Source organism: Leptosomus discolor, chromosome 8 (genome assembly GCF_034619465.1).
Source record: "Leptosomus discolor isolate bLepDis1 chromosome 8, bLepDis1.hap2, whole genome shotgun sequence".
Taxonomy (NCBI): domain Eukaryota; kingdom Metazoa; phylum Chordata; class Aves; order Leptosomiformes; family Leptosomidae; genus Leptosomus; species Leptosomus discolor.
In genome coordinates, this window is record NC_141398.1 from 50,832,694 (window position 1) to 51,118,460 (window position 285,767).

Here is a 285,767-nt window from a genome sequence, read left to right on the forward strand (position 1 = left end):
CTCGTTATCCCTTCCAGACTGCTGCCTGTTTCTTTCCTGCAACCTTTCACCTCCCTTGTCCCTGTCTGTCTGCTCTGCTCTGTGCAGTTTATTTCTACTGTATTTTCCCAACATCAACAGCAGTATTGGTTACCATGGCCCCGAGCTATGTGCAGAGGTGGGAAAGCTTCATCCGCCCAAAAGTTCTTACACTTTTGAAGTCTTTCTTTTAGTAGGATCTGAAATGTATCATCTAGAGTGTGTATTAAATGAACAGTATTCCTGAAGGCTTTAGAGCAAGAAAGGCAACACCCTGGAAAATTCTGCAGTCTTTCAGCATTCTCTGCCCTAGGGTTATAGCCCTGGGCACGGAGCTGAATGGAGCTCTTACAACTGCCTTCTGTTTACCTTTTATGGTTAAAATAACAGCTTAGCAAAGAAGCAACTTCATGGAGAAACGATTCAGTGAAATCATCTCAAGCTGTAGCAGCATAGCTAGTTTAATCACCCCTAGAGAGCTGAACAACTGTGAGCACAATGGGACACAAAATCATTTTGTGTGTAAATGAGCATGGCATTGTGATTATTTCACTTTGCATGGGCAAATAGTTTTTACAAGCAGTACTTATGCAGTTAGCTTAGAAAGGCAGAAAAAGATAAGCTGGCTCTGAAAGATCTTGGTGTGTAATGTTTGAAAAACTAAATATTCACGTAATTTGGGAATCAGGCTCTATTGATTTTGCCTTCAGCAGGTTCCTGTGTTACTTACTAGAGCAGGGTTATTGCCTATGCCACTGGTTGGGATGCTGTATCCTGTTGTAGGCAACTAAAGAGCAAGGATTATTTTACATGGTTTAATAAATGAAGTTTGTTAGTGTTTCTGCGATATTTACCCTTAAGGTTTTAATTTTCACATCAGTATTAGAAAATATGTGCATAAAGACTTTCACTGGATAAATACATTTAGGATTTTGCTTTGTGCATAAAAAAAAAAAAGTACATTACTCAGTGTGATGAATTTTAGCTGCGTTTTACATTAAGAGGAGGAAAGAGTCATTAGAAATAGGGTTACGGTACCTTAAGAAATAGGGGGTATTTATTTTTTTGGAGCAATCGGAGTGTTTTCAGTGCCCTTTATGTAGTGCTTAGCAATTATGCCCCTTGATAATTTGCTCATACAAAAATGATTGAATTCCACAACTTCAATAAAAATGTAGGATTCGTTTTTTTAATATCAGTCCTCTCCAACCAGGGGAAAAGCCTGTGTTTTAATTTCCCTTCTCCTCCCCTCCCCCAAAAAGCCAGTGGCACCCTCAATAAGTGTGAAAAGCCATAAAAGTTTGAGAACTATTTTAGCTTTCCAGTGATTTTCTATAATTAAGTGTTTTTTCAACACATACTCTAGCTGAGAGATGCCAAAAGCAGAGGACTGTTCAAAAGGTCCCTCCAGTGAATAGTATAAATTAAATATCTACTGTGTGAGTATGGCCTCACTGAGAATCTCAGAGTCTTTACAGATCAAGGAATTTACTGATATACTAACATTAAACAAAATCCTAAGATAGCAGCAGTGTTTAAATATGCACAAATAGATTCAGATCACTTGATCTTTAGCTATCTGTGCATATTTTAAAATTGAAGTCTGTATTTCAAGACAAATGGTTAAATGTAAGACGCTTTTACAGAGAGCTGGAAGTCCTTTGATTTCATTTGGAAATTGTAACAAGGGGTGCAGATGAGCCCTAATTAGGCACTTGTTTTGTGAAACTGCCTGAGATTTGTATCTAAGGAAGCTCTGTACCATGCGAGGTCTGTACCTTTATCATTAGTGATAATAGTTGGGGTCTGAACAAAGAGAGTTGACATTCAGCCTGGATCTTCTGACCCTTTCGTTTAAGTGAAGGAGTAGAGAGTGAACATGAGTTTACAGTGCTCTTTGGTAAGAAAAAAACCCCCTTTGTCTTTGTTGGCAGGCAGATGAGGCACCCATAGATCAGTAAACAAGTCGCTAAAATTCTGTGGGTACTTACATACTCAGTTGTTTTTTAAAAGTTACTTCTTTTATTTATGCTATATGACATATTTACTGAAGATTGCCCACAACAGGCTCTTGTGGGAAACAAGAAAGCAACGTCTTCAGTCATGAAAGGATTCAATCACTTTCCTTGAAGGTGGTGCTGTAGTAAAAATGTTAATGCCCAATTTCGCATCGGCTGACACAGAAGTCCTAGGACAGAGTTGGTATTTGCTTCGTGTTCAGTGCAGATGTCCGTCCAGCCTCTGAAGAGAAAAAGATGTGGATTCATAATGGGGTGATGTATTTCTGTGCTGTAGATGCAGGAAATTCTTAGGAGCTAACCAAGATGAAATACAGTAAATGGAGAGGTTGTGGTGACTTTATGAAGCTGTCCAGATATATTAAGATTTTTCAGTCCCTTTCTGTATAGCTCAGAATTTTTTTTACAAATAATACTGCTCTAATTGTATGTTCATCGAGTGGCATAGCAAGGCATCTTGTGCAAAAAATACTGCTAAGAGAAAGGCGAGACCAGCTTTAGATTTCTAAGAAACGTTGTCAAAGTAATGTGGGAGAAATGGGAATTCACTTTGCAATGCTGCATGTAAAGTGCTTGTCAGATGTAAGGAAGAGCCTGGATGCTTGGTAGCATGCTTGCAGAACAAAATACCAAGAAAATTAGATTATATTCAGAAATGTCTTCAACTGTAATGTTTTGCATATGTTGCTTTACCCATGAGGGGGAGAATGGATGGACATTTTCTTAAACTTTTATAAAAGGGTTTTTTCTGTTTGCCATGTATGCCGCCTATACCGATTTAACTGAAATCAGCTTGGAGACACACGTTTCATGCAGAATAAGCTGTGCTTTTCTTACAGAAGAGAATTGAGGAATTTTCTTTTGCTATGGTTGTCCTGTTCATTTTTAAGGCATTTCAGTATTTTTTGCTTTGTAAGTCAGATGAAGATTTTTAGACTCAATTCAGAAATTTCACTAATTTTCAAATATTCTTAGGGCAGTAAACATTAGGTGGATTGTTGAATTTGTAACTTCACATGCCAGATTGTACAGTAATTTCTAACATGTCTTGTCATGAAAGCGTGGGTCAGTTTATATATCTTCCTATTTTCACTGCTTCCAGGTGATAATTGCTTTCAGTTTGAAAGCTTATTAGTTCTTTATATGTCTAATATTAAGGCTTAAATGAAAATTATCCATTTATTTCACAATTATTGAAAATAAACCAGAAAATTGATCTTAGTTTGATGTGAAATTTACTACGTGTATAAACTAAATGCCTTAGGTACTGAGGAGGTCACTAATTTAGAGGTGTCTCGTTACTGAGACAAACTTGCAAAAACCCCTGAATCCCAGTTCACAAATTGGTTATTCGTTTGTCAGGGGATATTTCACATCTAACACATAAGCCCGCGACCTTTAATTAGAATTTTGCAGTTTGTTTTATGCCCCTTGAGGCTGACACCTTGAAAAATTTTTTTCTTGATTTCTTATTGCTAATAAGCATCTTTCTCTTCCCCTCTGGTACTTTGAAGAAAATGATGCAAATACACTTAATTACAGTGGTGGCAATAATTTGTTAGCTGAATATGTGATCAGGCAGATGCAAAAATGATCTGATTAGATCTGTGATCACACTGGAAAGAAAGGTAACACACTGCTACATTTAAGAGAAACTGTTCTTTTTTGCCTTCCCTTTGCAGGAGGGAAGAAGCATGTCCCGTCTGTCTCTAACACGGTCCCCGGTTTCTCCTCTGGCTGCTCAAGGAATTCCTCTCCCAGCTCAACTCACCAAGTCGAACGCTCCCGTGCACATCGATGTAGGAGGACACATGTACACCAGCAGCCTGGCCACCTTGACAAAGTACCCAGACTCCAGGTAAGATCTCAGTGGTTTTGGGCTTGCTGCCCATTTCTGTTCATTGCATGGAAAGAGGCATGTACCTGTGAAGAATATTTCAATGCGAAATATGATTTATTATATATTCACTACTTATGAATAATTCAGTTTCCGATTTATACAGTAACTTCACTGGGGTTCTACAGAAAAAAAAGCCTGTAAAATTTATGTATTATTTAGAGAATCTATTCATTTTCTCTTTCAACGTCTTCTGCACTCTGCTGATACGTTTGAAGCACCTGTTGGTGTGCTGCCCTAGATTATTTCCAACCGTACCAAGCAACTTCTTTCTGTCAGATTTAGGGAAAAAAAAATCATTTTGCTCTTTCTTAAGAAAATGGAACAGCTCTGTTACACTGGGACTAATGGATGCTTCTGTCGGCCAGCCAAAATCCTAACCTGAGTGGTGGCTGTGCGCCTCGGTGTCAGCAGTCATTCCCTTTGGGCAGTGGCTGGCCAACCTGCTCTGTCTACTTGCAGCTGCCGATTGGATTGAATTTTTGCATACTTAAAGGTAGCTGATTTGTGCTGGACAGGTTGGTGGCGTGTCTGGCAAGATTTATTTAGATCTGGCCGGTATTATCTCAGCGTAGACTCCAGATATGCCAAATTATGAATAGATGCGGCATGAGAGTATTTTTGTGTATATGACACAGGGTCTCTGTTATTTGCCCAGGTCCCAGTCCCCCAGGGTACTGGGAACACTGTGAAGAACGGGGGATCCTGGGCAGCATCAGGCCTATGACAGTAGTGTGGAAAGGACTGCTGTGTTAAGGGTTAAAACACATTCATTGGAGCAGTATGTTAAGACATACTTGGTTTTGATTTACAGTTATGATCACTAAACCAGTTCAGCTTTTTGTCATCCAGACTGCTTATTTTTAAGAAGGGTAAAAGTGCCTCCTATGTAACCAAGAGAAGGTGTGGATGTGCGGTGTCAGGGTGCCCAGCAGACTGGTTAAAGGAGGCACTGTTGACTCAAAAGCAAACCAGAGCCCAGGTCAGCAGGCTTAATCGCCAGAGGTTTTGCTACCTGCATGGCCAGTATTTCTGTATGGATAGATTTATTTTTTTGGTATGACAACCGTGTAAAGGTCTAGTTTCATTTGAAGATTTTTCCGTTAAAAGAACTAGGGATTTTTGCATAGATTTGGCAGGTTCCCAAGCAATAAATGACATTTATGGAGACACCTTGAAATGCCTCTGATGTCATAAAGCATATGGCTGTGATTTCATTCCAAGGAAAGGGAGCTGCTGAAATTCTCTATGGAAAAGAAACAATTATTAAAATACCTATATTTTATGGTCAGATGAAAACAATACGATTTTTCTGGACAGTGTCTGTTTAATGATGTCTGTGTGGTACTACTTTAATCATAGAGTAGAAATCTGTTCAGTGGGGAGAGATTTATAACAGAGAAGCAGACAAATGCTTCAAAGTATAAAAAAATACGGAGAAGAATCAGCAGTTGTAATAGAGTAGCGCATCTGTTTCCACATTTAAAAATATCACTGCTGACACTATTTTTAAAATATGCCCCATATCAGACTTACTTAATAAAAGCTTCAGTTATGGAAGCTTTGGGAAAATATACATAAATTCACAGATTTTATTTAAAGGTAATAGAGTACTGATCTAAAACTTTTTTTTCTGTTTAATAAATAATAAAAGTGTATTTTCTTCAGATTTTGTACTTTGTTTAAACTGAAAGTACAGAACTGCGACTGACCAGAGCTCACCTGCTGCCTGATGTTTTGCTGTGTACTGTCTTTCGTTTGTATTGCTGTGTTATCTCATAAGGCTTGAATGCTTTTTCAGCTGCTCAAACTTCAGTTCTCACTGGACTAAGCTTACAGGATGAGACCTGTAAATCACATACATTTTTACAGCAAAAGATAACTCTTGACCAGCATCCCAAGTAGGACATACTGCTACACACATTATGAAGCTGGATGAAGGATACACCTTTTTTTTTTTTTTTTTTTTTCCCCTTTTTAAAACGTTTTTTTAGGTTTGTTCTTCTGCAGTGCTGTGTAGTAGACTTGGTTGGTTGCCCCCCATTGAGTCTGGCCTGCTTTCATTCCTGATTAAGGCAAAGTGCTTGTGGTTATTTCAGTGGGGATGGTTGGAGCTCCTGATGGTGCTTCACTGCCTTGGTGTATATTTTCTGTAAGGCATAGACTGTCTTTGCAGTGGTCTGTCTGGGAGAGGAATCCCAGGTCTCTCACAGGTGCAGGAGGAAGGAGATAGCTTTTCTGAGCCAAGACATCTGGAAATAATGCCAGAGCACTGTTAGCTTATGCTCAGAGATAACATGCATGGCCATATATAGAGGCATGGCCATACTCATCTGCACGCAGAGCTTTCTGGATTATTTTGGACAGCATATTAAACTCTTGGTTTGAGCATGAGTTTAAAAGCTTGAACTCTTGAGAAATGGAACAGATTTGTAGATTGTATTTCAGCAAAAGATGTAAGCATATGCTGAAATGCTTTGCTAAATCCTAGCTCCAGTCACATAGAATAGTTTGTGCTCACTAAAATTGAAAGCTGTGGGAATGAACTTCCTGTTTGTGTTACAGCCTCTTTCTTTCTCTGTGCTCCAAAATCCTAAGAAGGTTTTTAGCTTGTGGTATGTACAGTACATGTGTGTTTAAGGACACATACAGATTGTGAGCATGTGTAAAAATACAATCAGGGTATGCATACACAGAGACATCACATGCTGTTGGAAAACAGAAAAAAATAAATCACCAAATCATGTTTATCCTTCCATAGTATTTTGAGGAGGCTCAATACTGTTAGGTCCTGAACAAACTCAGTTCACGTTGACTTCAATGGGAGGGAAGAGCTCCTAGCAGCTTGCCAGATCAGGCCCAGCAGGAGCAAGTATAGGTATGACCAGTTCCTGCCTATACCTGCTCTCCAGTCACCCCTCTGGTATGATATAAATTATACCTGACAGCAGGCAGCGTGATACATTTCTTATTGTAATTTGTTAGGATTGACTATGCTCAGCCCACTCGGCTGGCTCTCTTGGCTGTTCCCAAGTTACGTGGTTGGCTCTAATTCGGGGAGAGAAAGAACCCAATTCTGGAAGTCTTACTCATGTGAGTGAATGGCTGGTGATGTGAAGTCAGAGGCCAAATGTTGCATTTCAGTGATCCCAGAGTTGTTTCAGAGCAACTTTGACAAAGTCTTTCATGTTGTTTGTATTAGGGCAGCTGCTGTGAGAAGAGCATTTGTCCATTGATGAAATTTGCCTAAGTAAAGGGGTACCAGATTAGGGATTAAAGGGGGTAGATAGCCCTTTTCCAGTAAATTTTTATGGGCTACATAAATCCTCTCATCTAAAAATGAGGAAACCTGAGTGGCACACAACTGGTGTGACTAAGGAGAAGAGAGTTAAACAGCCACAGTCAAAGATGATTTCTAAAACCGGTCATGCTCACCTTACGCAGTACTCCTACACACCTTTGCAGTTGGCTTTTTGAATGAAACACCATACAAGAAAGCAAGATGGCCTTTCAGAGGGTGAAAGGCAAGGAAAATGAGAAACAGAGAAAAGAAATTGTGATCGACAGCATAATGATGGTGGTCACGGAAACCATCTCGGAAATAATATTATTAATCCCTCTTCCTATAGCTATTTCAGGGTGCTTTCTGTGCATGCCCAAAATTGCCATTAAAGTTAACAAGCTTTGGACGTACAAGGAGACTGATGTTGTCTTACCTGGGTCTGAGGCTTAATTTCAATGGTTTATTTTCAGCAAGTTCTCCTGCCAAAACTCCCAACTCTGGTAGTTGTGAGTTACAGATAAAACAAACAAACAAAAAAATTGAATTCAGTCTAATGACTCTTACCATCAACATCTTATTTCTGAAGTCACTGGCTAAGTAACCAAATTATTCGTCTTTGAGAGCATTTCCTCTAGAAATTCCATTTATGTTTTCACCCAGAAGACCTCTAAAGCAGCCCCTTCACACGTTGACGCTTGGATGTGGATTTATATGACAGATCATAAAGGTTGTAAAACCTCTAGCACATCTATAAAGTGAGTTGCAAATTGTATTTATCCAAGGGAGTGAGACAATTCTTCCATTTAAAAAAACAAACCCACACCAGAAGTCCAAGCTCCTAACATCCAGTCAGGAATACCCAAGGGCATTACCAGATCCTCCAGTCTTATTCCCACTGAACTCAGTGGCAGACGTCTCATTGCCTTCAAGTGGAAAAGAAGTTCCAAATCCTTGTATACCACAGCAAGCCCCAGCTTCTTGATTTCACTGGAAATTTTGATATCACTTTGAACTTCTATTAGGAAGCAGAACAAGATTTTTCAGCAGAAGCCCTGAATAGTTTTAGCTCAGAGAATTGCTGTGAGCTCTTTGGGAGTTTTTCTGCTATAAAAGGTAAATATATTTACCTTACATTCTTGGTTAATTAGTATTTGTTGTGTAACCCTCTAGTAAGGATAAGTATGTTCTTCAAAATCTATTTATAAAAAGTCATGCTTTCTGTGACATGAGTCATGTGACAGAAAGTGAGCAGGAATCATTTTAATTGAAGCGCTGACATCTAGGTGGGGATAGTGTAGGCACACAGACCCCGGGGAGCCTCCGCCTGACAGTTTGTAGCACACCATGTTTGGGACCTCTCAGCTCCCAACCTTTCCTCTTCAGGAAGATGGAACTTTTTGACCCTGTGGCCCAAGGCATGCTGAGCAGGTGCTAACATAGTGCATGTGCTGATCTCAGCTTTTGGGGCAGCTGGGCTTTACCACCCTGTTCACTGGAGGCTCTGTCCTCCATAGAAAACCAGCACAGGCCATTAACTGTTTCAGAAACTGATGACCTTAGCTGTTACAAGACATAGTAGAGTTTTCCAGGTGTATCGCTGCCTCACCTCCCTCTGAACCCATGGACTTTTTTGGTGATTTACAAAGGAATCTCCTGAAGCATGTGTTTTCTCTGCTGAATGTTTCTTGTCAGAACAAACTGTCATTCTTGTATAGACCCACCCTCAGACAAGCTCTCTCCTACCAAGTATGACCTTCTGATTCTAGCTACTTTGTAGGTATCTGTGGTTTTTACTTCCCCTACCTTTTCCTCCAGCACCTCTATCTCTCTGGTTTCTGGAGCTCAGGGCTAACAGGGCTGAGATCTTCTGCTTTTCCGATGTTTTCTGCAGCCACACCGGGCTGGACTGGACTGAGTTCAGGGGATTGCTTTTCAAGTTTTAGGACCCCTCTGTTGTCCCTGATAGAACATGATTTCTGACCCTGCATAGCGGTTTCGTAAGCTCAAACACACCTGCTGCAGAGATCTACAAGAAACATTTTCCACATCATCCTTTACACTAAGGGCTCCATGCTGCGTCCTGCTCTGCACTTCTTGGGAGGGAGCAGGGAAATTCTTAATTCTGATAAGTTTAGGATATGTAATTCTCCGGATTTAGCATACCTGAGAACATCTCATGTTTCTTGCTTGTGTAGGATCAATCCAGTGTCACTCTTGTGATAATTTATTTGCTAATTTCCCATCAAATCTGTGTATTATTGATGTTATTGCCTGCAAACAATGTCCAATTAGTAAATTTCTCACTTGCCCCATGCTGTCAGTTAGGGTGTAAATGAGTCCTTAAACAAGGCCTGTACTCCAGACAGGTTAAGTGGACTGAAGACCAGATTTGTTCATAACCAGAAATTGTTGCTGGCTGCAAAAGCACAGCACGTTTGAGTTCAGGATCCCTGTCTGGAGCAGAGGTGGTGTCAGCTCTCCTGGGCCAGCACAGCCTCCTGCCAGCCCCATGCTGCAGCAGTCCTGCACCGCTGTGGCGTTGGTAGCATTCATCATGACTTCAGTGTCTCCCAGACCTCTCCATGCCACTGCCATTCCGTGTTGCTCGCCCGCCTGGCATCTGTATAGTGTCTTGTCCCTCTTCCATCCTTCTCTCATCCCTGCACATCCACTAAATGACTCTTGTTTTAAGCACAGTGAAGGACATAGGCAAACATGGTGCCACGGCACATTTCACCCTTTGTAAGGTGCTACTCTTCCTACCAAGGTCAGTTGTTGAGTGCCCCATTTGTGGGCTGATACCAAGCTCTGACACTCGCAAGCTGTGAACTGTTGTATATTACCCAAAAGGCAAAGAGTTTCTGAGTCGGAGCCAGCAGCCCACGTTCAGGCAAAGCGCTACAAAACGCGCCTGCTTGTGAGCCGCAGCGCAAAGCTCATTAATTTTAATAGATATTGTGAACTTAAACCGTACGCAGACTTTAAAGCAAAAACACCTGAAGAGGCAGGAGCAAGTGTTTTCCCTGCACGTTACAAATGCTCAGATGCAGGTTATGGGCCCGGTGCACGAGCATAGTGCACACCTAACAGCACTGCACACCAGCATGGCAGCTCTGCAGAGAGGGGTGAGCCTGCCAGGGCTCCCTGGGGCTTTGCCATTGTTTAAGGCAATCAGGTGTATGCTACAGATGAGAACAAGTAAAGGAGGTTCTGGTTATATGCAGTGCCTTTTCTGAATTAACATAAGAATTTTTGTGGAGATTAATTTTCAGTTTCATTTCATGCACCTGCAATTTAGAGATTTTTCTTACTTGGTTGTTGACTGGGCAAATCTCTCTTTTGTTTCCAAGGGAAATTTGACCAGCAGAAGCCTTGAGGAAAAACCCCTTAAAAAAAGCCTTTCCCCTTCCTGTCCTTTCTCTCCCCTGTGGATGTTGCACTTACTAGAGTGGGAGCTGGAGCAAGTGAAGGAATGCTCATTGCCAGACTGCTGGATCAGACAGTGTAAAACAAACCAGTCTTTGCCCATCTGCAAAGCCAAGTACTGCTATTTTGTATGGGTGCTGCATGGCTGAGGTCACGCAAGTCCATGCAGTGCTTTGATAAGCTCTGGGAAACGTATAAACCATTCCTTCTTATGGGCAGGCATGCATTGGTGCTAGGACGCATCCAGCACAGCTCCCGGGCAGTGTGCAGGGCAGAGCACGGTGGGTGGAGGTGAGGACCTATTTCCTTTTGCAGACAGACTGGCTATAGCCGCTAAGGCAGGAGCCGCACCAGTCCCAGGTCTGTGAGTGCCAGGGCATGACCTGTGACAGAGGAGGGGCACATGGCTTGGCCTCTGTGGAAAAGAAAAATAGTCTGTAACAGGGACGTAATTACAGCTGGGAGTGATGATGTTAGATACCCTGTCTCTAGCTTTCGTTAATGGGAAAAAGTCCTGGATTCAGGGTCTGGCAGTGCACGTGGAAGCACACCCTGATAGCAGATTTCCTTGCATTACCCAGGGCTGTTGCACAGCTGGAGCAGTAGCTTTAGTGGTGAAGGAGAGTCGTCCGTGTAACTCTAACCCTTTATTCCAGTTACTCCAGGGAGATAGGAGGGAAGGAATTTATATGGAAACTGATTCTTCAGACCTGTCTGTGTCCACCTCTCTGGGATCTCTTACTAACTGGCATGTAGGGAGCCACAACAGAGCTGAGCTGTCTGCTGTGATAAAGGTGTTTACTCCTTACTGGACTTGATAACCACTGCCTCGCCCAGCACAGCCGCTGCCTGGGGACTGCCCGCAGGCTCTGGAGAAGAAAGCAGAGCTTACCCTTTGGGAGTACAAATCTTAACTGTAATTGGGTGCTGAGATCAGGCCCTGTCGATGAATGAATTATTTGTGTGTTTACTTGGAATATTTGATGAAATGTACAAGAAAATACTGCTAGCTAGTCTCTGATGAACACTTTTGGAAATTATTGTTTCTCTGTATACATTTACAGCCTGGGTTATGTGGAGTTCTAGGCATAAATAGGTATTACAGCATCTAGGAAGGGGCAGACCAAGCTAGTTGTGGAGAGGAGAAGATAGCAGATCAACACTCATCTCACCTACAGAAATAAAATTATGGCTGTGGTGCTATGTCTGGCACAAGCTGTTCAAAAAATCTGAATTTGAGAAAAGTGCACATTCCTATCCAGATACTGGCATAGTGGGCTCAGCTGGTTGAAAGGAAGAACAAACATCTCTGTGCACCTTGTGCAGCCTGGCTGTGGTTAGGAGGGGTGTCACTTAGGCCTCTGAGAGGAGTCAAAAGATTAAACGGTGTCTCCAGTACCTTCGGTGCAAAACCCGGCTGACCTTGTCCCATTTTCTGCTTTTCTTCATCTGCAATGATAACATGACTGTAGCCGAGTTACTAATGTGCTAAGTGTAATTCCCACCCTTCTTTCTTACAACAGGTTGAGAACTAGTCTGGTTTATTAAAAACTTACAAAGAGAAGCCAACAGACAAGGAGAGCAAAAATGCAGCTTTTTTTTTTTTTTCCTTTAGCACTCCTTATTTGTAGCAGTTTCTAAGATTAGTTGCCTACCACTCACTTGACAGGGCACTTTGGTGCCAGCAGCACAATTTAAGTGTTTTCCAGCAGTCATTTTCAGGGCAGTAACCTGAAAAGCATTACCAGCATATTTCAAGAAACCACTCCCACAGGATGCTGTGGAAGCAACCTACCGCCTCCTTTTATGTGCTGCTAATGGAGGCTGTCTCTTGCTGATGAGCAAGTAGGTGTAAAGTACTGCACCTGGGTTCAGGTTCACAGGTCTAGCAGCTTTAAACTTAAAGCAAAGGGGAATCTCCTTTATTGATTGCTTCTTCATGTGCTGTGCATCCAACTCCCTCATCACATGGAGAGGAGTTATGTAAAGATGCAGATTCGGTACCTTTGTACTGGAAATCGTGTCCTTAGGTCACAACTAACCACTGTACAACTGGAGCAGATAAGGCATTACCTCTTCATATTTGGTTTTTGAATGCACGTGACTGGTATTTGTCCTTTGATTTACACATTTTTGATTTATAAAGACCCTGCAATGGCAGGTAGACCTGGTCTGCTTAGGGGGATATTTCATGAACTACTTAGGAAGTTTATAAAACAGATTCCCTAGGTTATGAAGCAAGGGGGTATCTGTTTTGTAAGGAACATGTTATGAAATGAATTTGTCTCTAGGCCTAACTTAATTATTTTAATGATCCCACTGGTGGTTGTCGTAGGTGTCGTTCTGTGTATATATTGTGACCTACATGCTTGTGATCATTTATGAAATACAAGATTTAAAAATACATTGGACCTTATTAATTCCTTGCCTACTTTTACTGAAATAAATGGAGGTGGTTTGGATATTGGTGTGTTGGGCCAAGTCTCTCTTCCAGTGAAGTCAATGAGAGTTTTACCATAAGCTTAAATGGAAATAAAATAAGCCCTGTTCTTTTAGAAATCTGACCTAATATTAAACCTGGCCAAAATAATCCCTAGGGAAACTCCGTTGACCTCTGTGGAGTTACTCCAGGGATGTGTAGTGATGTGATATGTGGAGAGGAGTTACAAGAACCTGAATGTTGTAGTAAGATGCTTCTGCTGGGTATCCACAGTACTTGGTCTCAAAAACATCTAAAGGTATAAAACCAACAGGCAAATAAAGACAAAGAGTTGTGCATTTACGGGTGTATGCACATACCTTTCCTGGTCAGATGGCCTTCCCAAAGAGATGAGTCCACTGGTTTTGAAGGAACTACTCCAAATTTGTAGCTGTATAACTGAAATCAGAATTAATCTATTTATGGGTTAATAAAATCTTTAAGAACAAAGCGCATATTTAAATAGAAGATTTAGCAGGCAAGCAAACACAGGATTCATATGTGAAAGTGTAAGGGAAGCTAGATCTCTCAAGCACAGAGAACAAGATTGTGTGGAGGATGCCAGGCTGTAGCTGACACAGGTCATGCCCCATGCTGCTGCTAGCCACATTGACTTTGCCACGTTTCTCTGTTACATGAAATGTAATAAACTGAGTATACCTAGTCCTGGCAGCACATCAGCTTGTTCCTTTGTGCTGCACTGACATTAAATGCATAACCTGGCAACTGAAACAGGTAAGTATTGTCAGTCACTCTCATGCTTGGTATATCTCCATTGATAGAGAGTTACACCAGGTTGATGGCCCTCCTTACACATTTGATAGCTGGGAGAAGCTGCAGAGCTGGAATTAAACTCCAGAGTTACAAACTCATACCTCCGTGCTCTGTCCACTGAACTCCCTACTCCTTCACCTCATCTGCTGTGATTAGTGTGTACTTCAATCTTTTGATGCTTAAAAAAGAAATGACACCTGTAAACATTTTAGAGGGGTTAGTTTTTACCTGATTTGCTTTCACTTGAAACTCTGCCAGGCAGGGTGGCTATTAGCTTCGCGTGTGTGCACGATTGCATTCCTTATTGATGCAGTCACTGTGACAACTGCTTGTCTGTCAGAGCTGGGCACCAGGACAGATAGGCTGAGCAGTATTCTGGTGTTTACCTGTACTGTGTTGATTTCACTCTACTGCAGTATGGTATACCTTCAAAGGCTAAAATTGCTGCTTTCTTATCTGCTGAGGACCACATAAAGCAAAACCTGAAAGGAGTCCTGCACGTGGATGCTGGGAAGCTATTATGCAGCACTTGCACCGTTACTCTTGGTCAGACTCAGAAGGGATCAGTTGGCAAGCGTTGGAAACTGAGATTTGCACCGTAAAGCTGAAACGCTGAAGGAATCCCAGTCCAAAGGGCAGGCTCCCGTTACGCCTCTCTCCTAATGGAGTGCAGATGCTACCAGTGCTGCAGGTAATCCGTTTAGATCTGGTAGACGCTTTTGCAGCAGCAAATCTCTTTCTCTTGAGAAAGCAGACAATGAAAACCAGGGACTCTTTTTAACCTCTTTGGTGTCATACTGTGTTATGCCAACAAGTTGCACCAGTACAATTTACATTGAAGGCTGCAGCTTTGGCATTTGGGAAATGTGGTGTGCCTTCTGGGAGACGGCTGCCTAAATTCTGCCATTGCAAAACTTACATACAATTTCACAGACAAATCTGGCTAGTAGAACTCCATGGGAACCAGTAGATGACAATAGAGAAACTGGGACCTTTGCTTGTGCTGGCATTGTCTGGGAGGGAATGAGGGCTCAATTGGGGCCAGTAGTACTTAACCATGCTGTTGAATGAGGAAAAAAATTCAATGACCAGTTTTTAATCTTACAGAGTGTGTGTGAGGGAAATCACACATGGATTTGTAACCAGTTCCAAACCTTTTTATTCTGTTCACATCCAGTTGTATTCTGTTTGCAGACGTGAGGGTTAAAGCAGGGGCCTGCTTCTGCTTTCAATTAAATCAGAGGATGTTTTGGCCTTGACTTCACTGGGACCAGAATCAAACCCATGACCATAGTATTGTATTTAAGAATGAATCTCTTGCAGTCACATAAAAAAGCCAGGTTCAGCTTTCATTATCTCATCAGAATCCAACAGTTAACAGTTTTCTTATTGTTTTAAATTTTTTGCCAAGCTTAATTCTGTAGGGCAAGTGTCCTCTGTGCAGCGGGTGTATTGCTGTCTCTTGTCGTGGGTGCAGGTTGCCTCTCCATAGCCCATAGACAGGGATTCCCCCTTTTTGCGGGAATGTGGCCGTGGAGTCAGGCTCTTCCCAGTGGACATGTTGGCAGGTTGCTTCTTCTCTGTCTCTGCTCTCTGGCTGCAGTAACAAAAAACCTACTGGAAATTCCTCTTCGCTTCTGCCTTCCAGCTGATGACAGCTCGGGTGCACCAGCAAAAACTGTTGCATAGGTCTTCCTCTTCTTACTTGGTGTGGATATATAGGCTTTGGTGGTTGTTTTCCCTTCAAGATAGCTTTTTAACAAATTATTCTTGACGTGTTCACTTTCTTTAAGTGAACAGCCAGGAAAAATATGTTAAGTACAGCTTAATCAAATGTAAGAATGAACAGGAGCATCATTCATTCATCATTTTAAGCGTGGTAACAAAAATACAGATCGAGAGAAATGGATGCAACTTCCCAATCACATACATGTTTGTAGAGAATAGTTACAGGCTACCTGTAACTACCTGCAGTGTCTTTGTGACAGAGTGAGTGGTGGTGTGAGCTGTACGGGAGGTATGCAGTAGTGTAATTGCAGCAGTGTTACATTATGGGACTGGGCAAAATTGGTGTAGTTTACTCACTGGAGGACAGAAAGATGGGCTGCAGGAAAAGCAAATAGAAGAAGAATGTAAGATAAGCCGTTTTTTCCATATTGTCATTCTTAGCAACGGAAGAGCTTTACCAGTTTAAGCCAATCGGCATACCAACCAAATTCCCAAGCAGTGTGGGCAGTTTCTTTTAAGCAGAAACATAATTTACCGCTACCCAGAGAGGCTGTTACCATTCCTGTTCACAGCAGTGGAGAGTGTCCCGGTGCAGTGGAGACTGGTGTGGGCAGCAAGGGTCGCCTGGTGTTCCTGCTTATCTCAGACAGTGCAGTGCTGCAGAGTCCTGGGCAGCCCGTGTCTGGGAACTTCTTCCTGTGGAAAATAAATAAAATAATTGGAAAAGAAAAGATCTGGAAAGAAATAAAAGAATTGTAGGAAAAAGCTGCTCACTTTTCATATGTCTGGGTTCAGAAGTAAAGGGATGTGGCTCGAGCAGATTAAATATTCTAGCTGTTTACACGAACAGCAGGTACCAAAGTGATTGTGTCAGCTGTTACCATTTACACTTTATAAAAGGTTGTGCAGCCCTTGAGTATTCATCCCTCTTTCTCCTGCTGTGTACTGAAACGTACTGGTTTCACAGCACCCACACATGCAAAGGATGCGCAGGGCCAGACTCATACCCTGAAAGGTAAATGAGTTACATGTGAAATTTTCCCTGCCTTCACTGAGTCCCAGTGGGAGTTTCGCTCTTGACTTCAATGAGCGAGGATTTAGCCCATTTATATGAAAATATAACTAGTATCTGCATGTTTTCCAACCTCCCAGCATGTCCAGTTGTACAAGGGTGATGGAAGTCATGTCCAGATCCAGTCATATTTGAAAATCTTAGTAAAAATACTGAGTTAGCTTCCGCTTGAAAGGACAGCAAGTAGGCGAGCAGAAAGAGAGCTAGCATTTGGTGCAACCCTGTTCTCATCAGGGCCAACATAGCACCATGATTTAGGGGGAAGGGGTGGTTAAAGGAATAGCAAGAAAAGGCTTGTATAGGCAGGAATGTTTTATTTGAATTGTGCATCTTCTCATGTATTAACTTAATTCTGCTGAGTGCCCGCAACTCCCACAGAGTTTGAACTGAAATGCAGTTCTTTCAGGATTGCAGCCTTTGGGAAACTAGGGAACACTTTGGGAAACTTACGATGCTAGTTTAGGAGTTTATTTTAAATGAAAGAATTTTTGTTCCTGCATTGATTTTCATGGCTAAAACTTAGTGTAAATTCTCTTTTGAGAAAACATGAAAGGCCAAGAACCCTTGCAGGGCTCAAATGAGAGCAGCAGCAAAAAAGGCATAATAAAACCAGGACATTTTTGCAATATAGATGTGGATTAATGTTTTTAATCTTCACCAACTATTTAGGTACAAGTTCAGTTAAAATGAAGTAAAAAACACAAGAAGAGCAAAAGCAACCTGAACTTTATACTGGAAAAAATTACAGGACTGGAAATCCACATAACACGTGCTGCTTTAACTTAAAATGTAAGTCCATAATTTAAAATAAAAGAGAGGAATTCCCAAATAGATAGGTATTTCCTACAACGTATGAACTTCTGTGCAGTAACCTGGAGTTTGGCATATTTCACTGAAAGGGTAATATTTAGCTCCTACTGTTAACAAGTTCTGTGTTTTGAGGGTTCATATGATATGGTAATATTATTTGGTTACTTTTATTAAAATTATGCAAGTCAGCCAGACTCTGCCTTTCTCAGTCTCCCCAAGTAGTTACGGCTTATTAGGAATAGGGGTGGCAGAACTGGCCCATCTTGAACTACAGTAACTGCAATCTCTCCGCTTGCGTTGGGCTGCCATGTATCTGCACACCCACCATAGTCAAGGCCTCCATTCTGGTCATGGTTACTCCAGAGCAGCTCAGCCAGACCAAATAAATGCCAACAGAATGGTTAAGCATCAAAAAGTAATCAGAGGCTGTTTGTGATTGTCCCTGTTACAAAGAATGAACAGGCTGTGTCAGTAGCACGTAGGGGACTTTTAATGGTAGAATGCAAATTGTACCTGTATTTGAAAGTTACATTTTTTTCTTGTTAAGCACAGCAAATGCATTTTGTGACTGACGACTTAAATAAATGTGGTGGGATGCTGATGTGTGTAGCGAATGAGTGCTATTCTGTCTGTATGTGTCTACTTATCCTGCCTATAAATGTGGTTATACACCAAATGCAAGGAAAGGATTCGTAATACAGCAATTAACATACTAGAAACTGTTTGTTTAGTGAAGTCTTTTTATAGCTGTTAAAATAACACACTAAAATATACAAGCGCTGCTTTAATAAGACAAAATAAAATCATTGGGCTGATGGAGGGTTGGATTCTGCCACTGTTACTCACAGCTGAGCAGTACTTTGTTCCTGAGCTGTTGACTCCCTGCGAGATGGGTGGCAGAAGCAGGGCCCCAGGGAACAAACATGCTGCTGATAAATTTGGGATGAGTGGCCAGTGCTGATGGGCCTAATCCTAGTATCCAAATGAGGTGAAGGGCTTAGGGTTAATACCCTTGTAAACCTGGTGGGGATGTAAAGCCTGGAAAGGAAAGCTTGTGGGAGCCTCAATTCCCTTAGCCTCTTGTCTGCTCATTATAATTGTTTGACCACTCCTCCCCCTCCCTCAAGACTTGATGGGATGCTTGGCTGCACAGATGCAGGACCGGGGTGACTCTTGAACACCAAGAGAATTCTTTAATGCAGGAAGATACTGGCTTCTCTACCTGGGATTAGTGTTTCAAATTTCTTGTCTTAACTGCAGATTTATGTAGAGGCAATACTGTCTCTACAAATTAAAAAATAAGTGTCAGGTGTCAAACTCTAAAAATAGATATATATTTCCATGAAATTCTATATCAAAGTGACATGCCAAAATGTTGTTAAGCGTGGAGACAGGCTGTTAACAACAGGCAGAAGAGCTGTAGGATCTCTTACCCTTACTATGAGTGCTTTGTGGTACTTCAAAAATAATGGGCAGTTTCCACTTCTGTGGATTTTATTACCTGTTGCTTTAATGGACTTTAATTGATAGTAACAGGGAACTGAAGACATAAATTGTCCATGCCTTTGTTTTAACTACAAAATCCACTACATTCCTAATTTTGCTTCTTAGTAATGATATAAAAGGAAAAAAAAATCCTTCCAGAACTTCCTAAGAATGATTCTGCATGGTAGATGATAATGTTCTTTACAGATTATTGACTTTTAAAAATACATGTTGATACTATATAGACTAGCTCTGATCTATTGCAAGAATAGCTATTCTAGCCTGGACAGCAAAATATGAAGTGTTAAACCTACGTAGTAGATCCTGCAGTTTCTTCAGGTGCTTAATAGTTAATGGATGTAATATCCTTCAGAAGCACTGCAAAGTGAGCATATGGCTCAAAAAACTCCTATGGCATTTCACAATCAGCATTGGAAGGCAGGAACGGGAGGTTATAGGAATTGGAGATGGATAAACCTGTTACATTGTGAGTTACCTCCTCCATCCCTCTGCTGAGATTGGACCGTACTACTTGATCGCTTGTTAAAAATTGAGAGAGGGGTTTTGGGGTTACAGACTTTAGTGTCTCCATTTGGTTCTCACAAGTCAGCATTGTACTTGATTATCTGTGGTCGCTCACTTTTGCCATCAGGATTGAAGGTTCCAGGGCTGAGCGATGCCTGTATGGGGCCAGGCAGTGCCTGTAGGATGCTGGCATCTGAGGCTGGCCTGCTGAAACATGGGTGCTCACCCTGGTCTTGTCGCAGTGGTGGGAGAAGGAGTCGGTGGCTGGGGTTGCTGAAGCACACACAGAGTGGTGACCTGCCTAACACTGCAGGCTTGATGCCTGGGGACTGGAAGCCGGTAGGTGATCTGGGCTTACTTATGCCAGAAACCCCCTTTGGGGCACCTCTTCATGTCTTTGGGCACATGAACCAGTCCCCAAGCATACATGGCTGCTTGGATTTCATAGTTTGCAGAGCAGCAGTTTATACCCCAGTTTAAGACTCAGATATGCCCCCACCCCCCCCCTTTTCCCATCACTGTACAAGTAAAAGATTTAAACCAAAATTCTTCCCAGCTGTAACACCCTCCAAGACAAGTGTATGCCTGAAGCAATCTAAGGTGGTCAAGATGCTATCTTTGATTAAAATGGAAGCTGTGGCAGAACTGTAAGGGCAAAGCCCACACTGTTTCTGCAGCATACCGCAGCTGGGTCGTGTGTGCACGGACCTGCACTCTAGACGGTGCCTCTCCTAAGCACTGTTGTCCGTCATTGGAAGAAGGGCTGAAAATCACTGGTCAGGTAGCAGGGTGTGAAGGTACAGTATAACGATACAACAGAGTGTTGTTTATGGACTTACACACTAATTACAGCTGAAGTTTTAAATTAAGGCAGACCAGAAAACCTACTGCAGCCAGATGCAACCTTTAGCCACGTTCCTTGCTGTACTGGGCATGAGGGAGCATGTGCCCTGGCAGAGACAACGTTTTAACATCTCTCCCTTGTAACTACCACCAGGCCAGAAGGCAGAAGACACCCGTTTGCTGCTCAGCTGGGTTATCCCTGCCCTCCACTGGCCAGCCGTGCCTGCTTTTCGGACAGGTTGGGTGTTTTAACGTACCTCCTTGGGGAAGGCAGCTGCAGGTGCTTTCTCCATTACAGTTTGGTTTGCTGGGAACTTGTGCATAAACCAGGTTTTACAGTAAAAATAATGGAAGTACAAAACCTACTACTGTAAAGATCTGACAGCGCTGTCCACCACCCACTGTGGCTGGGATGTAGCAGTGCCAGCAGAGAGCCGGCTCCTGGCACGCCAGGGTTGGGTAGGGCGCAGCCGTGCCAGCGGCTTTTCGCTGTTCTTTCCCAGCAGTTACTGTCTTGTGATGGGACAAGACATAGCTACATGGGCAGCAGTGCCAGACACAGTGTAAGGCATTCTGGTCTCTTGAGCACCTCTGCTCCAATTCACAGCATTTTTTCTCTTCCAAGGAGATAGCAGTATCTATCCTACCCACCTTGAGCAAATATTTAAGAGATAAGCAGCACTGTTTGTGCTCAGCAGCAGTGGCTGGACTCTGCTCCTACACCTGGGATGCTTTGCTAACATGTCCTGCGGGGCAATTTCAGGTCATGCTCAGTGTCCAAGCTCTAAACAACCCTCTTTCTCCTCTCTGTGGCATTTCCCTCAACCGCTGCTGCCGCCTCCTCCTCCAGCCTCCACAGCAAGGCCTAACAGCCAAGTACAACTGACAGCCACCGTATAAAATGCAGAGAGAGCTGCAGAGCTCATGTCAACTTCGCTGTGTGTTTGTGCTGAGTGGAGCAGGAGGGTGCACGGAGGAGTGGCAGGTACAGGGGAGGGCACTGAGTGGAGCCCAGACCCGCACACTTGCAGGATCCACGGACATGCATTTCTCTCTTCTTCCCCTCTCCTCCTATAAAATTAGGAGAGAGACACATTTTAATGACAGTTTGCTGAAATGTACACTCCCTGCTGATTTGACATTGGGCAGAAAAAGTGTCTACAGAATCAATTTTTAATAAATGTAAACAACTAAATTATGAATGACAAAAATATCAGTGAACAGTTAAATATTAATCACGCAATTACTTAAATTAATACTTTTAGTGCAATGTTGTGATAGAGAGTTTTACTTAATGCGGTGTTGCTGTGCTGGTTGGGCGGGTGCGTGGTGAGGGACGGGACCACAGTGGCCCCCCACCAGCGGTGGGGCTCAGGAGCCAGGGGGCTCTGTTGGTGCTTGCCGCAGCCCTAGCTGCTGGGTGTCCCACAGGTCCCACAATACCGAGTGCTCTCTTAAAGCCTCTGGAACCGGATTTATTAAGAAAGAACTTCCATTCACTGTTCATAAAGAGAGCTGTCAAAAAAAAGTCTAAACTGGCCCCAAACCAGAAAGCACCACCACCAGCCCAAATATCCCATCCCAAAGTGCTGTATTAAACCCCCTGCGGGGTTGTGCAGAGCCATGGCTGTGCCCTGTGGTGATCTCAGGAAGGCCAAGGGTGCTCCAGAGGGAGCTGGGCGTGCAAAAAGCCCTGGTTGCTTCTGAGATGGAGTTGGGAGAGTTTATGAAAAAGGTGGTGTGCCATGAGCTCTGCTGTGGGGGCTGGTGGCACTGCGCTGCGGGCCTCCCGCTGCTCCCATCCTGGCAGGCGCTGCAGGGAGCTTGTGTCGTGGAAAATCGGTCACCAGCATTACAGGGGTGGGGGGGGAGCGAGGTGGGTAGCAGCAGCTCTCTGTAGGTGCACGCAGCATTCGGCTTCCTCCCCTGCCCAAGAAACTGAGAAAAGAATTTACTGGCACTCTTGTCCTTGTGGGTTGGCTGGCTGCGTTGTTTGTTTTTAATCTAATAAAAGGAGATCTTAATATCATAGTAAAATCGGTACAAAGCTAGAAACTCACCCCTTGGCGTTTTGGCAAAACATTATTGAAAATGTAAAAGCCTTTAGCAGAAACAACAGAAGCACAAAGAAATAGTAGAAATAGGATCAACAGGTTGTATTCTGGATGTTGGGAGAAGTGAGGAAGAGCATCCAGCTGAGGCTCGAGGTGCCAGCAAGACCCCCTAAGCTAGAGCCAGCCCCAGTGTGGCTCTGCTGTCAGGGACATGATGCAGCTGTGACTGGGAGCAGTGGCCCTGCGAGGGTCGGGATGGGCAGCACAGTGGATTGGTGGCCAGGCAGCAGGGAAGAGCACATTGCCAGGAGGGCAGGAGCAACTGAGGAGGAGGAACAGATGGCTGGGAAGAGCCATGCACTGGGAAGATGATGGGAGCATAGCGGGACCTGGCCACGGAGGTGGAGGCAATGGAAAGGCAAGCTTGCCATCCTAGGCTTGCAACTCCTTGGATTGATCCTGGCTCGATCTGCTCCCTGTCTGGAAAGAAAATCTTGCATCTCTTGCAAAAGGTGGGAATGCTGAAGAAGGGTTCATTGTTCAGACTCACCCATTGCTGTAGGATCCAAGTGCAGCTCTTTTTGCCTCATCTCTGTTTTCCTGTGTCTCCCACCTCCACAAACATCACTGGAAGTATCATTTCTGCATGCCATAAGCAAGTGCCTCCCGAAAATGCCATTACCCAATTTGGCCACCACTACAGTACTGGGCACCACGACTGCCTATAAAACCAACCATTTTTGGGGTGACTGCTGCCCAGTCTGAGAGCTGCAGCCTGTCCCCATGACTTAACTTGCATCACATAGCAGGGAGCTGAAGGGAGCAGCTTCCCGAGGCTACCAGCTGGGCTGGTACCTAATTTCTAATTGAGTATCAGCAAGTTTGCACAGTGCAAAACCGTTCTCATCCCTTTGCACTTGCCGACTTGCCTGTTGTCTGACAGCTCGCGCGCATTTTGCTTCCATGCTTTTGTGCGCAGCATTTTGTTCTGGATGCCCAAGACCAGTCCATTGAGCACGTTGGGTCCAGGTGGGGGGCTTGTGGAGCTGCTCCTGGTCATTGTGGTCTTTTTCATGGCTTCACATGTGATGAGTAAACCCTGTCAGGCAAACTTCCCTTTCGAGGCTGCCATTTGAGTTCACTTTTTGCTCTCACAGTGTTGCATTTTCTGATGGACTTTCTACAGGTGTGGTTTATACTGGTGAGAAGGGAGAAGCAGGAGCACTTTCCACACGCAGCATTACAACGTGCTGCAGTGAAGTTGGTTCTTGGAACATAGCAGCCCCCTAAAATGTCAAATAAATCCTTAAACTATTCATCACTCTGTTTTTGGGGTGGCAGTTAAGTCTGTCAACACTCTGCAAGTTTCTTTCCCCAGCAGTAATTTTGCTGGTGAAGAAATACAGCTCAGGGCACTCCACAAAGGCCTCAAAATTCATGTTTTGTTTTCATTACCAAAAAAATGCTTCACTGCATTAAAGAGTGGCCCATTAAAATTTTGTACCCTGTCTTCCCTGCACCCTGTCGTTGTTGGCAAACCTTCCCCCATACGCGTGGTGGAGCTGAGCAGCAGCCGTCGCCTTGCTTTTGCAGACTTCAAAGAGGAAAGGCAGTGAAGGGGATGAGGTTTAAGCCACAGCTCAGCTTGCTTAGGTGTAACATCTTGAAACTTTCAATAGCCACACAAATTTACTCAATAAATGTACTGTACTGGACCATAAGCTGCTCTGTCAGTGTTCCCTCTGCTTTCAGTCTAACCCAGCACAGCACACGGGCTCCTGTGTGCGTCTAAGGAAGTAAATTAACTGTCTGGTTCCTGGAATAAAATGTAACACTGTACAAAGCAATATATTTAACTGTCTCAGGCACATAGCCCTAAAATAACAACAAAAAATAAAATAATGAATTACTGGAGGCTTACTGAACCTTGGGATTATATAAATTAAATGTTGCAATGTGAACTAGATGGTGTTCTCTAATACTGTTGAAAAGCTAAAGGTTGAAGAAAAGCAGTAAATGTATTATAATTAGGGTTTAGGGGAGCATTTGGTTATTCTCATAAGTAACTCAGACTAGCTGAATGCTGACACGGACACGAGAGCAGGCGGTAAAACCTGGAGCTTGCTTAAGAGGGCAGAAAGGTTTTTAGCTGAATTCAGTGGGGACTTGCTAAGTCCAGTTTTATTTAATATCTCCACAGTTAATTTAGAAATAAATGGCGTGTTAATTAAATTTGCAACTAAATTAGAAAGTTAGAAGATCAGACTAAGGTGCAGCTGTGGAGAGCACATCTTACCGTATTGCATGAACCCACAACCCAAAGCAAGCGGAGTGAGGTGCAGCCAGAAGCACCAGCACTGCAGGCGGCAGCAGGGGAACAAACCTGCCCCTTACCCTTGCTGGGGTGGGCGTGCGCCTTCCCCGGCCGGGCTGTGGTCTCTCACATCCGCTCCCCTCACTGCCAGGCCAGAAATTTTGAGGTGGGGTGGTGATGCTGGAAGGAGGGAGGCAGCAAAGCTGTGGCTGTGGCATTCGCCAGCAGTGCTCGCCATTGCCCTTGGCAGGGTTTTGGTGAGCTTATCCATGGCAGGGGAAAGGCCTGCCCTGGTCTTGACGAGGGACATGGGGGCACTGCATGGCTGAGTTGGAGGCACAGCTTGACAGTGAAATGCAGCAGGCTGTGGGATAGTCTCTCTGGGAAATGGGGAAGTCCCTCACTGGCAGGGTTAAGACTTGACTTTGAAACACGAGACACTCTGCAGTTGGGAACAATGCTGCACTGTCAGAGAGATGGACTCAATTACTTAATAGGTCGTTGCTGTCTGTCTCCTGCGATTTTCCTTTCAAGAACGTGTATTCAGCTGGGTTATTTCTCATGGGAAGACAAAGCGTTCTGAGAGAAGCCAGGCGTTTATAGAGGGGAGAGGCGGGAGGAACAGCAGCCAGCCAGATGCCCGGTTTGCTTTCTGCAAAGCATGCTCCTCAGGACCTGGAGAAAGCTGGAGTGATGTAGCTGATGCAGTCAGTTTTGGTCCTGTAACCAGCTGATCCCCCAGTCTCATAGGTCTCGCTTCCTTTTCTTTGCTCACAAAAGATTTGCCATGTTGCTTTCTTCTAGCAAACTGATGCCCAGGACTACTGGTGGTGTGACTGTGGTCCCACAGGCAGCGCTGCAGGTGCTGCACAGGCCATTGGTTGGTGGTTTGCCAAAACGTTCAGTGTTGGTTGGCCACTTATCCAGCACTGACAGGTCCATACAGCTCATCTCAGTGTATGGGCAGCCTCTCCTCTAGCACGGAAAGGCTTTGATGGCATTTGATCAAAATGACAGCCAAGCTGGAGGAAAAGCTCATGGCCAGGAACCCATCTCTGAGTAAACATTCAGTTCTCCATTAGCAGGATATGGTGGACAGGGATGTGTAACAGAGCTGGTGATGCATGTTCTCACCAAAACTACTCTGCCAGCCTTGGGTAAGCGTTTCATAGGCACTTTCCTTGTTGGGATCATAGGCCTAATTCTCAGCCCTGATTTGGGGCAGTGCAAGCTTAGTGCCAGGGCAGCTGCAGGGCTCTTGCTGCTGGTGCGTGCGCCTATGTCTGCATGTGCACACACACTTCATGGGTGTGAGCATATGGGTGCATACATGTGTCCAAGGCCTCTGCCTTTTTGCACTTGTTTGTCACCAAATTAAGATACTGCGTTACCCTACGCACGTTGAATTGATACAGCTAAATTGGCTGGATGTTCTTAAGCCCTGAGGGTGTAATGAGATTTTGTCTCTTTTGCCCATTTCTTTTTCTTTTCTTCTTTCAGAATAAGTCGTCTGTTTAATGGCACAGAGCCTATTGTCTTGGACAGTTTAAAACAACATTATTTCATTGATCGAGATGGTGAAATTTTCAGATATATATTAAGCTTCCTAAGGACATCTAAGCTACTGCTCCCAGATGACTTTAAGGTAAGGAAAGCTATAGTCTGCAACCTGTTTTTTCCTCCCATTCTGTCATTTGTTTTGGTGCAGGTTGGTTTGTGTGCTTGACCTAAACACGCTTAACTAAATGTTGCTGTTTATTATTAGGATTTTTAGTACTTGCGTATTACACCAGGGATGCTGTTATTTAATAAATGGACCAGTGGTTGTCATGGATACCATAAAAAGTTAAATGATGAAGCTTATGGCTAAATCAGTTTTTCTAAACTAATTGTATTTTCTCACATTTTTAGCTTATTTATCAGGGTATAACAACAATTAAGAAGCAGCATCAGCAGCTAGCACTTACGAGGGTTTATTGCTCAGAATCTGAAAGAAGTGTTTTAAATTCGATACTTAGAGGACTTAAATTGTGTAAATCTTTTACTTGTTGGTATAAAAAAAGAAACACCCTTAAAGAAGCCCATGAGGATTTGTGTTAGATATAACCGATGCAGATATTTTGATTTCAGGAAGTAATCTTTTACACAATTTATGAATGTCAGAATTTTCTTGGGAGATGGAATTTACTGAGGGCTTTTTAAGGAGCAATACATTATCTTCTATGAAATAATGGCGCTGGTTGTTGCTTTGCAAATCCTGATTGTTTAAACGCTCTCCTCCTAACCTTGTTTATTTGGCTTTGCCAAATAAAGTTACGAAACTTGCAACACTGTCATCCTTATGTATGAAAATTAGAAGACAAAAGTGTCCAAACTGTAGATGACAAGATTCAACAAAAGCACTAACTCCAGGATGAAATGATGAATAAATTGGGATGGCGACGGGGATCTGCTCAGTTAGAGGAAGTGGAGCATTGCTGGAGAGGAAGGTTCCTGCACCGTGCAGTGAGATTTCACTTTGCATGTTGGACTAGGTAGGCAAGATAATTTGGCCAGTCATGACTGAGTCAGTCCAGATTTGTGGTTGCTGTGGTGGCTTCAGCTTTGGAGTACAGCTGATCCTCATGCTGCAAAGTGCTCCTCAGCTATTTTTGCCTAAGTTATGAGTATAATTGTATTTGATCCCGGCGTGGGGGTGTTACAGTTAATGTTGAACAGACATGCTGTGCGATGGGAGCACACATCTAGTCCCAAGGCAGGGAGAAGTTTTAGCATTCATGGGCACTTTTGGAGCTCCAGCCCAGAAGGGCTGTCCTGAGCACTGGTCTTTCTGGGGAACAGTGGGCAGGTCAGGTTGCTTGCCTGTGGGCTGGGGTGCTGTGAAGCAGGGTGAGAGCCAGAGCATTGAGGGGTGGATGCAAGAAAAGCTCTTTACAGAGAAATGAGAGAAAACATGCAGTTAGGAATGAAGCTAAAGACCAGACCAGTCCTGTGGATTGTAAGATGGATCAAGGCGGGTGGATGGAGAAGCAATACAGGTGAAATGCTGGAGAGATGCTTTAGCAGTAGCATTTTGAATAATCTAGTAGGACAAGAAGGTGTGAGAAGAGAGGGTAGAAGAGATGTAGTTCAAGCCGATCATGGCCTCAGCTGGCATACAGATTTCAGAGGTGCTGTGAAACAAACCCAGCAGGATTCAGTAAGAGCCTGGAGGTGAGAGTGCCGGTGGATGCCAAGGACTTGTCTGCGCAGCGAGCCGCTGGCAGGGCTGGGAGAGACTTGGGAGAGCCGGCGCTGTGCCCAGGCTCAGTCCGTTGTTCCAGACCATCTCTTTGCATAGGGTTAACTGTATTTTATTTAGTTCCTCCCTGGGAGAGCTTTAGAGCAAACCCCAGGCTAATGAGGGCTCAAGAACAAAGCAAAGTATTGCTAGGTAGGGAGTAACTAAATAAAAATGCATAGAAGAATGCGCTGCAAAGCTATATTAAAACTGCATTGTAAACGGATTTGACTTCACAGAAATCGTGTAATTTTACCAGCATGATTAAAGTGACAGAAGACAATAATCAAAGGCAGCAAATGGAATCACTCGGTGTTTCTAAATGCAAAAGTCTATTTAAGGTATAAAACCTGACAGGTTTTCCAGTGAGACTTGCATTAAATGTTCTTTATGTCAAACAAAGCATTATCAAGTGTTTTGAATATTTATTAGTTTTTACCCCTTAATTTAATCAAGCAGTTTATTAGCCTCAAGGTTCAGCCAAGTTGCTTTTCAACTTGAATTGCTGCTCAGATGGTTATTTTGGAAAGTTTGGAATGTTAGTACCACACCAGCGTTATTGTGTTTGCTATTTAAGTGTTGTTTTCAGACTAAGTTAACACTGAAATGCAGAGAAAGTGGGCTATGTGTTCCTAGGCTAGTGATACTTTATTATCAAGTCTGACTGGTGTGTTTACAGTGAATATTAATTACACTTCCAACTACTAATAAGCCAGAACTTGAAAGTGTTTAGTATCTGACAGCTCTCCCTGCTGAAAGCAACTAATAGTTCATATAATTTTCCTGGGTTTGGGGGATTTTAAGCCACATGAAGTGTGCTGAGAAATTACCGTTGAGTTGTTTGGCTCCTTTTCCCCTTGCAGCCAGCCCGTGCTAAGAGAGGCAATGGCAAGCATCCTGCAGCTGCTTACAGCTCCCTCTTCCTGCACTGGTTCAGCGTCCCGTGCATGAGACTATGACACCTTGAGCAACAAATGTCCTCAAGCAGAGTGTAGAGCCAGCATCCCCTGGTCTGCCATGATGCTGGATTAGGGGGTGGCTGGCACAGGAGCTGCCCCTTCTCTGCAGCTCAAATATTCTCTGCCTTGATCTCCCCCTGCCATCAGAGGTGTTTCCCCAGAACGTTTATAAGCAGTATCTGTCCCCTTCACTGCCAATACACAACTTCAGACAAAACCAAGACCCATCGTACTACTTATTTGAGACTTACTTCCTGCTTAGAGATCATCAAACAAAAACAGTCACAGGCAATGTATATATATTACTCCATCTTAAGAAGGGGAGGAGCAGAAATGCACAGGACATCTGAGTTTCACATGGATTATAGAGGTCACCTGTAGCACCGGAACCACAAGGCTGACACACTAATTTATTAATATAGTTTTAAAATCAGTGTGCTCGCATCTAATTTGAAGTGCTCTCAAACTGACCTTAGCAAATAGTGCAGTCATCATCATAGAAGTGAATAACTTTCTCTTGTAGCTAGGAGTCAGATCTTCACAGCACTGAAATATAAAAGAAACGCTGAGTCAGGATGATAGTTTGTTGTTTCATTTAACAAAGTGTAACAAGTGAAAAATGGGCAGAAAGAGCCATTTCAGCCTTTTCAGGAGTCAACTTTAGGTACAAAAATAAAGGAAAGGACATCTTTAGTACTGAGAGAACAGCATCAGGTTCACGAGAAACATGGTTTTACAGTTTCTGTTGGCTGTCTCTGCCTGTAGATAGCAGATCTTTACTGACCCACTGGCACTGATGTCGAAACAGCAGCCCAACTGGCCTTGCAGTCACACTTCACAGTCTCCTCCCCAGAAAGATGTCACGCTTGTCAGAGGTGACTGCAGATTTTAGCCAACGTGAAAATCACCAGAAAAAAAAAAAAAGGCATTTCTACTGAATCAGGAGCAGAAAATTATTTTGTGAAAGGCAAAAAGCTGTGTCTTTGAAAGATCTGTGTACCTTTCCCATGAGATCTAAATGTTATCCAGACATTGTGGATGGAGAAAGGCTGTGTGCACCCCAGCTGGTTATCTGCTCACTTTTCTAGGTGACCTGACAGAACTTCCCTGCTGGTTCCTACAACAGCCACAAGAAGTTGAAGGCTCATGGTAGCTCATGAAGGCTTTTTGTGGGACTTTACAGCAAAATCAGAGGCTGGACTGTCCATGTCCCCTTTCAGTCTAGTAAGGAGCACCCTGCTTAAGAGCAGGGACCTTGGCTGGTGGGAATTACCTTTGGAGTAAAGCAGTCTTCCTTAGCTAAACACAAGCAGGTCCATTAGCTACCATATACAGTGCTTGACTCTGGGCTGTGCTGCCACGAGGTGCACTGCTGTTAAGAAGTTGGGAAGGTAGGGAAATAATCCTTAGAAGAAATGGGAGATGCATCATTAGTCTTGCAGGACAAGGAACTCCTGGATACCGTACAAAATCTGCTGTGGGATGCTGCCTGCCACTCAGCAATGTTGCACTGATGCCAGGGCTGGAGCCTCCGAGAGAGAGAGGGTGCAGTATCTGTATCCATTCATCGGTGTACACCTGGGACAGAAGCTGTCCCAGGCTGCTTGGAGGCTGAGTTTCAATGAAACTGTGTGCCCTTTGCCACTGTGCTACTTTGCACCCTGTAGCTACTCCTGTATCCGTTTCAGTGAAGTGTGCCTCTTCTGGATAGGTCTAGGAGGATTCGTGTCTGCATCTGCCTTTGGTAACTTAGCAAAATGAGCAGCATGGAAATGTTTTCTTGCAGCTCCTGTGGCACCTCCCTGTCAAGGTCCCTTGTGGGTTGAATTCTTCTACTTTGTATTTCGTGTTAAACTTTTTCAAATCATCAGGGTAGGATTTTGTATCTACAGTGCAAGGGTAGAAATACCTATGTCAGTATTACCTGGGCACCCTGAGCATCCTGTGGAGACAATCCAGAGCTGGGCAGTGCTTCTAGTCCAGTTGCAGACGCAGTATTCCGAACAGTATATAAAACCTGAACGAGAAGATTGTGTACTTAGCAGTGCGTCGAGTCCGTTATGCTGCCCAAGCACAGGCTTTAGAGAATTGGACCCCCATGCTGTTAGCCATTCATTTTTTGTTCCTGGTTTTGCAAAATCCTCTTCCCTCCCTAAATACATTGTCAGATTTCTCAGTGGTGCCCAAGTCACTCAGTGCAGAAATGCCACATGTCGTTTTAGAGGAGCCAGAGTGGGTCAGGACAGTGGGGCAGGCTGTGCTGGTGGTAGCTGGTCTGGGGCACCATGCAGTAGGTGGAGTGGGGGCGGTCACAGAAGGCGTCCCTTCCCAGTGCTGTCGCTAGCAGACAGCAACAAATTTTTCCTTGCCTAGCAGAAGACACATTTTTATCCCCTTTACTTGTTGCAGCACAACAAATTCTCTTTATTGCCACTGCCTGACAATAGCTGCCCAGACTCCTTAATACCGCACGTGCACATTGCCTCTTCACACCAGCATGCCTCAGATTCCCAGGTTCTGTTAGAAACCCCTTCTTCCAGGTGCAGAACCCTTTTCCAGAGTATTTGTGCTCAACCCAAGTGTGGAATGGACATGAAGATGGGAGTCTTATTTTAGAAACTAACCCAAACACCTTGGCTTAACCCAGGCAGTTATGACCAGGCACGCGCCTCGTCCCACGGAGCACGTGATGCTCCATCACAGCCCCAATTTCCACACAGCCATCTGAAGCATGGCTGTATCATTCTGGGAACAGTAGTGGAAGAGCTGTTTCATTTGAAAACTGGTTGTCTTATCATAAAATGGTATCAGAATATAAAATGTATCTTGTTTATTTTAGGACAGATGATGGCTAGCAGGAGTCACTAAAGAGCTGCATTTCATGCAGTGGGCTAATAGCTGGCTGTGGGGGAGGTAGAGGTGGTGTGATCCTGGTTTTGTTTGCTTTATGGCATTACTGTTTTGGCCCGGGGGTGCTGGACCATTGAACTGTGATTCAGGATACTGTCAGGCTAGTCCAAAGCCCAGTGAAGTCAGTTGAAAAGACTCTCATGAATGTAATGGGCTTTGCATCCAGCCTCAGGAGCACTGTACCTCTCTCTGCTTTCAGAAATGAAGGACAGGTTTTTATATCGCTTACCACCTCTTCTAGGTTTTACTGTTGAGTTTTCTTAGCACATATTCACTTGATTGACCTTACAAATAATATGTTATTTTATAGTGACTTGAACACATATATTCTAAAACTAGTTTTTCAGGAGCTACTGAAAACAGCGGGAGACTTTCCATTGTCTTCAGTAAGCACTGGGTGCTCCTGTTCACTCTACAGCATTACATTTTTCCTTAGCTTTGCATGTTTTCCTTTGCTTAAAAAAGAGATATATGGAACTGGCAGATGCCTAGTGAACATCTGGTAGGTCCCTGCACACACCTCTGTAATGAACGCAGTTAGGTGATACACTGTGTTGCTCCGGTGTCCCACATGAAGAAGGTTTCAGAAAGTTGAGGGCAGGGGTTATTCTTTAATCTAGGCCACTAATCCCTGTAGGTTCAAACTGATCCCATGCTCAGTAACTTGGGAGCTTCACCAGTGGACAGAGAAAAGCAGTAGTGGGTCAGCAGAGTGCTGATTTGAGGGAGGAGGAAAATACCTTCCATCTGGTGACAAGGCTTTGGGGCTGATGGTGTCTTACCTGAGACCAGGTAATGCAGACAGTCACCAAGCCTCTTCATCTGGTCTGTTCCCAACTCGTGGTTTTTTGCAACATATTTTCTATATGATTTCTTCTTTAATCTTCCTGTTTTTCATCTTCCACTACTTCCTGAGAGTGTGTTTGTTGCCCTCATTTCTTCCCACTTGGTCTTATCACTCTTCCCTCTCTGTGCATTCTACGGTCCTTTTTTCTCCCTTAGTGGTGTGCATATTGTCCCAGCCTTAACAGACATCAGAGAGATGTAAAGGATCGGATGACCCTTTTGTAACGATAACCTTGCTGGTGTCACTGTGAATATTCATACATCTCCAGGCTGTAGGCAGCCCTGGGGTGAAGGAGCACCTCTCCACTACTGGTGGTGCGTCTGTGGTGCCAAATTTGAACAGAGCTAACTGCTTTGGTTCAATAATATCCTGCAGCAGCAGATTTTACAGGTTCATTCCAAGCCGCTGTGAAGTGTCACACCTTTTTGTGCTGCTGGCCTTTGACCCCCCCCTCTTCCTTGAGTCCTGGAGCAGCAGCACTGCTGTTATTTTTCACGTAATTTTGGTGCCTATTTCTTGATTACTTCTTGTCATGCCCTTCTTTCCAGTCCAAATGATTCCAGTCATTTCACTGTTGCGATTTTTCATTTCATTCCATTGCAGTGGGGGAGAACTGGCCTTTATGTCCAGGTCTGACCTACAGCACACTCCACGAAAGTCATGTAGCATAGCTGCGGTGCAGCATTTCCATCTGTGAACAGGCAAAGAGCCGAGAAAGCAAAAGACAGGTCTTTGCAGAGAGGAGCTGGTGCTGTACTCTTGTTGCTCCTCTCCCCTTCAGGATGCTGAAGGAGGCGGTGGGGCCAGTGTAAGCAAACTGCCTGCTGGGTGCTTCCCCCTCTCTTTCTTCTCTGGCTTGGTCTGGTGGGCACTGCTGCCTCCTTGAGTCTGAGGGGCTGCTGATACCCTTTGCCTCAACATTCTCTCATGCATTTAAGCTGAGGTGGGAAGATCTGTCAGAATGAAACATTATTAATGAGGATGTGCAGAAGACTTCTCGTTCACTGAGCCAGCAGTTGGATCAAATTGGAAATTTGAATTGCCCAGAGCCCAAGTGAGGTGATGGACAAATGGCTGGGAAGAACTGTTCAAGTCGTTGGAGTGCACAGCTGAGCTCCCAGCTGGCAGGATGGTCGCTACCTCTGTATTATTTACCAGACTCCAAAGTACGCTTTAAATACATGAATAATCATGAAATGCAGGGAGCAGCTGAGCTGCTGTAGCTGAATTTCAGACTCAGCAAAGATAGGTGAGAAGTGAAGCGAGAGGTGACAGCGAAGCCCAAGATCTTCTGTTGTAAGATCGGAAGTGAGTATCTGAGGCCAAGAGTGAAGATGAGGGCTCAGGACATCTCTTACACCAGCGGGCTTTCCTTATTGCAACCAGTTATTTTGATTTCTTAATCCAACAGTAAAGCCTTCTGGCATTGAGCTTGTGGGATAATAAATGAAAGGATAATCTAGTGCAATGGGAACTTCACGGTCAGCTCAAATAGATTCAGCACTAACACGGTGTGGTTTTCTGGGTAGGTGTAAGACAAAGACAAAGTATGTGGATACCTGTTGCCTTTGCACTCTTGCTGACAATACATAAGCCTAAGTAGGTCAAACAGGAACAATACTCATTTTTAAAAGAGATCTATAAGCATTTCTAGTTTCTCTCTCTCCCTCTCTTTTTTTTTTTCCCAGGACTTTAATCTTTTATATGAAGAAGCAAAGTATTACCAGCTGCAGCCAATGATTAAGGAACTTGAGCGATGGAAACAAGAGAAAGAACAAAGGAAACATTTTCAGCCTTGTGACTGCTTGGTTGTAAGAGTGACTCCAGATTTGGGGGAAAGAATTGCATTGAGTGGGGAGAAAGCTTTAATAGAAGAGATCTTCCCAGAGACTGGGGACGTCATGTGCAACTCCGTAAACGCAGGCTGGAACCAGGACCCTACCCACGTTATTAGGTTTCCTTTGAACGGATACTGCCGGTTGAATTCAGTGCAGGTAATGGCCTTTTGGTGCTGGCTCATCTATTTGCTGGCATGTTTTTTTATTATTTCTTGTTCAATTATATGCAAATTATTTGCTTCTGCCCAATTACCTTCAGTGCTTGTACTGCAAGGAGACATTTTCTGCCTGGTGAGATCACAGTCTTTCAGGTTTTCCTAAGTCTAAGCAGAAAAATAGATTTAGATTTTGTGTATGTTAGTGCCATGCTGGTCTCATAATGGTGTTATACTGATAAATGCTAATTTTTTCATCAATGTATAGCCTGCAGCAGGTTTTTTTTTCCTCCAAAGTGCCCCCAGGAAGAAAGAGAGAGTTCCAAAAACTACAAAAAAAAATCTCCACACCATTTTATAGAAAATGCAACAATGTGTAAATGCATAATTTATGTCTCACTCATAATTAAATGATGGTGCCTGCGGGATGGACTTAAAAAAATTGATCTCTGCACTTTTTTTTTTTTCAAAAGGATGTTCTATAAAAATTGCCCAGAGTATTTTAAACAAAATGTATTTCATTTTATACTCAGAGTTTTGACATTAGGTTTAAAATTAAACATATGAAACAAAAGAAGATAACTGGACAGATAGGTGGATGGTAGCAGAAATAAATACGTGGCTTGTGTTTAGGCAGCAGCCTTATGGGCAAGAAATGCCATTTCACAAGGGATCACTGCCACTGCGGCCAAAGCTTTGGTGTTGTAGCTGTCCTTGGGCTGCGGAGAAGGAACAGTGTTGATGAGGCTGTTAACTTGTGCCTTAATTAACAAGGGCAAAACAGAGCTCTTGTTTTTTGCATGTATGCCTTTAAAATATGCTGCAAATACTTGTCTTATGGAAAGTGAAATCAACCTATAGGGGAATATTTCCAAAGTTACCATCCCCTGCAGACAGGCCATGGCTGCAGACGTTAACTGGGCTGTGAGAAGTGACTTAGTGGTCTTGATAAACTTCCCTGTGGGCAGACACCCACAGAAGAGCTGGCCCATGGGACAGGCTGGCCAGACAGGTTGGGGAGAGAGGCAAGGGAGGGCAAGAACCTAGAGCGCTTGCTTACCTATGTTGTTACTACAAGGAAGCTGAGGCACCCTTTATCTCCCAGGCTGGCAGTTGACATTATTTTGGGGAGATCCGGAGTTACCAGATTGTGTAAAGGTGGATGGAATTGTTTTAACAACCTGCATTTGACAGATACCTCCCTCCTTGGGGCAGCATTCCCTGGTGCACCGTGCACTAATAGACGCTTTTGTCTGAAACCATTCTAAACCCACCTTTTTTTGGTCATTTTTGGTTCAAGAGTCTCAAGTGTTTTATTTGCTTGAACTTTAACAGTCTGATGCCTGTGGTTAATTTTGCACAGTCCTTAAAAATTTCACGTTTGGCAAGGTTTGGAGTGGGCTGCCACAAAAATAGAAGGCTGGAGGTGGGTCGGAGGCAGCTCCATTTGTTGGCAGTGGGAACAGTGCTGAATTCATCACTGTGCTGGGTGGAAAAGGGAGCAGCTGCAGTTTAGCTAAGGTAAGTGGATAGGGAAGCGTGTTCATGTCTCAGCCACACTGTCCATGAGATACAGTTAGATGCATGCAAGAAATCAGAATAACTGAAACAGAAAAGGGTCCCTGCGAGCCACAGACAGTCTCAGCGCTGGAAGCAGCCAGTCAAAGGATTGCATGCCCACATAGTTAGCACTTGGCTCTGTTTTATCCAAAGTGGAACACTGGTAGGAAACATGTGCTTGTAGTAAAAGCTGAATGCCAGTTATTGTTGTTATTTGAATGTGTTTTGAATTCGGTCAAAATTCAGACAGAATCGGAGTCTCTTTGCAAGTTCATGTTGTGAAAAAAAATTTCTGTCAAAGAGTCTACAATATAAATAATATTATTAAATTACATCATTTTACTAAATTACATCATTTTACTATATAATTAATAGAAAGTGTTTTCAAACACTTTCTGGAAAATGATGCATTTCTGAGACCAAAGGCTGATGAAATCAGCAGCTAATTACCATTGGCTCTGATGGCCTCTGGTCAGTACATAGGCGCTGCCCTTCCCATTGCCAGGATTTTTTGGCAAAACAGTATTAAGTCAGAAGCTGGAAGTACAGTGAAGCAAATGCACAGACTTAAGGGAGATGGGTTAGGAGGGGTAGTGGTTGGAAGAGGAGAATCATTTCCAAAGAATCTCAAGGAGTGTTGCAGTAAGTCTGCCTGCTGTTTGCTGAGATACCTTGCTTTCGTCTCCCTATGCCCTGCTGAATATATTTCACAATTTCACAATACAGCACAATGGCAATATTTATAAATTCTTTGGATCTTTGGAAAGTATTTTCAATAAATGTTTTGTGTCAAGAACTGTGTATGTGAAACAAAATGTCAACGTTGAGTAGGTAGTGGTAGCCAAAAAAAATACAGTAGCTCTTAATTTAATGCCCATTTGTAATTATATATAGGTATAGAGTTTTCTTAAGGCCGGAACTGTTTTTTCAGCTCCTCGCAACAGGCTCTGGTGAGATACATGAGTTTACCTTAGAGAAAATTCTGTGATGCTTATATATGTTCAACATTGAGTCTTCATAATTAAGAATGTATTTGTTAGTATTCTGCAAAATTTAAATTAAATCCAGTAAGTGAAGATATCATGTTTCTATTTGGAAAACCTTCCAACAAAATCAGATATGCTTAAAGTACTGGAAGACAGAGTATATTAAATCCTAGCACAAATCCTCTATTTAATATTGTGTATGTGTCTCCCTATGCGTAGGGGAATCACAGTTGATACTCGCTTTTTGGCATATTCTCTTTGGATATTTACAGGGAAGTCGCTCTGATTTGATTCAGAGACGCTTACTGGTTTCCCTCTGTATCTTACCTTGAGAAAAAGTAATGTGCATGGAGCCAAATTCACTAAATGGCATTTAAATCTGTTCACGTTCAACATGCCGTTTAGTCGTGTGCACGCACCAGCGCATATAAACCAGTGCTCAGCACACGTGGAAGCAGCCCTTAGGAGCCTTGCTGCGTAGTCCTGAGCTCAACCTCATCCAAGTTACACTTAAAACTCTACAATATTTAAACATTCTCTGCATTGTTTACAGGATTTGGCCTGTTTTGTTTCTTGCTTAGAAAACTGATGATACCAAGGTTTTTAACACTAGATTATAGCCTGCAGTCTAGTCCTTCGAGCACGTAGGTAGCAAAAATGAATCGCTTTGTTCTGTGTGCGGTGCTCTAAGGTGTAATGTCTACCTGGATCGTGTGTTTGCAGAGAGCTGGCTCGGTAAAGAAGAGTGCTATGTTAACATGCAGCCTTCCGTAGCTTTGGACTGAGGCAAGCCAAGGGCACCCCCGTGCTTGTTTTGTCTTACAAGCAAATTGATTTTAAAAAGTTTTCAGCAAGGATTTTGAAGTCACATCTCTGTCTGAAATCCTACCTGTCAATCCTGTTCTCGCTATCCAGTTAAATGGAAGAAGCCCCCTTTCCTGTGGCTGGGTTGCATCTTGTCTTCGTGTTGCAGGCCTAGGAACAGGGATACATAATGCAGTCAAAATACAGTCCAGCCTGTGAAACAGCAGTCTAGTGATGTCTTATTCCTCCTTCCCTCTCAAATACCTTCCTTCCTCTTTGAGCAGGAACAACTGTTAGTGTCTGCACCCCATTTCTGTCTACAGGCTGCATACCACTCTCCTGCCCCTTCTTTTTCTTCCATACACGGGAGTGCTTTTTTGATCTTTCAGTTCTACAACTTTCTTACAATATAAAGTATATGAAAATCAGGGCAAAAGTCTGTGAGATTTGGCAGATACGACTTTCTGAGAATGTAAGTCTTTGTGTCCCAGGGCCAGGCAGAGCTCCTCAGGCAAGTGGATTTCCAGCAGATTCAGCATGGCTGAGGCAAAGCTGTGCGAGAGCAGCTCCTTTCCTTTGCCTGTCCTTTGCAGCCAGGGTAGCGAGTACAAGGTTTTAGTTACCACTGAAAACCCAAACCATGGATTAAGCACAGATGGGTAACACAGGCAACCTCAAAGGAGGGTTCCCGTGGATTAAAACCAGCAAATGCTGTTGCCATGGTGTGCGTAGCACTACAATACCACCTTGGACACAGTTATCTTTTTTGAAATCAGTTACCCTTAGTAAAAGCTCCAGACTGATATTTCTGGAGAAATCAAAGCCAACATTCAGGAAAAAGAAATGGTGCACTAAGAAATGCACTGTGGCCTCATGTGAGTCTGTGTGCAAGGGCAGCGGTCTGGTGTGCAGATCTTAAACATAGTCAGCTTGGGCCTTGCAACGTGAGACTTAACGTTAACAGCAGTAGGTATAACTGCTGAAGTGCTCACAGGGCTAGTAAAACCAAAAAAGGAAATAAAATTTTTTCTACAACATAAACCCATGAAAGTGCACGAGTCAAGTCTGTCTGAAGGTGGGTATATTGCTTAGACACTTCTCTAGGTTGAGCGGACAAGTTTTTGAATAGCTTAGTCCCTGTCGTTGTGGGTGGCAGTCGGCTGTGGCGTGGGGATGCTGGTGTTCATCAACTCCAGTAAATCATCAGGTCCACTTCCCAGCGCAGTGGGCCCATGTGCTGCAGCAATGAAGCGGTACCTTGGGTGAGACTGCTAACAGAACAGTACGAGCTGCTCCCCTGATGGCATTTTGCAGTGGAGAAAAACACAGGAGCCATTTTTCCGTGCTGCTGCCCTGGACTCGGAGAGCTGCCACTGACAGGGTGGGAGCACGGCATCGCCTCCATCTTGCACTGCAGATCCGCTGAAGGTGGGTCTGGCATCCGCTCTCACCTAACGCTGGGAAAAGTCTGTGTGCGTCCCGCTCTGCTGGGAAACCATATATCAACATGCTCACGCATGTGAAAACACGGCCCCGATCATATTGCCAAGATCAGTATATCCTAGGGTAATGCGCTGTGTGACAGTCTCAGAAATTAAAGTTGCCTCTGGGTTCCTTAAATTCATGCATCTAAATTGCACCAACTTTTCTTTAGAAGGAGAAGGAGAAAATACATATTTGGGCAATACAAATTAACCTCTTTCTTGGGCCAGAACGTTTCCCTATTGTCCACGTCTTGGCTCCGCATCCTGTCCCTGCCATGCTTTGCTAAAAGTGGCGCTCGCTTCCAGCGAGGGAAAATCACAGCTGTGATTTCTGTGAAGATCTGGTGGAAGTGTCACTCAGACTCCTAATACATTTTCATCTGCCAAGGAAGAGCTGAGAAATGTTTTCAGCCCCTTTCTGTAAGACTGTTCATATTACGAATGAATAATGGGCACTTTTTATTATGACTTAAACTCGATGTTGCTTTCTATAAGCAGTAAGAGATAGCATCAATATCACCACAGTCCAGTGTTTTACTATATAATGTACTAAGCTGCTCTGTAGAGTGCTTATTTGTTTGATTAATTTTTGTTTTCTACAGAGGTTTGCTGAGAGCGAGACTTTAATCACAGTGTAGTCATTTAAGAATAAGTTATAGAATTATAGCTGAATAATATTAATTCAACAAGGACTCAAAAGACTAAATTCATCATTTAGATCCGGTGCTCCTGAATGCTTTTATCGCTAAAATTTGCTCAATATTAATCTGCTTTTTTTTTCCCCCCACATTGCAGGTGCTTGAAAGATTATTTCAGAAAGGATTTAACGTGGCAGCTTCATGTGGTGGTGGGGTGGATTCCTCTCAGTTCAGTGAATACGTGCTGTGTCGTGAAGACAGACGACCACAACCTACCCCAACAATCAGAATAAAACAGGAGCCCCTGGACTAGACTCTTCCCTTACTCCTTTGTAACCGTAGAAGTGTTTAATAGTCCCTTATGTGAAACACTAAGGATTTGCAAAAACAGTATTAGCAAACAGATCTTGACTTTATGTTGCCAATTAGTGGTATTCTGAAACTACCTGTCACATAGCCAGCCATGAAATGCATTTGAAAAACCAGTTGTCCGTTTTTCACGATGAAATTCCTGAGCCTGCTCAGCGTACCAGGCCTGCTGGGAATGTACTGTGGGCTGAACAGCTGTGGTGGTGAAAAAGGCAAAGCTTCATAAACCCCTGACGCTAGATTGGACTTGCGTAGAAAGACAAATTAAAGAAATTAAAGCAATTTGAACAGATCAGCAGGAGAAACGGTTCCGACAGCCTTTCCAACGATACCGCAATGCTGGGATGCATGGAAGTGGGCGCCTCCAAGAGGAAGACGGTACACTAAAAACTGCACTGACTATCTTCCCTGACTGCCGCACCTCCTTCATATCAGACGTGCTTTACACCTCCATACGTTACGTTACACTTCTGTGATTGTACTCACTCATGCTAGCAAATGGCTTATTTTTATACACCATTTCCAACTGAAATATCTCTCTCTGGACAGAATCCAGAATCAGAAAAGGACCGATTTATAGTCAACTGGTGCTCAGTACTAAAAAAGCCCACACAAATGAAACAAAAACGCAACAAAAAAATTTGACAAGGCCCATTATGGCAATATTTGCAAAAGTAGGGATCTGGAAGCACAAAGTAAAATGCCATCCACCATCACACAAGGGTCACGTACCTAATGTGGAGCTGTAGTTCTCTTAAAGCCAGTCTTGTGACTCAGAAACTGTTAAGTTTTGCATCATCAAAGAAGTGTGGTTCTGCCAAGCCAGCTCTGCCACCCCTTGTTACTCTGTTACTAACCATGTTATAAGCCCACATTTAGGAGGAGACGTTAAGAATTTTGGACAAGCCTACTCTTTATGGGTCTGGAATTTTTGCAAAAAGATGTTAAAAGCCTCTACTGCCGTTGTCCGATGACAGCAGGCCACCTTTCATTTAGGTTGTTTTTCCTCTATTATTTTAAACTATTACTAAAATACCAATTCTGTAGCTGCCCTCTATCTGTGTAATTTTCTTCTAACGAAGCCCGCTGTCTGCAGGAGGTTACTGCTGCTTCCATGAATCGGTATCGACTCTGACTTGCAGGGCTTCCTAACTCAGGAGACAGCACCATGTTTGCAGGTGCAAGGTTATAAATAGCATTCTGCTAAATCCTGTTTATTGCTGTTTAGCATGATTGGGTCCTCAATAACTAATTCATGTGTTAATCGCAATTTAGTTCTCCCACATTAATTTATAGAATACTGTTGTAGATGCTGAATTTTAATTAAACTCTTTTTAGATGCATAAATAACGGCCATATAGAACAAGGGACAGAGTATGAAGTGGTCAACAATTCTTTAATGCCAAATGGTTACAATCAGGCAAAATAAAAAAAAAAACAACCCACAAACCTGCTTAAGACTAGTATTTTCAAAAGCGATGAGCTGTACTGACTATCCAAGGTACAATCTAGACAGGGGTCTAATTTTTGGAAAAGGGCTGGATACCTGTCCGTGGAAAATCGGACCTCTGCAGGTTTTCTCACCTTGGTTACCCAACTCAGAAATCTCTTCTGGAAATCTTAGCCGATACGTGTTGGCCTGCTAACTTAGCAGAACAGTTGAGCAAATCTGTCTACTTTAAAGGAGTTGTAAAGTTATTTTATTTTGTGGTTTTATACTTGTACGACATTCTAAAGTTGCTAGGCTTTGCCATATTTGAATATATGGCACAACATTCACCTTTGTATGTAAGATATCTGTAGAATTGTATATTATACATTTAATATTGTAAAGAACTTAACGTATAATTGTCATGTATTTGTGTATGCACATTTCTTATACAGTACTTCATGCCATAAACATTTCTGTAAAGTAAACGATCGAAAATAAGCAAGTAGGGTGGAACACTCACTGTATCTCCCACATTGTTTGAAAGAGGTGAGAATTTTTGATTGCGTCTCCTCTGGCCTTTTGCTCCATTCAGCTTGATGTAGCCATGTCTTACAGAAAGAAAAAAACCCAAGTGTTTTATTTATTATTTTCATACGTTGAGTTCACTTGAAGTTCAAAGTATCCTTAAATAATCCATTTAGCTTCCTCTGTTTCTCCTATATACACTTTTGTCCTGCCCTCCTGAAGAGGAGCGTCAGCACGAGAGCGGCTGAGCCCTCGCCTGTCGGCGCAGCCTCTCCCTGCGTCACCCCCCGGCCAGGGGAGAAGGCCGACACCCCCGTCTGCACTGATCCACGGCGGCCTCGTTCTGCCACTCGTCCTCGGGCCAGGCCCGCCGAGGTCAGAGGGGCTGCCTGCGGAGCGGGACCAGGCGCCCAGCACCCGCCGAGTGCTGAGCACGGCCCGCTCCCGCCGACGGCGCGGGCAGGCAGCAGGGTGATGCTTTTAGGTCTGTGTAGAACATTGGGAGTATTTGTGGTTGGTTGGTTGGGTTTTCTTCAGTTTGCTGTTTACTCTATTTTTTTTATAGCTCAATAAAGCAGCTCCGGTACTCGGGGCAGCTTGCTAAGGTGGCATCGTAAAGGGTTCCAGGCTGCGGCAGCCGAGCTAAATGTGAACTTGAGATGGAAAGTTTGAGCCATGACATCACAGCGTTGACTGCAAAATAGCACTAAGGCAAGGAAGACATGTGGAAACAATCACTTTGTTAGAAGAAATATGCCTTTAAAAAAAAAAAGTTAAGCTAGGACATGTTCTTTTAGTTAGTAACTTCAGGTCACTTATTTAAAAGTTTATTACAGTTTCATTTATATCTTTTTTACTTATTTCCCTATATTTTTAGGCAGCATTATCAGCACAAAACTGATTTGAATTTTTACTTCTGGCCTTAAACCGTAGCAACGTAACTTAATTAAGAACATTGCTCAGCATCGCTACGACAGGTTTTAAAATACGACAGAAACTCCAGTAAAGCTGTGGTGCGCAGCCAGCAAATGTTTTTATTATGAAGGCCAAAAAGTAAATGTAGTCTGTTTTTTCACCTAATTCCATGGAACAAAATTGTTCCGATTCTCTGTTGCTGAGCACTGAAACTGTGGCTTGAAGATCAGGAGCCTTCGCTAGCACTTTTCTGTACAACCCAGTTACACCACTGTGCTCCCAGGTCGTGGAAAGAAAGCGAAAGAGAGAATGTTATGTTGTGCTTATTGGAGTAACCGCTTTTGAGAAAGCAACTGTTGAGTGCATTCATTCACTGTATTAATAGCATCGAGGTTTGTTGACAATTTTAATAGATGTTTGACAAAGGATAAGAATCAGCACAACAAAACATTGAAGTACTTGGTTTTAATATTTCTTTGTGGGTATTCTGTTAATATTTTAATGCAAAATGTTGCTGAACAGTGCTTAAGAACTGCAAGACAATGTGAAATTCATGTTTGATAAATTAATACTGTATGTCACTCAATGTGTTACTTTAGTAAATGTTTTATTTCTTTACAAAATAAGTACAAATAAGGGAGTATGTTTTCACACAAATTGGGGGTATTTACGAGTATGTACAGAAATCATCAAAATAACGTAATTCTAATAAACACAAGGCCTTTATAAACAATATGTACAAATTATCAATACATTTAAAACATAATTTTACACTTCCTGGCCTTAAATACCTTATGAATAATCTTTTGGCTAAATAGCAGCAGTATAAATTTTCTTCTGCTTTTCATAAACCTTAAAAAATAATTAAAACCTTTGTTTTTAAAACTATTGGACAAATAGTTCTATTTGTGCTTTCGCTATGGTTTCCCATCCAAAAAAAAAAAAAAAATATTGCCTCAAAAAAGTGGCAAGCATAACATAGTAAAAATTGAAAAGATAAATAAGCAAATGTCTCCCTTCCATGGTTACTGATAATACTGTTATGTTTGAAGCACAACTGGTGCCCACCTGCCTGCTTCATATTCCCATCCGGTACCCATTTAAAAGACTCACACTAACTTCGCTTGGCTTTTGTGTGGGCCCTTTAAACTCCAATTCAGCAAAGCATTTAAAAAGCATTCATGCCACCTTTAAGTACTTAAAACTACTCATTACGCTTAAAGTCATGCGCTTGTTCATGAGCCTCTCCGGACTGAAGTCCTCGGGTCCAATCGTCCAAGGCAAAGGCATCGCCCATCCCTGCGGCACTGCCCCGACCTCCTGGCGGCACTGGGCTGCCAGGGCTCCTCACCCCTGCTCTCCTCTCTTAAGAGTGCAACCGGACCCCAAAAACTTCCTTTACAGTGACTTTAAAAATCCATATAGAATACTCTAAAATCTTTACTGAACAATACTCTCTTTTAAAACCACCATTAAACCATACTCTGCAATAAATAAATTAAGATTTATTTTTTTTTTTTTAGAAAATAAAACCCAACCTTGATTCATGTTACTAACCGGTTGCTACAAATGTGCAAAAGGTTGAAGAGATAGAGAAAACAACTGGAAGCTAGTCAAGGTAACTCCGCTGGGACCCAAACACACAGATTTCATACACTTAGGATTTGGCTCAGGAAATGAGCTGTACAGTAAAAGCAAAAATCCTAAATATATAAAATTTGTGAGAGCGTGCAGTGGCTGTTCTCTTTAGCTGTGCAAAAAATTGCAGTTAGAACTAATCTGAAATAACAGGTATCACCATGGTTAGTCAGTGGAAACAGTGCTAGTAAAACTAAAAAGAAAACAAAACCAGCACCGTAAGTGAACATACAGGTTAACACCGTGGTTAGGTCCCCACCCTGCGAACCCCTCGCAGTCCTTGCCGTCAGAGGGTTCAGGTGAGCCATTGCAGCAGTCTTCCCATTTGCGTAACTTCAACGCCGCCTCCTTCAGCCTCATCAAATGGAGCAAGACGCTGATGTTGGTTATATCTGTGGATTTAACATTTTAAAACCTTTTGCACATTTTTTTGTGTTTTTATAATTATCTTTTTTTTTACATAAAGAATTTATTGCATGTGTCTGACAATTTTACAAAACAAAATTACTGGAACATTGACTTCTGAAAAAAATAGAAGGCACATTAAAATGACAGCTTTTCAATGCAAGTTGAGCTTCTGTATGGAGGAATCGGTACAATTCTTGGCTTTATTTAAGCAGAGCTCGATAGAGCAGGAGAGAATGGCTCGTTTCTCTTTCCTGTTCCATGTAGAAGATGAAGTCCCTGAGGTTTACGCGAGTTATTTTCTGTCGTGCGTACTGCCTGGATGAAGGAGTCCCCAAGCCAGCCTGACTTCCACCAGACACACCGAGGCCCTACAGAGAAAACACAGCAAAGTCAGAAGTCCTGCAACAGTAAGGAGTTTCCTCGTACACTCAGGTTTACAACTACTAACTGCTGGGTTATTTTAAACATCTTAAATGGATTATTATGACCTTAATTCTGAAAATATTACATGAGATTTTTTTAATGTTTTTTTCTATTCTTCTGAGTCTCACCAAGTTAACCTGAGTAAAGAAACTCAAGTGAAAACACACGTGAGGCTAGACCTTATTCATTTACAACTCGGGACAAACACGTCTGACTAATTCTCCTGCTACAGTCATGTTAACTGTAGACGTATTTGACCGGTCTAATTTCAGGAGCCTTTTAAGGACAAAACTATTTGCAGCAGATAAAGCCATCTTTAGCGTATCAAATGTGTGCACCACCCTACTCCACCACATCCTGGGTCTAGGACTGGAAAAAGGTGAGTGGTGTATCAGGAGGTTGCTACTGCAATAACCTCTGCAGCTGCGAGGCCCACGGGGACCCCGATTCTCTCCTCTGGGTGTAGTGAAGAGAAAGGCTCAGTATGGGGAGATACTGAACAACCTTGCTCGAGTACACAACCAACGCTCAGCTGAGAGATGGAAAAATTAAATAGAAAAATCTCAAAGACTCGTGCGATGATAAAGACAAACATTAGTATACTATTTGCTAAAGCTATGTTAAATATTTTTTAATTTTGTTTAACTTGCTCCAAAAGTACTGAATTACTGAGTACCTCATCCTGGCTTTCTATATAAAGAGAAAATTCACAAACTGGGCCCCAAGAACACTGTGATCTGAGTATTTAGAAACTGAAAGGACGTAATTGCAGACTGCAGTCTTGTTGAGTTTCAAACTGAAACCTGATACACACATTCAGCCCTTTTTTCATCCTTAGGAGACCACTGTTTTTACTAATTCCAATTGATTCCTGGCAAAATAAACTGTTCTAATTTAGAAAAATAGGTTTTAATCTCTAAAAAGATTTAAATTATTTTTCAAACCTCTAAAACATCTGGCAAAATTTTCAATACTTTTAAAATCCCAAGCTTACTTACTGCTGCTTGTAATAACCTACTTTTCTTTCCCCAGGAAATACTTACTCTAGGATCTTGATTCTAGCCATTAAAAATACAGTTAAGTGTAATTTTACTACTGAACGATCGTAGGGGAAGTATATATATATATATATATGGTGTATTGCGAGTAAGACGTAGCAGTTTTCTCTGTTGCTTTTCTCTCTGTGTACCAGCAGTCAGACTCCTCGCAGCACTACACCATTCAAGTTATTTCTCCTATACCTGATTATTAAATTACTGTAGTGGGACAAATCCTATTCTCTTGTAACCACAAACATAAAAGGCTTAATGTAGTGAAATGAATGTGGGTAAGCTTGCAGACAGAGAGGGAGAAGCCCACAACCTTTGAGCACTGCGACCGGTTGATCTGAGGGATTCTGTTCTCCAGTATGGAGTCGTTTTTGTTAATAGATTAATTGATTTACCACCTAACCTCACTGCTCATAGGAAAAGCATGTGCTGCAGCTGCAAGGGTTGCTCATCCATGCTGAAGCCAGACACATCCAAAGTGCACAATCCATTTATTTAGCAGTGCTCTGAATTCAGCCTTTACGCCAAAACGCTTTGCATTTCTAAAAGAAATAGCATCATTTCAGCTCATACTCTTTATCTTGCACAGGTCTGGAACGATACCCTACCTTAAGCTGCCTCTCGCCTGCACTCTGACCACGCGTCCGCTTTGTCAGGGCTGTTGCCACTGTTTCCAGCTCTCCAAGAAAGCACCATGTAGATACTTATTTCAAATCAAGCTGACTTAAAAATATTTTTCTTTCTTCTCTGTTTTCCACATGGTTCATCTCTCCCCCCTGCCCCAAGTAATACTTATTTCAGATTCATCCTGACTACAGTTCCTGACAAACACACTTGTAAGAAATGTGACCACCTTAAACTCACTAAAAAATACTGCCCATAGTGTACTGGACTAGAACCATCCTGCACACACTTACCAAGTATTAACAGAAAAGCTACTTAACACAATTTTTCTTCATGTAAAACCATTTCTTGAATCAATTGAGGTACATTTACAGCAAATAACTGCCTTCTATTTGGACAGAGTAGCTGGAATTAAGATGTGATAAGTCATATCCATTGCATTTATCCCTTGAGATACTGGAATCTCCGTAGGAAGAGCATGTACTTAATGCAACTTCATGACATGACATTAAGCTGTGCACATTCATAACTGCACTTGTGAGCCGATCAGTTACCTGATAACGTTCTGTAACTGTTTTGCAAGGTGGAAAACATCCTAAGAATGATTTTAGAAAGTACAGAAGCACATCTGTAAACCGACAGAACAGTAATTTATATCTGTCAATATGATCTCTAAATTAAAGACCAATTTGTTTGGTACTGCAGTGTACTCAAAATTATTCTGCAGGTGCTATATAAAAAGAATGTAGGCTACTAAATGCCACAATTTTTTAATTATATACATGAATGCAAGCATAGTTAAAATTCATAGCCAATAACAGTGGAATTGAAGTAATGCACATTTTTCTCAAGAAAAATCACATTTTTTTTGTCAGCATGAGAGACTTTTCATTAACCCAAACAAGCCTTGTGTTGTCTGTATCTATGGCAACTAATAAGAGTTACAAAGATAAAAACCTCTAATAAAAAAATAAATGGTTGTAAATTGGTTACATCCTTTATTTCCTGGCCTGCCACACCCGAGCTATTACCAAATCACACCCACTCAAATATACGTTGGTACTAGTTTTTGTATCAGTGAACTTCTATTTCTAATTTAAGGGAAATTTAAGATGTTCCAGACCAGAAAAAAACATTTAATTTATATATGAACCCTTTCTGCCTCTTAATTTTGAGATTGCTTACATACACGAGTTATAGCGATTTCTTATCCCCTTCCCTCTTGTCCTCTCCTTTTCCCCACTGCCTCTTCCCCCTTGCTGCTTCAATCCTACTTTCTTGTAACACACCAAGGTAACTGGTGACTGCCTTGAACTTGGCAGCTGCCAATCCCACAGGACAGCAAAGAAGACAGCAGAGAGCAAACAAATTATTTTGTGCTCCACCTATTCCTTGCGAGAGGTGGGCTACATCGGGGCTTTCCCAAGGTCCCCCCCCAACTCCCGCTCCCAGCTGGGCCTGAAGAGCAAATCAATTCACAGAAAAACAAATGCAGGAATTTGCAAAAACACCACGGTGCTGTGCTCTCTGTTAACCTGTAATCCAAGACCCACTGAAACAGTCAGAGTCCATCTACTTTAATGGGCTTTAATACCCTTCAGATGTGCACAGCTGATGTATACATAGGTTACAGTATTTTAAATAACAGTGTTGGACTGTCAAGCTTAATTCAACTGTTGGAAGCTACCTAGCTTAAAATTATGGCTTAAGAAGAAGAATGAGAGTAATTATTGGTTCAGTATGCACATTTTGAAGCAATTCTGATTCTATGTCAGATGTGACATAAGATTTGGGCACCCATCTTGGCCTGTTTGCTATTTTCATGATTGTCCTCTACGAGAAAACACATGCTGTTGGAAAAGCAGAATAAAACCGGTTCAAAATAAAACACTGACCAAAGACTTGGTGGATCACCAGGTAAATATACGGCGATCTGCCAAAGAAACATGCTCTCACAGTGACAGGGTAGAAATTAAAACAAATAGTCCTGTGCACACAGAAGGTAATGAAGCCTTATTTCTGACAGATGTGTCACATTTCTCTGGTACTACTTACCACAATAAACCCACTCCTCTACAGAGTGTTCATCACCTCTTACCTCCTCCAGAACTATTCTCAGTCCGCTGTACTACCCCCACCTATTGCAAACTCACCCTGCCTCCCAGACCTTCACCTGTTTCAAAACGGCCTCAGAACTACTCCATGGTTGGCTCTTCTCCCATCCTCACTTACCAGCTAGGCCAGCATCGTCCCACAGGGTGCATGACCCACCAGGCTGCACGTGCTCGTCAGCCACCCAGTAGACGTGTGGCCCCCAAGCCAAACTTACCCCAAAGCTTGCTGAGCTCACACTGCAGCCTCTTCCTCGCTGGCGAGACCAGCATGTCCCTCTTTCCTGTACCCAAGCCACAGTTCACATGGAAGTTGTAGGGACTTAAAATCTCAAGCTCCTTCCTACCTTCCTCCCCCTTCAGCTGGCCCCCCCCACCAGATTTGATCAGTATTTCTCAAAAGGTTTAAAGGCTACTGGGAAAGAGGACTGAGAGAGACAGACACACCTCTCCTGAAATTTTCATGGAATAACTCCCCTACTGCTCAGAAAGTAAAAACGTCTTTGTGCATTAAATTACAATAATTACAGCAGCAGGTGTATGAAAATTAAACTGAGTAGCTCTCAAAAGTGTGCTGTTCTATGCTCGAGATAGAATTGCTTTCACATAAGAAAGCACATGTAATACGAACTCTACACTTATTTTATAATAATGATTTCTACTGTTGAACAATTACATCTTTTTTTCACACATCTCTATACCTTCAGCTTTGAATTGTAGAACCATGGAAATACAGTATGATATTCTTGTCAGGAAGCAGAAAGATAAGGGCAAACAGAAGACTGCATTTAATATTTTATCCATCCTTCCTTCACCAGAAAACAATTCAGTCCTGACATCACTCCTTTGAACATAGTCTTGAACTGCGGCTATTGCTTCTGTGTGACCCAGACAGACAAGGCAATAATGATAAAAGATCTGCTGGTTTTCTTCCCAGGCTACGTGGCACATCCTTGTGGCAGACTTGCACTTCAAGCCGAAGTCTGAAAGTGGGAATCATACAGTAACAACTCAAAGCCAAGCTATCTATGGAGTAAAAAATACCAGGGATTTTGTCTCTCTCCAACCTCCATGCACTGAGGAGGAGTGGGAAGATAAGGTACGTATTAGTCTGCTCTTATGAATAACAGGTCTTGGATCACAAGAAATATTCTGGAGATATTCTGCAGCAACAATGTTTACTTGCATAAAGGGCTATTAGATCTTTGGCTGAGAAGCACTTTGTACATGAAAAACAGGTATAATATTATGTATGATTTGCTGTTCCACATAATTTAGGGTTTAATTCAGCACCTACTGAGGCTAATAGTAATGATTTCACTGGTTTAAATGAGAGCCTAAACATCCTTAAATCAGTACTCCCCTGAAGTACAGAAAAGTAAGTAATAACTGTTTGTCAGCACCTCAAAGATTAATACTATATAAAATATAATTGTATCTACAAAAAGATTGTGCATCTTCATATGCACAAAACGGTGACTTTACTAGTGTCTTTAGAAAGATTCATCACCAAAAGCTATCATTTCGGTCTTCAGATCAGCAACATTTACAGGGGGAATTAGATACCATTATTTCTTTGGAAGCTTGTTATTTTCATTTGCAAACATTTTGATCCTGTGCTATTTTAGTGCAACTGTTCCTACAGACTCCGTTTTGGCACGCGTTCGTTCGCTTGCTACACCCTCTTGGATGCAAATGCATCTCATTTCCCCTGGGCACATAAACACACACCTCACCCTGCAGACAAACATCAGAAAAACTGATTTGCACAAGTATTTACAAGTACTTCAAATACCAACACAATTGCAACATTTCAAAGACAGCATGCAGTAATTTTTATATTAAGAAATAATAAGAGGAAAGTAAATCATACTAAGACATGGACACAGTGAAATTTTTTACTTTAGATGTGATCACTTTAGTTTATAATTACATGGGGTTATTTCAACCCAAAGAAATGGGCTGCCATTACAAGAATGCTTTATATGTACCTGCTCTTTGCCTTTATTATGTTAAGCTAAGTCACATATGCAAGTACTATTATAGTTGAAAACCTGCTTTGTAAAACAGCATCACACCAAAAACTTATAGTTCAGAGAACTCGGCAGCTATTACCAACCTGTCCACCTATTCCTTCCTCCAAGAGAGAGTTCCCCCACAAACTGAATGAGGGCAGAGGCAAAAAGTGGCATTTCAGCGAGAAACAATTTGGGAAGAAGAGATGTCTGCCCCAATGGAAATAAAAACGCAGATGAAGCGAAGACAGCTATGGGCTATGACATTCACCTGCTCAAGGGAGACGGGTGTTCAACTGCCCAGTCCTCAACAAGTCATTCTCAGAAGAAACCAGACTGCCACTAATTTTAACTTCTTAATCAGTTTATCCATACAGATCTCTGAATAAGCACCACATTAACTGGGAAAGAAAAACGAAGTTTTTCCTGAACAGAGATGCAGCTCTGCACTCTGTGAAGACTTTTAACCTTTCAAAGATCTTTCTGTGTCACTCCTCACGTGGTATGTGATAAAAACAGATGCCTTGTATCCTCTGACTCCTTGCAACACACGATTTGCTCGGTAATGCAGGCTCCGTCTTTCATTTACTTTGTTCATGGACCTGCTCTTCACTGCAAGTGAAAGATCTTGCCAACAGCTTTATCCACAAACATCTCATACCTACCACAATTCACTGCCTTACTTGGACTTAAAAGCAATGACAATTTTACCTGATTAAGAACTCTACGTTTGGGCTGCATTCTTGCAGTGGTAATTACAAGTGGAATATTCTATTTATCCTGTTTCCATCATACACGTATATTTTCATTTTGCTTGGAATGTTTCTCCTCCCATGCTTTCCAAATGTTTAATCAAGTGCTGCTCCCTTTGAAATACTAATCCTGCCAAATTTTTTTATTGTTATTTTTGAAGCATTGTGGTGCTTTTCCCTTCTCATCTTTCAATATTAGCATGAGGGTTTTTTTGGTTGTTCTTTTGTTTGTTTGTTTGTTTTGTTTTTTTAAAGGACTTGCCCATCTTACTCCAGCCCAGTCATGCTGTACATCCCTATATCTCTCTCACTGGGAGTCAAGAAACATCAAACCAACTTCGGGAGAAGCTCTACAGCCCAGCTTGCAGGATTCACGTTTTCCTTGAATCACATTTGATTCCCATCTGAATTTTCTCTTGTGGTAATCCTTGACATCAGTTCAAAACTATCTCAGTTTTACATAGTGGGTGGCCCTTTCTTTTCTAACCTGTATGATTGTGACTTTCATTTAATCAGAAACTTAAAATAATTAAAATATTCTCAACATACATCAATCTCTAGACACATATAACTGTAAAATTTAATTGTTTAAATATCTAATTAAAATATACATAATTGGTATCCAGTAAAGGTTGCTTTTTTGGTCTATCTCTTACTGAAGGCATGCTGAGCAGAACAACTGTAGGGGACAGGGTAACTGTGGGGGACTAGATTCATTCATAGCTGATTTTGATGAAGAAAAAATCTGCACTAAGAAGTGCATGGTGACACTTCATGTGCCAGCTAGATCTCACCTATTTAAGGTGAGACACAGGTATCATATAGCTGCTTCATATATTGCCAGTCCTCCCGTGGGAGGGGGGAAGAGTGGGAGACAGGGAGAAAAGTATCTACATCTTAATGCTTGTGGGGAAAAAAGAGAATCTTACAAGTGCAAAATCTAAACACGAAATCACTTTCTCAGCTCTTAAGAGCATGAATTGTCCTCATTCATCTCAACTGACTTTCAGTTCTTAAGCCTAATTATGATGTATAACACCCAGACTTTTAAATAATTATGTTTGCAACTCTTGGCCATCTCCTGCACTGCCAGCAATTGTGCAAGTGCCAATCAAGTGACTTTATGCACCACCTGCCAAACAAAGGGCAAAAATAGCCACAGATCTACCAGCTATTGGCACGCTTTATTCCCGTGTAAAATTTGCCTGTAGATTAGTTACTATCTATGAACAGTGGAATAAACCATTCCCTATAATTACCAGGGGCTCCTCTGTGGATTGAGGGTAGTATATGGCCCTAATTCGTACACCCAGCCCATTAAATAAAACAAAACAAAGCAAGCAATGCAGTTATCTCTGGATTGAGTGGCAATAAAATTAAGCCCTAAATCCTAATACCTTCATCTTGCAGGATAAACATATTGTCAGAACACAGTCCAGTGTACAGGAAACAAGACGTTAACATTTGTAAATAGAATGTGGAAGATGGCTAACACCATTTCTGTTACTGCAAATATCATGGAATATAAGTAAGGCCTGGTGCATTTCAGACATTAGGGAGAGATGATAGAGGTCAGCAGGGAGAAGTCAACGAATCATTTAGCCACTCATTGCTCGATTTCTTAACATTTCTGTTTCGTACAGTTAAGTCTCACTCTTGACTCTTTTTAAGTTAGTGGCTTGCTTTGTTCAGAAAATACTTGAAAAACTTAAATCAGATTGGCAAATAACTGTTCGAAGAAAAGCTCCAAAAAGGAAACAAGGCAGGTTTTCTTTCCTGCAGACATCAGTAAGCTTATATAGGAGCCCCCTTTTAGTACGTTCTTTTGTTTCCCCTTCTACCTTCTGAAGACAGTCCCTTGCACGTCACAATCACCATGTGCTCTTTATCATGCTGTACTCTTTCTCAAGTCCTTCTCTAAGTCTCCTGCCTCTCTCTCTTCCACACCAGGATCACTTCTCCAGGACTCAAAGCAGACACACTTCATGACCTGCATGTCTCCACCACTCTTCGTTGCTCTCTGTCCTCCAGACTGCAATCTAATCTGCTGCCAAACTTCAAATTGCTTCAGCATCCACACTTCCATCGCCTCTTTTTAAAAGCAAAACAAAACAAAAAAATTCTGCTTCATACTGTCCTCTAACCTCTTAATGTCAATCCAGGTTTTTCCTTTCTCTCCATTATCAGACAAAATAAGACAGCCAAGCCTTGAGTAAAAAGTAGATCAGTTTAACTTATAAACACTATACTGACAATTTAAACTTTGCTCTAACATTGCAGAAACCCTGTAATCCCCTCTCACTTCATGAATTCCCAAATCCTTATCTTCCTCGGACCCATTTCACCACAACCAACCAACCTTCTAAAGACACTTATGTTCAACAAAGCCAACAACAGAGAATAAACCTTGAATTTCAAACTAAGCCATTTGAAAAAAAAAAACAAAACTTGCTCTTTTTTTGTAAAGTTAACCTTTCACACTCTAGCAATTATCCCAGATCCACCTCTTTTTATAAAGTAGGATTAAATGCATCACAAAAACTTTCAATAAGATCTTTCAACCAACTGTATGTTGCTGTAACAAAATGATTGAGCAATCCATACCAATATCTAAAAATAAAAAAATCTCTTCAGTCTACAGATGATCACAGAGGAGACATGGTGATGTACAAAACCATTTTTTTTCAGATGTTAAAGCTCTACTCTTAGTTATCTCTGACTTCTCATCTTTAGTATCCTGATAAGTTTGGGTACCACTCAGACTACCTCAAAAAAAGAAGAATTAACAAGTAAATATTAGAACTATGACCGCCTTTCCTTTATTAGAAAAACCCCTCAATCTATATAGTTATTAATTATTTAAAATAAATTAAAAACCAGATAGCCAAAACTGAAGGCTCCATTATAAATTACTGATTAAAACATATAATATACAATAGAAAATAAGTCTAAGACAGACACAAAATCACCTAATACCATAAACCATCTGATACCTATTGAATAGCTATTACTAACAGATCCTGACAGTTGACAACGATCCATGTATAAAATGACAAGTCCCTCATATCTAATTACTCCCAAAATAAAATAAACATGAGTATTGCAAGAAAAAAGAGGATTGCAACCTCAGAAGAAAAACCTTTCCCAAAGTACTAGCCAAAAACAGAGGCTCATGATGGGATTTTTTTGGCAAAGTTAAACAAAAGGCAGTGGAGTGTAATACATTCAGCATCTTTGGAAGGGAGCTGGCACAACCAATCATCAGCAATGTGAGAACTCGAACAGATGACGGAAGAGGGCAAGCGAGCAGACATACGCCAACGTACACATGCACACACGCTGAAGAGGATTACTAAATTAATTAGAGAGGCAAGTGAAAAAACATGGAATTCAGAATGCGCTCAATAGCATGGAATGATGCTACTGGCCTATTTTTACCATTGGCAATAAGAGAGGAGGAACAGCAAGCTCTAGTAGCAGCAAGTGCATTATGATACAACACAACATGAGCATTATAAAATGCGAGATGAATCTCAAGCCCAGAGGCTCTTTAGCACCACTCCAAATCACAACTCTCTGCCTTCATTTTTCTTCTTTGCTACCATTCCACTTCTTCTCCCAGTACTTCTGACTTGATTAACCCTTTTTTCTCTTTCTTGTCTTCTACCTTCCTATTTTCCTGGTATCACATCAGATTCCCTAAAAAGCATCTGAGTAGTAACAGCAGAGATCACGGATCAGGAGTCGGATTTTCTGAAGTACTCTAACCCATTGAAGCTCCAGTTGTTTCCAATGAGAAATTTATCACTTCATTGGCACCTTAACAAGATAGCATGCTCTTTTGAAAATCTGGCCCCTGATTAAAAGTTACAAAAATCATAAATCAAATCGTAACCTATTTTTAATGGTCTGAATTCAAGTGCTGTGCATTTGGTTTTTCTTTAAATACTTTTCCCAGAAATTCAAACAAGCCTGAAACAGACTTCCTGAAATACAAGCTTCATTTTAGCTTTTTGGGAATTAGAAAAGATAGAGTCACACGCTATGCCAAAATTTTTGTATCCCTTTCTGAATAGTGAGTTCTGTTGTGCGCTTTTACCAATTATGACTTTCTCATTAACCTGGTCTGAAATTATGAAATCAATTTTCCAAGAGCTTTTTCGGTCTTTCTAAAAATGTGCGTTAGGATCACCAATCTTCCCACACAGTACGTATAATGTGCTACCTGAATGTGAGCGGCAGTAACATATGGTACAGTGGGTTATAACTATTTTACCATCTGTTCTAGCTGAACTCTAACCTTGATAATCCCGTATCAGCTTTTCCTGCTAACTGCCACAGCTCTTAGATCTTGGCTTCTTCTTACCCTTTTAAAATTAAATTGCAGCAAAATGCACAGCCAGATTATATCCTGCTATTCAGAAGCCTTAACTGCTCCCCAGGTGACTTAATTTGGTCAGGGTCTTAAACAAATAATTCCTGCAAAACCACAGGCTTTTTTATTTCCAGTTAACAAGACAAATCTGTAACCAGAACATTCTTTATTCTGAAAAATATTGCTCAAGATCCTGCCATATTCTTTATGTACTTATTTATACAGTACTTTGGTTCTATTACGCTTGTATTTAGAAAAGTGCATCACCTTCAGTGGAACTGCAGTGGACTCCATACTTTCCAAGAGCAAACTTCAGGTTTTTAGCAACGTTCCTCACAGTGCCTCACTCAGTCTCGGTCTAACCAACTCACACCATGAAGCGGGCTTTGCACAAACAGCAATATTCTGTAACACCTTACCATCTTGCTGCTCCGCGTACCCATAAAAACTAACCAGCAGCTTCATATTAAAAATGAAAACGTTAATTTTATGGCAATAAACATAAGTTCTCCCCAAAGTTCAGAAAATGGGACAGATTCCGTAAATCAAGAGAGGACATTTGAAACTTTTATTATTATCGGGGTTTTTTTGTTGGTTCAGTGTTTTGTTTGGGTTGGATTTTTTTGGTCAGGCTTTTTGTAGTTTTTTTGTGTGTGGTGGTGGGTTTTGGTTTGGTTTTGGTTTTGGTTTTAAGACTTGCATCCCATGTCATCAAGCTCTGCTTCAGCTAGATGTTGGAGTTTGAAAGTCTAAGCTTTAATTCTACGAATTGCCAGAACAGCTCATCTGGTGGACTGCTTTCAAATTTAAAGTCTGCCTTGTTTACAAAAACTCAAAGAATAGCTACACATAATTAAAACCCAGGAAAGACTGTAGCTTTCATATAATTTACACATACCCATACAAAACTACTACATACATACAGACATATGGAAAACATAAATATACATTTAATAAATAGCCACAAGGACATATGCACCTCTAGTTTTTATTATATGTAAATAAAGCATCAGCACTTGACAATACTAGTTCTCATGGATGATGAAATTGATGAAAGAATCAAATATGGTCATCGCTAATTACTATTTTACAATATCTAGATTCAACTCAAAATATTAAATCATAACAGCTCAGTAAACTTCTCTGACTCATTATCAACTGAACCAGACTGTAATGCCTACACGACCAAAACTACATTTGTAAAAGAACACCTTTGCAAAATGATTCAACTTTTAAAATTAGTATAATCCCTTCTCATTAAAAGCATTCATATCTTCTCCATTTTGAAATACCGTACCATTTCTACAAACATTGTTTCCCTTCTGATTTCTGTTTAGTATCTGAACAAAAGGGGAATTCAATTTTTTGAACGTGTGAAGAAATCAGTTCATGAGATATAATTTTGCTTTTTCACACATGAGTAGTTTAAATATGTTATTCAATGTTATCTTGAGGCACAAACATAAGGCATGTAGGTTAGAGAAGTCAAAACTACATACTTGTCTGCTACCTCAAATGTCTTTCAAAACATGCAATGAAGGATATAATGGAAACTATTGTTTAATTAAAGAATATTGAATGTTGTTGTTATCAGGGTCCTATTACACAAATAGCATACAGTGACTATATAAATACACAGTCCCTGACTATACATCTATAATTCCATACATGTTTTCCAACTACACAAAAGCATTATATTTTATAGCTCTACTTGGGGGAAGACAGAAGTACTTATTTTCTTTTGGAGTTTATGCTAAAACAGCCTCTTCCTTCCCTATACAATGCAAGAGAAATAAAAGCTTTAATGGATTACAACTAGAGTTTGCACTTCACTTTCCCTCTCCAAATACATGAAGACATTAGCTCCCCCCCCCACCCGCCCCCCATTCTCTTTTGCATTCAAGTATTTCCACTTCTGCATAAAAATGACTTTTATTATGCAGTTCTAGGTTGGCACTCCAGCAGCATAATCCTGATTCACAAAACAAAAACACCTCATTACCCCAGCTGCATAATTCATTGGCCCATAAATAAAAGTTGGCCAACCCACGATCTTATCTGTCAGACTCTGGGGAGCACGTGTGGGAATCTGGCTATGGGAGAAACACTGGTCAGGGCTGGCAGCAGCCACTGGGCTTTGCAAGCCGAGGTCAAGCGCTCGCTTGGGCGTCATGGTCTCGCCAAGGAGAATGAGGGCAAAGGGGAGGATGCCATCTTGCAACCTGGAACTTGTACACTTGCAGGCAGCTAGTCCTGTCTTTGGTCGCTCAGTCTGTTTGCAGGTGAATCATTTAACAAGAGGGTTCTATCTGAGCTGTGATCCTCCACAGCCTCACACACTGCACTGAGCCACACATGCTTTGTGATTAACTGAATTGCAGTAGTAATGAGCAAGAGAAAATACTTGAATTGGCAATGCTGTAAGTATATACTACAGGCTTGCTTCAATTTTATTGGGAGGCAAGACTGTAATTTGAAAATGAGACATTGCTCAGATGACAAAAACTAAACACATTTATCGAGTATTCCTTACTTTGCATCTATTTTTCCTACAATGCTGATGAAAAGCCACATACATTCACACTGTTCTGGCAAACTTCCCAACAGAAACAGAAACCTTTTAGGCACTGTCTACAGAGAATTTCTGCAGGTCCTTTTATTATTGCTTGTTTGTTTTAATTTACCAGATTTGCTCTTAAGTTCCACCTAACCTTTGAAAAACAGCATCATATTTGTTTTCATGACCAAGTATCTAAAATTCACCAAATTACAAATAAAGACGAGACCTGGGCCACTCTTGGTGCCAGCTAGCAAACACCTTATGGTCTCACATGAATTTCAAACGGAAAGAAATTACTCTTAAAAGAACTACGTAACATTTCACCACATAATAAAGCCTAAGCTGGAAAACATTTCAATTCTCAACAACATTTTCATTCTGCATTATAACAAACACGAGTGGCAGAGAGACTCGTCAACCCAGTGGCTAAGGCACTATTCATCTTTCATCTCCCGGATCTGGGCTGCAACCACTCAGCAATAGACTCACTTTCTCACTAGAAATGTCATCTTGGAGCAGAGAAACCTTCTTGACAAATATGTTTTTGAAACAGATGTGTTTTTGCTAAACATTTTATCTTTGACAAAAGTATATTTTGATAGAGAAAGATTCATTGCAAATTTTTTTCACCAGCTCTAATAACAAGAAGTTGGGCTTTCAGAGCCTAAGTGGGGAAAGTTGCTCAGACTGTGCCTTGCTGACTGAGATGAGGTCTCCCTGGCTAGAGCAATGACTATTGCTGTAACTACAATAATGGAAATATATGTCCATTATCCATTGCTCTGTCCTGATTTACCTGTGTTTACCCTAAAACAACAAGCTGCAGGTCCCCCCTCACTGTGGCATTCAGAGCAAGGCTAAGAATGGGACCTAAACCTGTCTCATCCTCGTCAGCTGGTCTTCACAGCTATGTCTGAATAACTACTTCATGTACTTAAGTAGTAATTAACAACAGAAATGTTTAGAATAAATGAGTAAGGACAGGGCATTTGAAAAAGAGTTAACAGATGTCCTTAACATTGCTGCTGGCCTAATAACATTGCTGCAGTAATTTATTTGATGTGGAGTTTATTTAGCTGCTGCAAACATATAGGGTTATAATAATCATAAGCAGGTTGCATTAAGCACAATACATCTTGGATGTGTAACATAGTGTTAAAAATAATCCCAGGAACAGCATGCCTTAAAGATATTATACGTGCAATATCTTCTATCTGACTGAAAAGCTAGCCAGAAAGCATTTCTCAGACTTAAAAAATGATTAAAACCCCCATAAAAACCAAGACTTCTTTTACAGATAATTTTGCCTATATTTTGGGATAGCAAACATTCAATTCAAACATCAAATCCTGGCATACTTCAGTAAGCTATCAGCACAGCAGTGCTGCCTTTTTTCCTTTGAAAAATGAAAGAATTAAATTCAAAACAAACAACTTCAATTTAACACCAAACTACAGGATAACCAATCTTAAAAATGTCAAATTGTAATGGATCTTAATACCCATATAAAACACAAAAATAGTGGCATTGTTCCTTGGTAATGCATAGCAACCTTACAGAATTTCAGTGAAGGAGAAAGAAGGGAAAAACACCTTATTACTTCTAACTCCTGCGAGCCATTTTGGTCTCCAAAGGTTTTAGACTGCCTCAGGCCATGTGTCTGCAGTGTTTCGGGAAATGACTTGCCTTCGCACGAACACTGCTATGTTCTGCAGCACTGCTGCCCCCCAGCATCCCCGCTCAATTTCTATTTAACTCTTCCTTACCTGCATCAGCCTTTCCCCCCCCTTTTTTACAGCAAGATTTCAGAAAGGTTTTGCTTAAAAAAACCCCACAAAAACACAAACCAAAAACCAAAACCCCCTCTGCTTTTTCTGTCAAGTTTTCTCAGAAACAATCAGGACCAGAAATTATCTCTATAAATCTTCGAGAGAAAAAGGAAATAAAATTTTCAACTAAAATATTTGGAAACAAAACTAGTTTAGCTAGCAATTATCATGGAGCTTTGAAGTTGGATATTGCTCAAATGTTTGTCTGTTTTACCTCAGTTAACAAAGAATAGTTAGTAAACAAAAAATCACCAACATCCCCATAGAAAACAATGGCACTACTAAAATTCTTCACCTGTTTATTTAGATTTTTAATTACACTCCCAGCACCAGATTACAGGCTACAATTAAGTCCCTGGATAAGGCCTCATAACTAATCTGTCTTAGCAGCAATGTATTAAAAGTAATAGGAAATAACCCATATAATATAGAGGGAAAGATTTAATCCTCCATAAAATTTTTTAAACTCACTTAGCAGAAATGTTTTGTGTTTCCCTCTATTTTCTGTAAAGATTCAAGGCTATGCACTGCGAGCTATTTTACTTGATAGCTTTTTTAAAAACCTCTAGAAAATTCTTAGCCAAGGTCACTGCTGATTGACTCAAAATATGACAGTGTATGAGGCTACTAAAATATTCTGTTCATCTCAGAGGTTGAGTAAGCAGCTCTAACTAAGAGGAAAATCAATATTCTTCTTCAGTGAGGAAGAAAATGGAAAATAGTTTAGCAGTTAAGTGGTTAATGCAATTCCTAAGTGTTCAGCAATCATTGCAATTTAGTGCCATTTCGATTATTACACAATAAACAGACCATGTTGTCTGGAAGCAAATTTTTATGAGTATAGCTGAAGGGGTTGCAACTTATTTAGCTGCTGAAACTCTAAGGGAAAGAACATTTCTGAATGCTAACACTACAGATCAGAAATATACAGGTACACTAGAAAGGTTATTTTTAGGTCACTACTATGGTAACTAACCACACTGACCTTTAAAATTAGTATGCAGTTCAAGAAAAATGAAGTTCAGTAAAATGTTCTTTAAACAGGATCATTTTAATAAACTATATTGCACATCCTTACAGCAGAATATTGTCACTTTTTACAGCTATTAATTTTACTTTTGTATCACAGCATCATAATATAATGTATAAGAATATCATGATGCAGAACTGAACTACGAAAAAACACGTAAACAGACAGCAAACTGATTAAACGATCATTAATTTATGTTTAAAGATTTTTTTAAAAAAATATTAAGAATGGCCGTATTTATTTTTGCAGAATAAAACGAAACTGCTAGCTGGAGAAGGGCAGTTTTTCATACCATGTGAAGTCATGGAAACATTCAGAATAGGTATAGTTAAAATCATCTTACTTTGTCTCGTTTTGTTGAAATACAGAATTTTAAGTGGATTTCAAAAGCAAAACCAGTTCTGCAATTTCTAAATTAAAAGACAAACAGGCAAGAGTTATGTTCAGGGCAGATGACATAAATAGCACGAGATGAAGAGTGGTTGATGGCAGCAGGGACTCAATAAAGGAAACAGTATTTTGAACAAAAGTACCATTTGAATCCAGTGTACTAATGTTTATTTAGCCAAAACTTCAATTAGAATCATGGTTTTAATAAATAATATATTATGTGTCAGCCCATTAGTTAAGAAATGGAAATCAAATTTTGGCTGGTCATAAAGGTGTGCTGGCTCTTCGACAAAACCGCCATTACAGAGAATATATTAACAAGTAGCATGCTGAAACTTGGAAAGATCCAGTTTACCCTGTCAACTTACAATCATCAAACACCAAACACAACTGTTCCAATTTCATTAAGATTAGTCTCAGCCATGTTTGAGACAGCTTATAATGCTATATCAAATGTCTGACAGTAAACCAGATACATAGAAAATATTACATATATACACACACACATATATGTCTATAAGGGAGGCGGGGAGAGGGAAAGACACAGACACTACATTTTAGTGTAGGTTATATTGTAGACCTTTTTCAAATTGTGGCTCTTCCAGAAGAATAAAAAATTAATTGTAAAAAGGGAAAATTATATCTGCATTTTTTCAAGAATCAATGTGCTTCTGAGTTACACTGCCCTTGAAGTGGCTTTTAACTGCCTGGATCACAATTTCTATGAAAAAGGGGAAGAAATCTCTACAGCTAGTGGGATTCTAGGCCACCAGTACCGTTTCCTTGTGTTCCTTCAATACTGCATTATACCCACACCTCTTTGTTAGTCACAGGCAGGATAGATGGATGCTGGTCAATTAGTAACTATACCCACCTTTAAGCCCCATCTGAAAAGGAGCTCTCTTAACAATACGTGCTGTACAAAGACACAGCAAGGGACAGGCACAATTAGCAATCCAGCATCGACCACAACAACAAACCAAACCCAACCAAAAAAAAAAAAGAATGGATGATAAGCTGTACTAATATCCTCATTTTACAACCAGGGATCTCAGGGCGGCCATCAGAGTGAGCTAGTCCACTTCCCGGGGCCACCCTGGAAGCTGCAACCCACGGCAAGTGGATCCAAACCTGTGCCAAGGGCTATAAACACAAACAGGAAACCTAATCTTACACATGCTGGGTTGAATGTTAATATAAGTGTTTTCCAGGTTAAAAATTCTGTTGAGAAAGCACAGAAATACACATCTAATCTGTCTGTGTTTAAAACTGGGTACCCAGGGCAAGCTGATTTCTCTCCATTGGTACTAATAGAGCTACACTAGCAGCCATACTCCTTTTTTTTTTCCTAATTAATACTTCCAATGGCTTTTCTTACTAAAAAAAAAAAAAAAATTCAATGGTTTATAAACATGTAGTGACATGGTAACAGGGTCTTGTTTCCAAAATGTAAAGCAAAATCTTAAACTTGAATTTTCTGAAAATTTAAGACCTACTGGTTAGCCTCCCCCACCTTTACATGGAGTAATTGTGCTGATAGTAAATAATAAAAATTGTCATTTTTTGAAAGCCAACCAAGACTCTAAGCATTCTTCTTGACATCTTTTCAAACAAGATTGCTTATAGCTGTTGGCCACCAAATGAGCTTATTTAAGGAACGGAAGGTTGTAAGTGTGCCAGCCAGATGAGAATGCTAAGCAGGAAGGGAACAAGCTAATACAACAGGTAGACTGCCTCTATGGAAAAAATTTCCCCCAAACTAGTCTCTCATCAGCAAAGACCACCAGCAAAGACATTCATTCTGCTGTACTGTATGTTGCAATCTCAAAAATTTATGTTAAAATAGATCCAGGTTCTGACAGGTTATTTTTCATTTTGCTACTTAACTGGTACTTACACAAAACCAAATTTTGGTTAAAAACAAACAAACAAAAAAGCTCATGTAAGTAGTAATTCGGAAGTAAGGTTCCACCAATATTACGTTTTCAAGCCTGACATCATAAGAGAAACATGAAGCAGAAATCATTACTGTCTGTCACTAGGAAAAACAACTGTGATTAACTACAGAGATTGAGCTTTAAAATACAGATTTCACTGCAATACCATGGCCAAATACAAGTATCCAGCTTTAAAAAGAAACTGCTAATTCAAAGGAGACAGTGGAGAGGGGTTTTTTGTGTATAAATATATATTCTTTTCATCTATTTAGTGTACAAATTTATTTAAAATACAATAAAATAACAGGCAGGTCTAAAGACTAAATACAAAGATATGAGAATGCCAAATGAACAAACTTTGTCACTCTGCAGTTTTTATTATTAGATGCTATTCCTAACTTGTTAAAATTGATCAAATAGAAAGCTGTGAATAGAGAAAAAATTAAGCCAACTAGAAAAGTGTGACTTGGATTTAATATTTTATAATTGCCAAGGGACATACTGAGATCAATGAATTTTTGCCCGAGATGAACGTCAGAAAGAGATGTACTTCAGTCTTTTAGGGAACATTGGTCTATTTAATTCTTGTGTCTGATGCATGTGAAATATGCCTGTCTTGGCCTTCTTTCTTGCCTTAAGGCCATGCTGGAGGCAGACATTACCACTTTTAATAGGCCGCCATCTGAGGAATGGCAAGGGATCCAATAACCCATCGACTCTAATGGATTTGCCTGTTTATTCACTTACACCTTTTTTGCAGCTAATTTTAGTTTTGCATGCTGAGTTGTTTCACTTTAAATTAAATGAATAGAAACAAAGGGGAAAAGACTGTGCAGCTAATAAACCATGATTATTTTCAAAGTTCTTCGCAACAGGATCCTCCATATACTAAGGTATATCACTTGAGAACAGATTCGCTGATGCGTTTTTCCACTTGTTGTCAAAATTAACAAAGCTTCTTTTCAATTTAGTGGGACAAAAAGTAGGCTATTATAAACTCTTGCTTATAATGTAGCAATAATGATTTGCAGCAGTATAAAGCACCCAGCTTCAAATCATTATGAGGGTTCTGAGCATCTTCAAAGATGCTCAAAAATACAGGTAAAGTTAATGATCGCACAGTATCATCACCAACAAAAACAGTACACAGTTAATCCAGCCCTTCATGTGTACTTTGAAGATCATATGTAATACTTAATGTGTTACTTATAAACCAAATGGAGTCCCTCTAGATAACAGAGGAACTCTGAGTAATAAAAATTTTCACTACATTTGATCCTTAGGAAAAATATACATTACCAGCTAAAACTTATTAGGGGATATAATCTCTGTATTTGGATTGCATTAATATTTTCTTCCTCTACTAAAATGTTCTTCCTCCCTTTCCTTGGGAGACAACCTCTTGCATCTCACCCTCCACAACTCGCAGGTCCTCTGCAAAAGCTACTGTTCATCAGCCTCTTTTTCCAGACCCACCAGTTCAGGTGCTTTGCTTTTCTCAGAGAGAAACTTACTTGCAGCCATCACTTCAGGTCTCAGCTTCAGAACAGCCTTCACTTAGTTACAAAGAGACCTTTTCTCCAAGTTTGGTCAGATCTCACGGTTCTCAGAGCTCCCCAGTCGCCATCAGTTAATAGAGCAAGCAGAGAAGGGCCAGGTGTCACCTGCTGATGACAGGTCATTCACTGAAGCTCTACAGAAGCCTTTGTGTCCTCACCCTGGGGGAAGGCATCCCTTCTGGGTACACCAACAGCCTTCTGACAGTTACCTGCCCTGAGGAAATCACCTTCAGCTTTCTTGCAGCAAGTAATCAAATCCAGTCAAGAGTCACCTTTTTTTAAAGGTGTAAAAATAATACAGCTTCCACTTTGGAAAGAACAGACCAGGCTCAGTCCCCCATGTAACCAAAATACAGCACCTCTGCGGTCATCGCAGAAAAAACAACTGCTGAACTGTGTCAATCCCCAGAGACTCCTACTTCACTGCTGTAAAAAACTTTTTATTTTCTATAATAAAATTGCATAAAATACAGCAGTACTTGGTCATTTGTTCCCTCTTCATGACAGAAATCTAAATGTACGACATCTACAAAAGATAGTATGCTGTAAGGTCTGTTGACCAAATTGCAGGAATATGGCTACGAAAAACTAGCATCAAGAGCCAAAAACTTGAGAACCAAAACTCTATGCCACTCCATGCCGCAGCTGCCAGGGAGAGCGGAGATGCGTGTGAAGATGCAGCAAGTCGCCTGCAGTTAGGGGGGAGCTTGTGTACCCCTCTGTTTAGAAAAACATTTTGTTAGGAATCTTCTGCCCCTGTAAAAGAGGGTCTGTAGCACTAAATAGCCATAAAATAATGCAAAAACTCTCTCTGGAGAGAAACAGATTAGAACAAAAAAGAGCCTGTATCATTTAAAAGGGTCCACAGTGATCCTGATTACTAATGCACAAGGAAAGCGAAGCAGCTACAAGCAAGTGGTTTTTCTATCTCTTGCTGGTTATGTTTCCTTTTAACGGATCACATATGAATCTGGCATCTCCTTATTTTTGCCACAAATACTTCACCTCCTTTTGTACCATCTCTTACAGATTCTTTTATAACATGGTGTGACATGGAATCAACTCAGAGGCTTTACCGGGCTTTGGGGCTGGATTTAGAGCTGGGTTTTTTGTCACTCAGTGGCTTACAAGGCATAGAAGTATGTATTTCAAAGGAAGATCCACCCTTATGAAAATTAGCATCTTAGCTTTGCATTCATTTTATTGCTAGCAAATCTGTTTTCTCTCAGAATTGAGGGAAACCTTTTTTCTGACACTACACTATCATCGGTATCCCCTTAAATATATAGCAAGCATTAAAATAAGGCTCCTCAAATAATTTTTAACAGATCTACATATCTAAGGCATAAATCTGTTTATGAGACTAATATTTTGGGACAGTTACACATCCAGCTTTCCTTTTCAGATGGTAACTCAGGCCTATTATTTAAATGTCTCTAAAACACTCAAACTAATAGGGCATTTTACAAGCGCACAGACAGTTAAAATAATCTGTCTGCTTTAGATGTTTAAGTGAATCTGCAAAACAGGAGAAGTTACATGGCAGCAGAATAATTTTTTTCCCCAAATCGTATTTGTAGACCTGGATACTAACTCCCAGACACACTGTGCAAAGAAAAATGGGAACAACAGACTGAAGTTGGGATTGATTTACTTCATTAGCTGGGATTACAAGTTTAACTTACAAACCAGAGGTCAAAATTTCTCATTAACAAGGGGGCCATGAATCGCTGCAGGGCTTGGTTCAAGAGGAGACCACTCTTATTACTAACTACACATTTCAATCTGTCTTTGATGTTCTCCTTCTACCCTCCTCCCTTTTATTTTTTGGCAGAGGAGTTGATTTTAATTGTAGCTATACAACACAGCTCAGTTTGCCTGAGAGCCAGCCTCCACATCTGCAGTGAGTGCAGTTCTAGTGATATTGGGTGCAGTCCATAGCTTAGGGCTAATTTTAATGGCTCCCCTTTTCATACAAGGCTCAGATTGTTTTCCACGTGATTCCTGTTAATTTAGCTGCAGGAAAGGGCATCAGTTTTCCTTGTGAGTTTCTGATCCATACTTCTAAACTAGGTGAAATGTATTAAAGAAGAGAAATGGTCACAAAATGAGAGATTCAATTTTCTACTACCTCCTTAAACTGATAAAGGAAGTAAATCCACTATTTTAATACCCAAAACAGAAATACAAGATATAAACAGTATTTTTCTTATGTCTGTATTTTGATAAGGCTTTAATTTGTGAAATGCTGTAAGGAAGCTCTTGAAATCTCTAACAATGCTAAGGGTTAAAAATGGAATGCTCACCCGTCTGTATATTGCACGTTTTCAAAATCTACAGATTCAAACTAAGATTTCACAGTACATTTCTCAAAACAAGTAAGAGTTGTGTGCATTATGGCAGCAGATGGTGTAGTACACCATCAAATAATACAATGTTTAATGCATATTTTCTACTTTTGATGAATAGAACTAAAGTAACTGTAAACAGTCAAAGGTAAGAGTATTCAAATAGATGAAAAGCGCACATTCTAGAGGACCTACTACAGTTTTTAAAGGAAAACATGCCACTGATGCTGGTTAAACAGCTGAAATTTTCATATATTGTGTGTAGTTAAAATCATAACCAAATTTACCTCAGCAAAGTTATACTCTATACAATTGTAAATGCCTTTAAGCATCGCAAAATTTAAAGATCCTGAAAAATGGAGCTTAGTCAATTTTTACAAGTAAAAAATAACAGGTATAATTTTAACAGAAATACAGTATGATGATAATGTTTTTTCCTAATTTAAATGTAGAAAAACAACTGCTAAGAGTCATGGTTACCAAAATAATTTTTCATAGATATACAGTGTCTCGTCTTTGTTTACACACATCAATTTTGACTACAAAGAGATACCATCTCCAGCTTCATACCTATTTATTACTAGTAAGGAAAGACAATTTTGCACATGGTAAATTCATACAGGTTTATGATGCAAAACCGGAAGGTGAAAAGGCAGGAACAATTAGGTGAGTAATTTTAATTTAGGACCAATAGAAATTTCTATTTATTCCAATAGACAAAAATCTCCTCTATATTACACAGATCTGTTCTGTGTTTCCCATTTTCTATTGGGCCGGTTTTCACTTCAGATGTGACACTTGAGGGTAGCATATATTAAATCACTTTCTTTTACTTGTTTATATTAACGGTTGCTGTTAATACGCCATTTTCCAGGCTTTTCCAGTTGCCAGCCAGTGTTAAAGCACTAAAACGTACGCTTTTAATTCACACTCAGAGTGGAGTATAAACTTTTTCTGATGGCCAAGTCAGTCCCCTTTTGTGCAAGTCTTCTATTACTAGTTTGTAACTAATCTGCCTGATAGAACTTCATAAAGACCCTTTGTTTGCTTCTGGAAGCAAGATTCGGGGAGATACAAGGCAAGGCGGGCTTGGTCGGCTATCGGTTTCATTCCTGATGGCAGCACAGGTCGAGTCACTGGCCACAAATTCCAGTCACCTTTACAAAATCTGCTAAAGCGTCAGTAACGTCTTATCAACACGGGGTGCAATGGCTACCTTCAAGTTTCAACAGGGGGTTATCTTAACAACTAGACATCTTTAAAAGGTCATTATTGCAGTCTAATTTCAATCTGGCACCAAAATGAAGGGTTGTCTTTGTGTAGGATTAATTTAAAAACCTCAGGATTTGATGTCAGTGGGAAATAACCAGCGTGGGACTCATAATGCTGCCTTCTCCTGCTTCTGGCCAGCACCTAGGGCTAATTTCTTAGGAGATGAAAACTATGACAAGCCCTTCAGTTAAGCTGAAAGCAGGCAGCAGTCCAGTAACACCCACAGGCCTCAGAGGCATCCTGTGACCCCCTTAGAAAAGTCACATTCACTTTGCTCTTGAGAAAGGAAAAATAATGCTGGAGGCATTTTGTTTTAAACCATGTGAAATAAGGAAATGTGAGGATGTGAAAATGAAGTGAAAAAAGTTAGAATTCATTTCCTCCCTTTGCAGTGGCTTAGAAGCAAAACTGGTTCATTTTGAAAGTGTGTGTAAAAATCTGATACATTCACCAGTAGGCAGTGACTACAAAATGCTTAAGGTAAAATATGTAAATATGTAAAATAATCTCTTGAAAACCATCTCCTTTTGTGCTTGAAAGCATTTTGTAAAAGCATCTTTATTTCTCAGTACCATTAATAGACAGTCAGAAAGAAAGGTTACTTCTTGTCAAGACAAAAAATAACAACAAAATTCAAGGTACTAGAAAAATATATTGAAACAAATCTGCAGAGTAGTGAAAGAGAAGAAAATTAATGTGTAAGTTCCTTAGATGACTTCTGCCCTTTTAGTATTAATCTGAATAATAATAAAGGAACATGTAAATTACAGTTTCAAAATTTTAAACAGGGTTATTTTAACTATCATAGACTTAAGGCAAACCTAATCTGCCAAGTCTTCACTCTCATTTCATTCTAAAACTGTGCCTCACTTTTTCTACTCCTATTATGCCTTTTAACTTAGATGGACTTTTTATCTCCTAGCTAAGCAGATCCAATCTCATTTCCTCATTCATATTAGAGAGGTCTACACAAACGTACATTCAGCATGTTTATTACTTGCCACAGACTGCTAATCTTGTTCCAAAATATTCTCATTAATAAAAGGTTACACTTTGAGGACCCATTAGAATGCTCAAATTAAGACTACATGAATACTTAAAACTTTTATTCTTTGTCCTAAATTCTTGAGCTGTATTATCATATTATCAACTATGTAATCAAACCCAAGTAACAGAGAACTCATTAACATTAATACAATTAAAAAAAAATGTTTCACAAGTGAGGTCTCAATTCTGGGAGAAGAACTCCAGCATTAAAAAAATTTGCCTTGATTTAATTTTTTTTCCTTATTTGAAGAAAGAGAAGAATATGTAAGGCAAGCTAAGGTAAGCAACAAGTAAGGAAGAAGACAGGAAACAAAGGCAAAAGATGAGGATCTTGAGTTACTGCAACACACGGGTACCAAATGATCCTTCTAGCATAACACTACTGGAAGTTGTCTGGAAAAACTCACACAGCATCAGATTCCAACATGGTAATGTAACTACATAAACACCTATGCTAAAAAGGAAATAATGATAAGTTGGAATTATTTTGAGACATGGCAGAATTTACACAGTCCAGTTTCTTTTAAAAATATCTTTCAAATTAAGAATTTTTCAACATCAATAAATAATATTTTCAGCATCACATCTGAGCCCTACAACCACGCTACCCCACTTATTCATTTATGCAGAGACAGCCATATTTACTATGTTGTAGAAAACTACACTATGAGAAGTTGAAAGGAGATTTAAGAAGTTGATAATGCCAAAGAATGCCATATCCAAAGCCTTCACCATTCCCTTTTCCACAGTACTGCGGTTAAATGGATAAACAGTAGGAACGGCAAAACGATGATCTGTATCTGTATGAAAAGGAATCAAAACACTCAGCTTGATCTTCCTCCCTGTCATCCACTCAAAGCTGTTATTTTTCAGTAAACTGAGGATGGAATGATGCATCTTAACATGCTTTTAATATGCTGACACATTTAATCTTAGAAGGTATGATTCTGCCAGTTTTTTAAGTCTGAAGTGCTTGCTTGAATTAAAGTATTTAGATAAATTGGCTTTTTTTTTTTCTACCTAAAACAGCTATAGTTAATGGGTCAAAACATAATTTGCCTGTCCTGTTTGAGCTCACAGACATTTGTACGAGTGTCAGAATCATTCATGTGACAGTTGTCTGCTTTATTATTCCATGCCAAAAACAAGCAAATGTTTACAAGATTTGTTTCTCTGAAGCATATAGAGAATATACAAGAAAAGGGAAAGACATGAATAAGTGTATGCAGGGAAGCTTAACAGATAGAAAGACTGCTACTACACAGCACTGTTTTTTTTAATCTAAGCTTCGTCTCCCTGTGTTCTTTAAATTGTCATTAAATTATTATAAGGATGTTTATAATCAACTCAGTTATGGTCATGTGTGCATTGGACTGTAAATTCGAACCTCCTGTCCTCCTATCAGCCATTCACTTCCTCACAGGCACAAAGGAGCTTCATGACTGTAGGAACCTGAAATATCCTGAGTATGTGGGTACATGGACTCCTTCTCACCAGTTCTGAGAGAGAAAAAGTGAGTATGTAGACACGCTTTTTGATGGCAAACTCAGTGCAACTAAACAGCTTCTTTCTGTAATTCCTGTATTTTAATTTCACAGCTGCTCCTTACTGAGGCTTACACATTGCTAGAAAAGTATAGGAAAGTTAATAATTGTTAAAGGGTTACAAGAAGATAATTGTTCTATTTCTCCTGAATTGCCAATACTGATTTTGCTGTGAGGGGGGATTATGGAAAGAAATGGAACACTAGAGAAAGGAAAGTACTGTTACCAAAATAATCTACCAAATGCAAATACAGCTCACAGTATTAACAAAAGTGTCGAGTCTAAGACTACAGACAGATGTTAGCTTTGGATCCAGCTGTGCTGATCAAAGGCTTTATGCCCCCCAGCTGCTCCTCACTGCCCCCTGCTGAAGTTATTATCCTGAAGATCTGCCAGCAGAGTAGCTCATATGAGTGCTCCCTAATTCACTCCAGGCAATATCAGCCCGTCGAACCCACACCACCTATTCGCATTATTTAGAATAATCCAGTTGATTTTGTCTAAAGAGAGTGCACTTGCACGAACCATTCCACTGTCAGAACTTCACGGTGGTGACCTCCGTAAGAAGTCATATGGATGGCAACTAGTGTAGTTGCTTGCACTCTGATTAGCTTTCTGAAGCCCTAGAAAACAGTCACTGCTAAAATACCATCTCCCTCCATAATATAAATAGAAGTATTTTTTAAATTACCTAAGTAAATAAAGCAATGCCTAAAACGGATTTTTTTTTTTTTTTACCCAACAAAAACACCCATGGAATTTTCCTACTGAACTACATATAGGACTTACAACAGCACTGACATTTGAAAACAGCACCAACAATGATAGCGATCTCCCATGACTTAAAATGTGCACAGCACCAAAACTATCACCTTTGTTCAAATAACGCTTGTAAGAGATCACCAAGTGTAACAACTTAAACCATAAGCCAAAACATTGTTTTGTTTGGCAATTCTTGATTTTGAGTGAATAGATGATGCCTGACTCAACTTTCATACTGAAATGAGTGACTTTTTTGTTAATAAAGACAAAACTAAATATACAAATCACACAACATTTAGAGCTGCAGACTTATGCAGATATGCCCTTTCGAATCTGTAAACTGCATTGGAAAATAGTATCTTTTTTTTTTTCATTTTAAATTTGCAGAATTTTGGATCATCTTCCACTTCTTTTTGGAGGTATATTTCAAGACATACAACACACCTTTCCCAATTTTATCAAAAGGTGTCTACTGTAACACTACACATGTTAAAACAGTTCCTTAAATACTAAATACTAATCGCAACCATATTTTCAATTGGATTTCAGCCTGCTCTGGTAAATTCTCTCTTGAGGTGACAAACTGGCAGTACCTGAATTCATTACAGCCTGATTAATTATGCTGCTTTCATACAAAGGGGAAAGAGACTTCAATCAGAAAAGGTAATCTTAAACAGTACCTGTACAACAGCATATCAGAATATCAATCCCAGATCCATTCACCCTTCATTTGCTTTGCGAATTCTTAGTAATTACTTCTCCCTTACCTATCACATAGGTCAGCTCGACTTGCAACTGGTTGAATAACTAAAGGAAGAAGTTCGGAACATTTTCATTCTAGTCAGCAGAATTTGTACGAGTTAGCAGAAGATACTACAAACTGTTATCATGCTCTCCACTAACTTACCACAACCTAACTCCACTGTGCAATCAACCTTTTTCTCCTCCAACCACACTAAACACAGCAGGAGTTTGGGGAATATATGGGGAAGAGTGGAGTCAAATGTCAGAGACCTCTTTTCTCATACCGCTGAGGACTTGACAAATTTTCATATTCTACATCTTTGGAGGTGGTTTCCTTAAATTATCCAGAAATTGAGAACCACCTGGCTACTACTTTCTTCTAAAGCAGGCCTATCACCAGAACGTGCAGATGGCCTGAAACATACCCGTACCTAGAAAGCAGTACTGGTTTTGCTTTCTTTCTTTTCATGCTTGTTAACATGCAAAGGCAAATTAACACAAGACAAGAATCAGGCATATGTGTTTAAAATACACACTGCATAATTAAACTGAAAATGAAAACAAATCAAAGGTATATACGTTCAAATAGTATTTATTGTTCCTTTACATAAAGGAACAAGGAACTTGGCAAATATTTCTTATGAATAAAAGCCCATCTTCACAAAAGTATGGGTTATGAATAGCAATGAACAAGATAACAGCACATAAGATAAAGCCAACTACGGTAAGCCACAGACAGAAGCAGAGCCAGACTGACAATGGAAGAATTCCCATCCTACTGGGTTATGGAGTGTTCTCTATACAATCGTTTAATGCCAACGCACATCAGCATTTACACTGAAAGAGACACTTTAGAGAAATATTTTTAAATGCAAAGTTTGGGATATCTCTTTTTTTATATGGATAATACTCAAAGCATATTTCTCTCTACAGACTTAGGTCTCTCGTGCTTAAAGTCTGTAACACGCCTGTGTGTTCTGCTGCTAACGGCGATTTAAAGAATTTGCTGTACCTACAGAACTGTATTATGGAGATCCTAGAGGGTATGACTAAAACTTGTTGAAATTAAGTTCTAAGAAAATATATAAATGTAGGTGATTGGTTAGCATTTGGTTAAAGTCAAGAACAGGAGGTGCTCCCAGGTCTCTCTCTCATAGCCAATCGTCTCTAATAATAAATACCCAGGGTTGACTGTGGAATCAGGTGCTTCGGAGAAAAATAATAATGCATTAAAAATATTGCCAGACTGACAGGCTTCCCTCTCATTTGAAGCCACCATTGTCCTGTATGAACAAAAACTGCAGGAAAATAGCTTACACTGTCACACTTAGGCAAAAGGAGCTGGCTCTATCTGCAAAGAAACCGCAGTGACAAAACATCATCCCTCTTGTTCTTCACTTAGGGATGCCGCTACATTAGAATTATGGACCCAGGTTGCCACATTCCTCTTTTAACTAGGTAAAATAATGCTGCAGCTAATACACATCAAAAGAATTTACACTTTTAAAGTGGGAAAAGTATAGTACTAACTTACAAAAGAAAAAAAAAAGGAAATAAAACTTAAAAAGAGATTTTTAATAAATAGTATTGTTTAAATACTTAAGGCAGGTCCTTCTGTATACTCTCATCTTTATCCTATTTCTGTAGACAAAAATCTGATTTTTGTCATGGATAAGAGATTTAAAAAACACAGAATAACAAGCAATCAGAAAACATTTTGTGAATTAATTAAAACAAGATGTGAAACTATATTATTCATTGAATTGTTAACACATTCTCCTCATGAGAATAAAATATAAATAAAAACTCAATGGGTTTACTTGCAATTACATGGTTGCCTTCTTTTCAATATTTTTCCTCAAAATTTAACCATGAAAAGAAGACCTTTACATGTCTGAACAACAGAGATTAAAGATGTACTTAATTTACCAATTACTATTAACTTTGGTATTATCATATGTATTCAAAGATAAAAATATACGTATTCCAAAGACATATAAGCCAGCCACAAATTAATCTTAAAAATTGCAGTAGAGAAGATACCTCCTTCAGAGACTCTTTGATTTGGCTGGCTCAACCAATCTGCTATGGCCATTCAACCCGTTAAATAAATTTCTATAATGATTTCACCATTTTAGGCCACCTATCTGCAAGTTCTTACTGTCAACACGAATTACTCTGTATGCTGCAATTCCCCCATCAGTTGAGACAAAGTATGACTGTTGTAGTGTTCTGTTAACATGACATGCTTCTCGTGTATCTGTATTCCAAATGTCAAGATGATACGGCACAGTCAGCCAGAAGTGTTCTATTATCAGATCTAGAAGAACAATTCACACTAAAGGGTAGACTTGGGATAGGTAGGTAAAACACTATTTTTTTGATATGCAATCTCTAGTTTGGTGTTAATTCTGAACAACTTCTCCATGTTATGGTGTCCTTCTATGCCACTGGAGTGTAAGCTGCTTAAGGAGGATTAATCTGACACAGCTTGATTTGTCTGTTTTACGTGATGCTCATTCTAACCAGACGTAAGTCAGGTAGCTTTGTCTTGAGAGGGAGAGTGCAGAGACCACAGAAAAAGCTATTAATGAGTTGATTTTGGTTTGTTTTGTTTTTCTGGAGGAAAATCATATCAGAAATTCAGTACAAATCAGAATTCTTCAGAAAAGAGCTACTCAGAGCAATTGAATGCTAGAGATAAAAATACACCTCTGAAAGCCTTAAAAAATTAGATAAATTTTGTTAGGGCTTGTACGATTACACATTTAATTTAAAAAGCAATGACTTTCAATATGTAGTCTAGTGAAATAAATCAGAAGTAAGTTAGAGATGATATGGCCTTGTTAGGAATTACTTTTAAATTACAAGACTTATGTTAAAATCATCATTTAAATAAGAAAAACAAAAATCTTATTTTGTCGAATCTGTAGCTGGAGAAATATTTTCACAAGAAGAAACACAGCTTTGCTATCTCCCACCTACACACTTAGTACATTTTAATAAATTTACCACAGTAGTATGTAGGGGCAGAAATATAGAAAATTATGTTAAAAAGTAATTGGTCTTCATCACCACCAGGATAAATGGCTTAATAGGCAATATATAACCTTTTAAAAGTTGTCTGAAGTCCAGAAAACCTTGTATCTCTGTAGAGCTAGTATAAAAAATGCATTTGACTTCAGATCAACCAGGATTTACGGCTCAACAAAGGCTGAACAAGCTGAATTATGGATTACACTACATTTTTACATATGGCACTGCAGAAAAGAAACCTCAATAGGTCAAACTGCCTTATTAATCACTATAGCTAAAATAAATACTGTGAATAATAACTAACAGGCCACAAACTAGATCTAGGTAGGGATTAAGGACACTTGGAACGTTGGAGTCTCCAGTACATATTAAGAAACTAAAGGCACTGAAGTGTTCACTAAGTGTTCTTAGCTTTCATTAACTGCTGTAAAGTGATCAGATGTCAATCTGAAAGACACAATGTACACAATCTATGGATTTGATTACATAGGGACCAGAGCCAACATAAACAAAGTTGACTCTAGCCTATTACTTTAAGACTCTACTCTGGACACTCTTCATTAAGAGTTTTATAAAATAATGTATTATTACTTAAGTGATTTGGACACCGACAAATGCTCAAAACTGAAAATTATGACCTGGGATGGAATCAGATCACCTGTTGTAATTCTTCTTGCCTTTAACCAAGAACAGCCACAGAATATGTTCCATTACAGGTAAGCTCATCAAATGAATGAACATTTTGCAATACTACGAACTAACTAATTGAAGATTAGGACTCAAAGTACTTCTTGAAGTAAATAAAATAACAATTCTTCTGCCTTCTCAATAAAGAAATGAGACACTGATATCAAATATTTCCAAAGATGCAATTTTTATTTACAATTTCTTCAAATAGACGAAACATACTTTCTATTTTAATTTTCTTCTTCTGGAAGCCCTTCTATATTGGTTCTAAGTTATTTAAGGTATATTCTGAAATGAAAGAATACCTGATATCTCAATTATTTTTTTTCTAACACCGTTGGCAATTATTATTACTTTGACTACCTGCATAGCTGACAACAAGGCTAGTAACAGCACCTGCAGTTCTTCATTAGAGATTTTTTTCTGTTACTTATTAAGATAAAAGCTAAGTCAACAGCAGTATAAAATTCATCCTCACAGCTGAGGATAATAACTTCTGATAAAGGAATTTTCTGGCAACATAAATTTTACCAAAAGGCAACAGACTTATGGCTGTTGATGTTGTCCGGGGGGGGGGGCGAAGGTTGAGAAGACTGTAATTTGAAGCTCAATTAAAGGAGGGAAGGGGAAACAATGTACTGAACTTGCATTTTATGTTATTCATAAACAATTACTTAGAGATGCAAAAATTAATTTTGGCTTTGGAGAAAAGCACCAGGCATATTTTCCAGGTCCATAAGATTTAGCTCACCTTCTGCTTTGTAAAGATGTTTCTTAAATTGTTTTTTAAGTTGTAATAGCATAAAGTGAAAACAAATGAAAAGAAGAAAAAGAGAGATTAATGAAACCATGTTAAAGAGAGAAATGTAGGTGGCTTCTTTTATGGCTTGGGAAAAAAACATATCACAGGCCAGTGATATGGCCTGGGAAAAAAATGCCCTCTGCCAACACCTCCCCTATAGATAAAGCAGGCTGCAGTACTGCTGTCTTTTTGATCAAGAGAAGAAATCCCACGCCAATGACTGTTTCCCCTGACAGACTGCTTGTCCTTTTTAATGTTACATGAGAGCACCAGCCTGAATTTCCCTCCCCTCAGAGCTAGTACCACTACCACTGATTAGAGATGCTGGTCTGCCTAGGGGTACTCACTTCTTTGGCCAAGGCTGTTTAACCTGTTGTGCTCCTTTTATTCCCTACCTTCTCCTTTGGAGATAGAAACATTGCCTTTTTTATGGATCTTACAGTATGCTCATTCTCCTAACAGAGCTTCCTCTAAATTGTTCAGTAATTGGTCCATCATATGGAGGTTCAGCTCTTGATATGCTCCTGGCTTTGCAAGAGACTGTCATGCTGAAAAAGACTGGAGAAATAGCTCTTTTATTGATAATTACAGCATGGGCCAACACTACTTCTGTGCTGCTAAAGCATGGAAATCACTATTTTTGATACCTTGTACTTTCTCAAACACAGTTGCAGAAAATCTCATCATTCTCTGCATTTGCCTCCCCATACAACACTACTGCTCTTTGTCCTTTTGCTTGCTGAGATAATTATTATATCAAGATTACTACAAACAGAATTAGAAAAGCAACAGTAAAACTAGCAGTGGAAATAGGTCTGCTGCACTATCCTTCAGATAGCTAATCCACAGCTGTGCTCAAAGCTCATCATAATAATGAGACGGTGAACCAGGGTAAGATTTCCCAAAGTGGTTCAACGGCCTAGGAGTCTGACTCTTAAGGACTTGGACTCTTAAATGACCTAGGGTTTCCATACACAATCTTTATAACAGTTTATCTTAGTTTTAGTTAACTGTGTGAAGTATGTGTGTGTGGATTTGCTCATGCTTGGAAAAGTGCTGGTATGAAAGTAGCTTATCAGTCAGCGAAACCACTGCATGAAACTAACTCCAGATTCCCACAAAGTGGTACCAGTTATAAAAAGGTACAAAAATCATCATTTTATTCAAATCAACGTAACTTCACGTAGATCAAAAAATGAGATTTTGTTCCAAAGACAGGAGGAAAAGGAGGGAAAAAGTTTTATTGTCAAGTCATGGAGACACTCATGATAATTTTATCACCACAGTCCCTCTAGACTGTAAAAAATTTTCTTAAGTTGTTCCCATTTTTTAACTTGTCTGCTTTTCTTTTTGACCATCTCTCCCATTGTCTATGTTTTAAAGAAAAAAAAAAAAAACAAAAACCTGTAAAAAAACATGCCAAGGTCGGGGAGCTACAATTTGCAGTACTGCATAGTGCCCTTCCCTTCCTATTGCACCTCCCCTGCAGCAACTGGCTGCAAGCCTGTAACTTGAAGGCAAGCAGTAACTAAGTAACTAATAAATAAGGAGTACACCACTAAAGTAAACAGTACCCTAGCTATAATTAGCTAGCACAGACAAGCTGCTGGTGGTAGATGTCTCTCCGAGTTCCCTCAGGCCCTCTCCAGCCCAACTCCCCCACAGAATCCCTTTAACCAGCATGCTCCTGTTTGACTCCAGGCAAAACAAAAACAAAAAACCCTTTTTTCCTAGTCACTCACTAGAACAGAGTATGTAACAAAAGGAACACCAAGACGAAGATCCCACTATCAGATATTTTTACTATATTATTTCTTTGAAAGCAAAATACAGCCTGTAATAGTCAAGACACATTGGGAAACTTCACAAACCTGCATTTAACACCCACTGATAGTCCCAAAGACTTTTGTGGTCAAATAACACAAGACATTCCAAAAGCATGCAATCTGACAATTTCTAGAAAGAAAACCCTGGTTTTACCATTGGGGGGGGGGGGGAGAAAAAAAAGATAAATAAAGCATTTCCTACATCAGAATCAGTTATGGATCAGCAAACCAAGTTCATGCAGTAGGAAACACAGAGACTGACAGGAACACTGACATACTGACATACACGGTGATCCAACAAAAGCTTATTGCATGTAATTAATGTTCTACACGAGGCATGTTACTAACTTCAAACAAACTAACCACTGTGCTTAAAGTTAAGCATGTGCACATGTCCTTGCAGGTCTGGAGCTCAAATGCTTAACTTTCTCATCAGTGTGGCCAAACAGGACCCATTTTACTACCTCTTACAAAGAAAGGATATGCAATACACATGGTTCATGTAAACTTCTAAACAGCTTTTAACAATGCTGAAAGGCTACTTTCAGCTCAAAGTTTAAATATTTGAGCCACATCTTTGAATTTTATCATTGGAAAACTTCAGCCAAATTCTGAAAGCAGAATGAGGATGGGAGGAGATTGGTCAACATATGTAGAAGAAGTGTGAACGAGTACAATATACTCGTACATTACAAAACAGATCATAGGGACTAAAAATACATCATGTTTACTGAACAGCGAAGTTCATCACAATAAATCTGCCTGCACCACAAACTGCTGATATTGTGTCATTTCATAATGATATCACTTACGAAACCTGTAATAGGGACTGACTCTAAATTTGTGCATATATACACGTGAATAATATGCACACATGAAATACTCCCAAACTGATTTAAAAACCATTTAGACATACAGCATAATCTTGGAAGACTGATATATGGTAAAAGGAAACCATGAGAGGCTTGTCTTCATTCTTTTTTTTTCCTTTTTTTTTAATTCAAGAACCTCCCCTTATCAACAGAATATTGTAAGGCAACATTCAACTGCAGCGTAATGCTTAATGGTGGCAAGATCCATTTAAGGAGCATCAATACAGAGCTTCTGCAAGACTTTAGAAACCTTGCACAGATAACTTCACATTTTCAAGAAAGAGGAGCTTGTCTGATTATTCCAAACTGGTTTCTTTGCATCTTACATTATGAAATATAAAAGAAACTCATGGATAGATCTAATTATCCTGTAAGAAGAGGTTCTCTGAAATAGTCAAGACTTAATAGAAGCAGAGTTTAGACACTGTTGTTTCGGAGGGGGACTCAGACAACGGTTTGGCTCTACAGTTTACATCAGGTGTTTACATTAGAAGTGGGTAACAGGACCCCTTGAAGTTCAAGCCTGTTTGCCTAAAGGCTCAGGGTGAATGAACTCAAATGCTAAATTACTCTTACCCTAATCGTCACTCTCTCTATGACCAACATATTACTTGACTTCCTGTAAAGAATCAGGCTGGAAATATCAAAGAATGGGCATCCTAATAAATTTCAAGTTCTTTAGATTTTTTCAAAACCGTAGCTTCAGTAAAGGATTTTTTAGGCAAAGAGAAAGAAATTATTCCACAAAATTTATCTGGCATTGAACAGGAGGGAAGGCAGAAGGAAATTAATCTATGTGATGATTCATCTGACTCCTCTAGAGAAGGATCAATTAAAAGGGAAACATTGACACTGTAAGAAACATGTCTAAATCTTTCCTTGAGAAGTTACACCTTGGAAATCTTCTGATCAGGTTTTAAAAATTATCTTCACTGACATCTAAAAATGTCATAGCACCTTGGGCCTTACCTTCTAAAGTCAGTTGAGAGACTCAAGTCAATTTTGACAAACCCTCAGCTAGACCCTCGCAGACTTTCTTTCTCTTAGTCTTATCAGTTTTATTTAGCCAGAAGAAAGAAAAATTCTGGAATTTTAAGTGTCATAAAAAGAGAGGCAGCAAAATATATTTTATCCTTCAGTGTCAGGAAGACAAATGGAGAAGACAATTGAAAATACAGAAAAACCCAACCCAAAACCAAATCCCAAACAAAAAACCCCCACAAAACCAAAAACCAAGCTCATATACCCTCTGTCCCCACAAATCCTTGAGGTAGCTGCCTTTTTGAAGAAGAAAAACAATACTCTTTCACAGTAACAGCAGCAGACCTCTACAGGGATTGACAAATAATGAACTATTAACTACTCCAAAAACATTTTGCCAAGTTCTCATTTTGCATCCTAATAAGCTGTACATATTTATTTATAAAATATCCATAAATGAAAAGATTTTATTTAATATTACCACATTGATAAAATTATTTCATTTTTTAAAATGCAATAATTTTTTTTCCTTTTTTAACCAAGCAGGAGGATTTCAATTAAAAACCAACCAACCAAACAAACAAAAAAACACTGTGTAAGACTCCAGTAAGAAACCTTTGAAAAGCAGAGAAGGAAATGCTCTAATGGTCTCCTTCTGTGTGCTGGATCAACATCATGCAGTCAGGTGGGATAAACTACCATTTCCATCTCCAAATGAAGTAAAAATCAAATTTGTCTTGGCCAATAAGGAAAAATTAATATCATTGAACCTCTGTCAGAATATTTTGTGTTACCTAGATCAAAGGAATACACACAGTATGCAAACCCGTTCTACTAGTAAAAAAGAATGTTTTTGCTGGCACAGAGCAACTTTCTATTTTCTTGCATTGCCACCTGGCTTTTTCCTCCTGTCAACTGAGATGCAAGCAAAATTGTTCTACTGCCTCCTGACTCACTGTCTGTATTCCTGCCTGTTTGCAACAGGCACAGAAATACATTTCTGTACATTCGCTACAGATTAGAATTATTGATTAATTGGTGATTACCAATGTAAATATGGCATTATCCATCATCTTTAATGCCTTCCTACTTTTTACTGCTAAGTCTGTAAAATGCATTAAAGTAATGTTTACAAATCTTGTTTCACAAAATAAACCCAGGATTCTAAAAAAACAGAACGTGTTCACCATGGGCTAAAACACAGTTTGAAATTATTTTTTTTTAAATGGAAATTCATCATTGGGGGAATTTATTTTTAAATTGAAATCTCATCTATTTGAGAAAAACAGGTGCAACTATTAATTAGTAAAACATCTACATAGTCTTTCAAAAGACTGATTTTCAAATAGATACTAACACATTTCTTGTGAATTATTTTAATATTTATTTGACTTTTGAAAACAGGAAGTAAAACAAGGCAGAGAAGCTGAAGTTAAACTTCAGATTTTCAAAGATTCATAAAATATTATGCATGGATTTCCAAAAAAAAAAAAAAAAAAAAAATACGGACAGACTCCTTAACTTTATTCTCTCTCCCCGAAAATTCAAACCCATATATTTAACTGCTAGTTCTGGAATACCTCAAACGAAATCATAACTGTCAGCAGCAGTGACGTCCTACACCAAAACAGGTCTGAGATCTCCACTGCATTCTATCATGTCAGTGATACATGGAGCAAAGAGTGCTTGAAAAGGCAATGACATAATAAATCATAAAAATTCCTCCTGTTCTGCTGTTAGACTACAGGTTTAAAAGCACAAAAAGCAAGCTGTAACTTCTTGGACCATAAACACTTGCAAAAGGTGTTCCGGTCTATTGTATCTGCTTCCATATAACTCAAGCTTAACAAGTGTAAAGGATCTTTAGATTCCAGTGCTTTCTAAACATATCTTGACCACTTAAAACAAAAAAGTTATTTATCAAGAGCCAACTATACATTATGAAGACCAAGCTGAGACTTGAGTTGTAGAACAAGTCATTCCAAGGATCTTTGAAAGTGGATGCCGTAAAATTACTTTAGCTCCAAAAAGGTGAGGGAATAGCCTAAAGATTTGCTCAGAGCATGGCAATCCCACTGACTGGTGTTTTTCCCCAAATAAAAGACTATTCATTGGTTCTAATTCTTTCAGATCTGTCAGAAGCAGTTATGCCTCACAGTTATGTTGGCTGATTCATGAACTTCTAAATCTGCATGATATTCGTTGAGCAGACACTTTGGAGAGAACCCAATGCACAACCCTTCTGTAACAAAGACTTCTGCAAGACACTCTATACATCTCTTTTTGTTTAAAAGGGCAAGAAAGGAAGGAAACAAAGCCAGGTTTTCCAAGCAATGGCTCTGTCATACTTTTTTTATCATGTTTGACCCATTCCAAAATTACCTAGTATCTTGATTTCTTCTTAATATTGTTAAAATACCAACGACTGATTTGAGGAATAATTGCAGGGGTTGCTGAAAAGTCTATGGATAACCCAAGCACAAAGTGAGAATGCTAGCAAATTAATCACGTTTGGTCCTGGGTAACTAAAGAGACTGCAGTCAAAAGTACTTTTTTACAACTACGTCACAGTACCCAAGTGCATCCCAAATAACCATCAATTCATCCTTACATTTCCACTTAGGAATTACTAGCAGTATGTTGACTCGATAGGAATATTAAATGACTTTTCTCTGTCTGCATTTGGAAGGCTCTGGTATAACACAGATTTCCAAACCAGAATCTTAATCATGTTTAATACAAAACCTTAGCATGAAAACAGCTTTAAAATGCTCAAATTATACCATCTAAAAGATTAATTTAATTAAAAAAAGTGGTGCCTCGTACCCAAAATATATTTCACAATTGCTTTAGTAATTAGCTTTTCTCTACACAAAACATCACTGTTTTAACTGCAGGTTTTTTGGGACTTTCCAGGTCTGCAAGAACATTATTTTTCTTGAATGGCTGGAATATACTGGATGAGAAAAGACACAGAGTATCAGATCTCCCTTGAGCACTGGCCCAACATGTCATCCTGCAAATTTTGGAAGATGGTGTTTGGGATAGTTTGGTGAATATTCTTGAGATGACTGCTCTTCCACTATGTGAGAAAGAGGGTTTTTTTCTTATCTCTAAAATGACTGTCTTCAATAAGCGGTGATTCACTGAACTAGCCCTGAAGCTGCCTTTGGAAGCTCAGTATTCAAAAACCATCTGTGCCAGCAAGTACCAGGAGAGGGCTTTCACTTGATATTTAAACAAATTATACCCTCAGATATTTCAAACATATACTCTGTATTTATGTATTTTGGGATACTAGCCATAGGTCTTGATGAAAAGCCAAATTATTTAATTGTTATTACTCTTAAATACAGAATAATACGTGCATTTAACCTCTACACTTTAATTCCATAGTAAAAAACAAGGGACTGAAATATGCAAATTCTGCATTCATGCCACCTTAGTACTACTCAAATATTTAACTCGGAAAGTTATCTGACCTAGTCTTGTAATGGTTAATGCTTTTATTAAAGCTTTTACTCTTACAATTACATGAAAATATCTGTTTGATAAATAAAACCAATTTTTAACCCTAATTCTTAAAAGCCTTACAATTCAAGAAAAGAGCTTGAATATGTGAAATTAATAGATTCAAAATCCATAAGGTAAACAAAAGCAACTCAAAAAAAATTTTTTTTTTAATCTGACATTAGAGGTGTTTAAAGATATTAAGTAAAGAGCTTAAGTGGTTGCTGTCTTCCCTTCTTTCCCTTTCCATATCATCCACTGCCCTACCTTTGCCATCCAGTAGTGCGTACCAACTAAAGCATTAACAGGACCCCCACAGCAAATAAGAATTAGGCAGTACTGCTGCTAAATGTGTAATATGGTTCAGGATTGTTAGATACCTAACTTGATAATTATGCATTAAATTCCAAAAAGCAGTAACATTTAAAGATATTTTCCAATAATTTTGTCTAGTATCATTAAATAAATTTTGAAAACCTGTAAAACTCTGCAAATGCAGTATTTTCAACTCTGCAAGGCAGAGAAGCTGAATTCTTCCAAAGATATCTCATTTCTCTTCACCCCTTCTCTTTCACTCTTGATCTAAACCACATTATAATAATAAGCAGGCTGAATTACTGATGAGCTGCTGGCTGCTACAGAGGAAGCTGTGTTTCTAGCAGATTATCTAAAATACGAGAAGACAAGAAAGGTACTAAAAAGAAAGCAAAAGAAGAGCAGGTGATCTCAAGTTTGCTGTCTCTGCCTTATAAGTTCCTTTTCCAGTGCTCACTGGGCTCTAGGCCAAACTACTGTAGCAAGCTAAGCAGAAACTATTCACTTTTTATTGTTGTTAGGTTAGTTTTCTGCCAATTTATCAAATGGAAATGGGTTAGCACAGGGTACAAGAGCCAGAGCCAATGACAGGGAAGAGGCAGGAATACACTACTAGGGATTGGGATAGAGATCACAGTCAGATTAGCTCAGGCTACTGTGTAATCAGTCTGAAACTAGTTACAGGTTTGGTGGCAGTGTTATTTGAGGATGTCTAGCCCTTGCTCATCCACTTTTCTATAAAATATTTTCCCCCATTTTTTGGAAAGGAATTTTATATATGGCTGCATGGAGAATCAAACCAAAGAGCATATATGGTATAAAAATAACGACACTCCAAAACTCCTAATTTTCCATCTCCCCAAGTAAAATTAATCAAAAAACTCAGCTATACTAGTACAGAAGAGGCAAATGATGGGCCTGGCCTCGACAATTTAAGCTAATACTACCATCCGAAAAAAAAAAAGTCTATTTAGCTATGGCTTGAAAACAAGCAAAGAATTCCAAATGAGCCCTGGCAATGTGAGACAGAGAACAAGTTTAAAGAAAACACTCTTGAACAAAGCGCTGGTGGAAAAATATTTGCAATTACGAGCACAAGCTTTTTCACATTTATAAAAGCTGTATAAGAGCTGTTTCGCTGTGTACAATAAACAGTACTTGATCACAGAAATGCCAAGCTTTTCCATCAACTTTTTGTCTTAAGCAAAATAACCATCACTACTCCATAAATTGACCTCCTGCTCAAATCAAAAGGGTATTATTAAAAAGATCCAATTTCCAAAGAGAAATTGTGAGCTAGTTATTTCTGTTAAACCAAGAAGTTGGACTGAAATCCAACACTTCTCATTGAAAAAAAATGGACAATGCAACTAAGTAAAATATCAAACAAGAGTTAGTTCAGAAAAGGAAAAAATGTAACATGAAGGGGTGGGATGATTTGTAAATGGTATCTCTTTGGATAAGCAAACATGCAGTGCCCCAGCTGCAACGAAACCAGATGTATATGTGAAAAAAAGACTGAGGAGACCAGCAACTTCAATGAAAAAAACTGGATGTTTTGACAAAAAAAAGGGCAAGCCAAGAAAGCTCTTGCCAAGTCAGACTTTGCAAACAGAGATTATCAGCAGCAAGGACTTAAGCAGCTTAGAAATTGCTTAGAGAAATCAGAAGGTCATAGACCATAATGGAAGTCAGACATCTGAAGGTGGAATTGGGCTAAGGGGATGTCTTTAAGACAGGACATAGTCTTACAGTTTTCTGTGTTGTTTATAATCTCCAGAAATCCAAAGAAGAGAAATCAGATAGTCTTAGACAAACAATGCACATTACCAGTACCTTTCTAGAGCAAAACATTTTTGAAGAGTTTATTGCTGCATAGCAGCCCTAGTAAGTAGCTCAGAAGAACACCAGAAAGAGGGAGTTTCTAGCAGCCAACTTGTATGACACAGCTTCTACAACACTTTACATCCTAGCCCCAGAAAAGACATTGAATAATCCAGACACAGTATCCAAGTCCTCGAAATCAGCTTGCAGCCATGCACCAACGTGAGTTGGCCAGGATGGTTAGAAGCTAGGAGGAGAGGGATGGGAGCAATTCAGTCTGAACTGGCAGAAGAGCCACACAATTCATGACTCCAGGAAATCCATGTATCGGCAAAAACTTCAAGGATCATTTGTCAATTGAGTAGCATGGAAGTTCATCAAAATTTGGGCTAGAGGAGCAACAAAAGGAAGCAAAAATCTCCAGAAGCCTTTGGAACTTGCCACAGACCTTTATCTTTCCTTGAAGCACTGTACCAGAAGAGTAAGGAGCTTCTACAGAGAGAAGCAAGGTGTTCACCATAACCCATTCAGGCATATAGCTCTGAATAAAATGTTTCACTGAAGGTGACCACAGTTTGGTTCATCAAACTATAAAAGCTTAATGAAGGATCACCTTTTTTAAAAGGGGCAATAGACAATAAAAATTAAAACCTGATATTTAGGAGAATATATTCCTTCGGTCATGTAAAGACAAGTGGGGAACGTACATTCGTTAAAATCTGATGGGATCCATGTATTATTAGAAGGTTCAAATTATTTTTAAACTAATCTTGTGTGAAAGCCAAAGCTATCCATTTGAGCTTCTAATGAAAGCTTCTTTTGGCCTGTTGCTGCAGGGTTTATTACAGGTACATACAGAAGAGAATAGAATTCCTTACTGAATGTAAGACAAGTAGGGAGACTGAAAGAAAGGGAATGTAATAGAACAACACAAAACCCAGGAAGCTCCCTCAGTCTGAAATTAATCTGACCAGAAAATGGGAGCACATCCTACATATCTAAAGTCATAAGTCACCTTTAGAATATAAACAAGATCCACTTCTATTCCTAGCTCAGCTAATTCGTTAGCACTAATCTTAGCACACGAAAAGAGAGAGAAGTCAGATAAAAGCTATCCAAAATGGGAAACAAAAAGGCCTTTGGAAATGCCTGGCATTTAGACAGTCAAATGTCTGAGCCAAAACTGTTAGTCAGTTATTCAAAACAAAATATTTGCATTTTCATCAGAACAGACATATAATAGGGAGAATTACTTTGACTCTTATTGTGTAGGCACCTTTAGGAGAAACAAAAGCAGCACAACTATGAACTAAACAACGCAGTACTCTTATGGAGTTATCCAAGATAATGCAGCCATGTTACCCTAATTCTCCACCTTGGTTAATATATATCACGCTTTTGATTATTTTGCATTCCATTGTTTAGTATAGCTACTTCTCCATTTCAGATAACAGGAGAATCATCCTAACGAATCTGATTCGGCTTCTAGAACACAGTATTCTTATTAAAATTAGATACAATTTAGCATGATTACAAACTCATCTTTGCAGCTGTGGGGGACAACCAGCCATTCTGTAAAAAGTTTTGACACATATTTGTCACAAAACCACACTTACTGGTATTACTACAAGCTCTTGGTCCAAACTGTAAGCGAGAGTACAGTTATGTTTTTCTGGATATTTCTTCATGCTCTACTTTTTTTTTCTGTTTTCCTTTGGATTATGCAGAGGACAAAACCAGTATAAAAGCCGTGAACAGTTTAAGGCAGAGACCTATACTTCACGTTTAACTTCTTTTTTAAAACCTCTTTAATCATCTGTTGAAAGTTAACACTTGAAATATAACTAAGAGAAGAGGTAATTTTAACTGTGGCAAGATAAGCTGGACTCACAGACCTTCTAATTTAGTAATTTGTACCACTTCTTCCAATTTACACAGTTCACTGAAAATATCGGCATGTTGCATCTCTAGTTATTTCTACTAGGTTTTGAAATAATAATTTCTCTTGTTCTGTGTATAGACATATACCTCTCCTCCTATGGTAAGCAGTCCAGGTGAATCAAGCTTCCGTTTCTTCCGGGGACCAATAGCTGCCAATGCAGTTAGATTGGCATCCCTCTGCCTCATTTGTGCAAGTTCTTGTTGCTGCATCTATTAAAGGGAGAAAAAAACCCTCTTGTTAGTTTTTATTCTGTGTCATTTCAAAAACTTATTCTCAGACTTGCAAGCATGAGGTAAAAGTCACACATGAGCAAACCCTACCAGTACTTTACTGTTTTGAGAAATACCATTTTAGCAGCTCAGGCATGCAGCCTTGCAGTAGGCTAATAATGGAGACATAGAAGTCCTCTTGGCTTTCCACAGGATTTCTGCTCCCAGACAGCTCATCTGTTTTTGAACACTCCATCCTTATCCTTGAAAACCGCCTTAGCCAGTAGGTACTATGTATTAACTACATACCTCCAGTTTAAGACTGATATGAAGAGTGCAAATACCAATTCAAATCCTCAGAAAAACACCTCAAACATTTTCCTTCGTCTCAGATTTACTTTGAATATTTCAAATATACTTGATATCTCCTTAAAAAAAAAATCATATCTAAATTAATAAAATGCCTCTATCTAAATGTCAGGAGAAGTTAATGCTGACACAAAAACCCTACAAAGTGAATTTACCACTACTTTTGGGGATTAGAATTTAGCTAACAACACATTTGACTAGTTCAAGGCTAGGAAAACAACCTGCCAGCTGCATTATGTACCAATGTAGCATGCTACTGAAAATAGAGAAAATACTCTAGCCACCACATGATGAAGAGGTAAGATTGCATATTCATCATAAACTGTATAATCCTTTTAGAGAGTTAACAATAGGACATAGTCCCATGAACAATACTACTTTAATAAATTGTCTGATTATCAATACTACAAAAGAATAATTGATTAAGTAATGCAGCATATGATTTTAATTGGATAAAAGCATTCATAACTAGCAATCACTCTTACTAATTTCAAAACTTTTGGTTTGCAAAATCCTTCAATAAATTGAGAGGAAGGGTTTGGTTTTTACTTCCATTGATGTTGTACTTGTTCCCACTTCAACAAAAACGCACAGAACACTACCTCTAGAAATTCAGTAGCGGCAATAAAAACATTGTACGATACAGGCACAACTCTTCATTAAAATAAAACCAAACTGACAAGTGTAGATAGAAGTGTCTCAGCCATTACTCACAAGTGAGCTGCATATACAAGCAGGGCCTGAACTCTCTCTGCCAACATTAAAAGGAAAGGAGGTTTAATCAAAAGAGTACCAGCGTATGGTATCTTTTCTCCATTCAGCTCTGCCTAGAAAAAGCAGGTCCGCTTCATGCATCCTGTTTAGTGCATTTTTCAGGTTTATTCATTTAGCAACGCAACATGTTTTCACATTCTTCAGGAAAAGCAAATTCAATACATTCAAAGTTTGAAACCCCATTTTTCACATTTTTATGCCATGTATTTCAGAACTTCAGTTACTATTATAACTTCAATACAACATTATCTACAAATACACAACTCATTTATCTACAGTACAAAAGAATTTCCTAAATACAAAAAAGAAATGTAGAAAAATAGCTAAATAATAGTGCAAAGGTCTATACATACTTCTCTTTGCCAACTCATATTAGGTTTTTAGCTCAAATATCTTTGGCTCTCTTCCAGATTAAATGCCAGTTAGACAGACCTGCCCGCTTACCCTTTCAAGGTAGATAGCAACAGTAGTGAGCTCTAATCATTTACAAAGGTCATGATCGGAAGCTAGCCCGTAAGCAGTCATTTAAAATTCAATTGATCCCTATTTGTAGTCAGGGAAAGAAAATGGACATTTCAGCTGTATTGTAATTATGAGGCTTCAAGGCAACTGTAAATAGATGTGCAAATCCAGATACTGGCAAATACCTCAGAGAAGAAATTATTACTATAGTATAACATATATCCAGGAAAGGTTGAAGATAAAACTGCATATAAAAAAAGATCAATCATCTTTTTGCTAATTTGCCATGCTTGCCAGCCTATAAGGGTTATCACAATTATCAGAAGTCTGATGAATATTTAAGCGAGGGCCAACTGGCTTAGAGTGATCTCAGACGAAGTTATAAAGTGGATGGCTTCACAGAATAAGAAATTTTGCATTGGAGTAAGCATTCGCTTCCTGGGAGGTGCAGGTCAGAAATATACTCTGATAGATAACTGGTATCATGCAAAGGTTATTATATGAGTATCTTATCCAAAGTCACCATTTTCAAACCAACAATAAGCTAATACTTACTTGGCTCTTCATACTACCTGTACTGCAAGATACAGTGATTGTTTCAACATGTAATTACAAGCACATAGTCTCTCTGAAAAGTTGCTCTAAGAACTATAATTTAGTATTTTTTTAATTTTGTACGTGCAAATTATAAAGCAAAGCATGCTGTTTCTCTAAACTCCACATAGTGGGACAAATCCTGCTGTCACTTCAAAATCTGTAGTGTCCAGTGCTGTTTTAACAAGAAAAGATGGAACAGATTTAAGAGTCTGCAGAAGGGATTTAGCTTATTTATTTCTCAGATTCTTTGTCCTTTCTTTTTTATTCAGTGAGAAGAGCTAAAGATAGTTCTTGATTTTCACATACTAATTTTTGACAAATCTTTTAGCCTAGCACTGATTGTCCAAACAAATGCACAAGATTTTCAAATACATATAATTTAGCACATGATAGGAAACCCAGCTCAGCAGACGGAGCCCAAGGAGCTGGGCTCTGTTTTATTGACATTGGGTGAATACCGGCAAGACCTTTCCCTTCACTTCCCTGTGCCTCTCACTTCGCTTCACCCAGCTTGTCTATTTAGGCTATAAGCTCTCCAAACATCATCCTCCTCTACTACGAGCCTTACTTATAATCTAGCCCTGGTGGGACTAATAGACACTACTTTAATACAAATAAGGAATATGCTGCCCAGTCCAAAAACTCCAGACAAAAACACAATACAGTTTCTGATACTGGTTTTACAGTACCCACCTTGATATACTACAATACCAAAGAACAACCTTCTTAGGTAAACCTTAATGAATGTTCATCAAAAAATATCAAATACATCAAACATACATGCATCATCAGTAAGATCACAGTGTCCTGATGCTTTATAAAATAAGGGCTAAAGTGTTGAAATACTTGATAGATACTATAGTACACAAATTCTCATAAATCTTTTAAAAATTAATTCTTACCGGTGATTTTTTTTTCCAAAGCTCATCTGAAGGCAAAGGATCATAAAATTACATTTAAAACTAATCAAAAGAATTATGATCCTGATACTGATTACCAACAGAGGCCTTCATCTTGCAGTAGTTAGTGTACTCCAGCTGGCTGAAGGGAACATCTTTGCACGTTTTCTATTAACTATCAATTTGCTTAAAATAAAACACCTTTGTAGTTTATGAATACTTATTAGCAAGACATTTGACAAGATTCCTGGATGTTATTTATCATCTCAGATCAGACTAACCACCATTGTTTGCTTCTTCATACCCCCATTCCAACTTTCTCTTCTTTCCATCTCCCGTTTCTTCATACCCTACATCAGACTACCTGTATTAGTCTCTTTCCTACGCATCACCTGACTCTTCATCAAAAATATTATCCCCACTCGTAATCTTTGCTTAAAAAAAAAAAACAGCAGTGTCTTGGCTTCAGTTCAAAAGAATGGGACACTATACCTTTCATATAGACCTTTACACATGCAATGTGGCTGCTAATGTCTGATTCAAGAGGAGCTTTTCAAAATTAATGCCACGGAGACATAAGCTATTTTTAATAGTCATAAAACCTGATATGGTTATTGCAGGTATCTTGCAAGAAGTTTAGGAATAGCCAAACAGTTTTGTGGGAGTTGTGTAATTAATGTAGATTTAATTACTCTGCCTTGGTGTCAACAGAGATAACTTTTAAGATGTACCTCTTGTAGCACCAGATACCAAATGCACGGCCCTGACCAGTGGAGGCTCTTCTTCCCAGTATACTCCGGAACCATATTCTCTATGTCAAGTAGAAATGACTTTGCAACTAGTTTTGCGTACATAATTCCAAAGTAATCACCCTCTGAATTCTTAGAGCTAAGAATAACATTAATTAAATGTAGCTGTCTTCAATGTTCCAAAAGGTACTTGTGAAACTAAAGCTACTTAAGCTTCTTACTTGGCATGATCAATTATATTTTAAAGTAACAAAGCAGCCTGTTATTACAATATAGTTTATCTTCTAAGCCAGTTAATAATTTCTGGATATTTAAACAAATGAAGCACCTGTTAATATCTACACATCCTGATAAAATAAATAAATCTCCTGTTAATTAACAGGATTTAGCAGAAATTAATCTAACTCACTACATCAACCAACAAGATGCAACCATTTAATAGCTGCATTCATTCACACTCTCATTTTCATATTGCACTGCTGATGCAATATCATTCTTTATCTTGCCTTCATCACAAATAATATGATATATTTATCAATAGCATATTAAAATTTCTGCCCTCTGGGAAGGAAGCAATGTTTCATTCGGAACCACACTAATCAACAATTAACTTTTTTGAAAGTCAAAATATTTATCTAAAACACACGCAAATATTCTAATATATTATACAAGAAAAATGCTTACAAATGAGATGCTGTTTCTTGCTCCTCATCTAATCCAAATTTATTTTTAGCATGCCATTTACTTACTGAGGGGTATTTCATTACTTAATGACAACTTTAAGTTAAAGAAATACCTTTCATGAAAAGTACAATATAAGAACTAAGCCCAAATATTATTTCACACAATGAAATTTTCTTCTTTGTGATGTTGGCATAACATTAAAACTACAAAAAGGACACTACTTCACTATTTTATTAAAGTTAACAACAGAGGTTCTAAAATTTTAATTTGTTTTCCTTAGATCATTATTTGTTATGATACACATAGGTATTTCAGAAGGAAGTGCCACAAGCCATATGTCACAAGGAAGACAGCCGTCTGTCTATCTGAGGTATGAACATTAGATCTTAAAAACTAGATTTAGTAATTTCCAAAAACCATGAATGCACTTATTCATGTCATGCTTTGTAAATAATTTTGCAACAGAAAACAAGCATTTACTTTAAGCCTTTTTCACTTTCAGCCTTTTCTGTACTACAAGCCGTTGTGGGGACAGTCACAGAGATACTAATAAATAACTATATGGTGTGAATATATGCTCAGTAAATTTTTTTTCTTCTTATATTTCTGCTTCCACTGGCAGTTGTGGCAGTCCACACAACTGGAAGAAACTACCTGTTTCACAAATGAGTATGGTTTCATTTTCAAGATTTCTTTAAGAAATAAATCCCCCATCCACTACTCTAACTGGTATTATAATAACCACAGAGAACAGTGAAGCTTATTTTCTGCTTTTGTACAAGATCAACTAAGCCAAGAGTAAATTTAAGGAAGTTATGGCTAGAAGAATAAATTCTATGGCTTTATTCAAGGTATGAATCTGGTCTGAAAAGACAACTGTAAAACAAATGCTGGATACTTGGTATGAACACCTAAAGATCTAAAGTCAAACACCTTCCCCAACCCAGAAAATTAAATGGCCTAGCAGTGGCTGTAATCTGTACTGTCAACAGAGGATTCTTCCTCTTCAGTGAGCAAAAAAAGTCTGTTCATGTCAGCTATGCAAACATTGCAGTGAATCTCGCCTGCTTTACCTGAATCCACAGGAAAAGGGAATGCCAAACAGCAAATGAGGCACTGCACTACTCATCAAAAAGACAGGAGTTGTTCAAAACCATGAGCAAAAAGCATCTTGAAAGGAAGGCAATGTGTGCTCCAAATGGAGGGCAAAACCTAAGCAAATTTAAATTAGCTTTGTTTAAAGCAGAGATGTAGATGAAATATGGGCCTGAGCTGTAGCTGCTAAGGACTGCACTAAAGAGAAATTTCCTCCAATATGATCAAAAAGTAAAAGGACGACTGGAACTCTTTAACAATTCAAGTCTACATATAAATACCTTCAAAAGAAAAAGGGAGAAGAGGGAGTGGCATCACATGAGAGAAAGGTCAAGGAGGAGTTTCTTTACCTACAGGCAAAATCAGGGATGTTTTTTGGCCTGGAAGGAAAATAACCTGGTGACAGAGACAATTGTGAAGATAAAGAAGAAGAACGAACTTGAGGAAGTAGTCAAGTATGTTTAAATACTGTCAATATAGGATTCGATAAGGGAATAGAAGCTGAGTTGTAAAAGAAAGTTTCTGTAGTCACAGAGCCAACTCAGCCCACAAAGAACTAGATTTTTGGCTACTTACAATTCCCAACACAGTTCAGAAATCCCACCTAAGAAGAAGAAAAGAGGACAGAGAAGAGGCTAACAGCACAACAGAAGCTATAAATATCGACAGACTGTAAACAGCAATCAGGAATGAAGACAGCCAGGAATGAACACCAAACAGGAAATTGGCAACGAAGAGCACTAAATGGCAGAAATGTTTGATGAACACAAGATCATATAAACAATGATTCAATTATTGATTTCTAGCCAATAGGCATCAATGGAGATCCCTCCTAATTCTGTTTGCGATGGATGGTTTAATTCCTGATAGCAGGGTCATATGTTGGGAAAAGCTTGTCTTAATTGATGGTTCTGCAACATATATCTATCAGTCTCAGACAGTGATTACACCCCCTGGAAAAAACACCTTTTTTGCTGAGAAGAGCCTGAAATGTGGAACCATTACACATGTCCTAAGTTGTCCACAACAGAAGGTGCAATTAAAAAATGAAACTCATTAAAAATGCTGGCAGTAACCTCAACAAGTCCAGGACAATGATCAAGAAGGATCGGTACATCAGTGAACTCAGAGAGAGTCTCGAAGAACAGAGAACGTCTGCAGAGTGCCCATGCTATGCTCCCACCTCTCTTTTGCATTACTGAAGTCTCTAATGGATACTCCTCAGCAGAACTCCTACAGCAATAGCACACCGGCTGGTAATAAACTGGTCTAAAGTTGCTAAAGTTTAGAAGTGGCACCACGATAATGCAATACCAAGAAGTTTTACATGTGTAATTGCAAATCATACTCTGAACACATTCTGTGAGACTTTTAAACATTCACAGCTCTCCCAAATTATACCTAATTTTCTTCAGTACAAAGCTGGATGCTACTTCTCCACAAGTGTTCTACCACAACTCCCTAAGAGTTCCAGTCATCGCTTGCAATGGCTGTACATCTATTTGAAGTAGATCAAGATTTTACATTACTGAAAAAGGTGTGCGTGTTGGGTTTCTCCCCCCCCCCCCTTTTTTTTTTTATTTCCTCACACACTTTTAACAACAGTTGAAAATTATAGAATAGTGTTTGAAAAAAATCACCCTGGGCAAATATTAAGCTGGGAACATTTCAGCCCCCAAGAAGAATGTTTCTCAAAATAATGAGCATCTGAATACAGTTCTGGAACCTTAACTAGGGTACTTTTGACCAAGTATCTTTCCTACAACAGACATTTGTGTTTATTACATCTAATTTCACTATGTTTTAGAGGTTTACTCAAATGTTCCATTAACACTTGCCCTATTACTTTCAACACAACATACATCAAACTTCTGATGCAGAGAATGACAGGTGCATCCTGCCTTTCATTTTTATTTCTCCCTGAAAAAAGCCTTGTGATTTTCTCAAGTCACATACATTACCTAGTTAAATGTAATTTTAAAAATAATTATCAGTAAAATTACAATTTTATCTCCTTACTACTCAAGACTACATACTGTCTGAACTAATTCATATATATATTTATGCTCGTAGGTTTAATTTTCTTGAAGTCTCCTTAAAATCTTACACAAAGCTTACAAAAAAACAAAAGCATGAAGAATTTTGAGACTGATTTGAAAAAGTCTTGTAATTTTTAAACATACTTTGTCTCTAGTACTATTCTATTCCCCAAATGGTTTGAAGTTCTTGTCCCGCTAGTCCCTTTAATCAACTGATGCTCTTTATAGGTATCTATGAACTTCTTTTTGTTAATTCTGTATATTCCTGGTTGGTTGCCTTTTTGGTTTTCCAAACACAATGCACTATTTTAGTTTAACTTAAAACCATTTATTTCTGCAGCCATCCAACCATCTCCTTAAGCTACATAATCCTAGCTACAGTAATATAAGGTATAATAAATACTTTTTCAGAAAGATATCCCTCAAATGCCTCTGAAAGAGTTCTACAACAATGGGGTTTTTGTCCTTCCAGTAACCTTAATAATTACATTTCTTCATTCCTCAAAATCTGTTTTTGGAGCTCCAGCAAATTTTGTCTGGTTTTGGTTATATTATTCCTCAAACAACTTATCTCCAGTAGCACCAGTTCGAGGCTCTTCTATACTAAGCTGGAGATGCCCCTATTTCAAGCCTTGATATAGGACCCATAATGAGGTTTAGTAGATTTGCCGAGTCAAATACAGATCATTTGAGCAAAGCGTTTCTGAGGCACAGATAACTGGAGGATCAGCATTACTACAGCTGGCAGCTTTTTCAGATGCCAGTAACTTACTTGTAGTAAGATCAGAACAAGTTCTGAAAAAACTTCCCTAAGATCTGTTATTTTATTTTTTGTTATCAGTCCTAATTTTATTTCAGAGCAATGCAACCATGGACAATTACAAATATCCTCAAACCGTTCTTCAAAGGAAACAAGACATATTTGTGCAGTATAAATATGACTGGTAAGAATACCAGTCAAAAAGCTTGATGGCTTACTCAGGCTCCTGAATTCAGGTGCAAGCAACTGAAGACTATCCTCACGCCTGGGGCATTGGTGAGAAAGACTGGCTAAAATCTTCTCCCAGGCCCTTTGTTAGTCTAAGTGGGGGGTTACTATCCTCCCAAGATTTCTAGGATGTTCTCCTTTCCCCCTGAAGTAAGACACTATGTGAGGGCTCCAAAACTGATGCTTTAATGAAGATTAGGGAATATAAAATACAGTGAAAACCTGTATGAACAATGGTCATGTCTACAGTTACAGACTAGAGTCACAAAAAGCAGCAAATCTGTTGAGCTGTGGCTTTAGTTAGGGAAGTCTGATAGAAACACTGGGATAATGGGAACCAACTCAACTAAGAGAAGTGAGGAAATACGCTTTGCTTTTTTAAAATCATGCGCTGGAAAATACAAGGGTCAGATGAACCTCACAACCAAGCCTTCTATCAGTTCACCGTGCCTGCAGCCGGAGTGCATGCAGTAACTCCCAGAGGCTATGCTGTCCACTGTAACAAAGTGTTAAAGGTTGTACTAGAACAAGAATCAACTGCTCTATTTTTCAGATGGTGAAGTATCCCTGAAATAAACATTTTTGGAAATACCCTTTAAAGAATCTTTCATTGTATCCGAGTAACACAACAGCTACTCAGATAGTGAAAACTCTCCATGGCCACTACAACTTCATGTTAGTACTGACACTCCAATTGAGTTTTATCTGCCCGACCTTCTCCATGCATGATGAGTTTCAGTAGCATAGCATAGCCTTTTGTTACTTCTATTTCTGTTCCATCTCCAGCATACAGTTGAAATCTGAAACAATTACGAACCAGTACATTAGAACTGTACCAAAAACACAGGGAAAATATGTTCTTGGTTAGTATATGAATGGTCAGTTGAAGGCTGAGGTACATAGGAAGATCTCAGCTTTGTGGAAGTGAAGAGCAACAGTATACCATAAAATCTCAAGTCAGCCTGAAGAATTTTCCCCATTTTTTCAAAATAAATATTTCTATTTTTTAGTAAAATTTCTCTGCCTATATGCCACTGCCACAAAACTTCAGAATAGCAGAAATTTTAAGCGCATTTAAAATACTAGTCAGAAATTCTGGTAAGAGGCTTTATTAATTAGATTATTCCAAAAGAAAATGTCCAGATTTTGATACCAGTCCTCTAGCATTCTTACGGGAAATTTGCATCTTGAAACTGGCAGCCTCATTTGAGGAAATGAGGCAAATGTGGCAATCCACTAAAAATCATTTGGCTGTAATAAGTAATTTTAATCAAATAGTTAGAGAAAATGGCACTGAAGTTAATTTCTGAAGTGTCATAAACAGATGGGAAATGTGTAGTGTAGAGACCGCTTGTGCGCTTTTAACGCAATATCCTTTTTTGCAGTCTGGATAGTGGTTTGATCAAGTCTAAGTGACATGAAAAAAACAATTTTAATTTATTCTGAAACTATATTCAACTAAAGAATACACAATATAGTGAGTATGCTACTCTTTTCAAAAGTGAAATTCGAGGCAGAGCAATATCGAGAACAAAAATAGCCAGACGCCCACCTTTTCCTCCTCCTTAAAAGTTGTGGGGGTAGTGCTGGGGGTTCACTTGCAAAATGGAAGTTCCACTGGGGATGCAAAACAAGCTCAAAATTTAAATAATCTACATCTTTTCTATTTTAGGTTTAGCTATAGCAAAACCGCTACTGCACATTTCTCCTGCAGATCAAGGGAACAACATACCACAGTGTGGGGACAAAATATTTCAAGCAATTTTTCATCCACTGACAAGTAGTAAATTAGGGAATCTTGTAAGTACAATACAGTAGTCAACCCCTTCTATTGATCACATATAATTTACATCTTTCAAAGATGTGAATTCTTGCATTCTCACTCCACAAGGAAAATCTCAATGATTTATTCATTTCAAATAAAAAATAGAAGGTAGATGAGAAGAATTACTTCACAGGCTGTAGCTTTCTCAGGGCACTAGTGCTAGGCTCTTCTTTCGCACTGCCCGAAGGGCCTTTGTGTGCAAGTCCCTCTAATTAACAAGGTGAATCATGCAGCAGTTCCCTAATTAGTGAACATGACAAGCCAATGGAAACAAGCAGACAGACCTGGCGTACAGATATGGTCAACAAAAGGCACAGCAACATACCATTAAAAAAAAAAATTATATTTCATGTAAATAAAATACAAAAAAAGTAAGAGAACTAGCGTAATATCTAATTTTCCTTTTCATGTTTTATGCTTATTCCACATTTATTGCAGATATAAGTAACGACACAATAAATCAAGATTTCCAACTGCAAGTCACACCACCTCTCCAAAATCAAAGAGTAGTTATCCTACATGAACAAGCATCTGCTTAAGGGGCATTATTTGTTTTCTCTCATTTTTCTGCTTTAAAGAACTGCAGTTACATTAAGCTTAGCACTTTAGGAATAACTTAATTAATTCTATTCAAAATTATTTTTTCTTGAAATCCTTTTTCACCAATACATGAAATGAGTGCAATAGTTGCGCTATTATTACTGCATTATAAAAATGCCTACATTCTCAGTATGTAATAATGCCTAACTTTTGTGTGAGGATAAATAAATAAATAATAAAAGTGAATAATCAAAGAATCAAATTTGCATTAAAAAGGAAATGAGATGATATAAAATATAACACCTTACATTCGTCTTTTCAAGTAAAAGATTTTTAATCTTTCGCTCCTCATTCTGCTTTTCCCCAAAATACTCTCCCCATCTCCAAAACAACACATTGGGGCTTAATTAATTTTCAATTTATTGTAAATTGAACCTTTGACTTAGATCTTAACCATCCTTCAACATATGAGAAGTCTAAAATGTGTGTCACCAACAGCAGAACATAATTCTTCACAGAAGAATTCCATTCTATTCTTTGCTCTCTATTCCTTGGCATACTATAAATGAGAAAAACTACAGATTATCCCCTCATTACAGGCTCCTCTTCCTCACAGTCTTGAAAACAAATATTTCAGACTTTTCTAATGGCGTGAAATTTCCTTACTTTCTAAAACTGATGTTCAAGATACTGACGTCTAAAAAACCCTCACTTTTCTGACCTCTCCAGTTTTAAAAATACAGGATCAAAATACTGGCTCCTAATTAATAATGACTCTACATGCCTTTAAAGGTTCTTTTTTGGCTATAAATTTGAAGAATATTTAATGATGTTTTATTGTAGAACAGATTAACTGTTTCAAGGCAGTTTTAAATTCAGTGGAAAAATTCACAATAAATATTATCAGAGATCATAAGCCGAAAGCCAAGATCACTACAAGCAATTTGCTGTGTTAATTTTTTTCCCATTCTTAGTATACGTGAACTTCCCCTAACTTCTCTTAGATCCCACCCAACATAACCATTCTCAGGACAGTGCAGAACAGCTTTAAACACAGCTGAAAAGTATCCTCTTTTAACATCAAGGCACAACGGATAATCTGCTAACAACTGAACTATGATCTGCCATATGCACAGAGGAAGTATTCAGCAAACAACCTGTCACAAACGCTTATTGTTTCAGTAACCAACTCACCAAAGGACTTCGCTTTATAAAATATATTACAAACCCTGGCACACAATTTATTATCAAAGACAGATGTAATTAAATGTGAAACTACTGCAAAGAGAAAACAGATTTGGTGCATTAAAATGCTTTACATTCTTCTTTGCATCTCAAATAACACAATCAAAGTGAGAAGACTGGAAATATATGCTAAATATGCAAAACCAGAAACTAATGCAAAATCACAAAATTTTCAGTTCATTTTCAAATAAACAGTATACATAAACACAGGTTATTTTTTACATATATATTTACTAAACTATTTTGTATTTAAGTGAAATGTTAAGTGTAGCTGATAACAATAAATCATAATTGTCCACAGGAGATATGAGATTGTATCTAAGACCAGAGGGACAAATTCTGTTTGTTTTGAATACTGCTACTAATATCAATAGCGTTGCTCCAGAGCTACAATGGTGTGACAAAGAAGAATTTAATTTCCATTATTTTAAATATGAGGAAAACACATTTTAAAAGTGACAGGAGCAAAAATGCACTGAGAGGCAAACAGGGCAAAAATAAAAGTCCCCAAGACAAAACAGTCAGATCATTCTCATATTTGCCACATAGTCTACCACATGTTCTCATGCGAATGTTGACATGCCTGCTAAGGCAGACATTTCCTTCTCCATCAGATTTAGGGGGGTTGTTTTTCAAATTTCAGTACTTATCAGAAATAATCTCTCCACATAGATAGATGGACAGATGAGCATTTTTTTACTCAGGAATTATTTTTAATGCCTCAGTTAAAATTACCCGAGGATATTTATGAAATGCACAGTTAGGATTTTTTTTTTCTTTTGTATAGCTGAGCAGGTCATAGAAATCATCATATATTGTGATGTTCACAGAAGCATCCGTTGACAAATTTAAGAAATATATGCATTTTAGATAACAATGTACAAGATACTTAAATATGCATTATAATTGCTCTATAACTAAAACATCAAAAAATACAGAGCAGAACGCTATCATGTATTACTGAAACCCAGCACCTTCTACTGAGCACCATGATTACATGCAATAAATGAAGTTTAGATCAATAGTGAAGTATATTTTATCTCTATGTAAATTACTGAGATTAAACCTTGACAAAACTGGGATTAACTGGTCTCAGAAAACTGTGCCAGTCTCATGACCTCAAGTTACCCTTCTCCTCTGAGAAGTGACATCTCTAGTATACTCTAAAGCATTAATCAACTTCTGCATCCCAAAACAAGGCACAAGTTTTCAACCGATGACTAAATTAGAGAAGTTTATAGGGTTAGCTAGCGTAGCTGCATGATCTTTGGATGATTTCCATGCAAGCTGGAGGCCTGTTATCACTCTATTTTGCGGTCACCTAGATCATTAGAAAGGTAAAATAGCTAAATGATGCAAACAATTTCTACTCTTAGAGGGGAAAAAAATCATCCCATATTTATGTTTTCTGACACACCCTAGTAAACAATGGATTCCCTGAACATATTGCTTCAGAAGGAAAAAGTGGCAACTGCTAATGACAGGCCATTATTAAAACACAGAACAATTTTGTGGAATACTGAATTACTCAAAATAGGAAGCTGAAAGTGGTTTCCTTAATTAAGCAGCAGCATATCAGTGAAGCAATAATGTGTATTCAATAACCTTCTTAATTATTACCTGTCATAGTACGGCACAGCAGATATCCCTATATATTCTCCAGGTACCCTAGACTGAGGAGCCCATCTCACTTCTCCAGAGCTGGGAGATCTCCATTAGAGCCTCTAAGTGCTGGGCTGCCTTAAGACTAAGGGCTCCTTACAAAAACATGTATCAAGCTTTTCCAGAATTTAAACTCAGAAAATAAAGAGACAAAATTACACTATTTCTCATAAAAATGTGCTCTGTTCTTACCAATCTCACTTCTATTATGTTTCTCGTAAAGTGAACATTCTCCCTCTCTCCTGTCTTCCTGTACACAACTAACACGAGTTCAGTTTTTATGTTCAGTCTAATTTCCTGTTTTGTGTATTTGACACCTTCCTAAAGCCTACTTGACTTGTCAGACATGTTTGCCAGATATAAGCACTTCTTCCAGGCTAGAACTTTTTTTAATTTTTTTTTTTTTTTTAAATTAATATATTTTCATGCACCTTAACATGTGAATATGGCTTTTGGCCACACAGGGTGAAAATCCCTTTAAAATCATGACAGTACATCAAAAAACAGGATTAAGAGAAATATTCAGAAATTTACATGGTGTTATTTCTGTTTTAAGAATACAAATGTCTGTTCTGAATATGAATAGATTTACTAGTTGCGAAGGGAAAGGACACAGAAGTGTAAGGAAGCCTACTCTGTACTTCAGATTGCTTATTTAGATTTTCATATGGTTGTGCAGAGTCAATAAACCTATAAACTGTAATTGCATCATACTGTTTCTCAATTCACTTTGCTTCAATGCTACAGATATTGAGATATCAGTTTTAAGGAAGCTGTAACACCTCAGCGTACAGACACTTGTCAGCACAAATATGTAACACACTTTCCCACTCCAGAAAATCCTATTCATACCTTTCTGACCATTTCCATGGAAAACTAGAAGTTAACCACCAATTCAGCACAATTTTCAACACTAAACGAAAACAACAGTCTTACAAATTATTACTCAACTGCCTAATAACGTTAAAAATACAGCAATACCTTTCAAGTGTTTACATTTTAGAGCAAATCATATCTACCTTTAGTAAACACATAATTGAGGGAAAAAGAATCATCCTGTTTACATTGTGAATGGCAGTAATACATTTTATTTACTTAAAAAAATACTGTTACTAAAGGGGAACTACTTTTTCAGAGTATGCTGAGCCGTATCTCATTACTCAACTAAGATGATGTAACTATTGGAAGACTTTCACAGGCTGACACAAAGGTATTTTTTAATGACACCTTTAGCTTGTAGTTTAGTAGAAGAGTATGCATGTAACCTACCTACAGCCAGAAATGTTTAGTATTTACTAAGTCAAAAGTGACACTTTTTACCCTGCTGTTAACTGTATTAAATACTCCTTAAAACTCTTACCACAATAAACTACCTGAAAATGACAACAAAGCTAATGTTCAGTTTACTCCACAATAAATAACATACATATGGAAGTACCTAAACATAGAATTGTCACCTCCCAGCGCAGACAGGCAGGAGATGCTGACGAACCTCGTAGGAAAACTACAGCATACTTTTACAAAGCAGATTTACAGAATCAGATTGTTTGTATCTGATTTTACAATCCGCTAAATAAAACGTTCAAGAGATCTGTGAAAACGAACGTCTGGTGTATGTAATAAATTACTTGGAGATATACCGCATACACATACTTCAACTCTCTCAAAAACGTGCTGGCAAGGAAGTTTTGAAGTACTCTTTTTAAGATTTTACTACTGTGGTTCCAACTTCAGCTTTAACTCCGCTCCCCTGAACGCTTTCATCTTCCACTAACAGGCTGGAAGCAGATCGCGGATTTTGCGAAACGCGGCGCTCTACGACCCGCCCGCGCGCCGAGCGAGGCCCTGCCGCTGCGAGGCCCAGGACGCGCGGACACCCGCCCCGCCCCGCCCGCCGCCGCTGCGGGGCCCGCGGGCCGCCCTTTGTCTGGGGGGTCTCGCACAAAGGCGGCGCGGAAGGTCTGCCGGCAGGAGGCACGCAGCTGATCGCTGCCCGCCAGCTGCCCGCTGCCGGGGCGATGTGCAGCGCCCAGACTGAGTGGGCAGAGGAACAGAAGATTTAGGAGGTGCGCCCCAGCCCCCCCCCGGGCCCGTCATGTGACGCCGAGCGCCCCGAGGAACTGGGGGCAGATGAAAGCTGGCAGCTGTGTGCTGCCGCGGGCGCTCCCAGCCTGCCAAACTGGGCTTGCTAACATGTTGGCTCAGCGGCGGAATTAAAGCCCTCGTTCAGGTTGATTTTGGAGCAAGAAACCAATGTGCACACAGAGGATGGGGGAAAACTTGCCCTGCAGGCTGAAGCCTAAGTACACCTTGACCTCTCCTTGCAAGCTTCTGTATAGTAGAGCAGGCTTGACTAGGGGACCAAAACATCTAAATAATAATTTAGATTGTTGTCCAAGCAACCTCCTCAGTTTCTGACAAGCAGATGCAGCTGACATTTGCTGCCCTCTACTTATTAAATAGGCAATCATATTCTAAAGTCGAAAGTGCTATTATTTTGCCAGATCAGCAGGGAAGTAAATCTGTTGCAGTATTTAGATAAAACAGTTATGTGGTTTTTCTACATTCACGGCTTGCTCCAAACGAAAATACATCTCTCCCCACCCCTCCCCTTTTTTTTTTTCCGGCTAGGCCAGAGTGACAAATTAAGTATGAGTTTGCTTCTACCTGAGGAAGACCTATATTTAGACAAAATACCACTGAGGCAGGAAGAGAACTGGAAATTCAGTCTTGACATCTTCCTTACACAAATTGATCTGATATATGTATCTATAACATGTACATACTTAGATATATAAAAAGAATTTTAAAAAGCTTTTGGAAAAGGAAGTACCATTGCATGCATTCCTCACTGCCTCTCCTGGAACCCCCAGCAGTACTCAGGACAGACAAAGCCAAACCATCCTCATCACAAATCTTACACCACAAAGGTGGAATAGAGCTGTTCCCTTATCTCTTCACCAAGCTCTGCTGTCCGGGCACCCGAAAGTGATTAGAAAAAGGGGGCTGCCACCCTCCACTTGTTTAGCCATGCCTCAAAATCCAAAAGCAGTAGCACTGGTTATTCCTACAGAAATGGAAGGAAAACTGCAGGGGATCTGAAGTGGTGAAAATTCTACTGATAACTGTCCTGTGCTGGAAAAGTCAGACACCATCTTCAAAGAATTCATTTTACAAGAAAAAGTCCCTGCTGGAGTATTTTGACGACATTCAGAAAAGCAAAGTCACATTCAGCTTCAGAAATTCTTTACAAAAAGCTTACACCATTCTAAACCCCAGTTCTGGAAATTCATATTTGAGTAGTCCTGTTGCTTTATAATGAGAGACTACCTGTTACAACAATCTTTTATTAGGCCGGACTCCATCGGTGTGTATGCACTCTGGAAGACAACGTAAACAAGAGAGATGGATTTCTCCTCCCCTGACTCCTTTTCAGCTTTTTCCAAAAAATGAAATCCATTAGGTAGAGCAGAATTTGTAACAGCTATTGCTCTTCTGGAAATACTCAAACACAACCCAAATATATTTCACAACAGAGCTAAACTCCAAAGGGAAAATGAGTCTCAAGTCTTCCTCAAGTTTTATTTGAAAATTAGAGTACACAGTTACTTAAAATTTTGTTGGGAAAGGTGAGAAAACAAGTAAGAATCCCAAAAAGAAAAGCCAACTTTTAAAAATTTATACAACTCTTATTTGTTTAATGTCCCCAAATTCTCAGAGCGCCACATGGGAACCTTTTGGTAGCAAGGTAAGACAATTACTATATTTAAATGGCGTGCATAGCTGCTAATGTCTCAAACAGCAGATTGCATCAGTACAAATACATTTGTCACACAAAATCTAAGAAAATTACACTGCTGCTGTACTAATTTGAAGGCTGCCATCTTTCAAGTACCTCTCACTGAGGTATCAGCTAAACAACGAACAATATTTGACCAGACAGCTTGCTTTCTTGCTCCTTTCTGTTGTCATACTCACCTGTCCCATTTTGTTTTGTATTAGCCCCCATTTTCCACGCTATGCAACCTCATTTTTCTGTTCTTATCAACACCTCACATACAAAGACTCACAATCTGACATGGGCCTTCATGAGGTAGCACAACACGTCGATAGGATGCTAATGATCCTTCTCACACAATGCATCCGGATCTGTATGTAACTCTAGTGACCGAGTAAATGAAGTTCTAAGAATTTTTCTAGATAGCAAGTATAAACAAACTTAAAAAGAGCATTCTTACTTTATATTATAAAGGCATATCAAGTATAAAATTAGTTTGTTAGTTAAGAAAGTCATGTATTTAGCTCATCTATCAGTAAAACAGCATTTGCTTTTAGAACACTAAAACCAACAGTTATAATCAGTCACAAAAAATAAGCATTCATGTTAACTAAACAAGGGCTAGGCAGCATATGTACACTAAACTCATGCATCTCTCTGGAACTCCACCAACATGATTTCATAAAAGGAAATTATTACATTGGACAGGATTGGATTTAATTTAGATTTCTGCTAGACTAATGAGGTAATCTTGGGTCAAGCTTGGTTTAGAGAAAAGACCAAAAAAAAAAATCTAGCCTTTAATAAATATACATTTTATCTAAGCAGGAATAAAACAATTTGATGCAGTTGGAAAATAATATGGCCATTCCTTTGATCCCTTCACATTTTTCCATCAATTAACGCAGTTTTCTGACTCTGTGTAGCAAGGGTAACACCAGACTTCATCTTCAGCCAAACAATTGCCATCGCTTCTGCTCCAAGCACAGGAAAACAGGTTGGAAGTGTCATGGTCTTCAATTTTACAGAGAGATAGGCAAAAAGTTCTGCTGAATAATAGACTACTATTGCCTGAAGTTCCTCAGGACTTGTAGAATTCATGGCAGGGTAATACCTTCTCCTTGGAAACAGGAAATTTTTTTGCAAAACCCACTGTCTTTAAACTAATATGAACTTTTGAAGATCTATACAGTCAGATTCATGTGCAATAAATTTATTACTGGTTATAGATCATCTTGTCTTTTCAGCCGTGGTATTTGCATATGCAGATAAATACCATTCCTCCCCTGTCCTTCCCAGGAGTTCATAATCCAGTTATCAGAATTTGTGACTGTTATCATAATATATCTGTACATCTAAGTAATATGAACTCAAAAGGAAAAAAAATACAGTTAACAGAAAAGCAGCAAGCTTGATAACGCAGCAGGATTTTCATGAAAGTATTTTGACTGATAACAGACAGGACCCACTTCTATCTGAAATGCAAGTTTAATACTAACACTTAAAATCACTGCAACAACTTTATAACTTCAGGAAAACCTCGTACTCTGAAACCAAATCCATGGCAGTGTTGCATGGGCTTTAGACAGTACTGGAATAGTCTAAGCATTTTTCTGAAGCATTTTTCTGGGTACAAGCAATAGACCTGTGGTAAAGGGACAGTGTAAACAAAGTGACACTGTTATCTAACCTTCTGCATGTATTGACAAAAATGCTTGCATTGCTTCTGTATCACCACTGTAGCATTGGTAACCTGATGCAGAAAACTATTTATGAAACAACTCAGTTCTAAGGAATCATTATTGCCTAAATGTCATTACTTCGGGTATCACATCCCTAGCTTTTCCTTCTTTCCACCTACTGACTCTCAGATGGGTTAGAGTGCTAAGTGGAAATTTAATTTAAACTTATTTCTGTCCAAGTACTCCATTTCTCAGTGCAATGTTTTATAAGAAATCTTTTTAAGAAAATATTGTTGCTTTTGATTCAGTATTTTTAGGTCAGACATGATAAAATAAAAAACTTCTTTAGACTTCTCATCATGAGAGATACTGCATTACTAGTACAATCTTTAAGGACTTTGGTTTTGCTAAAAACAATGAATAGCCAAACAACACAAAATCTTTTTCATTTGCTTTTCATTTTCAGTAACACCTTATGAAAACAGGGATAACTGCAGTAACTATTATTTAAGTATTTTAAAAGAAGCCACTCCTACTGAGTTGATAAATAAATACTAATGTGGTGACAAGGAATTATTTAGAGTATTCATAATGTACTTGTTAAATATATGATGCTGGAGTTTCAGTAATTCTGCTAAGAGAAGTTACCTTTTTATGTGGGATTTAAAATTTCTAAGGCAGCGTTAGAGCCACATAAGGTATACAACAGGTGATGTACATGTTTCATTATAATTTTTAAGTAAGAGAAGGATCCTATGGCTTCTTATAGAACTCTGTCAGCTAACAGTCCAGGTATTTTTGTGCATATAACTCAGAAAAGGATACAGTTCAAAATCTAAAACTTAGCCGAGTAAGGCTCTTGTTGTACAAGATGTACAGACTGCTGCAGTGGATACAGCTCCTTGTGGGACTGTGGAAAAACCCTGCCCCTGGTCTGCCTTATGCAAGAACTGGGTACTCCTAAAGCTCCTAGCCAGTGTAACAGTCACAACAGCAACCCGCTTAAATACATACGACTGTTAAAGGACTGTATCCAGTCCTAGAAAGATGGGCTATCTGTGCTGACAAGGGTACACAAAGGGCTGTCTTCTGTCTTCCCCGGTAAGACTTCTGTTATGAATAGCAACAGGTCTGAGATTTCACTTGCATGATTAACAAGCACATCTGAGAATAGATTCAATTGAGTGTTATCTAAACTGATCTAGGTCCTGGATACACGCCCAGACCTTTATGGTGTCTGGTTTAAGTTTTTAATATTATGCAATATTCTTGGTTGGTGATGACACAAAGATTTTAACCAAGTTAGTCTTTCAGGATCAAACTCAGCTACTTGACTTTTAAATTAGAAGATTTTTAGCCCACAGACACTGAATACGTAGAAAAATACCTGTGACAGAAAGGATGTTTAGGATTTTACCTTCCCTGCCTTTCTTTTAAATCATTTCTATTATTAATTACTAGGTGTTGACTCAATTATTCCTAATCTTGATCTACTCCTGCTATCAGTTATATGTCCTGGTTTATGTCCTATTTAATGAACCCTTTTAATGGAAATTAGAGAACTCGTAATTTCTTTAACTTATATTTGTGACTCTCCATGCTTCCAAGAGATTACATAAATCAGCGTATTTTCTAAACCTTGATTTTAAAAGCTTTAATCATGCGATAAGAAGTAGACACTGTTCACAAATGATGCTATTTCTTACATTAAGTTGTAACGAGAGTCAAACATTTCAGAATTTGTTACAAAACAATATAACAAGTAGCAGCTGAAGAGCAGCATTTTTCCCTGAAAGAGTCTCAATGGAAAATATTTTTCACTAGTTTATTAAATAGGTTTACCATTAAAACAATCATATAATGTCCACTGACAAAAAGCTGCACCAATTTAGAAGTGTGAAAGTAAATGGAGAGTTTTAAGCAATATAAACCCCCACAGGCACATTCTCCTACTGCTTTCACTCAAGTTCATTTGAAACAGGTTAATGCTAAACCAAAATAAGTCAATCAAACTGAAATAAGAGTGGGTTTGCACTGACTTAACTAAAACAGTGCTAGTCTGTATGTGAATGAAACCTGACTGTTATGTCTAGTCTCTGCAATAAGACCATATGTAGATGGACCTTCTGTTTGTTTTGTTAAACATTTAAATGTAATTTAAACTTGATTTATGCAAGTTTGGCGTAAACAATATGCGGAGTGGTTTGAAGACCGGCTAATAAACAGAGTAAGATGGAGTTACAGAACAAAACATAAAACAATCTTCACCTTACCAAACAAATTTTTAAATGTGTTCAAAGGACATAGTGACCTCCCTGTACATTTCCTTGATGACACCAATAAGAAGGGGACTTCTTAATGGTAGAAGTTCTGTGAAAGATACTAAACTGATTTTTTTTCTTTTTAAATTAGGAAGAAAATGAGAGCACTATGGAATTAAAGACTCCAAAATATCCATAAAGGACAATGTTTTGGAATAAATACCCTTTGCTAGCCTTTCTTCTTCCCTCTTCATCCTATGATTCTTGTGTTGGTACCTTTATTTTGCATTCCAAGACAATGTCTTCTAGAGTTCTTTCAATGTTTTCAAAAAGTTTTTTCTTAAAGATTCAAAAGACTTTCTTAAAGACTTAAAATTACTTCTTTTGGTATTTCACTTTCTCCCTCTGACTTTTGTCTTCATTAAGTATCTTGGGCTATATTGTCTTTATCAGACTTCATATATTGATTACATTTGGTTTAGATACTCATCCATTTCTATCTGGCAGGAAACCAGGGTACAGTACTGATCACACTCCGTTTTGAAGAGGATTGTTGCAGACCTGCCTAGTTAGCAGGAGGAATGCAGCAGTGTCGCTGTTCAAACACAGGCACACTGCAAAGTCTGAAACATTACCCATTTCCAGAACATAATACTGAAACTATCAGCTGCTTTTCTGATGTGAAAAAACAAACCGACAATCATATCATTAAACAAGTAACACAAGCTAAAAATGCTGCAGGTTTCTTGGATGCCCTCTTTATGCTTTTTAAAACACTATCTAGTAGCCACTTTACTACTGGCCAGAAGAATATCTGAGCAACAAAAGTCTTCAGGCAATATTCAAGACACAGAAATCATGGAAACACAGCTTCAAATCTAGCTTACTATCAAAGCTGACAGTATTACATTCATCAGCTTATACAAAACCTGGAAGAAATCCAATTTCTCTCTCAGTTATGGGTCATGTACACATAAGAGTAGCTCAGCTAGCGGTGAAGTTTTGAAATTTTTACATTTTTCTAGGAGCTGATTCAAAACTTTTAATTTCAAAAAACAAAGCCATGCCAAAGACACTCTAATTGACCTTTTATACTATAAAATTCATTATTTTTTATTTTCGCAGTGCCATACAATTTGAGACATCAGCACAGCATATATTCAGTATCCAATGCAGAAAAAAAATACAAACAATATTAAACCAAAACCTTGCCAGTCCCACTTCCCCGCTCCTCTTTGCAAAAGTTAATGCAAAAGAATATGTTTTTATTAAATATATTTGAATATTTTAGGTGAAAGTCTCTAAACTAGTTGAAGAAAGAGCTTTAGAACCCTAATTACTAAAAAACAGAGACATGCTTATATTTCTTATGGTTTCAAATATGTAGAATGAAATTCAACTTCAGAGAGAGGCATGATGCCAGCAAGTTATAGACTTTCATTAGAAGGGTGGGAAAAAAGGCAGGGCTAATGTACAAAAGAATAGGGTGCAGCACTTAAACAGAAAACCTAGTATTCATTCTGCATTTACTCAAACCTGTTATCATATCCAGGAACACCACTACTTTAAAATCACATAGCGGTTTGATCTAAGCATCTTTAATTAGGTAACCACCAAAATATTTGCTAGCTCTTTACTAATACCACTATTACCATTACACAGAATACATTTCATACACTTTCTTTTATTCACATGTCAGCACAGCGTCACTCCCTCTAGTGGGTAAGAAACACAGCTTGTACGGACAACCCAAATTTTCATACAAGGGAGAAGTATTCCTGCAGCTACACCAAAAGCAACAACACTGGCTAGAGTGCAAGTCTTCTATCACAGCTATAAAGAGAACCACTATTTCACTCTGACTGCTAGAAAACGTGTTTTTACTAGTCCTGTTGTTTACTTTTGCTTCCTCAAGTTTCCAATGACCAAAAAAGAATTACCATGAATGCAAATACTCTGGCAGCAAGAAATGCATTTATTTCTAGCTTGCTTTCTCTTCCAGCAGAAGGGTAGTTTTAGTTCTCAGCTCAACAGCAAGTTTTGCCTGCCATCAATTATTTTCACAAATCTGATTCTTACTTTGCATTACACTGGCTACATACTAAACTCAAGTAGTATTTAAATCCTATGTCTTTTCCTACCAAATAACTTGATTACTTTATTTCATTTGAATACTTGTTTGACAAACCCAACTCTGGAAACACTGAGGGATGGTCTAAATGCTTACAAGAGATCATTTCAGCAAATCTTACTAAATAATCGCATAATAAATAAAAAAGACAAAACTCAATCACGTACTTGGATTGTTTTGACTGTTATATATATAAAATCTGTATAGCTAACGGAACTATAGAATACTGCCAACAGGGAAACAAAACAAGAAGAAGGGTCAATACAAAAGAACCTGTTATATGCATATGTATTACCTTCTAATGTATAATTATTACCTTCTGATACATATATCCAAAGAAGTTGGCTAAAAAAAACAGCATCAGTTTGCTGCAAATGATGTTGCTCATTTTTTAAAATAGGAATGACTTTCAACTGATAGATATTTTAGTCATTCTAATTGATTTAAGTTACAACCCAATCCTAAGCCATGAGATGCCTTAAGCAAAGGACAGCCACTCTCATTTACAGCAAATTAAGGTACTCAGTAGTTCACAAATTGTTACTCCTAGAATAACATATCAAAACTTCATCTGAAATTATTTGATAATTTTTAGATTATTGTAATTCAGACTGATGAGTAAATACTGAACCACCCTGTAGAGAAAATGACTGGCAATTACATTACTTGAAAGACTTACCAGAACAAAATTATTAAGTAGCACGTTTCTAAGAAAGTGACATTTTACAAAAAGACAAAGGCATATATTTTCCACCAAAATCTAGTGCCGCTGTCATCAACAACCCAACAAAAGCTACAGCTACCTAAAATGGAAATGAAAATGTAATGTATGGAAATATTCTCTTATAAAATCTCCTTAGGCTTCACATGTATTAATGTATTAGTTTGCAAACATAAAGATCAAAGGCAAAGCAACAAATACATCCTAAAAAGTTTTTAGTCAGATTTTTATTAACGATATACAAGTAGCAAGGCATAAAAAATTAATATGTTCAAGCCTTGAAACGTCAAGTGTAATGATCTCTAGCTCTGCTTACCTCCTTTGCTTTTTGTTTCAGTCTAGCTTGCTCTGGGTCTTCTTGCCTTGAGCGACTCTACATGTTTAAAAAAAATGGGGAAAAAAGGTTAACAGATGGTTTAAGAACCCCTCGTCTGTTGCAGTAAGTTAAAAAATAGCAAAGAAAGGGGAACAGTATACAAGGTGCCAAAGATGGGATGCTTAAATTCGTACAAGTGCAATTTCAAACCCATAGGCCTCACCCAAAAGACTGTTAAATATTCAGTTGTAAATAAGACCTACCCTAGATTTAAATTTTAAAAATTACCACGTTTTTGTCAATGCTAAAGTTTCCATACAGGTTAAGATTTCAGTTATTTAACACAAACAAATTCAAGCATCTGAGATCAGAAGTGACACCCCTTTGATTATCTGAACTTTTTCATTTAAACTCCGTACAGCCAGTCACTTTAAAAATAATTTACAGTTTGCAACTAAGCTTTTATTCAGCTGTTGGTAGAGAATGTGAAGAAAACAGTTGTAAAGTCGCCCTCCCAAACAGTAGATCTTCATAATAAACATGTTACTATCCGTATGAGCTTACTTTGAGTAACAGCATAGAAATACACATAAGTTAAACTCATTCATGCACTACTAATAATATTAACGTTGTAATTTCTAAAACTGGAGAAATATTGCCAAATGGCAACTTCTGTGTTTTTCTTCAAAACCAGGAACAATAGCTCTAAAAACCCGTTAAGAATAACTGTTTAATTGCAATAACAACCCGTAACAGTACATTTCTTCAGATACAGACTGGCTTACAACCATACATTAAAACTATTAAATTCTTATTTATGCTCACTAAGCATACTGAAATTAATGGAATTCAAAACTCAAAGGGTAGATAATATATGCATTATACTTTTTTAATTGCAAGATTGGTCAGTATTCAGAAAAGGTTGCATAAAAAGTTGCAAGAAGATGCAATAAAAAACTTGCGACATCCATGGGAAACAGTTGTTCCTGATACCTGAAAGGTGTAATTGTTTTATTTCAGTATTTGAGATTTAAAGTGGTATAATTTACACAATTCCTAAAGGACTATCTATGCCCTCTCCTATCTACCATTCTCTTCCTCTTTCTATGCTGAAGACAGACCTGAAACTTGAAAGAATATTATCTTGCCCACTTACATATGCTCAGATTTTTTCCCATTGTTTGACTGTTTCATAACATATTCTGTTCAGAAGTTAAAAATCCATTAAGAAAAGCAAAGGGAGTCGGGTTTCAAGGGTAAGGGGACGTGCAATATTGTTGATATACCTGGAGAGAGCCTTGACTATGATTTAGCAGCCAGGGCACCAATGACACTGAATTCTCTACCCTTTTTCCTGTTTGTTTGGGTTTTTTAAACTAGGGTTATTTTTTCAGCTAATATAGCACACATATAAAACACAGTGATGACAAAACGTGGCCAAATTAAACAATAATGAGTTTTTTAGAAGATGTGCTTGACTCCTCCACTGTGCACATTAGCTTCATCTTCCAACATCCCCTACTGGTGATTTTGTGCCTGTTAGCATAAAAGGCAGTTTGACAGGATAGTGTCTGGAGTAAAGTAATGAGGAATTAAAATCTGTAGATAGTTAATGACCAAATTAAACTATCATGTTGTAGTTGTGCCAACCAAGAAAGAAATTCCAACTTAACATAGACTGAGAAAAATGTAGATAATCTGATCTAGTTAATATTTCAAGAACAAAAAGGCATTTCATTAAATACGTGGATCTGCCAGAGAGCTGGGACTCTATTCAGTAGAGCAATTACTAAGAACTTGAATATATTTATACCTATTAAGTTAAAAAACAAACAAAACCCCCACCATTCAATGAGTTGCTTGTCTGGGAAACGGACTTAGGTCTAAGTATTAATGAACTGAGCTGAATTAGATCCTTGCTATTTCAATTTGTGATGACAGTTCAGTCATTGTGTGCCTCAGTTTCTCCAGTATCTTGTATGGAAAAATCATATTTAGTCCTTTTCTGGGTTTTGATGATAAATTTATAAATGTACAATGAACTTCTATTGCCTTCTGAGTCTTGCAGTGAAAGCAGTACAGGAATACAAAGTGTTGTTATACTACTGTATGAAGCTGAATCATTTGCCAAATGCAAAGTACAAGTTAAAAGCACTTCAGCTTAAGGAGAAAGCACAGTGTCCTGGGAGAATGAAGCTGAGACTTCTAATATTGTTACCAAGTTTCTACAAGAAAGTGAGAGAATCCTGGAAAACACACCAGATCTATGTTGCATTTGGGGACATCGTAGGAAAAATTAAAGCAATAGATGCAAAGCAGCATTGCAATTTCCTGGACTCTATAAGTGAAGGAAAAACACTGAAAGAGCTACAGATTAAAAAAAAATAATAATAATAAAAAAAAAAATCACATTTAAAAGCTGGGGCTTTTTTTTCCAGAAACTGACCAAATAAAAGTACATCTGGACTTCAGAATAATCTGAAAAAGCAGACCCCAAAAGCAGGCAAAAAAGGAGATTATCCACCTGTGTAAACTTCTAGCTCATTCACAATAAATAAATAATAAAAAGTACTTCAGAGGCGAAAACATGTACTCAACTCCTGACTGGTATTAAATACAGGATTTTTTTCAGCAATGCAGATTTAAAATACCAGGTGATGTTAGATACATAAACCCAGACTGAAGGTAAAGGTGGAACTACTTTTACGTTTAGAATAACGCAGTGAATTTCTGGTTATTCCACTGAACGGCCTTTTCAAAGGGCTCAGGCTAGCTCTTGTTTCAAGCAAGTAGAATTCCAGCTTTACATTCAATGTGTCATTACTGGTATAAGTAACACTAAAAAAATTAAGGAATTTAACTGCCATTTCTCTTTCTTTTTGTGCTGAGATAAATTTTAATAGATTTTTTTTTTAAAAACAGATTGTTAAGGCTAAAATACCTTCCTGCTGACTACCACGTCAGTTTGCAAATCAGTAAGCTTCAGAAATAAAAACATCAGCATATGGAGGCTAAAATGTGTTAAAGAAAAGAAACAGTTTAAAATTGACTATTTTATTAATTCTTCACTTTACGATCTAATGTAAATTATAAAAGGCTTCTTCAATGCCAATGCAACACAGATTAAAGCAAATACAAGCAAACGAAAATGTCAAGCTTAACAGAGGTGCCTAAACAAGCTTTAAAAATGTCACTGGCTTCTCTTTACACTCCATTCCACATGTGAACATCTCTTCCTTCCTCTGAAGAGTTTGAACAATTTTGCTGCTGCTCAGTTCTTGTAGTGCTTGTCTATGTGTCACCATTTTGACTCACCAATTATTTTAACATTTTACACTTACTTTCATCAAGCTACTGACTAATCATCCTATTTTTTTAAATTCAAATAAAAATTTTTTCTTCAAAGGCACCTCATATTTTTGATTTTTGTCTTCCTTTCTCCTTTCCCTCTAACATCCAAATCTTAATATGCTGCATCTCACCTGTTTTTCCAAAATCTTTTAATGCACCAATGCCTCCTTCCTCTAAAGCCTCAGAAACACCCACCAATCACAGAAACCCACCCCAACTCAAATACTTTAAAGGAGTTTATCACAAAATCCTTTCTCTTCCCCTCTCTATTCTTCACATCTAGATCTGTACATAAAGAAAGCTGAGTTTACATAATATATTTTCACATTGATGAATAAACACCTTTAGAAGCAAGCTAACTTCCCGTAGTAATTTTTGAGAAACCTAGGACTGATCCTACCCAGATAACATACTTATAAATACATTAAATGCTGTCTCCTACTGAGAACTTATTCACCAAACCAGGTTTGTTAACATTTCTCCCAAACCAAGCTACTTTTAGTAGACCAGACAGACTGATATTTTAATTGTTAAGAATGAAAGTGTTCTGTGTTACGAGAACTTGCTATCTTATTTATCTGAAAACTGCCTAGATCACAATAGGTCTATGGAAATATTAGGCTTTCAAAGTATGAAAAGCAGCATATGTTAAATGTGTGTATTCAAAACACATTACAAAATAAGGGGTTTCATTTACATGTTACCAAACTCCCTAACGTTCCAAACCTCAGCTTTTCCCCTTGCCTGCGTTAAGGAAGAATGCCACAAAAACAGACATCTAATTACACATGTAACAGCTTAGTTTTAAGAAGGGCATTTTGTATTTCATAGAATTGTCTTAAATTGGAAAGCTACAGTATTTTTAAAATAATAAGGGTATAACTCATATAATACTTAAATATTATTACTTTTAAAATTGGAGGATACTCTGCGCATCTATGCAGATGGACAAACTAACAGTCCTTCTGATGTATTTAATTATGATCATTATTCAGTATTTTGTTGTAATTTGTAATGTCAAAGCTGCGCTTTCTGTCCACTTTACGTACATTTCGTCTCACTAACAAAAAAGTTTTCTATTAGATTTGTAATAATTTTGAAGTCTCAGCTTGTTAAAACTGTGTTAGAAAATGTCGCACAGGGTCTCTCTTGCTAAAAATACATGCTCCTGCATTTAGCAATATCTGATCCCAGTTAAGGCACTTACAGCTCTGCTCCCCCTTCCCAATACATACACTGGGAGTCTTTAATGCTTCAAATTCATCTTTTTTCATTAAATAAAGTTAAGAGTCACAACTGCAGGTGCTGTACTATTGAGAGGCACTGCTGTGCCAACAGTTTCCATTTCAAACCTATTTTTTCCCCATTGATGACATTAGAACTTCACCCACGGCTGTACCAGCTTATAACTTTCACTTTTAATTAAAGAAATTAAATTGGCAACATGAAACACTTTGCTTTCACATTAGCTTTGTTAATAAAAAGTGAAAGTTAAAAGCAGCATAGCTGAGGGTAAAACCGTATTCAGAGCTACAACCACAGTGAGGTGGAATGCAAGAACACAGGTCTAAAAAAAGATTTATTTTAAAATCATTAAAATTGAAGTAACAAATTTCTAAAAATTCAGAAAATTATCTCAACACAGTAATTCCCTCTTTGCTCTCCTCTCATCAGAAGTGAGTTATAAGCTTCCATTCAGAGAGCGCTTCATCTCTCAGAAAGCTGCATTACATCCACTGTACTCTCAGAAGAGAGGGAAAAGATTAAATTGGCATGACGACTGAACTCATCTCTGGCTCAAAGAGGTAGACTCTTCAAGCAATCACAGGATGTGCATGTAAGGAAATCTGCATTGCCAAATTTCAATATCTCTCCAATAAAAAAGCCCTTCAGCCTATGGTACTATAAAAACCACTGTCATCCATAAATACTAATTAACTTCGCAAACAACACTAAACATAATTTTCCATTTACTTATGTAATTATTCTTTTTACAGAACAGACCTTACTCCTCTGATAGTCATATTTAAGACCCAAAAACTTGAGAGGTTTGTGCTACTAATACAGAACACTCAAAATAATGGACTAATAGAATGTATATATTGGAAATTAATTTTCAAAATTAATTTGCTAATAAACATGCATTTAGCCAGTTTGAGCAGATGAATTAACACAGTAATATTAAAATGATCCACTTCATTACAGATTATATCACCGAAGCGTTATTCACTGATTTTCTGAAAACAAGGACAACTCCAAGCTGTACCTCTTTACTGCAGAAAGCACTATTCTCTCCAGAACACAATTCAGAAATAAAACCAACCAACCAAAAAAAACCCACAACTACAAACTCCTATTCCTCCTGCTGCCAGAAATATTTCCATTATTAGCCCAGAACCTCATTCAATTTGACACACACAACCTGCATTTTCCAGGTTTTGGAAATGGCTATGAAAGCAGCGAGGAACACATCTCTTGCTATAGCAAGACCTGTGCTTTGTTTTTTTTCTTTTTTAGAAAGTCCACACAACACACACCATGTCAAATGTAAAGGTAAATTCCTCAAGTGATTTTAGTCTGGCTTTTGACCTTTCTGCAGTCTTAAGACTTTCCTTAGCTGCTCTTGCTATTTCCCATACCAGTCACCAGAGACAGATCCAAAAGATCTCTGCTCCTGCACACACGTGGAAACAACAGCCAGTGGGTCCTTACTGAGAAAACATATGAGGGCGAAGAGTTGACTCTCCCAAATATTTCCTTCAAAGAGACTGCACTCTTCAACATATGTGTTTATATACAAGATGACACCTCCTTGTGCCATTTTCATTTTACCCTATTATTCATGTATCAGGAAGATAACCCAAAAGTAGTGACAATCAAGGCCGCTGCAGTCTCTCCCTGTACAGCTTCTATATTTGACACATTATATTATCTGGATGTTTGAAACAGGTGATGTTCCAGCAGCAGGAGGTGACTGGATCTCACAGTTTTGGGTACCAATATGTCTTTAAACACTTCTATTATAAAAAGAATTACTAGGAAGTAAATTAGAGAAACGCTTTGGGCCGTATGTTCTAGGTTAAAAAGAAATTGTATGTTGCATTGCTTCTATAGCATACCTTATGATTTTTCCTTTCCTGTCAAGTTTGTCTTCCCCCAAAATATCTCACTGGAATGAGAATATCAGTCGTTATTCTTCTAAGCTTGTGGTATGAAGTTTCTTTTCTTAAGTATTTCCCAGACATGGGACGTAAGATTTTGTAATATTTTCTCATTTAACAAGCCAAATAATACTGCTATTTTGCTTTAAAGATACTCTTGTAGCTTCACAATTATTTTTAACTTGGACAGTGACTTTTCTCAAAATGCCAAAAATTTAAAATATTTTTTGAAACACATCTTTTTTTTCTTCTATCTCCCCATCTGATTTTATCTCTCATTCTCCCAAATCCATTTCCTGAAGCAAAACCAACCCCATCTGCAGGCTTACAAATTCTGCAATTGCATCCTACTGTAATAACTGAAATTATGGTTGCAGATCAATCAGAAGACTAGTGTCAAATATTTTCTTTTCTCCTCCTACAGAAACCAACCCACTACCCAAAACAACAACAAAAACCTGCAAAGCTGACACTTTCTTTGACCATCATTTACATATCTTTCTTACCCCTTATTAAATTCTAATGCAAAACTACCAAATGGCTTTCAAGGCTTCACAAAGACTCATGCTGACTCCCCTTTCATTTCAATCTATTCCTTCATTTTTCATCTCTTTTCAGTTGATTATTTTGTTGTTAATTATTAAATACCATCCACTCCAATGCCCAAAATATTTCCTTCATTATCTTACTCTTTGTCAAAACTAGGACTTTGGTTGTTAACAAGGCTCCAAAGTGGAAATAATTAAAACAGAATTTTCACTGTGCAACTTAAACCTGCTTACGGTCTTCCATACTAGACAATAGATGAGGTACCATTAGCAGGCAATTTTGAAACTTTTCCTAAAATTTTTCTGCTGAGTAACTTTAAAAAGATGTTGCAAAATAACATACCAAAAAATAATAAAAAAAAAATCTAGAAACTCAAGAAGTAAAATGCCTCAAAAAACTCAAGTAAAAAGCCTGAAAAAAATCCCTAACAATTTACTGAATTGTGTTTAAATACCAGAAGTGTAGGCTATGATTTTCAAATGGCACAGAAACCCTGGCATCTATTAAATTTCAAAGGCAATTGTGAAAATAATTTCAGCAAGTTATTTTGAAAATGTTAGCCATTGTCTCCTGTATTTCCAAGCACTCATCAGATTCGGAGCTTCATCTTGAAAACACAGGAGCATTCCAGTCAGATAAGTCTGGAGTCATCGTAGATAAGATAGCATGACTTAACGAATTAAAGGTGTAATGTCACAACAACAGTATCATTTTGTTAGAACAAAATGTGTCTATGAAACAGATTTTGCAAAATTAAATATTTGTTTGAAGACTTTGAATTGTTAAGTAGTTTAAAAAAATAGAGTTAAAACAGATACCTTGGCAGCCTTTAGCAAGATTTCCCTCTCTTGTTCATCTTTCCTTTGCTTTTCTAAACGCTCCAACTGTTCAAAAAACTTTAACTGTGATCGGACATCTGTAGCTTGTTCATACCATTCATCATCCTGTAAAATAAGAATGTTTTACAAAATCATGCATTTTCATCACGACTATGCATTTAAAGAAGAATATAGATGATATACATTAAAATCTTTCCATTGTACTAGCAATTAAATTTTTTTTTTAAGCTCAGGGGAATGAAGCCAGCCTATGGTTAATAATGCAGCTAGAATCTGATTATTTAAGTAATATCTAAGCAAATGAAAAAAACAAGTATTATCAGCACTCGAGACATCAAAGAGTTAAAAAAAAAAATCAAACCCAACACGCTTACTGATCAAAAACCCCTAAGATGCTTAACTTTATTACTGAACAATTCTAGATACAGGATGTAAGCCTGGTTATAAACTGCAATTTGTGTATTTACTCATCTTGAGCTACTAACAAACATGATTGTGATGCAGCATTATAAAAGCATTAAAGCTAAAAATTCAGTTGAAAATAAGCCTCTAATTACAATTAAAATAGCACTTTATGACAACTAAAAGCACGTAAGCTTTCCTACAACCCAACAAACAAGAATTTACGACACAAGCCACACAGAGAACACTCAGAATGTCAGTCAGAAAAATAAGTTATCCATATTACTTCCATCTCATCTGCTTAATATTTTCCTTTTTGACTGCACTGCTATGAAATCAAAGAAAACCATTAACCGAGAAATACACAGAAGACAATGAAAATGCTACAGCTCAATAGGAGACAACACTAATTTTTTTTTCTAAGAATCTGCTAAGATATTATTTTAAATGCATTTTTGGCTTAACACAGACTAAGCAAAGTATTTTCTTCTCAGACACCATCCTAGAGAGAAGGAAGGAGCAATTTAACACTGCTGAAGCTGATGAAGAATATTGAAAAGAAACATGGAGATTTTGCTTTTAGTCCAACATAGTAGAATATATCCATCAACTGCAAAGAAATATGTATGTGTAGGTATAACACAGGCATAGTGGCCTTTATTTTTTTAATTCCATTTTTCTATCACAGTAATGTCGATTCTAGTCACAGATCCCAAAAATACTGCAAGATATAAATCTTGCAGATGCCACTTATAGCCCAACTGTGACTCAGGTTTGGGAAACAGGTAGGCAAAGATACAGTCCAAACCTGTTTGTCCAGGCTTTCACTCATGGAAAACAAAAAACCCCAAAAGGAGAAAAACAAACAAACAAACCAACCAACCAAAGCTACTCAATGTATATACACACACTAAAGAAGTCTAAACACAGCTTAGACACAACACACAACTACAGTTATTGCCATCTTCCTTTTACACCATTTCAACAACTATTAGCATCTTACTTTTATCAAAACAAGATATTTAATATTTATCAATAAAGATGTTTGATTTATTTTAATTTCAAACTGGTTTTGCAGATTCTTATTTAAATTTCCCCCCTGGTTTAAGATATCTAAATTGTTTCAGTTTTCTTCATGAATACAATCACTAACAGTGGAATCAAAGTAGCATTTTATCTTGAAATGTTCTTTTTAAAGAGTATTTAATCACAGTGAATTTACAGCTGGAATCTTTAGTTGTTAAGACAAATTGGTAACTTTTGTAAAATATTAATATTTCTCATAGTTGTTGGGTTAAGACACATTGGTAACTTTTGTAAAATATTAGTATTTCTCACAGCCAAGGACATGTAAAGTTACTATAGATTCCTATATATTGAAGCAGTTTTGATCCAATCAATGGATACCTTGGCCAAAAAAGGAGACATCAAGAATCAACAGTCTCAGTCACAACCTATGAGCAGAAATAGCTTAACAGATGCCCCATGCTAGACACTTCAGCACAGGAGGATGAAAACATAACTCTACACACAAATTCTGTCACAGAGGAGGAAGACAGATCTGGCAAGCAGTGCTCTCATCCCACCACTTTCTATTTGCTGAGGTAGACAAACCTGTGATTAAAACATGCTTTGCACACAAAATGAACACAAAACACCTACTGTGTGCTAAGAAAAAACAGCACCACACCACATCATTCTGTAACATAGAATACCTTTCTTTACACACTTACTTTGTACGATTCCATTCGGTGCTGGGTTATCACTGTTACTTTTTCTATCACTGTTCTTAATCTGTTTTGTGTTGCATGCGAAATAAAAGTAACCACCTCAGCTGCCACATCAGTAATTCCTAGTTTTTTAGCTAAAGCAAAAAACAAAACAAAACAGAATTAGCTTACCACCCCCAAAACCTCTAAAGAACATAAAGTCATAACTTCATTTTCCTGAACAGAAAAATCCGTGACAGTGTACTTATGTAGCTTTGGTGATGCATTCAGGATGCCTTGAAAAGAGGTATGACTACACTTCTAAAGTTTGAAAGAGAAATTGGAGCTTTTTTTTTTTTTTAATCACTTGGGAAGCATTTAAGAATTTTACCAAAGTTTATCGTAGTATATTAATACAAAGCATAACAGAGGATGAGACAATTTGAGTTCTCAGTTGTTCTACACAGAAAAAGCTATTCCTTTATTTTCAGAAGCACTACTGCAGATTAATTTCAGTGTCAACGAGATGAGGCTGCAGCCCAAAGCATACTGTTGCTTACTTTAGCCTACACCATTGGCATACTATTGATGATAAAAATTCTTTAGGAAAAAACCCTGTTAACTGAATATGAAAAAATAGTCATATTATTAACAAGTTACTTAAAAACACCAGTTGTCCCCCAAACACTGCTAAAAGACAAATTCATAGTTATTTAGACATTTGATACTTTGTGCTGAGTTTATATGAAAAGCAAACACTCTACAGTCTAATGTATTGATATACTAAAAAAACACCTAAGCAACAGAAACAAGAATATGGGTAACACTTAAGAATTCCTAAATTTGTCAAAATAATCGCCAAGTTTTGGATATAAATTTGTAGATATATGAATACACATACTAATCTAAGCTACAGTCCTACAAAGACATACAGATGAGTAGCCCCAGTGGGACACTTTTCTGGGTAGAAAACCCTGTATGTGCACACATCGATATATGTATTTTATATAAAGAAATCAGTAGTTGCATTTTGTATGGATTATTGGACCTGAACCACCGTAACAGAGTAAATACTCTGATTACACTCAATCAGTTTTCCATTGAACAAACGCAAGACTTTTTTAAATGTTTGTGATACGTTAATGAGTATGCAAAACACTACAGGAAATTTGCCTGAGAATATTTTGGAAAGCGTTTCCCGAACATCTGATTACAAAAGTGATCTCCGTTTGCAGGGGGGTCCCCGAGCAAATACAAACCTGAGAGGCTTAAGAACGCGTGTGTGCGTTTTGTGAAGCTTTCCTATCTTTTCCTGGCCGAACGCAAGCGCAAGAAACCATCACACGTCTAAAAAATGAAGACGAACAAGTGAGCAGTGGTCTTACACGGATGTACACGTCTGTTATTTTAATGATGTGATCTGAGACGAACTGGCAGCATTCAGCATCACCCTGGGCTTCTGTCAGCGCCGGGCCGGGGCCGCTCAATCACGGCGCGGGCGGGCCGCCCCCGCCGGCAGGGGGCGCTGCGGCGGCGCCGCGCTCCTCGCGCCAGCCACGCGCGTGCCGGGAGGCGCCGAGGTCCCGCGGCCGATCGGCCCGAACGGCGGGTGCCGGCGGCGGGGCCGGGCCGGGCCGGGCCGGGCCGAGCCGGGCCGAGCAGCGCGGCGACAGCACGCTTCGGGCAGCCCTCCCTCGCCACGGCTCTCCTGCGCCGCTCTGCAGTGTCTGTTTAAATGTCTGCTTTATTACATCACCACAGGACATCACTCCCACGCTTCCCAGAGCCCAATTCTCTGTGTCATGTATTTCTGATGGTCATTTTTTTAATGATTCTTTGAAGCTGCTATCTCTTAAATTAACTTAAGCCGTCACTGCCTCCACGTTGTGTTAAGGATTTTACTGATAGGTATATATGCTTTTTAACTGATTTCCGCTTTATCACTAAAAAAAAAATTCAACCTTTCTTGGCACCCAGTTTCTCCTCTGTAAGAGAGACGGAATGCTGCTGAAGGTGCTGAAAGCTGAACACATAAGGGAAAGCAGACACACACATTAAGATCCCAATGCGGCAACTGTGACTCATGCAAATTAAGTCCTTGAAGTCAGTAGGACTATTCATATCGGTAGGAGCTATTTGGGCAAGTCAGATTTGCAATATCCAGACCTATTTCAGCACGCACCATTTTATTACGCAAACGTGTGTAAGCAAAGCTATCAATCAAAAAACCTGAAAGATAAAATGCAAGTAAGAAGGGAAACTTAATTAACTAGTTTACAGAAAAGAGGTTTGAGATGGAAAATTCTGCTGCGTATTCTAGTAAAGGCACAAACAAATAATTGTTAAAATAATAATGCCTTGAATTTCAGCAGTGTAACTACGGCTACCCAACTTCCCTGAACACACACAATCCTTTCATAATAAAGACCTATCAGCATCTTGTTTTTTTCCATAATAAAGGTTTTCCTAATTTTAAAGACTGTTGTTCTAAGTCAATTCAACTATTATATGGCTTGTTTCACCTATTCAACTGTTTAGAAATTCATCCATAATCAAAGCACCATTCCCTGAGATGCCTCATTCCTCAAAGATTCTTGTCCTACATCCTCTACATCAGCTTCTGCCACATTTCAGTATCCTTCTGCTCCCGAAATCCCCCAATAAAATTTTCTCAAGTCCAAAAACTACCTGAGGCCAGTTATACACGGCGCCCCTCAGGAGTCTGTCCTGGGACTTACCTTTTTCAATATCTGTCTCAGTGACCCGCAGGGGGAGACACAAAGTGCCCTCATCAAGTTTGCAGATGGCACCACACTGAATGGTGCAGAGGGAAGGGCTGCCAGTCAGAAGGACCTGATGAGCAGGCTCACAGGAACTTCATGAAATTCAAGGACAAATGCACCTGTGATGGACAAACTCCATGATGCAGACTGGGGACGGACTACCAGGGTAGCAGCGCTGATGGAAAGCACACGAAAGTCTGGTGGTCAGCAGGCTAACCAGGATTCAGCAGTGCACCCTGGCAACAATGAAGACTAACAGCATAGTGGGCTGTATCAACAGTAAAATGGCAGATCAGCAGTAATCAATACATCAAGGGAAGCAATTATTCCTCTTCACTCAGCCCCAGCCCACATCTAGAATACTGCAATCAGTTTTGGATCGCCTGGTACAAGAAAGACTTGGAAAAATTTGAGTCCAGGGAAAAGTCACCAAGGCAGAGCATATGATGTAAATGAGAAGAACCTGAGGGTTCTTCACCCTGGAGAACAGAAGGCTTAGGGGAGACGTTATTGAGAAGATGGAGCCAGACTCTTTATTGAGGATGCCTGAAGAAGAACGAGAAATAAATTCATAAATTGAAACAGCAGAGGTTCTGACTGGATACAGGGAAGAATTCTTCATTATGAAGATAAATTAAGCACTGGAATATTTTGCATAAAAAAAAGCTGTAGACTCTCCTACCTTCCAGGTTTTTAAGATTCAGACAGAAAACATCCTAAGCAACCTTGTCTGAATTTAATGTTGACCCAGCTTTAAGCAAGAGGTTGGATTAGATAACCACTCAAGTTCTCTTCCAACCTGAGTGATTCTATCATGCCTGTCCTCCTGCATAGCTCCAACTTCCTCCTATATTCCTTATTATAGCACAATACCCTTAGTTCCCTCATACATCTAGAATCACCCCCTGGCATGTCTCCCAGTCCATATTTGTCCAAGCTTGCTAGCTGGGCACAGTCAGCTCACCCTGAGGACAGTCTGGTCAGCCTGTACAAGAGCGCTGACTGACAGCCAAGCAGACTGGAGAGTAGAGAAAAAAAAGAAAGTTGACTTCTCCCTCAACTGGGACACACAGAGGGGCTACCTAGCTGCCGATTTATCAATGGATTCAAAAGTTACCTGAAGGGAGAGAGAAGGAAGGCGAACAGACTAATCACTTAAGGCTAGCTTTCTTAGGCTAAGGAAGAAAGAACATAAAGCAAATTTCCCTAAAAATGAATTAGCGTCAAGAAACCAGACTACAAAAAGACAAAAAGATAAATTTTTTAAAAGTCAACTTGTCATGCACAACATTCATCATGTGTGGAAGCATCATCACGTCTACACTGCTCTAAATTACATTAGTCAAAATTCTGTTAGCATAGGATGTCAGAAGCAGGGTGCATTCCAAAGCTGTATACTACATGAATATTTGGCACACTACTTAAATACTTGGATTGTACTCGGGGCAAGGATGGGAAAATTACCAATGTGCTCCTGAAACAACAATCTCAACAACACTTGGAAAGGCTGTATACTTTCACAAACATCCATGCGTACTACTTTACTCATCCGTTGACCTAGGAAAAGTTCTGATACCACTGTTTAGAGACTGGGTTTTTTATTTGCTTTCTGCCACTCAGAGAAAATGTCAAGTAGAAACTGAATCTATGCAAAGAGCTGGAAACAGTTAATTTCAATTTCTTTCTATACTAAAATCTTACTATTTTTTTTCTTCACTGCTACATCTCCCCCTGAGTTTCATCCATTGTAATTTATAAAAAGCATAATGGAATTCTGTCTGCCATCAAAGGAAAATAAGGCTAATCTCTAAAAAAAAAAAATTAAAAATCTCCTCTTCCCTTTGCAAGATTCCCTAGACTGATGATGATGTGGGAAAAGAAATATAATTCATAGTTTTAAGAAATGTGTATATACACATATATATTTTTTTAAAATAACACTATACATACATAATTGTATCAGAAAACACAAATATCCTCAATACATTATTCATCTTTCTAACCAAGTCAATGGACAGTGGCTTCATATACAGGTATTTTTATTTAGGTCCTAGCATTCTGAATTCTGGTCTTAATTGCACCATCTGATCATTGCAATCATAAGTCATAATATATATACTTACATACATACAGAAATGCAAAATCCAAAGAGAAAATTAAGATCAAATAAAATTAACTTATTTCTATCAACAGACTGCTATCATCTGTCTTTTGTTAAAAAAAGTTGAACTTGTTTCTGACTTTTAGGTGGTGATCTTAATATGCTTTAAGTTTGATAACATGGCCACCTTAACTTGTAATTTTGTGACCAAAATTCTGCATTTAAAGCAGTAAGGAGCCACATACTTAAAAGTAAAACGTCAAGAAATGTGTAATTTGAAAAAAGTTGCTTGCTTTTAAATAATATATTTGTTACATTTAGACATTTTTGATAACAAGTCTATGCTTCAAGTCTTTAAAATTACTTTAGCAATGTAATTCTGAACTTTTCCTAGAGCTATGATAAAAACATCATCAAGGATAACAACAAAAATGGAGCTGGAGCAAAGCAATGCTCCAAGCTATAATTTTAACCAATCTCTCCACTTGAATTTGAGTTTTTATATTTTCAAAGACATAACTAAGGTCACGTCCTTCATTCAAGTGTTCTTGCCAGATCTCTACTACACCAGAACTGTACAAGACCATCAAGAATTGATGACTGATTGCATAAACACTTCAGTTCTTCGTGGCAGGACTCAGTTTCAACACATCCTCAGAGGCATCAAGTGCTACTGAAGCAGTCAGTCAAGTCACACCATCCTATATGAAAAATATGAGGGATCACAAATTAATATCCCCAAAGTAAGCAAATTTCTAATCTGCCAAGTGCTTACGGAACAACACAATAAAGCCTGCCCACATATTAATTCTTAACTATGTTTGGAAGCTTTAATAGCAAACCATGGTTCAATCAGCATTTAATAAGGATCTGTAGTATATGAGACAGCACACAAAGGAAGTATAAGTGTCAGAATATTTTTGTTACAAATAAACTATATTCTGTTTAAAAGTTTGAGACATAGCAGCAGAGTTTCTATGAAGTTAGAACTTGTATATAAGTTCCAAAAAGCTTGAGGGAAAAAACATTCAGCAATATTATTCTGATATGGGCATATGTGTCACTAGCACAAGATTGTTTCTTATAAACATAAAAGCACCTGAACCTTGTCATTGAAAACTTTTAGGTCCCAAGAAGTGAAAATTCTGAAGAGTGCTATCATCTGCTTAGCTATCTGAAAGGTACTGGCTCTGCTGCACTTTAAAAGTTTAATTATATTTTATTGATCAAACAAGCTGAAATAAATCGGAAGAAAAGTACTGCCCTATTTGAGAAGCAGAAGAAAAATACTATCCTTGCAGATAGGCTTTCAAAGAATCAAAAAACTTACTTTAATAATTTATACTTTAAGAGGACTGACAGGATTGAGATCAAAGATAAAAAAATTATTTGTAAAACATTAGGTCTGACTGATTATTAGTGTGATAAATTATTGAGTGCCTGTATAAAATCTCTTTATATTTATACTTAAAACAGAAAACCTTGAAGAACTGGTTTTAAACAGTTAAACAGCATGTATTTAGGGCTTGAATTTGTCTTGTCCTTCAACAGAAACATTGGGAGAATGCATAATTAGTCTCTATTTGCCCTAATCACAGGTCAGCCAAAACTGCAGAAAACATTCTCTGCTATCACCTTAAAACCAGGAGAAACTTCTTAAAAGTTTACATTCTGTGCATGAAATATTGGCCCAAAATGCAACTGGAACCAGAATTCTCAGGTCCAGGCCTCTCCAGCAGTTACAGCTGGCTTGCATACTACAAGTGGAAACAAATCACAAAATCAATCCCCCTTGAATCGGGGACATTATTTGTTTAAACTTTCATTTAACCTCATTCAACAGCATCAGACCTAGAATAATGCAACAAAGATGCATCTGGTCACATCTACCAACCTACCTCATCCCCACCACACAGCAAGGACTAGGCAGTGCCTTGGACTGCATCTGCAGTTTTAGACCTAAGCCCCCTTCCTCTTTTATCACAACAGAACCACCACAGTTTTACATGCCTCGGTCACTCTGCGATCTTTCCCATCAGGAAAAGCAAGGTATTGGAAAAAATACCACTTGAGTTTCTGCGGCCTTCCAAACTATGCAATTCTTTAATCAATTTCATTCCCCCATCCCAATAGCATAAGGGAAACTGATGATTTTGTAGTTCTGCTGCAGGTGTCAGCAGTGAAACATTTAAAACACCTTAATCTCTGTAAAATTGCATGTAATTAAATACAACATGATCAGTTAAGTAGTCACAGTTCAAGACTTACGCTATACAGGAACTTCTAGAGACTAACAGTTGAAAAAATTGGGGGGAAAGGGGAGAGCAGTTCACCTTCTAAAACTAGACAAGGAATTTTTGCATGTCCTAAGAGACACCACGTGTGGTCTCTACAGAAAGCAAGTCATGAAATCAACAGAAAACAATAGGTGCTTTATCTAATACTATTATATTAATAATTCTAAACTGAGAAACAGCATTTAACTATTAGGCTGACTAAACACAAAGGGGAAACAACTCTAATGTAATAAGGGCCCTTGGCATCCTGAGGAGCCATAAATGCCAATTATTGAACTTACTTGTCCCAGCCTAATCAAGTGAGACTTAAGAATGGGGTACACCTCCCATATAGCAGAGTCCTCAGCCTACAGAGTAATCCATTAATACTGCATTCATATTGCTATCAAAAGGAAAACCCAATCTTAAATATTAAGATGGGTGCAACACAACAAGGGAAAAAACTAAGGAGGTTGTTTGGGTACAAAATATCCTGGGGTTGTGTTGTGGGGGCTACCAGAGCCCCAGAGAGACTTTAAGTATTAAAAACTGAAGGAAAAGCTTGTTAAACAGAGTGATAGTGCAAAAAACAAACCACTAGCTCTGATGATTAGGATTAGAGATTCCTAGGGGTATAAGATAACCTGGTGATCCCAGGCAAAAGAAACAGTATGATAATTTTAGCTGTAATTTCCTGGTTTCAGTCCTTTAAATAAAAGCTTTACTTTAAGTCTTACTAACTAAATGCATAAATAATTTAATAAATGTTTACTTGCTGTACTGTTAAGCCTGTCTGGTGCTGGAAGACAGGATGAAGAATGGAGAAACCAAAAGACTTTTATTGCTACCTTCACAAAAACAGCCAATCCAAATGAAGTCATTTGAGCAGGCACCTCTGAGGAACCTATAACCTGGAATGTGTTTAAGGAAGCCACAGGCTAGGGAGTGTTTCCTGCCAAACTAGAGAGAATCAGTGCCAAGTGCTTCGAGATTTGGTAAATGATTCCTTCTAGCAGGTACAAACCAGCACCCCTCTGTGAGGGGCAGATGGCCAAGATATATTCCACAGCTTCAAACCAGCCCTGAACAGGAATGGGAAAGATTTTGTAAACCAGTATCTGATACTGTTCCACACTATACTTCCAGTTCACCTTCATATGTAATAAACCGACTTTGTTAAAGAGAATGACTTTTTATCACCATGTAATTGTTATTTACTAAATAACAGAAGACCCTACATCAATTACTTCAGTAAAGTTTGTAAAAGAATTACTTCAGCTTGTTTGTAAAAGAACATTCCTCCTCTCCTTTAGGATAAAAATTATCTCATGAGCTGGCTTCTGGATAGAAGTGGACAGTCTTCTTGAGAACTCAGGACTTGCTGGGTGTAGTATTTGTTCTATACTTCTTCAGAGCTATCTACCTTGAAATGATTCCCCAGGAAGCATTTTGTGAAACTGAAAAACTAGTGAAACATCAATTACTTTTTAAAAATAAATTAACAAATTCCAAACTTACAGATTAAAATCCTCGAAATACATAGCCATTTTCAGTGCAAGACACAGCAGAAAAAAAAGATAACCAGACACAAAACTGTAAAGTAACCTAAAGGAATAAAAAAAAAATCTAAATAAATGTTACACAAATTTTAATACTCTCTTCTCCTCCTCCCTCCAAAGTAAATGCCAACCAAATTATTTTAGCAAAGTAAGATTCACCTAAGACTCATAAGCTCTGTAGTGTGAATGTACTGATCCAAAACCACTCATAAAGCTTGTTTCAGGTACTATAGTGGATTTAACTTACTCAGTACAAACCATACTATAATAAATATTTACCCATTTATATAATTGTATAAGACGTTAGGAAAAGCTATACTGCATAATATAGTTCAGCATCCTTTCTCCAACAGCAGTAGCAGGAGATGCTGCTAAAAGACAGTTAAAAAAAATAGTGTGCAGTAATAACTATAGACAGCTTAGGACCATCCTAAGTTAAGAGGATCTTATCTTTCTTTCTATTAGGTCAGGAAGAAATTTTTTTCCCATTAATTTTTCAAGTGCTTTTTTGAACCAGCAACATCCTAAAACAAGGAGTTCCACAACTTAACTACTCACGTGGGAAAAAAAAAAAAAAAAAAAAAAAAAAAAAAAAAAGCAGCAGCTATTTTTACTTGTTTTGAACGTCTACCTTCTAATTTCATTTGATATCCCTAATTGTTGTAAAGGGAAACCAGAAAAATAGCTACATTCTAGGGGTTCATATTGGTATAATTATTTCAACACAATAGAGCCAGAGAAATAGTTGTATCCATGCAAAAATCTGTGTGTAACCCAGACCAAAATGTCCAATTCCATTTTCTGTGCTGATTCAAAGCTCTTATGCAAGTTGGTGGGATTTGGGGCAAAAAATTAATCAAGTAGAAAAAGAACTTCTCAAGAACCCTACTTAATCCTACTTATACAATTAGTCTTTTTTGATGAAAATCATGTAAGAATGACTAAAAAAGCCTTCACTTCTCTATGAGTTCTCAACCAGGTGGGCAAGTCTGGGAACCCACACATAATTCATACTTTTTGGCAAAAAGAAAGGACTAATTTGAGAAGAGGCCTGACCTAAAATATATATAACCAGACAATCCAGTTTCCAAAATTCTGTCTCTAAGCTAGATAATTATCAGCTGAAAGGTAGCTATTAATCATACCTAAAGAGTCTTTTTACTATCCTTAGTAGTTTGTTTCTAACAGAATGAGGCTAGTCACCAAACAACATTATGCACGGGTATGTGGAGGCTTGGAAAATGGAAGGAGCTGCCACAAATCATGGAAGCATGAGCATATAAGCAGTGCATTCAGAAGAGAATACTTGGTATTCAGATGGCAAGGAAGTCTTACAGCTTGATCAGAGAGGACAGAAAGAATGTAAACTCTGAAGGAACAGAAGCTACTACTATTAATCTTTTCCCTATTTTTTTCTGTAACTAAACTGTATATTACTATATATTACCTAATTTCTTTTAGAAGAAATCAAAGTCACAATGTGCTAAGGAAACACCTTACCCTTAATTTTGTGTTGGTTAATTTTGCTGCAGCACCTGAACAGCGTGAGGAAAATGTAAAAGACAGAGGAGGGTATGAGAACTGAAATAGGTGCAGGTCTCAACAAGTCAAATGAGAATATACAGTTTACAGTTATATGATTTTTTTTTTCATCTTAGTTTTCTCAAAACATATATACAATACAACATAATAAGCATGTCCAAAGACATTCAGGAACATTCAAGAACAAACTCAGAGTGACTGTAGAGAACTGGAAAATATGTTCACTATTTTTATGAATAATAATACATGCCTCAATGCACTTTTGTGTTTGGTTACTGACCACAGAGTCAAATCAAAAGAGATTGTCAGAGGGATCAGATGAGAAAAAACTAATATGGCAATGACACCAATAAGAGTCCTTAAGAAGACGACAGAGAAGTTGTTAGTTGGGGATTTGTCCCCCACCTGTTTTCATGCAGGCTAGAAGAATACGGTTCTTGAGCTAAGCCCAAGATCAAAAGGTACTAAACCATTACAGGATCTCAGCCTTAAATACAAGTAGTATAGGATTACGACAGTATGCCAGGTGAGACAGAGATGGAGAACAACTGTTGTACAAATGTCAGAGATGACAAACACATGTGGAGGCACAGATGCCAGCATCCTTTAACACAGTCCTTGCAGTAACAGAACACACTATCAATCACATCCACACAGGATTAAAAGGAATACCAAGTGTAAGAATTTGCCTATATGCTTCTGTTCTTTTAAACAATGCAGACATTTTGGCTTTTTTTTTTTTTTTTCCTAGAGAAACCATCTCTCTGACATCTGACACTATAAAAGTCTTGTTGGTGACATGTCTGAACAGATATCACATTTGTCCACTACAACCCTGATACCAGGCGACTAGCTCAACACGAGACCTCTCTTAAGGAGGCGGGATGGGTATGTCAGCTGGAAAGGATATGCACAAAGAATACAGGAAATTATAAAGGATACCAGAAGGGTAGACTGAAGACCATAAGCTGAATTTCAAAATGTCAGCACCTTCATCTGTCTATGTCCAGGATTAGAGGAAAAGTGGTCAAGATCAGGACATTGTGCCACATTCGTTAATACCAAATCTGTGCATCACCAGATCATCCAACACTACAAAAGTTATCCAGATCAGGCACGGTCATTTGATTTTGTCAATATAGCTGTAGTTTATGATACTTGATATTAAAGTCACACTTCTGCATTACTGTGCAAGAAGAGATGGTGGTACCTCATCTGGCACATCATCCAGTTTTGCAGCTACTTCCTTGAAAACAAATACCCTTGCATTACCAGTAGAATGTCTTTGTACCAGTTCAACACTTTGCAACATTTGGCTGTGACTTAATTAACAGTAGACACTGCAAAACTGGTTAAACCACAGACTAACACTCTCCGTATTACAAGTGCTGAAAAAAGTGTCAAATTGCCAATGAGTTATAGTAGAATTTGGACTTTCTATGCAGTAGACTCAGCAACATGAAGAAGGCTAACAAAGGCAATTCAAACTCATGGGAGAAGGAAAGACTGAAGTGAAGTTTATGAGGTTTTTCAATAATTTTAAGAAATGAAAACATTACAACCTTAGTATGAGCAGCAGGATTGCCAAATAAACATAATGAACAATCATTTCAACATATTTTAGAAAATATTACCTTTTACTTTTTCCCCCTTAAACGATCCTTGAAGATGCTGCTCACTGATCAATGACTTCCTCCTCCACAAAGATGTTCCAACATGTGTTGAGAGTTGGGGACATTAGCACCACCTCTAGAGCATGGAGTTTGCCTACAGGAATAATGTAAGTCAGCTTTATTGCAATATTGAATGGTTCTCTAAGGTTTTCTTTTTATTGTTCTTATTTTACATCCAATATTTATTACCAGAAATCTCTTTATGAGATGGACTTTATAAATTAATCTGGTAGAGAATGCATCTCCACAGAATGATGATCTTAATTTTACTCTCCTTTGCAGAGACCAAGAAATTTAAGCCATTCAACGCCCAGATACAAACTTATTCTGAGGCTGGGCAACGTATTTTGGTAGGCCCTCGAGGCCAGAACTGCCTTCCGGAAATAGCAAGACCTTTTAAAGAAGGCTCTTCCACTACATTCATAAAACAGAAGCAAGGCATTATGGTGAAAACAAAACCTGAATTCTCCAAATATTTCTGGGAGCAAATACCATGGTCATGCTCTCAGTTCAATTGGAGTAAAACCTTTGAAAATGATGCCTGAAGGAACAGCTTCATTTTCTTCATAAATAATCATAGTTTGAGCATATCTACATTTATTTTGAGAAATTACTGCTTGATGAAGTAACATCAGTTCTGGCACTTAGAGGTGATACTGCTAAAAGCACAATTCAGATTCTGTAGTGTTGCAAAACCAGTAGGATTAATAAAAAGAAAACCTTAGAAATACACAAAAAATATTGAACAGAAGCTGCCCTACCTTTCACAGAAAGGCAGACTCCAAGCTCTCAGGTGGTACTGAAGTTACCATTCCAACACATGTTGGGACATCTTGTAAAACAGGAAGTCTAATCATGGACCTATTAAAGAAAGAACAACAATACAGTTTAACATTCTGCTGAAATACTTACTGGTTATGTTTATTTGGCAACACTGCTGCTGATACTAAGATGGGAATGTATTCCCACCTTTTTTGAAAAGAAAATAACAAATGTAAATAACATATAATTGTCTTACAATATTGTAACATTAGCCATCGATTAAGTTGTAATATAAAACTAGGTTCTCTATTGAACATGTAGAATAAACACCAATCTCAACTTAAGAAACTAAATTATCACAACTACGGACATTGATAAGAAGATTTGAAGCAGCACACACCTTCTAATGTAAATAAAATTGCTAGCAAATTGCTTGGTTTTTACTAATTAAAAAAAACTCTAACCCTGCATGAAGTTACAGAACTATTCCAGATGTCAGAGTGTAAATGCATCTGTACACCTGCCACATCTCTGCAGGTGACATACTGAAGTATATGGGAACTAGACAAAGTCAACATATTTGTTATGCACAATAACTTGCAAATTGGCTTATACAATACCTAACATGATTTTTTTTCCTGAGAAAAAGCAAATAGAATCACAGAAAACATCAAGTGGACTAAGACTGTTATTAGGACAATATATGACTTCAAAATGCTATGCTTACAGAACAAGTACATCTTAGAACTATCTCCAAACACTATCAAGAGTTATGTCCACAGGTATTTAAGGAGGTTATCCTGACGGAAAGATGCTGGTGGAAAAACTGGTATTAAATGGAATATTGTGGTTTGAAGACAACTCGTGGATAAACAGTTAAGTCAACAACGAAAACAACTAAGTCACATCAACAAAAAGTGCAGTGAAAACAAAAAATCACATTCACAGGCAATCTGATAGCTCAGAATTTCAGAACCCACAAGGACTGTAATCTAAGCAGCTACAAAAACCCTCTAAAGTAAACCAACCAGAGAAGTAAGTATACTTTTATGTTAGAATCATCAATTGTATGGTTTCATCTCATTCAAACATGAATACAACTGTTGACAAACAAACAGATGAAACAGGGATGACAGACTCTCTTATTAAATTAGTAACACATGCTGTAAATATAGGCTCTGAAATTTACTGGCCTGGTCCCATGAAGGAGATCCCAATCAGTTTTTAGATGTTTTAGCAATATAAAATGCCATCTAGGGTATTCAAATTATTTATTTAAAATATATACATATGCATACAACTGGGCTGCCACTGTGATGCCACGTAGTAGATTCAATACACTCCAGAATACAGAAAAACACAGATAAGCTATTTCCTTGTGCTTTAACATGCATTTTTATAGCAGACATGCAATTCAAGAGCAACTGAACAAAGAAACAACCAAGGCAGAACAATGATCAATATTTCATCAGACAGAATTAAAAAACACATTACATGTAAAATAACAAATAGGTAAGCCTTTAAATTATGTTGAGCCTAACCCTACAACTGTAACATTGACAGAGACAGTGGCTTAATTCTATCAAGCCAAGCTTCTCTGAAGCTGTTATAAGGAAGATTGTAGGCCTTTTAACTGGATTAGGATAATTTGGATTCATCAGCACATTTTCAAGTCTCATAATAATTGGCCTGCACCACTATATGTCTTCTAGCCTAAAAATCTATTTGGATGAAACAAGAGAATCCAGTACTAATTTTGTAACAGTAAATGTTGCAGGTGCATGCTATGCTGTCAATGTAATAGACTTTTTCAAAGGTTATTTCTAACAACGCTAGATAACAGACATAAACACAGTATTTCATAAAATCATGCTATAGAAAAATTGATTTCCTAATACAGATGTAAAAATAATTCTGAATGAATGTGAAATAAAAATATCATCAATGATTCTCCAATACATTTTTATCATACATATTTGAGTAAAAATAATTCGAAAATACAAGATGGACACTTAAAATGTATTCAATATGGCCAAACCAGTCCCACATTTCTTAGAATGTCACATTTGTGATTATTCTATTCAGACAGTGCTCTGTAACAATAAAAACTGAAGTAGAAAAATTGGGTGAAGAACACTGAAAGCAAAGAGAAAGAGAGGAAGAAACAATCTAAGTCAAATACAATATGCCAACCTTACGTTTCATTATTATTGCATTAAGACAGTTAATTTACAGTTAAGATTCTCCACAAGTTGTGTGATTTTAGGGACAGCCAAGAAAGCAAAATGGCATTATCTGGTTGTAGAAGAAATCAGTTAGAATTAAAGCAAAAGCTGTGGGAATTAATAAGCTGCTTCAGATTCTAAGTTTGTGAGGATATCACGCTCTGTAGACCACAAAATACACAGCAAAGTTTTTTGGAACAGACAGTGGAGGTTCTAGAGATCACCAGCTCTCAGTCAAAAGACTTCTCAGGAAAGTAGACAACATATCTGTTCCCTTTTTCCATGGATTTAGTTACCAGGCAATATCAAAAGGGTCACCTTTTATCCCATCCTTCACTATGTCCTACTACCTTTCATTAATATTAAATACAAAATACAGTGCAGCCTAATTCTTACCTGCTCTCAGAAACAATGCTGTAATAAAGTAATTCCTGAGTAAAGGAGTTTCTATTTTCACAAGGTGGTTACAAACCAGAGAAAAGTGTCACGCTTAAAACAACCTGCTAAATGATACTGTTTTATTCATTAAAGTGTTGCCCCTTTTGGTAAACAGTGGAAACTCAGAAACTAGCTTCTAACTAATACAGCATTCTTACCCACCACGAAACAGCTTATGAATGAACAAAAGTGAAACAATTACAAATTATTAAGGTTATTTTTCTGGTTTCTTTCCCATAAAACCACATGAAAAACCTAGAATTTTTCACCGCCATTTATTTGTGAAGATCTGATCAGTTCATCTTGCCCTTTAAAAAAAAAAAATACTACCCATTTAACTACTAGAGTTAAAGACCTAGAAAGTTTTAAGAGTCTGTATGCACATCAGCATGCACATGCATGAAGAACATCAACCTCTGTTTCTTAACTTCCCAAAAAGTGAAACAAAAGCCTTACAAGTCCTTGCATATGTTTCACTGTGCTGTGCTGTCATGTAGAAAGATTAGGGTTTAAAGTTTTATGATCCTGAATGGAATAGCAAAAGAAATACATTATCTGCTAAGAAATACCCACTCTTGATTCTCCATCAAAGAAAAATTTGAAACAGTCACAGCCCTGTCTTCCTGCATGAGCCAATGGCAATGATCACCACCCAAAGATGACGAGATACAAAATTGGATAAGGAAGGATGTGGGAAGTGGATGAGTATCTTTGCATGAATTACCTTTCAGTTACTTCTTCCACTTAAAAAGATCAATAATAATATTAATTAATCATTTAGATTTAAAATAAACTTTGGATGATAACACTGCCAAGTTACAGTAGAGATAAGAATGTACGATACATTAAGAAACCTCTTTCACTATAACTTTGAGGCATTTGGCTGGTGGTTACTGCCAAAGACTGAACAGCATCTGCTCTCAGTTTAGCAGTTTATATTCTGACTCTGGTGAATGGAAGCACAATCTCTGAAACAGCCTTTGGGGAACACTACTGAGTTGCTCGACAGAGCTCTTACTCAGAAAAGAGAGAAGGAGATTAATATTACAGAAAACTTGAAAGATCTAGCTTCTGAGAAAGGAGAGAAGAGCAGTTTCCTAATACTGTACATACCACAAATCTCTCTCTTACTAAAACATTAAAAACATGCCCTAAAACTAAAGTGATCATTAAATATGAATAGATTTAAAGGTAGAAAATAAAGTCTGTTTAAGTCATATTCAGGTAAAAATAAGAAGAAACAATGTATTTCATCTCATTTGTCAACAGGTATAACGAAAACAGAAGAATGAGGACTCACATAACATACTTTCTTTTTCCTAATGTGCTTGAGAAGGTCACAGCCTCCTTTGCTTAGTCCTGGTGTGTCTAGGCACAGCAACATACGGTAAGACTGAGTTTTGTCGTGAACTTATAATGCCGTTATTTTAAGTGCCCAGTAGCACAAACTACTAAATTTGTGTGTGGTCCTATGCAAACAACAAATCTGGCCACACACACTGAAACCAAGCTTCTAAAACTTCAAAATCAGCTGAAGGAATTCTCTCCTCAAGAGCCATAGATCCCAGATAGTAGCCACTAGTGAACCCCACAGCCACTTTCAAAACTATAAAAGGCTTCATGTAAAGCCAAAATAAAGCTCTAAAAGTGGCTGCAGGAGATCACTAGGAGTGGCCACTCTTCTGGATTCACTGCTTTTGAGAAGTAAATCCCTGCAGCTCCTTTTAAAAGCTTTGAAAGTTTCATTTCAATTATCAAAGCCAATAAAGCTTCAAAAACAGCCATAGGGATTTGCTCCTCAGAGGAGCAAACCCCAAAAGGCAGTGATGAATAGTGTGATGGTTCTGTGGCTCTTAAAGTATGTACAGATTCCTGTAAGTCCTGCACTAGTAATTACAGCTTCATGTTGTGCAGCAATTGTTACACCCAGACAGTTCATTAAGGTTTATATGGCAAATTCATTACTGATTTCCCACTCTTTTTAACAGTTTTATGTCTGTTTCCTTTCTGTTTTCTTACACCTGTATAAACTACACATACAGTAGTCCGCACCACAGTTTCTCAAACAAATTTCATTAAAACCTTGCCAGCTTCCTATCTCAGGTAGTGGTAAGCCATCTCACAAAATGTTGCACATATGCTTTCCCAGACTGCCTCACATAATGCCATCATCACATCGCAACATGGTAACTATAGCATGCAAAATAATTCATTTCTCTGAATAAGAACTTAAAAGGGCACTAATTAAAATACAAGAGTGAAGCTTGACAATAAGTCAGTGAAGAACTTTGCCTGCAACTGCAATATAAAAAGGCTTCCATTAATTCAATGAACATAAACACAAATAACATTTCAGAATCAACTACATGACTTGGAAAAAACCTAACTGTACTGATTTGTACAAGGATTTTGCTCTTAATCTTTAAAATTACAAGAACTAGATCCCTAAAAATTTTACAAATTTACCTAGTGACATAAGCATAGTTCTAACAGAAATATACAATTTATGCCCCTAAACAATTTGAGCTTAGTATCTTAAGACATTGAAATAGCATCTTTCAGAATAGCTCTGAAAATACTACCAGAATTATGTTGAAAAAGACACATTTAGGTACTAGAACATCTATAGTATATTACTGAAGTACATCATATAAAATACATTCTGAGCATACTTACTAACCTTAAAACATCACTAATTTTGAATAGTTATTTTTTCTATTACAGTTTTTAAATTCTGTTTTCAAACAGTAGAATAAATAAATACACCTTTTTGCCAGGATAAATATATACAACTTTTAATAAAAATGCTATATGAAAATCACTATGAACTTAAATAGATACAGGTGTTAAGAACTGAATAACTGGTTTGTATAAGGAAAGAAAATCTTGACAGATAACTTCAACATTCTGTTAAATGTTATTCACAGGTGTCCTCTGTGACCTGTACTACTTTACCTCTCTGTTTCAATCTTCTCATGTGTAAAACATGAAGGAGGATTGTGAGAAATAATTAATGTTTGCAAAGAGCTTTGAGATCCTTGGATATAAAAAACACGAGGAAAGCACGAAGTGTAAAAGTACCAATATACTATTTTTTTTCCAACTTGAGATAACTAAGTTACTTTTATCACAAAAACCTTGAAAGTTTAGTAACACAAGATTACGTAATAAAATGCTTAAAAAATAATCTTAAGTGCTAAGCACATTCTGTTACTCAGAATCACATAACTCTAAAGGAAACACTATGAAAAGGAAAGGACATGTTTCTCACCCATTTCAAGTATGCGTTTATGTAGAGGTATAGCAGCAAGAAAGGGTTCATCTTTACAGGACTGTATCTGGGTTCCAACCAAGTCAGAGTTGGTAGCCATAATTCGAGCACTTTCTTCATTAAGATTAACACCAGCCATAGAAGCAACATCATTGATGTCATCATCATCTCTATAATGAAAAAAAACCCAAATAATTATGCATGTGATAATATTAATTTTGTATATTATGTGCTTCTCCCAAAGTAATCATGATGCAACATGCCCCATGGCTGGGCCAACTTGAGGCACAACCTCAACGGTCTCCATTTTCATAGAATATATTCTAGATTCAGAAGTAACTAAATATTTCTCTGATCACATTAGGAAAAGTTTAGAAGCAGTACAGTTTGTCTGTAACAGAAGGTGTGACAGAGGTATCTTGTCTTCATCTGAGTACTATCAATGAGATCAGGATGTTCAGGAAACTAAAGGCAATGATCACTGCTAAAGACAGAGCATTTGGCTATTCTCTTTAAGCTGAAAACTAGGAGTAAAATGATAAAATAAACAACCCCCCCCCAGAAAGCAAAAAGATGAACTTGGAATCCTGCACCGTTTCACAAGTTCCTATCAAAATGGGCACCAAAGCATTTTCAGCAATGGTCAGGAAAGATTCTTTGACCATGACGAGTTCATGTCTAAGTTGGGGTTCCAAGTGTGGTTTGCATATGCGCTGATATTTTCTCTGGCAACACCGAAAAAACCAGTAGAATCTGTCACCTAGTTTTAGAAAAAAGAGCTGCATTTGAGAAGATGATAGCAGCACTTCCCAGGCCACTGTTTGCTCTGCAATACCCTTCCTAACAGCTTGAGGAAGTACTGACTAACAAATTTGAGTTTCCCTACCTGTATCTCCCAAGCATCTTTTAGCTCCTAGCTCTATAAGGTATGACGCATAACTGTGGAAACAATCATCTGTTTTTAGCGCATTCTGTTTAGGAGCGATTACCGACACGAACACTGCATTTCAATGTATTCCAGAAGCGATTACACAACCTTTGAGAATATATATATGGAACAGATACACCCAAGTCCAGACTCCTACTACTGCATAAAGCAAACAAATAAAGGCTTAATTTAGAAGATTCAAAAAAAAAAAATTATTACATAGATGTCATCTTACGCACCCCAGAATACTTTCTGCCACTTGTAATAAGCTTAACAGCTACAGTAAAAATCAAAAGCTACAAGGTCTGAGAACAAAAGGAGAGAAATCTAGAAACCCATAATCTAGGTCCTCCCTGTCCTCCCGTACTCTCCTTGATATCTGCACTATAGCAGCCCATTTTGATGAAAGACTTGCATGTTTTGTTAGACATTGGTTTTGCTTTCTTTTGTGGGAAGAAGTCAAGAAGGAATTTTTGTTTGCATAAACCTGGAGCAATGTGCTGAACACTTGAGCCTGAAAATGGAAAATTTTACAGTAATTGTCAGAAAAATGCTATGCAAATGAGCTTTTATTATTTTCCACAAGTGCTAAGCACTCGATTTCTTCTTTAAGAATGAAATTCCTGAGGATAGTGATCACAAAATTTACTTCCTGCTTTGATGGCTTTCACGTTGAGTCTAAAGAATTTGCATTTTTACATTTCACGTGCTATGTATATGATGCTCATAGGAGGGTCACAAGAGCTGCCATAAAGAAACTGGGCTCCTACACATTCAGTGCATACATGACCGAACTACTCTTTGGCCTTGCCCAACCAGTTGCAAAACTGACCCCAAATATCACAGCTGATAAATGTACTTGGCCACATAACCACTAACAGTGACTTAAATATTCACTGACAAGTTCAAAAGATTCTAACTACAAATGAAAAACAGCAACTGAAACAAAAATGGGAAAAAACTAAGATTTTGGGGGGGTTAAAAACTCCAGCGCTTGAAAAAGAATGAGCATCACCCAAGGTAATCTACCCAGAACTCACAAGGCCCAAACCCAGCAGGCCTTTTAAACCATGGCAAAACCAAATTCATAAAAGGTAGTTATCGTAACAAGAACTCAAAAACATGTAAGACAGTAGAAGCTACCAGAAAACAGCCTTGCACCCAGAATTTCAAAATAAAGGTAAACCCGACCAACTACAAAACATTAGCCAGCTTGTACAGTTAAAAAAAAATATCCAATATTGATTCCCAGGAGACCCTCACATCTCTGTGAGTACAAAGGTAGCGCTGCTGCCCTGTGGGGTCCAGCAGTGACTAGGTACCGCTGCCTGCTGAGGGGACCTGAGCACAAGGGTTCAAAGGATCCTGATAAAATATTAACCGAGAAGGGTACTCATATGCTTTCTCTACATAAAGTCCCCAAGATCTCACTTGCTTTAACAAGCATTTATCATACAGTTATGCACAATCTGGCTAGCAGTAAGTAATACAGTCTCAATCCTCTCTTTCCAGGTCAGGCTGCCAGGATGAGGTACTTCCATCTCCTTCAAGCAATCGTCCACCCAAAAATCAACATAGCACTCTTGACTTCAAGAACACAATTTTTAAGAGAACTTTATACTTAGCTCTACTTTTACTTAATAGTTAAAGAAAGTACAATCAATCTTTTACCTCCCTTCTGCTTAGCATTTTAGCTATTCCAATTTTTATTTAGAGTACATATCTGTGACCACATAATAAATAAACAAATATTGTCCAAAATAAAAACCAAACAATTTGTGCAAAAAACAGGATTACAATGAAAATCTCAAAATCAATGCAATAGCATTTATAAAGACCATCACCGTAACTCCTGGACAGAACAATTTCCTTACATCTTACATTGGCAATCTACTATCTGTGAGTATATCTAATTTTTTTTAATGTTACATGGAAGATAGATATGAAACGTTTTAATCATAGTTGGGACTGCAATTTTTTCAGTCTACTGGGAAAAACTCTATCAATATATTCTTTTTGACTTTGAGGAACTTCATCACAGAAAAAAGCTTGGGTTTGGGTACTGAAACACACACAGAAGCTTATGTATAAAGAGGGCTGGCATTCTTGTCAAACAATTTGCTATAAAAGTCAACTTCTAAGTCCAGATGAGTGAGTTTTCAGAAGTCATTCTGTGGAACAAAGATGCCATCCAGTGGTTGCCTAGACTGATGATTACTGTCTATCTTTCCCTTTTCATCTCAGCACAGTATTTAACAATCTCATGTTTCTTGGCATATATTACTGTGCTCATGCTAATCATACTGTGTCAGTAATTATTTCTGGTTTTTACTGAATTAAATTTTGAGTCTTATGGAATAAATCTAACATTCCAACACGCACACTATTTTTAAGATGACAACATAGTTTTCAAACTCCTTCCAAATGCAAGATACATCTTAAAGTAGTCTAAGAGTTCAATTCTTCCTCCTGTATTCAACCTCTTGTAACACCTCTCCCTCTCCTCTTCGTTAAAAACATTTGCTCAATTACAAAAAAAAACCCCACAACTTATTTGAAAATAAGAAAGAAAAACAAAGTATTTGCACAGTTGTTCGTTAACATGTTTCAAAGATTTTGTTTAAACTAAGACAAGCCATTACAAAAATCTGGTAGCATTTTATTTATGAACAACTCAACTGCATACTATTTTCTTTCTCATGCACTTCATAAGATTTGACCTAATGATGTCCAAATCTGCGATACCGAACTGCTTCCAAATAAGCTATAAGAATACATAAAGCAACTGAGACAAAATTATACCATTGATTCCCCTCTCTCTCAAAAGTGAAATTTCATGTTGTTAGGTCAAAGTCACCACCTATATGCAAGACACTGAGCAAGCCTACAAATTCCATGGATCACAAGATCAGAGATCAACAACATGTTGGATACAAACGGTGACTTGAAATTACAGCCATTACTACATTACAGTTTATCATGGCATAAATTCTATTTACACAGATTTATTATAATGCTTATTCTGATTTTCAAGCTTTAATTTGAAATTTCTCCCTGATACTGCTTTGTTGTACGAGTCATTCATGGTCTATGTTGGTTCTTCTCACTAATAAGCAAAAGAGATGACAGAATATACCACATTTATGGTCGACATTTTTCTTTATTTTGAAAAATATGGGAAAAAATATACAAATACCTTATAGCTTGAAATATTTATTTGTAAAAACAAAGAAATTTAAAGCTTAATGTTTTAGATCATGTACCATTTTGAGAAGAAAACTTTGAAGCTATCCATTTAACACCTACATTAGCTTTCTATCCCTTCTTAAAGGACAGGCTGCTTTGCACATTATTAGATGTAACCTCATGCATTGTGAAGCATTTTCCTAGAACTATGTTATTAAACTTTTATTTTCAAAAATAAAAATAAAATAACAGCAACAATTTTTTTTGGCCAGGCAAAAGAGGTCCGAAAACAAATTTTTTATTCCCAGATAGACTCTAGTTTAAAATGTTGCCAGTCAGCAGGATAAAATACAAATACCAAGATAAGCTTGAATTTATCTCAGTCACTTCACAGAACTGATTCTGAAAAAGAAACCCATCGCGTTGGCTGTATAAAACCTGATCCTGACAGGCTCCAAGAAGTTACCTGTAACTTTGAAATACTGTTTCAGAAAAAGAAAGGTTACTGAGAAAAGGAAGGAGCACCTGTCTAGCTGGTACACTATGGCAAACATATCATCATCTCACACATTAAGGGAATGATTCTGTCCACTTCTTACCTCATTTTACAGGCTATGCCACTGACCCTTACTCAATACAGTTAGGAAGTGGTAGGATAATGCAAGAGTTCAGACATGTATCTCTATCCTCAGAGATATGTAGAACTGGACAAGTCCCTGATCTAACCAAACCTGCTCTGAGTCAGAAGCTGGAGTAGTTGACCTCCCAAGGTCTCTTCCAACTAAAATTATTCTGACTCAGTATCAGGGGGAAGAAATGTTTCCACTAGTTCTTCATATTGGCCACAATCTGAACTATGGGTAATAACTACTTTGAAAGTCTCTTACTTCCACTGTCATCAGTGGCAGGTTATGTTAGTGGGAGCTCTGAGGCTACCAAACTAGATGATATACACGGCTGTTGTAGCGAAACACACAGGCCCCTAGCAGACTTCAGTGGGCCTTCTGCTTCATTCCTCCCGACTACAAAAATGTCTAGCTGGACTATTACAGTACAAATATAAGTCTGGATCTCTACTGTAAAACAAACAAACAAAAGTATACAAAAAATGGAATTGAAATTTCCATCCTTATGTATTAACATAGTTGAAGAGTCAACTAAACGCGAGTTGTCTGTAGCGCGCTCTGAAAAATTGAGCAACAATAAATTTTAATACCAAAAAGATGACATAATATTTCATGAATACAACAACTTTACATTGCAGAAGTCCTGGGTTGAAAACTCTTGTGTCATAGAACAGCTACTGTAATAACCAGTGAACTCATGTAAGCGGTCTTACAGTTCATTAATAAGTGCTGACAATAAAAGCTAAGGTGTAATTGGCAAAATCTCTAATTGCCACGTCTTTTATGTAATTCCTTCCTGTATTTCCCACAGTCCAGAACAGAAGAAACTGAAAATAACAAAGTTCACATTTCCATTTCTAGTGACCAATGCTTGTGCTCACTAGGCACAAGAGTGAAAAGCTCAAGTAAGTTATTTTAAAGAAAGCAGAATATAAAATAATGAAACAAACATGCAATAATAAAACACTAAGGGCAAAATAAATTTATACATAACACAACTATTTTTCAAAATTCTTGCTTTGCTTTAGATGCCAGTTTGCCTTCTGGCTAAAAACACATTCTTCACACACGCTGGGAATGTTGAGGAAAACTAGTCAGCATTCAGAGGATTAATACAGATTTCCAGCTCTGTGCCTTTAGGCTTAATAGTCAGACATCTATTTGTCCTCAGGAGAGGTTAGGGGTTGAAATGCAAATATGCAAACAACTGAATTCTTTGTTAAGATATCAAGAAAAAGCTTGATCTTTGCTGCTGTTCAATAAATCCTTGCAATTTTATGGACTTATTTAAATGCAGCTTTGTGTCTTATTATTTTGAAGGAGAAAACAATGCAAGGAAACAAACACATTCATTTTGACTAAAATTTGTTCTCTAGAGGAAAAATGACATACACCCTTGACAGCTTATTTACCAAACTCACTAAAGATTTATTGATTTATCAATCAGTGCCTTGAGCATTTGCTTCTCCCCAAGGGAAAATTAACAATTCCAGCTAACCTAATATATTCTATGTATAAACTAAGTGAATGCAAGAATCAATCCTGGCACAGTTTACAACATCCAGTTAAAAAAATGCTGTCCCTTTTGGTGTATGTAAAATTGAAAGCTATACTAACGAAGAATAAATGCTCATGTTGCTTACAAACATAAAAAATACTGATTAAGACAGTACAATTGAACCCAAAAGACATTTTAAATCATTTAAATACTCAGTGGGAGGCAAAAGCATTGGAAAATAAAAAATTGAATTATTTCGCTTCTAGATTAATACTAAGTACTACCACTATTAGTTGCAATACTGACATGCCTCAAAGCAGAGATATTTCAAAAAGAGCTACAAATTCTCTTTTACTTCACCTGCAAAAGCATAAGTCTGAAAATTAAATATTGGTTTGATGATGTCAGAGCAACGTAAGAATTCTAGAAAACAAAAAGTAAAATCTAAGATTTCATCATTTAACAAATAAAGAAAGTGTTTATACACAAATAAAACGTAGTTTCATCCGTGGAAAAAAAAAATAAAATTATGGTAGCAAAAGCAAAATGCAGTAAACATAAGATTAGCTTTTCACTTCAAAGAGTAAAAATATCCAAAACATATATGAAAGTTTGAAGTACAGAAGAACTGATAAAGCAACACTACTGTGTTGAACCTTTGCAGCACCTGATTACTATTGGGACACAGAATGTCCCACCCTCTGCTAACGAAGTAAGCACATGAGGAATAGATACGGCAATGTCGTCTCTTTAAAACGAAGAACACCACACACACACACACAAATAAAACAACCAACCAAACCCACTACCAAAACCATAAGGTATTTTCTGTATCCTGATGAGGGGATAGCTGCAGCTTAGCTGCAGAAGCCTATCGACAGGATGCCTTGTCATCACAATTAGTATCTTCTCAGCAAGATATGTTCCATATGAACATCAGAATCCGATACACAAAACCAACCATGGTGTTTGTTTTTTTTAAAAAAAACTTCATACACATAATTCTGTTCACCAGAAGCTTTTTTATAATCCACAGAATTGAAGGTTTTACTAAACATTAAAAAGTGCATTTAGAGAAAAATCCTCAAGACATGTCATGACCCCCTTCCTTTTTTAAAAATAGAACCAAATAAGAAATTTGTCATCCAATCACAGTAAGAAAAGGCAGGAATTATTGTAAAACACTGCCCTCTGGTGTTAAGCCAATTCTAAATTCTATTTTATATTTAAGATCCTCCCCCCAACCACCCCCCTGCATTTTTAGGTTTTTTTATCCTTTATTTTTTATTTTGTTACCTGAAAGAACCACCTCCAGGGTCATTCAGCTTGTTTTTCTGATTTGCAGAGACCTGAACACCAAAGCCCCCAGGACTTTTGCTGGCTTGTATTGTTGGTGCCTTCCCTACTGTGCCTGAAAAACACCAAGCAATGTTATTATGAGCTGTCTTAGACAATTTACATCAAAGAACCTTCTGTCCAGGAACTAAATTTAACTGTCTGTAAATTGCAAACAAAGGAAGTTATTATTTTTAAAGATTACACTGTTGAAGAAGAACAATTTAAAACACAAAATTTATATTAACATTACAGTTTGTTTAATATTTACTGAAGATTCCAAAACTGAAAACCATAACTGGTTATAATACACATAATGGCTATAAGTGTGTTTGCAATTGCTAGTAAAGCACTTTTCTAGATAATCTGCATGGAATAAAGAAACAGCATTTGAAATGTTCTTAATACAGATGCGTTAAGTCACAGCCACTCAGGGTATTAACTATGCCTTTTACATTTTTTTTATATAGTCATTGTTCTTTGTTGCAGTGAAAACCATGTATTTTCAGAGCTGAAAACATTATTTTAAATATTTTTAAATGTTTTATATTGTATGGAAAAGAAAAAAAACACCATTGCAAAATTTCACGTAACTCCCCTCATAAAGGTTATTTTTTTACTTTCTTATTTTGAAAATGATGATTTAAAAGAAATTCATATCTCTAACTAGACTTTACAGTTCTATATGTAGAAGAAAAACTGCCTTCCTAAATGAGCCAAAGTGTGGTGGATATTGAGCTTCTTGTGGGAGTAAATTAAAAAAAAATGGATATTAAACCCTCTGACATTTGGAAAAGAATCTAACCAGAAATAATTATAAATTCATGTTGCTAATTAGTAAATCAACAGACCCGTATTATTATTAAAAACATTGTACATATGCAACTGAAAAAGCATTGACAAATGAAAACTCTTGAGTAAGCCCTCCTTTACTGCTTAAACACATGTGTACTTGGGTTATACGAAACACTACTGTGTTTCCTTTAATCCCACCCGTGTTTTCGATGTGAAAATAATTAATTAATTCATATGTCTACTTAAAAGACCTCACCTTTTTCGTGTATATCACTCAATTTTATTGAGCATTACATACACATAGTGTACAAGACTTTGAGAAGTACATGGAAGTTATTCCTGCACACCTGTGACTCAGTTGCATATAAATGGCATGGTGTGAACCTTAGTAGAGTTACATTATTTTTCTTTCATTAACTATAAAAATCTGAAACACAACTATCCCAACGAATCCCTTTAAGAACACTTCTTTGCTAAAACAAGTGTTAGCTTTGAATGAGTCCAGCATTACTTTTTTATTCGAAGTCTTCATGAACTTCAACAGACAATCTTAAAGCAAAACTAATTTGACAGTGTTTGTTCAGTTCTTCAATCTCTATAAATACACTGTTGTGTGGACTCTCAACATTAGCAAACTCAAAACAAGATTTAGGACTTCAGGCTCCAAGCCTGGGGAACAAAAATATTTTGCCATCAGAATATTCAAGGTCCATGAGATGTCACAGATAGCATTAGCTCATGGACCAGACAATTCATTTATCTATTTCAGATGAACTGATTGAAAGGTTTTCTAAGTGAACTAGAAGGAAAGAAATAATACAATAATAAAAATTAGCAGATCTCTGGTAATTCTACAATTAAATCTAGGAGATGAAAAGTGTGTTAAACTTGAAAATGATTGCAATGGCAAAATTAAGGTAACAGTGGCACTCATACAGAATTAATATTGTATTTCTTTAGAACTAGTATCAATGGTTTGTTTTCTACAGAAGATAACTTTTGATCAAAAAAACAAAACCAAAACCCAAAATCCAAACCCAAAAGGTACAGCAACAGAGCAGTTAAGTTCTTGGTCTGAGGAAAACAGTATGTCTACACTGGAAAAATTAAGTCTCACTTTCTTTCACCCCATATATATGTAATTCTACTCCAGCAAAGTATAAATTTTGGGATGACAAACAAGTTTTCTGGTTTAAATCATAACTGTGCATGATTAAGCAGTTAGACACAAAATACGGCCAAAATATCAATTTATATTATGAGGCAGAGCATATTTTGAAAACTAAAGTCACCTGTGGGCCTAGATATTTCATGGGATTGGTAATGACATACAGAGTCTTTCACCACTGGGTCCTTGTTTCAAATTTTAAGTAGCACGATCTAGAGAAGTAAGTCCAAATTTAGGAGCTTATAAATTCCTAGTTGCTGATTAAATAGCTGCAACGAATACTCTGGCTACTTATCTTATTCTTTGGCTCAATTCCCCCATCCATAAGATGCAATTCACCTAATTATTATCACTGATGAGTGCTTTGATAAAGGAGTGTGAATTTTTTGTGCAATAACTAGTGTTACTTCCCCTGGTGTGGCAGCAATTTTATTAATATAAAAGTCCTTAAGGCCTGCCAACATTATCTATACTACTGTTTTAAAAAGCATTATAGTCTGTTCATCTGGATGCATTAATATTAAAGATGCATTACATGAGGAGATTCACTCCTGTCTGAGAAGGAAAATGCACCACTCTGTGGAAGCCAGCTTAGTTCCAGTGCAAACCTCCTTAAAAAGTCACACTCCACAAAATTATGCTACTGTAATTTTCTATACAGACCATGTCCTATTCCAGTGTCTTACCTCCTCCTACAGGAATATCTAGGCCAGTGTAAAATATCATTATACTGGTGTTTACAGTGGAGAATTTTAACAATATATCAAGATCAAAATAAACTGGTATCTGACAGCATGCTATAGTGACATTTCTTAGAGCTGCAAGCACACAGGTGGACTTTTCCCTCAATGTGGGCTGCAGGATGAGCGGTTTTACAATGGGATGTTTTCTAAATTCCTGTTTGCTTTGTCTGTGTAATTAAAACAATATAGTGGTGGGCTTAAACAAACTTGTAAATAGCAATAAGTTCACCTGAAAGCAGAGCTTTGCATGAATTGGCCTTTATGAACAGTGTCTTCCTTAAGCCAAACTGCCAGTTAAGTTGCATTTCATTGGCTGACAAATGGCTATCATGAATTAATTCAGATTCTGAATCCACTGCTTAAAAGGCAGATGCCAGTATCATGTAAATGTCTGGCACACTGCTGACATTCACAACTTAGAGACTGAACGAGCAAAGTAACGAAATCAGCCTTCACTCTCAGGCACATTGGTCAGAAGTGAAAGTTCATGTTATAAGATGTCAAATACTTTCCCTGTTAATAAACTCTGAACAAGAGTATCAGTGCTATCAAATATACACCTTTTATGAGAAGTAAATGCATTTCTTCCTAAATTGGAAAAACAGCCTACAAGATTACAGTGACAGCTTGGTCTCCATGGTCCATTCAACGCTACAGGATTCTCTGAAGAGAACAGAAGTAGAACATCAACTGCTACTAACTGTGATCATTAGGGTTTTTGATGCTCTTTTTTCCCAAGGAGAACAGAAAAGACCAAGCCATAAAGTCAAACAGGCAGTAATAGCTTTTATGTGCATTTAAACTAATTTGATTTTTGATTCAATACCTAAAGATGATAAGCTCTGTATTCCATTACAAACCCTCAATCATCTAAATGCCCACATCCAAGATACTCACACATAATCAGGAAAAATAAAACTCGGGCCTAACAAGTCTAGTGGTGAAAAAACCCAAATTGTTATTTACAGGAAAGCAAGAAGGCTTCAAGAACCCTCTTAAAAAGTGGAATGTAATGAGCCAGACATTAATCCACCTGTGCATAGACAGATGAGGAAGTTGTGCGCAAACCACACCCCTTGCTCCCCTGGCTAACCATGGCATGTCAGGTTGCTGCAGTCAGTCTCTGACCTCACCAAAGAGTAAATACACCAGCAGGGAAAAAAAATTAAAAAATAAAAAACCATGTGGTTTGAGACATTTCTCTAGGACTCCTGCCTTGACCTCTGTACTGCAGAGACAGTGACTATCATGTTCCGCTTCAGGAGTAAGAGTTAAAAGTAAGATGATTAAATTGAGGCATCCTCTAGGCTTCAGGAAAAAAGGAATAATTTCTTGGCCCAGAGTTCCTGACTTCTTTCAGAACTTCCCATGAAAAACTGCTGAATAAGGAGCTAAGCATGTGAAAGTTTAGTCCTAAGGTTGTTTCAAAACATTTCACTGTGTTGGTCTGAAATACCTTGAAACTACGTAGTGAAAACATGTATTCTTCAGCCAGTATGAAGTAAAAAATAAATGTCAAGCCTGCTAATGTCAACACTGTAAGTTTTTCCCATGCTACTAGTTTGTAATTACAATGAAATTCATACAAAGGTAACAATCTCACTAAAACATTTAAACCCATACCTTGTGGTCTAATGGTCTGAGTAATTACCACTGGCATCCTAATCTGGGTAGTCTGGCAAGCAGGGTTTCGTTTCACAGTTTGAGCAGATGTTGACTGGATAATCTGCTATTATTAAAAAAAAGTATACTTATATTATACTCTTTATACACAAACACACACAACGTAAATATATTAATACCTGTAATTACTAATATAAGCATGTGGATCTCTAAAAGCACAACCAGCTAGTGACAAAAGTCATATTCATGTAATGCATGTGGTTGTGTGTGTGTGTATATACCTATTTTGCCATTATGCTTCAAAAAAATCAAATAATATTCGACACAAATGTCATATGTCACAACCTTCATCAAAAATATATTTCAAAATAGTAAGGTTTAATATTAGACTTTTGTCTTCAGAAATTTTACTAGGAAGAAAAGCATTTTTGTAGAAGAAAATACTGCAATAATTTTAGTGGTATCCACCTACAACCATCAGACCTTCCACTATATATCTATGCTTTTTAAAGAAAATATATACTAAAAGTAAAATCTAAAATACTACGGGTTCCAAAGTCAGATATACACAAGAAAGAAAATAATGTTTTGTGGTGATCATATAGTATTCATATTTTAAATATTAAATTGCATATTCACAGGGTTTCACTTAATACTAAGCCAAATTCTGAAGTCTTTACCCAAAAAAACTGGGTTAGAAACTTAGAATTTGACCCATAAGCAAATCAAATCAAAAAGAAAAAACCTGCAAGGGTCATGCCTAAGCAACAGCAAAATGTATGTTCATGAAATCAGGGACAAGGTAGGCACAGATGTAATGAACAGAAGATTCAAAAAGACGTGTGGATGCTGAAGAGCTGGAAAAAAAAAATCCATAAATGAACTTTAAAGACAAAACACAGGCAAACAGCTGTGAATAAGAATACAACCACAACTCAGGCATGACAACTTCAGAAGTCATGTGCTCTTCACAGTCACAACTATGTTAGTCCCATTGCATAATGTGTCTGCTGTTTCTGAACTGCACGTCCCAGTCTCACCCCCACAGGATGTAGTATTCCCTCCTAGGAGACAATAATACTCCATGCTACACAATGCTACATGAAGCAAATGGGAACCACTGCACCTTTATTCAGCACCAGTAAGCATTATTCTGACAAAGTGTATCTAAAGCCATATTATTTAGCTGTATGATGAACAGCCAAATCTCTGACTTCAAAGTATGCTATGGAGAAAAGGAAAGGAGAAACGGTATTTTCAAATGAGACGTAAAAGTAGAGAACGAAGAGGCTAAGGAACACATATTGTTCCATCAGCAGGAACCAAGGCTCCCAAATCAGAAGGAAGAAAGGTGAAAACTACAAACAAGAAAAGAGAAATGAGGGAACAAGACCTGTAATGCAGTCTGGAGAAAAAACAAATAGGGCCATTTTTAAGTTATGGAATTGCATTCTGTACATCCTAAAATATTAAAAGTTTAAAAGTCATAATAAACCTGTGGATGTAGAAGTATTAGCAACAGCTACCTTGCAGAAAGAGAAAAAGGAAAATTATATTAAGGATTCAGCTTCAACTATGGACACTGAAGGAAAATGGAGCATTTGTACTAAGCAAAAAATGCAGCAATTGGATGCAAATTTACTTGGTCGACAGTCAGTGAGTACATAGTGACACTCAGAGGGGAAAGAATAAAGTACCTATCATGCTTAAAAACAGGGAAGAAACAGAGGTGATAAGTTAAAATGAGCAAAAAAGTTGAATTTGACTGTATTTTGATGCACAGGAAACACGCACAAGTGTATTTTAATAAGTAAGGAGACAGAATAGCCCACAGGAAAAAAAGACTACGTTGGTATGAAAAAGGAGGAGAATGTTGCCACTTTTACAATAGTTTATTGGATAAATTTTCAGAGAATAGTGAAGAAACGCAGCCGTACCTTAACTGGCCAGAAGCCAAGCGAAAAAGGAGATGCGTGTGACCTGCAGACAGAATTACTATCTGGTATTACAGTGATTAGATTTTTTTTTGGTCTGTGAAGCAAGCAACTTCTACAGTTCAGAATCAAGTTCTGTTTCACCTGATTATTATTTTCACGTGTATGCCCTAAAAAATGAGCCACTAACACCATTAAAGATAGGACAGTACTTATCCATTTAAGATGACATAAATAATGGCAATGTTCTCTTTACTGTCAAACACATTAAAAAACGTCCTTTAACAAGTACCGTACTAGGACTTCAGCATATGTAAAAGTATGAAAGTGTAGAAAATTACTGAGAAACAACCTTTTCCAAGGGGTACAGATCAAAACCATCACCTTAAATTCCATACAGAAACGAATCAGCAACAAGCACTTACTCTCTAAGAGGAAGAGCTGCACCTGAACTCAGAGCAACATTTTACACTACATTAAATTCCAGTTTCAACACAGATGTAATCTTCAGATCTGGAAGTGATTAAGGAATGAACATGAGCAATTTGTTTCTGAAACAGAATGTGTAACCTTCTTTGCAGGCAAACAAGGGACATAGTACAAACTGATGAATCAGAGGTAATTGATCCTGCATTAAAATTTATAAACAGTCTAAAATACCTTTCAACAACTAACATAATTCAAACTGCTCTAATCCTCTTGTCTATTTTCCCAACAGCATAAACATTACTATTATATCCTTAACTTGGCTTGAAAAATGTACATAGTGAACAAGGTACTGGCAAGTTAGTCTGGGAGATTATTAACTTAACTAAATTATTTCATATTTCTCATAGCCTTAAAATACATACAATGAGTATACCCCATCTAATGTTATCTACTCACACGCTGAATCCCAAATGATCAGTTCATAAGCACCAATTTACTAACCCAGACTGATTCAGAAGACACAAAAGTGGATGTTTTAGTATACTGAGGTAATCAGAGACTTCAGAAAAGGGGAGATCTTATTGCTGTCTGCAACTATCTAATGGGAAGATGCAGAGAAGATAGACCCAGACTCTCTCAGAGTTGCAAAGCAGAAGGATGTGACACAACGGGCACAAGTTGGAATACTAGAAATTTCAGCTTAACGTAAGAAAAAAAAAACATTATCATAAGGGCGGGCAAGCACTGGAACAGGTTGCCCAGAGAGGCTGGGTAAGCTCGTCTTGAAGATAACTCAAAACATGACTGGTCCAGGCCCTGGGCAACATGCTAACGTGTAAGCAAGAGGCTGGACTAGACACCTCCAGAAGTCCTTTCCAACGTTTCACCACTACATTCATAATCATAACATCAATGATCTTGTAAAAGCGCTGAGTCCGAAAAGGTAACGACAAGAATATAAAAGTCTTCAAAGTTTACAGAAACTGTCATTCCATCTCCACTAAAAAGAAGGAAAGCTATTTCCATTATTTCCACCACTTAAGACAGCAAGCACAACAGCAAAACAGTAACAAGAAAGGCACAGAAAACAGAAAAGATTTCATGTGATTTAGCCTGGATTTGATCATGAGTTTGGAAAATAGCAAAAACAGCAAACAAAATTATGATCAAGACTGTGCTGTGACAGCAAGTACTGTCATATATCAGCTTATTGCTCTTCAATTTATCAGTCAAAAGTTGAAGAATCATCTCCTAGGCTGCTGCACTTTGGAGCTCTTCAAGGAACACACTGAAGCAGGAAAGTCATGGCATTGCTTCTCAAAGTGCAATACGTGAAAAGTTACCTAAATTTTTTTCTATAAAATAACTTTTTTCTGCAAAATAAGATGAGCATTTCTCACAATAGAAAGCATTCTCCCTCTTTTTTTATTTCATCTTCCCACACTTCCCATTAACCGTCATCTTTCCACTCCAGTAGTCATGCTCACTTTCATTCACCATTTGTCTGCTCCTCCAGACAAGCTCCTTCTCACTTCCCAAATGCTTCAGACTATTACTCTGTCCATTTCTAAAGTTCACTTTATTTTCACATCTGTAAAAAGGGACATTATACAAAGGTGCTTCCACAAAACATGCAGACTTATGAAGATGAAAAAAGGATTATTTAACAGTCACGCTACTGATAACCAGAATAACAAAGTGGTGACAGCTGAAATACTAATTTTTCTCAAGGCCCTTTTTCAAAAAAAGCTTTAGATTCAATAACTATATGAGAATAAAGTAATAGTGCTCTCTGGTCTTAATCTCAAGGCAAAAGGTGATGATCGTACCATGATAGGTGTGAATCTACTACTATATATGTTATTGTAGGGCAAAGAACAAATTATAGATGTGAACACAGACCAATAATTAACAACACAAATGACCAACAAGTACAGACTGAGAAAGAATTCAGGCAAAGCACATAAAATGTATAAAAGCAGAAAGACTGATAACTTCTGTTCTCTCTTACCTAAACAGGAGATACTAAATAAAAATGTAAGCTACCACCTACAAACCATTGAAAGGAAAAGTCCTTTAAGACAATTAGATTAGAACTCACTGCTGAAGTTTTTGAGGATAAGGATTTTGCAAGTCCCAGCAACCTAGAATGCTCCTTTACCAATGCAGACGCATGGGGTCCCAACGACATGCTTCCCCTTACTTGACAAGGACTGCAAAATCAGCCAGACTCAATTTACATAAATCACACCTTCCAACAAAAGCATCTGATCCAAAAGCTTAAGCATATCAACTACAGCAATGAACACAAAAGCACAGGAAACAGAGGCATCTGCAAAGAACATAAAATAAAAATAGATTCGGAAAAATATATCCTTTACCAAGCATTTTTTCTCTCAATTAAGTTAAAAAATGTATTGTGGAAGGAAGAAACAAGCCACTTGTAAATGTACAAAATTCAGAATGGCTATGGTCTGATATGACATTTATCTTCACTCATGAGTAAACACTTGCTAACTCACTTGTGGCTATGCCACTTGTGATTTATCAGTCTACTCACTCCTGAAGATAAATGTCATATCAAACCTCAGCTATCATGTAATCTGGCAGCATTAACTTACAATGTTCATGCTTTTATGGGCCTAGAATTCATATTTACCGTTGTTTACCATGCTGTAATAGTAACAGTTACAATTTTTCAACAGTGTCCCAAAATTTGCATAAGGAATTATTTTTCCTCCCAAATGAAAAGACAAAAAAAAAAAAAGACCTTTTTTAAAACTCAGCACATGATTTTTAATGTTAATATGACAACAATATTGTTTCACTGAGTATATGTTTTCAAAGAAGCAACGAAGAAAAATAAAACTAAAAGCCACTGGATCACTTGTCCCACCTGCTCCCCTACTTATTATACAATTCTTCCTACAGTATTTCAGCTGGTCTAATTCTGAATGTTTTCAACTATGGCTTTTTCATCACTGCCTTTGGGAGCCTGATCTACTATCTAATAATCTTACTGTAAGGATATTTTGCCTTATATCTTGCCTAAATCCTACTTTGCTTAATTATATCCTGTTATTCACATTTATACTCTCTTAGCTCTAAATAATTCATCGATATACTTTGATGTTTAAACCCTTAAAATATTTGTAAATTTTTTTTATGCTCCCCTTTAGACAGTGTTTGACCAAGTTACTTGTGTTTAATTCTCTTAAGCTTTTCTTTTAGTCTTTACTTTCAAGTCTGTCCTTTAATCACCATCTTTTGTTACTGGTTTCCAAACAGCATTCATTGCCAATATCCTCCTTATATTAAGGTACAGCCCACAAAATTCTGAAAGTAAAGTCCATTATAACAACTCAGAAAAATACTAGACTACATTTCAAATAGGTATACAACTTGTCAAGTACAGGCTTTGTTCCTATTAATGGATCCCAGATGTCTACTGTTGCCATTTTTATTTAAATTTATTGTACGCCAAATTCCCAGTTAGCAACCAGATCTTTATTAGTTCATTAATAGAAACTACTCCTTTTACCCAAACAGCCATCTTTTACTCTTCCATTTCTAAGCTGCCTTGCACACAGGACAAAAAGAAAATTATTTCCTGCAAGTCATTAAAACATATACAAATTACAATCATTCAACAAGTGAAAACTGATACCAGAAAAAGCTTCAGTAAAGAATTAAAAAGCAAAGCAGAACATCCCCATATAACAAAATGCTTACTCTGCTGTTGTATCTTGTTTCCATTACTCTATCTCACCTTTTGGGAGCCTCTAACACTATGACAGTCCCTGGAAAAGTCTCAGTAAATGTTTTAGCAAACACTATTCTAATGTAACTTAGAAGATGGTGAAATCTCCCCTCTGGACACTGTGCACAATTTACTACAGCAACAATGGTCCAGATGTTATTTCTATACACCCCTCCGAATCCTAGACCTGCACAAATCTTTGTATTTGTTTGCATATAATTAAATTTGTTTTAATTAAGATAGATCAACTGAATTTCTTACTGTTTCTTTATCATTTAAATTTAACAATTGGCTTTAACCTCCAGGACTACTTTCCCCTTATGATGCAGTGTCAACACTATAAAGTGCAAATCCATCTCTATTACTCATCAATCTACTTACAACTTCAACACATTTAATAATGAACATTTTAAAAAAGAACAACTCTCTCATTCATAGAAATTTTACCTGCTGTAATACTCAGAGCAAGACAGGCAATGTCTGCATATATAAGGCTATATAGAGCTCCTGCACCCTAAGAATGCCTATTCAGACAAACTTCAAACATTGCACTTAGAACAATTTAAAAAATTGATTGCTGGCTTATCTCATTAGCGTCTCATCAATAAAACATTAGCCTAAGATTAGTCCCCTTTTTCCTAGCAAGAAGTAGTTACCAGTACTAGCAGCACTATCTAGATCTTTATAGAGTATAGCTTTTTCATAGTTTTGGAACATGATGCCAATACTTTACAAAACAGATAAATAAAATAGTCTCCTCTTTCATCTCCACGAACACTACAAATTTTAATGCTGAAGTCTCCTTTGCACAATCTACACTGCATGCTGAACAGCGTACACAGAGGTCCCATGTTGCAAGATACCACAATATAACTGGAAAAAGTATCACCACATCTGATTCCTTTGTAAAACAGAAAAGTCAAAAGAAAGGAACAGCTAACAGATTCTCCACATTTTAAGAGAAACTAGAGAACTGTAAACTGGCTGGTATGAAAGGATCTATATTCCAAAACAGGCTTGCCCTTCTGCAGCTGGACAGTTTGCAAAGCCAGCTGGAACTCTCTCCAGTGAGCTTCAGGCTTGGAAAATCTGGAGCTCTGCCAGTTTCCTCCATCAGTGGTGGCCACCCTTAGGCAAGCCAGCTGTAATCTTCCTCTTCCGGACAAGTCCCAGGCAAGATGGCCAGCAGCTCTTTGCTGTGCTCTGATTTCGGGGAGCACTAAGAAGTGTGAAGAATGTGATCACTGTCACCACAAAAAAGTCAATACTTACTGGTGTGATACGGAGATGCTGTTTATTTGTCTGCTTGGCACCTTAGTCGATGGTTGCTCTGGTATATAAGATTTTTTAATGCAGTAACTCTCACTGTCTAATGCTGCTTTTGTCTGTATAGAATTAATTTGAAGGCAATTAAGTGCTTGGTTTACGTAATGTTTGGTTCTATTAACTGATTACTGATAAATTGAAATCAAATACAGAAAGCCAGTTCTGCAACAGAGCCAATAAATTATAATTATTAATGTATTCACTTCTCCCTAAATATTTTCTAGAAAATGAATACTATCAAGCATAGTTTTGCTCTGCACAGTTTGCTACCTTTCGAAAACGTAGCCATCATTTCATATACACAGTAAGATAAAAGTTCAGTCCTAGACCTATGACCTCCTTACAGACAGAAAACCAACTTCTTCTGCCCACCTTATCAATCTCCAGAATATATTACTTTAGCAGTTTTCAGCTCCCTCATATTGTATAGGTATCTTGAATAAGATGACAAAGCAACTCTTCACATTGTTAGTCTCTACTCAGGTTAACATCACAATTGCTTGCTTTGAGTATGCCTTGACATGTGAGAGACAGACACAGAAGATGTCTCTCAAACTGGGCCTTATCCCATTCACAAAATATTCCACAAGAACTACAATCATAAGAGTAAGAATTCCTGTGGACTTACTGACACATTTTTGTTCTACATCAGTGTTTCTCAAAAGGTGAGGTGCAACCTGCCTAGTAGGCACAGGGGTGTTTAAAGTGGGTTACAAAACTGGAAAAAGCTGTGTTACCTGTCAGTAGGTTAGTCTTAAGTTTGTGACATGAGATAAGGCTAGAGTTACTGGCCATGAACATTTATACGTGTAAGGAACCTGTCAGCTGCTGTCAGAAATTTGCTTTCCCCAGGACACGAGTAATTTTTACACCTACTGCCTGTACTTAGAACCAGTTCCTGCTCCCCTACCTTGAAGAACCAAAGCTATTGTCAATTTAGTCTTATGAAACATTGACGACTCAAAAAGAAGTCACTAAAAGTCTGAGGAACGCTTTTCTAATTAACACAACAGTGCAGAAGGGGTGGCGAGAATCCATCTTAGAAAAAGAAAGAATGCAAGTGGCTGAACGGAAAGCAGCCTGGTTAAGATGCAAAACATCCAAATGTCTTGTGTGTATTACAAAAGCCAGAGTCAGAAGTCTTAGCATCCAAGATGTTCTTACACAGTAAAACTACGCTCACTAAAGGATGGTAAAATTATATTGATTTCATTTTAAAGTTAGTAATTTAACTGCTAGAAAGTATTTGTAAGGTTCAAAAGACGTGGTTCAGATGGCTCAGACATTTTCAGATTGTGCACTGCTACTTTCAAATTAAAGCAAAAGAAATATTCTCTCTCCACATACCCTACAAACTATATCCTTTATAGAGCCTATAAACTCAAGAATAGATCACTGTAAGGTTTTCCATTATCATATGTGTATTTCTGAATCTCAATAATACAAATTTTTACCAACTTGATATACCTTCTGGAACTTGTCAATTTGATTTTGAAACTTAAGTACTTTACTCATACATCCACAGAAACCACAAATAAAGAAACTCTTAAATCTTTGCTTGAAGGATGATAATGCCTGTATAAACTCAAGACCTTGTAAGAATCCTAAACACATTCTAATTACAACTGTAAACACACACCCAAGATCCTATATAACAGCAAGATAAATGCACCACACTCTCAGTAAGTAACTGGCTGTATGTACAGTTGCCTTATTGATAATGCCTTTGAAATCAATGAGTCTAAGCACATAATACTCCAATATGCACAATTGCATATTTCAGTAAATAAAGTATGGCACTATTTCTAAACAAAACATGCTTGTACAGTGCAGCTATTCTGAAAGATTTTGTAACTATGTGTAGAAGAGTTTAAAATGAGATAAGAGTTCATTTTAATGTAGACTAATGTAAGCAAAGTAGCATACCTAATGACATACTAAAAATTACATTCTTGCCTGTAAGTCTTGAAAAGCTTTCTGTTCTACATTTGTAATTAACTCAAATTCCACTGTGCTCATATAACAATCACTGTATTCCAGTCAAAGGCCAAGAGTGTACTTTCTTAAATTTAAGCTACGTTAATAATGGTATCTAAACTAACGGTTGAACATACATGTGAACTACCATAAAATGAGGTACTACTATGTATCACAGAACATGACATAAGCAAGCAAAAAAGTATTTTCCCAAAAAAGGTGCAATAAAAATAACACTGAAAACTGCTATTCAGTTTGTTAAGAAATTATCTTTTATACTCAGTACCTACCAGTTGAGAACTCTGATTTGACTGTACCACCTTAACCTGAGGAGGTTGCACTGAATTTGATACAGAGACTGTGCAAATGTTGTTTGGTTGCCTTATGCCTATTGTCTGCGTTGTGACAACAGAGGAAATGCTTCCAGAGGCAGATTGAGGTATAACTTGTGATAGCTTGCTTTGTTGAAGTGACTGCTGAGACGGCTGTCCTTGCAAAACTGAATGTTGACTATTCAGTAAAGATTGTCTCAATGCAGGTAGACTTTTCTAAAAACAGAAGACAGTTTATGAAATATCAAATTTAGCAGATTGGCAAAAAATATTTTGAAAAGAATGCAGCTTTCTTTACAACTTTACTATCTGCCTACTCATCAAAAAGTAGTAAGATTGAACATATTTTGTGAGAGAAAGTTCACTTTACGTTTTTAATAAGCTTTCCATTTGGATTTAGAAACCCTGTAGATTTTGATGTGCCCCATAATTCCACTGTAGCAGTAAAATGTAACACTCATACTCAAGACTATCTAGAACTTGCAGCTTGAATCTTTGGAAGGGCAAAAAATGGAAATAGAAAAGCCGGAACTATAGGAAAAACCCTATTCCCATTGCATGCTAGAAGAAGTAAGCTGCACCAATTTACTTCTCCTGACATGCCTTCACTACCTAGAACAAGACGATTCAACAGTCGATGCCCTACAGCAATAGCTGTTTACTGTATTATTACTGATCTAATGTATTCTGACTGGATTAGAAAAGTGGACTATTGTAAGCTTCATGTTCAGACCAGTTGGCCCAAAAAACATAGTTCTAAAAGGCTACACTGTACCTCCACAAAGTTTTTACTTTTTAAGTGGTAGTAGTGGTCTTTTGAAGTGCTCCCTCCAGGCAGCTGTAGAGTGCAACAGTGTTTAGCCCAAGCTACAGTTCTTTCTAAACTTCTGATATTTATTCAAAAACTTAACGCCTGTTGCCAAGAAAGGACTTCAAAGAAAGGAAACAAGTTAAAACCTATCATGATGCTAGAAGTGACTGCAGTATAAGAGCAGGAAAAGGCACAAATAATGGTTAACGATAACTTGAAAAAACAAAAGCAGAGGGAGAGAGTTCTGAAGAAAACTTGAAGGGAGAGAAGAAAAGAAAGGAGATCTGCCCTAAACTGAGAAGTTTTGGAATAGCTTTTAAAATTATAGTTGTGGTTTTGTTGGGGCATAATTAAACATGCTTCGTATGTTTGTATATAATCTTGCATATGGAAGCTATTGTAGCTAATGTACAAGAACCAATTAAAAGTTAAATTTACCCCCACATATACTAACTTAGGACCCAACAATAAATCCATTTGGTATCACATTAGAACTTCTATCATAGATTAGTTCCAGATTACAAACTGGATCAGCTAATCAACTATTTCAACAGCATTATCCAGTTTAGTTTTTCAAAAACAATACGGAAAAAGCTTATTAAATTACTTGAAGCATTCTATAGAAATAACTTGTGACTCTTCCAAATGTGAATGCTGTACTTCACAAAAATGAGCTACTACCACAGAAAAGTATATGGCTTATAACAGCAAAGAATCACTACAGAATAGACAATGGATGATTTCCAAACTAGGGAGTAACCGCTTTTTTATATAAATCCAATTACTACAACATTCTAGATCACGGCTACTCAAGCAGTAAACTCCAGATCAGCTCTGGGCGACAAATAAATTATCAGACCTAAACCAAGGCCCCAAACAAATGAGGTCTCCCTCCTGTAAGAAATCCCTGCTTCTTACCACTCTCTCAGTCTGTCAGGCAGCAGTCAGCTGCAGCACACAGCCACAGCTCCGAGCCATGAAAGCAGTAAGCAGCACCTGGCTGGCCTGACAGAGGTGGAGCCTGCATGTGACTTCCAGCCAAGAAGATTTCAGCAGAAATTGGCAGCATGAAGTAAAAATTGAGTAGTCCTGCTCTAGATAGGTGAAGCTAACTCTATTTAAAAAGTATATTCTAAAACTTTATGTATTGACATTTGCATTGAAATAAATTTATCTAAACAAGAGTTACATTACCTTAAGGAAAGGTACAAGATATGGCTGAGGAGATGATTTGAGTTCCGATTGAAGGCGGCCTGTAAATTCTTCTGGATCAATCTTTGCATCCTTCAAGGGGAAGAAAAAAAAAAGCATCAACAACTCAGTTCAGTTGTTTGGTTGTTTTTCTTCCAGATGATACATATGTATATCTCTCTAACTAACAAGGCTACCGTATCAAGAACTTTCAAAGCCAAAGCCCCTCTACTCCTCTGTATATATAAAATCCTTCTGCCACAAGATAACACGCCACTCAGAATTCAGGGAGTTCCCTTGGGAATGCACAATTTAAGACACAACAAGATCCCACAAACACTCAAGTCTTTTTTGGGATTCCATTCTCTTGCTAACATTTACATAGGGATTTCTTTTTTAAAATATTAATTAAAAAACAGATTGTTGAAGTAACCTTACAAATTATTGTTAAATTTGTCAGCCCTTGTAATAAGAAAATATCTTTACTCAATTCCAAAACAAATTTTGAATGTTCAATTTAATTTAGTAGAACGTGTGTATGCATATATATAAAACTATGTATGTAAAGCATATGCATATATAAAAAGTATACACAGAAGTATATATATAAAATTTTCACTTACATAAATGTACCTATCTATATTAGTAGTTAATACAGGAGAACTCTATAACCCTGGTGTATTTTATAATACCTCTAAAGTATCATTAGTTACAAACTCAGGTTGTAATAAAAACATTCATTAGCTTTCCTGACTGATCTAGAACAAGAACAAAAACAAACAAGCCAAAATAACTTTCAATAAATATATCTATTAAATACATGTCTCATTACTTTGTTTAAAATACTGTAAGTAGTTACCTTTACTTAGTTAATCTTTCTTAGTTTTCAAAAGTTAAAACAAGTTTTTACTGGAACTACTGAATGGCTCATACTTATTGTTGAACCGCTCAGTACTCGAAAAAAGTCTTAGGCTTGTCTAAAACACACAGGTTTCTCTGTCACTGAATTCAAAGAAATTTGTTTCAACTGCTTTCAAATCCAAATACTTCATAGACTATATTTAATTTCTTTTAAAAAGTCTGACCATTTGACAAGCTCCACAGTAACGTCTGTCTGCAACTCATTTATACAATTCACTGAAACATCTGTTGCACTGGAGACGACCACAGTAAGTCAGACTTTTCCCAGGCCCAAGGACACTGTCTGGCTGAAACACAACTTTGCCTCTTGAAATCCACTTGCAGTTAAGGCTCCATGCAGGGGCATCTGTCTGCAGAACTGCCTGGACTCAGCAGCTTAGCTAAATACTTTTCCTTCAGTCCTAGAAACTATAAACCACATTGTGGAGGCATATATCTAGATTCGTTCTGTGGTTAGAACATTTAATAGCTTCCTACTGTTTCAGAAAAGAGCATGGTTTGGAGGAAAAGAAACTTAGTGGATCCTCAAGGAAAAATCCTGTATTTCACTCTATTTTTCTAAATAAAACAACCAAAATATCCATCAAAACGAGTGTTTTTGACAAATGCGTACTAAATACTTTGTTGCATTTCCCTTTTCAGAAACAAAGAGAAAGCCCACCTTTAACAAATTTTTGAAGATATCTAATGTACAAAATATTTGCATTTTGATGTAGCCATATGCCTTTCGCTTTCATTACAGAAAAAACACCTGCTAAGATCAAAGCAATAGTTTTCAGCATACGTGAATAACAGGCTTAATAGATAACTGACAAAATAAAAGATAAATGAATATTTACCAACAAATCTTGAACCAGAGCTTTCACATTACGGGATGTTTCTGGAGATGGCGAATTATGAGAAGCAAGTTTTATAAGGGTAGCTAAAAAGTTTTTGCATTTTTTCACATTCTCTTGCATTTCCTGCAAAAGTCAAAGAAAACAAGTATCAGATCCATGCTATTTTCCAATCAGGATCAATGCATGCCCTGGTCACTATAAAAAGGAAACTGATGAAATTGTTTTAATTCCGGCAGGACGTATTTGAAATACATCTGCAGCTATTTTACTATTTTTGCCAGTTACCTGATATTTTCTCCACTTCTTTTTGTAACGGAACATCATATCTCATGAATACTAACAAAAAAAAAAAAATCAATGAAAGAAATATATTTAATATTTTACAGTCTGTTTTGATAAAAATAACCTTAAATGAGAAGTAACACAAAAACTTGTTGGAGATGCACTCTCCTTTGAGATGCCCAATACAATGTGCAATATTCCCCAAGCTATCTTAAATTTGTTAAATTACTGATTCAGTATGGTTTTGTGCAAAACAGCTACAGCAGTAAAATCAAATTAGAAATAGTGTTCAAACATTATCATATCTAATCTTTTCTTCATCAGTAAGAAAACAGATGCTTAATTTTTTCAAGCCATTATTTTTATATGCTGTAATTACTCTGAGAAACAGGAACAGTACACTTCAGTGTAACTGGTTTTGAGGCCCAGCAACATGCTAATAATGAAGTCTGTAGACTGAAGGCCTGGTTGTTCTGTCTACAGATACAGAATAGTTCTTTCATTACTGACACATACATGGCAGGATGGGGAAAGCTGACCACAAGTGTACTTCCTCCCTCTCAGAATTAATTTCTATCCCATTTAGTTGAAATGAGAGGAAGAGTTTCTTGTTTGTAAAGTATTAGTTCCATCACAGGAGGTGTGCCTGCATGAAGAAAATGTTCCTTCTGCTTCTGAATAGGCCTGAGAAGTTCATAAAGTACTAAGAAAAACAAGTATCTAGTATCTAACTTACCTGTGATACAACTGTAGTTCCAGGTACAGGAGAGCTTGGTATGACCTGGGGCTGTGCTGGTACTTGTGCTGTTGTATGAGGTGGAAGTGGCAGCCGAGGCTGACCCTGGTTTTGTGCTGAAGCTTGAGTTTGTCCACCAGTAATTACTGCAGGTTGTTGAGAAGCTGATGTTCCAGTTGCTACTGTTGTCTTGAATAAATTTTGAGCACTTGTTGTAGCTACTGATACCTATTAATGTTTTATATTGAAAAAACAGGTGATTATATTCTTTTAATTCTTCTACTCAACCACAAAGTTCTTGAAAGCCTGACAAGAAAAACTTGTGTCCTTTCAAATACACCCTTATTGACAAAATAAAACCATTGACTTTACTTACTTATAACCCTATTTTTTCACCCTTTACCAGTTAAACTCCTTATTTAAAGTTCTTTGTATTTCAAAAACAAATATAGCCAGCCCTTTAAGATCACCATGATGATGTGACTTCTGTAACTCAACTTTCTGTAAATTTGGCTGTTACACGTCAATTCTCAATGATCTATGGTCATGTCATCAGGTTTACCATTATCTATAGCACAGACAGCTCAGATTCAGATGACACAAATGTACTAACACAGCTTCCCAACCTAATCTGAGCCCAGCAGCAGCATATGTGCTTTTGCACCAGCGCACAGCCCTAGCAAACAAAACTGTGCTGGACCTAGCTGGGCCACACGCAAAGACCATGCTGCACACTCCTCAACCTTAGAAGGCTGGAAAGCTTATCAGGCTGCGCAGCGCATCACATACACAAACCCCCACATCCAGTTCAGCTCTCACACTTTATCTGACCTGATATGCCACCCTTTCAAGTGACAAAAAGTCTCAGACAGACACACTAAATGGGACTGAAGAAGCTAGAGAGCTCAGCCATGCAGCATAACACGCTGAGCAGAAGCTACCAGGACCTCCCAAACCAGCCTGACTGCAGAGCTTTGCTCTATCTTGGGCACAGACACAGAAGCAGCTGACCCAGGCACCGGCACTGTGATGCCACATGTAATGCTGTGCATCCTGCGGCACTGGTGACCACGCAGCAGATACTACAGCTCTTGGCAGGGTACAAAGTGCAGCACGTCCACCACTCAAACAGTATTTATGAGTCCAGTTGATTTAAGATTTTTCTTTAAAAAAAAAACCAAACACGCTTAAAACTGAATTTATACCACCCCAAAATTTTTTATCACCCAGTAAACGCCAGAAAATAAGACCTAGGCTATCACTCAGCACCTGCATAACACAGTCTGACTATACATTATTAATTTCTGGGATTATGTTTGTAACAAAAACACATGAACATTAAAATTCACTTAAAAAACCCCATGTAATTAGAAACATCCTTTTCTTCATGCATCTTTTGCTTTTTATATTGTTACTACTTACTGTGGTATGTGAAAGAATAGAGCCTCCTGGCAGAGTCGCAGCAGATGTAGCGCTGACAGGTGTAGCAGTCGACTGAACAACTTTGGCTTGCACTGGAAGTCCTAGGCGGACAGTAGATGTAGCTACAGAAGTTGGTTGCTAATAAAGGCAAAATAAGCATTTTACTTATTTTTCTCTCCTTGGTACCTAGATCTCCAAGACATTTTAATAATAGTGATTACACGAATAATCATTATTAATGCTGAAAAAAACAAACTCAGTAATACATTCTTAAATATATACTCACACATAATGCAAAAAATGAGCTTTCTTATATTCAATGATATGTTTGCAATATTTCTCCTAAAAGCTATTTCTCATACAGCTATGTGGAAAAGATTAGAAAAAATAGGATGTGACCTCCAAAAAACTGATATTACATTGATGTATTAGTTCAGTTGTAATATTTACATGTCAGTATTCGTCAATATTTCAGTTTCAAACATTCAAGGTCAGGTTGGACAGGGCTCTGAGCAACCTGATCTAGCTCAAGACATCCCTGCTCACTGCAGGGGGGTTGACTAGATGACCTTTAGAGGGCCCTTCCAACCCAGACTACTCTAAGATTCTATAATATTTGAGTTTATAATTGCCAGTACCACATATTGGTCCTTTCGGTATTTAGTGGCCCATTCTAGTGCATTTTCTTGAAGAAAAATAATACGGAGAGAAATTCAGAGAGCAGAAAAATATCTTCAAAATAATTTCAGTTTAAATTATATAGAAATTAACTTGCACAGAAATCAAGTCTTAAGCATTTGGAGAATCTTTGTCATAGAACCCACACTCTGTAACCAGACAGCAACTGGAATGTTAAGTACAGAGAACCCACACTCCGTAACCAGACAGCAACTGGAATGTTAAGCACAGAGAAAGGAAAAATGACTCGCTTCAGCATTTCACTCAGTAGCATACCCTACAACTCAGTATATTTGTCTCATGTAGCTAATATATTAATTGGTTTTGTAATTTACTTTAATTGGGAGACTGAAATCTCTTAGCATCATATAAAAGGTCAAGATTTAGGAATAAAAAAATGTCTCCAGGAAAGTTCTTATTTAATCCTACAGGAATGTAAATACCATTATGGAACAAATACATCATACAATAAGGCAATTAGGACAAAAGCAGAACCACTGAACTCCTTGTTATTAAAAATTAAGGCCCCATTGGTTTCTTGTAACTTGCATTTATTAAGATTTGCATTCAAACACATACTTAGAAAAGACAAATTTTCTAAGCGACTAGAGTAATAAATCATGGACAATATTGTTTCTCACAAAATAAAACTAATTTTCCTTGATTTACATTTTAAGGTGTATGTCTATAATTACTATTTTTATGAAGAACGGCTTATTTTTAGATTCTTGCATTGTCTGTTAAACATACAAAAAATACTTCTTCAAAGAACATCCAGTATACTTAAGAGATCTCCGAAAGGAACAGAGGCCCAGGCAGGCATTCAAAGCCCCAAGCATTCCTTACCAATCAGTCCAGCAACATCATCTACTGGATATCAATCTTCTGCACTTGGGAAAAAAAGGGGGAAGGAAAAAAAAATAAAAAAAATCTACCTGACATCTGAACAAAACCTTTTTTTGTTGTTGTTGTTTGGACAGCTTTCAAGATTTTTAAAATCTTGACGAGGAATGTCTTCCATACTGAAGACAGCCTAGAGGCAACAAACAGCATCATCATGAATAAGTAGAATTGTCTATATTTTTTGAAGAAGTATAATATAAGCTTTTCCTGTTTTTAAATACCATAGGTCTTTTCTCCATTGTAAAGAAGACCACTTGCTTCAGTTTCCTTAAAATACTGGTTGAATGAAAATATATTTATCTGATGAATATTTGCATTTAAAAACATAAACTGTGTATCTTGTTCATTTGCTCCCAACCTAAAAATACAGCATGCCTGTGATATCTGCCCCCTTCTTGTCAGCAAGGGCTTCCAGAGGTGAGGATTTAGAAAGCAAGTAGATAACCAGGCAAACCTCTGGCAGCTACTCAGTTCCAAGAAAGATCTGCAGCCAGAAATCTGTAAATACATAGCTCAGACTGCTAGCTAGAGAATTCTTCTCAGCTAATAAATGCCCACAATTCATCACAGAAACATACTTGAAAACAAAACTGTATATAATCAAAATATAAAATTTCAGTACCATAACAGCGTATTGACCAACTAAGTATGTCTTCCACTGTGCCAGACCACAGCAGCAAACTGTACAACATGAAGACTAAATTCACCCTCGGTTTTAAAAATCAGTAGTGACAAAAGCCTTTGATACAAAATGGCGGTAAAATCTATTAATGTGTTGGATACAAAGAAAAAGCTTTATTACCAAAGAACTGCAAACTAATGCAACAGTTTACTAACGTGGTTCCAAAACTCATGAATGTTAAAAAGGTAAGTACAAAATGAGTGGATGAGAAACATAACAAGGAACTTGCCTAGATAAACTCTGAAGTATTGTGGCAATGATCTTCAAATGACAGCTACAAGTTGCCAGAAGACACTATAAGGACTCCCAACACAAACACTTCAAGAAGAACTGGTAAAAACTATTTAGAAACAAATAGCTGTGTTTTCTATAAAATAAAAACTATAAACAGGTCTCATGAGAAATCCATCAAAAAGAAAACAAAAATTATCAACATTATACTAAAAAAATCATAACTCAATGTGTTGAGCTCCTACTGGAACAATCTAAAAGAATTTATAATGTTCTTCTAAGAAAAACTGCTAAGGTTTGGTATGATGCTATTAAATTTCAAAATTACCAGGAAAGCCTTAGAAAGGAACATATTTTCAAAAGTAACTGTATTGTATGATTGGACATAGCACATATTTTTACATTTCCAAAATACATGAAAGCAATGTTTAAGAGGCTTTCTCCCCGTACTGAGACATTAACAGGCAGCAAACTAGAACATGAGTGAATACAGTATATAATCCACCACCAACCTCCACCGGGACACTTAAGAATGCTTAAGACAGCCTTTTGTATACAGACTTGAGCTGGTCTGTCCACAGAGAGAGATCAGAAATGGTAAGTGGAGCACAGCACAGTGCTACAGTGGAAATAAGGATTTCAAAACGGATCTGGCTCACTTCTGGCCAGCCTGGAGGGGGAATGTCCCAAGGTTCTTTCTGTCTGCACAGGTCATGCAGATAACTTGCCAGTGACTCTGGTTTCAGCCTGCAACAAGTCACTTCCACAAAGGCAGTCAGTGTGTATTAGAACCGTTCACAGAAGAAGTCAGTGTGGAATTAGTCTGTCTCCTGTAAACTCACTCCCTAAATAACTTGCTCTTCACTTCTGTATGTAGACCTTCTCCCCAGAGGTCTGGACACACCAATAGAGAGGCAAAGCTCGAGGCACAAACAGGAATGAATTGCATTGACCTGCTGCGCACAAACAAGCTGCCTCTATATTTGAAGGAATATACAAGGCTGCATTTGAAAAAGCAGGCCACTTGAATATGGAGAAAATATGCCAAAATACCTGGGGATTACTTGTCACTGCCAAGACAGGACTACACCAATTTTAGGGATTGTATTGTGTAGTCACAGCTTTATAAAAATCAAGACAATTTAAACTGCCACAGGTTAGTACACTGATGTACGTAAATCCTTGGAAACAGGTTTGTGGTATACTTGTGTTTTGTACTAGAGTACCACCTACTGATGAACACCCAGGGTACCAGCCACACAGTCTCTGCACTACAAAGCAAGACAGCTTACTTTGGACAAGTATGTTGCTTATATTTTTCATGATCAGTCCTGTTAACCAACTCAGCCACTATCAACCACAAAAAGAAGAAAGAAAATATGCCAATAGCACTTGAACAAACATTTTATCACAATGAAGTTTATCACAGCAAGTTTATCACGATACACATCATGACAGTTCTTTACGTGTCTTCCAATACATGGCTTTGCTAGGTATTCATGCAAAACTCAATTTTAGCAGAATATGACCTTTAAGTTTAGATTTAAATTTGCAAAATCTGAAATAAAACTCAGTTTTATTTTTAATCATTAATCCAGAAGACTTCTTACAAACAAACTAGGCCATGCTAAGATGCCCTGATGCCTCAAATAATAAAAGACAGTCTTAAAGAGAAAACTTAAAAGTGGGATTGCAGGCACTGGCAGAAGCATAAGCTAAAGATCAAATCCGGTAGCTCATTTGTATTGGGTTTGCATGGCAAGGTTTTGGTAGCAGGGCGCTACAGGGGTGACTTCTGTGAGAAGCTGCTAGAAGCTTCCCCTGTGTCTGACAGAGCCAACGCCAGCCAGCTCCAAGATGGACCCGCCGCTGGCCAAGGCCAAGCCCATCAGTGGCGGTGGTAGCACTTCTGTGATAACACACTTAAGGAAGAAAAAAAAACAACTGTGCAACTGCAGCCAGAGAGAGGAGTGCAAGTATGAGAGAGAAACAACCCTGCAGACACCAAGGTCTGTGAAGAAGGAAGGGGAGGAGGTGCTCCAGGTGCTGAACCAGAGATTCCCCTGGAGCCCATGGTGAGGCAGGCTGTGCCCCTGCAGCCCATGGAGGTTAACAGTGGAGCAGATATCCACCTGCAGCCCGTGGAGGACCCCACACCAGAGCAGGTGGATGCCTGAAGGAGGTTACGACCCTGTGGGAAGGTCATGCTGGTACAGGATCCTGGCAGGACCTGTGGACCCATCCAGAGAGGGGCCCATGTTGGAGCAGTTTGTGAAGAACTGTAGCCCACTGGAAAGACGCATGCTGAAGAAGTTCATGGAATACTGTCTCCTGCGGGAGGGACCCCATGCTGGAGCAGGGGAAGAGTGTGAGGAGTCCTCCCCCTGAGGAGAAAGGAATGGCAGAAACAATGTGTGATGAATTGACCACGACCCCCATTCCCTGTCGCCCTGTACTGCTGAGAGGGGAGGAGATAAAGAAAATACAGAGTGAAGTTAAACCCAGGAACAAGTTTTTAAGATTTGGTTTTATTTCTCATTATCCTACTCCGCTAATAAATCAAACTAATTTCCCCAAGTTGAGTCTGTTTCGCCCACGATAGTAACAGGTGAGTGATGTCCCTGCCCTTATCTTGACCCATGAGCCTTTTGTTATATTTTCTCTCCCTTGTTCAGTTGAGGAGGGGAATGATAGAGCAGCTTTGGTGGGCACCTGGCATCCAGCCAGCGTCAACCCACCATATCATTTTCAAGTAACTAATTTATACAACCTTTCTTACAAGTACAGCTGGTAACCATACCTGCTATCAAGGTATCACAACACTCCCCATTACCAAACTCTGTTTTCCAATACTTAAAACTCCATCAAAGTTCTGAAGAGTTAATGGAGAAACTTCATATGCTTATTGACTGCCTCTCAATTCTTTTGGTTGTGGTTCATCTGGAATATGCACTTAAACATCAGACGCAGAGCAATTTGTATGTCAGGGATTTGATTTTTTTCACTCTGGTAAAAATAAGCCAAACTGAGCCAAAGTACTAACCCTTTCAAAACTTGACATTTGCACACAATTGCAGAAAATGACTGGAGGCAGAATCTCTAAAAAGTCAGCCAACAAAGGCAGAACCTTCATCACTACCACAGTTCTGGGACACCACAGCATCACTAGAGTCAAGCATCAGAACCCAAAGCAGGGAGACATTGCTGTGTTCCTCATATTTTTGATGTCCCTTTTGGGTTCACAGACTCAAATAATAGGGGAGAAAGACGCGGGACTGAGAGCAATTAGACAAGACAGGCAGAGGAGCTTGGGCCCACCAAAGAAAACCTTCAGAAACCAGAACCCCTGCCTCTGAAGTCTCAGCATCCTGTTGGTGTAAGCAAATACCTATATAATCCATTAACAAGGTACTTTCTCATTCTCTGGTGAAGTGGCTGGTCCATCTATAATCATGAGGATTCATCCAAAGAATCTGGTGGATAAAAAGCAGCTGAATTTTGGCACTACAATTAGAGTCTACCCCTGCCTCAACTGCTCGGTGCTTCTGCTGCATGCATATATAGATAATCTATTGTAATCAACATTATGCCATATATTTATGAGTGCATAACTTGAAACGTGAAGTTTGTGACCAGGAGTGGTCACGGCTGCAACTGAAGATGGTGAAGTCAAACTGAACACAAAAAAAATAACCAGTATTTTTAATTTAACATTTAAAATAGAGACAATTAGGATCTGTCTTCTATTTATAAAAAAAAAGGCTAATAATCCCATTAACTGCATTATTGAGAAAGTTGTTATAGGGATAAGCTTCACAAAAAAACCCTGCTTGGTTATTAATTCCCACTTCAGAGGGGGTCTTAGTGTGCAGCAAATAAGCCTGAAGCGACCCACTGAACAGTGGAGACAAAATGTTACATAATTCTTCATTAATTAAGACTGTCCAGCCTACACACTGCAGGAATTAAAAATAACAGTAGTATACGGTCAAGCAGCATAATGCACTTGGACATGGGAGCCACTATTAGACTGCTCAGGAACGTTCTTAATAGCATTTCCCAATCTTTGCATATTTAATTTTACAGCCTTACTAACGTTTGAGTGTTTTCTAAGAAGTTTTAAAAAATTGTTAATGCTAAGAAAATGTAACCAGTAGAACATTAAGTAGTGAGAACTTATATCTGCTTATACAAAAAAGATTCACTCACCACGAAGGAAAGGAAGGAAAATGGTTTTGTGGTTAAAGCAGTGGAGACCACACATTTTTTTACTTTCTCTGACCTTCCAACCTACCTGCCCTGCTAACACAAATGTCTTCTCCAGAATATTGCACAAGAAGCCCAAAAACTGTCTATACAAAAGAAATAGTACAGAATAGCTTATTTGATTATAATGGTAATGCACCTCAGGCAACAATAAAGATTCATCAATTTCCTTAAAATTTCCGCAAAAAATGAAACAAGTATTTGTCAGAATAACAAAAAGGGTGTGAAAAACAGCAAAGAAAATAAAAGACATCAATAAACGAGAAAAAAAATTACCAAAACTAAAAGACAACATAAAAAATACCAACACTGCTGAAAACACAGGCATAGTATACTACCAGTACTATCTCAGATTTGAAAGGCTCTGCTTTAGCAAGAACAGCAGCTTGTAAAACACCAGCCAAGTTTAGAACTGCTCTCAACATCACATGTGGTGGCAAAGACTAAGCTGCTGTTGCCCGCATTGAGTATATTTCATAGCAAAAATACAGCCATTTCCAGAGCAGGTGATTCAGCACTTTTCATTTTAAAAAAGGACTATAAAGTGAAACTTAACAGAAAGCAAATATCAAAACACAGAAAACAAACTAGCAAAGATTATATCACAAACTTGAAATTCTGAAGAGTAGAAGTTAGAAAAATGCCTAAAGCAAGAAAAAACAAGGCTAGAAAAGAATTTTAATTTTCTTAAAAATACATGTGTATGTATTGATTTGACTATTTATGCAATGAAAACAAAATTCAAGTGATTGGTAATCACATTTGTAGCAGAAGAATTATTAAGTAGCCCACTTACGTGCCTAAGTATTTGGACTAAACCATGAAACTACACATAACTACCTTTTCTGACGCTAAAAATATACAAAGTAACTTAACAGTGTAAACCACACTTTGAATCAAAGTTGAAACAAAAACATTAGTAAACTCTATGACCTAATCCATTTTCAGCAGCAGTCTTATGAAAATTCCAATATACACTATTTCATCTGATGTACTCCATAATAAAATATTATTGGCCAAGATAACATTTGTCTTTTCTGTATGATTCTCACTTTATATTCTTGGTGTACAGCAGCACTTTAATTTTGTAACTAAGATAAAATAATTTTAATTAAAAATAATTTAAAATAAGTAACTTATTTTTTGCTTTTTGGTTACGAATGTAAAAGCAACACAGTATTAAGATGCTGAAAAACAGCAAACAAAATCTGCATCAAAAGCATGAAAAGCCATAAACTGTACAAATGAAAAATGTAGATAAACAAAAGAAACGCAGCAAAGAAAAACTAGATGGCAGCACCTACCTATTTTTCATAATTTCACAAGTACAAGCTTCAAAACGAGATACGGAGACAAAAATTTAATGCAATCTAATTAATCAGTTTTAAAAGACTTAAGAATTTACTTCTTATCGCTGAAGAATATAGTAATGCAAGCAAACCTGCACTTATTTGACCTGCTTGTAATACAAGAATCCAGAACAAATTTTTTCTAAGATCAACCAAAGTTCCATCAAACTATAGCTTGTTTCCTAAAAATCCTGTACCTTAACTAAGATCCTGTAGCAGATTAATATTAATTAATAATTTTTAATATTGAGCTAAAATTAACGTCAATCAAAAACTTAAAAGAAACTAAATGATGAAGAAGGACAACATTGTTCCGTTAAAATTATGCACAGTTAACTCAAACCAGCATTTGCTTTAAACATCCAATTTTTTTTATTTCATTAAATATGTTTTTTCAAACAAGCACGTTATCACTGAAAAAGTATTCACAGTACAAAAAAATTGTGCTTCTCAATGCATCAAAAGATTTTTATAATATAATTGTCATGGAAGACAGAGTACGTCCATGTAAAATACCAGATACCGATTTAAAACAGGCAAGCCTCTCGTAGCTGCACCAAGATGATGAATTTACATTCACAATACAAAAAATGTTTTGGTTTTATATACCTGAATATTTTGCAGTAATTTTTCCCTAAGTAGTTAGCTGTAGTTAATATTCACCCATTAGAGTCCTATACAATCTTATAATTGGACCTAAACAAAAACTATTATATGGTACAGTTGTACCTATTCATGCTTTTCTTGAATATTTTACTTAAAGAAACCAAAAAGACTGTAAAAGATCATTAAAATATCAAGTACGTTTTCCTATTACAGGTACTTCTCTCGATTACTGCTTTCTCTGTACTATTCTGTTATTTTCAGATTCTGATTCTTTTGATTGAACCCATTTGACTAGTTCTGAGACTGTTCTTCAGACATTGTACATCCTTTTGGGACACACGCCCATGCTCCAGAGCCTTTGAGCTTGGCATTAAACTGATCAGAATTGAGACACTTCCCACAAGGTACTTGCTTATTCTGACTAGCCAGTTTTCCAGAATTCCACTAGGAATTGAAACAAGCAGATTTTATTCATATTTTACACAGCAGCAATTGAGAGTAGCCTAACTAAATGTCTGATCAAAGATTACCCCACCTAAGAGTCAAGAGGAATCCAAGTCTTCCTTTCAAAATGGATAATCTTCTTCCAAGAACCTAATGTAAAATTGTCCCCAAAGCTGTACTACATTTGCTTACATCCTCTACTCCTAAAAGCTGCAAGAAAACCCGAGACAAAGGTATTACAAACAATAGAAGTCAAACAATAACTTAAATAGCAAAGCCGAGCTCTCAAAATGTAAGAAACATCAGATATCAGTCTGCTGTGCAACATCAATTGTATGCCTTGATTGTCTAGCTGAACTTTTTATCTTTGTGCATTTATCATGCAAAGACTAATTCACTGCACATGTACAGAAGAGATTAATGTAGGATGAACGGGAAGTTATGTATCTTAATCTTTCTGAACTTTTGTGTTTGGCACTGCAATCAAAATGCATCTTGTTTTTTTAAACTTGGGAAGGGAAGAGGGATTGCTGTTACCAATTCCCTACAAAGGGAAATACTACTGTATACAGATATATGACTTCTGAACCTTCAGCAATGCAACATGTAAGGATAAAGGCACTGTCTTTAAGGAAAGCATTATCCTAAGCCCATACACTAAATCCTAAGGGAAAAACAGACTACGCTTTCTCTATTTCAGCAGCTTCCATTGTTCCTAGAGAAAGGTGGCTCCTTCCTCACATACTGTCTTGGATATAAGCCCAGCTGCTGAAGCTCTAGGAATGTTCACGGGAAACCTGATTCATTTTTCTCCCAAGCAGCTGCGAGAAGATCTAGCAAATGATGGCCCTGGGATATGGGAAGAAAACCTTGTTGTATCACCGCAGAAGTAGTTTAGAATCCAGACAGCTCTGTATGTATTGATCAAGTCAGTCTCGTTAAAGAACATTTAAAACATTGCCTTATTTTCCCCTCCTCCTTTTTTGAGAGTGAAGGAGGAATTACTTAGTTGCCGAGGGAAGATTCAAAGCTTTCAAATTTAGATGAACACTTTCGATAATTTTTCAGACAATCTTTCTTGTCGTTTTTTAAAAAGTAATTCGTAATTCCTTTTATAGTCTCCAGTTATCACTTTCAACACTTCTTAACAAGTTGCCAAAAGTAACTACCAGCTTTTGCAATTTCTTTAGCATGTTATTTAATAACCTCTGGTTTGCATCTAACTACATAGCTCATAACACACTTTCTTAACACAACTACTATTTAAAGCGTATACAAATCAACACTGAAAACAATCACTTTGCTGAGTAACTTGTGACACTGGCTAAAAATTAGGACAATCTGAAGAAAAGCAACCATAATGCCTATGAAGCACAAAAGCTATGCCTTTTTCTGATATGGTCTTCATAGGAATACACTATTTCCTAGAATAGTTATGGCAGACGGCAAATTTCCACCTGCATAGACTTTCTACATAGGTAAAAGTAGAGTGAAACAAAAACTCAGTGACTGAAGTGCATGACTAAATTCTACACATTTTGTCACAGCTTAAGGCTGGGCTGGCCACTAACAAGTGACAGATGCTCTCCCAAACCAGGACACATTTAAAACACGCTGCATTTTAATCCAAATAAAGCTATTTCAAATATCTGAATAAAAACTTAATAGTAAATTTGAACTCTGCACAGTAAAATAACAATCATTCCACTAACATATTGGAGAAAGAGGTATTTCATATTCTAGAGGTTAAAACTGCATAGCCTGCAATGTTCATCAATCTTGCAAAATATTTTGTAGGACTCAATGTTTATATTCTGTCTTGAGCTAATTGCACACACAATTTTGCTGTGTTTCAGTTGCAGCGGGGACTAGGACTCTTGAATATCACAGAATCATAGAACATTTACGTTGGAAAAGACCTTTAAGATCGAGTCCAACCATTAATATTATATAGACATATTATACTTCATAGACATAAAAATGTAATACACTATTTTCCAGACATTTTAAATTCCTACTGAAAATTTTAATTCCTAGAATTTAGCTTTGTGACAGATCAGAATTTGATTGTGAAAGAAAAAAGCTTAATTATAAACTCACTGAAAACATTATTTTTCATTACATACAATTTCCTGTATTTTGGAACTTGATCCCTTGCTTAATCTTAATGACTACTCAAACAAATAACTGACACTTCTAAAACCTTAGCATAATATTTTCCACTGGACACTTCCTCCAGAAAACAAATGAATAGTCTCTTATAGATGGTTTTAAACCATCTACCTAATGCAACATAAGTTTAGTGTCCATTTCTGATATGATAAACCTTTAGAATTTAAACCTTTACAATACAGTTTTAATAGGCTGTCAACCATAATTTTTAAAGAGCACTCTAAGGTCAAACATATATAAACCATAAGCGCTGTCAGAATGAAAGAAGAGTCTGCAGATCACATGCAGAGTCACAGAAGGTCAATATAAATTTCCTAAGAATGATATTAATTATTCCTTATCCTTGTTAATTACAACACATGAAGAAATGATGCAGTACCGTTTGGGCAGCTATCACAAAGATCTGTCAAAGGAGATGAATCCTGACAAGCTACAATACCATGACTCTAATCCCGCTATGCTAAAATAATCAAACTTTCGCATCCTGTAAGACATCATTCATAACACGTTGCTGGTATCCTCTATTCTCAACCAGCTTATTAGCACTAACAAGCGTAAAGGAATATCTGTAACGCAGGGGGGTATTTACCTGTGCAGAACCCTGCACAAAAACAATTACACCTTTGTAATATCTGCACTCCTTCAGATTTTAGGTATCTCTACAAACACATGAACATGCAGTATCCTCACAGTATTATTTTTACCTAAGTCCAGCAAGTCAGATTATACTCTTTCTGCAACCTTAACTGCTTCATATAACTAGAGAACAGCTGCCTGAGGCCAACATGATCAACTCCCAACATTTGCTGTGCGTACATCTTAAGGTTGACTTTGGGATCCAAACTCCAGTCTTCTAATAAAGACTGAACACACACAGTCAAGCAGTCGGTCTACATTTCTGTATGCTTCCTAAGATTCTATGTTCAATAAAGGTGTATTCCTCAAATGTTTTCAAACTAAAATTGGTTAATATTTAATTTGCTATGAATGTTTCCAATCTGAATTTTAATTATGTGTGCTGGCCACAGCAATTTAAGTTACATCAAAATTAACAGTATGAAACAGAAACAGCTGAAACTAACTCATTTTAACAGACTGAGATCATATTCTTGGTACAGTCCCACCCCACAATTTCTGTTTTGCATTTATGCTATGAACTTTCTCAGGATTCGTTGCTAGAATGTGTGCTATACAGTCCCTTGTAAGTCACTACTAAAGAACTGATTGTACTTATTCACAAAGAAAGTCCCGAACAACCAAAGACAGACATACAAACTGAAAAGAAGAACTTGTCTGGATTTTTGTTGTCATCAAACTAGTCAAGAAAACTCTCAAAATTAACACAGGCCTTATCTCTTCTGTTTATTTTTCCTGAAATACATTTATTTTTGAAGGTTTCTACAAGTCGTCTTATCCTTCCAGATATCACAAATTTAAATATTAAACAGCTGCCTTTTCTGTGAAGAGTTCTTTCATGAATTCCATCCAATACTGCACTTGCCTCTTTTCTGAGAGCACAAAGTTCTTCAAGTGTTTCCAGGCTTTTATTTATGTCTTTCCTGAGATACATTCCATTGAGCTGCAATACTCCTAGTGACACTCATTTTGAAAACCTACATTCTAGTTGGCTACTCTGTGTTTTGGATTACCTCATGTTATTAACATTTTAAATTCCCCAATTTTATCTGGCTTCCTTTTCATCTGTAAAGTTTATAATTATTTTCATTTTTGAATTATACTTAAAATTCTTTTAGACTATAAATATGGTGTGATGCACAAAGCATATAATGGGACAGTAATCAAATGTTAAAACATCAGGAAATACATGTTTAAGTTATTTCAAGCAACCTATAGAACAATCAATCAAAAAATTATAAAGGCATCCTCTTCCTCTTTTTCCACTCAGAATTACTTATCACTTCTGCAAACACAGACCTTAGGCAAAACTACCTTAAACTCTGCCTGTTATTACTATGCAACAGCTGCCCTGTACTAACATGCAAAGATGTTTGCTTCTACTTTTTAGTAACGTAATTCAGCTCTAGCCCCAAATAATCTGAAGCTAAACAGCCTCCCTACAACGCAGCCTACCAAGTAATTTAAAAAACAATACACCTTCACCCTTGGAAATCAGTTCCGAGTTGAAATAAACACACTCCACTGAAGAGTTCGGGGTAGGAAAGCACACTATCCTGTCAATCCATATACAAAATGAAATGTAGTCATGACACAGACAAAACTTTAAGTGTAGACAGATCACACCCAGAGGTGAATCAAAGGAACCAAAACTTTCTTTCTAATAAAGTATATTAGAAAAGTTAATTATTGAAAATCCTTGTATTGAATGTGCTTGGCTTTTTCATTTCTGATTTCTAGTGAAATCTAGCTATCCCATGCATCCATTCAGCATGCTGGGATATCACAATGCTTCCCCTTCTGAGGAGCAAGGGGCACTTACTGAACCAGTGGTATACAGTCCAAACTAAGTCCTAGCTAAGACTGAGCCTTCTAGCCGTCAATGATCTCACAGTTTGAACAAGGTCTTGAGAGACTCTATAAAGTAGATTTTTTTCTGAAATACAAAAAAAATTCCTAGGCCTCAGAAGACAAACTGCATTTGAATAAGTATTTCATGTTTTCACAACAAAAAAAAAAGGGGGGAAAAGCACATTTGCAAAAACATATGAGCTACTAATATGTAAGACAGAGGAAAACATAATGCACAAAAGTGAATTCAAGCCAGACGTACCTGAGTTGTTGATAGGCGAAAAACAGGGCCAGTTGTGGGCACTGAAAGTCTAGGCGAAATGCTGGCAGGACCCTGGCCCTGCGTTTGTACTTGAGCCTGCATTTGAGCCTGTGCTAGAGCCTGCTGAGGCACCATTACAAGCTGTCCAGCATCCGTGCGCACCAAAACCATACCTAATGAGAACAAAGTAATAGTAACTATAGAATAAAGAATAATCTGAAGAATTATATATTAAGAACTATCTAACTATGGAATACAGAGTAAAATTAACGCATCTGGAATGGTGTGTCCAGTTCTGGGCCCCTCAGTTCACGAAGGACAGGGAACTGCTTGAAAGAGCCCAGTGCAGAGTCACAAAGGTGATTAAGGGGGTGGAACATCTCCCTTATGATGAAAGGCTGAGGGAGTTGGGTCTCTTTAGCCTGGAGGGGAGGAGACTGAGGGGTGACCTCATCAATGTTTATAAATACATAAAGGGCGAGTGTCAGGAGGATGGAGCTGGGCTCTTCTCGGTGATGGCCAATGACAAGACAACGGGCAACGGGTGCAAGCTGGAGCATAGGAGGTTCCACATCAACATAAGGAAAAACTTTTTCTCTGTGAGGGTGGCAGAGCACTGGAACAGGCTGCCCAGAGAGGCTGTGGAGTCTCCTTCTCTAGAGACATTCAAAACCCGCCTGGACATATTCCTGTGTGACCTACTCTAGGTGGTCCTGCTCTGGCAGGGAGGTTGGACTAGACGATCTTTCGAGGTCCCATCCAACCCCTACCATTCTGTGATTCTGTAGCACTGTACATTATACTGTTTTGTGGTTTTTTTTTTCTCATGTAACATGAGATTTTCTTTCAAAGAAGAAAAGGAGCCCCCACTAGCAGACAAAAACTAATACCAAATTCTGTTTGGGATTCAGATAACTGCACTTTATGGATAACAGTGATGAAATAAACCATCACCTAAGTGTACAGGCATACAGCGACTTTCAGCAGTCTAGCCAGGGTCAGCCAAATAAAATTACAAAAAAAATATTCATTAATAGTAAATTGTAATGACAATCCAGTAGCTGAGAAGATAACTGAGTATGAACGTACCAGGGACAATGATGAGAGCTTTACTAAAACAACAGCTTTAGGGGATGCGTACATGCAAACATTAGGCCAGGCACATTTTGGAATATACGATATTTGAGATTTAGTTAATCGTCGAGCATTAACACACGAATTTATTTGGTACCCACCACCATTGTATTGGGAGGCACTACCTGTTGTTTGGACATCAAGAAAAATCGTCAAGCCCAGAGAACCAACACAACCATTCCTCAGAACAAAATGATAAAGTGCAGATATTTTCAGAAAATCACCAAAGGAATCGTTTTAAAATTAACAGAGTACTTGGCAAGTGCTTTCTAACATTTTCTGGAAGTAAATGACAATATTTCCAGATTATTTTCTAGAGACACATGTCACAAAGGCCTTCTACACAACGCAGACACTGCCATCAAGTTTTGCCCTAAGTTTTTCCACAATCAGCAGGTCAGAAAAGGGGAGACAACAGGGAAGTTGGTCAGGAGCTTCACGCTTATTCAAGAACATGGCAAAGCATGTAATGTGCTTCCTCTAGTTCAGTCAGAACGAAGCAGCTGTTCCCCAGCCAGATTACTTAAAAAGAATTTCTATGCTAGTTCCAGAATACATTTTAATCATTTAACCCAGACAGGATACAATGGGTCTATAAACTGGAAAACATCTTGCCTGCAACTACTGGAGAACCAAAAAATACGAATCTAGGAAATCACTTTTATTCTGTTGATAGCAGAGTCAGTAAACATTGTTTCTACAACTTACCTCAATGTGTGAATTGCTACATACATATTTTTTAACTTTTCAAGGGAAAAAGAAGGAAGTAAAAGCATACATTCACTTCTAATCATTAACTTCCTGAAAAAAAAAACACCTCAGTAAAGGGACAAGGTTTGCAACATACCATGAGGATAAAGAAATTTGAATGCTATTATAACAAGCAAGTAACAAATTTCAGAAGTACCCCATACCAAGAAGGTCTTTCTTTCAGTCTCTGACATAGCAATACAAATCCCAATCCAGGGATGAACACGAGTGAACTGCAGCGCCAATAAAAGCCCTCACTCATGTAGTCTTAGGTGCTCCCAGCCAACCTTCACTGCTAAAAGCACAAACTAATGGCAAATTTCTGCCGCTACAAACTAACGATTGTGGAAATCAAGCTTTAAGGTAAAAAGGCATAGAGAGCTACAGCAAGGACCACATCCAAAAGCCATGATCATAACTCTCTTTCAAAGTCCAAAGGGTAATTTTTAAAAGAAAAGTTGAAAGAAACCCACAAAAACTCTTTTAAAAGATAACTTTTAAGGCCCATTATAGCCATTTAAGCTCCCAACCTCATGGTTTGTATTTGTAGAAAATTCTGTAAGCAAGATGATGTATTCGGTATACGCCATTCCCAAACAATCTGGACACACAAATATTACTACATGGCCAACTGGCCAAACAAGTATCACTTCTCTGATTATGTTGTGAACTTTATATAAAAATCCTCATAGGATAAGGACTACCACCATATATCAAAAAATAGACATTCTATTTGTATTTCACAGGTGCGTTGTTAATTTATCTTCCAATTTTCTAAAACTAATCCCGAATAAAAGAATTTCACGGAAAGGACAAATTAATTGCAACACATGCCACAGTTTCAATAAAAGTTGGGGACAAAATTACTACTATACATGCGTAAATGTTCACATATTAATGTTACGTTTTAATTCAGTTTGGAGAACTTAAAATTTCTTTTACTGAGCAATATGTACAAATTAGAACCTGACTACATTATTAAATCAATTTTTCCTTACTGTCAGCCACGTAAGGATGAAATACACAACTTACACGTATTATATGCTAAAATAACCTATCTTCAAAAACTGATTCTAAATTTCTGCTTGTACAATATGGGAGTTGCAAAACTTATTACAAAGAATTCACCAATTTAAAGAGTAAAAACTCAAAAATAATATTGAATTTTCTGAATAACTTCATTTTAAAACATACGCTCTTCATGTTTATGCAAATATAATGAATTTCAAACTAACTTGTAATAAAATCAAATTCAAATTATAACTTTCCACAGTACTATTTCCATAATATTTTCTAAATCTTGGTCCAGATTGCTTTCAAGGGCTCTGTTGTCTCTCTTCCATTTGAAAATTAAGTTGCAGAACCAAGTATTGACATAAGAAACTTCAGAAATTGTACGCAAAGTTATGATGCACATCATATGCATATAGTAGTTATCAAACAGATTAACAACGGGAAATCAAAGGCTAAAGGCACTAATACAGTCTGAAGAGCAACCTCTTACCCGTTTCAAGTTTGTTAGGTCTTCATGAAAACACTGAGTTTTACATGTTTGGAGCATTAGAATCAGGAGCAGGACTTTCATAAACTATGGCCAAACTACGCAGCTACTAAAAGTTCACTTACAAGCAAGTTTCTACGTCATTGTGTTTTTGCTCCACTTAGCTAATAAATATCACAATATTTTTTAAGAAATATGGTGGTAGACATTATTTCACATCACATTAATAGGTCCACATATTAGCACGCTACTGATATTAATAGCAAAAAATAGTTCAAAGTTAAATCATCTCCCAAATCAAGAAGGCACAAAGTTACCAACTTTTTGCAACATGAAAATCTAAGTAAGGGACCACAGAACCCTTCAAAATTTCATACGAAGCAATGTACAATTAACAGTAAGAATCACTAGCGTGAAGGGATACTGTTTTGGTTAGTTAGCAACCTTGATGAACTCACATTTTTAGTAATGAAAGTTAAGAAACTAAGAGAAGAACAAACAGGACATAATGGTTACTTCAGAGTCAAATAAAATCTGGTTATGTCAAGACTGCCTAGACACTGCGCAGAATGACACCATCACACTTACTGAAATTAAAAACTTTAGATTAAATTACACAAATTAGCCTGCCTCTTGCCACCTGATTCAGGGCAGAAGACACGCTTTGAAGAAGGAAAACTTTTCAAGACTATCAAGAAAAGCAGAAAATAGAGTCCTCCAAAACACATATAAAATTATTCTTAGCTAACACCCCAGTTTTTAATCTTGTGCACACCTACTCACTACACCATTACAAAACAACTTACCGTGACTGCCGCTCTCTCCCTAAGATAAAACAAGTAACTCATCAAACAACAGTCGCAATTACTTCGCATTAGCAACCGCCCGTCCCGTACCAATTACATCCCCATTAGCGGCAGCCTGTTTGACAGACGTCGCCCTCAGACAGGTGGCTCTTCTTTTGTTTCCAGCACGTCCAGCAGCGGGAAGGCGACAACTTTGAGGGGGAAAAAACCCCTCAGCCGAGAAAAAAAGGGTTAGAAAGAGCGGCGAGCGCGCGACTGCTGCGTTTTCACTTACCGGGCGGGATAGTGAAGCCGGGGGGCAGCTGGATGGTGGTCTGCTGAGGCGGCCTCACGATCAGCTGGGGGGCCACGATCCTGGGGGCAGCGCCCAGCGCCGGCCTGGGCGACAGGGCCTGGGGGGCCGCGGGGGCGACGGGGAGGGCAGCGCCCGCCTTGGCGACGCCCGCGGCGCTGACCGCCGGCTTGGGCGCGGCAGCCGGGGCCGCGGCAGCGGGGGCTGGCGGGGCGCAGCTGGCGGCCGAGCCCTGTCCCGGTGGGGCGGCCGCGCCGGCAGCGGGGCTGGCGGAGTTACTGAGTGCGTTTACTGCGGGGAGCGGGCCGTGCGCGGGCTTGGTCTGTGCTGTGGCGGCGTCGGCTCTGCCGTGGCTGCTGACTGGTGGGACTGTCGCCGGCCGGCCCCCGGCGCCCTCCCCGTTGGGCGCCGCCTCGCCGGGGAGCGGCGCGGTCGCGGCGGCGGCGCCCTCCGCCGCTCCCGCCGGGGTCCCGCTCCCCCCCGCGGCGGTCGCGGCTTCGGCGCGCTGCGGCGGCGCGCTGTCGGCGGCGGCGGGCGCGCTGCCGCCGGGGCTGGGGCTCCCCGCGTCCCGGGCAGCCACATGGTTGTTGACAGGCTGGGCAGGGGCGCCGGCGGGCGGGGGGGCAGCGGGCTGCGACGGGGCAGGGGCGGCGGGCGCGCCGGGGCTGCTGCTGCCGCCGCCGCTGCTGCTGCTGAGGAGAGCCGCTCCATGTGATTGCTGCACACTACTACTGTTTACACTCACTCCCCTCCCTGCCGCCGCCGCTGCCGCCGCCGCCGCTGCCGCCGCCGGGGGGGACGGGGACGGGAGCGGCCCCTGGGCAGGGGCTCGGCTCTCCGCGGCTTCGGGGCACCCCGCCGCCTCCTCTGCCCCGGGAGCAGGAGGAGGCGCGGGATGCCCTTGCTGCTGCCGGACGGGGCTGCTGCCCCCCGCTAGGCTCCCCTGGTGCTGCTGCTGCTGCTGCTGCGGCTGCTGCTGCTGCTGGGACGGGGCGGAGGTCCTGGGCTGGGGCGCCTCGGTGGAACCCCGGCCGCCGGCCAGCTGCGATTCCAAGGAGCCCACCAGGTCGCTGACCGCCTTCTCGTCCACCTCCTCGGAGAAGAGCAGCATCTCTTCCAGGGGGTCCGAGGCGCCCGCCGCCATCTTGCGCTGAGCTGGGAGCCGGCCGCGCAGGGCGCAGGCGCGCCGGCCTCTGCCGCGCGCGAGGCACGCTGGGAGGGGCCGGCTTCCTCCTCCCCCGCCGGCGGGGCGGGGGCAGACCGCGCCGCTGGCGCGTGCCGCGGCGTCCGGGCCGGCCCCGGAGCGCGCCCGTCTGCTCCGCGTCCTTCGCGGCCCGGCGGCGTCTGCGGGGCTCACGGGGTCCGGGGGCGGCCTGGCCGGTCCGGGCGAGGGCCGGCTACCTGAGGGAGAGGGCGGCGGGCTGCTCCTCGGGAAGCCGAAGGGCGACAGTGTGTCCGGGCAGGTGCCTTAGCGGCGCAGGGCACGGTGTGGAGGGGCCTGCCGTTAGTCGTGCCCGTAGGGACTCTTGGCAGGGAGGTTTGAGGCACGGGAAGGCCTGCGGCGCTGGCGCAGAGGGTTGCGAGCTTGCACGTTGGGAATTGAAGTGTCGCACTGTCGCATTACCTTTTGGTAGCAAAGCTACTATAAGCGTGCTCTTGGCCTTTGCTTCGTACCCGGTGAGGACAGTTGCAGCCAGCACCATTTTCCTCACGCTTAGGCCGAATGAAAAGCACGTGTGCAGTTGGCAGCTGTGGCTCAGCTGCCTTACACACTAACTCCTTCAAAGGAGGGAACTTCAAGTGCTGCTGAAGCTGTCTGAAAGCCTAAGACGCACGTAGAGTACCTGCACTCCTGTCTGCGCTGCTGCGTCTGCTTTTAAGGGAAAGACAGTAATCCTAAATTATAATTTCTTTGACTAATAACAGGTCAGTTTCTTTCATGGGACCTTCAAAATAGATAATTTTCCCCTACAAATAACCATTGTCCACAGTTCACTGCATCTGTTCTTACAACACAAGCGATAACCACCATGCAATGCTGCCAGCACCTTGGATTCCATTATCTGTCTCCGCTTGCCTGCAATAGCATGGATGTCTGAAAACTTGGAGGTATTTGAGCTGTTGCTCTGTGCCCTGAAATGGTCACTCATTCTTCATTTTATGATTTTTCAGGATTTGCCTCAAAATTGGAAAAGGTGCATTGCAAATAACCCACCTTCAATTGCACAATGCACTGATGGAAATGAGTGAAGGGCTCACGGTGCACGCATGCACACAACTCTTCTCCATTCCCAGACGCAACCTGTTAAGTCACACATTGTATGACTTGCTTGAGTCACAAGACTAAACTGGTTTGTTATCAACCGTTTCCTCCCAGTGTAGGTTACATTTTTATTCAGGGTACCTTTTCCTGATTGTCTGTTTATACCTTTAGGAGCAGGTTTATGATGAAACAAAATAAACCACTCTTAAAATGCATTAGAAATAGGTTGCACCACTTTTAATTAAGTTTAAATGTCTCCTGAAATTAAACCAGTGCATATATCTTAAATAAAGTGGCCAGTAAAAGTAGTGAAGGCCCAAAGGCGTGCTCAGGATGTATAAATGGGAGACTCTGCAGTGAGGGAATGCGAAAGCACAGTAGTGTTTATGAAAAACAGTATTAAGTGTATGCAGGAGATCTATACATCGAAAATTTGCTTAGCAAACGAGTATTGCTTTTATGGAATGCTACAGCTGAATTTAATTTGGACTTTTAACAAATGTGTCTACCTGGAAATTTAATTAAAACATAGTAGACTATTATTCAATTTGCTATTGCACAAAAATAAAGAATATTCATTTGGGTTGGAAAAATATCAGAATCTATCCAGTATTACTTTGTTAAGAGTCCCACATTTTATTCATTTTACTAGAGAAGATTCCATGCTTCCTTCACTTATTTACCCTGATCCTGGACTTCATTTGCATATCACTATCCCCACAGTTTTTATCAGAGAACACAAAGTTAGACACGTGATTCTGCAACTAGTCCCAACTATGAAAAAAGTTTTAGTATACATTTTTCTAACACTGTGCATTAAACTGGGTGTCTCCATAAAAAAACATCCATGAGGAAAACTTGCTTTGTAACTTCAGAAGATAAAAAGTAATCTTCCCACCTGAAGAAGAAAACGGCAAGTCATGATTTGTAAGACAGGTTTCAAAAAATTACTTACTTTTAATTACAGTTTTAAAGTACATTTGTGGGTGGGTAATCTGTAAAACATTAATTCATATGTCTTCCCACTCACCTGTTCTTAATTGAGCCATTTTGAATATAAACACACAGAATAAGGAAGTATAATAGAATATTTTATTTAATAAAGCATGATGTATACTGATTCACATTAGACTCCTTTCAAGTCAAGAAGTGATGATGACATACATAAGAATGTATATAAACTTGTTGATGAAACTGGCTTTGGGCTTGTGCTTTTACATAGCGAATGAGACTTTATTAGTAAAGTACAGAATCTCTGTGAACTTTTGCCTTCATTCTTTTACTATAAAAATGTTTTTCAAATATTTACATGCTTTTTTCATCATAGAAAACATATTTCTGAACATATTTGTTGCTCTTTCATTTTTAGGAGTTAAATACAGAATAAAAAAACCCAAAGAGACTACTGTGATCACCTCATCTGATCTCTTAAAATACAATCTTGCCTGAATTATTTTTTGTTTGAAATAGGGGATGTCTATTAGGAAAGTTAACTTCCAACCATGGTTTTAAAAAGTCTGTGAAAGAAAATCCACCACAAAATTAAGTTGCTGTTCAGTTATCCACACTGCTAAACCCTGTGTCCTGTTTCCAGCCTAAGTTTTTCATTAATAACTCACTAGATGACAGAAATACCACTGCCATGTTAAACTGCAGGGAGTAATAACAGTTCACATAGATGAGTATCTGTCATCTAAAGAAGTGAAAGCACTTAGGAGCACTATTTTTCTAGTACATGACATGGGTTTCTTTTAAATACATGCTTTCCGTGCATTCAAATATACAATTCAACTATCGCAAGTTTAAAATTAACATTAAAATGGTAGCTATCAGGCTTATCTAAGATTGAGATAACTTCTTACAATGAATTTACAGAACTCTACATATATAATTGAAATTCACTTTATGCTATATTCTTTCAACTACTGATTTTAAGTATGAATTAGAAATTAAAAAATTCTGCAGATTGGAGAGCACAAAGACGGCTAGAGTAATGAACAGCTGTTCTAGAAATACGTCTAAATTTAGTTTCATGTATTTCAGTTGCAATGGAATTTCTTGTTATATACGGCTTATAGAAATTTAGGAGCTTTTGTTTTGAAATTAATTGTAATTGTAAATACTTGGCTGTGCTCACCTAGACAGGACTTGATGGAGAGGCTTGGGAAAATTTGACATCAAGAAGGTTCCAATTTAACCCTTAGAAAGTTTTTCAAGGGGATACTTCTCCTAGCTTTTTTTCTTTTATTCATTCTGGCCAACTTCTCTCTTTCAGAAACTTTGCAAGTCTAAAAGTAAATTCTGGCAGTTTTCCCACTTGAATTCTCTCCTGAAGTGCTCATCTACTTTGTCCCAAGCTCAGAGAAATGACCACTTCTATTTCCTGTTCCACCACACAACCTTGAAATCCTAATTCTATAAATGGGAGTCTTCAACTACATTATTGGGAGAGGCAGATGAGGGGAAACTTAGGAAGAAGTTGGCCAGAAGCAAAGCCACATGGGTCTTAGGGGCAAGTCTTTGTATTTCAAGGTATTCCCCTTCTCTGTCCTCTTATGTCAGTATTGCAGGGCTCCCTGATGCACCCTTTCTTCCTTCCCCTCATGGTGTCCTCTCTCTTCATCATCCAGAGTCCTGATCTTCCCTGCAACCTCCCCCAAAGCTTTCTTTCCTCTTCCCAGCCCCATCCATATCTGAAGCTGATGCATTTTCTGTAAAGAGCCAGGAAAACCATGTAATACGGACTGTAGCTGATCCTCTAGATTGTTATTAGGCTCTCCACCTCCTCCAACAGATGTTATTTTGCCACAGCTGAGAAGCAGCCACAATCCAACCTCTAGTGGTCAGGTAGGTATCTTTTGTTATTTCTCTAAACAGTAGCTTTGCTTTGAACTGAGTTACAAATGCCGATTTTCAACAGCGGTCTCCCATGGACTTGATATGGCCACATATGCCCAGTCATGAACTGAAGAATTTTGTTCCAAGTCTTTCAGGTAGTCCAGGACATGCTAGAAGTGAATCACAGTAAAGTTCCCTGGGTACTCAAGTCCTCCATGACTTTACAGTCAGTTGAACTTGGGCATAAAGTTTCCAGAAGTCTAATATAGCTGTTATTTAGAAACACGCAGGCCCTTCCAGAAAAATCTGGCTTGCTATTGTGTTTCAAAGCCCTACTCTGAACAAAATACTTGCTGAATCTTTGCAACATACTAGTTGTTGCAACAAAAGCTATTAAGTTCTCTTTCCAGAAGTTTTTGTTGCATGTAATTTTCTAGGCTGCAAATATAAAAAGGGGGGCCTGAGGCAGTAGCATGTTTTAACAGGCAAAGCCTCCAACAGAAGGCCTCATTTGTGAGTTTTACATAAGGTGTACAAGTTAAGTGCAATCTCAAAATCACAACTTTTTTTTTTTTCTGTGCTTACTTGTATTAAAAGGGTATTTTTTTCCGGATTAATTCCACACTTTAGTCAAGATTTCACCAACAGTTGTTATTGCTTAGTGTTGCTTGGCAAGATCCAACTACCTCAGCACTCTGCCAACTGAGTAAAACGGAATGCCCCTTGAAATACGAACTACATCGAGTTATCATCTAGGCTTTTGCAGCTCCCCACGTGCCTAGATTCTAAATTGCTTATTAAGGATCACAATAGTTTTGCATTCAAAGACAAGTGGCTCGTCCTTTCTCAGAAAACCCCGAAAACCCCGAATCACTGAACCTACTTTCACATCCCCCAGTGTTCACAGGTTACGCCAGGGGCGGGGGTTTCCAAGCTGCAACCTCAAACTCCTGGCGCGCTGGGCGGGAGCCGGGGGGCCGCAGGCCCCGCACACCACCCTAGGCCAGGCAGGGAAAGCGCGACGAGGCACAGCCGAGCCCGAGCCATCGTGCGAGCCCCGCCGCCGGCGGTACGCCGCGCTCCACACGGGAGGCGGGAGAGCCGGAGGGTTCAGGGGTTCCAGGCCGCTAAATTACATTCCCGGGCGGCCCAAATGGGCGCCCCCCGCCCCGCCCCGCCGGCTCTCGCGAGATCACCTCCGCTCCCGGCATCCATTTCGCGCTGGAGAGGGGGGGGTGGGGGGGGCAGCTCGGAGGGAAGATGAAGGCGGCGGCCATGTTGGGAGCTTCAGGACGCTTTTGGTGCGGGGTGTGCTGAGGGAGTCTGCGCAGGGAGAGCCGTCGCTGGGGGATCGGCGCAAGGTCGGGCTCGAAGCGGGAGGAGTAGAGCGCCTACTACGACTCTGAGCCGGGCTTGTTTAGTTGCTTGTGCCCAGCTTCAGGAGCGCTCGGCAGGGGAGGAGGGGGGGTGTCCCTGACCGAGGAACCATGAGCGGGGGGACGCCCTACATCGGGAGCAAGATCAGCCTGATCTCCAAGGCCGAGATCCGCTATGAAGGGATCTTGTACACCATCGACACCGAAAACTCCACTGTGGCGCTGGCCAAGGGTAAGGACCTGGCGCAGTAGAGGACTGGGCCCTGGCGGCCCAGCGACGCCTCGGGGAGAGGGCGGGAGGGGAGCGGGACCGCGGTGCGTGCGGCGGCTTAGGGAGCGTTGGGGGCCCGTCGGGGATCGAGCAAAAACCTGAAACCGCGGCGGAGTCGTCCGTGGCGTTGTGGAGGCCCTGGGTGCGAGGGGAAGGCCTACCCCCTCCGAGGGCCAAGCAGCAGCTGCGAGGGGGCTTGGCGGAGCTTTGGGAAGAGCCCGCGTAGTTTCGGCCGGAGGCGCGTCCTCCCGCCATTCTCCCCGATGGAGCGGCTGCGGCGGGGTTGTGGCGACCCGCGGCGCTTCGCGGCGGAGGTGGAAGTGAGCAAGGGGCTGGGAGAGCGGCGGCGCGACAGCGCTGCGGAGGCCCCTGCTCCCGCCGCGCGGGCTGCTCCCCGCTGCGGGGAGGGGTGGCGAAAGCTCCGGGCGGCCGCGGCGAAAGGGAGCTAGGAACGTTACCTAGTTAGGGGCTGCACAAAGGAGTCCTGAATAGAGTAAAAGCATGAAGCCCTTCGCGGTGAAGTGCTTCAGAAGGGAGTAGGAGGCTGGAGAGAGGATTTCTTTGCATCGTAAGAATTCCAGACCTGCAGGGTACAGGGCCGCGGACGGCTGAACTCTTTTGCATCCTGGGGTAGGAGACAACTCGGGTCTAAAGGGGATTATCGACAAAGAAGGCTGATCGTGAGCTCTTCGTTTCGAAGGTAGCTGTATGGCACTGTATAAATCGAAATTGAGTACAGGCATTAGTGTGTGAATGTATTGACCAGAGAATATGTATGTATATGAAAGTTAGGAGGATGTTTACTGAGAGTCAGAGATTGTGGAGTAAAAAGGATCTTTAAAACTGGCCATCCGAAGAACTTTCGCTGTTTCTCGCACATGATAATGGCTCTTAAAGCAAGTATATTGGCCATGGCAGCGAATGTATAATAGTCAGGTAAAACATTAAGTCAAAATTTTTAATAACTTCTTTGTAATAGTTTCTGAAAAACCCAGTGGTATTTTACTTTACACTTCTTGACTCTGTAAAGTCTTGCTAAATAATCTGAATGCATATATAAAAGTAGAGAGTTTATCCAGCCATTAGGTAAGGGGAAAAATTGTTCCTTGTATAAATTAAATATTTGGGACTGAGAGCATGCTGAACATCAGTTCCTGTTTGATATGGTAGGCTTAACATTCTAGCATGATGACAGTCTGTTACGTTTTGCATAGTTGGTGTGTATAATAGTTGGTCTGTGATACACGGAGTTGATGCTGTGTAGCAGTTTGTTTGTTTTCATCTCACATTGGCGTTTGTGGTAATTCTTGTTTGTGTGTCTTGTCACTTTAAGGCCCGCTTCTTCCCCCCTCCTCACCCCAACAATCATTGTTTAAGAAATAGATTGCTTTGTTTTGTAAATTCTTATATGTATACTTCAAAACACCTTATAGTATGTTTAGTCCCAGGCTTACATGGTTCATTTATGGGACATTTAGCTTTTGTGATGTGATTCTTACTCACCTCTAAAGTAGCCTTTAGGTTAAATTACCTTGCTGGAATTGCATTATCTGTTTAAAAGGACAGCTAATATTTGCTTATGAGAGAAAGATGAGCACTGTGATTAAAAATCAATGTTTAGAAATTCCAGTTGCATGCTGTGGTTGTTAAGGTTTGTACGAAAGCACATACAAGAATCCCATCTTGGAGGAGCTTGTGATACTCTTGCACTAAATTAGACAGATTTGTTGCTGACCAAGCCGATTCTGCATGACTTCTCAAGAGTGGTTAAGTCATGTTATGGCATAGCTGCCAAAGTGTACGTATTTAAGATAGATCGGACTGCAGTTACAAATCTGATATACTTGTTCCCTTAGCTCTCATCAGAAATGTAAATCTAAACCATTAAATTTGCTTTAATAAAACTGGGCTTAGTTAGCTGAAGAATGTGTGTTTTGTAATACAGTGTCATGATTCAGAAGAAAATAAATCAGTATTTCTAGGCTGCCTGGAACCAAAAATCTTGAAATTAACCTGGAAGCTGATAACAACCCTATTAGACTGTAAAACAGTTCACTGTGCTCGGGAACAAAATGCTCAACTCTCCAGTATTCACGTTTCTGAATAAATGATTCAGAATAGTAAACTATTCTGACATTGAGTATAAAGGTAAAACACTTAGGAGATGTACTGATATGCGCTACTGGTCATGTGAATTATGATCTACCTGGAAACTATGTTTATGAGTAAACAAATATGCTAATTAGAGCTAAATAACGTATTCATGTTTCTGAATAAATGAAGGCCTGGGTCATGTGAATGTGGTATGATAGCACATACGTGAGGTGACAAGTGTGGTTAACTATGGCCAGGTCTGTATGTGAAAGAAGCAGATCTTCCTTCTGTTAACTGTCTGTAACTGTAAATATGTTGGTAGGGTAATAGTTATCTATTCTTCCTGTGATGAGTCAAACCACAACTGTTTACCATAGATCTTTACCGCAAATGTCAAATTTTCTGCCAGAAAGACAAGGCGGGGGGGGGGTGGGGGGGTGGGAGCCCCAAAAGATGACTCTATGTTTTCAGTTGCTCTGCTGTGTCGCTGGCTTCATGTGACTGTTACCTGGGTTGAGTGCAGGGCAGCTTATCATTATTAATTTCCTAACTGAAGTCGCTGATTGTGACATAAAGTGCAAAAGTAGAGGTAGAATTTGTTCTTGAATAACTATAGATTTGCCTAACAGTAGGACTTAATGTGGGTAAGCCAAGTCTGAGAGACTTATCTCAGGCTGAAGTCTGATAATAATCTCATGAAGTTGTACATGTGGAATGCCTTCCTTTATCTCAAATCTTCTGGGGTTTTAGACAGAAATAAGATTTTGGGGTTGCTAACAGGGGACTGATTGTAGTCTTCAGTTACTGCGGAGCAATCTCCTATAGTTCTCTAATCAGCATTTTATTTACAAAGCTGTGATCCTTTCACTAGTGAAAGTTGTGGCCTCTGTCTCACAAGTTAGAGGAACATACCAACTGTTGAAATATTGAGCATAACATTTTTATCCTAAGCTGGAGTCTGATAAGGGACAGTGATGCATCCTTTCACAAAGTGTTAAAGTGCATTGTGACTTAAATAACAGGGAAGACTCCCATATATATTAGATTCCAAATATTAAGATATACAAGTGTTTGAGGGTTATTTTCTTTGGATTGCCATCTTTTCAGAGCTGGTGTTTGGAACCAAAAAACACCCACTCTTATTGTCAAGTTTCACGTTAAATTAACTTGGAATGTTCTTCTGGTTCATACTTTTAAATCATAGTTAAATTTTTTAAACATTGTTAAGGCCAACCAGTTTAAGAATAGAGTGTTTGCAGGTCCTGGTTAGGAGTAAAATTTTCTTGCTGTAAAGTGATTGCTGCCCTACCTGGGGCAGTTACAGTATAATCATGATGGATTGTGGTTGATCTTACATGTTGCGGCATTAAAAACTGGATGTGATCTTCATGCTGGTGATACGTAATGTCTTTCTATTTCAAGGCACCGATTTAGAGAGATGTATTTTTAATGTAGGTAAGCTGTGTAAGAGCAACCATATTGGGTCAGAAGAGGCTTCGTTCCCTGCCAACAGTAGGGAATCCTTAGGCATATGAGTATAAGAAAGAGAAAATTATGTACTGTCTCTCTGGTATAGTGTATCAGTTTTCACTTATCAGCTGTTGGACTATTGAGAGTTGTATTTGGAACTATTATAATTAGTAGATATTAATCAAATAGCTTTCAGTCATTTAGGAAATAGTTAAACTTCTGGCATTTTGAACCATCTGTGATAGTGTTTTCTGTAGTCTAATTGACACACAAAAGAGAAAATTTCGCTTTCTTTCAGACTTTTATGCAATATTAATTGGGTGAAAGACTCAGAAATGTAGACAGAAGAAAGTTAAATTCTTGTGAAGACTTGAGCATTCAGGGGTGGGAGCAGGAAAGGAATGGGTTAAGTTTCTATCAAGTTATTTTTTAGTCAGTTAAGCGACATGCTCCTTCCATGTCTTGAGGTTTAGGGCACATTTGCCAAACCAACACTGTGCAGAATGTGTCACAACACAAAACTCCTCTTGTCAAAGCCTACTCCTGGCTACTTCTCTCCTGTCCATCTCCCTATTAACTCACCACCCCTAGTAAGGGAATGCGGACTGAATTAATTGTTCTGAAGGTATGAGCCTGCCACAAGCTGTCTCCTTCACGTTAACACTCTTTCTGTAATGTGGTGTGCAGGCATCGAAGCATGTTTACAGGGAAATTTGTGATGTTTTGAAGAGAGATGGCAATTAAAATTACTTGTTTTGGTAGTGGTACACGGTCTCGGTTGTCATGCTTCTCATGGGTGCCTTAAGAGTGGGGAAAAACTGGTTTCTCTGTGTGTATGCTACATATGAAGTAAGGCTGGTAAGATTGTGTCAGTGCTACATACAGAGACTTAACTACATATTTGCAATAATTCACGTTATATGGGAACAATCCTCTTTTGCTAGTGGAATATGTAGCTTGGCTTCTGATTAACAGTATTTTTCTGTGTTAATCGACAGGTGATCGTTTCTGTTAACTCACAGGAGAAGTTGCAGTGTTATCCTTGCATGCTATAGTAGTGTAATATAGAATATGCACTAAAATACAGTGTAGTAGTAACATTGAAGCCATTCAAAATCTGTACAAAAATTTGCTCACAGCAGTTTAATATGAAATTGGTGGAACTATTTGGGCATCAAGTCACATACATGAATCCTGTTAGGCTCAACAGCATTAGTTTCTTCCTAGCTAGCTACTTAATTGTGTGTGTTTGCACTGACAAAAAATGTTGGCTTTTAATATGCCATGGTTGCCTTCTTGTTTGCAAGTCCCTAAGCCAGTTTAGCCAATTTTTTTTTTTTTTTTTAAAAAAAAAAAAAAGGCAACAACAAAAAAGCCCACCTTAAATTGACAAGGTGGGATTAAATGGATTTGCCATAGTCCTGGTAAGTGTAAGATTGTTACCTTTCATGTGCTCATTTTCATTTCCTCTCACTCTTCAGTATTTTGCTATATATGAACCACTGCACCTGAAGGAAGGATGTAGTCTGAGGAAATAACCCAAGAGACAGAGCTGGATAGAGCTCTGACTGCTGCTGCTCCCATACCTTGTCTTTCTGATACTCTGGCACCATAGCATTTCTGATTATGCAAAACTATGGTAAAAACTATTTCTTTCTAAAACCCTGTTGTACTGGCCACCTTTAATATTAGACTTTTTACTTTAATGAACTCAGATTATGTTAAATCCTAATCCAAGCTAGGAAAGAAGAAGCTGTAAAGATGGCTATTGCTTTGCAAAATGCTAAAACTAACATTCAGCTCTGTGTTGCACTACTATCTGAAGGACCTACTTGGGCTAGACACTGGAATACCGTAAAGTAGCCCTTGTCCTAAACTGCTTTCTTGGATTGCACATGCAGTTCTGGTTCCTTGCTTTAGAAGGAAATTGGACTGGGGGATGGTTATTTTTGTTGCTTTGGGGTGAGAGGGGAACAGTGAAGCCCAAATCAGAGGGGTTTGCTTGCCCCTCTCCAGCAAGAGCTAATCTTCATTGAATTAAATGGTCTTTATATTTTGCAGAAAGTTGCACTAGAACTGGTTTGGTTTGAGGCAGGGAAGAGGTAAAGAAAAAACCCAAACTCTTATAGCAACTCTTAATGTATTTTATTGCAAAACCATTGATGACCTTATCAGTGCCTTGATCTAGTTGCATAGACAGCTGAATCTCTTAAAGATTAATTCCAGTTTTTGGTATTGAAAATACTTTCTTTTGAAGTTTTTGTTATTTTATGATAGGGAGAAAGGAAGATTATTTTTGATGTACAGTAAAATCCCTTTACCTCTTTTAAGGTGTCTTTAGATGAAAGTTAGGTTTTTCACTTTGTTTTGAACTGGTTTAGAATGGAGGAAGGTAATGGCCGAGTGTTAAAACTGTTCCTGTACGTGTCACATGGTGTTGGTGTTGATAGTAAAATACTTATCCATGCAGTGTGGCTCTTACTTAAGTACTTTCAAAGCAGATTTCTTACATAGTTCATCAGGGTTTCTTGACTCTATGTAAAGGGGAGAAAAGATCCCCTAGTTTACTACCCTTTTTTGTGGTGTTGCTACTCTTTAGTTCCTTCACTTCAGCTAGAAAGTGAAATACTTCAGTAACTTACTGCTCACTCTCTGGCCATTTTTGTGCACCTTTGTAGACGAAATGGCTACTAGAGCAACCATTTCAATATGGAATAGGGAGAACCAATACAAAATCAACTTTGGTTTTACTTACCAAGACAGCAGGTCAAATGATGGAATGAAGGGCCAAGTTAATTTATTAGTTGTCTAATGGAGTATAGGATGGCCAGACAGTGAAGGTAAAGGAAGAAAAGAAGCCATTTATCTTGTAACAAAGATTGAAATTTATTTAACAGTGTAACAACCTTTTTTATAGTGCTCGCGTTTTGTAGTACCATTCAGAGCGGGCTTTCAGATGCACAGAAATAGAAAAGTTGATTAAATTCAGCTCAGTAGATTATATAAATGTGAAAAAAATAGTCATAACCACTTGATGTTATTTTTCGTTGTAGCATGGAGTTGATCTCCTTACCCTGGAATTATGCTTCTCGAAAAGATTTGTAATACTTGGCTGATAAGCTCTGTTTAATGCAGTACTAGAAGAATCAACAGTGTTAGAAGATGGTTGGTGCAGCCTGAGAAAGGACTCAGTATCACTTTATACAGCTCTACAGGAAACTCTGCTTTTCTTGACTAATGGTTTTATGGCTGCAAATAAGTGCCTAATGATGTCTCCAAATTGTTGATGCATCTGAAAATGAAGGGAAAACCAAATCTGGTAAATTAAAGCAAAATATGGATGTTTTCTCAGCATAGCCTGTAGTACCTTACAAGGCAAACAAAACATCTTAAAAGGCTAGAGTAAAGACAGTCATGATGGATTGTTAAAGCTGCTGCAAGTTGATATTCAGCAGAATATGGTTTTCGTGGATTGGGTTTTTTTCTTCTCTGGTTTCAATTCATTGTTTAGTTTTTGCTTCCAAAACTCTAGCTCTTGGAGACGTATCTCCAGATATTTTTTTGTTTGCTTCACGTTATATTCATCTAGGGCTGGCAGTCTTAAGGTAAGGAGAAGTTTTTGAGAGGGTAGTGAAAGTAAAGTGATGCTAGCCATATGCAGTGCTAGTGATTATATGTAGTGCAAAGGGGAAAGCGTGATAAGTGTCATCAGTCTGCAATCTGAAAACTATTGGAATTCAGCTAAGTACATACAGATAAATTTAATGTTTTGGTATGCTGCATGCTATGCAGGCCTACTTAGGAACATAGTTACGCCCCAGTGAGTTTACTTGGTTTGACAGAGATCACATGAACCTTACACCAGCAAGAGGAATACATTTTGCCTAGTGAAAATTGTACATATATACCACAGAATTCCTAGTTTTTATTTAAATCTTGATTCAGACCTTGAATCTATTGATAAATACTTTGCTTTTGGTAAATTTTAATATTCTAGTTTCTAGTAGCGTTAGCTTTTTTTTTTAATTTGCAAGTGCGGAGTATGAAGTGTGTAAACTCATGTAGTCTTTGATTCGCAGGACTGACTTACCGGCCTTTGTTGGTGTTCCTGTTGCTGTAATGTCCAGCAAGTGTTAACTTAGCAAAAAGCTGCTTTGCTGCTTCCCCTTATCCTCTCAAAACAGTCGAAATATTCAACATGTGAGTGATAGTGTAAGTGATGTCTCGGTAAGGAATGGAAGAAGTGTCTTTCTGCTTGATTTTTAGCTGAAATTTGTAAGATCAAATTACTTGTTTGCATCTGAGCAATTGATAATGGCGAAGAATATGCTGCCTATTTAATTAGGTTTTTTGCTCAACAAAATTTTGTTCTTTTTGTTTAAAGCTGCTGGTCTCTGCAGTATATATGAAACATTTAGTTGAATGTGGGATGTTTTGAATTTTTTTCTCCCTTTCCAATTTTGCAGTTCGCTCCTTTGGTACAGAAGATAGACCAACTGATAGACCTATACCACCTCGTGATGAAGTCTTTGAGTATATTATATTCCGAGGCAGCGACATTAAAGACCTAACTGTCTGCGAGCCACCAAAGCCTCAGTGTTCTTTGCCACAGGACCCTGCTATTGTTCAGGTAAGTCAAAATACATTTTTAGATGTTTGTTGCTGAAGGTATAGCCTGGTAGTTTTACGTGCGCTCTGGGTGTTTAAAAATTAAAGTGTTTGTTGCTGTAAAGTTCACAACCCAATGTAGAGAACTCTGGAAAGATTTTCCTCTTGTGAATCATGTCTTTAACTGTGAAAATAGAGGTTGAAAACCAACTCTAGCACAATGCGCTGGATATCAAAGCTGACAGTTTTTCAAAAACAACTACTGACTTTTGGTAGACCTTGATGTGTTTTTTTTGCAAGGTGCTTGGCTTAGGAGGACACATATGCAAGACTTCTTGGGAAGATCAGACTTGATAGAAGTCAAATGGAGTAGATGCTGAAACTGCTCCAAGTCATTAGTAATTTTTGGTTTGGTTTGGTTTGGTTTGGATTTTAAGGTTAGACTTTTTTTGCTGACTAATTTTAAAAGTGTTTCATCTAACTATGTGTTTCTAAAAAGGCTTCATACTAAAGGGCAGTTATTTGAAAAGGGCATCCTTGGTTGCTGAAGGGAAAGCAACTTACAACTTGAAGCCTTCAGGGTTAATTAATCTGTTGTTTCATAGTAAATGGATGGACAGAGATCGTTATTTTTTGACCTCTGAAATTTGTTGGCTTATTGGTTGCACTTGTGGGGTGTCTTAAAATCATCCCTGAGAGCAAGACGAAAGTTCTTGGTTCAAATGGAACTTGGTAATTCCGTATAAGTGTTTACTTTTCTAATGTTTAGCTATTTCATAAGATAAAATTCTTGATATTTCCTTACAAAATACCCTTGCAATCCTCTTAAGGTCTTTTGCTAAATTTGATGCAACTCCTTCTGTCAGTGGTACTTGAGAGCTGTGAAATTGCATTACTGTTAACCCAAATAACAGTAATAACCCCACCCTCCTCCAGTGTGTTGTCTTTCATTGTTCGTGTGGGTTTTGAAACTTCAGGGAAAAAGATACGACGTTTTCCAGGTTTGCCAACAGAAGCTTATACACGTTTGACAAAAGTATCTGAGGTTCTAGGGAAAAGACAGCACAATTTTGTGGTACCATTTTCACAAGTTTGGGATACTGGAAGGATAAAAGTGCTTTCTAAACTGTATACGTGCTTGTGAAAATGGTTTTTGCTAACTGTTGTCTCTTTTGAGTTTTCATGCATAATTTGTTATTTTTGTACTGTCTTTGCTTCTGTGTTAAAGCAGTTACGTTCTTGATATTAAAAGAAGCAACGATGTGAATGTTAAGGTCTTGTATACATATTAGCCACAGTGGTGGTGTTAGGGTAAATTTAACAAATAGTTTTAGAGTTTCTGCATTTCTTGTCTGGCAGAACTATTTCCTACATTTTGTGTAAACATGAATTTCTACAAATGTGTTTTGTCTTTAGTCGTCACTAGGATCTTCAACTACATCTTCATTCCAGTCTGTGGGGTCCTATGGTCCTTTTGGCAGAATGCCTGCATACAGCCAGTTTAGCCCAAGCCCGCTGGTGGGGCAGCAGTTTGGCGCTGTTGGAGTTGGTATGTTCTTTTTTTTTTTTTTTAATTTGGTATTTTCCCGGTAAGTGAAGTTGCATGTGTGTGCATAGACAGTAATCAGTGCTTATAATTCCATCAACATGTTATCCTGAGGGCAGATCTGAAGTCTTCAATCTATGTCAGTCCCACAGTTTAGCTAAAAAATAGAGTTTTTCATAGTCTTTGCAGCTCAAATCAAAACAATTCCGATAGAGGACTAAACACCCTATTTCAGAGGGACTGGAAAGGTTCCTGTATTTGTAAATTCATTCTGTTTCGTATATATTCATTACATTCCTCATGTATTCGTCACATTTCACAAGTGATAGAGGCAGCTCTTCCCCAAAAGCCCCGCAGCTGTGCTGTCAACATTTGGTATCCCAGGTTGGCCAGGTTGTGTGGGCCTTAACCAAGAGTTTGGATTATTCAGCAGTCCATGTGCCAGCGCAGTGCTCCAGCCGTTCAGGAGGTGTTAGCTTACCATGGAATACATGCTTGAAGTATTTGTGAGCTGCACAGGTTAGTTGCTCCTTTATACTGCAGATGCTTTTTGAGACTTGCCAAGCAACTTTTGTTCCTCCCTTAAAGTTTTTTACTTTACCTTTAGTTTTTCACAGAGGAAGTTGCATTCTTGTAACTGCTATGGTGTCAGTGTCACTCCTGGTACTGGAAGTGTTAGCCATGTGAAAGGAGGCTGTAGAACTGGCTGTAACTTGGTACTGGTTAATAAGATGCGGCAGTGCTATTTTTGTTTGAAAGATGTTAAGTGGAAATATATACTGATAACATACTAATGTATGTGAGATGCTGTCATGCGTATGCTATGTTAATACTCGTGATACTAAAGTTAGCAGTGCTCTTTTATTTATTTCTTTTAAATAGAAAGCATTAAGATACTACAGTCTTACCAACTTACTATGAATACATACATTAAACTTAAAGCATATGGGAAGGGCAGACTTACGTGTATTCTAGAATAACTGCCCAATATAGCTTCACTAATCATTTAGTGCTAATTTAAAAATAAATACAGAAAAAAGTAAACCAGGTTTTACAACTGTTACATTTCTTTCAAAGCAGGAGGTTCTTTAACATCTTTTGGAACAGACTCTTCAGCCAGTGCTAGCATGTCCCAAAGCACTGCAGTTGGTTCTGCATTTACAACAGATGCTAGATCACTAAAAACACAGATGTCTCAAGGTAAATCTTTTGAATAACTCTTTGATCTTTTTTGACCAATTGTGCCTCCATGATTTAGGTGGTTGCCAGAAATACTAACCAAACAACTGAGTTCTGTCATGAAAACACTTGGTATTAAAACCAGAAAGTGCTGAGAGGCTTTTTACTTGCTCTTTAAACGGGTTTTCCTACATCCTGGTGTGCTGTATAGGTAACTCTTAGCAACACATTTATTGTTATCCTTAAAGCTTCTGTAATGAGAGTAGGACTGTTTCAGTTGAATAATGTTAGCAAATAGGTGCATATGGAAATTCAATATCGAGTTTTATTGATAGTGTGATAAAACTCAAGATACATCATGGTGATTGAATTGTGAAGTCCTTCAGCCAACAATTTTAAAGTCTTTATTTCTAATGGTATTTTTTTGTTAATGTATATTTGCATAAATAATATGAACAGCAGACCTGATTGCCTGTAGAGATAGTGACATGACAGTTAAGTCAACTTAATAGTAATGGAAAGTACATGGGTAGTGTGTTTAATGTTGGAAAAAGAAAGTAGGAGCAAAATGGAAAATCTTGATGCTTTTTGAGTGGCAAAGAAAAAAGAAACTAAATGTTGAGCACCTTCACCCTCACTTTTTATGCAAATGTGTTGAGATTGCTCATCAAAATCCAAAAGACATTAATCCTGCTTTTCCATTTTTCATTGCCGCAGTAAAAGTGTGTGCTAAGATATATTCCTAACACTATTTTCACATTTATGCAGTTGCATTAAAAGTCAAAACACTTCAATTAGAGCAAACAAGTTTTTTCTAAATTCTAGTTGAGGTTTGTATAGCAATTAGGACAGCTTTCTAGGATTAGTTGAGTGGATTACCAAAAATAGGTTCTACTTTGTTGCATTAGTTGAAGGGAGGGAAAAAGTATGCTGAGCGTTTACTACTTCTCTGTTGAAAGAGTGGTGTGGTTTTCTGTAGATGAAATTAAAACCTGTGTGATTCTTGGACTTAATGCATGACATACATTCCAGATGAACATACATTCTGCCACAGAATTTCCTGTAGGGACCAACAAGCTTTTTTCTGCCTGTGTTTACTTTTAAAAATATTTGTCATCTTTATAGGTTTCAAGTGTGGTGTGGTTGGCTTTGGGGTTTGGTTTTGGTTGTGTGTTGTTTTTTCTTCTTTTCTGGTGTTTATTTTTTTTTTATGGGTATGACATTATTCTTTTATTTTGCTTACTGGGACTTGAGTCTTACTCTGATTTCTTAGTAGATTTAACTGTATGGTGTCATAAACTTGTCTGGCTGGATCCATTGTCTCCAGTCTAAATGTGCTTCTGGCTCCAGTCACTCATGCTGCAAATTGAAATATATGAACAGCACTTTGTGGGGAAGCTTTCATAGCTCCTTCATCTGCCTTATGCCTGGCACTAGCCATCACTGTTCATTTATTTTGTGGTGATCATACAACAGAGTGCACTAGATGAAGTGAAATTTCAGTATCATAACTGTATCTCTGCCTTTGGGAGCAGTCACTTTCCACTTGGCTGTCCAGGGAGGCAGAAAGGGTGTTTTACCTCCAATCGATCAAAAAATTTCATTCCACAGCTAAATGCACATCATGGACGGGTTGGTAGGGATTAATTGTCCTACCCATTTTTTTCTTTTAGACTGGGGGAAGGGAAATTGCTAAGTATCCTTCATTCTGGATTAGTGGATCTGAGGGTGCAGAAATATTTATTTCTTCTTTGGACACAGCTGTCTTGACTGGTAAGGCAGATAAATCTGTCAGTCTAGATTGGTTGAGACCGGTAACTCAAATTTGTAGATGAGAAATAACGCTTGGGGTTTTGTTTTTGTTTTGTCTTTTTCCCAGGCCGTTCAAGCCCTCAGATAGATCATTTGAGAAGGAGCCCCACCATGGAACAAGCAGTACAAACAGCTTCGGCCCACTTGCCTGCTCCAGCACCAGTTGGGAGGAGGAGTCCTGTACCAGCCAGACCTTTGGTGTCTGCTAGCCAGAAGTCATTAGAGAATCAAGAGCACAGACGAGGTAGCTTTGGATAATTTTTATACAGTTTATTTTCTTCCGTAAACATACGAAGTGCTCTTTCTAAGGGTAACGTGTAGGAATTTTACTGCTGTCCATTACGGGTAGACTGGCCAGCAGAGACTTGGATTATATATTTTTCTTTTTAAAGTCAAGCTTTTTTTTTTTTTTTCTTTTGTGAGTTAAACTTGTGGTTTACTTTATAGGTTTGGATTATTTTTTTTTTATCTGAACTATATAACTATATGCAAAAGTATGATCAAAAAAACCTAATTGGATAAACAAATAATTTTTTTATTTCTGACTTTAGCTGAAGCACACAAGCTTTCAAGATCAGAAAATGAACTCAGAAATGAAAACAAACGTCAAATTGGTAAATCTTGTTTTGAGAAATAACTACCGTTGTTTTCAGACTTCATTAAGTTTTTTTTTTTTAAAAAGTCTGCCAAAATACAACATTGTGTATAGTTTGCGAAGTGCCAGGACTTTTTCTGACGCCTAGAAATCTTCCAGTTCAGGTTAGAGTAATAAAGGATGTAGAAAGCTTTCACACAATTGTTTCTAGTGGGTAGCAGTAACTCTGCATTGGGTCAGAATAATACAAGTACAAAAAGTCCACAACATTAAAGAGAAAAGTCTCTTCTGGTTGCTCTATATTAAGCAATTTGAATAGAAATGCAAAACCAAGCAGCATTCATGGATTCATAAACACAACAGCATGAAATAAAACCTGCTGCCTTTCTACGAAAATACTTGACTGAAAAGCCATTAGCATTTTAACTCTCCTTCTGAAAGCTTTTAATGACTTCTAGAATGTCTTTTAGTACCCAGGTTTAGTAACTTGTGCTTTCTGTGTCACTGCTGTAATTCTTGTAAGTGAATTTACAAATTACAAGCTGCTCTGGCAGCACTTTTAACGACAGAAGTGCAGGAAGAGGGTGCATGAAGTCCCCACCAGTTAACCCAGGTATTAAAACAAACAAACAAACAAAACACAATCCAAAAAAAAAAAATCCCAAAAAAAACCACCCAAACAAACTAAAATGAAAAAACACACCCCAAAAAACCACCCACCCTCAAAGAAAAGCAATCCACAAAACGAAACCAAACAGAATTTCCCTCTTTTCAGTTCCAGGTGGACCTTCAGCACGGAGAGGCCGTGGGGGTCACAGAGGGGGCCGAGGAAGATTTGGTATTAGGAGGGATGGTCCAATGAAGTTTGAGAAGGATTTTGACTTTGAAAGTGCAAATGCACAATTCAACAAGGAAGAAATTGATAGAGAATTTCATAATAAACTTAAACTAAAAGGTAAATCAATTTTTGCTTTAGATTTGAGCGTGGAAAAACTGTGTCTTGCTGGTTTAACCCTACCTTGAAGAACAGCTTTTAAAAGGTATATCCTGCTAAGTCTGGTTTGCAGTCATTACAAAATCAATAAGCAAGTAAACTGGGATCATGTATTTAATTAAACACTTTGGTCAGTATTTGAGTTTTGAAGGAATTTTAACTAGCAAATACCATCCATCATGTTGTAACAAGTCTGTTGGTTAAAAATGCAGATTACTTGAGCCGAAGTTCCAATAGTGGGAGTTTACTTTTGAGTTGTGGAAAAGATGCAAAAAAAGAAAAAAAGAAAATTATGTTTTCAATTATGAATAGAACAAAAGCAGTCACAGAAACATGAGTTTGGGATCAGAACTTTGCTGGAGGAGGCACAAGAGTTTCAGTTTGAGAAAGTTTCTAGCATTTCTTTGCTTTTACCCTTTTCCAAAGAAACATGGGAGTAGTTCATACTGGCAGCGCTTTTGTTTTCTTTTCTAGCAGGCTTCTGTTTTAATTACCTCATTCCCTTGTGACCAGCCACCTGTTCGTGACACTGCTGCTACTATTTTTGGACAAAATTGTTACAGGTTAAAATAGGGAGTTCCCCATTTCAGTAAATGGTTGGCTAAAAGCTGGAAAACAAAAGATGAGAATAAATGGTCAGATTTCAGTATAGAGAAAAACCACCAGTCGAGTCCCATAGGATTTGTTTTCTGGTGCTTGCCTCTTTTTCTGGATCATTTTTAAATGAATTGACAGTTTGCTGTTCGTACTATTTTTTTCAGAACAATAAAGAGGAAAGGGGAAGCTAACTATGAAGAGCTGTAGCAATATTTTATGGGACACTGGTAATTTTTGTGTGTGGGTGTTGTAGAAAGGTCGAGCTGGTTATCTGAAGTGTATGCTCAGCATCGTGAGATTTAAGCTGTAAGCATTCGGGAATGAGACTTGAAGATCATAATAGCTGGTTCTGTTGAATCGTCAGCTTCCTTTTTGGTGCCAGTCAAAACAGTGGGTTGAACTTCAGTCGTTATTAGGAAAGAAGTGTATTGTTCAGTCAGTTCATGGCACAATATCTGCAATGCTGGCCCTGTATCTCAGAGGAGATAATAGCAAAGCCAGAAGACAACGGAGAATGGCAAGAGGGATGTGCAAAAACCTGGGATGGCTTTTGTGAGGAGTGACCAAGTGAGGATTTAAGTCTGGGAAGGAGGTAGCTAGGAGATCAGAAAACAGATGGCTGTCGGATCCATTCTACCTAGGGTTTTTTTGTTAATTAACCCCCCCGAGAATATAGAGGATATCAAACCTCCAGGCAGCAGCACCAAAACATCCTAATTTATGTGTCAAATTATTTGACTTCCACGTTCTGGTTGGGGGGGGGGGTGGGGTGTATTTTTGAGGATTCAGTATAGTTTGTGTGTGTCTATCTAGGAACAAGTTAACAGTGCTGTTTTGTTTAGTGTGATGGTCTGGAAGGCTTCTGCTTACTTTTTTTCTAGAAGATAAACTTGAGAAACCAGAGAAGCCTATAAACGGAGAAGACAAGGGTGACTCAGGTGTTGATACCCAAAACAGCGAAGGGAATGCGGATGAGGAAGATCCGCTTGGACCCAACTGTTACTATGACAAAACCAAATCCTTCTTTGATAACATCTCCTGTGATGACAATAGGTATGGCCTGCAAGGGGAGGCTTGTGAGTCTGCTTCATGCCTGTTTGTGCCGTAAGGTAGCATCAGCCCTGCTCGTTACAACCAGCTCTGAATCGACGGCGAGTAAAGCTTATTTCCGCATGCAGCGGGCAAAGATAAAACGGGAATAGGAAGCACAAAATGTCTTTGTAGGCCAGTGCAATACGGTAACAGGAAGATGGTTTTAAATGTTGGTTTAGACCCTGTCTCTGGAACTTAGTGTCTCCTTTGCAGGTTGACTAAAGTGGGTTGTATTGCTTTGTTTGGCTGCTAAATTACCAGTTCATTTAAATCGATTATGACCGTGCTTTGGTGATGGTTTCTGAGCCGATTACGTAACCGTCCTGGCCAGTAGTGCCATTTGAATGAGAAGGCAGCATTTCAGGAAAATTAGAGCTTATCTTTTGCGGTTGCCTCTTTATTAGAGACGATGATGTGGATTGCTGACCTATTTTGAATTATGGGATGGGGGGGATTGTTTGGCTGTACTGACAGCTAGATAAAATAACATTTGTAGCTGCGAACCCTCGCTTTCTCTTTCTTACTTTAAATTGCAGACAACTTTTGTATATTTATTTTATTGTATGATGCTGTGTGCAGAGGATACAGGCGGTGTCCTACATGGGAAACTCTTACAGCAATATTAATATATAATTAAATGATACTGTGACGTATCCCTTTCTGTTGAGTTAAATGAAGTGTGGCAGACACTGAGATTCTTGCAGAAAGGATAATGTAGAGACTTCCAGTGTGATTAATGTATCATTTTTTGTTTTGTGGGCTTTGTGGCAATTGTAACTAAGCCAAGCAATCTTCCTTCTCAAGTGTGTTTTAAAACAATCCTTGTTCCTTTTGTGTGGCAGAGAACGGCGACCTACCTGGGCCGAGGAGAGGAGATTAAATGCCGAGACCTTTGGAATACCACTGCGTCCCAATCGTGGCCGTGGAGGGTACAGAGGCAGAGGGGGGATTGGCTTCCGAGGTGGAAGAGGACGAGGAGGTGGAAGAGGTGGCTTCACTGCCCCCCGAGGATTTCGTGGTGGATTCAGAGGAGGTCGTGGAGGCAGGGAGTTTGCTGACTTTGAATATAGGGTAAAAAATATGTTTACTCTTACTATGACCTGATCCACTGCTCTTGGAAACTAGTAGTAAAAAACCTCCTGATTTTAGACTGATGTTGAACTAGAATTTCTTGAATAGTGTTTTGCAGGTACTCTGAGTTACTTACTTGAAAGTCCATTAGTGCTGAAATTTTAGGTACATAGCAGCATTTCACTGCCGCCAGCAACCAAAACTAAAGGCTACCTTTCTTCACATGCCCTAAATACTTGTTCTGTGGCTGGAATGCTAAAAAGCAGAATCTTCCTTCAGAGTAGTTTTGCAGCGCTATTAAGACGTCCATTTCTCTGTTCCCTGTCGAAGACCTTAACTCCTTCTTCCCACCAGCCATTCAGAGGGTTGGTTGTCAGCCCCAGCTGGTCAAGTGACGTATTCTGTGCTGGCGGTGTCTGGGGTGCACTTCCTTTTTCGTGGAAACAGTGCAAGGTCTCCTCTCTGAGGAAGCCCGTTGATCATAGAGATCATCTAAATCAGCAGAGCTCAGCTGCTTGCAAAGCCAAAACCTTAACTTCAGCGCAAGCCAGTTTTCTTGGCATTAAGTGTGTAAATCCAACGTGAGCGCTGGCTTGTTCGGGAACAGAGCTGGTACTGGTGTAGAGCCAGCAACAAACGCGGTTAACCAGACTGGTGCAAGTGAGTGTGGGCTTTTAGAGCGCTGACTGGGACAGAAGGACTTTTTCTGGTAGTTTACTGCGTGAGCAGTTAGAGTTTTGGAACACAAAATCTTTGTTTTCTTTTTGAAGATTTAAATATTTTTAATTTTAAAAATGGGAGGGACACTTTTTTTTTAGTGATGGAAGATTTCTGACTGTCTCTCAGTTACTCCTGCATTAGTTTGCAACAGTTAGTCCTGTGACGTAAAGAGATTGTCAGTAGCTGAGCATGAATTGACCTGAGGGGCTGAAGATCAGAGATGTGGATTTCCGAGTGCAGGAATTTCACGGCCTTCCTGACACGTCGGAGGTGGTGCAAAGACGGTGGCTGCGTACCCCGCATCCAGCCGCGCTGGCTCCCCTAATTGCCGGGGAGGTGGCCTTCCTGCCCTCCCGACGGCGGGAGCTGGGAGCGGCCATCGCAGCGCGTCCTCTCCCAGGACGGAGCCGTGGGTTTGGTTTTGCACCATTAATGTTCTGCTGTTGTTCCCTCTAGAAAGACAACAAAGTTGCCGCATAGTCTCCACGAAAGCCGAAGCCGGGCGAACGTCTAGATCTTCTTGATCCAGAGAATTAGTTTCAGTCTCTGCAAAGAATGAAGTTAATTTGCTGTATACTTGTCACCAGCACTGGGATTTAACTATTTAATTTCAAAGGGGTGTAATGCAGTTACTTTTGAAAAATGGCCATCTTTGAAAACAGTCGAGCATTAAATATATTTGAGACAGAAGGATAAGTAATTTCTTATGTATAGTTAATTATAAAGCAGTACTTCGATGGAGTTTAAGTATTTTTTCATCACTGAAAGGATTTTTCTTATTACTAAACTGTATTTGATAATTGCTTCAAGTTGTAAGGACAATTGTATGCAGAAGGCCGTCGATACTGTGAGTGTTTTGATCCACTGAAGGTTGTTTTTTGGAAATCCTGTAATAGCCCTTTTGAGATAGTTGTACTTTTATCAACCGGGGTGCTGGATGGTAGAAAACTTGCTTTGTCAGCCACATCTGTACACACAGTAAATACTGTTTCTTAGGCAAAGGAAACTTTTTATATAGTTGTAAAATTCCATTATATCCCATTGCCAAAGAAACATTACAAACTTTGTATAGCTGTATAAAAAGCAACTAATTTTTTAAAGAATAAACATTTTTAAGTCGGCAAACATACTGTGTTATTGCAAAAGTTGATATGCTGAAGAACACTGAATTAGTTGGGGTTTTTTCCTTTAGCAGCTTTTTGGGCTTAAATGTTTGATTTTATATTTGGACTATACTGAATATTTGAAGATGTTCTTCCATTAGATGAAACTGGATACACTCTTCACTTCTCTTGCAAGAATTTGATTTTGTAGTTTCTGGCGTATCACAGGATTTGACCAAATTAAGGAGGTATTTTCAAATAAGGAGAAAGGAAATTTTTCGTATGTCAAAATTTGCAATTAATTTTACTTAGTGATAAATATTAACTTTTTTTTAATAACGGACCAGGCACACGAGTTTGTGATTCTCCTGGAACGCCTGGGACAACAGTCTGTCTCCATTTGTCAATTCTTGAAATGTTAACTTTGTTGTAATACCTGTAGACATGAGCAATTTACAGAATCCTTAGTGTTTGAAGTTGTTTGCATTTTGATAGACCATAGCGTGGAGACATTAAGACTCTGGTTCTGAGACCGTGAAGTCACAAATGACAGAGCACGGACTTTTTGCCAATTCTGAATGACTAGTTACAACTTTTTGATATGCTGAAATAGAAACCTGGTCATTTGTGTCTGTGTATGTATATGAAGGCCACAGGAATAAAGGGATCCAAAGATTAAAACATTTTCATCTAATTTGCTGATTTTTCTTTCTTTTGTTTTACTTTATCTTCGAAATGTTCAGTGGTGATAAAGATGTGGAAAACTGCACTGTTGGAAAATCGGGATATTTAAAAGTGGTTGATAGAAGCTTAATTTTATAACTTTTGTATAGCACTACAGGGAAGTATTTTGTAATGGGTTTCCTTCCTGCAGTCACGTGTTTGGCACCCGTAGGCGCTGGGTCCCCCCGCTCGCTCCCGGTGTTGCATGTTACCGCAGCTGAGCGGCCCCGGGGGCCGGGGCTGGAGGCCGGTGCCGCGGCGGGCGCTGCGGGGCCTCCCGGGCTGCTTTGAACGCGGCGGGCTGATGGTACCGGCGGCGGGCTGGGCGCGGCCCCGCACCGGGCGGGGGGCTGCCTGCAGGGTTCCGTGGGCCGCGGGCGTGAGGGCTTCTCTTTTTTTGTTTTAAACCCGAATAAACTGTTCAACACAACCAGCCTTTCGAGTTATGTCCTGCGAGCGGGGGTGCGGCTGCTGCCGGAGCGGGAGGGGGGGGCCCTGCCCCGCGGGCCGCTGCCGGTGGGGGAAGGCCGGCCCGCCCCTCCCCCCGCTCCGGGGCCGGTCGGCGGGAGCAGCCGCGGCGCGTGGGGCGGGGCGGGGCGGGGCGGGGGGACCCTCCCTCCAGCGGGGCTGAGGCGTGCGCGAGCAGCCCCTGGGGAGCCAATCGGAGCCTGCGGAGGGCGGGGCCGCCGCTTCCCGTCAGCCCTTGCGCGGGGCGGCGGCGCGGGCATGTCGGTGGCGTTCGTGCCCGAGCGGCTGCGGGGGAAGGCGGAGGTGAACCAGGAGACGCTGCAGCGGGTGAGCGCGGGCGTGAGGGCGGCGGCGGTGGCGGTGGCACAGGACCTCCCGGCTCGGCTGAGGGGGAGCCGGCTCTGCCCGGCGCGGCCTTGGCGGGGGGCGGTAGCGCTGGCGGCGGGCGCGAGGCGGGCGGTGACGGCGCGCTCCTGTGCCCTAGTTGCTGGAGGAGAACGACCAGCTGATCCGGTGCATCGTGGAGTACCAGAGCAAGGGCCGGGCCACCGACTGCGTGCAGTAAGTGAGCGCCCGCGGGGGCTGGGGCGCGGCGGCGGTGGCGGGCTGCGACCCTGCGCGAGGACCGGCCCGGGGAACGCCGAGAGCCTCGGGGCCGCCGGGTGCCCGACGAGAGCGAGGCGGTTCCTGCTCGCTGGAGCTTTCCTGCCGCCGCGGGGAAAATGCGGCTGGGCTTCTCCAGAGGCTCCCCGGAATTACTTTCACCGATCTGAAACGCAAACCCGCCCCTGCCCAGGACGGATCCGATGCCGGTTCCTTTTTGTCGGGGTTTTTGGTCCGTGTCGGTAGGAAAACCGGCGTTGCCGGGCAGGCCTTCCCCCCGCCGCGGTGCGTGTCGAACACCGGGGGGGTTCTTGCTGAAGGGGAGGGGAGCCCGCCCGCGGCTCTGCGGCAGTCCTGCGCCCAGACCTGCGGCCCCCGGCCAGGGGCGGACAGGCGAGGCCGGGAGCGCCTGCTGGGCCTGCAGGCTCAGGCCGGCCCGGCGGCGGTGCTCTCCCGTCCCCTGCCCCGGCTGCCGCCTTGCAGCGCTGCCGCTTTCCGGTGTTGAGCACACACCGATCGAGCCTAACGTGCACGGTTACTGTCCGAGCTGGTCACTAGCACACGCCCGGTTAGAGTGCAGTTCAGCGTAGCGTACGGGGCTTTAGGGCAAGAACAGATATGGAAAGGTGTTTGCCCTGATTTATTATTATTATTTTCATAGTTTGCTGTTTCTTTCCCTAACAGTGAATATTGATTGGATTACAAAAAAGCGACTACTAAAGCGTGGGTAGTTTGCTAGAAAAGAACAAATTTCCCAGATGTTGTTTCTTCCTCTTACAGGTACCAGCATATCCTGCATAGAAACCTCATTTATTTAGCTACAATTGCTGATGCGACACCACCCAGCACGCAGAAGACCGCGGACTGACTGTGCACCCCTGGACACAAGCAGTGAGGCTTTAAGAATCGATAGAAATACTTAGTTTAGAGTCCCACTTTGGGAGCTGAGAAGGTGCAGTCTTGAAAGGCAGGTAAAAAGTCATCCACACTTTTAAGTTTAAAAAGGTGAATGTAGTTTTTGAGGTAATACGAGGCTTTTTCCCCGTTACCATAAGCAGAACTTAAGAGTGATAATTATCATGCTCCCATTTTCCCTTCTGAAAAACTCCATGTAGCTCTGAAAAGAGCCTGGTTGTCAGGCCCGCGCTACCAGAGATGCCTTTGGAGGCCACTTGCAGTCTCGTTGAAGTGGAGACTGTTTCATGACTGAGGTAATATGTATGTTAAGAGGGCAAGCACTGAGCTAGGTCTCTTCTCTTTACTGCTGACATGACAAAGTCAGACATACATTGCCATATATATACAAGCAGAGACTGTTTTGTCTCTCGGATCACAGGAATTGTGCTTAACAAACTAAAGATGTTCTTTGTAAATTATATTCTGGATTAATGTAACATGTAACAAAGGAGCAGCTCAGTGAGTCAGCGAAATAGAAATGTTAACTGTTGTAGGAAAGACGGGACTACTGTGTGACTTGGAGCCATTAAGTACATGGGAGAAATCAAGCCTTTGTTTCAGTGAGGGAAGGCTGTGTGCTTGCCCTAGTTGTGTCAAGACTTTTCCTTTTGGCTTTAAATGCTCTGTACTGCAGGCTGTAAACAAGTAAATTCTTGCATAATCAAAATGGATTCATGTGGTTCCTGGGTATTTGTCAGCATTGAAGGTCAGCTGCACGCTTGGGTGCTCTTGTCCAGAAGCAGCAGAGCTCACTTGCACACGGGGCGCAGGGGCACAATTAACAGGAGCTGAACTAACTGCGCTGATCATAGCTCTGTTTACTTTTTGCTCACTCCCATCGAAATTACTCCACGATTGCTACAAATTTAAGTAACTTGGTTTTGGCAAGGTTCACCTGCCCTGCCCCTTCAAAGGCAGCGCTGAGGCAGTTCGGTATCGTGCCCTCCTGGAAGGAGTAGTCTTAAAGATGCTTCAGAGGGTGCAGTGCGTAAAGTTGGGTTTGATACGAGGAGTCAGTAAGTAGGCAGTTGACAATTTTCAAACTGTTAAATAATCCCATGTTAATGAAATAAGACCTTTGTTTACAAACCAAAGTTACAGTTTAAGGTGCTGCTCAGTTTCAGCAAGGTGCATATTTTAAACAGGTATGACCTATTAAATGTGTATCTTTAATAAAGCAAATAGTTTACTTTTACAGAAGCTTTAAAATACAAAATGTACAGTTCCAGTTCAGGAGCATGAGCTATTCACAAGAAGCACTGCAATAAGGGTAAGTTAACTAAGCACCAAACCCTTGCACTTGGCAGTGTAAGTGAAGTTTAATGGCAAGACTCATTTGCCAAGTGCAACAATTCTTAAAATGACCAGTGTTCAGAACAATCGGAAGCAGAGGACAGAGTAGCACCTACGTGGTCGATATGCAGACAAACTTTGTTTTTGTAACTCGCTTATGTAGGTCCAGAAACTTGCCAGCATTTGTAATTATGAATTAACTGCAAAAACTATAGCAATAATTTTGGCACTTGTTAGAAAAAGTTCAAAATTAAGTGTTTTCATTAACTTCCATTTGGTCTTAGTACGAATAACCAGTAAGTACAACCAAATTTAGCATTTAATATTAGATCTAAGTGACAAGATTTAGGAAACTCAAAACCATTCATCAAGTTAAATAACCACTAACATTTTCAGCAGAGGGTTTTCAAAATTATAGTAGTACAGACCATTAACAATTTACAGACAGAAGCCACACTGATTGTGCAAAGCACAGTACTGTAAAAAGTCTTATGTACAGCAAACAAATCTTTGTAAACATGGTAAGTATGAAGTTTCAGAAAACATGGTGACAATATCATAAATACAGGCAACATTGGCATCCTCAAACAGCACAAAAGGTAACAATCTGGGCCTGCAAATACAGCCCGTCACCATACAAACAAAAAAGGTGGATGGGTTTTAAATACCCAAATGTTTAATAGTTTTAGTGTTGCGTATACTTCATATATATATATATAATGTATTTATTTTTTGGTATCTTTAGATATAGATGTACTTAGTTTGTAAAAACAAAAACAACAAATGTGCTTTATCTTCATTGAAAAATTATGTCGTTAGAACTAATAACCCATTTTACTAGTAGTTAACATATTAGAATGATATGACTTAAGAAAAATACAAAAATAAGATTAATACTGTCAAAACTCTTATACCAGAAAATATTGTGGTTTTTAGACTCTTTCAAAGATGAAATATGAAAATTTAAATAAGCTCTAACTATATAAAGAATCTTCTGTAATCTCAGTTAATATACAGTGGGATAGCTATACATATATTTACCATTGTTCTTCAATTTTTAAGCACCAGTCACTCTCCCGGATCCACTTTGGTTGGAAGATTATTCCTAATTCCACAGGTTCACTTAATGGCACGTATTGACTGCAAATAATTACTTTATCCTTTTAAAAAAAATAATGTTTTTTAACTAACTGCTACCCCACGTTTCAGTTTAGTATTTTCTGAGCCAGCTCACAATTTTTAATCACCTGTAGCATCTGAAATAAGACTTTAAATATATGCAAGTAGTCTTTTAGGCTATATTTTCACACACTTAAGGAGCACTGTGTGGATAATGCCTTTGGCCAAATGAAGCAGTAAAAAACGTTGTGTTTATTTGAAACCCAGTGTCGTATTATCCACACAGTTGCCGTCTACTTTAAGCAGCACAGATAACATTTGTGACACAAGGCTGAGTGGTTCTGCTGATCTTTACTTAGAGTAAGGAAACTACCACAAAACACAATTTTGCAACTGTTTCTGCAACAGTTTCGTAATGAGCTCGCTTGGGTGGCACAGGAAAAGCTGCTCTTGCACTTCATTTTAAAAAAGCTGCCCACAGGCCATGTATGGAGAATACAAAGGCTTTACAGCTCGTCCATTGTAAATTTAAACACAAACAGTGTTGAGCAAAGTGACCACTATGTATTTGCTTCAACATATTCAATGTGTTTCAGTAAGATGTTTAACTATAAATCTATATGAAAAATAGCTATAAAATACAGTGTTTCTTGTCTGGTAGTCCTTCAGCAGTTCTTTTAAAAAAAAGGTTTGGAAAGTAAAGGCAATATACACATTTTTAAAAGCATTTCTACATCACAGTTTTGGGCTGTTTCATGTACATCAAACAAACATATTGGCCATATTTGCTCAGCACTGTAAAGCAGGATTCAAGAGTTTGCATATCTCACCCAAGCCCCCTCAATTCCGTATTCAAGGAGATAAACAGGACACGGCCAATACACAATGGTGAAACAAAGTACATGGAGTTTTGGTTTGGCCCTGTGCTGCACGCTCCGATGTGAAAGCAGTTAGTACTGGTGCAGGTAAGACGGTCTGCGTTCGTGCTTTACGGGAAAAGATTTAAAGCCCTTATTCATCTGTTTGTGCTGGGAAGCCTGCTGTGATTGCTGCTGCTGCTGCGCATAGGCGAAGTTCGAGGAAATTCCTGCTGCCGGAGCGCAGTCGCTGGCTGCTGCCCACATGGGCGACTGGAGGATCTGCATCGTGTCGCTCCACTGGCTGACAGGGCTGCTCATGGGGTACAGAGACGTACCCTGGCTGGGTAGCGTGTTCGTGATGGAGGACGTGTGCTGCCAGGGTGCCTTTGGAGGCCAGGTTTTGGTTTTATTGTCCTGAGGGAAAAAAAAAAGCAGTTGACTTTGCTTTGGGGTTGGGATTTTGTTTGGGTGTTTTTTTTTTTTTTTAAACCAAACCACTTACTTTTTGAGACAATTCTTAAAACACCACCTTATCGCCTCCTCAAGACATTTTCAGATTAATTTATGTTTGAAAGCAGAACTGATGCATATATATAGCACTCAATTCTGACAGTATCTACCTATTGAAAAACCTTTTTATTTACTTCAGCACATTTGCTTGACACATAGTAGCTGTTAAGAGAGAGTAGTTATTTAGCTTAAATGCACTTCTTTAACAGTAGTCCTACCCTAAGTCAAAATTTCTACCAAGACAGGTAATAAATCTGGTGATACTTTGGTTTTCTCTGCACAGACAATTAAAATTGACTGTGTTCCTCTTCACTTCACTTGAAATCTTTGCTTTTGTGATAATTTCTGCTACAAGGGAAAAAGGTAAGTGATTTCCAGTTTTAAACTTTAAACTTGGTAACTTTGATAAAAGCATCTAGTACTACTTGAGTGAAAATGGTTTGGGTTTTAGCTGAAGTAAGCAATCTGGAGATATGGGTGCTATTCTAGTTGTTTTCCTAGTGTAAGACACCCTAAAATGCAAATGAAAAATGATGAAGCAAAGCCATTTCCAGCTTACCTGATTACGGTCATCTGCTGCAGAAAGAAGAGGTGGTGACGGTAGCGTACTAGGTTCCTGTTCACCACTACTGTGTTTTCTGTCCAAAAAAAAAAAAGTTACCTTTTTTTTTTTTTTTTTTTGAGTCATCTACACTAATCTGACACTGGCATAAACCATTCTGTGGTTTTGGTCTTGTCATACCTGACAGCCTAGAATGTGTACTGACGTGTCATCTTGTTTCATGTATTTTTGCTCAGTACAGGCAAGAGCAGCAACGCAGAAAGGAATTCATTGCTGAATACTGTCAAGGCTTGACAGTGCTGTAGTTCTTTGACCTACAGCTTCAGCAACTCGCACACATTTTTGTAGAGGTGAACAGAAGATGGGCTAGTCTTCTGCCCACTTTGAAGAAATCTGCCAGAAATTGCCTTTTTTCTTCTGTTGTCTGCTCTCGTTCATAGTTTGGTTGGTTTTTCTAAAGTATCTTTTTTGAAATAACTTTACAGACAACACAAAAGAAATGGCTGAGCAAGTGAAACATCTGCTGAAGCACAGTGATTTTACTGAGGAAAAACGTTATACCTTTGGTTTAAATTTGTGATCCAATACCTAATATCAAATAGAAGTCCTTGACCACATGTGCATTCTAAAAGGGTGGGTTTAGATTAAAGCAGAATCTTTTATCCTTTCACCCTTCTTTTTTAAAAACAACAACAACAAAAACCCAACACAAACACAAAAAAACAAAACCACCATGCTTCAGTCATCAGGCCTCCATAGGTAAGCAGTCCTTTTCAGGTCAGCTTTAGAACACTCAACCCTTTTGCCACCTTGTACTGTATAGTTTTAGCTATGGTATTTTGTCAGGTCCTCGCTTTTTCTTCCTAAAGTAACATAAGACAGTGGTACTGTTACTTCAACTTCAGTTTTATTTAATGAAGCACACTCATTGGAAACTTCCTTCTGCTTTTCTCTTCAGAGCACTACATAAAGCACAGGCCTTTGTTCTTCTTGCTCCATGATCAATCTCTAGATACCTGGGGGTTTGGCAGATTAATTCACCCATTATACACTTACTGGGTTTTCCTTCCCTGCAAAATAGATTACCTTGGAAGAGGGAAAGCATCACATCTTTTCTAGACATACCAAGTTTCAACTACCAACTGGCTACTTGCAGAGACACTAGTTTGTGTAAGGAGACAGCTACTAATGTAACTCCATTTGGGAATCCCTAGCACTGAAGTCAGATAGACACTGATCTGCATCATCAGTGCAGTACACAAACTGCTGTCTCATCAGCAGGAATTTCCTTTGCGTGGCTACTTAAAGGAAATTATCAAAAAAAAAAAAAAAAAGCATCTTGTGAAGCAGTAGGTATTTCTGTTCATTTTGCTCACCTTCTCTGCTTTACAGCAGCAACGAGGTCTGGCCCTGAGAACATGGAGAACAGACTGTCTCCATTAGCTGAGGAGGTCTCATCACTGGAGCTGGCAGAGTCTCCTTGAGTACCAGACCAGCTACTTGTCACATCACTGCAGGACAAAAAGTTGTATTAATCCTTGTACTTACAGTGCCCGGTCCGGACTGCCTGCCTTAGTTAGTTATGCTGAGTGTGTCACGGGTGACACCTCAGAGCACAATGAAGTTTCAATACTTCGTAAAAATATATCAGTAATACAAATACTTGTACTTACTTCTGAGTGATCACATCAACTGCTTTGCCTGTCACTGTACATATATTTTACTACAATCATTATATAAATTAAAAGTGCCTCTCTTGGTCAGGAAGGAGAAACAAGTGATGCTTGGTTTTGGAATCACTGAGCACTTGCCTTTTTCATCACAAAACTGAGCTAGAACACATACTTGTCCTACTGGTTTTAAGCTAGCTTGAGAGTCGCAGCTATTGCATTATGGACAAATGGACAGAGGGTCTTGAAACATTTCTATTGTAATAAATAGTGTGATTTGGAAGAGATTAAGAACTACTAGTGTACTTGCTGTAAGGTACTTGCCTTACAGTAGCAAGATTAAGTGGCTAAAATCTGGAAAGCTGAATTCAGTCAGGCACTGCAACTTCGATAGCATCACTTCTCATCAAAACTACATCTTAAAGTTTTTCAAAATACTGAAAGAAAACTGTTCTGAATTAATCTGTGCTATAAATTCCTTATTTCCTCTGTTCAAGTCAAAAATCAGTATATGTTCCGCTCTAAAGAAGACATCAAACACATGTCAGTCCTTCGGTATCGGCAAAGCAGGAAGGGCTCAGATTTCTCACTCTCGACATTAGGAAGTGCAGCATTCACAGATGCAGCAGCAATTGGAAAAAACCAGCCAGTATTCCCACGTTCTGCCAAGCCTGAGTGTAAAGCCGAGTCATATACAATAAAAACACACAGCCTGTTCAGTCTCTTACCCTTCTGTGAAATACTCAGGAAAGGGCCAGGTTTTATGAGGATCATCAGGAAGAGGCCAGTTGCTACGCGTGTTGCTTGGACGACGGACATGCTGCGCTTGCCTTTTTTGTTGCATAGCCTGGTTGACCCCAGCAACGTAGCGGGCAAATTCTGGATCGGAGCCAACTGAATAAAAGAAACCAAGAAGTCAGTTGCTGACATTCAGCTATTTGTACTGCAGTTATCCCTCTCATTTAATCCTTTAGGCTTGACCATACCCCACAACAGAAAATAATTCCCTCGCTGATAAGTGTCAGACAACAGCTGATACCTCTTCATGGGGCAGTGAAGAACACTGAATGGGAAGTGTTTCAAAAAAGTAGATACACACCATCCATATGTGGTGGATAATAACTCTCACATGGGAGTACACCTGCCCCTTGCATTCCATCAGGAAAATGGTATTTGTCACTATGATCAGGTCTATACTCTGAAAGGTCCAATATCCCATGAGCAGACACGGTCAGAATTAAAGCTGTACATTTATCCAAGCTCAGAGACAAAGCACATACCATTTACTATAGTTGATTCCAGACTGCAACATGATTTCCAGCTATGTTGCAATCCAGCTTACTTCAAGAAATCACAATCTCAGACTGATCATATTAGAACATACAGCCCAGAAACTGCCTCCTTCCTACAAAGACTAGACAACAATTTCAAAAACATTCTGATCCTGACCTGCAAAATATTTCAGAGCAAGACTGGTATTTACAGAAAAAAGCAGTAATTCTTAAAAATAAAAGTTCTTCCGTTCTTAAAGCACTTTATGTGTCCCAAGAATCTGATAAGTGATAAGCATGATCTTGAGTGGACACAGAAAAAGCCTTAATCCAGAAGTGTTTTAAATGCTCAGCTGATCAGAGCAAATAATTCCCATATTAAAGAATGCTGTTATGAGTCCGTGTAACAGAGCTTCCACAGCTTCTGTTTCTTTTTGCTCCCCCCTTTTTTTTTTTCTGAGGGAAAACTTTGCAGTGTGACTGGGTCTATGGAAAATGCCTAGAGTGCACGTGTAGTGACTGCAGCAGGAAGTGCAGAGCCGCTGGCTTGCTGGTCTCCGTTTTAAATGAAGAGTGAAGACTGAAGAACATCCAACAAGCACACACAGCTCAGAAAGCAGAAATCAGTCTTTCATGTGAAGGCTTCCCTACATTCAGTTCGGCATTTAGAAGAAAAGTTTCCTCCTTTTTGTTTGGCAGATTCAGAAAAGAGCTCCACAATGGTTTTGGTGGATGCAAAGTAAAATGATGAAGAAATTAACTTTGTTTCTATATATTCTTTATTATTTAAACGGGGGACAGAGCTATCTGACAGCTATACAGAAACACAATATTCCCACTAATACTTGTTCTCTTTGAGAAATGTCTTTATGTCAATTTAAGATGAGGCTGGAAGCTAGACAGATCCTCAGATCTAAGAATAGATTCTAGGTAAGACTCTGAAGGGTGTCCAGGCTTTTTTCCTGTGAATAGCATCAAGTATTAAATTACTGTTATATTCAAAATAGCAACTTGTGTTAATTTTTACCTCCATAAAAACCTATCAGGTAAACAGCATTTTATCAGATAGGTTTTCAAGTTCATTCTTTCACATCTGTGAAAGTAATTCAAAAGACCTGGAGGTATCAACATTCCTTCTACTAGTTCCTCCTGCAACATTCCTTCATCAAGTTCTTACAGATGATAAAAGTACTGCAAAATACAAAACTAGTTAAGCCTTTGACATAAAAAGCCATCAATTTTATACATTCCTAATTAGCAGATTTGCATCTGAAAAGAGACAACATAATTTTTAGGCTCGAAAAATATTTATCAAAAAAGTTAAGGCCTTTTGTTTCAAATGACAAATGTGCAAAGTCCTAAGAAAGTCTGGAAATTAACAAGGTTCCTGTTTTAAAGCTTTCTGTAGCACACTAGCTAGAGCTTAAATTGAAAATTCCTACACATCACAGCTCAACCTCACCAGTTACATGAAGAAAAGTTTTCTTTCCAATGGAAAAATCTATTTGACTGGAAGGGTTTTTTTTGTTTGGTTTTTGTTTTTTAAACCTCACATTTGTGGAAAATACTGTTTACTTACCACTTCAACTGTAGAAACATATGTTAATCCACAGAGTACCATTTATCAACTTCAGTAAGTCACCTTTTCAGAGTATCACTTTCAATATCCTCAATATTCATCACATCAAATTGAACAAGTTGCTTTATGTAGATTGAAAGGAAAACACTACAGAAACGTAATGGATTCAAAATGCTAAAAATGCCAGTCCTTTGTATACATGTACTTTTTTTCCCCTTACACATACACAGATTTGGTGCTTGGTGAAAATAATTTCATCATTCCTTAAAGGCTGTGACAATCCTTAAGTATATACCATAAGTATGTTTAAATAAGATAATGCTAATTCAGACTTAAAATCATTCAGAAGCTTTTGATAACGTAACTGATGCCCATTTTTGCTTTATAAACTCCCTTAATTTATCAGCTCAGTTGACGCAACTATCAAAATTATGAGTCAAATGAGCTGGTTCCTGAGACGCCTACACAGTCCTAACACGCACACGTGTGCAAATGAGCGCGGGAAACTGATTCATGGTTTGATGAAAGGTTTTCCTGCAAGTTCTGGTGCTGCTTCCCTCCAGGCAGTTTTCATAAATGCACACTACAAAGTTTCTGTAGCTACGTTCCAGGCCAGCAGAAATTATATTTACGGGATAATAGATCTGTAAGTTGTTCTTAGTACTATTATCAGAAGAATTCATTAATCTCCTCTTAGGCTGTACAGTCCATTTCAGTGTCTTTAGCTATTTGCTTATGGCTATAAAATTTTATCTCACTTCATCTTTGACAATAATCCCTCTATATTTACAATTTATTGGTGTTCAAACACATCTGACAAACCACACGGCACTTGCTCTTCAGTCTAATCCTTTGGCATCCAAGGTTTTCACTGCAGTAACAGCCATAGAACAGTAGGGCTCCCATGGAATTGCACAGTAATGGAGGGGAAATGCAGGGATATGGGAAAACATACAATCCAGCTCTATCTCCAGACTGCAAGACTGGTAAAGAGCAGGAAGGATCATTTTGGGGAGAGGTAACTAAGTTCAAGAGTTTGGTTTTAAACAGTTTTACAAATGGACACTAGGAGGAACATCATCTGTCAGTATCTCTTTTCAGTACTTTGATGTGGTCCATAGAAAAGGTCGGAATTACTACAACTAGAATAAGAAACAAGGAATTTGTTCCCATTCTTATTTATTAATTATTAAGTCACTTGTACTTCAGTTCACCTTCTGTTAAAAAAGGCATACATATAAATACCTGCTTGCCTTTGTAAGCACCCTAGCATCTGGTAGATAGCACTAAGAAATAAGTTATTGCTAGCAATATTTAAGAGTATCCTTTGTAAAACGACCCTTATAAAAAACATAAAGACACACACCTGCAGGGTCAAAAGGCAGGACTTCTCCCAGCATCCCAAACACTCCATCAGTTTGGTCACGATTTGGCCATGTGTTGTTTCTAGGTCCTTGTGGTTTCTGTCCTAACATCTCTGACATCATATTGTCCATATAGCTGCTCACAAGGCCCAAGCTGTATAAATCAGAGCTTAAATCTGAAAAACCAGGATTGTTCCACTGGTTTATATGAGACAATCCAGCTCCAACAGCTTGGGCTGGCTGCTGTGAAGAATTCGTCAGCCATTTGGCAGGTACACGTTGCTGTGGTCCAATAGGTTGAAGCAAGTGTTGGTAATACTGCATTTGCTGCTGCTGCTGCTTTTGTGACTGCTGTTGCTGTGACAAGCCTTGCTGAGAAGGATGCAGTGGTGTGTGAGAGACAGATTGCGGTTGCTGTTGTACTGTTCCTGATTTTTGTTCCGTGGCTGTAGAGGATGCAACAGAGTTCCTTCTTTTCACCATCGGAGAAGTCTGCTGGGATTTGCCCATGTTAAAACCAGACAAGAAATCTATAACATCCTGCATTTCTTGGTCAGTTGGCAAATTCATACCTTTGTCATCCTTGCCGTCATCCGGTTTGAAGAAGTTATCACGTCTTTCAACTAGAAACCCATTCGCTAGCTGATTATTTGTGCTCTGAATTGACTGCAGTGGATCTGCGGTCCTAGGAAAATTACCGATGTTCAGAATGCTTTGTAACCGTGCGTCTATGTTAGCGGGCATTTTAGCTTTCTCCTCTGAATTGGAACTTATGAAGACATTTTTGGAAGGTGTATTGGGGATTGAATAACTTCCAGTATTACTTGTACTGGTGCAGGAAGTTTTTTTTGTAAACCGTGAAGTCAGTTTTGAGAACGTCTTTTGTAGACCACCTGAAGATTTGCTTCCATTTCCGGATGGCATGTCAACTTGATTCCCAAAGTCCGAGATTTCACGCTGTAACTGGATCTGAATACAAGGCAAAGCTTGCTCCCTGCATCAACAAAGACACATATATCAAACCACCCAATACATAACACAAATGTGTATTTGGGCAATAGCTAGTGGAAGAAACAAAACCAAAGACTGCTAAGTTCATCAGCTACTTCTTATGGTAACAATGCAAATTACTACTAGTATTTGCAATAGCATTAACTCCATTCCTTAAGAAATTTTAAGTTGTGCTTCAAGACCTAAATGGAGACTAATTTAATATAAACCAAGTATTTTTGTAAGAGAGAAACAAATACTCTTGTACACTTAGTAAGTGTACAAACTAAGGATAAGCTGCTAGTTTGGTTTTAAAAAGACTGCTGTATCTCTGTACATACCCACAAGGTACCTATGTAGATTACCAATTTCTTGTGCTTGGTTGGACTACTGCTTTCCCCTTCTGATGAACTGGTACTATCAAATTCCTCAGTATAGATATTTCAACAATGATGGCTTTGTTTAAACTAGGAAAGTAGAGCTCAAGAGGAGATGTACCTTCCTTCCTTCCACCTGTGTATGTCAAACACAGCGGTATAGAGCACATCTACTAGTCCCAAAGTCTTCTCTGGATCCAGACTCCTCTGTAGCAAAGACATTGTTGCTGGATCTTCTTTCAGACACCTGTAATCATTAAGTTTAACTTAAAAATCAATTTATTTTTTTTTTTTTTTACATTAAATGATTTCACCATACTAGCCAGAAAATAAAAGGCCGATTGATGCACCACTACTGCTTCTACAGAGGTACAACTAGTAAAGGCAGCATAATGTAGGAATGTCTGAGGGTTCCTAAAGACAATGCCTGCAGCCCCAGTTTCTTTCTACTGGTAAATATAAAACTAATCTAACTGTAAAATTAAGAGTTATATAATTCATTTTAAAATCATGATTAATGATTAGCTCTTTAGCTGAGCAGGCATAATTCAGGCACAGAGGTAAGAACTAACAAACACACGAAGCCCATTTCTGGAAAACGGCAAGAACACTCAGCAAACCTGACACAACACACTAGTGCATGGGCACATTCTGGAGTCCAGCCCCCAGCCTGACAGACTCCACGTGCAAAATGATTCAGCATATCCAACAGTCTGGGGAAGATTTTACTGAGCTGTGAAGATGCAGGATTAGTGAATTTTCCTCATTAACGGCACAGAATTAGGACTGAATTTGAGGTGAAATCAGAATAACTCAAGCCTAAATATCAGCACATTTGTCAAGTCCTTAATGAGCCCCCCCAGCAGAGCCGAATCAAGAGGCACTCTCACTGTGTGTCAGCAGGCGGAGCTCTTCCAGAGTGCACAAAGCCTGGCTCAAAGCACGCTGCGTTATTTTAGTTCTTTCATACTAGAGCGATTAACAGAGAGGACAGAGAAGGGCCAGTTTATACTCTACAGAGGAATTAAAGATGTATTTGCGTAAACAGACTATCAGTTGACTCGTACTTCAGGACATGCCATTGGTACCATTAGTAACAGGCTGTCTCCAGTGAGGATTCAGATGAATGAGCTGTGTTGTACTGAAATTCATAACACTGAGTACTCCAAAGTAAGAGTGAAAGGAAGTGTTCCAATTCCAAATCATTGTTTCAAAAGGGGAGAAATCCACCTAAACTGCAGATTAATCCTACCACTCCTTCCTAGGCAGTCAACTAAACTGGCAGGAATAGTATCTCTGGACCAGACTTCTACGGTTTACGACAGGTCAGTGAAGAAAGAACTAAAGCTCTCATATTAATCTCATCTAATTCCTCACCTTCCTGAGGTAACAGCTGGGAGGACCTGCCAGGGAGGAGCATAACAGGATTTTTTTTTTTTTTTTTTTTTTAAATCTTCTCTTTCATCATCAAGCTTTTAATTTTTCTTTGAAAGTATGTTTCGGTGCCCCAGCTCTGCCTCTCTCCTATTCCCCCCAGAGGCAGCACTAGTACAAAGACAGCTGAAGTACAACTGTCTGTCAGGAACAGTGGTATTCAAACTGTTCCAGATAAAGGAACTTCGGGAAGATACACCATAACTGCATAGTATTCTCTCTGCCATTTGTACTCCACGTTTTTTCCCCTATATATTTCAGTCATAGCTGCAATACAGTATTTTTTATTTACCAAGTTGATGGAACTTGCACCACAATTCTGGATCCTTCTAAACTTATCTGAGGAGCATAGGCTTCTTTATTTTCAATCTGTGCTGTATCCACAACCACCTAGCAAATAAAATGAAAATAAAAGGGAAATTTTAAAAATTAGTTCTAGTTTTTATCAACCCTGTAGTTAAGATGCAATAATCTCACCTCCCTGCCACGCTACAGGTACAAAAAAAATAACCAGATAAAATCAAATCATCTCACAAAATCATTTTAAGTTGACTTCCAATTTAATATCTCAAAAAAAGGAGAACGAATATAAAATTATTAGTTTAATACAGTAACCTGTATTTCAAGGACTTAATTTTTCTCAATTATATATTATAGTTATGCATCACTACCCAGCAACCAACTGCTTTACCTAACAGCTGGTAATTATCAATGGCTTTGTATAACGGCCCTTACATTTGAGAGGTTTGGCACTATTACTAGTTTAATAGCTCCCAAACACTTATTTATCCGAATACTTTAAATTATTTAAACTGCAGTGCATGGTATGATATAGACAAGTAATATTTAGTCTGAAACTCTTCTCATAGCTCACAATTCTTAACGCACACCCCCTTCTTTCAAGGTTATAAAAATCTTACACCAACATTTCTCTTTTCTACCTAATGGAACTGTACTATTATTAATTCCCTATTACATAAAGAGAAGAAAGGCAACTGTTCAATTTGTTGAATTCTGAGCCTTCTGTAAGACATCATGAAGGTATATGGAAGATGAAAGTGTTGAAAATTAACCTTCTATCATGAACCTTTCTTTTTATGGAATTGGGTAGGAACGGATTCACTTCAGCTTCATTTAAACTTTAATACCAGTGATAGTAAGTTCCATATTTGGTTCGTGCTTTCTGTTGTTGTCCAGTCTGCATGGGTTGGCCTTTTTGATCATTTCCATAATTTCCTATTTTGGTCATGCTGAACCAGCAGCTTTTTGGCAGCAGTCAGCAGTTCTTGCTTCAGTGACTAGCAGATTAGCTGTACCATTTATCCTCGAAATGGCAGAAGTCCTCTGGTATAAATAAGCCTCAAGGGATATGACTGGCTTTTTTGTAATCATCCTACACTGGTTCTACTTCTAACTGGTTTCCTACTACTGGATATGAAGAAATGTGAAATATGAAAAATGCTGAGAGTCTCTTCTCTCTCTTGCTTTAACTAAACCATCCAATGACATTTGAACACAGTTATTTCCCACCTTTTAGATATTTCAGTATAAGGCCTTAGTTTTCCTCCGGTTGACTCTAAGCATTTGCCCAAGTTTATTCAAACTTGTAAAACATGTCTAAGCACAGTGACAAAACGCCCTGCTATTATCCACTCATGAAAATGCCTCTCAGTTAATAACAGGGCAACTCCAGCACCTTTTTCCTTGTATTTGTACCATTTTAATTTTATGTAATTTTGTAACCTGCAATTCAGCTATATTACAATTATAATTGGGATAAGGAGAAATTAATTTAGGAGTGATTTTTCTGATCTCTCAAGAAAAATACTGTCTGCATCTCAGACCTGTAAGTCAGAACTAAAATTCTGATTTGTGCAGAGCTAGATCAGCTTCTGGTAGTGATGCAGGGAAGTGCTCATGGCCTGGGCTTTGCTGGGAGCGTCTCCCCCCCAATATCTTCCTTTCTTCCCATTAAAAAAAGTTTTACCTTCCTCAACATTTGGTCAGAGTTACAACATCTGGGATTTAAACATTACTCGGAGATTTAGTGCTTCTGCAATGCATGCTGTTTTTTGCTACAGAAAGCACAAAAAAAGATGGCTAGAGACTCAGTGAAACCTTCTCTTCATGACTTCGTATGAGGCCAAAGTTTTATTTGTACTCATCCTCCAAATTCAACTATGTTAATACATGTTGCTTTTATTCAAACATGGAGATTTCTTCAGCTGACCCAAATCTGAAAATACAATTCTTTATATGCTAAGGTAAAAACTGAAAAACTGCACTTTTAAAAATTATTTCTTATGTTAAAAAACCTGAAGCCTAAAATAACCAAGCAAACTAAGTCATATCTCATTGTGCTTTCCACTCTTAATGAGTTTTGTATTAAAAATCACATGGCAAGACAGGCTAAAGACAGTGAGACTGACAAGTATGTTCTTGCTTAAAATTGGCACTTAAATGGCAAATTTACACACAATTCTGAACTAATGCAGACAGCTTAGGTTCTAAAAGCAGTAAACCAAAGATTATGTAATATTGTCCCAAGATTCATTTATCTGAGTCCTACACAAAATAAACTTAAAATAAACACATTCTCCCTCCCAGCCTGCTGGGTGCTTAGAGGATAGCTTCCTGTGCATCAGACATCTATTGTTCTTGTTTTACAGGTGTTTCCTCTCTCATCTCCACCCAAAGAATGCTTTAAAGAAGCAAATTACAATTTCTCATCATTGCATGAGGCTGCACACAAGCATAATTGAATATTGTAAAAAAAAATTATAGCACACAGTTTATAAAGAAAAACCTCAACCCTCACACCCTTCCAAATTGTAACAACTCAAAGCGAGAATGAACGAAAGAGAGAAAGCTCACAAGTATTTAGTCATGTGTATAGCTCATTACTATGTCTTTGAAGATAGAAGCCAGCTACTCTCAGAACCTGAGGTTCATGCAAAAATCTTTGGAGACATTTATGATTCAACACAAGTAACAATCCTTATATCAGCACTGTCATTTGGGAGAATGTGCAAGTTTTATGCTGACAACTCTTCAAATGATACAATAAACCTGAAGAACATCAGCACTTTAATTACCAGCAGGTCTAACTAGTTACGTCTAGACAGGACACCAGGAGATTTCCAGATTCCTGAGTCCAAATGCACCTTGGGCCACTCGCCAAATCTCACCAGGGCAGAACCTGGGTGTGCACAACCCTGAAAGCCCCTGGAACGGAAACGGTGGGAGGTGCAGCATCCTCCAAGGCATTCCTCATCTAGACACTCAGAAGCCAAGAACTCCTCTCGAGTTACGGCACACTCCCATAGGGCTGCTGAGAAACAGTTTTTCTGGCCTCATTTCCCGTACTTTGCTGCTGACTCCCAGCATCCTGCCATGAAATATGGCAGGCGAAGACACAATCCCACTTAACTATATCCTTTTCTTCTAGTTCTTCTTCTAATCATATTTAACACGTTTCCCTTGATAACACCCAAGTAGGAATTTGCTCAATCCTACTATCCACAGTTGGTTTCTCTCCCTGCAAAGATACCACCTTCTTATGCCTCCCTGTAAATCTTCCTTATACAAAGTGGTTAATGCACTACCATCTCCTGTCCTTAAATCCCTGTATCACAGTGAAATAAAGACTGATAGCAGGTGCACTGCTGTTATGATATTGATGGACTGTCCTTTTGATTTTAGGCCTTCTTTACATAAGAAGTCAGTTGAATTCCAGCATGATTTGAACCTACTTCTCTAACAAATATTTAATATTAAGGGAATATCTAATGTTTATTATCAAAGGAATGCTAAAGTAGAAATACCTGACAAATTTATTATTTACAGTTTGTCATTCACCGTTATTGGAGAACCTATTAATGGTACCAAAAAACATATAATTTAATGGACTAGGAAGGAAGGTCAAAGTCACTTAATCAGTTGTGTGACTTGTTTGAAAATGTGATATTTACAAAGTATGTATCAATATGGATCCTTCCATCAGAAATTACAATTAATTACACAGTCCTGATGGCCTGCCATCACCTTGGACAAAGAATCAGTATATGAATTGACAAGAAGCATTTAGGTCACTGTAGGTTAAAGATGATTCAAAGAATATTTGACAGACACTATCACAGGCCGTGGTGTACCTTTATGCTTGCATTTCCTTCCTATCCTATTGCATTCCTGCCCCCATTTTATTTGTCCAGTCAAATGAAAACTCACAGTAGTCCAAAAAACCTATGTGTCATGAATGAACACTTTATTAGATGAAGAGATTGCAGTAATTATTTACAGCAGTACAACTGCATTTTCTTAGAGTATGTTCCAAGCATCAGTTTTTAGAAACTGTTTAGATACTGTAAAATCCATGGGGTTTGTTTCTAAAGAACACATATGTCTACAGCAAGGTATTTAATTGTTCTGTCCTCTTTGGAGATGTCAGGCAGCATTACTTGATGCAGAGGGCTTCCTGGTTTATGTTGGGCAGGAAACCCAGCTTCCATTCAAAGCAGAGGAAATGAAAAAATGGCAGTTTTTAAAGCTAACCTGAGAGAAGCGGGGGGAAGGGGTGTTTCTTTTTAACATGGTCATCTATAGATTTTAAAATCTTTCTATTTCACTATGAATTAAGTCTCACTTCTTGTGTTCTCTCTAGTAATAACAGAGACCACAAAGTACACAGCACATTCTCCTGTTCCTACCAACTGCAGATACCATCTACAAACTTGCATTTTACAAGGACATACTTTGCTCATAAACCAAGTTAGTTGCAGCGTTAAAAAATGGAGAAACACAAAGGAAGACACTGGAAATTAATTTCTAAACTCTTTTAAATATCTACTTTCTTTTCAGGATTTCATAGTCACTTACCAGTCCAGCTTGGCCAAATAACAATTGTACAGCAGTTTTGCAGGCTCCTCGCCAAGTGGAAGGGCAAACCTGATTTAGTACTTCAGTAACAGGAGAGTCATCCCGTGGTGTAAGTCCATTATGGCATCCAGCTTCCTTAATCAACTGCAGCATTGTGTGCTGAAAAAAAAAATAAAATCATAACATCTTTGTCATACTAAATATGCAATTCAGAAACATTCACCAATGCTTCCATATGTATTTATCACTGTTCTATAGTTTTTCAAACAGCTATAATGTCTTTTACCTCTGAACAGTCTTGTATAACTAGAAGAGCTCAACTGGAGAACAGAAATATGGAAGACTGTCTCTGCTATTTGGAACACAATACTTCTTTGGAGTATTTTTGCTTATATTCTTGCAAAACAGTTTAATCAAAACTACAAAGGGCACTGCAAAGACAACAGAAAAGCAGCATTTTGAGCTGTGGATTGTTTCAACTCTTTCAGGAGCAAGGAGCTGGGCTTATCTAAAAAAAAACCTGAAAATGCTGATTAAAATTGTCCCAGTTCCTTCTGAATGGACATCCTTTCCATTCCTTTATACTGAAAATACAATTAACTTCTCCACCATCTTAATTTTTTTTTTTTTAATTTATTGAAGTACCTCCCTTAGCACTAGGTTGGACCAGACTTATTTTGGCAGTTAAGATGATAAAAGCTCTGAAGTGTGTCATCTGGTTGGGGCACCTGAAAGAGCTCTCTTTCCTCTGCACTTCTTGATACCTAACCCACCTATTTTCAGAAAGTTCACAGAAGCTTCATTACCTCCTAGACTTCTAACACTTCTCTTGGATTGGACTGAATCTGCCCAGGTGGTTAAAACGTTATCAGAAGCAGGTGTGGACATACAATGTTATCAACATCGTGTTTCCACAGGAAGTCAGGCTAAAAATAAGCACTTGTAAATACAAGTTTGGCACTGAACTTCTACTGCAGTTGTTCTCTGAATTTTAAGGAGTTATACTTTTTCTTCTTCACTCCTGTGGTTAGATTCAGGGTTATTACCGTTTTCAGCTTCAGGTTTTCTGCTGCAGACTCATTAAACGATATTCCTTTCAGAAAATGTGATCCTATCTGAACAGGTACAGTGGGCAGTTCACACTGAATTGGCTGAGGTGGAGTCTGTCTCCTTCCTGTTTGCTGGGCTTCAGCTTCACTGCAACAGCCCTGAAATATGAAACAGATCAATCAGAAGAAATTAAGACAGTAGAAATTCCTAATATAAGTCAATTTTATTTTTTTTTTAATAGTTATTTTCAAGGTGAGGAGGGATGAAAAGAGAGAGCAGGTTTAGCAGATCGTACCTGAAGACTTGCTTCAATAGCTTTTGGGTTCAAGTGGAAGCCAGCCTTCATTGCATATTCACAGTGGCCTAAACTCTCCAAAGCCACTTTGTAGGCCTGACATTAAACAAAAAGTTAAGATAGAACAGGCACATCAGCAAGTAAGCGAGCATGCAGACATCACTGTGTGTGGATACAGACATAAGAATTGTTACGTGGATTTACGCTACTCAGTTCTATACCATACACACATTTATCATGTAAGATTCCAATACCATAATTCTCAAATACCTCATGGGTTCCTGTGGTACATATTTCTGCAGTAATATACACCTTCCCTATTTCACTCCTTGGCCCACTCCACATGCACCTGAAAGCCACAGACTTTAAGAACTCACCTGCAAAGCACTGTCAATTTTTATGTTTAGCTCTTTGAGCTGATGTTCAGGGATTGCCACACTCTGTGAGCAGAAAAGTTGCTGAACTTCAATTCCTGCCAAACATCCATCACAGCCTCTTTCTCGCAGTCGAGATGTGGCCTGTAATGCAAAATAAAAATCCAGGGTAAAGAGGTTCAGCATTAAACCACAAGCTTAATTAATTTTTTAAAAAAGAACAAAAAAAACCCCAACCCACAGAGTTTAAAACATTACAAAGGAGATGAGAAGCAGCACTACATGGAAAGGATCTGGAGAAGATTATTTATTATAACTTATTAAACCTCTACTGCTACTTTGAAAGTACAAGTCTCACATAATTTGTATGGCATATAGGTGTTGGCTAGCAACTTAATTCAACATGTTTGCTGCTACTCTTTCAGCTTCCTCTCAGGACACAGGCCATATGATGACTGGAGGTACCAGAGCAGGGACTTATATCTTCAACATAAAGGGTATATTACTTGCCACAGAAACCAAAGATACATTTAATCGTGTGTACAAACACTCCTGAGTTCATAAGATATATTTTATAAAATTAAGGGCGATTACTGTGGCGCAATTTGAGAAGAGCCACACAAGACTGTAAGATCAACTTAGCACAGCAAGAGAATAGCTTTATATAATATGATTTTGAAAAATAAGGAATATGAAAAGCCAAATACCTAGTTTTAAGTGTAAAACATTACTGAGCAGGGTAAAACAAACAGAAACCTACTCTCAACTGCCTTTAAGGCCTCAGATACGGCTTGTTTGTCAGTCTAGGAAGGAGTCTTGCTCTAAAGCAGGATGTTCAAACTGGGGATTTTTGGTACTACAGCCAATGGACAGAAACATTGCTCACCTCATCAACACATACAAAATTACAGCATTTTCCAAGTTAAAAAAAAAAAATCTTAAAAAGGAAAATAGCTTTGAGCAACTGACAAATTATCATCTTAAACTTTACTCTGAAACAGCAGTGTATTCTCCTGCAAGAGAGGCCGATTTTATATGGAAATAGTGGACTGCCTTCCACTCCAGAAAGAAAAATTTTGAAAGATTTCACCATTTCAAATCTTTTTATCAAAATGACTTGTATATTAGTCTGTTTATAACTGCAAGAGAGAGAGAAAGATTTTATTTACAGAGTACAGATTTTTCTTACGCTATCCTAAAACCCTATACAAACATTTCAGATTAGTTATTTTAGCCAATCAAGAATTGAGAAGTTTCTTCTACTGTTATTCTTGAACTAGGAAGAATCTGCATTTTTCTCTTCTCCTCCCCATGTATGTTTAATAAAGGATTTGAGTAGTGTAATACTTGCACTAAAATCTATTTTGAAATACAGATTTTATTAACAGAAATAGTGGAAGTGGGCTGTTAAGGAGGTTAAAAAAAATCATCAAGTTAAAGTCCCAGATTCTGCAAACTCAAGTTTAATTTTCACCACGTTTTAAACAGCCTTGATAGCAATTCCAGGGCATTTCTAGAAATTGTAACACAGTTTTAAGGAACTAAGTATAATAAACATAAAAGTAACTGGTTTTATGCGAAAGAAGTAAAGCTGCATCAGGATTAGACCTATTACGATTATCTGTAATACACCTAAAGCACTCCCAAATCCTTATTTTATCCAGTGAAATAAATTTATGCTGCAGTGAATATTACTTGTAATTCCTCTGCATTCATAGTTCTAACGGAAACTTGTTCGCTTTCATATACCTTGCAGATGTTAGTAGAGAAATGGAAACCTTGATAAGATTTCCAGTCAAGATGATTAACAAGCCTGTGTGGGCTGCCAAATTAGACTTCAAAAGCACATGCTCCAAGTTATTTGAATTTAAGGAAACCATGCACTCAGTGTCTGAATCCATTTCTATCTATCTATCAGTCTGCAGACTTCAATAGTTCAAGGGAAAGCAGAAAAGCTCATAAACCTATTTTTCTTTGTAAAGTACTTTTTTCGGCAGGAAAAGTAAAGATTCCACAGGTGGCAAGTGTCTGCAGAAATACAAGTCCAGAGAGAGGTACATTTAAGTAATATAACTAACATTCCAACAACTGCTGGATCAAGCTTAACAGCATGAAGACAAGAGTGTTAAAAGTTACCGTAAAGATTTTTAAGTATGAAATAGAATTCATACTCAAAATTTAAGAGAAATATACATAATCTAAATTACTTTTCATCAAGATTTTGCTGGTTTTGAACAACTTGTATGTTTGCATTTTGTTTAATTTTTTTTTTTAATTCTGCCAAACCACAGTCGAACATTGTTAATTCATTACTAATAACAAAAAGCTATTTCCACTGTTTGTGCACTCCTTATGTACAATTACATCACAAAGCAAGCTTTACACAGGGCAAAGATATTATAAACACCAAAGAGGTAAAACAAGTTTTAGCATCTGAGCCTAACTGCACCACGATCCCCCCCCTTCAAATGTAGCATGTCTTTAAAATGAGAGATTTTCTTCCTTGATTAGGGCATCGAGCCTGAATTTAGGTTTCACTAAACGTAACTGTCATTTCACTAAATATACTGTCACCACAGCAAGACCTCCGTACCTCTGCTGCTCCTCTCCATGATCTTATTGCATCTTCTAGCTCATTTGTGGGGCTTAAATTTGAAGCTCCAGCCCCACTGATGTTCTTTCTCTCTTGAGCTACAGCTTCAGCAAAGCAAGAGTGTGCCACCGGCTGGACCTTCTGCAAAGCTTGTGACAGGAACTGAAAGTGGACCTGCATCACCGTCAAGAAACATCGCCCAAGTACCTATGGCAGAAGAAACAAACCAATTTAAAGCAAATAGATTTCATGGAAGTTTCCCTTCTTCCTTTTTGTTCAGTGTTTGGGGTAAGGAACTAAGTTAAACTCAGACCTTTTTTCATTAAAATAATGCTTCAGATTATAAGCAATACACAATATTTAATCATTTACTTAAAGTAAGGTAAACAGTGAGTGGGTGTTGGTTTCTATGAACTAAGGGGAAATCAGACTGATCCCATGTCACTTTTAGTTCTGCACTCAAGTTACAGTTATTTGAAGGATGAAAAGCTTGTTAAGTTACTTAGCAATATCAAGCACGTGAAACAATACAAAAATGGGAGTAGTGTATTGTCACAAGAACAAAGTCAACAGCAAAACCCACATGCATATAGACCTAGCTGAATTTACGCTAAAAAACCCAAAACAAACAAAAAATTGAATAATTTCAAAACATTATCATAAAAAAAAAAATCAGAAAAGTTTAATCCAGCAGTTTATCTTCCAAGCAGAGCAATAACCGGTAATAACATCAAAAACATTTTGCCACATAATACCGTGGCAACACAGTGCCATTTTTAGAATATAACAGTGACTGCAGAACGCACGCACAAAGTTGCAGCCCTGTCACTTGCATTGTCTGACAGGAACTGCTAACGCTGGCACAAATCTCCTCTTCGGAATATTTCACTGAAATGGGTCATGTAATACTCACTCAGAAAGTCTGAGGAATGGCAGGGAAGCGAAGGGCTGCTGGTCCCTCCCTGCAGCAGCACCAGCATCGTGCTGGGGAAGGGGTGCCCACCTCTGCCAGCCAGAGCTGGGCTCTCCATCCTGGACCTCTGTCCCCTGCATGTTTCCATCCCCCATTTATCTCCCTCTCTTACACCAATGCTAATGAGAATTATGATCGAAGACAGACAGCCTCAGTTACTACAAGCAAAACAAAACAAGTCATGCAAACTGAGTATTTAGGGGCAGCCACCACATGTGGAAGAGCAGACAGGAGTGCGACCATCCAGAAGGACAACCTGGAGAGCAAAGCAGCATGAACAGAAGTGCTCCATCTACCTTCAGGGCCACGCTCTCCTAAACAGAGAAAAGCTTACAACGAAGCATAACTAGAACACAGCACAGAAGCAAGTATTTTGCAAATTACTGTAGAAAGTATTTTAAAACTATTCAAAGCGTTCTGTTTCTTTTACGGAGTTTGTCACACAAAGTGGTTTAAAATATATATTTGACTTGATTTATTAAAAAAGACTCAACGTGAATTCCATTTTAGGAGTAATTCATAAAATACACAGATAATGTACAAAGCCATCATGCCTTGGAGCAAATAAATCATCTGGCTTATTTTCAGCTACATTCTTCTGGAATAAAAATATTCAGACACAATGATCTTACTGGCAAGACTCCGTAGTCACACGCACAGTTATATGCATTAACTATCTACTTTAGAAGAACCAGTGGTGGCAATGCTTTTTTTCCATTGCATCCAGACTCCTTTTGACATTCCATTCTGGTTAAATCACTTCCCTTCTTTGTACAAGGCATAAAATTAAACATTTTTGGTACTTTGACTGACCTCTGAAAATGGAGTTTGCCTTATTAAAAAAAAACAGTCAGCAAATGATAAAATGAACAGAACTCAACTTTCCTGGCTACAAGATTAGAAAGAGTTATAAGCAAACTGCAGGAAAAGGCAACTGGTGATCTGAATATTTCTGTGTACGAACAATGCAGCTCTCAGGGGAAGAAGAAACTAGGACTCATTAGGAATTTCAAGCCGATTAAGTTTCAAAGAATATTTAAGGTACAGAGGTTGAAGTTTCCCCTGCCTGGGAATAATGCTCAAAATAAACAAATGATTTAGTTTTTAAGTGGCAGCACACAACATTCCTAGTATAATTTACAATGTTAAATAGTAAAGATAAATAGTAACATCTGCTTCACTGAACTTCTATTTGGTTTGAAAAATAATCTATTTCAGTCTTCCCCAGAAACGGGTAAGGATGGTTTCAACTGCTTAAATAAAATCCAAGTGGTGGAGGATTTTTGCACTGTTAAGCACTCACTGTAGATGCCAAACTCCCTTTGCTTTAAAGTTCACTTCTTGAGGATTTTCTTCCAAGAGCTGAAACTCTGTCTTAACTGTGGGAAAGAAGCCCGACCACCACCAGTTTAACAAATACAGCCAGGGTTGGCCAGCAAGTACCGAAGTGTGTAAAGCAATATACCAAATCTCTGTTGCGAAATCCGCAGAACAATATTAGCATATTGGTGTGGTTTTGCCACAGACACACCACCATCTCTTTTTCAAGCTTATTTTTCCCTACTTTCCGATGCAGAAGTGTTTGACTCTCCTGCTTTAGACCATAGTAAGAACAGACTAAAACCTAGAGACTGTGTAGTAATCAAAGATGAACTGGAATCATCACAGGTGTCAATTCGTAAGTTTTTGTTGGTAGTGGTGGTGTTTTCTTAAACAATTTTTTAGAATAATTTATATAGCATATATGATGAGGTCTTCTCTTTGCAAACATTTTGTCCCAAGAAATACAGCTCTAGCACCTTGACTTTCCCAGCCCGTTACCAGGTAGCACAGCTATCTATCTCAGCAGCTGAATAACCTTACCTAAAGGAATCTGTCTTCCTGTTTAGGCAGTTGGAAGCAATGGGGCTTTTGGGGAGGTCTCACTTCAGACTTCCTTGTCTCTGAAACAGGTGATGAGTTTAATCAAACTGGTTACATACAAACAGGAGCATCAGGTGGAGATGCAGTGTTAGGTTACTCTGTCCCATATTATCCTCCTAATGGGGACACACAATCAACTTTGGAATATTTTGTTGGACAAAGTGCACAGACAAAATTGCCAGATTTCATTGCTGAACAGTGATGCCATGCAAATTCCCTGTCAAGCAAATCTTATACAAGAGATCCTTTAAAACAGAACATTAACACTAATAAAGTTAGCAAATAACCAGTGTCAGTCTTCCAAACTGGATACAAACACAGATGTGCAGTTCCAAGCACCATTTCATTTAGTAGAATTTCTCCCCCGGCTCACCACCCTCCCTTTTTTTTTTTTGGCTATTTCCCTAAACAAACACAACACTCAAAAACCAAAAATGCTGCAACACACTTATTCAGTGGTTCCCTACTACCCCCATTTTCCCTAACACAGTTCGTAATGGCTTTGGTAATAAGCCCCGTGCACAACCTGTCTACCCAATGAAGAGATCACACTAAAACAGCAATATAATGAAATTGACAGTGAGGTAGGACTTAAACTGGTGTACTGGATTATGAGATAATACCCTTTCCCGCATATTACTGAAAATAGGCAGAATAATATTCATTTTTACTATGTAGCAATGCTCTGCAGTTTGGAAGAGGGACCTCACGACCAAAACACCTGCAAAGGAAGATGCACTCCTGCTCACTGAAGAAGTTACCTACAAGATAAACTAGATTCCAGCACAAGTTGCACCTTAACATCTACAGTATTAGGAGACACGGGAAACCTAACAGACTCATTTCTGCTAACAGTCAACCTAAAAGCCCAGTAGTGATAATCTGATATTGACAGCTATTAAAATGCTAACTATAATTTAGCAAAAAAAGCATTTAAGTGTTAAGTATTTAAAAAATAAAAAGCAGTAATTAAAATGTAATACAAAATATTTCTGAAGACAATGCTAGCAGATCTGAGAGCAGATCATAAGATTATAGTCCAAGACAAGAGTACAATGGCATTCCAGTAAGCCATAGCATCTTCTACTCATTTGAAGAAGCTTTTTCCTACTAACAGTTCCTCAACTCAGAGAAGTCTGAAGCCAATCCCTGCAAATCACGTGAAAGATAATAATTTTTTAAAAAATATTTAAATTGGGCTTTACAATGTTTGCTAAGGAAAGCCTACATTTTATATTTACACAGACATTTTTGTCCCAAAAGCCTCTTGCTCAAAAATCTTTGGTTATTTTATACACGTGAAAGCCAAAAATTATCTCCACTTAATACAAAACAGAGAGTCCAAGTAAATATCCTGTGCCCATTCATGCTTCCCTTTTGTTTAGGAGGGCAACATGTACATTTGTGTCATTACCATCACTTTTGAGGCACAATACACAAGCATCAGGTAACTAAACCAAGATTCATTCTTTGTATTTTGCAGTAGTGAGGCTGCTGCAAAGCTTCACAAAGATGAGGAAATACATAAACTTTTTTCAGTTTTATTCCGTACCCCCTCCCCCAAATTTTCTTTAACACTTTTATTAACAGAAGTACAGTTTTATTGCATTCTTCTAGCTTACAAAACTTTAACAACAGATCTGAAAAACAACATAAAACAGACTCTCATTCCCCCTGATTTCCAAGCTGTTCCTCACCCATACAGGCATGTATTAATCAAACTGGTTACATACAAACAGGAGCATCAGGCAAACAGGCAAAACACCTGAGAATTCATAGTTTTCTGAAAAGGGAAAATTAAAGGCAGAAAATAAAAATCAGCACTTGCATTTCTGAAATTAAGAAACCCTGGAAAACTCCATCTGTCACCGACAACTTTGTTCAAGAGAAGTCACCTTCTTACACATCTTGGCATCTGAACTAGCAAGCTCTGTTCTGCTAAAAACCAATAAATAAATTAAAATCCTCACCCACTGCTGCTACAATCCAGGTTGCACCACCTTTTTTAGTCCAAATTGAAGTCAGTGTATGTTTATCAGAACTTGGGATTTTTCTTGATATTGCCTTCCCTTGGGGCTAGAGCCCACTACATTAGATAAAAATGTGTGGCACCTCAGAAAAACTATATTCCTCTCCTCAATTTCTAAAGCCAAGCCTGCTCTGCTTGTATTTCTCATTCTTCCTCAAGGAACAATGTTGAGGAAGGCTTAGGAAAAGTGTGTTTTCCTTAGCTGGGCTCATGCATAGAAAAAGCCTCACTCTCGTGTCCAGCTCATGAATTTGGGGTTCTGTCCTCCCATCCCGCCATGAATTACAACTCCCCTTCTGCTGCTTCCGTAATACCAGACTCCACCCCTCAAATAAGAGGCTCTGGAGTACCTCTTCATAGAATATTGATAAGCTGCCATTCAGGCATTCAACCATCTCTCAATTCTTTCTCAGAGCTCTAAGTTCTTTCAGTCTACCAGAGAAGCTGCAAAATAAACTTCATATGTTACTGTATTTCCCCCTTGTATTTTCCAAGGAAACAATTACACTGCCTCTCACACTCTTCTCCCCTTGTTTCCCCTGGTCAGAAAACTCTAATGAAGTCAGGTAAGCCCTTTATATTTTGCTGCTTCCATTGTGAGTTTTTTAATCCTGCTGGTAGTTTTATCAAATGTTAACTTTTCTATAGATCTGGGAAAAAACCAAACTACACTTTTTAAATAAAAATTTCAGCATAAATAGCTCAGTCTTCAATTCACAGAAAAACAGAGTAGGAGAGCCTCTCAAAAGGCCATCCTACTGTCCCAAGCAAGGAGCAATTTCACCTGGGTCAGTTTTGCTAGATGCAGGTTTAACCTGTTCTGTAAGTTCTTCATCATGGAGGCTCCCTACCCTTTGTAGCCATCCACGTCAGTAATTCACTAACATTACAAATTGTTTCCACATCTAACATGAATCTTTCCTTCTGAAATTTAAGTTCATTACTTCTTGCTCCACCTTACATGGACATGAAGAATGGAACAGCTGCCAGAAGATTATTACAATCTGAACAATTCCGATTTTCCTTCTTAGTCTTCTCTCCTGTAGTCCATCTTTTCAATTTGTCCTCTGAAGTCCTGTTTCCTGGATGTCTGATTATTCTTGCTACTCTCCTCTACTGTCTCTCCAGTTGCTCACTATTTCTCTAAGTGCAACAGCAGTGTGTATGTGGGTGTACTGTTGCGTTTGAGATCATAATAACCAAAGTGAGGAAAGTTGAATGCTTATTTCATGGTTCTTGCAGGTTACAGTCCTGTTAAATACATGACAGCTGCCTCTTTGCACAATAGCAACAACACTGATTTATTATTTGCAACCACACAACACTGACTCCACTCAACATGCGACTACTGTAAGCCCTAGAAGTCTTCTTAGAACTGCTGCCCAGTGGGCTCCACTTGTGAGGCTGAAAATTTCCTATTTAAATATTGTAACATTCAGTTTTCCCTCTGAATTCCATCCCAAGTGGAAAACTCACTTGTTCAGTTCCAGAATATTTTTAATTCAGCAGGTCTTCCAGCATACTTATATCATGTACTTCCAAGTCACCTAAAAACTTAAATATATTCTCTATACTGACCTCTGACAAGGTCCATTTCAACAGTGAGCAACTGAACTGCTTCCCGGGCACAATCATCCATATACTTAAGTCATCTAAACCATGCTCCCTGCCTGACTTATAAAACAACCATGTGAGTCAGTGTCACATCTTTAAGTTTCACTGGTTCTTCAGCAAAAGCAGAATGCAATACTTGTCTCATTACACCAAAGTTCCCATAAGTCTCACATATTGACTTTTTTTAAAGCTACGTGCAAGATGCAGTTTAAAAGGCAGACAAGAAGTACAGCAAGTCGAGGTCAATTTCCACAAGATATGCCTAAAAAAAACCAGGCAAGCAAGCCAGCTGTTTTGCCTGCGCCCTCTTTATGTCTGTTCCTACCATCGAGCTGCCTGGTGAAGAGAGCACCGCAGGTGCACACGGAGCTCCAGAACAAGGGTTAGGTCTATACAGGTAAAGCAGGGACCAAAGCACGTTTCTCTGCCTTTGCTTTACGCTGACAGGACGTGCAGTCAACTTACACAAATGATGCTTTGCTTTTGCTTGTGAACTCCCGTCTGAAGAAAGCACTCTCCTCAAACAGTGCATGAATTAGCACCTAAATTGCTTTACTAGGTTATAAAAGCAGAATACAGATAGCTGCCCACATTTTGCAATACAGGGTTTCAAAGGCCACAAAAAACCCCTAAAAGACAGATAGTGCTTCATATATTTTTAGGTTTTTCAATTAAAAAGTCTTTCAGCACAGCTATTATCAAGGCCTTAATTACATAAACTCACAGTGATTTTAAAATTTTTTTAAAAAAGGTATTTTTTCTTACAGATTGTTTTCAAAAATACTAGTCTACAGAAGACATTTATAAAAAAATACACGGCCAACCTTACTTCATTGTATACTAAGTATACACTGAAAACTGTCAGTCATATTTCTCACTACAATTATGCAAGCATTCTACTTAACTGCTTCATCTGTACGTTGTGCAGTTATAGAAAGCAAGTAATGCTTGATAAGCAGTGTGTATGACACTCATCCTTACAAAGTTACCTGAAATCTAAATCAAAAGAGAACTCAAAAATATGTTTTCCACTCAGGATGGAATTCTGCATGAATAACTTTGCAGAGACTGCTGCGAAGGAAAGAAATATGTCAAAACATAAACTACTTAAAACACCAGGGATTCATACGTGACTGTCACTTAACGCTGCCTGTTACATAATGAAGACATTTACTACAGGAGAAATACGCAGAAACACCCAGACAGTCACAATTAGAGTTGGGGATCCTCTCTCAACTTCACAACCTCTGAATTCTGACTGTTGAGCACTCGCTGCCAGTGTACTGCAATTATAGCAAAGTCATAACAAATTTTTACAGCACAAATCTCTCATGCTACCATGGTATTTTCCTTTTAAGCACAACAGCTCAAAAAGACAAAGATGTTTTGAAGAGTGATAAAACATAATTTTACAGAAATTTTGTTCATTAGTCAACTAATATGCAGTTTTACACAAACACTGATGACAATACACCACTCCCAAGTGTTCAGGTTTCCCCTCAGAACGTGTAATCCTACAGAAAGTATAGGTTAATCTAGGATATGATGGCTTAATATCACTAAAAATATTAGCTAACATAAACCAGAAATTTGTTTAAAACTGTTACATAGTTAGTTTGGAGGGGCAGGGTGTTGGGGTTGTTTTGGTTTTGGTTTCATTATTATTATTTTTAAACTAAGCATGGTTTCCCCAAAGAAGAAAGAGGTTGTTGGATTACTGAGTGTAAGCTGAAATCGTATACAAGATTACCATTTAGAATTATACAGGTAGTACAATTATAACTCATCTTCCTTATTTCATGCAATCTTTAAACAGAGTACAAGTTCTTATACAGAAATACCTACTAAATACCCAATTCAACATAGGTGGAAGTCAGGCACTGCAAATTACTTAATATTTTCAAGGAGAAAACATAAGAAATGAAGAGTTTCTCTTTTTACCAGCATTGCCCCCAAATACAAAGCAAAGCAGAAAGAACTTTTGTTGTAGATATGATTTTGAAGAGAAGGTCCAATTAAGAAAGAATGACACAAATTCAATGCAAAATAGGATCTCCCAAGGTAACTTACCTCAATATCTTGGAGGCTGAACTCTTTTTGATCTTTAAAGTTTGCAGCTCCTGCACTCAGTTCCATCAGCATTTTTGCTATTTCTGGTTTTATTGCTGCTGTGAGTCGACTCGCTGCTTCCATGACATGTTCCTGCACGTCTTTCAGTTGCATAGCTGCCTTAGAATAGTGCGAGTTCCTAAATACACTGCTGAAAAGGTCTGTAAGGAAAGTGCTCGTACGGCAAAATACGTTGAGTGCATCCAGGTATTTGGAGATTCCCTGCTGGATGTCTGCGATCGGAGTAGTGTGGGACACAGGGTGGTTGCAGCTGCCCGCAGCAGCTGAGGAGACCAAAGGGGATGCTGGGGTTGTAGATGCCAGCGGTGCGCTCAGGGTCCTGCCTAGCTCAGGCATTTGATACTGCTGGTGTTGCTGCACTTTTTGCTTGGACCCGCCAAGCAAAAAGCGCCGCTTATAGTCCATTTTGCTTTCTTGTGCACTACAGCAATACATAAGTGAGTGCTTGTCCAAAGATTTCTTGAATTAACAATCACTTGTCAAATTCCTTCCTCAAATATATAATTATGTACAGTAACAGTGGCGGACTGTGTACATAGGTTTCACAAAAGGCATTTCAAAAAGGCAAGCGTCTGTATAATCTGTATCAGCAGTGAGAAAGGCAGCAGATTTGCTGACTTCGTATTTTCAGTGTTCAGTGCAGCCCTGCTGCAGTTATAAACTGTAGTCAAAAAGCAAGCCGAAGTATCTTAATAATGCTCTGTCTCTTGTTTGGTATTCCACTCTGCACGCAGAAAAGCCACACTGGAGCAGAGAAGTTACCACCTACGATTTCTTCATGAGCATATTATTGTCACTTGCTGTTAAGTCTACAAAAGTTATTTTTGTCAATGCAAATAATAGTTTTAGAAGCAATACCTTAATACAATTTTCCCACTAGTAATACCAGGAAAAGTGGAGGAAACCACCGATCAACAGCGATTAAAAAAAGCAGTGCAGAAGCTCCTTCCTTGAAAAAGCAAATCCTTATGTCAGCAGATCAAATATCTTCAAATGTCTTGACAGATCCAGTCTGCCAAATTAGTTTATTTGTAGTGTCTCTTCTTAATACTGGAGGGGTGGGGTGAGGGGAAATCTGGACTCTGTTTACAGAAGACTTTGCAAGTATAAGCTATGAAAAATTAGAGTGTTTATTATTGCAAGCCTTCTTCCCCTTTCCTTATTTGTTGAGGTAGTTTCCGTTGTAACATTAAGAAGTGGTGCTTCCAGACTGCATTTGCCCTCAATTGTAGACTCAGAACAAAAATGCACGAGTGTATTTGTAAGGCCTCTAGGTCATTTCCTGTGAAGGGAGAAAAGAAAAAAAGTGTAAAACGCTATGGAACAATGAGAAGGTTTAAGATTTTAACTCCTGCAGTGTCCCGGTATACTTCTCTAGGCATACATCGCCAGCAATACACACGATCAAAAGGAAGGGAGAGTTGCACTGAGAGTTTAGAAGGCAGTTACAAGGTGGTGTCATCCTGTTACTAAACTCAACACTGCTGAATATTTTCTTATTAATTCTCCCATCCTAGACTGTCAAACTTAAGACTATAGTTAATCCCCAGTGCAACCCTTATACGGTTAAGAACACTGGAAGGCTATTAATGCAGCGCTCAGGGGGAATTAATCACACCTTCTAACCTCATCTTTTTTAAATAATTTAAGAATTAAGTCAATGAAACCCTTTTTTCACACACCACAATTTACTGCAGAAATCTGAGATTCCCATTCGTTTTAATAATTAACTAAATCAACAGATACGGGTCAATTTTTTTTTTTTCTTCCCTTCAGTAAAACAGCAGACAAATCTGTCTATATCCTAACTGAGACTGGCTGAAAAATACAATGTACACATCCCATTTCAGGATGACAGACAGCATCTATCATATGCAATGTATTATATGAGGCAGAACTGCCTAACGGATTGGCCTAAATAACACCCTCACCAGACATGAAAGTAGGGAAGAAATACAGCTTCTAGTACTGTCGTGCTCCTACTAGCAAACTCTGGTGCAGCTGGAGAGCCACAAGTGCTTTCTTGAAGGCATTTGTAGGAAGGTGAACAGAGCCTAAGTAGTGAGAGAGTCACTTTGCAGCAGGTGACATTTGAGGCCAGGCTGGAGGAATTGGAGCTTCTGGAAAAGGGCATGAAGATTTTTAGGCCCTTATCATTAGCCCAACACAGCTCTTAACTGGACAGGGCTTGGCATCTGATGATCATGTTTACAGGTTGGACTTGTACATCCGTGCAATGGTCACAGTTATCCCAGCAGCTCATTTACATACCTTTATATACACATTTTATATCAACATACACATGTATATTTATACACGTGTGTGTGACAAGATTTTTTTTTTATGCACTATGAATTTATAGCTTGTTAATTAACCCCACCTCATTCATCTTCCTTTCTTATGTGCCTTTCTTCAGAACTACATTGACCTAATTACCTCTTATCCCATCAGCTAGGTTTGGGTGGGAAACCCCATACCAGTGTCCTGAACAGGTAGCTTTCTACAGTGTTCCTCACTTTGAAAGAAAAATGTTTTATTTCTTAAGACTGCAAAAGACATCGATTAACAATGTCAGAACATTATCAGAAGGAAAGTATGATGTAGAAAAATAAACAAATTGAACAAATTGTATCTAGTTCTAGCTATTAGTCACGCTTTAGGCTACTGTCTCTCTCTCTCCTACACATAAGCGTAACTTGATTTGGTCAAATGAGGACACTCTTTTCTTTACTGCAGCAATTGCAACATACAAGGCTAATATAAAACAGTAATCCATAATAGGGTTTTTTCCCTGAGCACTTGGAATAATCCAGATATAACAGGAAGGAGCCCTTCAATTCAACAACAAAATGTTCCTTTAGCAATTGTATTTTAGATATGAAACCTGTATTAATATTGTCAAAACGGTCGGGGAATAAAGATTTTATCTTCAGTCAAAATTTCTTATTTCCATATGTCTGAAGAAACAAGATATCAATTCATTCACATAATGTGCTTTGACACATGTATGATACAAAAATCCCACAGATAAAGAAGCAGGCAAGACATAGCAGGACAAAACAACATACAGAGCCGGATAGTCTCACACCCACTACAACAACAGCCACACCAGTTTTTCAGGAAGTCGTTGCTGCAGATGGTTCTACTTTTGAGATCTAGAGCAAATATTCTTTTGTATTCTCACTTTTTAAAACATGATAAACAGATAAAACACAGCAGAAACTCCCATATGTATTTCAGCATCCCTTATTAAAGCACTCTAAGCTGATCACTTTCTTTCCCAACTACTTTATATTTCTTTCAATATTCACATTGAAGACATCAAGTGCAATAAACCCATCAAACTCAGACTTTTCTAGGTCTTGATATCATATGCATAGCTGGAAATAATTTTCCCTCCTTGCTTTACAAGCTATGGTGCCTTACAGTGGAAAGCATGATTAAATTAGTTTTCTTGATTGATACAAATGTAGACGGAACAAAAGAGTCAGTTAATTTATATGCATCGTATAAGTAAATTTGTTATTATTTTCCCTAAGTAGACATTAATTTCACATTCCAGAATAACTTAAGAAATGAACATGAATCATCTAAGTGTTAATTAGCACCAAAAGGAGAAAAAGAAGGACATTTCAAGCTATACAGTACCGAATTAGTCAAGCATATTAGAGATGCACTACAATTTGGTGGTTCTGATTACACACTGAGCCTTCCACGATCAAACTAAGCTACTGATCACCTGGAACAGTCTGATACTTAGCCAATACATAAAACTGTCACATCCTAAAAGAACACAAATGCAACAAATAGAAAAAAGGTGGTTTCATATTTTCTTCAGCTATAAACAAACACGATAAATCATTGTGTTTTATTTCTAGACAATTTCATAGTCAAACCTGCAGGTACTTACTCAATTCTTCAATATTCCCTTGTGCTAAAATCAACACAAAAGCTTAGAGGACAGCTTTTATCTTCAGCATCTACAGAAATATTTATTTAGAGAGAGGAAAGCTGTAGTTCTCAACACTAGGCATGTCAGCAATGCTACATGTCTTACACTTTCTATAATGAGATCTCCAACATGCTACATATAAAATAAACATTCTTCTTTTTGCATCTTTTCCTGAAAAAGTGAAGCAAAGAACGTTCCCACGCTCTCCCCTCTCTTCCTCAATGCTATGGTTCTGCCACTGCTCTTGGTGCATGGTCTGAAAGTGGGGGCTCCATATTGCAACTGTATGAACATTATGCCAGCCTATTGCTATATTAGAAAAAAAAAAAGTAAAAATCAAAGTGTTTCATTCTAGTGATAAAACGACAGCATATTTTGAGTCCATTTTTGTACTTTATTTTGCAGAAAACAAACATCCACAGAAATCAAGTGTTTTATTCTTTCCTTTATATAATTAAGACCAAAACAGTGTTGTTCGTAAACTGTTAAAAATTATAAATAGAACTAATATAGTATAAAAAACAAGCTCCACACGGAACGCTATCCTATTGAAAGCTTTAAAATGCTACTGAAAAAGCTCACCACACTGTTTATGTTCTCACTTTAAGGAGTTAATGCTATATTTAAGGAACTGCTACTAGTTTGAACAATTTTAACTTCCACAGAGGATCCAGCAGACATCTGCATGAGTTGCTCTAAAAATGGCCACATTTGCATAGAGGAAACAGAAATTGCATGAAAATGAGTGCATATGCAAATCAAGTTCACTATTCTTTCTTAAAATGTAACATCCAAAATTTTTTGCTTAGACACTTCCCAGAAAATCAGAAGTATTTTCTCCAACTTCACTGATTGCAAGAGACAAATTAACACTGACAACTTTCAGACAAATGACATTTGGCACCTCCCAGTTCCTCTTTTGGACAGCGACAAGGGGTCTAATGCCCCATCCATCCCATCTGGGATTACCCTGGTAGAAGAAGAGGCAACTTTTTCCCTGAACCAACACAGGAAATTGAGCAGAGGAAGTAGCGAGTAAAAGGTACAAGTCTATCACTGGTTAGTTTAGTTACACGATTAGCCCTACTGTCAACTTCCTTTCAGCTAACTTTATCTACCATCTACATTAATGGTTTTTGCAGGCCATATTGGTTAAAAATTTTTTGATCAAAAAATGATTTTTCATGCTTTAAAAAGGGTTCTGATCTCAATTTTAAAAACTGCTTGCAAAGATGTTCTTTATGAATTCTGTTCTCCTTTCAGTCAATGTGCAATAAAACACATGAGTAAGATGATCCAAAATACCCAAGCCAAATTTTTTGAAACTAACACTTCCAGATATTGTACGATGGTTTTAATTTTATGATATACGGATTCCAAATCTCAGGATGAACTGAACATTGCAAGCACCATTCACGTAAAACAATCAAACATGAAAGCAACTACATTCAACTAATGTCCCCAAAAAATTAACTCCAAAAGAAGCAACCCAGAACTGCCAGACTGCTTACCAGGGAAAGCCTGAACAAAGCCTACTGCGAGGCCAAAAGGCCAGCAAGCTGCTAGAGTCAAAGGCCTCTTGTTGAAACACCCCAATTCCCCCTCCCATTTAGTTGCAAAGCTACAAATCCAAAAGTTACCCCTCTGTGGAAGGTGTCAGTCCACCTTCAACTTCTGCTGTCAGCCACACGTACACCAGATCTACCACCTAGCCAGGCCACCCAAAGTGCAAATGTGGATACCTTAAAAAAAAAAAATATATCCCAAATGGTCTTTGATACCTGAATAGCAGACTGGGAGCAGAATGGTAGGGGAAGCCCATACACTATTTCCTGAAGACAGGTCTTCCACTCTCCCCGCCACTATCTGGCTCAGAACTAAGAGAGTTACCAGCCGAGGCCAAAACATCAATTTGTGCATCGGTACCTCACAACACAACTGCAAACATCCTGGCCAAGGAAACCCAGTGGCCTAAGGCTGGGACCCCTGGCTGGGAATGATGTCTGGCTCAGACCCAAAGCTGAGCATGCAGTGTATCACAGGACAGGCTCTGCTGCTTTGCTCTCCTTGAGCACCACACTGGCAACGGTAAAGGCAGGGAGACGACAGCAAGGGATTCTTGAGAAGGCAGCACTGAGAGGCCCAACTATAAAAAGGTTTCAAACCAGTAGTCTACACGAAAGCCCAGACACAATACTTAAACAGCAGAAATGGAAAGTTAGTCCCAGACAGGCCTTGTGAAGTAGACTGTACGAGTGTGCTCAAGGCACAAATGAACCACACCAAATCTTCATCTGGAGGGAAGAGCCACAGGCTGTGTGTGGTGTAACAGGTTATTTCTTACTTCCCCTTCTAGATAGGCTACTAATTGTAGGTAACAATACAAGTGAAGACAGACAGGCGGCGGAAACTCTTTCATCCAAATAAAGTTTTCAGGATCCTCATAAACAAACAGGTTAAGGAAAACAGTCAAGTAGTCCCAATTACTTTTGGAGGGGAAATGCGTTTAGCATTTACAAAACATATCCATTCAGAAATACTAGAAACTGGAATCCACATACCAGAGATTCAATATAAAGAACATCAGAATTTCAGTAACAAATCTCATAACCTGAGAAATTCTGACTTCAACTACAACATCTCCAATGCTCCCAATTAATGCACCACATCTATTAATATTAAAAGTGCCATAAGAATGACAACAGTGTAATATATTCAATCCATCCATAAAGAGAAAATGTATAGAATTAAGTGTGGAGGCTTTTAGAATTTGTTTTCATTTTTGAATACTGTCTTGGGCATAAAACTTTTCAGAATAATGCAAGAGCTGAAACTATGTTTTGAAAGACAAGAACAGCCATCTCCAAGTAATGCTGACTGGCAGAAAATTAATGCATTAATCTCTGACATCAACTAAGTTATTTTGCACCTGTAATTTCTTACCAACACATCATAAATACTTAAAGCGTGCAAATGCTTTTATAGGGGTTGACAAGTATCATTACCTTCACCGTCAGGACAAACAAGGCTTATGGTCTCCGAGGACCGGCTCCACGCAGCTGTTGGGACACAGGCACAGGACAAAAGCCCCAGCAGCCCATGAGCGCCAGCAGGAGAGGATGCACGTCCTGGTACTCAGCCTGTTGGCAGGCAGCACACATCACCAAACCCCCACTGCTTTTGGTCAGGTGCCTGTACTTCAGGTACAAAGCCAGAAAGGAAAGCCAACCTTGCTTTTCGAGGCTGATAGCCTTTCTAACAGGGTGGGCTGTAGCCACTAGGAGACCCAGGCACCTCCTATAAGGTTTTTTGGGTTGTTTTTTTTTTTTTTTTTGTCATCCATGTTGTGAAAATCTCCTACTAGAGGAAGACAGGGAGAAAGGGGAAGAGAGACAGAAATAGCCTATTATACCAATATCATTTTAGCTCTTGCTAGCTCATGAATTGCTTATTGGGATTCCTTTTTGGCTGCTTGCCCGTAACAGTTGGAGGAAAAAAACAAACCAAAACAAAAAAAGTAAGCAAGCCAATCCTTAGTGAACGCACAAAGCTCCTGCTGGAAACATCCTCCTTCCAGGGTCTCCCCTTCTTAACACCAGCTCACCAGATTCTCTGGCCCACTCTCCTGGCTGCTCCAGGGTCAGATGGGTGTCAATAGCCACAGTGTTAAAACCAATTCAGTGTCTTCCCTCCCACCAGTTGGGAACCATAGCTCACAGGATGTACTCTACGGGGACCACGTAGTTAGCATAGTTTAACTAGAATCATCAACTTGAGCATCCTATTTAAATGTATACAATTCTAAATAGACCAACTTACTAAAATAGAAACTGATCTCATTTACCAGTGAGGCAATTCCAAAAGAAGCATGGAGAGTTGTTAAACCTAAGGGGAAGGCTCCAGCAACTTGGTTTCATTAACCCAAAGACCAATCTCACTGATGAAATAGTTACCTAATATTTATAGACAGTCTCTGAACTAATTTATTATGTCTTTGTCTAGAGTTTTTTTCCCTTCAAAATGACCCTCCTTTAAACAAAGCTATTAACTTATTTGTGTCATTTGCACTTATACTGGCATATCTGTCCTAGACACCCTAAATGACAAGCAAAAACCAAATACCCCCATGCCCTGCCCAAAAAAAATCGAAATCACGAAAGACACTGTTGTGAAAACCACTCAGAGAGCTGGAAAAAAACTGAAGAACACCAGATTTCTGTAGCTAGGTAAGGACTGAGGATCTTGGCTGCTCAGCACTACACCACCTCGCTTCCAAGCCTTAACCCTCTAAAAAAAGAATCCATAGCCCTGAACTGTATAACTACACTACCTATAAAATACACATGGAAGGGAGGCATCTCCGAATCAGAATCAGAGCTGTCAGCATGCTGAGCTGGATTTTTCCAAGGCAGAGCCTAGAGTGTGTCAGGAGACTTCTTACATTTTGTTTGAAGTAAAACATGTAACACACTGAATAGCACTAACTCAAGACTCAGCAATAAGATATGACAGCAAAAGGAAAAGCTGGTGAAAGGAATGTGTTAAACCAGACCTTCTTTCAGACTTGGGTGCCTCCCTAAACGTCAAAAATAGATGCCTGTGTCAGATCAGGATCACTGTTTCAAGCCCCCCTTGGCAATAGGTACTTACGTTATCTATTTTGAAAGCAGGACCAGCTCCCTTTTGAAAGGGAACTGTGGGTGCAGAAGGAAAAGAAAATAATGTTCATTCTTTTGATAGAGTAGCCAAACAAAGCGTTTGGATACAGCACGAGGAATTCCCATGCAATGTGACTGTCAGCCAGAGGAGACTCAAGACTCCATCTCTCATCTCCCAAAAGGGTGCACTTAATATCAGCCACAAGCGCACTCTCTTTCTCTCTCATCAGAGCTGTAAAATGTGCTAAGATGAAGAAAAGGCTCATGGGACCAAAGGGAGAGTGAGCACGAACAGCACACACTTTCTGTGGAAAGGGCACAGCTCTGCCTCCCAGAAAAGATCACCTACAGTATTCGTTGATTCTGGCCACTACCTGCAGGACTGCTTGGGAAGAGATGTCTGCTCACATTGAAAGCCAGCTGTTTGCAGCCAGCCATCAGAAAAAAATACACTTTTCTTCAAAATGGAGTGAGGGACCAAAGGCCATGGTTCCAAAGAAGAGATGGAGAGCTGACAATTTGTAGAAAAATCTTGAGAACAAGTTAACATCTATTCCTACAAATAGCCTTTTTCAGCCACAGATTTCACTTCCTGCTGAGGGGAAGGCAGGAAGAAAAGGCCAAATTAGAGAAATATGTGGAACAGGAATATTACTTGGTCAGGCTTGTGCATCACGGTCCAGTTATGGCCATTTGAGATAATCCCACACACACACCCCCTCCCAAGTCTTTCCTTGCAAACCCACCCAGTACATCATCTACGCACTTAAAGGCTTTCTAAGCTACAGCAGAAGCCACCTATGTTAGACTATTCTTCTTCGCCCTGTCACTCCCGATTACAGTTTCAATTCTAAATACAGTAAGCACAAAGAGTCTAGAATGGTATTTCCTTGTTAAAACTTAACAGAGAAAACAAACATTAAGAAAACAAAATTTAACTGTTTCTCAGTTCTGTAATGCTAAGTACAGAAGTCGTGACTTCACATGTTTCTGCAGAAGACCACCTTTCATGTGGCAGGGGGGAAACACAGTACAACAAACAACTCGGGGGGGGGGGGGACCAAAACAACACAACAAAAAAAAAACCCAACCTACAGTCCTATAATCTCATAGTAGACATCTTAAACCTTTGTGCTCACTTCAGCAATGGACTTAAGCATATGATTAGTTCCAGTAAAGTTAGTGGTATCGCACATACTCAAGTGAGAGTTAAATCTCCTTGTTAAATCATGAATTGCAGCTTTCCAGCATAAACAAATACCATATGTATTTTTCAGTATCATTCACTGGGAAAAGAGGTTTTTAATACACATTTTTAAATGCATGCTAAAAATTTCTACTAAAATTTATTAAAGATGTTTAGGAAATCGCCTTGAAGAGCTTAGTTACTGCTCAGTCAGTGTAGATCAAGAAATCAAGCAAGGGCTCCATGTAGAGCTTTATTCCCACTGGCTTAAAATGATTTGTCCATGGACCCACATACTACATAAAAAAGCTTCTGCACCTAGAAAAATGAGACTAATTCATACCCATTGGCAAAGTACTTAGGTAAATATTTGAAAGACATTCTACAAATGCTACCTTCAATACACCTTCTTTCAAAAGTTAGGCTCTTCTGAGGAAGTCTTTATTGCTCCAAACAAACCATACCTTAAAGAAGACTTGGAAAGACAAGTGGGAAGAGAGCCCAAGTCAAATACTACGGCATCAGGCATGACATACTACATGCAATAATATACATATGCGTATACAGATACACACACACAAAGAATGGCATAACTTTACAGGACTGAGGGACTAAAATAAAAGACTAGATTCATTATGGATAAATTTATAAACTCACACACAAAACCAATCCTAGCCTCATACACAAAATTATGGGCTCTGGCCTGATCATTACCTCTTAGGAAAATGTTCTCCGTGTTACAACCGACTTTTTGCTAAAATGTCAGACTGATGCTGAATAGTAGAGTCAGAAAAGTAAATCTTACATTACAAATTATTAGCAAAGGAATTTGGAAGGGAACGGCAGCATTGGGAAAGCAAGAAACATACCACTGCATAAATCCATGGTTTACCCACACTTCAAATTTAGTGTGCGGTTCTCCTTATCGCTATTTCTTCCAGAGGGGCTCATTTGGCTTACTAAATAGACCAACCACAGGCTCAGGAAATCCTATATGCAGCAATCGTTGAACACAGTTTAAAATTAGAGTAGCCCACAATTTCACCCTGTTCTTGCCTTTCCCTGGGTATCTATTTGTAACCTCCATGGGATAAAGAAGGCTGAGTTGGATCAATCTTGAAGTCTGAATCAGCGTGGACACTTTTACCTTCTTATTCACTCCAACTCAGTGATCACTGAAAGCAGTATATCACAATGACATACTGTTTACAGCTGCTCTGGAAACAGAAGCATTTCCTCATCAATAAATCAGCTGTTAACTTTTAGACAATGCTTCCAGCCATTTTGCTGCTTTTGTAAACCCAGATACTACATTTCATAAATGCCACAGTACTCACATATACTAGCATATACAACTTTGAATTTTCCCGCTGAAATAAACAGCCCTAAACCAAATTTCTAGACTGTTTTAACCGAGTTTGTGATGCTACACAACTTTAAAAAGAAAAACTGAACACATTAATTATTTCAGTAGTGTTAAACAAAAGTAGTATTTCAAGGCAGTGAAAATTACAGATCATGTCCACATTTAAAGCTCTTCTATGAAGCAGGAAGTTTTGAGTACTAGAAACATAAGACAGATTATGTGCAGAAAATCCTGTAAAACCTTTATGTGATTTTTCTTTTTTTTTTTTTTTTTTTCTCCTGTTTGCAGCAAGGATAATGAAAGCTTTCAAAACATTTGGAGTAAATCAACACCAACAATCTTTCCTTTCCCAAATTACTATGCTTCTTCTGAATTCCCAACACTTGCCACAGAATACATCTACAACATTCTCTTGATACTAGACTACATCAAAAGAAAGAAAGAAAGAAAAAGCCCTCCAAATGTGTTTTCTTAGTCACACTAAATATACTAGTCCTAACCCACTCACACAAATGAAGTGGCTACTCTTTGTCATATTTAATACGTATATTACCATACTATTTTTGTGACTGAAATTAAAACCTAATCCAATATTTATTAATACTTACTCTCTTCAGTGCATGGTAGAAGCTTTATCTATCTTAATGTTTGTCTTCTCCCCAACTCATTCACTGAAAGTCTCCTACTTGAAAAGTATTAAGTATTCTGAAATGATATGAATTTGTTTTCCAAAAATAGGGAACAGGAGTACATATCAGAAAAACTGACATCAGCACATACACTTACTGTCTCATGACAGTTGCAGCCACGAGCTTTTTTGTCGTCTAGCTAACAGAGATTCACGTCTCCGTACCACAACTCCTGCATTCCGAGAACAGACTTTGAAAATGGTTTTTGGGCTTACTGTATTTCAGTAGCAGTAGATTCATCACTGAACAGCTGGAGTTTTGCCCAGGAAAACAAACTATATTCTATACTGAAGAGAGGGACATGATGATTAGGCCTTTCATATCCCTCTCATGTTGAAAATTACGGAATGATCAGAAAACTGTAATCATGAAAATGTTAAACTAAGGAGAATGTATTTTTACAGCAAATGAACATAATTATGTTTACCATATTTGGGCCCAAAGTTGGCTGGCAATTCAGTCTGAATATAGACAGCAATATCTGATTCACTGTCACAGGATATGAATAAACCAGAGCAAACCAGTGTGAGTAACAGTCTCCCTCCTATAACAAAACCAAACATTAGTGTGTACATAATACTCCAAAAGCATCATATAATACTACTGTAAATAGCGATTTCATAAATAGTAGCCGTTGAATAGTTTAACTTTAATTCTAAAAATCATTCTTGAATCTTCCAGATCTTTGTAACAGAAGACTTTTGGACCTGTCAAAATGCTTTATTTCTAAAATATCTATGTTTTTTAATATATTAGATTACGTGGAACTAATTTCTGCAGCTGATGAAGGAACAGCGGTGACTAGTAATTTGAGATCATAAAGATTAAAGAAGTAGAAACAGTAGCATGCATACTTCATAACCTTTCCTCATTTTTTTTAATCAAAAAAGCTGCCTGTGTGTCTTGGGCACAGCGTTCCCCTCCTCATTAAGACCAGAATTTGGAAGTCTTAATTAAATATAGATGAGATTTTTAAAATAGCACTAACTCATCTTGCATAGCTGGGGTCAAAGCATGATTAGTTCTAAGATCAAATGTAGCACCCTTCTAGTTTATAAATATCTAATACAAATCAAAAGGGAAAAATATAGCCAAATCTTGCCAACTATAACCTTTCCCACTTCAAAAACACCCAAAGCTTAGTGCTAATCTAGTTGTTCTGCCTGCTTTACACAGCAGACAACTAAAAAAATCGTTCCCCAAGTTGCTCAATCTTCTGCAAATGCCATTTACAACTGGTTCAAACACAAGTTAAGCACTGTAGACAAAAGGATTCTCCTCTTGCCCTTCTTCAGCAAGCGTCTGTGTTCCAGCAAGTACCACCCCACCTTCACCACAATGGCAACAGCTTATATCTTTGAGACTCCAGTATCTACCGCCTTCAATTAGCTGCTTCAGTAATCCTCCTTTCTATTTCAGTCCACAGAATAATTTGTTGCCTTTTATCCACACGATATAAGTACCAAAATAGGCCACAGGTCAACTTAAAATCAAAAAGCTGCAGACTGAAGGCTGAGGAATGCTATAGTAATCCTAGGTCTTCTCTATCCACTCCTTACACTGACACACCTGTAAGAAATTCCTGGGTTTAAAAGCAATTAGTTACTTGGGTTTTGCATTTTTTATGCTCTTCCTAGGAAGACTAGCTTCATTAAAGTTTTTTCCTTTCATCAAGAAAAGCAAAAGATTTTAATACTTTAACAGACTATTGTTTTGCTGCTTCTTTAAAAACAGTTAATACTCTTAATAATGAAGTTTAATTTCTTTCAACACAAATTTACATCTTTGGAAGATATATCTCATTTTTTGTATCTAGTGTAGATGCTACCAAGGAATATAAATAACTCCACACAAGAGCTACTTGCTAACAAATGCATACATGGAATTCTGCCGGCACGTCTCAGCAGCACACACAGCTTTTCTAGCTTCCGGCTTTAAGCTGCTACATTAAGTACATGGCATGGAAAGGCAGACAACAGTCAAACTGATGTTCAGATAAATACTGATGTGATCTGACTAATGCAACGTGATTTTTCCTTTAAAAAAAAAAAATCATTGTTCTTAGGTTAAAAACTATTCGCCAAAGAACTCTTCAAATATTTCCCAATAAAATTATCAATTGTTAAAGAATTATCAATCCTAATTTACAACACATAAAGCACAGTCAGACCACCTTTCCAAGTCCTGAAAGTGGAAGTAGTTTTATGCAAACTAAGCCCACAATCATGGGTGTCCTTTGTCACCAGGTTACATGCCAAAATTCCTTCACCAAGTTGTGCAAGAAATTTTTTGCCCAGCAGAGGATACAGCGGGACATTTATGCTGGTGTAATACATCTTGAAAGAGAAACAGATGTAATGTTTTAATCCATAAAATAAATTAACATGATGTGATTGATCTAATTCAGTATAAATCAAACATCCATAAACAAATCTGAAGACTTAACCTTAAACTTTTGTTGTTTGCTAGATCTTTCTGAAAATTCACATATGTGTTCCCCCCGAAGCACCTACTACCAACAGCCCGTGATGTTATACACATGCACTACTGGAAGATCCTAACTTCATATCTAATTAAGTACACGCAATGGTGTCTCTCAATATTCATTAACAGAGCTGAATTTTTTTCACATACAAAGACTGGAATGGGACATTTAAAATTTTAAGTGGTATCTTCTGTTGTGTCAATTATACTTAAAAATCATCAACACGGAAGACTAGCCTTACATTAAATGATGTTTAGGTGATTTAAACCACGCTGACACTCCTCCCCAGTAACTTATGTTGACAAAGGGCTTTCTGCTGCAGAAATTGCAACACAGCAAAGCTCTGCCAGCCGTAAGACACTGCAAAGACGCCAAATACATTTAAGCAATGCTTCAATACCAGCTGATGCATCTACTACAGATCTGGCCAGACCCCTTTCAAATGTATTTCCTAAGTATCAGATTTAGAAAAAGTGACCTTTTTGCCACCAGGACTGTTTGTGCAGTCAGCCAGGACCACCCCACTGGTACCAAGCACTGCCCATGACTAATCTGGCACCAGCAAGCACAGTAAGGAGAAGGCTACAATCACAACACTAAACATCAAGGCAATCCCCGGCAACTTCTACCTTGTATGTTACTACAAACCACCCCAGGCACCATTTTTAGCCACTGTTGGATTCCCGCCCTTCTCCCCATCCCCCAACCAGGCTCCAAACCTTGAAGTAACCTTGTTCTGTTTCCCCCCCCCAGAGACAGCTCCATGCCTGAAACATAACCTCTAATCTTATTTTCTATTTCTAGCATACAATTCACGACCCTTATCCCAATTTTTTAAATTAAATATCCTCTATGTTGCAGACTTTGCTTCCTATAGTCAGGACAGCACAGAGTACATCAGAATTTATAACCATCTGTTCCTTGTTGAGGACAATTTTACATTACTTTTAAAAGCATTAGAAACAAGGTATTTATACAATATAGGTTTTAAAGCCTTCTCTGAAAAAGAGTGTTTCAATACTACTGCCAGTACTCCACTGCAATGAAACCTTAAAATACAACAGATCTGCGCTTTGGGGCAGTTGACAAGGTAAAACATTAACTTCCAGCAATTATTGATACTTAGACAGTATCTGTGAACATTAAGCTAAAGTCTTACAAATTACAGAGTTTTATTACAAAGGAAGTCTTCTCGTCTAACATCTACTTATGAGAAGGACTTTGCTTAATCTTGTTTGGATTTTTGCAACAACAAAATATGTTGTTTGTTTGCCATCGATTCTGTAACATTCTTACACCAAACAAATTAAAATAAAAATGTCTTACTGAATCAGATGCCCACCTAGGCCCCAATGGCCATGGTCAAAATTTATACTTTTAATTAATTAGCACTATCCATAACCCTCTTTCATATTTTTATTATACCAGATTTGTACAGTTGCTAGGGCAAAATGTTCCTCCATGTACAAATTCTCCCACAAAAGCACTTTGATATAGAACAGCTCCCTGAAGAATGAAAAAATATTTTTCTGTCTCCAAAGTGCTGAAAAACAAGAAGTTTCCAGGATGTGTCCCAAGCCTGGAGGTTACAGTCTGACACAGCCATGCCCTCTCAGAGCTGCAGTTACAAGTACACGTCTGCGTTTTCATCAGCCACATGCTAACACTCTTCTGTCTACCTCAAAAGAAGCTATTTCAGTCCCAGAAAACACATCCCCACAGAGAGCGGAGGGAACGTCTGTCACTGTTCAGCTAGCTGTGCGCTTGCCCTGTGGGGAGGAACTGATTTGGTCACTGTGCATTAGTGAATACCTTCCCTTACACACAGTGAAAGTTATAAAAAAGTGAGTTCCAACGTACCCACACACCAAAATATTTATAATGCTTACACTAAGGTAGCAGCTAGCCTTTCAAAACAAGGCCAATGATATTGATAGGACCTTCTGTTGATTAATCAGAAAATTAGTCAGCCTAGGATGCTAACAGGAAAAAAATTGCCCCTAGTACTTCACAAAATTACTTTCTGAATTATACTTTAGACATAATCAGTTATGGGACAACTTGACCACACAAGCAAAATTAGGAAAGGAGGAATAATCCTTGAACTAAGACACAAAGTGTTACAATGTGTTTTTTAAATTTATACATACATCTTGTCAACATGTTTTATAATAAACATGGTTTGTTTCTCATTGGTCTGCATAGGCAGTTCTAGTAAATACCGTTAGTTTGTTCCACTTTCTCCCACTCCTTCTGCTTCCATCCTGTTCTCAGCAGGGCATCATTTGGTTTTATTGGTAGTTCCACAGAAATTGAACAGCACAAGTGGGAGGACAGCCTCTAGCAATTAAGAATAAAAGCAGGTAGGTGAACACAAATCAGACTAGAGAAAAATAAGTGTGAGAACTTCTTAAGGTAGCAGAGCTGGATTTTGAACACTGGAAAACAAATATAGGAATTCATAGAATCATAGAGCACCAGGTTGGAAGGCACCTCAAGAATCATCTAGTCCAATCTTTCAAGGTAAAAATACGGTTTAAATTATATGGCCCAGCACTCTGTCAAGCTGAGTCTTAAAACTGTCCAACATAGGGGAATCCACCACTTCCCCTGGGAGATTATTCCAATGTCTAATTGTCCTCATGGTGAAAAAGTTTCTTCCGGAAGCCAACTGGAATCTCCCCAGGAGTAACTTGTATCCATTACCCTTTGTCTTTTCCACATGACTCCTCATAAAAAGGCAGTCTCCATCTTCTTGGTAGCCACCCTTTATGTACTGGTACATGCAATAAGGTCTCCCCTAAGTCTTCTCTTCTCAAGGTTGAACAAACCCAGTTTTCTCAGCCTTTCTTCAAATTGTGAAGTCAAGAGTCATCTCATCAACATACTTGTCAGATCAATTCATACTACGAAGCAATAGTTAGCATGATACAGGAGAAGTGCAATCAGAAGTAGCCCGACATGAGATTCATTCCTAGGTGGTTACTGGGGGAGTAACAATACTTTCTTTTGTTACTTAAAAAAATAAAATAAATAAAATTACAGTGTCAACATAAATTACAATTGCAAGTCAAGACTGCATTTCCCTCAGCAAAAAAGGACGCTATAAAAACATATTTTGAATGGTAACTTTTTCAAGTCTTAAGAGTCAACATTTGAAAGCTTCTCCACCCCATCCCAAAATGAGGACTAGACACATCTCAAAAAACCTCACTGAGATTCTCATGTCAATGAGTGACAGCCACAAAAATTTATCATAGCACTAGGAAAATATTTGCAAGTATGCTTTCAAAAGGATACTGTTACTCAAATGGAAAAAGAGTATCACACCACCACTGTCCAACCATCCAACTATTTCAAAATATTAAATTCATTAAGCATTTTATTGCTGTGGTCTCCATAAAATACATAATTAGAGAACTAATACAATATTGCTTGTTGATGTAAATATAATTTTTAAAATGTCTTCCCACAGTTTCTGCTTTTAATATGAAAGTTACAGAAGCAATTCTAAAGTGCTCACTGATGACGGTAGCAAGCAGCTCTTTACTTTTTCAAAACTGTTTCCACTAGCATCTTTCATAAACTTGTGGGAACACAGTATAGGTGGTTTTAGTCACGTAAGAATATTCTTCATTAGTCATAAAGAATGAAAACCAAGTATGTACCGAAGTAAATCCATACCTGACACCATTTTAAAACATTTACTTCATTGGGAAAGGGTTCCTGGAGTACAATCACTGATGCAGGCTGGAGATGCATGATAATTTGCACCTTAACTTTGGATAAAGTATCCAATAAACATTCTATTAAAACAACCCTTTTAACATACAACAGTGTACATGAAATATTCAAATAACTCAATGAGCATCTGAAAAACCATTTAAGCTCACTGAAAATGTGGGGATTTTTTTTAAATTTCTGAAAGGAAATCTGAGAAGGATTTCTGAAAAGTAATGCCTTCCACTTAAAGCCCACCGGCATCATCAGGTGAGGTCATCATAGTGCTAACAGCAATCCTCTCACTACTGTTGTCAGTATCGAAGCTTAAAGAAATGAACACTGATCATCACAATGGCTGATTGTTTTCTTTGGTATTTAACAATACAGTTATTAAATTATTTTTTAAAAATTAATTTGACAATTCATTCTTAAATATTAAGTATATTAACATGATCTACAAGAATATTATCATGGACCAGTAAACATGACATTTAAGATAAAATTAGCAGCCAAAAGAGACATGGGCCTTCTGACTCTCTGCTACCTGCCACAAACTTCCACAATACATCTGATTCAGCCCACATGCAGCTTCCCTGCCAGGGGAGCCTGCAACCGGCTATGAAACGCACCTTCCTGCAAGAAGCCAGACACTGCTGTAATCAACACCTCTCAAGAACCACAGCCAAGGATCTTCTGCTTGAGCACAGACCTTGTCTAAGACTTTCCTACATATTCAGTACTTTCAAATTCTTCCAGCCCCAGTGGAACCGTCACACAGTGGCTACAGCTCAGCCAGACTGATTTGGGACAAAACTCAATGCCTACTACTCCATAATCAGCATCATGGAAACAACTCCTTCCACACGCATCTCAGTAGAAGGTAAGTGAAATTATTACTTAGGCAAAAAGTTCACCTTACATCTGCTTTACAATAAACAACAGAACAGAACAATTAACTGGAAAGAACCCTGCTGCTACACCCTAACATCTAAGGCTCAAACTTCCATTACAGTTCCTTACTTTACAGGTAATACATCATCTTCCACATTTTTTCCCCATTAGGCAAGCTCTGACAAAAACCTGAGCTTCTGCATACTCCGCTTCTGAATTACTGATGGCAGCAGAAAGTGCAAATAGCTGCTGCATAATCAAACAAAACAGCTAACACTTTTAGAGGAAGGATTCCCATTCATTCCTGTTCTCCAAAGCACTATATGGGGAAAAAAAAAAAAACAACAAACAACTTTAGAAAACTGTTTTCCTACTGCTACTAATATTCCTTCCTCACAAGGCTCTGTTAGTATCTTGCGCTATTTCTAGTTATTCTGTTAGGCAACTACAATTTCTATATTCTGCATAAGCCTACAATAGCTATCTGTAGAAATCGCTTGGGGAACACTACAATGAATAAACACAGGCATGCTGCATTTATTTTTTACATATTCTTTTCAAAAAAGCTATTACAATATCAAGTTTGTCATTACCTGAAATTTTTAAACACTAAAAATACTTCTTACTTTCTTGCTTTCAAATCAACAACATTGGTCCTATTTTCTATTCCTTTTTCCTACTTTTAGATCCACTTCAGCAAGCTTAAAAAGCACAGTATTAGAGATGCATCCTTACTACACAATAAGGCATTTATATATTTCCACAATACAAAATACCTATTTCCTGCATACACCTAACAATACCTGTTATGTGCATACTACATGATGTATGTTCTCCTTTATTAAGGGATTTGAATGTCAATGAGTTATTTTCTCAACATTTCCATTCTAGAAATAAATAATTACCTTCCTTCAGAGTGTCTGGTAACATCATGCAGCTCGAGCAGACCATACCAATTTTTGCATTTATTATTTTATTAGGAACAATGTGTACTAAAATCAGAACTAGGGCTAACCGCAACCAGTATATTTGATACATCACGGGATTTTTATCCTCAGCTACCACTCATGTATTGCTGTGCAGCAGGAGAGTTTAAGCAGTGCTTGAGCTACGCGGACACTAACGCTCATACCAAACCGAGTTTAGAACAACAGGAAATCTTTCGCATTTTCAGCACGGCAGATTCCTCTCTCTCCCCATCTTTCAGCTAACATTCCAATCCTCGCTGTGTAACACATACAAACAGAAGAGGTTTAAAAGTGAATTAAAGTGTAAAGCAGGAGAAGAAGCAGGAAAAGTAGGGAAAAAAATAATCAGAGGGAGAAAAGCAGAGTGATTGGATTCAGCAGCTAAGAAAATTAGATGATTGTGGGCTTGGCAATGAAACTGAGGGTTTTTTTTACACTGATGCGTATCAATATGATGATATTCAAAATTGAGATTAAACTGGATTTTAGGGCTCTCAAATGGTATTAGTAAAGCATTCTGCTGCTTTTTGAGTTGCTGTACTCATATCAGCAAATAATTTTAAACAGTATAGCCACTTGTAAAATGGAGTCTTATCTCCTCTTACAGCTAACGTCCTCTATCTGCAATAGAAAATTCTTCCACGGACTGCTTTTCATACCTTTCAGGTGATTATGCTGGCATTTCTTTCCTCTGAATTTGAAACACAGATTCCATTTATGCAGACATTTCTTTGTCCGTATTTTGGACTAGACAGTGGATTTGATTGGTCAGACATGGTATTTATTCACTACTAACATAAAAATTGCTTTTATTATATTAAGCAATTTATATTAGCAAGTTCCTAAAAGAGAACTACTCTAGAAAAAAAAGTCAGTGAAAAAATTTTGTGATATCTAGGTTTTTACCACATGCCAATGCTGTAAAAATCCAAATATCTTATCCTCATTTGTGTCAGATTTAAGATTGTTATTCATAAGTGAATTAAAAGGGGTTTTACCTAATTATTTGATAATTCTAAAAGATTACTATTTGATAATTCTAAAAGATTACATTGAGTAACTCAATGATTACTCATTGAGTTTATAAGCAGTCACTCTGCCATGTTTCTTACCATAGTCTTCACTGTGAAGGTATTTAACCTCTGACTAGAGAAAAGAAAAACAAGAAAAGAAAGTACAAGAAGAGGCATTTTGGTGTAAGTGGGAGTAAGCCACAAGTACCTGCCACACAACCTACAGCTTACCACCAGTCCAAGCTGAGGCAACACCTTCCACATGGAAGAACACAAGTGGCAGTTTTAGAAAAAAAATAAATTCACCAGTGAAAACAAAAAAAATAATTCTTTTCTTCACATCAACTACAAAGCATCAATTTTAAATCATTACTTCTTAAAATGTTGGTTCTTACCTAAGATACAGAAGGTCTTATCAGTGTTGGAATACACAACAGTTTTAAGACATGGGTATCTTGCATTTGAGGACACATATTGATCTACATAAGCCAACTTGACAAATGCTTCCCCTCTCAGAGATATACTACAGCTGCAACTACTATTCCCTGCTTTTTACACAATATATTAAGTGTGTCTTCTGAGATCACCAGGTTTGGACTATTTCAGATGGAGCACTGTCCCTCACAAAATCTTCTGGTCAAAATGCTATCTGCCTGTGACAGTGTAAGGTAAGTGAAGACCTACAGTTCACTTGTCTTAAGTCAATGATGTGACGTAAAAGAAGAAAGAAAAGAAAAGAAAAAAACACCCTCACAACACAAACCTTTAGAGACAGGTAAATAAGGGATAAGAAGTCCACTAAGTCAATAGTGCTTTGAGGCACAATCAGGTTTTTCGCATGCTACTAAATACTACAATCAATATTCACACATACCTAGTTGCACAATATTTGCTCCAAGTCTACTGTTCCAGATTACACCAGTTTAACTTTGCGCACACTAGGATTCATTTTAGAGAAAAATATTTAGCACAGACATATCATGCAAGATGCCCTCCATTCAGATTATAATTTCTTCCTCAACACACTGAACTGGAACAAAATATAGCATACCTTCCTATCTACACTCGTAATTATGAGGACTGTACCACTTATAAAACCTTAAGTTAAAAGGAAAAGGAGCATAGTTATGTAGTGTAGAAAACTTCATAAACTACACTTACCCTTGTTTTTCTTGACATATGATTTAATGTGCAGTAAAAAGCAACCAACACAGAAGAGATTAGCAACTCCTGCTCCAGAACAGAATATATCAAATAGCATATGCAAGGAAGACACAATATATTATTTCCCTAAAGCCACAAGAATTTTTGAAGAGAAACTGCCTCATCTGTGCTAAAACAATTTCACAACAAAATATAGATACAACTTTTTAGCAGAAAGTCACTGTCTGAAAGACATTACTTTCTCCTGTTTCAGGATGCAACTTAAAATATCAGTAACAACATACTGTATCAGACAGAGAAAAGCATCCACTGGCTGCACTGTAAAGCTGAAAAAGCCCATAAAAATGTGAATGTCTCAGGAAAAAGAACAAACAAACCGCAGCTTAACGTCAAGTGAAATTTTATAAGTCATATTAGCAGTAGTCTTCTCCATCTAGCACAATGCACAAAGCTGAGGGCCATGAAGGCCTTTCAAGTGGAACAAACACAGAGCAAAAAGGTGTTGAAACACAAGAGAAGGCAGAGTCTAGACAGACATTTCCCATCAATAATCCCCCAAAGTGCAAGGGATGGAGAAGCACACATTAAAATACAGAACAGTTAATAAGCAGGTAAGGACAGGCAATTCTGAAGAGATCAACAGCAACATGGTTTTAGTTTAAAAAACACACTAAATTGTCACAAAACCCCCACATACCAAGGCATTGCACAAGCAACAAACTCTGTGCAGGTGTTTAAGAAGAAATTAATATAGTGTACCTTAAAAGCCAGAGAAGCTATTCAACCGTGAACTCTGGTATCTGTAAGCCACAGCAATTCACACATCCAGTATTCAGTCCAACAATGCATCTGATTAAAGTATACTCTTCAGAAAAGCATCCAGAACCCAAGACACCATGAAAGGTTTTGGAGTAGTAACTCTCTGGCATCTGACCAGCAACAACTTAAGCAGTGTTAGAGATTCAGTGCTAAAAACACCTCCTGATGCTTGAAAGACAGCATCTATGATTTGAAAGGGAGCTCTGCAGCCCTCATGGTCCCCATGATACAGAAAGAGAAGGCAGAGCGAGAGAAGAGCTAGACTTTTTTAACACATGTTCAGGGGAAACATAATTAAGAGGCAAATCATGGTCTGTTATTCATGTGTCTGACTGTATCAGATAATCCTAATCAAACCTCCTAAAACCCAACCCTTTCCAGCAACTAAAAATGGAAAAAAAAAAAAAAAAAAGAAAAACTTCTTTTCCTGCTTTGTCTTCAAAGAAAGAAAATCCAGTTTTCCCAAAAAACATTTTCCTAAATCTTGTGTGTCAACTACAGATTTACTCTATCATACCAATCCATCACCACAAAAATGTAACTTTCCTATATAAAAACAAAAAATGTATCATTAGTGGTTTCCAACAGATTTCATGTCCAGCAACATCTGCAGAGCAATAGATTTCACTTAACCAGACCAGGATCTTTTCTAACCACAAAACCAAGCAAAAGATTAATTTCAAAATAGCACAGGTCCGATGTACCACTCTTCCACACGGATAAAGCAGTAAGTGCACTTGATCAAAGACTGCCAAACTAGACCATACGCTGTCCCATAACCCAAATTACTATTTCAGTTTTAAGATCAAGTATTATATGAAAAATAACATTTAAATCAGGGTTGATAACTTGGATCTGTAGAATACCTTTGCTAGGAAGAAACTGTAAACAAGCTCATGTTAAATTCATGGCCAAATTTTATATAAAGTTTGCTAATTATCAAGGTTATTTTGTAATAACTTGTCTCAAACTTCACAATACTCACTCCGCTTTGAGCCTGAAATGAGGTCAAAGTGCTGAATTTGACATCACAATCTGTTGCCCTGGAAATTATTGCAATGTTTAGACAAAGAAGTTTATCACGAGATCTAATAGGATTGCTTGAGAGAAAATGTTTTCATTCTCTTCCTGAAAGCAACACAAGACAGACAGGAAGACTGGAAGCTCTTTGAGTAAGAACTATTCCAACATTTAAAACAGAACCAAGCATATTCCAAGTAACAGTATACATGCTCTTTTTTTCAAGGATTTGTTCTAATAATTGGCATTTCCTCCCAGTACCCCATACAGTTTTCATCAGCATGGAATTCTCTTAAGAAAAATAAGCCACAGAATTAAAAGTCCACTTACACTTGCATTAATTTCGGAAAGGTAATTTTTAGTTATCCTACCCTGCTCTTCTATACACAAACTTCAGCAGCTTCTCTTCAGAAATAGCTAGAACAGAAGTAAAAGTTCTAATACTACCAAAACTTTAACCTTGCTTATATCATAACTTCTGTATCTACACTGGCAGCTGCCCAGAAAGACAGTTTATTTGTACTCTGCTACAAGTTAGAAAAGTATGCCCAGTTTGCTCTCTGTAGGTGAAGAATGTACAAGTATCCACTCAAACCTCTGCTTTCCTGCTGACAACAGTAGCAACCTGGCAGTCTTGATGATCTAATTTCCACTACTCAGAAATGAGCTCAGTAAAACAAAATTCCAATCAATACCAAATCTTACACTTTTTTTTCATTCTCTTTTGCTTTTTATTTAATAAATTAAAGGTTTTAGCTTTTATAAATGACACGAGTATTTAGCAGTAGACCTATTTTTCAGCACCATATTAAAGTTCTTGATTACATCATCTGCTTGTAAATATTCATTTCATGTAGGAAAAAAGGGTATATCTTATTACTTCATTATTTAAATATTTGCATACTATGTTGCTCAGCCAAAAAGTCACAAATATCTAACTATGTCTTTGGTAAGAGGATAAAGAAAGTTTATTCTGGAGCTACGAAACATGCACTGGTGAAGTTAGATTCCGTAACAACGTATTTGCACAGTTTAGTTAACACTATTCTACACCACCTGACCTTTAATTCCTGCTCAGACAAAGAACTGCAAGACCACTCAACAACAGGAAATATTGCTATTCTTCCCTCCTGCCAGAAAATCTCCTATCCTCAGAACCTTTCCATCTTTTACTAAGCACATGTGCCTTTAACAAACGATGAAAAGCTGCATTCATTTCTACCTTCATTTGACAAACACTGTTTCTTCTGAGCATGTGGAGATGACTAACTCATTCTCCATCAAAGTTACACTGCAAGATACACACAGAAGAAAATACAGACCTGGAAGAATGAAATTTTTAGGTAGCCTCTTCCTCCTTGTATTCTTCCTCCTTCTACATAATACCATCTGGTGCAAGACTTGCAAAGAGCATTCTGAGAAAAATTTTGAAATACTCAACAGAAAGAGATGATGTTCCTCAAATCTTTTGGAGTCTGGCACAGAATTATATTTACCCAAAGCGATCCTTCCCCTGTGATAATCAGTCTTCTATGCAAGCTGTGAGGATGCAGACACAAGAAAAGTCTGTCAACAACAAGAGGAGTGTTTCTGTGTCTGTCCTTTCTAGTCACTACAGCCTTCACTGGTTTTCAGCATTTCTGTTACATGCTGGGCCACATAAAAAGAATGTCTAGCTTCTTCAGGATGAGATTGCCAGCTTCAAGTATTTTCAAGGAACTTTTTAAAATATTACCTTGTACTTAAGACTCTTATGAAGTAATACTCAAAAGACCTCAAGATTTTTCTGGAATGTGAGCAGTAGACATTCAGAGGTGCTTTATCTTTTTCTGTGGAAGCTCTTGTGCTTGGACTCAAGCTGATCTTCTAAGGCACAATCAGCCAAGTTCTGTAATCTGTACAGAGGAGCAGGAAGTTCAGCTTTCATAAACAAAAAAATACCTAGGAACATTGCTCTGAATACCCTGGTATCAGACCGACCACGTGGACATGCTTCAAAGGATCTAATTTTACCCCAGTAAATCCAGAGGAATTCCCAATAGCATCCAGAAACTCGCAAACATACCAAGTTGTCACAGTGAGGTAATCTACTTGGGAAACTAAAAACGCTCAGTTACTGACAGGATTAAAGATGAATTTCATTGCTAGATAATTCTCACATGAGTGAATCACACTAGGGATGCCTGAGGAGAAGTGGAGAAAAAGTCCATCACAGTTCGTTCTTCCTACTTTTCTCCTACCCCCTCCTCCCCAACACATTCCGTACACTGCTTTATAGTTCCCAAAACACAGCAGGTCAGAAAAAAGCATTAAAGAATCAAAGTTAAATATTATTATTTCTACCAAGAGAAACAAACTTTCCCTTACATTCAGAAACTGTTAAAGTTGAGGAGTTTTGTTCCATTCCCAGATTGCAGAGTATGCTGCACAGAGCTTGTGAGGAACTTTCTGCAATCAGACAGTACCATTTAAATGTCAAGTTTGAGTGCACAACTAAACAAGAATCACACCTAAAATACCATTATTAAACAGTCAGTTAACATGTTCCCTTATAACTTCCTAACCAGCACACATACAGTCTCAGGAAAGAACAAAAATAGAATATCCAAATTTGAGAAGGGGTGGCTGACAAGGTGGTAGAGGGATCTTCCTGTTGAAATTTTCCAAAGTCCTTTGCAATGCTATTATACAGAAATGCTTACCAGAAAACACTAGCATCTGACAAGTACCCCACTGAAATGTAACTAGATAAAACAAAACAAAACAAGTCACCTTGACCAAAAGACCCTACCACTTGAAAAAGCAGAAAACTGTTAGAAAAGCAAGAAACAAAAGACCACAAATACGGAATACAGCTATGCTGCAAGACAATGAAAATCTAGCCAGCCTAAAACAGAAAAAATGCACCAGTCATTTCAAAGAGCAAGTTTTACTAAAAACATAAGCAGGAATTGGTCACAATTTAGGGAGGTATTGCAAAGGAATTATTTTCTCTGATGTGACCCTAACAGTAAAAACACACACACTAAAAATTTATTTTAAAACACACGGGGCAGCTACTTTAATGCAAAAACGTTTTAAAGTTTTTGTTTTGCTTTTCAGCTAATACAGCAAAAATTCTATCTAGTAGCGCTACCATGTTCTCCTGTGAGGGCTTTCCTTAGAAGGGAAAGTATTTATTTCCTTCATGAAAACAGTTCTTCAAAGAAAAGCCCTAGAATATCTCACTTCAACCTTGAATTGGTTGAATAAAGTTATAATAGGTGCTTCCCCTGATAAGCTGCCATATGTTGCCATTAGACTGAAGCCAATGTACCACTGGTGGCATGCAATACCACAGCTGGAAAAACATCTGACTTGCTATAAAGGCTCTTGAACATGCCTGAAAGCCTTATAGAGCCTCAGTTACTCACACTTCAGATACATCCAGACAAATCCTTCACTCACAGACATCTCAGGATTCCACCAGCCACACCTGGAGTGCTTCACATTCCCCTTTTCTTTGTTAGTCAAAGGTTAACAAGCATTTCTAGGCCCTCTATTCTGCTGTTTCCCCCACATACCCCTCTTTCTCTTGTACTGCAAGGCTGCTCCAACCCAGGACCCTGGAAGTTAGTTTGCCTCGTGTAAAGTTTATGACCTTAATAGAACCACACAGATCAATCCCCTCAAATTTATCTTAAGTAACCAACACACTAATCTTCATTAATTACAGCAGAGTAAGACAAGATTGATATTTCAAGACCACAGTTCTCAAAATAACTTGTCTGGTCACACTGGAGTACTTCAAAGTGAAACACACCTCATTAACACCAACGCCGTCTTTTTGAAGTTTCATAGGAAAAAAAAATTTTTTTTTCTTTTTTTAATTACTGTTTTGGCAAAATTCAAGGACTGGACTAAAATGGTTTATTCACAGAACACCAGAACACTGGGAACGTATCAGACCAAATCAGCAATTAACTGCAAAGCAGTATTCGTGAAACAAATGCCTACTCCACACAAACACACCTTAACAGTTTCTTTAGTGGCTGAAGGGATGAACACCTAAACCCCTCCTGCCATAAAATTACCTTGAGGCACACAACCAGCAGAAGAGAAGAAGCCCATACAAAGCCAGAGGCACAACAAAACACAATTACTAGGTTCTCGGCGAGTTTGAAACCCATCTTTAACAAATTCTACTTAACTTTCAAAATATTTTTTCATCCTACCAGGCAGAACTTCAGAGTTTACACATATCAATAAATAGCACCTTCTACGGTTTAGCTCTGCAGTCTCCCTATAAGCTTCCAGCATTGCTTTCAGCCACAACACATACAAAATCTAAACAGAATCCAGAATACGATACTGCCTGGAGAGCACAAGATTGCCTGCAGCATGTTACCAATAAATTGTTGTTACCCAAAGGCCAATGAAGGTTAAGGAACACTAATCCAGATACATCACCAAGCTCTAGGAGGACCGGGGCAATTATAATGTAGATTTTGTCAAGCCTAGCAGAGCCAGCTGCCCTCTGAGCCAGCCCCAGCACAATGTTTTGTGATGAGGTTACCCATGCTGCTGGAAATGTCATCTTTCATGTATGATATAAAACCCCTTCTATAGCTACTAACAATACCCTGGTATTGTTTGCAACACGTAGGGTGTTGCTCTGGCTAACATCCAATTCCAGTAATAATATTCTATCTACCTACAGTAAACACAAGAAGATATTCTTCAATTTCAGCCCAAAGTGGTTCTGCAGCACAGCAACGAGCTTTTAAAGAATTGCCGTACTTCACTGCAAGTCCCGCATTTCACTGTGCATTTGTCTGCACAGATCAGGCATTTCTCTAAATGTATAAATGTAGAAACACCTTGAGATTACCGGGAATAAAAAGGAGCTCTTTTCATACGGCACAATTAGTCATATCAGCAGTGATAGCTATTTTGAGCAGCATCCATTAATCACTATCATTAGCAGTATTTCTAGTGTACCAGCATTCATTGTACCAAGAACAAGTCTTTTCTTATCACAGTACTACTATATAAACAAAAGCAACAGCACAGTTTCTCTTGATACAATCCTGTTTTGAGTAATGAGAGGCAAGTGGCAGCACTTAAAACTACAATCAATTCAGGGTATAAAGGGAAGCTTACTTATACCTCATAGGACAGCAAAAATACAGTTGTTTTACTGAAAAGAAAAACTGTCTGTCATTTGTACGCTGGGGAAGAAGAGGTGTTGAAAAATAATAAACAGAGGGACAAAGTGGGGAAAAAGCTCTCAGGCTGGAGACAGCAGGGGAAAAACACCCACAGAAAAATATGATTTAAGTGGAAAAAGATTCAAGTGATCAAATACAAGTTGATGCCTAAGAAGTGGAAGAAACCTAGACTACTCTTTTAAACATTTGTAGCAGGTACTTCTATATTACTTTGTATGAAGGATTGTTTACTTGTTAATCAAATTTCTGAGTCTCGGAAGAAACTTTTGACTAGAGAAATACTCCCTGAATGCATTATTTCTAGTTTCCTAACACTCCTGATTAACTCCTGATTCAGAATGAGACACACTAACATAAGTATTTGTGCCTTACGCTGACCTAGGAAGCAGTGGCTCCATGCTGCTTCCAGACCAGTTCCTCACACCCCAAAGCTTCAACGAAGCATCAAACATGTACGTTGACCTGAAACACATATTCTTCACAACCATAGCTTAAATACTTAGGAAGTCATTCCTTCTAGGAGGGAAAGTACAGAACACAAAACAAAGGAAGAAAATAAAACTTTCTGCAAGTCTTAAACTTCGAAAAATAGCAATTCTTTATAGAGAAGGGTCCGGTTTATCTTCTGCAGAAATGTTGCCTAGTAGAAGACTCCAGCCAAGTGCAAAATCAGGTTGATGTCCGTGATACACAAAAGCACCTGTGCACCTACCAAGATAGGCCAACACTCCTGATCTCCTGAGTTGCATACCAAAACCTTTATGTGGCTGGGAGCTACAAGACACTTACCACGTACCTCGGAGAGGTGAGGGGAGTGTACCACAGGAGCTTCAGCAACTTATCGCCCGCAAAAAACAACAGTTCCTCAAGAGCATTCCTGCCCCTTTGCAAGACAGCACTGGGCTAAGAAAACATCAAGCAACAACAGCCTTAAAATCCACAGTGACCTTTTCCCCAGCGTCTAGATTTGAGATAATCCGACAGTCACACCAGCAAGTTACAAGACGCAGTGCCATTTTGGGAACCAAACCTCAACCTTTTGCCAGCTGTGTGTGCCTCTGGAGCCACCGGCTGACCGAGTCTAAAAGCCAAGCAGTTTATTGTTACCACACAACTGACATATGCCACTTTCAAGGCACCCAGACATCTGTTCCTCTATAAAACCAATAATGATAATAATAATAATGGCTGATTTATACCTGTAACAAGGTTTATAATCGCACATAAAACAAACAAGACCTTTCAACTTCTTTCAGATTTCTAAGCCAACATCCACCTGACAAATATATACCTGCACCATTTCCTCTCCGTTCAAACAATAAAACCCTCAAGCAGGGAGAAGCAAAGTTATATTAGTAAAGTTTTAAGCTATAGCCCAAAATCAGTTATCCTCTTCTGCTTGCAGTTACCATACGCACACAACATACAAAACATAAGGCTAGGTAACAACAAATAGCACTTTCAGGGAGCATCAGGTGAAGAATCTGTACAACCACAGCCCACTGCAGTGGCCGCCGAGAGGGAGACACTCCTGTCCACAGGCCTTCGGGCCGGGGGGCGCGAATAAAACCCACCGCGGGCACCGAGAGGAAGTGCGCTTTCGGGAAGCCGGCGTTACAACCCTCCCGAGGGGCAGGTCCCACCGGCACCGCCCGGGAGGCCCGCACGGCCAGCGGGGCCGCTGCACCACCGGGAGCTGGCGGCGCCGGGCAGGGCCGGGCCAGGGCAGCGCTGCGCCGCCCTGAGGCGAGGCTCGGCTCCCGCGGCGGGGTCTCGCTGCCGGGCCGGGGCAGGCCGGCGCCCCGGGCGGCCAGGGTCACTATTTAGCAGGAAGGTGCGCAGGAATTCCCGCAGGCGCAGTCCCTGCCCCAGGCGCGCTCCCCGGGCTGCCCGCACACGGGTCACGGCGGCGGGAAGGAGGGCGCGGGGGGGGTGGCCGCAGCCTCACCACCGCCCCGGGCTACGCGCCCGCGCCGCGTCGAAGCTGTCCCCACCGCTACAGGGCCGGCCCGGCCCGGCCCCGCCGAGGGAACGCGGCGACAACCCCCAGGCCGCGCCTCAGGGCACCGCCGCCGCCCTCCCCCCGGCCGGGGCTTCTCGCGGGCGCCGCCGGCGGCTCCTCCCAGCCTCAGCCCCTGCCGGCGCCCCCCGCCGCGGCCCAGGGGGCTCCTCGGAGCGGTCGCAGGGCGCTGGCTGCCCTCCTCCGCGCCCCGTCCCCCTCGGCGCCCGGGGAGGGAGGAGCGGCGGTAACGCCGTCCATGCCAGCCCGGTGCCTCGCACCGCCAGGGCCCCGCCGGCCGGGCTGCGGGGCGGCTGCCGGCCGGCCGCCGCCCGCGGGCAGCAGCGGGGGACAGCCCTCGCCGCGGGGCCAGGGGAAGGCCGGTCGGCGGGAGCAGGGGCTCGGCGGCGGCGCTCACTCACCTGCCCGCGACAGCCCCCGCCGCGCGGCCAGCCCCGCTCTGTGTACTCCGGAAACGGCGGCTCCTCCGCCGGGCGCCGGGGAGGGGCCGGGCGAGGGGGCGGGCGGAGCCGCGAGTGACAGCGGGAAGGGGAAGGCGGGAGAGGGCGGGCGACCGCTGGCTGAGGGGGTGAGGGAAGGGCAGGGGGCGGCGGGCTGGAGGCGGTGGGGAGGAGGAGAAGGGGGCGGCGGCGGCGGCACCGGGGGTCCCCTGGGGCGGGGGGTGAGGTGAGGCGAGGCAGGGAGAGGGCGGCGGGGTTGTCCCAGTGAGGGGGTGACAGGGACCTCCCGTGACGGGCCCCGGCTGCGAGGGGTGCAGGGGAATGAGAGTGAGGGTCGGCCAGGCAGAAGAGAAGAGGAGAAGGGAAAAAAATAATCAATGAATATCTTATATGTGCTTAAAATAATAAGGTTTCTCATTCTCTTGTTTTGTGGTCAGGTGCAGTGGCCTTCCTCAGTGGAGCAATTGTGATGGTGATGGCCAGTGGCACCTGCAGAGTGCTGTATTCCTCTACCGTTCAAAATTGCTGGCTGGAGAAACTGCAGATTTAACACTGCTGTTAAATGGATTTATTTGAGAATTAGGTAAAATGCACAAAAATTATCTCAAAATTGATGCCTTGGACATAATTGCCATGGTTCTACCAGCTTTAGGAATTGTTCAGAAACAGGCCTGGTCTCTGATGGCTTTGCGATGTGAGTTTAAACTGGGTTGTTATTATTTCTCAGGCTTAATGCAGATTTTACACGGAAAAGTTTGCTGTGCAATACGATTTCCATAGAAATAGTCTTCTGTTAATCCTGTCTTTCTTAGTAGAAAGTGATCATTTTTTAATTCCAAGGCTTATTTAGAATCTTACATTTTAAATGGAACAAGCATTTAATAATGTACAGAAATTTCTGGTAGAAGTTAGAAAATAAGGTAGTGTGTAAGAGTAAGAGAGCAGTTAAAAATAGTTGGAATATATGTAGACGAAAAATTTTGTCTACAGGGCTAAGCATCCTATCATCTGGCTCTAATTCCCCCCCAAAAAAACCAAACCCACACTCTTGGATATGATACTAATAAAGTGAAAATAACAGTAATTTCCACCAGTTTCAGTGCTGCTAATCAGAAAACTCTGTGGGAAGAAGTGAAATTGTCAATTTGTTGGACACCTTCTAGCCACAAGCTAGAAATAGTCCTCAAGTAGTGTCTGTGGGGAGCTGCCTAGGAGCAATCTGTGGCTTTGTTTCCTTCTCCGTAACAGATGGTTGCTGGCAGACTGGGCTTCTCATCAGTGCGTTCCCTCCGAACTTTTCTGATTCTTGCACGTCTACTAAGCATGTCTTTTCCTAGTAAATTTAGTCCTCAAATTAAGAGATACCTGGGAAATACTTGGAAAGCGTACAAGGGAACAGAAGGCTGTCATATTGTTGGCTCCTTCAAGAGAGAGGGGTGTCGGAGTATTCTTTGTATTGTAAGAGTGTAATAAAGGCTGAAGAAGGTGCCTTTTTTCTTTTTTCCTTTTTTTTTTTTTCCTGTTTTAGCTAAATGGTAGATGAAATACTGATTTTTAAAAAGATAAAAAAGACTCTGGTGAGGTTTTAAGAATTTGATCGGAAGGAAGTATAGGTATGAAGTGGAAAAAATTAATATAAAGGAAGTCCAAAGGAGCTGAAGAGGAAGGAAAAGAGAAAAGAAGATACTGGGATGGATTTTCCTTTCTCCCAGGCCAGATACTGGGGCTGCATCTTAGAAGTAATCCAAAAAAGGCCACAAAATGCCTCCTGTTTTTTGGTTTTGTGTTTTTTGTTTGTTTTTTTTTTTTAAGGAATGAAGAAAAAGATTGATACACACACAAACGGACATGTATTTCTAGGGATACTTAGATTCCCTGTCCTTGGGAAGCAGGGTGGCCACTTGGGAGCTTTTTAGCTGCAAGTAGCTCTCCAGGAGCTCAAGTGTTGCTCTCTGAGGTCATGTCACACAGCCAGCACAGAGCAGTGCCAGGAACTGTTGTAGGAAGAAGCAAACCATCAGGAGTTACAAAGGCAAGCATTACCACTCACACTTGAGTGTTGCATGTCCAGTCCAGGCCTGTGCAAAAAAGAAATCTAGAATCCCAGCTGAGCTATTGACGTTTCCCACCTGCAAACTGTTCTGCTCTCCAGAAACCCTTCTGCTCTCCAAGCCATGTACCTTGCAGTTCTTGGTCATATGAAGAGCGTGACATGGTGCTTACAGGATCACAACAGTCTCCTGCCCTGATGAATAGCTGGCAAACTATATTGCGCTAGCTGATGGCCGTCCACCAGAACTTTTTGTAATACTGCTATGTGTTTTACCAGCGTGCAGTTTTACCAGTAGATCCCAAAACTACATAAGCCACGCTGACTAAAGCATACTGCATTCACACGCAGAAATTTGTTCTACAGACCTAGTCTTACAGTTCAATACAATGCATGAACATGTTATTTCACACTATCAGGAGGTGTCCAAATCTGCTCCGTATTTTGTTATCCTAGTGATTTAATTGTATTCAGTGGATCTGTGCAGAATTTGGTTCTGTCAACACTAACCGGAGTTACACATAATAAGCGTATTTTTTATTTTGACTTGCCTGATTTATTTACATATTATTATAATTTCTTACAATGCTGTATAACAACTTTCAACACATAACCATCTTTAGAGATCAGACATTTCATTTGAAATGTATTACAGATGATGTTTATAGATTAAGAGCATAAAGGCACAGAAGACTGGTAAGAATCCCTGCCTTAAAGCTACTATGTCTTAACCAGATGGTAGGAATTTAAGACAGCCTGAGAAATAAATAGGAAGTTCACACTTCTTAATATGAACAGAGTATGAAAACATTCAATTCAGCAGAAGTGCATAATAACCAATGCAGAATAAAAAGTAAACTCTTAAGGTCTAGAAAATATCTAGTGTAGATATCTCCGTGACATTGTACATTAAAATTATTTTCCTGAATGCTTACAATGCTGTATTTATACTGAAGATTCTATTTTTTAATTTTGTGAATTCTAAATATTTTGAAAGATGGTAGCATGATTAACTATTTAGTGAAGTCATATGTAAATCAGCATAGAACAGATGTAATCAGTTCTATTTATGATTTTCCTATTGATATTACGTGTATGTGAGAAGTGCTTTCCAAGACCTCCATTGAATAGAAAGGGAAGGAAACCAGTGCACCATTTAAACAAAAAATGTAACAATGTTGTTTAGAGAGAGAGGAAACCAGCTTTGAAATGTATTATGAGTGCAACCTGATGTCATGGGCTATAGGAGGAAGAAATCGTTAGCTCAGAAAAAAAGGAGCACTGGCACAATAGCCACGTGCAAATGTTAATAAGAATACACGTATCAGCAAGGTGTGGGATAAGATTAGGAGGATGAATGTTAGTAATAAAATCCCTCAAGAGCGCGTTGTCTTGTTAAAGGAAAAAGCTGATTTACAAGAGGTTGTTGTTTCTGTCAATCAGATAGAGATATGTTTAGGAAAAGGAAATGTGGGGAAAACCAAGGTGATTTTGGCAAACAGACTTGATCACTAATGTCCTATTGTATCAGCAATATCCCTTTGTGGTTACTAATTGCTGTGAATGCTGCAATGTGTAGTATGTTGAAGTACAGAAAGAACAGCAGTGGTGTTGCATTAATACTTGGACTGTATATTTGCAGTTGGAGGGTGAGAAGTAATGAAAATGCAGGTTTAGATCTAGATCTGTTATACAGTTTGTACAGTATGTCACAGTCCTCATGGCTCATAGTCTAACTTGCTCTTGCTGTCTGAATGTTCGACAATGCAGGCATACACGTAGGCAAATAAGGCTTCTAAAAATACATTTCACAAATCATCCATTCCAGCTGTCAGGGTGAGAACAGTCCTTTTGTCCTGCAGCCCTGGACAACTAAAATCCTATTTCAGACAAGTGAAATTTAGTGATTTGCTGCCTGACAGGAAAGCTGCTGACCTATGCTTTATACCCCTCAGTACATTGACCGGCCATTGTGTCCAACCTGAGGCTTAAAATGAGAATTGGCCTCTTGCCCAGCTTCGTTGTAAACACTACCAAATGGCAAAAGCAATGTGTGGTTAGAGCCCCCAGCCTGCTGTTTGGAAAAATTCTTGCCCGTTACCTCCACAGGGCAAGTCCCACTTTGGAAAGACTGAATATGGCTGACTATATATGGCCACCTAAAAATAAAAATAGGGACAATCACCTTTTCTTGTCAGACAAATCAAAGATCCAGGTCACCTTAAAAAATCCTAGGCTGCAAGCCAGTGATAGTGGCTATAGGGAAAATAAATAAATAAATAAATAAATCTCTTAATCCTACATGGATCAGCCTAGTTTTAATCGAAGTGAATGGAAGCCATTGACTTCAGTTGACGTTGGATGTGTCCCATGACCTTCTAGTTTATATATTTAGACTCCCCATACTAATCTTCTCTTCTACAGGTCTGATGTCATCACCATTATTATAAGCAGAACTTGTCACTTGATTGACAGCAAATAACCTTTCCAAAAAGTAGCCAACAAGTAAGAATGTTTTGTAAGTGTGACATATGATCATGACTGCCTGCAGTCCATTTTTGTTTGCAGGCAGTGGAAGAATTTCAGTTATTTCTAAGGTCAGTGTCCCTAGTCCAGAGACGAAGAAGATGTGTTTGTTTTTAAATTGCTGTTCTGCTTAAAAAAGTGTCTTCCAGTTGTGCTGAAATGGAGGACTAGACTCTGAAATAAATTCTTTGCCTGTTGAGACCAGCTAGATGGGCACAGGAATGGAGTACTCCCAACTGCATGCACAAAATGGTCATTGGCATTTCATGGTTTTGATTTAGGAAGTCAACTACTTAAACACATGTATAATTTTTCTTGAATGTCTGGTGATTCAGATGTCTGGGATCTCATTTTGCTTGTTTTCTTGCAAACTTTCACAAAAAGGAATCAGCTTGCAAAACCACAAAAATGTACTTCTCAGCCAGCTGTGGTAAAACAGTTTGCATGGCCATCTAAATACTGGAGCAGCTTTTATATTTTAAAAAAATTGTTCTGATGAGTAGTAAGTTATTATGAATTCATTAATGGTTAGCCATTTGCAGTTGGCTTAGAACTGTTCAAAGAATGCAGCAAATATGGAGGTGTTGAGA

At 38.8% G+C, this 285,767-nt stretch overlaps 5 protein-coding genes across 13 annotated transcripts; 3 read left to right on the forward strand and 2 right to left on the reverse strand.

Moving 5' to 3' along the window:
• The first annotated feature begins 2,273 nt into the window (after window positions 1-2,273).
• Window positions 2,274-40,500, forward strand: KCTD15 (potassium channel tetramerization domain containing 15). The gene is made up of 5 exons (XM_009958163.2): window positions 2,274-2,291; window positions 3,719-3,894; window positions 26,227-26,371; window positions 34,411-34,716; window positions 40,345-40,500. The coding sequence occupies exons 1-5, from the start codon at window positions 2,274-2,276 to the stop codon at window positions 40,498-40,500; spliced, it is 801 nt and encodes a 266-aa protein (XP_009956465.1).
• A 5,174-nt stretch (window positions 40,501-45,674) lies between these two features.
• LOC147415015 (transcription initiation factor TFIID subunit 4-like) lies at window positions 45,675-190,891 on the reverse strand. Of its 2 annotated transcripts, XM_086469152.1 has the most exons (17): window positions 190,434-190,876; window positions 190,124-190,328; window positions 189,715-189,964; window positions 185,250-185,422; window positions 171,170-171,307; window positions 169,748-169,975; window positions 168,730-168,852; window positions 166,973-167,062; window positions 164,926-165,183; window positions 155,210-155,315; window positions 150,842-150,956; window positions 143,308-143,477; window positions 124,702-124,832; window positions 122,546-122,671; window positions 114,667-114,723; window positions 89,727-89,849; window positions 45,675-45,842 (listed from the first exon to the last, which is right to left on the reverse strand). In XM_086469152.1, exons 1-17 carry the CDS (start codon window positions 190,874-190,876, stop codon window positions 45,675-45,677), a joined length of 2,904 nt encoding a protein of 967 aa, XP_086325278.1. The 2 variants fall into 2 exon arrangements, with proteins under 2 accessions (XP_086325278.1, XP_086325279.1); XM_086469153.1 differs by having other exon boundaries at window positions 189,715-190,891.
• Window positions 190,892-196,088: 5,197 nt separating this feature from the next.
• Window positions 196,089-214,781, forward strand: LSM14A (LSM14A mRNA processing body assembly factor). Of its 8 annotated transcripts, none has more exons than XM_009954917.2 (10): window positions 196,089-196,441; window positions 204,511-204,674; window positions 206,069-206,201; window positions 207,276-207,398; window positions 209,257-209,433; window positions 209,741-209,803; window positions 210,560-210,739; window positions 212,257-212,428; window positions 213,310-213,538; window positions 214,715-214,781. In XM_009954917.2, the coding sequence occupies exons 1-10, from the start codon at window positions 196,321-196,323 to the stop codon at window positions 214,736-214,738; spliced, it is 1,386 nt and encodes a 461-aa protein (XP_009953219.1). In that variant the 5' UTR covers window positions 196,089-196,320; the 3' UTR covers window positions 214,739-214,781. The 8 variants fall into 8 exon arrangements, with proteins under 8 accessions (XP_009953219.1, XP_086325753.1, XP_086325754.1 ...); XM_086469627.1 differs by having other exon boundaries at window positions 210,566-210,739; XM_086469628.1 differs by having other exon boundaries at window positions 206,105-206,201.
• Window positions 214,782-216,810: 2,029 nt separating this feature from the next.
• SS18L2 (SS18 like 2) lies at window positions 216,811-218,773 on the forward strand. The gene is made up of 3 exons (XM_086469354.1): window positions 216,811-216,879; window positions 217,037-217,113; window positions 217,936-218,773. The coding sequence occupies exons 1-3, from the start codon at window positions 216,811-216,813 to the stop codon at window positions 218,021-218,023; spliced, it is 234 nt and encodes a 77-aa protein (XP_086325480.1). The 3' UTR covers window positions 218,024-218,773.
• A 2,390-nt stretch (window positions 218,774-221,163) lies between these two features.
• GARRE1 (granule associated Rac and RHOG effector 1) lies at window positions 221,164-249,432 on the reverse strand. The gene is made up of 13 exons (XM_009951083.2): window positions 248,938-249,432; window positions 240,329-240,535; window positions 237,739-237,879; window positions 237,362-237,457; window positions 237,063-237,224; window positions 236,017-236,175; window positions 231,434-231,531; window positions 229,829-229,954; window positions 228,343-229,334; window positions 224,855-225,020; window positions 223,833-223,967; window positions 222,454-222,532; window positions 221,164-221,798 (listed from the first exon to the last, which is right to left on the reverse strand). The coding sequence occupies exons 1-13, from the start codon at window positions 249,430-249,432 to the stop codon at window positions 221,475-221,477; spliced, it is 3,180 nt and encodes a 1,059-aa protein (XP_009949385.2). The 3' UTR covers window positions 221,164-221,474.
• Between the last annotated feature and the right edge of the window lie 36,335 nt (window positions 249,433-285,767).

Excerpts from the sequence above, each read along its gene's own strand:
- KCTD15 (XM_009958163.2), top strand. Across the intron at positions 3,895-26,226 it reads ACAAAGTACCCAGACTCCAG|AATAAGTCGTCTGTTTAATG; the intron begins GTAAGATCTCAG and ends TTCTTCTTTCAG. Across the intron at positions 34,717-40,344 it reads GCCGGTTGAATTCAGTGCAG|GTGCTTGAAAGATTATTTCA; the intron begins GTAATGGCCTTT and ends CCCACATTGCAG.
- LOC147415015 (XM_086469153.1), bottom strand. The coding sequence starts at position 190,876 with ATGGCGGCGGGCGCCTCGGACCCCCTGGAAGAGATGCTGCTCTTCTCC. Across the intron at positions 185,423-189,714 it reads CGGCTTCACTATCCCGCCCG|GTATGGTTTTGGTGCGCACG; the intron begins GTAAGTGAAAAC and ends TGTTCTCATTAG. Across the intron at positions 114,724-122,545 it reads TCTTGCTAAAGGCTGCCAAG|AGTCGCTCAAGGCAAGAAGA; the intron begins GTATCTGTTTTA and ends TTAAACATGTAG.
- LSM14A (XM_009954917.2), top strand. The coding sequence starts at position 196,321 with ATGAGCGGGGGGACGCCCTACATCGGGAGCAAGATCAGCCTGATCTCC. Across the intron at positions 210,740-212,256 it reads TAATAAACTTAAACTAAAAG|AAGATAAACTTGAGAAACCA; the intron begins GTAAATCAATTT and ends CTTTTTTTCTAG. Across the intron at positions 213,539-214,714 it reads TTGCTGACTTTGAATATAGG|AAAGACAACAAAGTTGCCGC; the intron begins GTAAAAAATATG and ends TGTTCCCTCTAG.
- SS18L2 (XM_086469354.1), top strand. The coding sequence starts at position 216,811 with ATGTCGGTGGCGTTCGTGCCCGAGCGGCTGCGGGGGAAGGCGGAGGTG. Across the intron at positions 216,880-217,036 it reads ACCAGGAGACGCTGCAGCGG|TTGCTGGAGGAGAACGACCA; the intron begins GTGAGCGCGGGC and ends CCTGTGCCCTAG. Across the intron at positions 217,114-217,935 it reads CGGGCCACCGACTGCGTGCA|GTACCAGCATATCCTGCATA; the intron begins GTAAGTGAGCGC and ends TTCCTCTTACAG.
- GARRE1 (XM_009951083.2), bottom strand. The coding sequence starts at position 249,432 with ATGTATTGCTGTAGTGCACAAGAAAGCAAAATGGACTATAAGCGGCGC. Across the intron at positions 225,021-228,342 it reads CCTGCCTTTTGACCCTGCAG|TTGGCTCCGATCCAGAATTT; the intron begins GTGTGTGTCTTT and ends TCTTTTATTCAG. Across the intron at positions 222,533-223,832 it reads GCTGCTGTAAAGCAGAGAAG|AAAACACAGTAGTGGTGAAC; the intron begins GTGAGCAAAATG and ends TTTTTTGGACAG.